This window comes from Saimiri boliviensis, chromosome 3 (genome assembly GCF_048565385.1).
Source record: "Saimiri boliviensis isolate mSaiBol1 chromosome 3, mSaiBol1.pri, whole genome shotgun sequence".
Classification (NCBI taxonomy): Eukaryota; Metazoa; Chordata; class Mammalia; order Primates; family Cebidae; genus Saimiri; species Saimiri boliviensis.
The window spans coordinates 75760060-75972931 of record NC_133451.1 but is presented as its reverse complement, the minus strand read 5'-3'; the positions used below and the strand labels follow the sequence as shown (position 1 = coordinate 75972931).

The window sequence follows — 212872 nt, the reverse complement described above, 5'->3', positions numbered from 1 at the left end:
ATCTAAAAATCAGCTGCTTTTGGTCAACATAAGGCGCCTCTTCGAACTCACATTCATGGAATTTGCAAGCTGGAAGGAAGAGTGGAAACTAGTTCTGCTTCCCAGGTAAGGAAATCTGTGCCCAGAAACTTGAGCTGGGTTCCAGCCAATTAAAACTAGAAGTCAGAGCTGCCCGTCCCGAGCCTTCTTCCCCTGCTGCCTGCCCGCAGGTGCCGTCACACCTGCTTCAGACACTTCCAGCTCACCCCTCCCTCCATTTCCTGTGCAACTTGGGCCCTCTCTGGAGAGCTCTTAAACCATCAGCTTTAGGAGAGGAGAAATGAGCAGACACAAATCTTTCATAGGTTAATTTTCCTTGGAACGTTATGGGTGATTTTTTGTAAAGCCGATTCTCAGTGGTGTTGACTTCAAGGTGGTGTTCCTCGCCGAGGGCTAAGGAGACTGTGCGGAAGTGCGCTGGTTAGCGGGAAGGGACAGACCCAGGGTGGGCGGCGGATGGGCCGAGCGGGTGGGCAGGGCACCGATGGCAGAGAACTGGCCTAAACCACCTGTGCATCACCTAACAAGCACAGACTGAGCACCTACTGTGTGCCTGGGTCAGCCACAGCTGCCTACTTAAGAACCAGCCGCTGCCCTCCGACCCTCCCCTGGCCGGAGGAGCCTTACTAACTGGCAGACTCAGGTACTTCTGATTCTCGTCGTGGGTCTGGCCTTAACTAGTGTTGAGACTCCAAGCAAATATTTAAAATTCTCCAACCCAGGTGGCCTGAGGCTTGAGAAGAAATAAAAGGCTTCTCAAAGGGATGATAGTTTGGGGAAGGTGCTTTTTTTGGGACTGGAGAAATGCCAGAAAAGGCATTTTGGGGGTCACACACACATGAGAGCGGAAGCGCTGTGAGCCTCTCTGCAGGCTCCCTGCCCCGGGAGCCACCTCCTATCTGCCCCGGGGCGGAGGCGGCCAACTCCTGCCCAGCCCAGCGGGCTCCCCCGACTCGTTTCGGGGAGAGCAGCCGCGGAGGCCGGGGGCGCCTTTCTCTTTAAGAGCCTTACGGGCGCTCCTGATTGGCTGTAGCTATGCAGGGCTTTCGTCCTCGCTCCCTCGGAGCGCTCCCTCCCGCGTCGCCGGCCCCGCTCAGTTTCCACGGCCCCCTCCCCGGCCGCGCGCCCCTCCCGCCCCGCGCGCGCCTCCTCTTCCTCGCCGCCGAGTTCACCCCGGGCCGCGGTATGGGGGATACGCCAGCAACAGATGCCGGCCGTCGAGATCTGCATCCCTAGGCCACGCTGAGCCCCTGGGGAAGAGCGCAGGAGCCCGGGAGAAGGGCTGGAAGGAGGGGACGGGACGTGCGGAGAATTCCCCCGGAAAAGGCAGAAGCCCCCGCCCCCATCCGCGAGCTCCGCGCCGGCCGAGCGCCTGCCTGCTTGCTGCTGCCACGGGCGCCCACCTCGCCCAGCCATGTCAGGTCCGGCCGCCGACGCGGGGAAGGTCCCCTTCTGCGACGCCAAGGAGGAAATCCGTCCGGGGCTCGAAAGCTCGGAGGGGGGCGGCTGCCCAGAGAGGCCCGGCGCGCGCGGGCAGCGGCAGAACATCGTCTGGAGGAACGTCGTCCTGATGAGCCTGCTCCATTTGGGGGCCGTGTACTCCCTGGTGCTCATCCCCAAAGCCAAGCCGCTCACTCTGCTCTGGGGTAAGTCCCGCCGGCGCCCCCTGCGCCCCAGGCTCCATGGCCAGGCGCGCTGGGCGCGCGAGGTCGCCGCTGGCCGCTCCGTTGCAGGCGGTGCGGAGCGACCCCCGTTCTCCCCTCGTCTCCCGCCGCGCGCCCCGGCCCCCTCGGCATCCAGTTCTCCGCCCCTTGGGACTGGCAGGTGTTTCTGTCCCGGTATTTTCAACTTCCGCACCCCCTACCCCGCGGCGATCTGCCTGAGGAAGCGCATTTGCGGGCTTCGCGTTGGGGAGCCGGGGGAGCCGGGGGAGCCGGGGGACCCGGAGTCCTGCGGCGCCACCGCTGTGCGCAGAGGCGCGCGAAGGGAGAGGCTCTGCCCGGGCTGAATCGGCTCTCAGCGAGGGAGGACGGGCGGGTGGTTGTGTCACCCGTGCGGTCCCTGGGGCTCTCCTATCCCCCCCCATCACCTCCGGGCCGTGGACCTTGGGGCAGACGTGAGGACAAGAAAGGGAGTTGGACTGGGGAGGAGAGACCCGGCACAGAGTAGAGTCTTGGTTTACGAGCACCAGATGGAAGATACCGGTTCGCCTCTTGCCTCTCCAAGGCCCCTGTCCCTGCCCACCCCGCAGTCTTCTGTGCCCATTTGCAGTTCTCCGCCCTCGGAAGTTTCTCGGTGAGCAAACCGAGCCCATGGCGAGAGCGGTTTGACTCTAGCACGAAGCTCCGATTATGGCAGTGCAGAGCCTTCTCCAAATCCTGTTCCCAACTGGCCAGTGCGGGTCTGTCCCGCACCTGTGGCTCTCCTGCCACCCTCCTTCCGTGCACCCCTCACTCCTGCCAGCAGGGAAGGGAACCCAGGCGCCGACCACCATTTCCCTTCCCCTGGGCCCCCAAGGGCTCAGTGCCCGCCCTACACGACCCCAGTCGTTGATCTTTGAACCGCTTCGCCGTCGCCTGGCCGCAATAACTGGTTTTGGCCTCTTTTACTGAAGCGGCAGTAGCCAGGACAAAAGGCGTAGGTATTGATGTGCTGAGTGAGAATTTGACTAGGTAATCCAAGATGCACTTCCAGCTCCCGTTTCCCTGATCTCTAAGGGCGGGCAGAAGAAATACAACCTACTTTTATTTCCAGAGGGGAAGAGGAAGGAAGCAAATAAGACCTCTTTCTACAAAAGCTTTTTTGGCATAGTGCCAGCTGCAAATGCCTAGGAAGATAATGGGGCCACTGGTTCTAAGCCTTCCTTTGAAATCCTGCAGTCCTGCTCTTGGAAGGAAACCTGTCCAGAAGTGGGTACCTCTTAGGGGGTGTGGCTCAGGGAGGGCACAGCAGAGCTGAGGGATGGTGAGAGAGGTAGGGTCTTTGGGGATCCCCAAAGCCCTTAAAATCTCCCCACAGTTCTGGGAAATGCCCTGCCTCATCTTTGCTTCTCTCAGTACACCTCCTCGTTTCTGTGCCCTTTTCACCATCACCTTTATGTGCTGGTTTAATTGCCCTCCGTCTCCCCTTATCTCCAGCTGACTAGACTGATGTTCTGCTGTTGCTTCATGAACACACTCCCACGCTGCCAACCAAAGCCCTTATTGCCCAGAGTCTCCAACAAGCTCCTTCCTCCCTCAGCTTCCAGGGCCAGGGCTGGGCTTGGTCCTCAAAGCCTGGGAGGACTCTGGGATTGAGGCTTATCTTTAATAGCTGTGGTGTTCAGAGAGTGCTCAGGGAAAAGTGAGCACTTAAAATATTATCTTACATGCCTGGGGCTCACAGGCTCCACTCCTTACAGCCTCTGAGCCCCAAGACCCTGGCATTAGACCAGGAGCCACAAGGACAAGGCCCTCCTCTCCAGGTTTGCCAGGTCACCTTTGCCCTTTCCAGACCGCTCTCTGTGGTGAAGATAGAATCTCTGTTCTGAAAGACCTTGGCTTAGAGGACACCACCCCAGACCCCAGTCTCCTTTAGCTTCCCTAGAGAAGTTAACACACTGCAGGAATCTGGTTTCCCCTTTGTGTCCCAAACCCCATCCCATACCTCCCTGGATAAATTCTGCCTACCTTTATTGCCTCCATTAAAAATACTACTACTACTACTAATAATAATAATAGCAGAGAGTGGTGGATATTGTAGTTTTCAGGTCCAAAATTGTGACTTAGAAACATTCCAAACAGTGGGTCTTATCTGATGAATAGCTGCTGGTTTTTTTTTTTTTTTTTTTTTTTCTTTTGTGAGAGAGGGTCTTGCTGGAGTGTAGTGTGGCACGATCATAGCACACTGCAGTCTCAGTCTCCCGGGCTCAAGCAATGTTTCCACGGCAGCCTCCAAAGTAGCTGGGGCCACAGGTGTGCACCACCAAGCCTGGCTATTTTCTTTTTCATTTTTTGTAGAGATGGGGTCACACCATGTTGCCCAGGCTGGTCTTGAACTCCTAGGTTCAAGCAGTCTTCCCAAAATACTACTGGAATTACAGGCATGAGCCTTGGTACTCAGCCTGATGAATAGCTTTTGAGGGAAGAAATGAGGGACAATCAGAGACCAGTTAAGATCAGCTCTGCTGATGGTTAGGCTATATAGAGAAAGCAGAGGGACTAGAGAGACCACTGACTCAGGATTACTTTCAGTGAAAGCCCTGGTGCCATGACCCACAAATTTTCCCCCACTGAAGGCCCTTTTCCACCACCTCCCTACTGGTTCTGTGTAGCATTAGGGCCAAGGTCGTGCCCCCGTGGGCTGCTCGTCCACTTCAAGGGCCTGACTTATAGAGGAAATGGGCTTGGCCTGTCTATTGCTTGAGATGAGGTTGTGCTGGAAACGAGAGGCAACTAGCAGTGCACCCAGCAGGGGAAGGGTTGGATGTGCAGTGTGCGGGTGGTGAAATGTCATCCGTGAAAGAGCCATCAAGTTGTTAGTTCATCAAGTTGTTAATTCTCCTTGGGGCCAGAGCATGTTATTTTTCCTTCTTATCCTTTTCGATTTCAGAGTGGACCAGCTGTCAGAACAGAATGCTCTTGGTGCCCCCAGGTCCTCAGCAATGAGTCCATGACTTTCAAGGACAGAAAACGAACTCCAGCTAGAGGAAAAACCTGCATCTGAAGGCTTGAGCTCACAAAAGTGCTTGCTTGAGAGTTTCTGGCCAAAATAGTCAATGCCCTGAATCCCAAGATGGGTAGAGCAGGGAGTGAGGCCCTGCAGTCATGGTATGGAGCTAGGAGTCCTGGGGCTGCTTCCCAGCCGAGCTTCCCCTGATGGCCTCCAGACATCTGACTGTTGGCTCTCAGAAACATCAGGGCCTTTTCTGGTTTTTCCATAAATGTCATCTGAGTCCCCGAAATGTGTCCCATGGTGACATCGTGACTCTTTTCCTCTTGAGATGACTTCAGTGACAGCACCAGGCATGCAAAGCAGTAATTTTTCCTGTTTCCTTTGATAGGTCAGCCATCCTTCTATCCTGCCTTGGGGCAAACGTGACCATTGTTAAGGCAGATTCAGGGTTCTCTGGTGCCCTGCTGGGTGCTTGGAGCATCTGCACTATCCTGAGTGGGATTCAACATATGGCAAGGAAGCTAAGTGCTGGAGATTAACAAGGCAGCGTGGGGCTAAGGGTGGTCAGTAGAAGCTGGGGCTTGGAAGTCACTGGTCCACCAGTCACATTCTGAAATTCGCCCAAAGCTGAGCTGTCTTCTGGGCGTTGGGTAACCTGTATCTGGTCCTGATGTCTTCGCTGGATTGTGCTGCTTTTCCATCAAGTCCCTCAGGTTGTTGAGGAGCCTCAAGAATGCATGGCTCAAGCTTCTGTCTTGCCTCAAGGTTTTCTAAAGTAAGCAGGTCTCAGTAGAGAGGCAAATCTGAATGTGAATCCCTGCTCTTCTACTTTCTCACCAGCTGAATGGTTTTGCACAAATTTTCATCTCAGAACCAGTTTTCTCACCTTTAAGATGGGCATGTTAATACTGTGTGCTCATGAAGTTGTGAGAATCAAATTAGATGCTATGTGTAAATCACCGAGCACAGTGCCTGGCCCTTGGTTGGTGTTAATTATTCACTGTTATTACTGTTGGTCCTAATACTGGCCCTTTTTCTTTAGCAGAAGGAAAAAAAACCTCTTCCGGCAGCACAATAAATTTCACAAAGCTGGCACAGAACTTGGCTTCACTGCCTCTCTTGCATAGAAAAGATAGATTTGGCTTTGGAAATAAGGGCTCTTTCTCAAGGTTCCCAAAGAGAGATGAACACAAATCCCTTCTGTACTTCCTCCTTCGTGCCCTTCTCTTTCATTCCATCTTCCTCCCGTTTTCCTCCAGACCATCACTGTTATGTAGCTGGAATCTTTTTGTTCAGCTGACAACTCACCTGGTCGTTAGCGTTTTCCTTGGGATTTTTGAGCACAGCCAGTTACAATTGCTACAGAATTTCTCTGAATCTCTTAGAGTCTCAGTTTTGACTTGTTTTTCTCCCCACCTCTTCCTTTGACTCATCATTTAAAAAAAATCTTTAATGCTCAATTAAACATCTGAAAGTCTAAGAAAAGTGAATGATTCTTCCTTTCAAAGCCTGGAATTCCAATCCCATTGTTGTTACAACTCTTGCATTTTTAATAAATGGGCAAGCCTTACCCAAGCCTGGATTGCAGCTAGACCAGAGAGAATAGAGTGTGGTTTTACTGGCTTAAGTCCCAGCAAGTATTAACTATAGATTGAGGTTAACATTATTCACTGAATTTTAAAACAAATAAACTGATCAAGGTCACTGCAGACTGCACTGTGGCCTTGAAATGAGAAAGAGAGCTGCAGAGTGGAAACCAGTGCCGGAATCCCAGCATTGCTAATTAGTTCAACCACAGGCTCATTTCTTTACAATTTGTGAGTCTCAGTTTCCTCATCTGTAAAATGGATACAATAATAGTGAGCTGAAAGTTATTTGAGAATTGGGGCGTATGTATTTTCTTTTGAGACAAGGTCTTGCTCTGTTGGCTTAGGTTGGAGTACAGCGGTGCCATCATGGCTCACTGCAGCCTCAACCTCCTGGGTTCAAGTGATCCTTCCACCTCAGCCTCCCAAGTAGCCAGGACTACAGGTGTGTGCCACTGCACCCAGCTGTTTTTTTTTGGGGGGAGGGGAGAGTCAAGGGTCTCGCTATGTTGCCAGGGCTGGCCTTGAAGTCCTAGGCTCCAGTGATCCTCCTGTCTTGGCCTCCCAAAGTGCTGGGTTAACAGGCATGAACCACTGTGCCTGGCTAGGGCATGTGCTAAAGTGTTAGCCAAAGAGTAGACGCTCAATACTATCTACTATTACTTCCTCCCCAGGTAGAGGGGCCTGGTTGGGAAACCTTCAGGGGCTTACTGGTCTGTCTCAGACTTGGAGTACCTGTGACTCAAATGTAAGGGACAGCTTTTAAATCCAAATATTTGATCACGACCTTGCCATAATATTTTAGTTTTCACTTTACCTAGTTTTGTGTGTTGCATAAAATTATAATAGTTACTTGGAAAAGGTCAGATAGATTTACAAAAGTGACACAGCTGTGTTTTGTTGTTGTTGTTGTTGTTGTTGTTGTTGTTGTTGTTTTGAGGATCTATATAAGAAAGTGTTTTTAGGTGGCTTTGTTTTTTTTCATTGAACATTTGTTTCGACATTCTGTAGTCTCTGGAATGCAATCTACCCATTCCTGTCTCATGCTTCTTTGGAAGTGCCACAATCCTGGGTGTAATAACAGTACAACCAGCATCAGGCTGTACCTGGAATCAAATGAAATAGTGCAGTAAGGAGCTTGCCTGGAAGCCAGCACAGAGTAAACATTAGCCTTCCAGTTCCAGCCACACATTTTCTTAGTGTTTCCCCTTGCTTATTCCCTCTGTTTAGCTCTTCTTTGGAGGTTGAGACTTAGTCTAGCCAGCCCTCTGGACAAAGAAAGCCTTGTGGGTGTCAGGAAGCAGGAAGCCCTGGTCTTGGGTAAAGGCAGTCCCCTCTCCCACCTCTCCCCGATTTTATTTCCCCTGGCAATGGATTGGTGGCCACACAACAGGTACCAGCTGTCTTCCCTCACAAATGCCCATTGTTCGTTCATTACGTGTGTGAATGGCCATGAGGGAGATCCTCACACTTGTGCATGCAGGCACATATTCATTCATCCACTAATTTTTAAAATTCCGATGATTGTCAAAAATGGTGGCACATCGGAATCACTTGGGTAGCTTTTAAAATTGTCAGGGCCGGGCGTGGTGGCTCAAGCCTGTAATCCCAGCACTTTGGGAGGCTGAGGCGGGTGGATCACAAGGTCAAGAGATCGAGACCATCGTGGTCAACATGGTGAAACCCCGTCTTTACTAAAAAAATACAAAACATTAGCTGGGCATGGTGGCGCGTGCCTGTAATCCCAGCTACTCAGGAGGCTGAGGCAGGAGAATTGCCTGAACCCAGGAGGCGGAGGTTGCGGTGAGCTGAGATCACGCCATTGCACTCCAGCCTGGGTAACAAGAGCAAAACTCTGTCTCAAAAAATAAAATAAAATAAAATAAAATTGTCAGAAGCCTAGGCCTGCCTTTACCCAGGCTTGCTGAACTGGAACGTCTAAAAGGGATGCCCTGACTTTTTTTTTTTTCCTCTTATAAGCTGTTCAGGTATTTCTGATGCACATCAGAAAGGCTGAGAACCATTATTCAATTTCCTTATTCAACAATATGTACTACTTATTACCTGCCAAGCATCGACCCCATCCCTGACTCCATGGCACTTACAGGCTAAGCTATCCCTTGTAGCTTATTTTAGAACATGTTGGGATCCTGCTTACAGGCCAGATCTGTGCTTACAGGTGCACAGGTGACAACCTTCAAGGCACCATCCATTCTCAAGTGCCATGGGGCCAAGAAGCAGTGCCAGCTCGGGGGACAGGTGGGAGGCTCCCCAGAGGTGGAAGCCGAGTGGAGCCTGGCAGGAGGCACGGGGCTGGGGGCTGTTCGTGGAGAGGCTGGGGGAGTTGCTGCCATCACAGCCTGAGCAGAGGTCCCAAGGAAAGAGAGACGGGCAGGGCAGCTCTAGAACTCAGTTGTTCAGCATGGCTGGTGAGTAGAGTGGAGAGGGAGAGGAACATAATATGGAGAGGAAGACAAGCTGGAGGTCTCTGCTCAGGGGTGAGAAGGTTCAGCAGGCCTCATCTAGCTCGTGGAGAGAGAGAGGCTGCCCGGGGCTCCCTGCAGCCTTCCCACCGCCTCTCACCTCCTCCTCTCAGCCCGTCGCACATACCAGTGATTTCAAGTGTGGAGGAACAGTCTCAACCCCAATTTCTAGAGCAGCACTTGTCGGTGGGATGTGTGAAGTTACTCAGGAAAGACGCTGGGACAAACATCTCATTGAGTGTGAGTGTCCCCGGCTCTTAAGTGGGCTTGAAGTGGGACTGGGCGCCTGCCTCATGCCTGGAACTGAGGGGTGGCTTGGAATAAAGTCTCAGCTGGGCGTTTGATTTCACAGACTCAGACTCAGTCCTGGGAGAAGAATTATTTAACAAACAAACATACTAAGTACAACAACAAAAAAGACCCTAACGCTAGCACAAACTCAGACCAAACCCAGAGCCCTCCTCCTGCCCCCTCCTTCCTCCACCCTGTACTCTTTCCCCTGCTTCTAAAAGGTACATGTGTGGAGAGGGGGTTCTTCCCATTCCCCCTCGTTCTTTCTTTGAAACCACCTTTTACAGCTGGTTCCCACGAGCCCACATTCCAGGGAGGATGGGACTGCCCCCCTTCACATCTCCGTCCCCACTTCTGCAGGTGTTGGGGCTGCTGCAGGGCCTGCTCCTTACTAAGAAAGGTTGGAGGGCTTTGGGTCCTGGCATTCTGCAGGCTTCTTTCTGGAGACCTTCCAGAGCTTTAGAACAAACATGCAGACAGTCTTAACAGCTGCAGCTGCCTGAGCCTTAAGGGCCTTGCTACTCAAAATGTGGTCCACCAGCATCAGCATCACCTGGGAGCTTGTTAGAAAAAACAAATCTCAGACCCCACTGACCCTACAGAATCATTATCTGCATTTTAACAGCATCTCCAGGTGATTCATCTGCACACAAGTTCAATCACAGGCTGACCATTTGGAGAAGCTGGGCTTGAGTGGGATTTTGCAGTTTTTCCTTTTGATGGCCTCTTCCCCTTGGCTTCCCCTCCTACCCTTCTGACTACTTGTAGCTTATTTTAGAATATGTCGGGATCCTGCTTCTCTTGTCAACAAAAGGCTGTTGCTAAAATCTTTCAGCCGGCAGCAGCAATGTTTAATTCATGGACTAGAAAATTAATTTTATTTTCATGAATAGAGCTGGGGAAAAATAACAAGGAGACTCTGTGCATGGCCCTTGGGAATCCAGCTTGTCTATTTAACAGATGAACTGGCAACAGTGAGGAGGCCCGAAGGGAGGGCTGCATTCTACAACCTTGTGCAGCAGATTGCATCAGTTAGGATGCTTTTGGCTGCAGGTACCATAAAATTCAGCTTCAAATGGCTTAAAAGATAAGGAAAATTTTTTCTTTCTTTTTTTTTTTTTTGAGACAGAGTTTCGCTCTTGTTACCCAGGCTGGAGTGCGATGGTGCGATCTCGGCTCACCGCAACCTCCGCCTCCTGGGTTCAGGCAATTCTCCTGCCTCAGCCTCCTGAGTAGCTGGGATTACAGGCACGTGCCACCATGCCCAGCTAATTTTTTGTATTTTTAGTAGAGACGGGGTTTCATCATGTTGACAAGGATGGTCTCGATCTCTCGACCTTGTGATCCACCCGCCTCGGCCTCCCAAAGTGCTGGGATTACAGGCTTGAGCCACTGCGCCCGGCCAAGATAAGGAAAATTTCTAATTTCACTGGTAAAGAAATCTTGAGATAGGGCACTTTTAGGATGACCCAGCAATGGCATAAAATAGCAGGTTTGTTTTCTGCCATGGTGGACTTGTCACATTCAGTTTTCCTCATGGTTACAAGGTGGCTGCCAGAGTTCCGAGGAGCACGTGGAGTTATGACGGTGTCCTACGGAAAAAGAAAGAGGCTACCCCTTCCCGAAGTTTCATTTTATCAGAGAGAAAATCTTCCCTGGTTACCTCACAACTGATTCTCACAACTGGTGTCCTCTTAAATCTCACTTGTGGCCTCCTGGGCACGGTGGCTCATGCCTGTAATCCCACCACTTTGGGAGACTGAGGTGGGTGGATCACTTGAGGCCAGGAGTTCCAGATCAGACTGGCCAACATAACAAAACCCCATCTCTACTAAAAATACAAGAATTAGCTGGGAGTGATTGTGAACACCTGTAATCCCAGCTACTCAGAAGGCTAAGGCATGAAAATCTCTTGAACCCAGGAGGCAGAGGTTGGAATGAGCCAAGATCATGCTACTGCACTCTAGCCTGGGTGACGGAGCAATCTGTCAAAAACAAGATTTTAAAAAAAGTCTCACTTGTACAATTGTGTCGTGCACCCCTTGTTAAACCAATCATTGGCAAGGGGATGGGTTACTGTGGGTGGTTCAGCCTAATCAGGGTTGGACACTTTCTTCATCTGTTCAGGATACTGTAACAGAATACCACAAACTCATGGTTACAAGTGGCTTTTAAATAGAAGAAATTTGCCAGGCACGGTGGCTCGTGGCTTACGCCTGTAATGCCAAAGGAGGCTGATCACCTGGGGTCAGGAGTTTGACACCAGCCTGCCCAACGTATCAAAACCCCATCGCTACTAAAAATAGCCAGGTGTGGTGGCAGGCACTTGTAATCCCAGCTACTCATGAGGCTGAGGCAGGAGAATCCCTTGAACCCGGGAGGCGGAGGTTGCAGTGAGCCAATATCACACCACTGCACTCCAGCCTGGATGACAGAGCAAGATTCTGCAAATAAATAAATAAATAAATAAATAAAATTTATATTCCAGAGGCTGGGAAGTCCACGAACAATGCATCAGTAGATTGGCGTCTGGTAAGGACCTGCTTCCTTATTCATATATGGGGCCTTCTTGCTGTGTCTTCACATGGCAAAAAGAGTGAAGGGTCTTTTTTCTCTCCAGCCTTTTAAAAAGGATTGATCGATTGATTGACAGGGTCTTGTTCTGTCGCCTAGGCTGGAGTACAGCGGTGCATTCACAGCTCACTCTAACCATGACCTCCTGGACTCAGGGGATCCTCTTACTCCAGCCTCCCAAGTAGCTAGGACTACAGGTGCATGCTTGGACTACAGTACCTGCTTGATTTTTTAAATTATTATTTTTGTAGACAATGGGGTTTTTTTTTTTTTTTAATGTTGTCTAGGCTGGTCTCAAACTCCTAGCTTCAAGTAATCCTTCCACTTCAGCCTCCCAAAGTGTTGGGCTTACAGGCATGTGTCACTGAGTCTAGCCCACCAGCCTTTCCTTAGTGCCTTAGAGGGCACTAATCCCATTCCTTATGGTTCCATCCTCATGACCTAATCACCTCCCCAAAGCCCCACCTCCTAATACCACCATCTTGAAGGTAAGGATTTCAACATAGGCATTTTGGAGGGAAGACAAACATTCAGATCACATGAAACATTCAGAGTCACATGAGGCAAGGGCAAAAGAGCCAAATGAAACAGAAGCTCTGGCCCAAAGGAAGCAGAGGGCGTGGCTGCTGAGACAGCCAACACCTCTTCTCCACGCCCTTCCTTGGGGTCACCTCCATTCCCTGGCAAGGTCTGGCTTCTGTGTTTTACATTTCAGTGTGCTCTTCTCAGCAGAGCGCTAGGTTACTCTTGGCACAGGGAATTTTTAAACACCCTTGTGGGAGGGTTCCTGGAACTGAATTTTTTTTTAAAAAAAAGAGGGACCAGTGACTTAAAATGTGTTCTTTAGTAACGTTCTCCGTGGTGATACACTTTCCCCAGACTGATCGTTTTCTTGTGTGGTCATTTTCCGCATCTTTCAAGTGACACAATCTCACTGAAGAAGTCACAACCAAATTTCTGTTATCTTGCCTCAGATTTTGCTTAAAAAGGGAGCGTTTATGAGGCCAGTGCATCCTCACTTAACCTCACACAGCAGGTACTTTTTATTTGCACAAACAATCTGGGAACAAAGATCTTGCTTAGGAGGAGGGAGCTAACTGAGTGAAACAAAACAATAGCTTTTGGCTAGAGAGGATGGAAAACCTTATTTTAAAGGGCAGATGTCAAGAAAATGTGTAGCGTGGGATTGTGGCATAGCCCCTGTGTAAAACCTTGCAGTCAGACAAGGCACACAGAATGCCTAGTTAAGGTAAATGCTTGATCCGTGTTGTTCCCAGTGGCTTTTGGGTCTTCTGGGGTGGAAGTTTTTGAAGATTGCCTTTTAAATAGAGAAATCAAATACCAATGAACTTGAAAATAAAACAAGACATGAATAGAGTTTAGAAATCAGGTTTAAATTTGTTTTCTTCCTGTATCACTACATATTCTATGAACACTGTCACACACTTGGTTCTCTGAAGAGACGATGGCTTACAAATGCAGCCTATGACCTAAGTTGAAAAGGCAGTCTCTAACTTTACAACTTTCCCTCGTCCTCATCATCAAAGAGCATGTAACAAGCAAGCAAGTCATTAATCACTGAGAGCGTGGGCCACCCATTGTGTAAGAAGGACCAGGTTTCTACCCTTCTCCCTTTCATAACTCAAAGGAACAGCTGTAATTTCCCCCAGTACTCTAACCAACTTACCATTCTTTAGGCAGGGGTAGATAATGGAAAATATTCTTCCAAAATTTCATGCATGAAGTTAGAAATGAATTTCTAAAATGTAATTGTCCCACGGAGAAGTTTTATCAACCCACTCCTCTAATAGGTTTGTAAGAAGCTTTTGCAGATAGTTACAATAAAGCTCATCTCTGTTCGCAGCCTATGACTCACTTGAGTGTCCCCAGAAACATTTGTTTTGTCCTGGAGTCTCTGTTAGCAAAAGGAGATACTTATAAGGAAATGTGAATCATGCCTATACAGGGGAGATAACCAGGGAACGAGTAAATTCCCAAACACGTGACTTTGCAGTTAGGCTGACATACCAATTTTCAACAAAGAACAGTCAATTTATAAAGAAGTGACAGGACAAATGACAAGGACTTTGAGAGAAGGCAAACCAATAAAGGCTCGTTAGTAAGGCTTGCTGTGTAGATTCATTTGACGTCTTCAGACTGCTAGGGATCTAACTTTGTCTTTCGTGATCATCCTTTGCTTTTCCTGGTAAAGAGGGGAGGAGGACGTTTTGCCTTTGTAAATTTATATCCTGCTTTTAGGCAGATAAGGGGAGGGCAGAGAGCTCTTCTTGTATCTGCTTCTTCTCAATTGCTTTCCGCTCAAAATAATCCTTATGCCAGAATCGTGTATTTTGGAGTGGCATATTTTGGTATCCTACAGCGTCATCTGGAGCTGGAGGGGGACGGTGGAGGGGATGAAGAGGGGAGTGGAGTCGCTACCCTGTGACTATAGACGGGATCTGCACTTAACTTGGCACAGCTCCCATGAGAGTTGGAAAAAGCCACAGTTGTTAGAGCTAATACTCCCTATGGACGGAGCTGGGCTTCCATCAGAGTACGCCACTGTGGCTCTGCTAGTTGTTAAAATACCGAAAGAGTGAATAGCTGCTACCTTCCCTTGTACTCCGGGAATCCCCAACAATCCAGGAGCTAAAGGGTTAATGCTTGGCCCAGCTGCAGGGCTTAAATCTACATCTGTTCTGACTGGTTTTGATTGGCTGGTGCCCTGTGGGTTGTCAAATATTTTTAATATCACCTCTGCATTTGCATCCTCTTATATAATCCATATAATCTTTAGCTTCTATCCATTTCACAGTTCTATTCTAGTTTAATGAGAACTAAAAAAAAAATCAGTCTTTCATTTTGGCTTAAATTGATGTCCTGTAAATTTAAGAAAGACATTAGAGTACTGTCTAAATTCTGGGGCTTTCACTCACTTGTCTTAATGGAAACTCCTTTTGCCATAGAAGCAATGTGTATCTAAAATGTGATTTTATTTTCTGGTTTACAATTGCCTTTGCATAAGATTCCCTCCCCCCAAAAAAGAATTGATACTAATTTTATCATCAGAGAAAAATAACAGTGTAAAGATTAAATTGTGAAGGTATTTCTTTTTGGTGTTAGGGGTTGGGAAGACACAGTGTGGAAGACGTCGCCGCAGATTCAGGTGTACCCCTCACGCATGATTCTTTCTCCCATGAGGCTGTAAATTAGTCTTGTCTAGGTTCTCGGGCTAGCCTGGGGTTAGCATCACTCAAATCATCACCTGAAGCATGGTATGGGTAATTTTTAGAAAGTGTTAAACATATACGAAAAGAGAATGAAGTCTGTTATTCCTGCTTACTTGTACCTGGGGATTTTTTTTCTTTGTAACCATTTTACTTTGATGTATAATTTCAGGCTCATGGAACAGTTGTTAAGAATGATACCAGGAACTCCCGTAAACTCTATCCAGATTCCCCAGTTGACATCTTGCCCTGTTTGCTTTATCATTTCCTCTTTGTATGTATATATATGTGTGTGTGTGTATGTATATATATATTTTTTTTTCTGAACCATTTGAGAATAAATTGGAGATATCCTTCCTTTTAGCTCTAAATATTTCCGTGTGTATTTTCTAAGAACAAGAATATAACCACAGCACAGTTATAAAAGCCTGGACATTTTTTTTAATAATCTTTTTTTGTTTTTTAATTTTAATTTTTTTCCTTTTTTAATCTGGCCTTGCTGAGTCCAAATTCTGGAAACTTAGTTTTGATATTCTCTACTGCCCAGAGAAAAGTCTAATGCCATCAGGCATCCTTGCCGAGTCCTCTAAAGAGGACTATTTTTTTCCCCTTTGGATTAGATTGAAGCAAATTCCAGGCAATTGTATCTGTAAATTACTAAGTTATCAAGTATTGGCAGAGGTCATTTTGGCTACATTGTCCACATGGAAAACTTTGAGGGCAACCTTTTTCCTACACTCTCTAGTCCTTGAAAAAAACAGCTGTGAGAGGCTGAAGAGGGGTGGAAACTGAGAAGCAGGAATCAGTGATGAGTGAGTCGTACGGAAGTGCACAGTGTGGTCTGTGGCTGTCTGCATGGAGTCATCTGAGTTGCATATTGAATATGAAGATTTCAGGGCTCCATCCAGACCTACAGAGTTAGCGCTTCTGGAAGCCAAACCCGGGAATCTGCGTTTTGACAAGTGTTGCTGGTGGTTCTTATACCCAGGGGGTTGGGGACACTCAGGCCCAGGAGCAGGTGGCCTGGGAGTGACGCTGTGTCCCCATCAGTTGAACCTCACCCTCTCCCATCTCAGTATTGTGTCTCTAATTTCATTAGAGTGACTGAAATTCCAGCCCAGATTCCTTAGGGTTGACAAGAGGCGCAATTCTAGGAATGTGAATAGCTGTGGGTGTGTTCCCCTCCATAGAAACCCACATGTTGGTGTGAAGGGCTCTCAGCACAAATTTTCTTCCAACACAGGGCTGACATCTTGAGGGCATGGGAATTTCACAGGAACAGGGAGAGTATTAGACCTGGAATGCTTTGTAGGGGTGGAGCAACTTGTTTTCTGCGGGGAGGATGGGGGTGGAGAAGGGAGTAGGTACTTGGATCATCCCACAGATGCCTGGGGAAAAGCTGTTAGGAAGTAAGAGGTGAAAAAGGACCCTGGAGAAAGTAGCTTTGGGCAGAAACCTTAACCTGCACCCTGGGAGAGCAACAGGAACCCTTCTTTTCTAGGATTGGCGTGGGGACTAAATTAGCTGCAGCAGCTGCTTCCCGGGAAGGACCAGCTGTGCTACGGGAGTAGTTATTACCCCCAGAGCCGGACAAGCACACTGGTGCTGTCATTTCACTGTATTTCTGGATTTCCGCTGCATTTCTGGATTTCCGCCGTGTGTCTGTACTCTTAACAAATTTGTTAATTCTAAATATGGAGATTCATAGAGCTCTTCTCTAAGGTCCCTTTATATCTCTGGAGACTTGATAATCACCTCATTCGGAGAGGAGCAGACACTTCCCTCCATCAGTCATGCCCCTTTTCAGGCAGGCTACGGACACAGTGCAGTTCTTTATGGGACTACATTGTCTTTCGGGGCGTCCTAGATCTAGTCTTCTCTGCCACCCAAGATACAAGGGCCCTTTGTAAATGTTTCGGAGCCACTGACAAATGGGTGGAAAGCCAGCCAGGCTCTAGATGTTAACTGCAACTGAGGGGTGGGGAGGGCTTAATCCTCACCTGCATCCTGTCAACAGTGGCCACATGACAGGTGATTTTGCTCACCCAAAGGGTGATGAGGGCTGATGACAACCCTCACCTAGGACAGTAGTCTGTCTTAGTTTGTTTTGTGTTGCTGTAACAGAATACCACTGGGTAACTTGAACAGAAATTTATTTTCCACAGTTCCGGAAGCTGGGAAGTCCAAGGTTTGTGAGGGTCTCCTTAGCGTGTCATTCAGTGGAGGAAGGGCAATGAGAGAGTGAGAGAGAGAGCAAGAGGGAGCGCAACTCATCCTTTCATAACGAGTCCACTCCGCAGTAATGGCATTAATTCCTTGATAAGGGCAGTGGCCCAGTAACCCCGACACCTCCTGTTAGACCTACGTCCCGACACTGTGGCACTGAGAATCAAGTCTCCAGTGCAGGAACTTAGGGAGACACATGCAAACCACAGCATAACTCAAGTGGATATGTCCTTTGCTTCTGCTGTTGAATCTCTCCCCTCCCTTCTCTTGGAAAGGAGATGCACTTTCCAAGTCCTTTTGTCTTTTAGTGTGAGTGATTCTGAAGCCTTAGCTGGTGCTTTTTTTAAATTTTGAGGCTTCTCCAGCCTTCCTCTTGGGGGCCCTGGTGTATTTCTCTCTCTCTCAATTATGTGTGTGTGAGGAGGCTGGAGGGAGCCTTCTAGACCCAGCCAGGACCCTGGTGGTGTCTTCACAGGGAGGAGGGAATGCAAAACACTGAAAGCAAAGCCACCTCCTGGCCCTGTGCCCAGACCTCCCCTGATGCTGTGGAAGCAGCAGGCCCCTGAGAAGCGGCAGTCCAGGCTGGCCCCCTGGGGCCTCCTGGGGTGGCCAGGTGTTTCTTCAAGTCTAAAGGTTGAAGGGAGATTTTGGACTCATATGTTTCTGCTGAATAGCTGAAGTGCTAATTAATCTCCCAAGTCTCCCCTTGGCCAGGGCCATTTCTGGTGGATATTAATTGGGTTTATGAGACAGATGAAGTATTTTAAGGTGCAAAAGAAATTCTCCAGGCACAGTTATGATGATGGTGAATATGCAAATTGGTGTTTTAAATCTCTGTTCAGATTCAAGAGCAGTGAGGGAGCCCTTTTAGGGATGTGCTTTTCTGTAACTGCTTGGAGACTGGCAGGCTGAGAGATTTAGGTGTCTGATTAAATTCCATTTTCCACAAATTCGTGGACCTGGGCCGAGTGTGTGCTAAGTGCTAAGAATACACAGGTAAGCGACCAGGCGCCGTGGCTCATGCCTGTAATCCCAGCCCTTTCGGAGGCTGAGGCAGGTGCATCACGCGGTCAGGAGATTAAGACCATCCTGGCTAACACAGTGAAACCCCATCTCTATTAAAAATACAAAAAATTAGCGAGGCTTGGTGGCAGGTGCCTGTAACCCCAGCTACTCAGGAGGCTGAGGCAGGAGAATCACTTGAATCCAAGAGGCAGAGGTTGCAGTGAGCTGAGGTTGTACCACTGTACTCCAGCCTGGGGCGACAGAGTGAGACTGTCTCAAAAAAAAAAAAAAAAGAATACACAGGTCAGCAAGCTCTTATTCCTACCCACGAGCTCTAGAAGGGGAGATCGACCTAGGCCAGTTATAATTCAGTGTGATGAATGCCAGCACAGAAGGAGGCCTGGGCTGCAGGCGTGACTAGAGGAGCGGTCAAGGACCCCTGCATGGTGGGGGTGATGCTGAGTCACCTTCAAATAGGTGAATGGGAGCTCTCCAGGCAGAAACACCAGGGAAAATGCATTCCCAGCAGCTGTAACAGCACATACGAGGCATGGAATGTAGAATGATGCAGGAAAACTGGCTACAGATGTTCCTAAACATTCATGTGCTTTCTGTGTATCCGGCATGGGCCTAAGTGCTTCCTATATTGTAACTCTTTTAATCCGTATAATGACTCCATGAAGAAGTTATAGGGCCACAGTATCCTAGCTGTAGTTAGGAACAACAACAATAATTTATAAAATGTAGAGAGAAAACTTGACCCAGTGAATCCATTTGGTGGCAAAAACTGACCTATTTAGTCTGAAGAGTCATATTACTGTGTTTGAGGATAGACTCACCGTGGGCATCACTGTAGTGCATGTGCGCTGTCTACAGTCTGAAAACCTCTAAACCTTGAAGCACATATGACCCCAGGGTTTTGGATACGGAACTACGGTCTTGTCCTGGTGTCATGTGCATCTTGCGTTTGAGGAAACAGACAGGGAGGAGTGATTTGCTCAAGGTCACAGAGCTGGAAGGGGCCGTCAGGGTTTGCACGGAGGTTCTGGTGTTCTGGTTCCTGAGCCCTTCCAGGCATCCTTAGACAACATAGCCCTGAAGGCTCTGACTTCTTGCAGAGGAGTGACTTGGGCACTGCATGCATGGGCAGCTCTGGGACAGTGTTACCCACTGATGCGTTCTTGATGGCCGAGCCCCGACAACTCTCAGCAACACAAATGTATTACTTCCCACAGATTAGAAACCTGACCTAGGTCTCACTGGACTAAAATCAAAGTGTCGGCATTCAGGAGGTCCTCGTGGGGAATCTATTTCCTTGCCTTTTTCACCTAGTAGAGGCCACCTGCTGTCCTTGGCTGATGGGCTCTTCCTCCATCTGCAAAGCCAGGAATAGCACATTGAGTCCTCACGTGACATCACCCTGGCCTCCTCCTCTGCTTCTCTTCCACTTTTAAGGACCCTCATTATTACATTAAGCCCACCTACATAGTTGAGGATACTTTCGTTAGTTTAAGATTAGCTAACTGGAAAACTTAATTCCACCTGTGAGCTTAATTCCCTTCTGCTCTGTAATGTAACATACTCAGATAGCAGTATGTGGACCTCACTGGGAGCTGTTAATTCTGCCTCCTATACCCAGACACTGAGGAAGACTAACCTGCTGTGCTTCCTGTAGTCATCATAGGTATTACCTGGACAGAAACGCTGTTACGTAAAACCTTTCTTTGAGGAGAACTTGCCCTTGTGAAGGAAACATCAAAGGGTCATCAGAGTGGCAAGGTTGCTGACTTTGTCCTCTTCTCCCTAGGGGATGGTTCGGCCAGTTCATAGGTTGAGGCCCATTGGCCAGGAATAGCCCCCAGAGCATGTGGCCCTTGTAGGGACCTTTCAAAGGACAAGTGCTTACAAGCAATTGCAGCCCAGCCAGACCTGGCTCAGGCTTCTCATCTGTAGAACTGTAAATAGTAAACGTTCGTTGCTGTAAGTTACTAACTTTGTGACAATTCATTACAGTAGCAATACGTGTCAGTGTTTGAGCACTCTCCTTGGGCCGGGTCTCTGGGGTGACATGCTAGCAAAATGTGGCTGGAGGCAGGGTGGGTTCTGGAAGCTGTTGTATGAGCGTTTTATTTGGAATGGAGGTAAGGAGAGATTGTCAGATTGTCTGCCTGCCCAGAATGCAGAATTCCATCCTCCTTTCAACATATCCCTGATGACTGGGTGTGTGCAGCGTGTGAGCAGAGCATGAGAGGGCAGGAAGGGAAAAACAGGAGGGCCACAATGACAACAGCAACAGGAAATGGGCACAGGCTGGGCATGGTGGCTCTCGCCGGCAGTCGCAGCACTTTGGGAGGCCAAGGTGGGGGGATCACTTGAAGCCAGGAGTTCAAACCAGCTTGGGCAACATAGAGAAACCCCATTTCCAAGAAAAAAACGAATGGGTGCAAAATGAGGCAAGAAAGCACAGAGGGAAAAGAGCTCCTGGTTATCTGACATGTGAGTCACATAAAGATGACCGAGGACCTTGAGGCCAGGGTATTTTGTTTTTCATCTATCAGAACATGTCTTTATCGATCTCCTTTTCCCCCCAAGGATCCTCTCATCTTTTCATTGGACATGTAATTATGACTTTACCTTTTTATGCAGCATTGAAAAGTTGTCTTTCTTTTTTTTTTTTTTTTAAAGTTCCAGGATACATGTGCAGAATGTGCGGGGTTTGTTACACAGGTATCACGTGTGCCATGGTGATTTGCTGCACCTCTTGACCCATCCTCTAAGTTCCCTCCCCTCAGCCCCCACCGTCCAACAGGCCCTGGTATATATTGTTTCCCTCCCTGTGTCCAGGTGTTCTCACTGTTCAACTCCCACTTATGAGTGAGAACATGTGGTATTTGGTTTTCTGATCCTGTGTTAGTTTGCTGAGGATGATGGCTTCCAGTTTCATCCATGTCCCTGCAAAGAACATAATCTCATTCTTTTTTATGGCTGTGTAATATTCCATGGAGATATATATATATATATATATATATATATGTGTGTATATATATATATATATATATATATATATATATACATCACATTTTCTTTTTCTTTCTTTTTTGTTTTTTTGAGACGGAGTCTTACTCTGTCGCCAGGCTTAAGTGCAGTGGCACGATCTTGGCTCACTGCAACCTCCACCTCCTGGGTTCAAGCGATTCTTTTGCCCTAACCTCAGAAGTAGCTAGGACTATAGGTGTGTACCACCAAGCCCAGCTAATTTTTGTATTTTTAGTAGAGACGGGATTTTACCATGTTGGCCAGGATGGTCTCGATCTCTTGACCTTGTGATCTACTTGCCTCAGCCTCCCAAAGTGCTGGGATTACAGGTGTGAGCCACTGCATCTGGCTGTATACCACATTTTCTTTATCCAGTCTATTATTGGTGGGCATTTGGGTTGGTTCCATGACTTTGCTATTGTAAATAGAGGGGTAGGGTCTTGAGGGGAAAAAATGTCTCAAAGGGGCAGCATCAGCTTTCAAAGGGAGAGCTTTGCTCAGTGAGGAGACTATTGTTTAGTTGCATGGATTTGGGGCTTCTGTTTTGTTTTGGTTTCAAACACTGGCTGAGAAAACATCCCTTAGTAAGACTATCTGGAGTCTTGCTGGCCCCGCAGGATGTCCTATGGTTGGGAATGGGGAATGCAGGGAGGTGACCAAGATGCTTTGCCAGAAGCAGGACCAGCTATGTAATTTGTAGGGCCCTGAACAACATGAAATATAGCATCCCTGTTCAATGATTATTGCAGATTTCAAGATGGTGATAGCAGCACATTTAACCAAGTGTGAGGCCCTTCTAAGGACGAGGCACTGTGTCACTACACCAGTGACACACCTATCGAACTGACCCTGACCAGAAATAATGTACCCTGTGTGTGTCCTCACTACTCTCTGATGTCATGAATGTTTTCAACGCCTGATTCCCAGGGAATTGACTAAATCATAGGCCTTAGCCTGGAGGACTCACTTTCTTATCACAAAACTTGTCTTGATTGCACTGGATATCTGATGCTGTCTGAAAGATGCTTTGCCCAATTCTTGGGGAGAATCCACATTCCAGGGGTGGGAAGGGAGAGGAGGCCGAGGAGGGGAAACTTGACACTTTCTCAGAGACTTCCCTTTCTGGCTGTGTGACCTCGGACAAGCAACTTAGATTCTCGCCATCTCAGTTGTTCATCTGTACAACGGAGATCATGTTGCTGACCCCACAGTGGTGTCATGGAATTAATCAAGGTGGTCTGAGAGAGGGCCGCTGCCTGGCATGTAGGAGTTAAAAGGAGGGCACTCCAGCTCCTCATCCATCCATTTTTCTGCCCAGAGCTGGTGGTCAGATGTCTGCAGAAGAGCATGGGTACAGTGTGCAGTTCAGCACAGCTCCACAGATGAGTTTTGTTTTGTTTTTGTATTATTAAAATCTCCAAGCTACAGTTTTAACTTTAGGAAACACATATAACCTATATGGCAAAGTCAGTCCCAACAGTCTACTCCCAAATGGATTTCTCAGATGAACATAAATACATATCCCTCATTAACTTTCTTATTTCTGAATTCTAGAACACATAAACCATACCGTTGTCACACAGACAAAGTAAGGCATAGCCTTTCTCCATACTTTGTGGAATTTGTTTTTCCTCTTGTGAGACTCCCACAAGTTTCTTTCTTTCTTTTCTTTTCTTTTTTTTTTTTTTTTTTTTTTTGGGATGGAATCTCACTCTGTCGCTAGGGCTAGAGAGAAGTGGCGTGATCTTGGCTCATTGCAACCTCTGCCTCCCTGGCTCAAGTGATTCTCTGCCTTAGCCTTCCGAGTAGCTGGGATTACAGGCGCCCGCTACTATGCCCAGCTAATTTTTTGTATTTTTAGTAGAGATGGGGTTTTACCTTGTTGGCCAGGCTGGTCTTGAACTCCTGACCTCATGATTCGCCTGCCTTGACCTCCCAAAGTGCTGGGATTACAGGCATGAGTCACCGTGCCTGGCCACAAGTTTCTAGAAATGCCTCTGGTGTCTTGGACATTTCTACTCCATAGAGAAATGCACCAGAGAAAGGTGCACATTGAAATCAGAGGCTGGCTACTGCAGGCCTCCTCCAAGCAGGAGGTTGAGGATCCGCACATGAATCCGCTGATGCTTTGAAGCTGTCCAGGTCATGCATTTCCTAGTAAAGCCTCCAGCAGGGGTACGAACACCTCTAAGTCACTTTCCAAGGTGCTCCTCGCTCAGCTACGTTCAGTTTTTCCCTACCCTCCTAGACAATCTTCACCTATTTTTAGGATGCCAGCTTAAACTCTGTCAGGTCAAATTAACACAACATTCACAGATGCCTAAATGCTCTTTTTTCCACGCAGCTGTGCAAACTGGGGAGGCCAAGGATATGACTGCAAAAGAGTTAAGATTTAATGTTCATGGATAAGCTTTCTTCCCCGTGAAAACACTATGTGGCACTTAACGCTGGAGCACTTGGTCTAACACACACGCATACTCCCCACCATATCTGGCACAGATACGCTCCACATGCTATATATATTAAGTAAAATTTCTTTTTTTTTTTTCTCCAGAGAATAGTTTTTCTTCAGTCCTTAAGGACTCAGCTTCTTCTGTGGGCTTTGGTGGAGATTGTGGGGCATCATGTGCAGGTGTAAATCGGGGTGAGGGTGTTTGATTCTTGGTCCTTTCGGGCTTCATGAGATAAATTCCTGACTACTTTGCTGTGAATGGCACAATTCACGCAGTGAGGTAGTCTCACATACAGCTTGGAACGCACACAGGCTTTGAAGATGCTTGCTTCAGAAGTGTCTCTGAAAGCGACAGCCTCTACTGTGTTTTGAATGATGAACTTTTTTTTTTTTTTTTTTTTTTTGAGACAGGGTCTTTCTCTGTCACCTAGGCTGGAGTGCAGTGGCATGATCACAGCTCACTGCAGCATCTACCTCCCGGGCTCAAAGTGATACAACAGCCTCAGTCTCCTGAGTAGCTGGGACTACAGGCATGTGCTACCATGCCTGGCTAATTTTTAATTTTTTTCTAGAGACAGGGTCTCACTATGTTGCCCAGGTTGGTCTTGAACTCCTGGCCTCAAGTGATCCTCCTGTCTCAGCCTCCGAAACTGCCAGATTACAGATATGAGCCACCACACCTGGCCACAAACGTCTTAATAGCCTCGTCCTTGAACATGCACCAGGTGCAGTTTGTGCCATGACTAGGTTGCACGCAGCTTGGTCCTTTGGGCATGACTGTTGTTTTTTCTTCTTTTTCTGTCATCTTGGAAGAGAGGACTCAAGCCTCAGATGTTCTGACTACCCTGCTTCCCCTTATCTGCCCTCAACATGCATACACCTCACCTACGCCTGAACCTGTGCTTTCCTAGGCCATACCCAAGAGCCATTGAACAAGCCATTGGACTGAGCTTCCATAGCCCCAGCCCTGCTCAGAATCTATGCCTACAGGCAGCTCCCAGCCCAGGCTTGAGCAAAATGAGCGAACGTGGGAGGGAAGCGAATCTGGGGGAATATCCACAAACTCACCCCAACCAATGCTTGCCACCTCTTTCCCAGCAGGCTGTTCTCTGGCAAGAGGCAGAAGCAATGGCTTTGCTTCTGTCCACCCTGTCCTGGCTGAGCTGGAGGTGCTGATGAGCAGTGAAGTGGCAGGCTTCGAGGGAGAGGGAGGGAGCCAATGGTCTGAAGTTTTCAGCCTAGAGAATCTGGAACGTGCCAGAGGAAAGACTGGCCACTGTGGAGAGTGGGCGCTTGGTGAGCTGAGGGCAGTTAGGCAGGGCACAGTTAGTTGCAGGGAATGGATTTAAGGACTTCTTCCCTGTTGGTGCCTCTAAAGCTTTGCTGATGTCAAATTCCACATTCCTCCATCAGTCTCAAAGCTGGTATCAGTCACTTTAATTGGAATCCTGGGAAGACAGAGTGGGTGGAAGAAAAGCGGGCAGGGTGGGAGAGAAACAGAACCAAGAGACTTTGGGTCTAGGTAGCAGTTTTCTTCAGACAATAAATTCCTCTGACATGCTGGGAGGAACAAAGGGTGGGGGAAGAGGGAAGGTCACTTTTCTGCCAGAGAGAAGTGGTGTGTGGGTTTCTGTGCTCAAAACCTGGGGCTACTCTTTCTTTTTGAGGAATTTTATCTTACATTTTAGAAATTAAGAAGTACTTGTTCATTGTTGACAGCCTAGAAAACACAAGCAGGCAAAAGAAAAATAAAAAAAGTTACTTGTATCTCCCCATTTTAGAGATTACTGTTATTAACATTTTGGGCTATAGTTTTTTAGCCTTTTTCCTCTATGCACAACTCATCTCACAATCTGTAATTATACTCTAATCTTATCTATTTTTTCACCTGTTAATGCATCATAGACATCTTTTCGTGTAGATATGGATCAGGGATTGTTTTTTGTTTTGTTTTGTTTTGTTTTTTGAGATGGAGTCTTGCTCTTGTCGCCCAGGCTGCAGTATAGTGGTGTAATCTCGGTTCACTGCAACCTCCGCTTCCTGGGTTCAAGCAATTTTCCTGCCTCAACCTCCTGAGTAGCTGGGATTATAGGCACCCACCACCACACCCGGCTAATTTTTGTATTTTTAGTAGATACCGGGTTTTACCATGTTGGCCAGGCTGGTCTTGAACTCCTCACCTCATGATCTGCCCACCTTGGCCTCCCAAAGTGCTGGGATTACAGGTGTGAGCCGCTGCGCCTGGCCCCATGGATTGTTTTTTAAATGGTAGTATCATATTCCAAGGTTTAGATGTACTTAACCCCATCGTTGAAAATTTAGGATTTCTTTTTGTTGTTGCAGTGTTGCTGTTATCAAGGTATGTCCTTGTAGCTTCATCTTCATGCACATCCTTAATAATTTCCTCAGAATAAATTTCTAGATGCTTTTCCATACGATATATTTCTATGTGCTTTTTTTTTTTTTTTTTTTTTTTGAATGGAGTCTCACTCACTCTGTTGCTCAGGCTGGAGTGCAGTGGCACAATATCGGCTCACTGCAACCTCCATCTCCCAAGTCCAAGCAGTTCTTCTGCCTCAGCCTTCTGGGAGTAGCAGGGATTACAGGCACGTGCTACCACACTCAGCTAATTTTTGTATTTTTAATAGAGACAAGGTTTCACCATGTTGGTCAGGCTGGTCTTGAACTCCTGACCTCATGATCCATCTGCCTTGGCCTCCCAAAGTGCTGGGATTATAGGAGTAAGTCACCATTCCTTTTTTTTTTTTTGAGATGGAGTCTCATTCTGTTGCCCAGTCTCATTCTGTTGCAGTGGCACAATCTTGGCTCACTGTAACCTCTGCTGCCTGGGTTCAAGCAATTCTCCTGCCTCAGCCTCCCGAGCAGCTGGGATTAAAGGCATGCACCTCCCATGCCAGGCTAATTTTTGTATTTTCAGGAGAAACAGGGTTTCACCATGTTGGCCAGGCTAGTCTTGAACTCCTGACCTCAAGTGATCCACCCACCTCCGCCTCCCAAAGTGCTGAGATTATAGGCATGAGCTACCATGCCTGGCCTCTATGTACATTTTTAAGGCTTTAGACCAGTGTTCTCAACCAGGACTGAGCCCTCACCCCCAAGAGGCATTTGGCAATATCTAGAAATGTGTTTTGAGTGTCATAGCTGGAGGTGGAGGTTGCTGCTAGTATCCAGTAGATAGAAACTCCCCACAGAAAGGAATGATCAAGTCCAAAATGTTAATAGTGCCATGGTTGAGACACTTTGCTTAGACACGTGGGTATTTTAATTCTTTGTAATATGTGTGGGGCTGGAGCTTCTAAGCCTTGGAGGAAAACAAGGTGGAGGTACTCAGTTTAGCTGGCTGAAGCTCAGCCAAAACCAACCCAATCCCATCCTCCCTTCTACTTGCAAAGGACTTGGGTGCTTCTGGTGATTTGGAGTAGGGAGATGACTGATGTGTGTTACTTGGAGCCTGTCCCTGAATCTAGGAGAGAAAGAGAGGCAGGATGCCCTGGGAGGAGGTGCAGAAGTGAGACAGAGGCAGAGAGAAGGAATGGGGAGGATGTGTGATGTGGTGCTCAACAATACAATCCTTGTTGCAATGAAAAGAGGATTGTATGTCGTCTTTAGGGACCTGAAGGCCAGTTCCTGGCACTCAGGACCCAGGCAGGGAGGACACACACAATTGCAGAATGCAGGAGGAGAGGGTGGCCAGAAAGACTCTATTGTCTTCCTTGAAGCTGGCATAGGGAGCGTGAAGTCCTGGGGTGCTGGCCACGGCCTGCAGGATCAGGAATGAAAAACATCAGCGCCCCCCACACCATGCCTTGCAGTTCAGTAAGATCTGAAATGTTGCCCTGTCCATCAAGTCTCCTTCTCAAGTAAACCTGTGACACTCATTGAAACTGGCCACTTCATTTGTTCATCTTTGGAATGCATCACAATCAGTCATTCATAACCCGTATAATTACTAAGCATCTACTAGATGCCAGGCACCATGAGAGACAATGAATAAAATAGCAACAGTTCCTGCCCTCATGGAAGAAACGGTGTCTGACAATTCATCAAGCAGCATAAATTCTGTGAAGAGGACATACAGGGTCCAGGGAACCCAGTGGGGGAGCACCCCACCTAGGGTGCATGGGGTCCTAGATGCTTCTGCTCTTGTCATGGGGAACCTGTCTGCCTCCATATGAGAAAGCCCAGGCTGGCCAGTAGAGAAAGGCCCAGCCATCCCAGCTGAGACCAGACGTGTGAGGCTATTCTAGACCATACAGCCATAGCTAGACCATTTCAGACGGGAAGACCTACCCTGACAACCCTCAAAATTGTGAGAAATGGTAGAGTGTTGTTGCTGCAAGCCACTGAGTTTGAGGTATGTTAAACAATCAAAGCTAATCAGTACAAGTCATGTGGCTGCTCAAGAGTTATTGACAGACAGGTGGGGTGTTATAATTGGCCACACCTGGGTCAAGTGCCCACTTCCATGCCAGGCAGACTCTACTCTGTAACTGAAGACAATGTTGGGAAAGCTTACCTGGCAGATGCAAAGGATACTTGTCACAGTCTGATGTAGTGATGCATGGACAAAAATGGCCTCAGCATCTTCCAGTCTGCTTTTTCTCCTGTATTCTCAGTCTTGGTTAGTAGCACCGCCTTCCATCTGATTGCTAATGCCAAAAATCTCAGCGTCATTCTAGACTCCTTTCTTTCCCTCAACTCACATATTTATTATTCATCAGTCACTACCTTCTGCTGAAATCACCATGAAAATATTTTTTATTATATTCCTGGATATCTTTGCCCTTTAAGACTCAGCTTGGGCTTTACCTAACTGGGAAACTTTCCTGAAACCCCAAGTTGGGCTAAATAACTCTCTTGAATGCATATCTGTGCCTTACTTAATACATTCTATGGCTGCTTTTGATCATGGGTGTGGCTCCCTCACTGGACTGGAAACTTCCTGAGGGTAGGGATTATTCACAAGATGTGGTTAAGAGTGATCATGCAACAGATGTGTGTGGAACTGAAACAAATTCCTCTGGCACAGTTTTCACCTTTTTTATTAACTTAGATTTCAGAAAAAAGGAATGAACTCAAAGCTTTTTGTCCCTGAAGGATTTGCGGGAAACTTGTCAGTAGTGGCCTGCCAGGGCTAATGAAGGGATTCAGGAGGCAGGTGGAGAGAGGCAAGCATGGACCGTGTGGTCTGTGGATGTAGATCTGAAACCACAGCCTCTCTAGCCTCCCCAAACTATGTGATCGTAAGCAAAATATTTGCTTCTTTGAGTCACCTTCCCCTATTTGCAAGAATAATTGTATTTTTCTAGTAGGGTTGCTGTGAAATTTGAACAATGATAACATAGGCATAGCATCCAATACACAGTTGGTAGGTCCTTAATGAAATTTATTTATTTCCTTCTTGAAATATCCCATCTTACAGTGGGTTCCCTTAGAATCAGAGCCTGAGAGAAGAATTTGAGTATAAGTAGTTTACTTTGGAGGTGATTCCTGAAAGGGATGAGAAGTGAGATAGAGGTGAGAAAGAACCCAGGGTATGTTAATAAACCAGCTACTAGCCAGTTCAGTGGCTCATGCATGTAATCCCAACACTTTAGGAGGCTGAGGCAGGAGAATTGCTTGAGCCCAGGAGTATGAGACCAGTCTGGGCAATATGGCAAAACCTGGTCTCTACAAAAAATACAAAAAGATTAGCTGGGCATGATAGTGTGCACCTGTAGTCCTGGCTCTCAGGAGGCTGAGGTGGGAGGATCACCTGAGTTCAGGGAGGTTGAGGCTGCAGTAAGCTGTGATTGTGCCACTGCACTGCAGCCTGGGCAACAGAGTGAGATCCTGTGTCAAAAAACAAAATAAAACAAAACAACAAACAAAAACAATAAACCAGCTATCACTGTGGGCAACTGGGGCTGTCTGTCTGGGGACATCTGGGCCATTGTGTAGATTAGAATACGCCTCAGAAGACAAGGGAATAGGAGGCATTTATCCACCCAGCTCTGTCCACCATTTGCTGATGGATGCTGTCAGGGCATTAACAACCCCGCCCTCTGTTTTGCTTCCTGAACTGGGAAAAGCTTTCAGGCAGAGAATCAGTAGAGCTTGCGGTAAGAAGCCATTGGCACACATGGGAATGGTGAGAGCCAAGGGGACATGTGCAGAGCCTTGGCTACACTGCTTTTTTGCTGAAATGATCTTCTTCATTCCCATACTGATTCTCATTATTTCTTTTTTTTCTTTTCTTTTCTTTTTTTTTTTTTTTTTGAGACAGAGTTTCGCTCTTGTTACCCAGGCTGGAGTGCAATGGCGCGATCTTGGCTCACCGCAACCTCCGCCTCCTGGGTTCAGGCAATTCTCCTGCCTCAGCCTCCTGAGTAGCTGGGATTACAGGCACGTGCCACCATGCCCAGCTAATTTTTTGTATTTTTAGTAGAGACGGGGTTTCACTATGTTGACTGGGATGGTCTTGATCTCTTGACCTCGTAATCCACTCGCCTTGGCCTCCCAAAGTGCTGGGATTACAGGCTTGAGCCACCGCGCCCGGCCATTATTTCTTATACTTAACAAATATTTCCCTGAATAAAGCGGATTAGAAATAAAATGCAAGTGGGCTGTTTTCTGTTATCACTATGAATGGATGAACTCTCTAGGAATGCAATTGCTTGCTTACTATACTCTGGAAGTCTAGTAAGAGCAGCAGCAGAACTGTCAGCAGTGGTAAGTAGATGCTCAGCTGCAACTCCTCAACCCTTAGGGCTTTCAGGTACTCCTGCTCCGACAATCACAGCTGTCAAAGAGAAGGGAGATGGGGAAGAGGAACATCAGTGGGGGAAAATGTCAGGAATATTCTGTTTTAAATTGGGGTGTGACAGGAAGTTAACTTAAAGGGTGTGGGAGGGGAAAAAACAATGCGTTTCAGTTAGGTATTTTTCTGAGCGGTTTTTTTTTTTTTTTGGTTCTGTAAGTTTATATATATATGTGTGTGTGTGTGTGTGTGTGTGTGTGTGTGTATTTTAGATGGAGTCTCAGTCTGTCACCCAGGCTGGAGTGCAATGGTGCGATCTTGGCTTGCTGCAACCTCCGCCTCCTGGGTTCAAGCGATTCTCCCACTTCAGCCTCCTCAGTAGCTGGGATTACAGGCACGTGCCACCATGCCTGGCTAATTTTTTGTATTTTTAGTAGAGTCAGTTTCACCATATTGGCCAGGCTGGTCTTGAACTTCTAACCTCATGATTTTTCCACCTCGGCCTCCCAAAGTGCTGGGATTACAGGCGTGAGCCACTGTGCCTGGCATATTTTGATATCATTTTAACCTATTAAAAAAGTTGCAAGACTAGTACCAGGAACTCTATTATACCCAGAAACTTCCTTTATCTAGATTAACATACATTTACAATTGACCCCCTCCCTCCCTCCCTCTCTGTAATACCTAGGTGTAAATACATATTTTTAAGCCATTCAGAGTAAGTTGGAGACACTGGGACCCTTTACCATTAAATAATTCCAGGTGTGTTTCCTAAGAACAAGAATGTTCTTTTATACAACCATATTCAGTTATTTCTGAGCATTTTTAACCACTTTGCAGTATTTTCAAGTGACTCTCAACTACAGGAAATTCTTAACAAAGAAAGAAAAATGCATCAGAATGGACTGAATCAGTACACTTGTCAAGTTTTCCCCAGTTCAATTTAAGGCTCATGGACTACCAAAATTTTATTGATTTTTGTATCAATTTATTTAAAAAAATCTTGAATCCTCTGTAAATTGGTGAAACATTTATGGACTCTGGAAAACACTACCTACTTGGCTAATCTATTTTTCCCCAATAGTCTACTCCAATGTGATGGCTCTTTATTAATTTATTAACATCAGAGTCATATTAAAGGACAGAGTGTTATAGCTGGAGGGGATTTTAAGGATTCCTGCAGCACCACTTTTTAGTTTAGCAAACTGAGGATCACAAAGGCATTGCCTTGACAATCTCAGGGCTGTCACAGCAGCTGGGACTGGAGACTTCAGAGAGAATCAATCTAGTGTGTTTAAGGGGAGAACACGGGGGCTCCTAGGGGCCTGCCAAGACCCAGAATGGGAGATGGTGAGTTGGGAGAAGAATGAGACCTCAGCCTCCAACCTCCAGCCTTCATCAGACAGTCCTGCTTTCTTCTCTGTTTCATATGTTGAGCTTGAGCATAAGATTTTCTGTGAAAAGGGGGCCTTACTACATTAAAAAAAAAAAGTCTTAGAGAGGTTTCAAGATAGGCTCAGTATTACCTGAAAAGTTGATGCCAGAGCTGTCTCCCTGTACCCCCTCTTTCAAAGGGAAAATCAATGCTCTGGGGGACAAGAGGCAAAACTTGTTTACAAAATTCATCCTATCGAAGGATGATTTCGTTTTTCAAAAGCCCCTTCTCGACCATTCATTCTTGTTCAGTTCATACCTTGACTTTATGCTGAGCAAGACTCCACACATAGCTCCAGTGACATACTTTCCAGAGCGAGGACACTGATCTTACTCTCCCAGATGATCAGTGTTCATATAATTTTAATTGCAAATGATGCATTTCATTACAGGTAATTCATGTAACTTGTGCTCTGATTTATAATGCCAAGATCATCAACTTTGCCTTATCTCCATCCTTCACTAACTCAACTCACTTTATTTTCAATACCTTATTCTTCCTAATTTTTGGTAAGACTCTTTTTTAACCTATTAGAATATTGTTCCTTATTTTGAAAATTATTATTCTGATAGTTACTTTAGGCCAGTGTGGTTTGTCCTCTGTCAGGCAATAGTGGTTGTTTCTGGTTTTTTTTTTTTGAGATAGATTTTCGTTCTTGTTGCCCAGGCTGCAGTGCAATGGCGCGATCTCGGCTCACTGCGACCTCTGCCTCCCAGGTTGAAGTAATTCTTCTGCCTTAGCCTCCTGAGTAGCTGAGTAGCACACACTACACGCGTGCACCACCACGTCCAGCTAATTCTTGCAGTTTTAGTAGAGACGGGGTTTCACCATGTTGACCGGGTTGGTCTCCATCTCTTGACCTCGTGATCTGCCCGCTTCGGCCTCCCAAAGTGCTGGGACTACAGGCATGAGCCACCGTACCCGGTGGCAATAGTGTTTTTAATCTATCAGACCACTCCTATCTCTAATGGAGTTTAGTCCCAAACAGACTTAGGTTCCTATTTCTGCCATAAGCCAGTGCATGTCCCTTCCTAAGTCTTGAGTCTCAGTTCCCTCATCTGTAAGTAGGAATGATAATTGTATTTATTTTATGGGATTGCTTTGAGTACTAAATTGTGATTCAGATGAAGTACTTAGAATGAGTATCTGATATGTAATAAGTATTTGCTAGTTATTATTTTTATATAGGAGACATTTTTGGTTAATTTCAGTTAGCCAAATAAATGAGACAGATGTGATCTTTAAAATTTAGGTTTCTTTTGTTTGTAAGTTTGACACTTGAGTCATATAATACACTTAAAATTATTTTTTTTCCTTCAAAAAGAGGGTAAGTGGGAGTGCATTTATGCAGCATGCTGTGGGTAGCCCGGTAGAACCAGAGGGTCCTCTGTAGCATGCATGTGAACTTGTCAGCCTGATCAGAGTGTTGTTATTATCTTGTGATGTGGGTTTTCAGCATGGTATTCCTTTCCATTTGTCTTTAGTTTTTAGTACTTATCAAAACATGTAGAGGAAACGAAAATGTATCAAAGACCATTTTAAATAAAAGAAGTTAAGAAAAAAAGGGAAAAAGCCAGGCATGTGACAGAAAGATGTAGAAATACTTTCTAGCAAAATTCTCTGCAGACAATTTAGACCTCTGCCTCCAGCCAAGATGAAGTAACAAGGCCTGGATTTATCACCCTGTCTGAAACAACTAAAAGGCTAGACAGAATATATGAAAGGAAAGTTTTCAGATATTGGACATCAGGTAGGACAGGACAGAGAACTCCAAGAAAGGAGATACAAAAAAGGTGAGCCTACAGTTGCCCTGGTTGACTACGGAGAGGGAGTTTTCAGGCTGCAATGCCAAGCAGAACTCAGCATGTCCTTGAGTTGAGGAGACGGAGCTAGAAATTTGGGGAGGCCAAAATGGCTAGAGTTCACGAGGAAGCGTTCCAGAGAGAAGAGGGCAGAGAAGGGTAGGGAAGAGAGCTGCAGCAGATAGCGTGAGCTGCAAGAGAGAGAGAATGAGAATGGTGTGGAGATGTGCAGAGGGTCCCCTTCAAGTATTCCAGCTGAGTACTAATCAGTGCATACATGTGAGAAAACTACCCAATGTCAGGGGAAGAACCATTCAAAAGGAACAGAAGGGAAAACGCCACAGGACTGGGAAGACTGTATTTCCACCAGCCAGAATGGAAAAACCTCGTAATTCATGGGGTATTGGATAGAGTACTCAGAAGGATATGGCTCAGTATTTGGGTAAAATTATCCCTAGAATAAAGACTGCTCTAGTCCCACCTAAAAAAACTTTTAAAATAAACCTTGAAAGAATCAAACTATTTCCAAGTAACTTAACTGCATTCCAGAACAAAGCTCAACAATCTTTATAGGAACACAAAAAATAAGCGCACTCAGGAGGCTGAGGCATAAGAATCACTTGAACCTGGGAGGTGGAGGTTGCAGTGAGCCAAGATGCTACTGCTGCACTCCAGCCTGGGAACAATAAATAATATAAAAAGCAATGCCGTATAACAATTATTTACATAGCATTTACATTGTATTAGGTATTATAAGTAAAATAGGGATGATATAAAGTGTATGGTGGGATATAGGTAGGTTGTATGCAAATACTATGCTGTTTTATCTAAGGGATCTGGGTATACTTATGGAGTCCTGGAACCAGTTCTCTGTGGATACCAAGGGAAGACGACTATAGACAGAGGGAAAAAACAAAGATGGTGACAGCAGACTTCTTGTTGGAAACAAAGCAAGCCAGAAGGCAGTGGAGTAATATCTTTTATGCACTGAAAGAAAAAAATCCTACCAACTGAGAATTCTATATCCAATAAAAATATCTTCCAAAAATGAGGATGAAATCCCTTTCAACATACAAAAATTAAAAGAATTGATTTCCAGTAGACATGTACTACAACAAACATTAAAGGAAGTCCTTCAATTAAAAGGAAAATCTACCAGCTGGAAATCTTGATCAACATAAAGGATTAAACAGCAACAGAAATGGTAAATCGTGTATAAATATAACATGATTTTTCTTATTTTCAAAATACATTGTCCGGGTGTGGCGGCTCATGCCTGTCATCCCAGCACTTTGGGAGGCCAAGGTGGATAGATCACCTGAGATCATGAGTTTGAGAACAGTCTAACATGGTGAAACTCTGTCTCTACTAAAAATACAAAAATTAGCCGGGCCTGGTGGCACAGGTCTGTAATCCCACCTACTTGGGAGGCTGATGCAGGAGAATTGCTTGAACCCAAGAGGCAGAGATTGCAGTGAGCCGAGATTGCACCATTGCATTGTAGCCTGGGCAAAAAGAGTGAAACTCCATCTCAAAAAAAAAAAAAAGAAAATCTTTAAAAGATAGGGACTGTTTAAAGCAAAATAGTAGCAGTATATTTTGAGGTTTTTAGATATAAAATGTCTGAAATAATTTCACAAAGGCCAAGAAGGGGGAAATGAAGTAGATTGTTGTAAGATTCTTATATGATACAGGAAGCACCGTAGTATAATATTACTTGAAGGTAGATGATGATAAGTTAAAGTTAAAGGTACATACTATGAACCGTAAAACAACCACTAAAAACAAAGAATTATCATTAATAGAGGTAATAAAATGGAATCATGAAAAATGCTCAACTAATTCAAAGAAAGCAGAAAAGGAAGAAAATATGAAAAATAATTAGACAAAAAGAAAATGTGTAGCAAAATGATAGATTTAAACAGTCATATTAATAATAGCACCAAACGTAAATGATCTAAACCAAGGCTGTCCAATAGAACTTCCTGTGATGATGCAAATGTTCTTTTTATCTGTTTCTATCTGTTCTTTAATACCTAGTCACATGTGGCTCTTGAACTTAATTTTTAATTTTATTAAATTAATTTAAATTTACATAGTTACAGGAGGTTAGTGATGCAATGGACAGTAGGGTTCTAATACCCCAGTTAAAAGGCAGAGACTGTTGGATTGGTTAAACAAGTGAGGCCCAATGATATGCTGGCAAGGGAAACTCTCTTTAAACTGAAAGACACAAACATTAAAAATAGGAGGATGGAAAAAGATTTATCATGCAACATTAATCAAAGAAGGCTGGAGTAGCTCTATTAATATCAAAGTAGATATCAAGAGGACATAACCACTCATCTGGAGATAAAAATGTTGTGCATTCATCCTTGGGATTATATTGTTGCTGCTGGGGGCAGCTGAGGAAAAACCGGAATTGTATTGGTTTGGTAGGGCTGCTATAACAAAATACCAGACAAGATGGCTTAAATAAAGAGATGTGTCTCACAGTTCTGGAGGCTGGACGTCTGGGGTCAAGGTGTGGAAAGACTGGTTTCCTCGGAGTCCTCTCCTTGGCTTGCAGATGGCCGCCCTCTTGCTGCCACTTCACATGGTCTTTCCTCTGTGCCTACACACCCCTGGCTCTCTGTGTGTGTCCACATTTCTCCTCTTATGATGCCAGTCAGATTGGGTGAGAGCCTACCTTAACACCTAATTTTAACTTAATCACTTTTTTTTGAGACAGAGTCTCACTTCATTTCCCGGCCTGGAGTGCAATGGCGCGATAGCGGCTCACTGCTACCTCCACCTCCTGGATTCAGGTGATTCTCCTGCCTCAGCCTCCTGAGTAGCTGGGACTACAGGCGTGCGCTACCACATCCAGTTAATTTTTGTATTTTTAGTAGAGACTGGGTTTCACCAGGTTGGCCAGGCTGGTTTCCCCACCTCAGGTGATCCACCTGCCTCAGTCTCCCAAAGTGCTGAGATTGCAGGTGTGAGCCCCTGTGCCTGGCCAGTTAATCAAGTCTTAAAAGGCTCTGTCTCCAAATATAAAATAGTCACATTCTGAGGTACCGAGGTTAGGCTTCAGCGTATGAGTTTGGGGGGGACATGGTTCAGCCCCTAATGGGGAAGCATTGTCTATTACCGCTGTCCTCCCCAGGAACAGTGCCCGGAGGCGTCTGTGGTGTGCTGTAATTGTTGGGTAGCAGGCTGTGCCTCCCTGACCTCATGACCACAGTGAGGCATGGACCAGCCCTATAGAGGGGAACCAGGAAGGCTGTGGGGCTGTGCTCCCCGGCTCCAGAGATTTGTAGAGGAAAATAGAATGGGGAGGAAGGGAATCCGCGTCCACCCAGAATCCTGAGTTGCTTCTACTATCTCTGTTGAACCTTCTGACAACACCTTCATGCCTCTCGGAGATATCTTATTTGTTAACCGAAGTGTCACTATCTGTTTTTTCCTTTTGAACTGATGAAAGAGGAACTCCGAATAAATAATGTTGTTTCTTCAGATATCCAGGAGAACCACTGCCTGAAAATGCTGACCCTTCCACAAATCCACCAAGTTGCTCCACCCACAAGTGGCCTCTTATTGTCACGGCAACATTTGTTTTTAATCTAATGTGGAGGTACAAGTTCTGGCTTCACTTTGCCGAATGTTAGGACACTGGAGCTAGGTCATCAATTTAGCCCCTCCTTCTCCCCTTCTATCCCCTCTTCTTTTGAGACAGGGTCTCAGTCTCACCCAGGCTGGAGTGCAGTGGCGTGTTCTTGGCTTACTGCAGCCTCCACTCCTCAGGCTCAAGCAATCCTCCCACCTCAGCCCCCTGCGTAGCTGGGACTACAGGCACATACCACTATGCCTGGCTCAGTTTTGCATTTTTTGTAGAGATGGAGTCTTGCCATGTTGCCCAGGTAAATTCTCAAACTCCTGAGCTCAAGCAATCTGCCTGCCTTGGCCTCCCAAAGTGCTGGGATTACAAGCATGAGCCACTGAGCCTTGCTATGGAGTGTAAGGTTTCTAGGTGAGGTTTGGAATTTGGAAGAGAGGTTAAAAACAAGGCTGGGAGAAGGTGCTGCGGGAATGGAGGCTTCAGGGGCCCTGAGCTACATGATCTGTAAAAGAAGTTAGGGTGAGGCTATAGAGCAAGCTAAAACAGATGGATTTCCTGAAATCACCACTGTCGCCATGGCAACAGCTCAGCTGGCTCTCAGTTGCTATAGTGTTCTCTCCTTGGTGTGGACAGAATCTTGGTGTTAGTGGAGGAAGAGGACCCAGGACAACATATTGGACTAAGCTTAGAAGGGAGAAAACAAGATTTGGGTTAGCTATTAGAGGCGCAGAAAGATTCCCCCAAGTGTCGGGGAGGTGTCAGAAGTTGTCTGCTCCAATGATTTTTATGAGAATAGTGGCAGCAGTTCTTGAAGTTGGAAGCCTTTGGTACCTTTCTTTCTGCAGCTAGACTTTGATAACCAGAGGACACCTGCCCACCTATAATTGATTCATTTGATGAAATATTTATAGAGTATCTAGCATTGGATTCTGTTGAAAGCATTCAACATGCTGGTGAAATACACGTCCGTCCCTGTTAATGTTCATTCCTTATGATTCCTGTGATAGATTTGCCACACATAAAGGCTAATATTCAGAATTCTCCCAATGGCCAGCTGCTTCTTTTCACCACACTCTTGTTATGTGTGTGCTATGCTCAGAGCACTGTGTCAGGTGTTGAAGTTATGAAAAGGAATGAACCAGGCCCTTCCTTGGGAAGCTGATGGTCTAGGTAGGGGGACGAGCTGTGGCACAGCAAAATGAATGGCAATACAAGGTGGCGTATACCCGAAATTCATTGTCCAGACCATGAGATCCACAGGAATGAAAAAATGCAGCCTTTCTTCCAGGGATGGGGGAGGTTCTAGTTGGGGTCGGGCTGGAATGGGCTTGACTGAGGGCAGGATGTGGGTAAGAGGGATAGTGGTAAGGTCTTGAAGACAAGTGAGTTAGAGACCAGCCTGGGCAACATGGTGAAGCCCTGTCTCTACAAAAAATACAAAAATTAGCCAGGTGTGGTGGTGCACCTTTGTCCCAGCTACTCGGGAGGCTGAGGTGGGAGAATCGCTTGAACCCGAGAGGCTGAGGGTGCAGTGAGCTGAGATTGTGCCACTATATTTCAGCCTGGGCAACAAAGAGAGTTTCTGTCTCAAGATAAAACGGGTGAGAAGGAGAGTGACAGGAGAAGAAGTGCAATGACAGCAGTGAGTGTAGGTGGCTGTTCGGGGAAAGGAATGGACTTGCTGGAGAAGAAAGGTTCAGGGCCTGGATGGTGGAAAATCAAATCAGCAAGGGAGGGCAGGGGCTCAGGTTGTCAGGACTGTGTAGTGGCTCATGCCTAGAATCCCAGCACTTTGGGAGGCCAAGGCAGGAGGATCACTTGAGCTCAGGAGGCAGAGGCTGTGGTGAGCTGAGATTGTGCCACGGGCCCTCCAGCTTGAGTGACAGAGCAAGATCCCATCTCAACATCAACAACGGTTGGGTTTTAAGTCTTGATATTCGGTGTGATGGCTCTGCGGAAAATGGATTTGTGGGGAGCAAGACTACAGACAAGGAGACCAAGGAGGGGGATGTTGTGTAGGTTCAAGTGAGAGATGATGAGAGCTACAAGTAGGAAAGAGCATGGGATGGAGAGGACTTTGAACTTGACAGGTCCCGATGATTGCACGGATGTAGGGGTGAGGAACAGGGAGTCTTAGCTAATACTGAGTACTGACATGTAGCAGGTATACAACTTAAAGAGTTTTTTTTTTTTTTTTTTTTTTTTTTTTTTTTTTTTTGAGACAGAGTCTCATTCTGTCACCCAGGCTGGAGTGCAGCGGCACAATCTTGGCTCACTGAAGCAATCTCTGCCTCCTCCCAGGTTCAAGCAATTCTCCTGCCTCAGCCTCTCAAGTAACTGGGATTACAGATGCACGCCATCACAGCCGGCTAATTTTGTGTTTTTAGTAAGAGATAGGGTTTCACCGTGTTGGCCAGGCTGGTCTCGAACTCCTGACCTCAAGTGATCCACCTGCCTCAGCCTCCCAAAGTGCTGGGATTAGAGGAGTGAGCCACTGCGCCTGGCCTAAAGAGGTTTTACAGATAAGAAGGTTGAGGCACAGAGAGGCTAAGTGATTTGGCCAAGGGCACGTGGCTAGCAAGTGATCCACTGGGACTCACAGCCATGTAGTTTAACTCTAGCACCCTGCTCTCATCATCACTGTACCATGCCTGGCCTGACTGGTCCAGAGGGCAGGAGAAGGGGTCTCGATGACCCAGCATCCCACCACTGCTGCCACCAGCAGGAATTCTACTTGGGTGATCAAGTGGGTTGTGGTGCTGTTGACTGAGGATTCTAAAAGGGAGTGGAGAGAGACACTGGTTTATGTATTACACCTGCTTAATGTGAGATGCCTGTGGACGCCCAGTGGAGGGAGCTAGCTCAGGCCTCTGCTCTTCCTCCTGGAGCCTCTTGTCGCTGAGCCACAGGGCCTCTGCACCAACACTAAATCATTATACTGCTTTCCATTTAGATGACGGTTAAATTAAAAAAAATTCTGGTCTAAAATTTTTCATAATCTGAAGTGATCTCTCTCTGTTTCCAGTCCACTGACTGGATGGCAGATTAAAATGTGAGGGTTTGACAAAAAAAAAATAGTGGAGCTGTGCCAACCTTTAGCGTTTCAGGCATAAAATTAAATTTAACATGGTATTACGCATTTGAAGACTTGTCATCATAGGGCTGGCCAGACAAATATGATTTAGAGGGTTTGGTTTTGAGAAATGAGTAGGAGAAATAAAATATGAAATATGGTAATAGTGGAGACTAGACAAATCTTTAAAAACATTATCTGATGGTGTTAAGCAGTCCTTTTTGAGCGCATTGTTTAATACTGCTGTCTCTTCTGCCTATTTGACAAAGGGACTCTGGTGTGTTGAACAGGTTCCACTACTGAAATCTGCAAATGTAACACCCCCTCTCCCCACATCTGCACTGCCCCTTTCTTTTCTGTTTTTTGAGACAGAGTCTTGCTCAGTTGCCCAGGCTGGAGTGCAGTGGTGCAATCTTGGCTCACTGCTACCTCCACCTCCCAGGTTCAAATGATTCTCCTGCCTCAGCCTTCCAAGTAGCTGAAATTACAGACATATGCCACCATGCCTGGTTAATTTTTGTATTTTTAGTAGAGACCGGGTTTTGCCATGTTGGCCAGACTGGTCTCAAACACCTGGCCTCAAGTGATATGCCCCCCTCAGCCTCCCAAAGTGCTGGGATCACAGGCGTGAGCCACAGTGCGCAGCTCCTTTCTTTCATCTTTTCTAATTTTCTCAACACCTACCCATTTTCTCCTTTTCTGGGGCTTCAATTTGTACCCATCTCCACCCCCATCCCCACCCGCCATCTTCTTGTTAGCTGCAAGTTGAGTCTGGCTATGGACTTTTCAAATTCTGAGGGTAAAACTAAGATCAGGTTCTTCTCCTCTGGTCTACCTGAGCGCACCTTGCACCCTAGCCTGGGCACTGTCGCACCCTCTGTTTTAGCTGCCATCTCTGAGGTGGGGGCTTGGTGTCTTGCTGCTTCTGTTCCTCTGAGTGAAGTGTTCAAAGCCTCAGACTCCTGAGGCACAGTTCTGTGTCCTGGCCTTCGAGGCTTGTCACTTCTGTCAATGTAAGAAGTGAAATATAGGTCAGCCTCACAGATCCCAGTGTTAAAAATAAAAGCTTCATCCCCAGGCTCTGCAGGTCTGTAGATTGGCCTGGGTTCCCCCACTTCCCAGCAGCCACCCTTCTCAATTGCTTCTGGGAGCTTAGTACTGATGCCATCCTCTATGCAACAAAGAACCTGAAAATAGAAGAGGAGCTGAGATTGTCTCCCATGGCAGAAGCTGTTCCAAAATGTGAAGATCGCCTGAATGGAAATTGTAAATAGTAGCACTGAGCAGGTTTCCTCCCTGTCAGGCTAGGAGGGTGGGCTGCTGGCGAGGAGAGGGCAGGTCCTGGGGGTAGCCTGGAAGGGGTCCCTCTCCCTCTGAGGACCACGCAGACCCCACTCCTATGGCAGCTAAGTGACCACGCACTGAAATTCCTCACTATTTTGATGAAAGGACCCCTCATCCCTCTCTCTGCTTTCCCATTCTTAGTCCTTGCATTTGGACTTTCTCAGAAGATTTAGCTGCTTCTGTGATATGAAAACCCAGGAGGTGAAAAGCAGGGCCTTTGAATTTATTTTTAATAACCGCACATTTCTCTTCTCCTGCATTCTCTCATTTTCTTTTGCTCTTCTTACTCCTGCAAAACTGGGAGTGAAGTTTCCCTCCGCAGAAGAAGCCAGGGCCTCTGAGAACCGCATCTTTATGCCTCGCCCTTGCCCCTTTCTCAGGTCTCATTTTTCAGGCGAGTCTGCTTGACAAGAGACTGCGTTATCTTGCAGGAGGACCCTGAGGAGCAGGGTACTTGACATTTAGAGCTTTTCATAAACAGTGTCTTCCGTGCCTGGCAAACCTTGAACCCTCCCAGCTGGCAGCAACCAGGCCTTCTCATTAGGACTGGCTCAGCCTCAGATGTGACATTTTCCCCGGGCCTCAAGGAAGTGGAATACACCCTGTCTGCCTTTTAATCCCCACAGACTTCTGTCAGGGGGGTGTGTGCCGGCTGCTTTTCCTATAAACTGGAGTCGGGGAAATGGGGAGGAAGATGGCTGAGCAGGGAGGCAAATATGAATGCATTTAATACACATTTGGCAGGTCAAGCTGAAATATCATTGGTTACATAGTTTTCTGACGCTATCCTCCAGGTCAAATTAAATGACTTCTTTGGGAGTAGAGAAGGGCTCAAAAACGGTGACTCGGGTGACCCCTATGAACATTCTAACCTGAAAGCCTTCCCCACAGGTGACTCAGCCCACAAAGAGCCACACTCCTGGCAGACGTGGGAAAGGACACTGCCACCATCAGAGTCCACCCTCGTGAAGGACCCTGGAGCACACTGCTTTGTGCCTTTAAATTTAGCCCTGCTTATGTCATGACGTTGGGCTAGTGTTACTCAGGCTCTCTGCAAAATGGGCTGGTTGGACAGGAGTGATGCCACTCACCTCTGTCCGAACACAGAATGCCCACCCCCACCCCAGGGAGCTTTTAACACACGTCAACATCTAGAGAATGTGGATTAATTTGGTTTCAGGTGAGGCTTCGGTGGCTGTAAAAGCTCTCCAGGTGATTCTTACATAAAGCAGGGGTGAGACGTGCTCCGTAGATGCGTGTCTGAAACTGAAATGTGCACAGGAATCACATGGGATCTTGCTGAAATGCAGACTCCAGTCCTGTGGTTTCCAGTGGGGCTGGAGATTCTTTGCTTCTGATGTGCTCCTAGGCAAAGCTGATGGTGCAGGTACCCAGAACACGCTCTGCACAGACAAAGGCTGGATGGTCTTTAAGGTCCTCATGGTGCTGATACTATATGATTCCTTACTGAGTTTTCTTGGTGAGGAGGGGGCAGGGAATTAAGTAAAAGATACATTTTTAATGGTAGCAAAGAAGACCTCCCTTTCATCACTGGGGTAAAGTGATGTCATTTTTGGGAAAATGAGATTCAGTATTTGGTGGGTAGGTTCAATTTGTATCTATTTTCAGTTCTGGAGTAGGTTTATTTAGGGAGAAAAAGGAAAACAGATGTAGCTGTGTGTGTGAAGAGTGGGGAGAGAGAGCGCGTGGAACTGAGTGGACGTGTGCATGCTCGCCGGCGAGGATTCCATGGAAACAAATACGCTTCTCCAGGCCTAGTTTTGGTGAGGAGACAGGAAAAGGGGTAGGTTTTATTCAGCTGGGATTTAAGGTGAAGCTCATGCCTCGCGGAACAACCCAAAGGCTGGAAGATTCTGTCTCCTCAGTCCCATCTCTTTCTGGTGCTAAGCAGCCATTTGTTCCAATTATTTTTGAATTGTAGTCACAGCTTTTGGTTTATGCAGGCCTGCAAATCATGCTAACCTAAGAGAAGTAAAATGGTGCCTTTCTTGGCCGGAACATTTCAGCTGGCTACTCTTAAAAGGCTCTCTTCTTCCTGCCTAGTCCCACTTCCCCACACTTCCACCTTGCTAAGAGCCACAGACACCATTTTGGAGTGTCAAGATTTTGCCTGATTCTGCATAATAATTATATATATATATAATTTTTAAAAATTCAAAGTCAACCTTAGAGAGAGATTGCTTGTATTCTGCCTTCTGCTTTCCCTAATCCTTATAGAATTACAAATTACCATACATGAGCAGATTCTCCTGGTTTAAAATTATATTTAAAGTTAAATACTTCAGGCCTTGTGATAGTGATTCTCCACAGACTTATGAGCCCACTTAAGCAGCCCACAGACTTATGAGGCTTCCTTTTGCTTTAAACCTGGTCTTTAGCAGGGCAGCGTTTCTTGCTCAAATCCACAATCCAGGACTTTGTCACTGTCCTATTTTTAGAAATTCTTCCAATTTGTAATCTAAAGGGAGAGGAACGTTTTTCTAACGAAGATATTTTCTAATCTAGAGAAACTAGTATTTATTCCTCCATGGTTTTGTTTTAACCCCCTCCCTTCCATATAGAAGGATTCCTCATAGCCTCAATTTACCCACTTGCATAATGGGAGTACTAATTCTGCCTCACCTGTTGTGATAATCAGGGAAGACACTGATGCTAAGGCATTAAGTATTAGACACGTGTCTTTCCTCAAATTCTTGTTTGTTTTTTTTACCCCTCTTCCTCAAACACACCAACTCCTGTCCTCCTTGGCCTTGGGTCAATCTTAGGTCATTCATGAAACATTCTCAGAGCACTTGTGAGGCTGGCCTTGCGCTTGGCACTGACTGAACAGAGTTGTCTTCCAGGAGGACATAGGGGAGGTGATCAAGAAATTAAATACCATAGAGCTGTAGCAAGTGGGATAATAGAAGTTTGCCCAGAGGACAGACCTAACAGCTTAGACAAGAATAGGAGGAGGTGGGGTGTGGAGTGTGGGGCTGCCAGGGAAGGCTTGAAGAGGTGAATGATAAGTGGGAATTAGCCAGACAATGGGAACACGGATGTGAGAGAACGTGTGATTTCAGCAAATTGAAAATAGGTTGGACAGCTCTTGTGGAAACCAAGCAGCCAATGTTTGAATTCTTTGCAGGTAGTATAGAGTTTATCATTTATGTGGTAGAAGTGGCTTTTCTAGCCCATCCTGGTAGGTTGGGTATTTTGAATTATTCTTTCAGTAAGAGTAGGGATTTGCCTCCTATCCTGTCCTGCCCATGGCAAAGGACATGCCCCGGTGAGATGGCCGCCTAGAGTTGGCATGCACTGATCCTCAGAACATCGGAGATAACAGGGTAGGGAATGTGCCTGGATCATGGTTCATTGTCACGGTGCTCTATCCAACTGGGGTTGTTTGCTATGACCCAAGTTTGGAATTTGCAAGGGTAGTTCTTCAGAGAAAGACTTTGCAAACTGTAAATCACAGCCCATATTTGATGTGGGTTATAACATCAATCGTTTGCAAACAGCATTTTACAAAATGAAATGGAGAACAGGACATTAAACTATATCACACAAATAAGGTCTAGATTATTTAGTAAGAACATTTTTCTGCAAGTAATTTTATGAGCCTGGGTGCACACTTGCAGTCATTGTCACCATTACATTCTTAATCTTTACAAACTGTGCTTATTTGCTTCTAATTTCGAATGTCTTTTTATTGCCTTTACCTCCTGCATGTGTGAAGAAGTCGTTGTTACCCAGTCGTTTTGGTGACAGTGTTTGGTCCTGTGTTATTCCTGCAGGATGTCAGCATGTAGGTGGCTCCTCCTTGTCCTCAGTCTGTCACTCACCTACTCTAAACACAGAGGATGGGCAGATGGATCTCCAAGTTATCCATGTGGAGGACCATGTCTGTAAATGCTCCGGTCTTCCCAATGGCCAGCCCATGCCAACTGTGGCTCTCAGCCACCTTAGTTGATAATATTAATGAAAGCAAATATTTTTGTGGGCAGACTGTGTGCCACCCATTGAGTTGTATACTTTATGGACTATTTTGTGTAATCCCCACTACAATTGTTCACGGTAAATCCTCTTAATATTCCCACTTTTCCAGATAAGGAAATCAAGGCATAGGGAAGTAACTTACTGCAGTTATACAGCTAGTAAGTATAGAGCTGGGATTTGAACCCATAAAGTCTGATTCCAGAGTGCCTACTCTTAGCCACAATACTTACATTGCCTCTGAAATAAACACACAACGTGCTTGGGGTATAAAGCCTAAAGTAATTTCAAATGAATAACTCCCAACTCAGTATGAGGCTAAAGTTGACAGCTTTAAATAGCATATAGTTCTTTAATGACTTCTAAGGCAATGATTCCTAATGTGTTCGTATCACATTTGTCCTTCAACATGAATCTGTGAAATAGTTGGATGATGTAGAGTAAAGTTGTATAATGTTGGCATTTGAGACTATTTCTCTGAGTCTAGTATCAAGATATGGTTTCTGTCCACCAAGTGGGATATATGTTTTTGTAACTTGAAGACACTAAACTGTTTTTAAGAATGAAACATTGCCCATATGGCTCAATTTGTGGTGTTATTTACTTTTCTGTTTATGTAAATGTTTTGTTTTCTTAAATAGTGAAGGAGTAAAGAATGTGCCATCTCAAAATATCTCAAATTGGTGTATTCATTATGTTGATCTAAAAACGTTGGAGAAATTGTAGTTTTAATAAAAGACTAGCTGGCCTGTATTTTCCTGTGTGTAGAAAGTCATAAGGATTCTTTTGGGAGGGGTGCCTTTTTCCTACCAGGGTGAGAGACTATTCCTTATCACTGGGGACTGGGATTTGGTGCTGCAGCAGGTATGAATAAATAGACTTTCTGAAGTAACCCCTGTATTCCACTGGCTTCACGCCCTCCGTATATCTCCCAGTGACTCCCTAGAGTTTACTATCTCTGTCCAGAACCCCTTGTCATTTCTTTACAAATTTGTCATTTTTTGTCTCAGAAGTATAAAACTAGCTTGGGTTTGGACACTTTTTTGTACTTTGCTGTCTTGTGAAAAGCCTCATGTACTAATAGAACTAATAAAAACTTGTAGCCGGGCGCGGTGGCTCAAGCCTGTAATCCCAGCACTTTGGGAGGCCGAGGCGGGTGGATCACGAGGTCAAGAGATCGAGACCATCCCGGTCAACATAGTGAAACCCCGTCTCTACTAAAAATACAAAAAATCAGCTGGGCATGGTGGCGCGTGCCTGTAATCCCAGCTACTCAGGAGGCTGAGGCAGGAGAATTGCCTGAACTCAGGAGGCGGAGGTTGCGGTGAGCCGAGATCGTGCCATTGCACTCCAGCCTGGGTAACAGGAGCGGAACTCCGTCTCAAAAAAAACAAAAACAAAAACAAAAACAAAAACAAAAACAAAAAAACTTGTATGCTTTTCTCGTTAACCTGCCCTGTGTCAGTTTGGTTCCTAGACCCAGCTGACCTGCCCCCATAGGAGCGCAGGGGAGGCAGAGGTGATCTTTTCCTCCCCCACAGTAAACTGTAAGCTGCTTGAAAATGGCGTCTCGCAGTGACTCACGCACTGCTGTGAAGAATAGTATTGGTGATGATGTGAGGAAGACAGAGCTACTGCTGTCTCCTTTCCCCGACCTTTTCCACTGAAGTTCAGAGTGCATGATTGGATGCCCCGCTAAACTGGACCAACTGATAAATGTAGCAAATTTAGTTCTTTGTTTCTTCCTATTTTGTTTTCTTCTTCCCCTAACCTCTGTAAACTCACTTGTACTGATTCTTGGGCCTCAGGGTTGTTTAGGACCATCCATAGTGGGTAACCATCTGTAGACATTTTTTTTGGGAGGCAAAGTCTCACTCTGTCACCAGGCTGTAGTGCAGTGGCGCGATCTCCGCTTACTGCAACCTCTGCCTCCCGGGTTCCAGTGATTCCCCTGCCTCGGCCTCCTGAGTAGCTGGGACTACAGGCATGTACCACTACATCTGGCTATTTTTTTGTATTTTAGTAGAGATGGGGTTTCACCATGTTGGCCAGGATGGTCTCAATCTTCTGACCTCATGATCCGCCCGCCTCGGCCTCCCAAAGTGCTGGAAATACAGGCGTAAGCCACTGTGCCCGGCCACCATCTGTAGACTTAAGAACATATTCTTTAATTCCACTTTTCTAGAGTAATAAAGATGCTTTGTAACTTTTTTTTTTTTTTTTCCCTGTGTATATCAGGGATTGCAGCAGATGTGTTAAGCCTCAGCTGGGCAGGTGTTAAGACTAAATACCATTGTCCATTGATTATTTAAACTTTCATTTAAAATCTTGGCATACTGGGCTTGGCTAAGTAGAAATAAACACAGCTGAGGCCGGGCACGGTGGCTCACGCCTGTAATCCCAGCACTTTGGAGGCTGAGGCGGGCAGATCATCTGAGGTCAGGAGTTTGGACCACCTTGACCAATATGGAGAAACCCCGTATCTACTAAAAAAAAAAAAAAAAAAAAAAAAAAAAAATTAGCCAGGTGTGGTGATGCATGCCAAAGGAACTGGGTAGAAATAATGAAGGTTCTTTTGAGTGTCCTCTCCCCCACCTCTCCCCCATGCCCTATGCTTGTCAAAGTCAAGGCACCCTCAGGCCTGAGCCTGTCAATCCTCCCAGTGGCAAGTTTTTCCCACTTGTTTCTGGCAAGTGGATGGGCCCTTTTCATTGTTTCCCTTTGCCTGCTTTGACTCTGTGTCTAGATTCTAGTTCCCATTTAAGACTTGAAATTAAATCCTTCTCGTTTAGGTTAAAATGGGCTCAAGGAACTGATTAAATTTCTCCCAACCCTAAATCCTTTGCTCTTCTGTGGGACTGCTGCTTCATACAGCAACGTGAACAAAAGCTTTCACTTAAATCTCCAAGTAATTCATTTTTCCTCAGCAGTAATCTTCTTGCCTTCCACAATTGATTGAATTTGTCCTTTTTGAGAATAGCTCAACTGTGGTCTCAAAGATCAGCTCTTCCTCCCTCTCGTCCTGATTCCACGGATCTGAACTGCAGCCTTTCCATGGCTGCCAGTTTCCTTGTTTTAACCCTGCTACTCCAAGCATTTGCCCTCTATGGTTCTTGTTTTCTCCTAGTGCCAGTGGCAGGGATGAAGTACCACGGGAAATCCCTTTATAGAAAGAGGTGCAAAGACAGTTGGCCAGCGGCATATGGATGGCTGCCTGGTCTGCTGATTGTAATCCACATATAATATTTGCAACTATAGAAAGCCTTGCAAGGGCTGGCATAACAAAAATGACAGGTGGCATCTATTTGATCACTTACTATGTGCCAGCCACAATGTTAAATACCTTAATAAACCCCTCATTTAATTTTCACAAAATCCTACAAAAAGCTACTGTTACCACTCCCATTTTAAGTAAGAGGAATATAAGTGAAGTTTGGAGAAGTTAAGTAGCTAATATGTGGTAGAGCTGGAATTTAGACCCAGTGGGTCTTGTTCTAAAACCTTGGTAGCAGTGGGTAAGAGAAAGGAATGAGCTTTGGAGTCAGGGAGTCTAAGTCTGAGCGCCGGCTCTAACGTTTATTAGCTGTGAGACTCAGGCGGGCTTTAACCTTCCCAAGTGCCAATTTTCTCATTTGCATTTATAAAGAATATCATCTGTCTTACAGAGTCATTATAAAAAGTAGGATTATAAAGTGCTCAGCACAGTGCCTGGTCATAGTACGTGCTCAATATATATATGTATAGTAATATTGAAACCGGAGAGTTCCCTTATCCCCCTTGCAGGGAGTGTGACAAGAGTGATGGACAGCAAAATGGATGGGGAGCCAGACGAGGGGGAGGAGTGGGAAGGTGGTCTTCCCTGGAGTCAGGCTGCCCAGCGGCTGGACTCTTATCCGACTGCCCGGGGCTGAACTGCCCTCGGCATCTGCATCCTTCCACCATCGCTGGTCTGCTAGTGTCTGCTGGTGTGTTCCTCTACTCCTCTTGATATCCAGCCTCTAGTGTCTGTGTCCACTTAAGGTTTCAGGTTTTTAAAGGCACAGGATGAGGGGATGGGGGGATGGGTGTGTGGTGGGGTAGAGGGTTTTTTTTTTTTTTTTTTTTTTTTTTTTCCTGAGGCAGAGTCTCACTCTGTTGCCCAGGCTGGAGTGCAGTGGTGTGATCTTGCGTCACTGCAACCTCTGCCTACTGGGTTCATGCGATTCTCCTGCCTCAGTCTCCTGAGTAGCTGGGATTACAGGCATCCAACACCACGCCTGACTAATTTTTGTATTTTTAGTAGAGACAGGGTTTCGCCATGTTGGCCAGGCTGGTCTTGAACTCTTGACCTAGGTGATTCACTCACCTAGGCCTCCCAAAGTGCTGGAATTACAGGTGTGAGCCGCTACGCCTGGCCAGTGATCTTGGTAAATGCAACGTTTGGGTGTAAAAGCAGGAGTGCCTGTTCTCACTTGGGCATGTGGGCACAGGCTGGAGGGTGGAGCCCTGCCTTCTCTTCTCAGCACTCCTTGCCCCATTCCCCTATCAGTGCTACTTCTGCTTGGATATTTACTCTTCCCATTTACTCTATCATGTCTTCTTCAAATATCTTGAAAACCTTTTGGTTTCTTGTCTCTACCTTATCAGTCACCTTTTGTCCAGATTTCTGTGGAACAGAGAAAAATATATGAAGGAAGGGCTTGTGGTATGGAATGCAATAATCAATTGGTACCGCTGATATGCTTCAAGAAATTAAGACAAAAACCTGGTTGATCCGAAGAGAGAAAATTCAAGTTTAACTAGAGGATAAAAATAGGTCATCATGGTCTCAAGTGAAAGCCGAAGAGAGAAAAAGAGGCAAAATGTACATCAGACAATGAGAACTCTCTCCAGAAAAGACATATTTACAGCATCTCATCTCAACAAAAACACTTTTCCTCTTAATTGGCTGAAAGGCACTCCTCAGCTAAGAAAGCGCTAGCCTGGTCATCTGGGATGTCCTTTTGAATGTTTTCCTCAGGTTCTCATTTTCCTGCCAGCTTCCATAATTTTCTAATTCAGTGACAATGGAAACCATTCAGTCCCCCACTGTCTGTCCTGTACTCAGCTTGTGTAACTCTAGTTGTCATAGGATCTCAGTTCTGCTTTTTGGATTGTGGGCAACAGTTTCATAAAGCAATTTTTGAGAAAAATGAAAACTCGTATAGCACTTACTGTGAGCCAGGCACTGCTCTATGCCCTTTATAGATATTAAATCATTGAAGTTTTAGAACAACCCTAGGAGGCAGGTACTATTCTTTTTGCCATGTTGCAAACAAATAAACCAAAGCATAGAGAGATTCAATGGCTTGCCCAAGGTGATATGGCTAGTATTTGGCAAAGCCAGAATTCGACTCTACTTAGCCTGCATTTAGTGTCTAGCCTCTTCACCACCACTCTGTACTACCTCCTGCCTACCTCAGTTATATGCAGTATTCTCTGATACTTTTTATTCTAGTCCATATTCAATACCTTTTTTTTTTTGAGACGGAGTCTCATTCTGTCGCCAGGCTGGAGTGCAGTGGCTCAATCTCAGCTCACTGCAACCTCCACCTCCCTGCCTCCTGGGTTCAAGCGATTCTCCTGCCTCAGACTCCCGAGTAGCTGGCATCAAAGGTGCACACTACCATGCCCAGCTAATTTTTGTATTTTTATTTATTTATTTATTTATTTATTTATTTATTTATTTATTTTTGAGACGGAGTTTCGCTCTTGTTACCCAGTCTGGAGTGCAATGGCGCAATCTCGTCTCACCGCAACCTCCGCCTTCTGGATTCAGGCAATTCTCCTGCCTCAGCCTCCTGAGTAGCTGGGATTACAGGCACGCGCCACCATGCCCAGCTAATTTTTTGTATTTTTAGTAGAGACGGGGTTTCACCATGTTGACCAGGATGGTCTCGATCTCTTGACTTCGTGATCCACCTGCCTCAGCCTCCCAAAGTGCTGGGATTACAGGCTTGAGCCACCGCGCCTGGCCTAATTTTTGTATTTTTAGTTGAGATGGGATTTCACTGTGTTAGCCAGGGTGGTCTCAATCTCCTGACCTCGTGATCCACCCACCTTGGCTTCCCAAAGTGCTGGGATTACAGGTGTGAGCCATTGTACCTGGCCCATACTCTATACTTTTAATTTTAAAAATGGTGTCTGGGTGTGATTCATTAAATGATCTTGCCACTTTATAATGGGTTCCAACACAAAGTTTGAAAACCATTGGGCAGGGGTGGGAGGAAGGAGAGGATTGGGAAGAATAGTTGATGGGTGCTGGGCTTAATACCTGGATGATGGGATGATTTGTGCAGCAAACCGCCATGGCCCACATTGTAACTCTGTGATAAACCTGCACATGTACTCCTGAACTTAAAGTTGGGGAAAAAAACCCCAAACACTGGGTTAGATCCTCTCTGTTGTGAGATGAACACATCAGCCTGCCTTTGCCTGGTGCCTGAAACATTCCATTCGTGTCTCTCTTTGTTCTGATGCCATGCTCACCTAGCGAGTCAGTGCTTAGGATTGGGCCTCACGCTGAGGTCTGCCTGCAGGGAAATAATGCATTGGTTACGTGGACTTTTGCATCTCCCCGAGAATTAGAAAACCATCTCACTGGTTTAGGCTATGAAGCTAGATAATGTGACTCTGCCCCCAAAAAATGGGTCCTTGAGAAATGGAGTCACCGGATCAGATTTCAGTGCCAGCGAGGCCGAGGACCGTGAGGACCCTGATTTTGTCAAGGTCCACTCTGTAACATCTTTTGTAGGATAGCTTGCAAGATTTCTTCCTGGGGCGGTGAATCCTGGACCCGAGGACTGACTGTGGGAGCATGATTTAAAAGACTACAGCACTTAGCCTTGGTTCAATAGCTAGAAATAGGGCTCAATACCTCTGTTTTTCCTCTCTGTCCTCATTTACTCACATATCTTTCTACAGAAAAGAAACTGATGTTACTTTCCCCACACCTCAGCTTTATTATACTGCATGAATAAATGCAACACATCACCTCCAAATAATTGATTGAAATGCAATCCCTTTCCCTCTTACTCCAGCCAGCCTCTCTCCTAAGATGGTGTCTAGTGGGGCCATGTCTTCATGCATTATGCATCTCTATGATTACACATTAACTTCTCGAGAACTAGGAAGTGAGACCTAAATTCTTCAAGCATGTTTGGTTATGCTACGTAATTGATTACATCTTTTATTTATAAAAATTTACTTGCTGGAAGTTCAGACATAAGTTCTGCCAACCCATCTTCTCTATTAGATTTCAGCTCCCAGCATGAAGTCCAAAAACTCACCTACAGATTTCAGTCTTTGAAAGCCCTTAGGCAGGCAGCCAGCCAGAATGAAGTCGGGCCTTCCAGACAAGTGAGACTGGCCTTGAGCCGACAGGCACCTGTACTGACCTCTTCCTATGGGCATACAGCTTGCCAAGACCTTAAGTGCCTGGGGAAACCTTTTTCCAACTTTAAGTCCTTAGTAGCTGCTGTGTCCTAAATGATAAGCAGTTAGGGACTTTTTGTACCTGAGTAACTGTAATCAGGTAATGGGAGAAGTTATTCAACCTTCCTAGTTTGTATGAGTGGGAAGGTAATATAAGTCAAAAGAAATACGGTAACCGTCTGGGGAACAGACTGCACAATGAAAACATTTTGTTTTGTCATTTCAAACATATTTGGGAGAAATTGTAAACAGACAAAATAAATGTAACTAGCATGGTCAACAAACATAATTACTGATGTAATCAAGTTATAACTTTTTTCAGCCAGGCTTCATGGCTCATACCTATAATCCAGCAATGTGGGAGACTGAGACGGGTGGATCACTTGAGCCTAGGACTTCGAGACCATCCTGGGCAGCATGGTGAGATCTCGTCTCTACTAAAAATAGAAAAATTAGCCAGGTGTAGTGGTGCGTGCCTGGAGTTCCAGCTACTCAGGAGGCTGAGGTGGGAGGATGGCTGGAGCCCGGGAGTGTTGCAGTGAGTTGAGATTGTGCCATGGCAATCCAGCTTGGGCCCTAGGGCCAGACCTTCTCTCAGCAATGACAACAACAAAAAAGAAGTTAATGGCCTGGTGTGGTGATACCTGTAACCTGTACTTTGGGAGACCAAGGCAGGAGGATTGTTTGAGGCTAGGAGTTCAAGACCAGCCTGTGCCACATAGTGAGACCCTGTCTCTACATAAAAATTTAAAAAATTAACCAGGTATAGTGGCGCATGCCTGTAGTCCCAGCAACTCGGGAAGCTGAGGTAGGAGGGTTGCTCAAGCCTAGGAGGTAGAAGTTGCAGAGAGCCCATGATTGTACCAGGGCACTCCAGCCTGGGTGACAGAATAAGACATGTCTCAAATATGTGTGTGTGTGTGTATGCGTGCGTGTGTATATATATGTGTGTGTGTGTGTGTGTGTGTGTATGTATATATATATATATATATATATACACATATATATATATATATGTATGTATATATAAATTTTTTCCCCTGTTGACCTTTTACACTTTATTTAATACGCTGGAGTGCAGTGGCATAATCATGGCTCCAGGTCACAACACCCAGACAGGGCCATGACAGCAGGATAGAGGGGCATGCGGGAGCTAGTCTGCTTTTCTGGGGTTTCCTGGATAGAGTGTGCCCTGGGGACCAAACGTGGCCACTCAGAATAGAGAGCTGGTGTGAGGTCAGATTGGGTCCTGTCTCACAGGACAACCTACTAAAGGGGCAGAGAGACCCCAGCAGCAAGAAGCTAGAGGTGGGATAAAGGTGAGCTTTAATAGGCTGGAGTACAGTGGCATAATCATGGAGGATTTATTTCTAAATCCTTCTGGGCTTGAGAGATCCTCCTGCCTCAGCCTCCTGAGTAGCTGGGACTACAGGTAGGAGCCACTATACCCCACTAATTTTTAAATAATTTTTTGTAGATACGGAGGTCTCACTGTGTTGCCCAGGCTGGTTTTTAACTCTTGATTTCAAGCAGTCCTCTCGCCTCAGCCTCCCAAAGTGCTGGGATTGCAGGTGTAAGCCACTGAGCCTGGTCTCAATCATTTTTAGGAAATAGACTGTCCTCCTGTCACTCGAGGTTATATGCTCAGTCTCAATTCAGGAATTAGAATGACCAGCCCAAGCTCAGAATCCAACCTTTGAACTTGATTTAATGTTTGTCATCCTTTTCCTCATCTCAGGCCTGGATCCAACTGGGAGTCTCAGGGGGAAGGGCTAGGGGCTAGGTAGGAGTCTCTCTGTAGCTTCTCTCTTTCTGTGTGTCTTTCTCTCCCCAAGATTGGGTGGGTAGGTAGCGAGTTAGGGATAAGGAAATTAGAAAGGTTGGCTTTCCGCTCTTTGAGCGTGGCCATTGTCTGATGTGTTGGGCATTGTGGTGGGCTCTTCAAAGACCCCCATCACTGGTGATCTCTCGCCTGTAATTGTCTGGACATAGAAAGATGCTTTTTTTTTTTTTTTTGAGACAGAGTCTTGCTAGAGAGCAGTGGCACAATCTCAGCTCACTGCAACTCACCTTTCAGGTTCAAGTGATTCTCATGCCTCAGCCACCTGAGTAGCTGGGATTATAGGCATGTGCCACCACGCCCAGCTAATTTTTGTATTTTTAGTAGAGAGGGGGTTTTGCCATGTTGGCCAGGCTGGTCTCAAACTCCTGGCCTCAAGTGATCTACCCACCTCAGCCTCCCAAAGTGCTGGGATTAAAGGCATGAGGCACCATGCCCAGTCAGAAAGATGCATCTTTATTTCAGGTGATACCTGGGGATTTATTTCTAAGACCCCAGCAATCCTATGCCCATCTCTGGCTTCTTGCTGCTGGGGTCTCTCTGCCCCTCTAGTAGGTTGCCCTGTGAGACAGAATCCAATGTGACTTCACACCAGCTCTCTCTTCCGAGTGGCCACGTTTGGTCCACAGGGTACACTCTACCCAGGACACCCCAGAAAGGCAGACCAGCTCTTGCATGCCCCTCTAGGCTGCTGTCATGGCCCACTCCGGGTGTCGCAGGGATGCCTCTGGGACCTGTATGTCTGCTGGTTCCAGCTATAGTGAAACTACTTTAAAGCTCTCCCAAGTGGTCCATGCAAGCTGCCTGACTGGGCTGGGAATGAAGAAGATACAACTCTTGCCCATCTTTCTTTGGGAGATTTTAAGGGGGACATTAAGAGCTCCCCCCACAAAAGCTCTTCACCTGTCTGCCCACTCCCACTCTGACCCCTTTTCATATCCTTGATCTGGAGGAGGCATCCAAGAGTGACAGAGCCAGGTCTCAATAATTTGCTTTGTGAATTCTGTGTAAGGGGGTATGTTTCACAGTCACATGGGTATCTGATAGCTATCATATTGGCGCCTCAATTGAAATGGAGGCAGAAAGAGTCCCATGCTAATATCTCGTTACATAAACAATAGAGCAAAAGGCAAAAGTGTGTGTTTTAGTTCTCTATTGCTGCCTACTAGCCAGAAATGGACTGGTTTAAAGCAACACTGATAGACTATTTCTCACGATCCTTTGCTGGCGGGTCAGCTCCTCTGCTGGTCTCACCTGGGCTGGCCGTGCAGCTGCCGTCGCTAACACAGCTGGTGGTCGGCACTGATGGTTGGTTGGGCGCCTTGGTTTTCTTTCTCATGCTTCTCATTCCCTGGTAGGTGACATTGGTGTCCTTTCAGGACAAGCATGGCAGTGTTTCAAGGGACCCAAGTGGAAGCTCCAAGGCCTCTCGAGGCCCAGGCTCTGAAAGTCACACAGCATTACTTTCATACATTCTGTCAGCCAAACAAAATCACAAGACCAGCCCAGATACCAGATATAAGAAGTGGGAAAAGAGGCTGGGCACAGTGGTTCGTGCCGGTAATCCCAGCACTTTGGGAGCCAAGGCAGGCAGATTACTTGGGCCCAGGAATTTGAGACCAGCCTAGGCACTATGACAAAACTGTGTCTCTACCAAAAAAAGAAAAAAAGTAGCTGGTTGTGGTGGCACATGCCTGTAGTCCCAGCTACTTGTGAGGCTGACGTGGGAGGATCACTTGGGCCTGGAAGGCAGAGGCTGCAGTGAGCCGTGGTTGCACCACTGTGCTCCAGCCTGGGTGACGAAGTGAGACCCTGTCTCAAAATAGTAAAAAAAAAAGAATTAGGGAAAGAGACTCTACCTTAGTCTTACCTTTTGCTCTCCCCTATAGTTCACGACACAGAATTCTGCCTCTGTCACTTCTGGCTCTACACTTTCTGAGCAGCATTCGGGTAAAGGATTAGGGGAAGAATTAAAAGTTGTCTCCATATTGCTTTGGCTTACAGTTGGAAGGGTAGAAGGAAGAGAAAAGAAAGATCCAGAAGTTGAGAGGAGGGAGGAGAGAAAGTAGAGCCAACTGTGGCTGACCTTGGAAAAGCACTCCAAAGGATAAATCACAGAATGGGAACTGGGAGTCTTTAATTTAGGGACTAGGGTTCCAGGCCAAGTAGGTGCTTTTATTAAGGAAGTTAAGAGTAAGTCAGTATGTCTGTCTGTGTTGGGTGAATGAGACCCTCCAAAGCTTATTGTGAAAATGAATTTCACTGTAGATTGGATTCCCCCTTGGGAACTGGCTAAAGCCACACTGTGAGACGTTGGCTGACACTGGCCCCGTAATGCCCAAACCCAGCCTGACGCCCTCCCCGTCCACCTGCCCCACTGGGCACACCTTGCACTCCCATCCTTTCTCTCCTCTGACTTTTGTGCTCCTAGGGACGGTGAGCAACAGCAAGGCGAGGTGCAAAACTACCTCGTCTTCAGGTTCCCGGTTTCTGGAAGAGGTGAGTGAGAGAAGCGAGGGAATCAAAACGATTATTTCCTCCACGTCTCTGCTCTGCTTTGGGCTGCACATTCAAAGCTCAGGGTTTTCATTTAAAAAATCACTGCTAAAGTCCTTAGGGGATGGATGCTTTATGTGTGTTTATCTCGAGTTTAAGTTGAAAGGACCCGTGTTTCCCGTCAGATGCCCCCAGCAGGAATGGAGAGGGAGGCTGGTGACATTTGAAGGGCAGGTCAGATTGCTGAGACGCGGAGTGCCCGGGGCTGGTGTTGAGCCTGCACAGGTGAGCAGGCTCAGGCTGCAGACTGTTGAAGCAGATAAGCTCGAGTGGGGGTGGAGAGGGGTCGGACCTGTGCTCGCCTTACATTTTAAACACATCAAGTCCACGGAAGAATTTATTTTCTACTTTCAGAGAACAGATATATTCCTCTCTTTAAGAGAATATTCTGTGCGAAAAAAGTTATCAAGTTTTCACCGTGGCTTTTCATGATCGTAAAGCAAGGCTAAGCAGAAGCCTGTCCAGCTGCACCTGACTCTACGTACTTCCTAAATTACTCTGTAATCCTCTTGTCCTCTTCCAAGCACTTGGCCCATCTGAATCCTAGTGCGTTTCTTTCAGCACACACGTGGTAATAGATACTTTAGAGCAGGGTTGGGGTGAGTTTGGGGTGTGTGAATCCCTGTGCCTTGGCCGGGACCATCTCCGCACATGACCAGCAGGCGGAGTGTGGCTTTGCTAGCCACGACCTCCCTCCAGGGCAGTGCGTGGAGGCTGCCGGCAGGGGGTGCTGCGCCCACACTTCGGCACCAGTATGTGGGCATTACTGTACCAGGCTTTATAAATTGCTAGAAATTTAAAGCTGGAGGGGATGTTAGAAACCGTATCATCCACTGGTTTCCATTTGATCGTGAGGAACCTATGATCCCGAGAGTTGAGTCCCTGGTGGGAATGGAGCTAAAATAGAGCCCTCTCAACTTCCAGGCCAGGACCTCCACCTTTCACATCCCCACCTCCTTCCCCTGGCATGACTACAAATGTCTTACCAGTGTGGAGAGGGAAATGATTTGCATGTGGAAGAATCAGCAAGGACAAGAACAGGTACTTAGTGCTATTTGCCTGCGAAATCACCGAGTGAAGCTTTTTGCATTTGGCCCCGATAACAGTCAACCCTCAAATAGTAGGGGTGAGATTATTATTTTTTAATGATTATATTTTAAAGGTCACATTTGGGGGAAAAATTATAATTTGTTACAAATCATCAAAACATTTGCCCATCCTCTGAGAGGCCATATGTTGTAGTATCAGTCCTCACCTCTGTTATTACTAGCTGGGTGATCCTGGCCAAGTTTCTAAACTCCATTTTGCCTAATCTGTAAAATGGGTTTGGTGAAGATTAAATGAGATAAGACAGAGAAAGTGCTTTTTGGGGTCATGACATACCCTGAGTACTCAAAAGTGCCAACTGTAGTAATAATAGGGGCTTTTGGCAGCTATAACTTGGAACTGCTGTGTAGTCGTATCGACCACAATGGAGAAATGTTCCCTTTTACCAGTTGGATATGTAGCTGTGGGGGGGTAGCTTCTCTACAGTCTACTAGGATCCTCTCCAGAGACCAAAGCTGTGGCCAGAAGTTGGCTAAGGCGAGGGAGCGAAGAGTAGGTATGGAAGGGTAGAAGGAATGAGTGAGTGGCTTGATAGCCTAAGCTGGAGAGTAGGAAAGAATTGAGAAAGAGAGCAAGCATGCTAGGGTGTCCTTCTTATAGGCAAATAAATAAATAAATAGATAAACAAAAGCCATGAAACAGACAGTGATACCCTATTTTAAGGTAGAAATTTTTTGGTTATTTTTAATCAAGTATTTTATGTGATGCTTACAGAATACATTTATTATTTTGTACAGCTCTTATTTTTTTGTTTTTGTTTTACAATTTGAGTGATACCTGCAAAAGGTAGATATAGTTCTAGATAGCAGATTTTGTTTTTGGCTAATCAGATTGACCTCGGGTCTGATCTGTAATGTTTCAAATATTTAAATTTTGTTTAGATTAATCTCCATGACCTTTTTTTGCCCCCTAGCCCTCCTCCCTCATTTTGCCATTGACATCAACTTGACTTTGTTTCTTTCTCTTTTTGGAGTTTGATCCAGTAGTTGTAAAATGCTTTCAGATCACAACATGCAACCCTGACTTGACAGAAAGGCACAATATCAATAAGAGATGGCTAGAACGGCAAGCATGAAAATAGTATCCCTGAGTTTTTTCCAGTAGCACATGATACAACATTGAATAATTGCTGGGTATATTTGACAAATGGGTAATACAGTTCATTAGGGAGCTGGGGAGCTGAAAAATCAGGCTGTCTTCAGGAAAATTTATGAGGGGATTATACTGTGCAGCCACCAGAAAATGGGGCAGCAGGAATCTGGGCCGAATTGATGATCTGCCTGAGTGGGAGCTGCATCCACTGAGCAAAACTGTCTTTAGTCAAAGTGACTTAGAGGGAAATTGTGAGAAATAGAATGAATGAAAAAGAATGAACATCCAGAATATCTAGAGAATGCCGTGAAATCCACAAGGGCAATACTATTTCTACTGCATAAACGGTCAAAAAAAAAAAATCTAAACATGTTGTTCACACAAGAGGCAATACAAACAGAAAACAAATCCTTGGAAAAGGACCCATCCTCCTTAGTAATTATAAGAAGTTAAAACACAAAACCATGCAATGCCGTTAAACTGGCAAATTATAATTATAAAATCAAAATCTGGCAAGGCTTTTGAGAAAGTTATATCCTTACACTAAAATAAATTAGTACAATATTTCTGGAAAGCAACATGGCAGAGTGTAATAAACCATGAAACATCACATCCTTTGAGCTAGTATATGTTTGAGACTACATCCTGGAGGAACAAAGAAAAATAGAAAAAAAATTCCTAAAAATTATTTTTAAAAATTAAAAACAAACTATGGTCCAGCATGGTAGCCCATGCCTGTAATCCTAGCACTTTGAAAGGCCGACGGATCACTTGGGCCCAGGTGTTCGAGACCAGCCTGGACAACATGGCAAGGCCCCGTGTCTAGAAAAAAAAAATTTTTTTTTTAATTAGCTGGGCATGCTGGCACGCACCTGTAGTTCCAGCTACTCCGGAGGCTGAGGTGGGAAGATTGCTTGAGTCCAGGAGGTTGAGGCGACAGTGAGCTGAGGGCACCACTGCACTCCAGCCTGGGCAACAGAGCAAGACCTTGTCTCAGAAAGAAACCCCAAAAGTATGGTGTAAAATGAAATCTAATATTACTATTAAAAATAATGTGTATTTTGTGAGACAGGGTCTCACTCCGTCACCCAGGCTGGAGTACAGAGGCACAATCTCGTCTCACTGCAACTCTCGCCTCCCAGGCTCAAGTGATCCCCGTACCTCAGCCTCCAGTGTAGCAGGGACCACAGTGCACAGCACCATACCCTGCTGATTTTTAAATCCTTTTTGTAGAGATGAGATTTTGCTATGTTGCCCACGCTGATCTCGAACTCCTGGGCTCAAGTGATCCGCCCACCTTGGTCTGGGATCTGGGTCCCAAGGTTCTGGGATTACAGGCGGAGTCAAGTGCCTGGTCAAGAATGATAAATTTGTATGTTATAAAAACAAATAGGTTTATATAAAATACAGTAAGTCCTCACTTAACATCATTGACAGGTTCTTGCAAACTGTGACTTTAAGTGAAATGGTGGATAATGGAACCAGTTTAACCACAGGCTAATTGATATAAATACAGAGCTAAGTTCCTACGACGTATTTCTAGTCACAGAAACATCACCAGACTTCTAGATGAAGACCCAAAACACTCCTATTAAAAATCGAAATAAATGTGAGCGATTCAGAAAGATTAATAAAAACAAGTAAGATAATGCTTTACACAATTTCTGGTGAATCAGTGAGTGACAGCAGTCCCGTGGTGGGGGGTAAGTCAAGGAATAAGTGTTTGCAATGAGAACATTGTCAGGAGCCCCTTCTCCCACCATGCAGTTGAAAGACGAGCAGTAAAGAATGTGGTGGCTTCTCGAGCGCTTTCACCCTGCATCGTTTGTTGTCGTGTATCTGTAGGAGTTTCCTGTATTTTACACATTTTTATTTTACTGTCATTTGTATTCATTTTCCCAACCCGCTTATTCCACTTCAGGGTGGGAGGTAGCTGGAGCCTATCCCCAGCAACTCAAGGCACAAGGTGGTGACCAACCCTGGACAGGACGCCATCCCACCATAGGGTCCGCACACTCAAACACACAGGGTTGCTTAGATGTGGACCTGTTGACACGCCAGTCAACTGATTGCACAGTGCGATGTGGGAGGAAACCAGAGTACTCAGAGAAAACCCACACAGGCATGGGGGAGAACTGGCAAACTGCACAGACAGTGGCCCTGGCTGGGAATCAATTTTTTAAAATCTTATCAACATTATAGCAAAACCATGTTGATCAAAGTGACACTTTTTCGAGGACCTGCTATAATGATAGATGAAAAATAGTTGAGCTCAGGCTGGGCATGGTGGTTTACACCTGTAATCCCAGCACTTTGAGAGGCTGAGGTGGACGGACTGCCTGAGCTCAGGGGTTCGAGACCAGCCTGGACAACATGGTGAAATTCCATCTCTACTAAAAAAAGATCCAAAAAAATTAGTTGGATGTGGTGGCATTCACCTGTAATCCCAGTTTATTTGGGAAGCTGAAAAATGAGAATTCTCAAGTTAAACTGCCTCTGCTTGAGCCTGGGAGGCAGAGGTTGCAGTGAGCTGAGATTGTGCCACTGCACTCCAGCCTGGGCAATAAAGTGAGGCCCTATCTCAAAAAAAAAAAAAAAAAATAGTTGAGCTCAACTTTATAAATACTGACTAAAGGTTTGTTAAAAAAAAAAAAAAAAACCCAGGCAACAATAAAGCTAAAAGGAGAAAATTTGTTACATGGCAGGGTGAGAAGTTAATTTGATTTTTCTGTTGCTTTGATGTTTTGTACTTATCCCTTATTACAAAATTGGTTAAAAACACAACTTTTATTTTATTTTTATTATACTGTAAGTTCTGGGGTACATGTGCAGAATATGCAGATTTGTTACATAGGTGTACACGTGCCGTAGTGGTTTGCTGCACCTATCAACCCGTCATCTACATTAGGTATTTCTCCTAATGCTGTTTCTCCGATAACCCCCATCCCCTGCTATTCCTCCCCTAGCCCCCATCCCGCAGCAGGCCCTGGTGTGTGATGCTCCCCTCCCTGTGTCCATGTGTTCTCATTGTTCAACACCCACTTATGAGTGAGAACATGCGGTGTTTGTTTTTCTGTTCTTGTGTCAGTTTGTTGAGAATGATGGTTTCCAGCTTTATGCATGTCCCTGCAAGAGACATGAACTCATCCTTTTTTATGGCTGCATAGTATTCCTTGGTGTATATTTGCTTTATTTTCTTTCTTTCTTTCTTTCTTTTTTTTGAGATGGAGTTTTAGTCTTGTTGCCCAGCTGGAGTGCAGTGGTGCAATTTTGGCTCACTGCAACCTCCACCTCCCAGGTTCAAGTGATTCTCCTGCCTCAACCTCCCAAGTAGCTGAGATTACAGGTGCACACCACCATGCCCAGCTAATTATTTGTATCTTTAGTAGAGATGGATTTTACCATGTTGGCCAGGCTGGTCTCAAACTCCTGACCTCTGGTGATCCACCCGCCTTGGCCTTCCAAAGTGCTGGGATTACAGGTGTGAGCCACCACACCTAGCCATCACATTTTCTTTATCCAATCTATCATTGATGGGCATTTGGGTTGGTTCCAAGTCTTTGCTGTTGTGAACAGTGCTGCAATAAACATGTGTGTGCATGTAAAAACACAATTTTAAAGGCTGTATCATCGAGGACAGAAAAAAGGTAAACCCTTCCATCTCCACTATGTGGTTTCTCACAGCTGTGCAGATCTTAAACACAAGCCAGAACAGCACAAAAACTGCATCTTGGAGCTACACACATTTCCTCCTGATTATATTTAGAGGAAAAGTGTGATTACCAAGAGCTTTGAGTGGATGTCGGGGAAAATCACGTCAGGTTAACTATGTGGTTGGCTCATCTGATGACGGAGCTTTATCTACTTGGATCTGATGCCTGGATTGTTTTGTTTGGTTTGGGTTTTTTGGGAGTGAGGGAAGCCAGTATAGGATAGAGGAAAGAAGCAAAGCGCTGAATCCTTTCTGCTAGTAAGCATTTCCGCCTCCATCAAGCCAGTGCCACATTTCCGCAGCCCTAGGCTTCCTTCTTCTGGTCTGATCCTTCTTGCCCCATAAGCTTGCCATTCCCTGATGGTGATTTTTGCTGTGTTATCTACCTTTAACAGCAACAGTAATCTTAATAAAATATAGTCCCGGCCGGGCGTGGTGGCTCAAGCCTGTAATCCCAGCACTTTGGGAGGCTGAGGCAGGTGGATCACAAGGTCAAGAGATCGAGACCGTTCTGGTCAACATGGTGAAACCCCGTCTCTACTAAAAATACAAAAATTAGCTGGGCATGGTGGCGCGTGCCTGTAATCCCAGCTACTCAGGAGGCTGAGGCAGGAGAATTGCCTGAACCCAGGAGGCGGAGGTTGCAGTGAGCCGACATGACGCCATTGCACTCCAGCCTGGGAAACAAGAGCGAAACTCCGTCTCAAAAATAAAATAAAATAAAATATAGTCTCACATTGCCTCCAAGTAGCTAGGTGTTCTTAAGGCTTTAGGCACAGCCTTCATTGTATTTAATAGCGGCCGTCTTTCTTTTTGTCCTTGCACCTGTGCAAGCAGGGCACTAAATCTCATAGGTCACGCCCCGATTTGCCTCCTTGCAGCCCCAAAGACACCTGAGTCTCTGTACTTTGACACAGATTTTCTGCTTACATCAGGCAGTTCGGAGTCAAAGGTGGCGGACCTGGGTCAACACCTCTGCTTTCATTTACCATGTTCCCGAGACCCAGACTGGGGAGATTCCCATGGCCCCCCTTCAGGCACCCACAGAGGCTTCACGAGCATGTGATTCCCGAGCAGAGGCGAGAATGGAGCAGGGACCTTCATGAATTTTTACTGGAGAAATTGTTAGAGAATTCTCAGGCTGTTGTTTCTGAATTCTTTCTTCCCTCTCTTCTCTTTCCCATACTTTTTCCTTTTTTTCCCCCCTCCACACATTAGAAGGCTTCAAGATAATAAGGTAACATTTACTGAGCACATGATGTGTATCAGGCACCCTTAGGCGTGTTAACCTATTTAGTCTTCACAACCACCCTAGGAAGTAGATGGGTACAGCTATTATCCTCATTTTACAGCCAAGGAAACAGGCAGAGAGGGTAACTTCTCCAGGCTCACTACGTGGGAGAAGCAAGCTTCAAACCCACGCAGTTGACCCAGAGTGCAGGCTCTGGGCCATGTGCTCTGTACATCGTAACAGAGAAGCAGGCCTAGCTTGCCTGTGCTCTGGGGAGAGGGCTGATGTGAAGGAAACCAAGGCTGGAGTGCGGAGTGAGGTGGGGAGTGCGTGCTGGTTGTGTGTGGGCCGTGTTCACGCAGAGCCTTGACCTGGCTGTCTTGTCGTCCTGCCATTTACTCTGTGAATACACCCAGTGACTTAACCTCTTTGCTTCTCAGTTTCCTCATTTGTAAAATTTTAGAAATATGAATAGCGCTTACCCCCTCATGGGGTTGTTGTGATGATTAAATGTGTTAATAAGTCCCTAGGACGGTGGCTGGTCCAGGAATGTTAGCCATTATCATCAGCAGCATCATTGATTTGGGAACCACTCCACCTCCCCTGTTTCCTAGACAGGTAGTGACAAAAATAGCATTTCTAGCAAGTTTCAGGTGGTGCTGATGCTTCCTGTCTGGTGTGGGAACCACACTTTGAGAACCAGTGAGGTAGAGGATCTGGAAGCTCTTCCTCAGCACTCCACATTCCACTTTTTTCCCTGAGTTGTTGTCGCTGCCTGTCTACCTAGAGCGGCCAGCTTGCATGGCTATCAAGAACCAGTGAGAGGAGCTTCTCTCACAAGGGCTGGCTTTCTGCAGGATCTGATGGGTAGGGCTGTTTCCACCAGAGGAAGATGCAGGCCAGTGAGAAGATGGAGGCTAGCAAGTGTTGAATGCATAGTGGGCACAGAACACACCTGAGTGATTGGATCCAAGACGGCAGATGATTTCGAAAGTAATAGGAGGCCAGGCGGTGTATGTCTATAATCTCAGCACTTGGGAGGCCAAGGCAGGCGGATCACTCGAGGTAGGGAGTTCCTCAAGACAGGTCTGGCCAACATGGTGAAACCCCATCTAAAAAATACAAAAATTAGCCAGGCATGTAGCTGTAGTCTGAGCTACTTGGGAGGCTGAGGCAGGAGAATGGCTTGAACTCGGGAGGCAGAGGTTGCAGTGAGCTGAGATCACATCATTGCACTCCAGCCTTTGTGACAGAGCAAGACTCTGCCTCAAAAAAAAAAAAAAAAAAAAAAAAAAAAAAAAGTAATAGAAAAATAATAGAAAAGTAGAGAAAAGAATCTTCCTCCCTGGAAGAAAATGACCTTTGAGCAAAGATGGAGGTGATGGAGGAAAGTGGGGCAAAAAGAGAGAGGGACTCTAATGATCACATTCGTGGTTGAAATTGCAGGGTTTGTAAGAAGCAAAGGCTGCAGGTACCTTGGTCTGACCCAGACAGATGATAGCTTGCCTTTCACAAAGTAAAAGGTAATAGTGTATAAATGAGAAAAGAGTAGGAGTTCCATCCCTTTACTGCCTCTGGGGAGGGAAGGGAATGGGGAGCAGGTCTGGGGTTCAGTGTTTGTGTGACTGCTGACTTCAGAGGTCTGAATTCTCTCCAGCTCACTTGCCGTCTCAGTGGGTGGGGTGTGATGGGACTTCCCATCCAGGGCTCTCAACTCTAGAATCCAGCCTCATAAGAACTATGTTGCCTCTGAGCACCTGGGCAAGCTCTGTGTGGGATGCAGATACTCTGTGAAATAAGTGTTCTGCTGCTTTTAGGTTGCACGAGCAGAACTGGGCTGTGAATCCAAGCCCAGGGCACTTTGCACCCTGGATCTGGTTGCTGTTCTTAATTGCTTACAGTGATGGTGGCTGTTCCCAGGAGTCTCCCAGCCCAAGCCTGGTTCTGGAGTGGCTCACCTCAAGTCTCATTGCCCCGAGGCAGGAAGGCTGCAGAGAAAGTTACCCCTGAAGTAGGGGAGGAGGAGGGGAAGCCAGGGCTCTCTTCAAGTGGCCTGCTCTGTGCTCACAGGCCCCGTGGGTTCCCGAACCCTGTCCTAGCCAGGCTGGATCTGTGCCAGGCCTTGGCCCAGCAGCTGTGTTCCATACCTTGGATTCCTGACAAAGGCAAATAATTGCTGTTTCCAGCTACAACCAGCTGGCTACAGGGAGAAGTCACCAGGGAGAGTTCTGCTATATCCTCTCTGCCCCTACCCCCAGCTTTCTGTTCTTGAGAATGACACTTTGTTGGTCCTCTGCATATAAGCCCCAGAGTTGGAAATGAAAAAGGAACTGAAAAAGACTAAAATATCATAATGGTGTGGTGCATTTCAGAATGGTTGTTGATGTGCCTGGGGGGTTCCTGTGCACCCCAAGCAGGAAGTTTTGACTTGTTTTGAGACTGTCGGCTCTTGATTGGAGCCTTCCCTGGAAGAAGCAGTGGTTCAAAAGAGTGAGCTCTTTGTGTTTGTAGAAGAGGGGAAAAAATATGTATATATATATATACCTTGGGAGGTCGAGGCGGGTAGATCGAGGTCAGGAGATCGAGACCATCCTGGCTAACACGACGAAACCCCATCTCTACTAAAAATACAAAAAATTAGCTGGTGTGGTGGCATGTGCCTGTAATCCCAGCTACTTGGGAGGCTGAGGCAGGAGAATCACTTTAATGTTTTTTTTTTCCCTTTATCTTCCCAGGTTCTTCAGCTGGGGTCCTGTAAATTAGATTGACAGAAGACAGATTAGCAAGAGAAACATAAACAAGTTTATTAACATGTACATCATGCACATTACACATACACATGGGGGCACTCAGAGGTGAGTAACTCAAAGGGGTGGTTACACCTTGGCTTATATATCAAATTAAAAGAACAGTAAATTTTTAGAAAAATGACAATGGCAAAGGAAAAGGACTGTGGTTTCTAAGTTGTGGGAAGGTAGATATGTGGGGGAACTAATGGAAGATAAGGGCTAGCTGGGAAGGTTGGTTGTGCAGACTCCTCTGCTGCCCTCTCAGGGTTGCTAAGGGTCTAGAGTTATCTCTGGTGAGTCACTTCTGTCTTTCCTGATAGAGAGTGGAGCAGAGACACATGTGCAGATTTATGTTCTGCTTTTAGGCAAATAGAGGGAGGGCAGAGAGCTCTTTTGTATCTGCTGCTGCTTAATTGCCTTCAGCTCAAAATAATCTTAATGCTAAAAAGGCATATTTTGGGGTGGCATGTTCTGCTACCTTTCATGTTCAAGAAGATATGTTTAAAATTCTTTCTCTTCAACATATTCCTTCCAGCCCTTCCATTAATTAAAAAAGATTTATGATTCCACTGACAAACTTTTATTTTGTTAGACCTATGGGATGCAGAGCTGGTGGATGCTGGAGGTGGGTGAAATCCAGAGCTGAGTGCTTCTCTCAGGAAGCTTAGAGCTGAGCTTGTCGGTCAAGGTATAAAGACAAGAAAGGGTCATTGACTGTAATCCTTACCAGCCCAGCCTCCAGCTCTAGGCCAGCCTCCCTCCTCCTCCAGAAGTCCTCGGCCTTCCACCTGTACCCCAGGTACAGCCCCACCTTCCTTCCGGGGAAACCCTTCCTGACCCTTCCATCCCTAAACAAATATGTCTACCTTCCCAGCAACCTGCTTGTCTTCACAGACTTTGTAGTTTACCACAAACCCCTGGAATGCCTCTTGGTGGCTTGGAGTCTTTAATTTTGGGTGTTGCCATTTCAGCTTTTGGAGGGTCAAAGAAGGCTTCTTTATCTTGTGAGGCAGACTGGTGAGGCTGGCCACTCACAGAACTTCTGGCCTTTCTCCAAACACTTCTATACCTTTCTCCCTCTCCTCTGCCTGGAAAATTCCTATTCCTTCTTAAAAATCCAGGTCAGAAATCACGTCCTTTTTGCAGCCCTCCAGACTCCTTCAGAGAGACAGAGTCACCACAGCCTGTAGCTCTTTATTCTCCTATAATTAGCTGGTGGGTTCTTCTTGCCCACTGCACAGACAAAATCAATCCACTGAGACAATGGCGTGTCAGTAGAGAAAGAGTTTAATTGACATGAGGGTAGGCCACATGGGAGAATGGGAATTGTCATTCAAGTTGGTCTCCCTGAAGGCTTGGAAGTTAAGGTTTTTATGGACAGTTTGGTGAGCAGTGATCAGGGGCTAGGGAATGGGTGCTGTTGATTTGTTAAGGATGAAATCAGGGTGCGGAAAATGGTCCTTGTGCCCTGAGTCTGCCTCTGGCTGGGACCACAGCATCAGTTGAGTCATGAGTCACGAGTCTGAATGGGGTCAGTCTGAAAGGTATTTCAAAAAACCAATCTTAGGTTCTACAATAGTGATGTTATCTATAAGAGCAATTGGGGAAGTCAGAAATCTTGTGACCTCTGGCCACATGACTCCTGAGCAGTAAGAGATTGTAGAAACTATGCCTATCTTATCAGAATTCAGGCCCCTCTCATAATCCTAACCTTGTGATCTTTCACTTTGTAAAAATTGTTTTACAAAGGCAATTTAGTTTTGGAACTAAAGCTATTATCAATTTTGCTTTAAGGTAAAACTAGAAACTAAATTCCTCTCAAAGTTAGCTTGGCCTACCAAGAGTGATCAAGGATAGGTTGGAGGTCAGAAGCAAGATGGAATCAGCTATGTCAGAATTATCTTACTGTCATAATTTTGCAAAGGCAGTTTTACCCTTTTATGACATTTTTATTTTTATTTTTAACTTATTTATTATTATTATTATTATTATTATTATTATTATTATTAGAGACAGGGTTTCACTCCGTCACCCAGGCTGGAGTGCAATGGCATAATCATAGCTCATTAAAGCCTCAAACTCTCAGGCTCAATTGATGCTCCTGCCTCAGCATCCTGAGTAGCTGGAACCATACACACGCACCACCATGCCTGGCAAATTTTTAAATATTTTGTAAGGATGGGGATCTTACTGTGTTCCTCAGGCGGGTATCAAATGACTGGGCTTAAGCAATCCTCTTATCTTGACCTCCCAAAGTGTTGGGATTGCAAATGTGAGCCACCACCCCCAGCTTTGTTTGACATCTTTTTTTTTTTTTTTTTTTTTCAGACGGAGTTTCGCTCTTGTTACCCAGGCTGGAGTGCAATGGCACGATCTTGGCTCACCGCAACCTCCACCTCCTGGGCTCAGGCAATTCTCCTGCCTCAGCCTCCTTGAGTAGCTGGGGTTACAGGCATGCACCACCATGCCCAGCTAGTTTTTTGTATTTTTAGTAGAGACGGGGTTTCACCATGTTGACCAGGATGGTCTCGATCTCTCGACCTCGTGATCCACCCGCCTCAGCCTCCCAAAGTGCTGGGATTACAGGCTTGAGCCACCGTGCCCGGCTTGTTTGACGTCTTAATCCTGGTGCCCTAAGGGTCTGCCCATCAGTGACAAAATCTCCTGGGGACCAGACTTCCAGTGCTGGAGCACGGGTTGGGTCCTCTTTGAGAGTGAGGATCTTCATGCTGGAAGTTGAAGCTTCTGCTGTCTCACTGCTTGGATAAGTGTCTTAAACATGGAAATGTTCTGTAAATGGGAGTAATGATGGGTTTCAAGCTTGGCTGCATCTTGTAGTTACCTGGAGAGATTTGAAAATACCAACGCTGGGCCCCACCCCCAGAAGTCCTGATGTAGATGGTCTGAGAGCAGCCTGGCTTTAAAGCTCCCCACCCAGTTTGAGAACAGCTGCCTTGATGGGCTCCCTGACTACTGTCTAAGGGAAGGAAGAGACCCTGACTTGGTAACCCTGAGGAACATGCAATGTAAGGGAAGATTGTGAGAACTAAAAAATACTTGTTTAAAAAAAACAAAGACAGACAAAACCAAGCCATGAAGAAGTGAATTCAGGATGTAATTCTAAAATGGCCTAACCTATAGACTAACTTAAGGCAGGAAAAAGATACAGAGGAGACAAGAGCTGGTCTTGCTCATTCACAGGCTCAAGCCCAGAGGTGAGGCATGGTGGCTTATGCTTGTAATCCCAGCACTTTAGGAGGCCAAGGCGGGCAGATCACTTGAGGTCAGAAGTTTGAGACCAGTCTGGCCAACATGGTGAAATCCCATCTCTGTTAAAAATATAAAAATAAGCCAGGCGTGGTGGTGCACACCTGTAATCCCAGCTACTCGGGAGGCTGAGGCATGAGAATCACTTGAACCTGAGAGGTGGAGGTTGCAGTGAGCTGAGATCACATCACTGCACTCCAGCCTGGGCAACTCTGTCTGAAAAAAGCAAAAGTAAAGCAAAAGCAAAACAAAACAAAACAAAAAGGCTGAAGGCCAGAAAGGGGAGACCAAGATAAGTTAGACTTTCCTAGAGCCAGGGAAACACCAGTTGCAAGGGATTTAGCTATGAAGTTGGAAGAGTTTTGACTGCCTGTCAATGGGAGTATCCCAAGGAGAAGACAGGAAAGGCCATTGCTTCAAAAGAACCAAAGCATGGAGCAGCACCTGTCTCTGGGAGGCAAAAGGAAGAAAGTTTAACTCCACAAGGATAGGTCAGGGTGCGTACCTTTAAGGAGCGTGCATACTCTTAGTACAGTGTTCTATGCAGATGGCATCCCTTAGTGACCTTTTCCAGAGATAGGGCAGGTGGTGCAGTTGTACAGGACCAAGGCCTCATCCACTGAGTATCATTGTTACACCCAAATCCTTTCATCCTAAAGTCAAGTTTGGGGTTTCATTTGAACCTGAGTGGAAGAGAAATGAATTCAGAATCTGATGGGCCTTTCTGGTGAAGAAGTCTCTCCTTACTTAGATATGAACCCAGGAGCCTCAAGATGTGAGATGAAGTGGCTTTTTCTGTAGCACACCTCTATTATTCTTTGATGATTCTTTAAAAAAGAGGCTCCATTCCATTAGAGGTGGGACAGCCCCGACTCTGCAGGGTGAGCTTGGACAGCCATTGACAGGCGCCCTGCAGAACTTAGAAAATGTAGAGGAGAAAGCAGACGTGTCTCCTTTTCTTGACCAATTAAGACAGCTTTGTGACAGCTCCAGGGGAGAGGAACAGGATGAAGAGAGTTTGCTTGAGACGGGAACATGCCAGGAAGCGTAGGCTTTATCCAGTCCAGCGCATCTCACGCTGCAGACTGTGGCCTCACAGGGGGTGTAAAACACTTCACTTTGGATCGTGACCAACATTTAAAGCGTAATAAAATAGAACAGAAAGTGTGAGTGCATTGAGTATAGTACGGATTCAGTATTGTTTATGAAAAGCTTATTTTAGTCATATTTGTGTGTGTTCTAGGTTGCAACGTTTGTTACTTCGTACAGGTCTCTTTTTAAAAAAAATAAACAGCTGCCTCCTTAACAAGCAGCGTGAAAATAACTAGTCTTAATCTCAGCGTCCAGCTGCCTCAAGTTTGCCCAGTTGATAAAGTTCTAATTAACCTTGCTGTAAAAATCCAAGGTTATTGTTGAGTAACGGACATGCTGGGAGCAAAAAGCTGTTGGGTGTGCCTCTGTTTAAGAACCTTCTGGAAGGGTGAAGCTTCTACTGGGCTGACACAGTTCCTCTGGGGACCTCGAGGCCTGTCAGTGGAGACCCTCCAAGTGGCTTTTCCTCACTTAGGTTCCGTGACTCACCTTGTCACTTGAAATCCTGCTTCTTATGGGATTGAGCCAAAATCAAATACGTCTTCCCGGAGCTTTCTAGAGCTTTCTTTTCTTTTCTTTTCTTTTTTTGAGACAGGTTTCACTCCCAACACCCAGGCTGGAGAACGGCCGCATGATCTCGGCTCACAGCAACATCTGCCTCCCAGGCTCAAGTGATCCTCCCACCTCAGCCTCCTGGGTAGCTGGGACTACAGGCCCATGCCACCATGCCTCGCTCATTTTTGTATGTTTTGTAGAGGTAGGGATTCATCATGTTGACCAGGCTAGTCTCAAACTCCTGGCATTCAATGATCTGCCCGCTGTAGCTTCCCAGAGTACTAGGATTACAGGCGCGAGCCACCAGGCTCAGTTCAGAGCTTTATTTTCGGAGGTGTCATGTTTTAGAATGTTCATGGGTGAGCTAATGCTGTTACAGTAACACATGGAAGAAAAGGTACACTCATGCCACCCGTAGCTGTCATTTTTATTTGCTTGGTGAGACAGATGGAAGGTGTGGGTACAGTACTGTGAGTGGTTGATAGCGAAATGGATATAAAACTCAGGTATGGCTTTTACCCTCTGAAAGTTAGTGTGGACAGTGCTTTTTTTGGGCTTGACCTGAATTCAGTCAAGATTTTATTCTAAACATCAGGAGCCTGTACCTTGAGCCCTGTTAACCCCGAGGAAAGCCAAACACCATCTACATTTCATGTCAGCTGGAAAGGTTTATTTCTGAAGTTTGGGGCAGTTATTTATTAAAGCAACAAAGTTTTCCGAGGATATAGATTATGGGAAAACTTTGGGCTCTTTACTCTGAAACTGGTCTGACTTGGTTTTTCTTTTTTGTTATATTTGGCCTTCAGAAATATTTGGCCTTCCTGGCTATCATCAGATTGATAAACTTGCTGTTATTTAAGTGTGCAATTTGAAATATAATCAACATATACTCACGATTGTCTTTGCATGAGAGAGACTGAAAATTGTTTCTTATTAATAGTTACCTCTATTATGCTCATTAGGAAAAACAAAATGCCGTATTCCACTTGCTCTCAAAGGCAGTAGACAGGCCCTGGGGCCAAAATGTCTAGGTTCGCGTCTTCCTGCTGCCACTAGCAAGCCCCACTGCACACACGCACAACAACAGCAGATTTTTTTTTTTCTTCCTGAGGCAGAATCTCACTCTGTCGCCCAGGCTGGAATGCAATGGCGTGATCTGGGCTCACTGCAACCTCTGCTTCCCAGATTCAAGCCATCCTCCTGCCTCAGCCTCCTGAGTAGCTGGATTACAGACACATGCCACTATGTCTGGTTAATTCTTTGTATTTTTAGTAGAGAAGGGTTTCACTATGTTAGCCAGGATGGTCTCAATCTCCTGACCTCATGATTTGCCCTTCTTGGCCTCCCAAAGTGCTGGGATTACAGGCGTGAGCCACTGTACCTGGCCAACAACAGTCGTCTTAAGGTATATTATCACCTGTCTACCACTTACCAGGCACTTGACATTCCTCATCTTTAATCCTATAAACAGTTCTTCCAGCTTTGTTTTGTTCTCCCCATTTTACAGATGAGGAGACAGACTCAGCATTAGGGAAGAGTCAATCACAGCTACCACGTGTATCTTTTTATATTATTATTTTAATTCGATGTTGTCTTTCCCACTTACTCTAGGGCCTACTTATTTGTGGGCAGGAAGAGGAGGTTTGCATGTATTTGAGTTTAATCAGTTTGGTATTAGAAAGCCTGTACAAAGCAAGATCTATTTTATTTATTTATTTTTTCTAAAGATGCGGGTCTCACCATCTTGCCCAGACTAGTCTCAAACTCCTGGGCTCCAGCAATCCTCCTGCCTTGGCCTCCCATCTTGCTGGAATTACAGGTGTGAGCCACCATGCCTGGCCCAAAGCACGGTTTAACCTGTGCTTTCTCATGCTGGCCATTTATGTTCTGATTCTAGCATTTGTGTGGTTGGTGTTCATGTTAGATCTAAAAGGAGAAAGATGGCATTCAGTATTTGTTATCAACTTTCAGAGACACTTGTTTTCCCAGACTTTTATTATGTACATTTGTAAACATACAGAATTTTAAGGAGTAATACAGTAAACACCCGCATATCTACCACTAGATTCAGTAATTATTAACATTTGCCATATTTGCTTTATCTACCTGTAACATTTTTTCTCAGCCATTTACAAGTGAGTTGCAGATGTTGTGGCCATTTGCACCTAAATGATTCCATATGCATCCCCTAAAAAGAAGGGTATTATCATACCTTAATCTAATATCTTGCCCATATTTAAATTTCATGTGTCCTCAGACTATCTTTTATAATTGTTTTTTTGTTCTGAACTAGGATCCGGTTAGGCTTATCACACTGTATTTGATTGTTATTTGTTCTCATTGTCTTTGGAACAGACCCTCACCTTTGACATGGACTTTTTGTTTTAGTTTTCTGTAGAATGTCCCCCATTTTTGTGTGATTGTTTCCATCTTCCCTGTGTTTTTTGTGAACTGGGAGGTCAGTCTTACAGGCATGCTTAGGTTGAAGTTAAGCATATTTGGCAAGAATGCCTGAAATGCCTGAATAGTGATGCTGTCTGCTTCATAGTCATCATCAGCCTGCTTACTCCACTTTAAATTTTTAAAAATTTTAAGCTTTATTTCACCACTCTTATCAAACATATCAGAAAGCATATCATCAGTGCATCTTATGGTGATCAACAACAAAACTGAACAAGGCAATTGTGTTTACAGAAAAATTTTTAGCAAAAGTGTATGTAGTGCAGTCCATTGAAATGCAGTGTTTATATTATACTTCCTAGGTATACAAGAAAGCAGAAAATAAAAGTTCTCTGTTGTCCAGCAAGAAGAAAAAGTTTTTCTAAAAGACTCAAATGGAAATCAGAAATTTAGACATTTGTGAAAAGAATTTCTTGGTGTGGATCCGCATTGATATTTAGAGTTCCACTTAGTTATTTTTAAAAATAAATAAATCTCACAAACAAGACAGCACAAGGAACAGAGAGCCCTAGTGCCAAAAATTGCCAGCACCAATATGCTATTGAAACAGCTGGTAGAAATGTTACAGATAGCTCTTCACTGTGTAATGTTCCTGTAGTTCTGAGGTGAAGGTAAACCAACAGGAGAGAATACTTTTTTGTTTGTTTATTTTGTTTTTTTGAGATGGAGCTTCACTCTTGTAGCCCAGGCTGGAGTGCAGTGGTGTGATGTCGGCTCACTGCAACCTCCGCTTCCTGGGTTCAAGCCATTCTCCTGCCTCAGCCTCCTGAGTAGTTGAGATTACAGGTGCCTTGCCACTATGCCCAGCTAAGTTTTGTATTTTTGGTAGAGGTGGAGTTTCACTACGTTGGCCAGGCTGGTCTTGAATTCCTGACCTCAGGTGATTCGCCTGCCTCAGCCTCCCAAAGTGCTGGGATTACAGGTGTGAGCCATCACGCCAAGCTGCGAATACTTTTTATAAAAAGCTTTGGATTAAGTGATCTTTCACATTTTTTCTAACCATCTTAACATCTTATAGAAACATAATAATTACATATTACTTAGTAAAAATAGTAGTAGGTTTTAATATTCACAACCAACCATACTAGTGCTGACATAGGAGGTTACAAACTGTTAAAATTTTATGATCATAACTAGATAATCAAGATGCAACCCTTTCTGAGAAAAGAATTCCTTCTACCTCAAATTTGATACTGTTAAGAGGATATAAAGAAAAGTTAAATCATTTAAGACTTTTCACAAAAGATTTAAGAATGAAAGAATAAATCCTGCTGAAAAAGATCTGTCAGCCTTACCTTCTGCAAAGTAAATCTCGTGCAGAGGTACAGGCTGACTCTTTTTATTGTAGTAAATAAACACTGCTTAGTTCCATAAGGCGCTATCACTGCAACTAGTGCACACTAGTGCCACCCACTGTCCCCACTGTGCAAAGGGAAGGGTGGAGGTGTGTTCCAGTATTACTGATGCTAAGCTTCATCTCTTTGTTAAGTGGTGGTTTCCAGATGCTTCCATGGTAAGATTCTATTTTCCCCTTTGCAGTTAGGAGGCAGTTTAAGAGGTGATACTTCTCCCAAATCCTTTCACCTAATGATCTTAGCGTTTGTATTAGTTTGCTGCTATAAAAGTGCACTACAGATGGGGTGGCTTAAGCAACAGAAATGTGTTGTCACACAGTTCTAGAGGCTAGAAGTCCAAGATCCTGGTGTGGGGAGCTCCCTCCAGGGCGGTGAGGGAAGGATCTGTTTCAGGTCTCTCTCCTTCACTTATGGAGATTGCCTTCTCCCTATGCCTCTTCACATGGTTTTCTCTTTGTGCATATCTGTGGGCAAATTTCCTCTTCCTACAAGGACAGCGATCACACTGGACCAGCCAGCCCTTGCCTCCCCGTGTGACCTCATTTTAACTTGGTTACCTCTGTAAAGACCCTACCTCCACGCCAACTGACATTCTGGGGCACTGGGGGTTAGGACGTCAACTTTTGAATTTTGGGGGGATACAATGGTGATGCTTGCCTGCATCTTTATTTGTTGGGGTCTTTAGGTTTCTGGGAAACAGATGCTGAGATGGAGATTTGTGGGCTGGCTTACCTAGTACTGTGCTTGCAAACATCTGTCGGGGAATAAGAAGCAGGAGTGGGCAGAGGGAGAAGCTGAACTGCAGCCGCAGTGGAGGCTCAGCCTGTGTGTACAGGGAGCTGCAAAACTGCTCAGTCCTTTGAGTTTTTCGTTTTGTTTTGTTTGTTTCTGTTTTAAGATGAGATCTTGCTTTGTGCCCTAGACTGGAATGCAGTGGCGTGGTCGCAGCTCACTGCAGCCTTGAAATCCTGGGCTCAAGAGATCCTCCTACCTCAGCCTCCCTGAGTAGCTGAGACTACAGACATGTGCTACCATACCCAGCTTTTTTTTTCTTTTTCTTTTTTTTTTTTTTTTAAATCGTTTTGTAGAGATGGTGTCTCTCCATTTTGCCCAGGTTGGCCTAGAACTCCTGGGCCCAAGAGATCCTCTCACCTCAACTTCCTGAAGTGCTGGGATTACAGGCATGAGTGACTGTGCCTGACCTGGGCGGCCCTTTGGAAATGTTCCAGATTGAGGCCAAAGGCCAGATTTTGTATCCCTTTATCAACTAACCATTGCAGGCATGCTGCTGCCAGGGAGAAGGCAAGCCTTGGGCTGTGCAGCTTTCCAGGCAGGACGGTGTTGGAGGAGAGAGTCAGGTGTGAGCTGTTAGGCACCAGCAATCCCAGTAGTTGGGGAATGAGTGCCTGGACGTACAGAGAGGGTTGGGGCAGTCAACAGCATCAGACACAAATGGAGATTGCAGAAGGGCGATTGTCCCCTCTAACCTGCATTTATTATTAGGTGGCACCCTTCTGAAAAGAAGATCTTTCCTTCGTCAACTAGGAATGGGTTATAGTTCTCAAAAAGACAGGATAATTGCTTACGTTTTTCTTTTGTCTTTTTTTTGGTGTGTGTCTTTTTGTCTTTTTTGGGACAGCATCTCACTCTGTCACCCAGGCTGGAGTTCATGATTACAAGTCACTGCAGCCTCGATCTCCTGGGCTCAAGTGATCCTTCCACATCAGCTTCCCGAGTAGCTGGAACTACAGGCATGAACCACTACACCCAACTAATTAAAAAAAAATTTTTTTTTGTAGAGATGATGTCTCACTGTGTTGCCCAAGCTGGTCGCAAACTGTGGTTCAAGTGATCCTCTCTCTTAGGCCTCCCAAAGTGCTGGAATTACAGGCATGAGCCACTGTGCCTCGCTGTTTCTCTTTTCATTACCAATTTTCCAAGTCATGAGTGGTGTAATTCATTTGTACTCAGGGTTGCATTATGACTTTTGCCTTCATAGGCCCCTTCTCCGTAAAAATATATTAAAAGTCATTTTACAACTACCAGCCTGGCCAACATGGCAAAACCCTGTCTCTACTAAAAATACAAAAATTAGCTGGCCATGGTGGTGCATGCCTGTAATCCTAGCTACTCAGGAGGCTGAGGCAGGAGAATCGCTTAAACCTGGGTGGCTGAGGTTGCATTGAGCTGAGATTGCACCACTGCACTCCAGCCTGGGTGACAGAGTGAGACCCTGTCTCAAAAAAAAAGCAAATCATATTTTACAGCTGTATTGGTATAAAGACAACTATAATCTAGGCTAGATTCATGATTATGTATTTATTACTGTCCTCTTTTTTCTCTTTTTGAAGAAAGCATATTATGGGATGTTAGTACTGTGCCTACTGTGTCTAATGGATAGGTTAGCCCTGGTAAACCCTTAGATTGGGGCCAGGCAGTTAATAAATGAAGAGGGTTGATTCAGAGTGCATGTACTACTGTATGGGGTGAACAGGGGTGTCACGTGGAGCTGTCTCAGTGGAAGGGAGTTGCCATACAAGAAAGTGAGGTGGCCTGATGTTGCTAGATCTTTCCATGTTTCAAGAGAAGCCAGAAAAAGAGATTTTTAAAATTCGAAACTCCCTATTTTTAACTGTTTAATTGTTGGATCCTTTTTTAAAAAAATCTGTGGGTTGGTTGTGGCCTGGGGGCTGCCAGTGTGAGAAGTCGGTTAACAGCGAGCCCCCTGAGAGGGAGGTACCCACTCCGATACTCCGTACCGTGGAGGAAACTGGCATGTGGAAGGTGCTCGCACGTGCTTGAAAAGGAATGAATGAATAATTATATTTTGAAAAGGCAACTCATTAAAATTAGATTGGAATTTATGCATAAGAATCAAGTGAAGGTCAGAAAACCAGGCCCCGGAATATGCTGTAAAGAAAAAAAAAGTCCGTCTTGGGTTATTCACAGCAACTTAAAGTGATTTGGCAAGAATAAAAATGTGTGAAGAAACCTCTTGAAACTGGAGTTTGTGAACTAGGTCAGGCTGCTTTTAATGATGCAGTCCCTAATTAGAGAACTGAAGGGGGTTTCTTGGTATCTTGAAAGAATTCTGTATTATTAAATTTTATCTTTTTTTTTTTCAATTTAAGCCAGAAACGTTGTGAAAACAACAACCTTGAAAAGAATGTGTTCTGTAACTTTTTGGTTGGGGGAGCAGCAAGCACACCTCGCTGCCAAACATTCTTCATGCTTGTCCTTGGCCTGTGGTTGCCAGACAGAGGAACATTTGGTAAGAATCCACTGGGTTCCCACCGATCACCATGGTGTGGGAGGATCTGAGTCAGAAAAAAGGACCTAGAAGAGGATGAAGAAATCAGGATGGAGAGAAACAGCACCTCCCAAGAGGTTTTCCTGGACTTTTCACTGTAATTTCCAGCTCCTTTGGCTCAGAAATAAAAGCAACAGTGAAACCCAGGGCTTCTTTCCATAGATGTTCCCAGAGATGTCCCTCCAGAGCTTAGAGCTCAGCCCTCTTGAGGGTCTGCTTATCGTGGTCTTTATGCTTCATTGCTGCAAAGGTGCCTGCCACCTCTTCCCATGTCACCTCAGACTCCTGGACTTCAAACAGCAGCTGTTTTTATTCCCTTAGAGAGATTGCTTATTAAAGAAAAAAAAAAAAGGTGATAATGACCCATAACTACTCAGTTCAGCTGATGACAGCAGAAATTATTCTTTTTTCCCACTTCTCTGAAGTTGACCAGTTTGGGTACTGTTTTTAATTTTTATCTTCCTTCAGAGGGACCAACAATTTTTTTTTTTTTTTTTTTTTTTGAGATGGAGTCTCACTCTGTCACCCAGGCTGGAGTGCAGTGGCGCCATCTCAGCTCACTGCAACCTCTGCCTCCTGGGTTCAAGTGATTCTCATTCCTCACAAGTATCTGAGATTACAGGCATGCACCATCACACCAGGCTAATTTTTGTATTTTTAGTAGATACGGGGTTTCACCATGTTTGCCAGGCTGGTCTTGAACTTCTGACCTCAAGTGATCTACCCGACTCAGCCTCCCAAAGTGCTGGGATTACAGGCGTGAGCCACTGTGCCAGGCCAAGGGACCAACAGTTTTGATATTAGTTTCTCATTTATAGGCAGTGATATTAATGAGCATGCATACAGCTACAGCATTATAGAATGTATGCACATCTTCCTCTAATGCACACACACACACACAACTTACTGCCCAAGATAGAATAAAAACTGAATAATTAATGAAAAGGAACTTCAGTGTGTCCATAGTACAGTAAATTATTAATTTTGTTTTCAATTATCCCTAATTCTGATTTCGATAGTTGTATAAGATGGAGAGAGACAGGTAGTGTTGGGAGTTATCCTGAATCAGAAACCATGAATGTGTTTGCTCTTCCCCATTTACCTCTGAGAACCTGAGCAGTCTGAGGATCAGGTGAAAAAAAAAAGAATCTCAGTTGAGGTCTGGGTCATCATTTCCCCTAGAGCCTCTGCTTCCTAGTCACCCAGCCTCAACCTTGCAATGGCTGCCTAGAAATAAGTATAATGGTGTTTGCAGTCATATTTATTGAAATATTGTTATGTGCTAAATACCTTATACAGTGATCCTTCAGCATCTGTAGGGGGTTGGTTCCAGGAAGCCCCCATGGATACTAAAATCCACAGATGGTTGAGTCCCTTATATGAAATGGCATAGTATTTGCTTATAACCTTTGCACATCCTCCCATATAGTTTAAATCATCTCTAGATTACTTATGCTACCCAAAACAATGTAAATGCTATGTAAATAGTTGTTATAGTGTATTGTTTAGGGAATAATGACGTGAATAAAAGGCCCGTACATATTTAGTTCAGACATAATCATCCATTTTGCTTCCTCAAAATAAAAAAAATTTTTTTTTTTGAGACGGAGTTTTGCTCTTGTTACCCAGGCTGGAGTGCAATGGCGTGATCTCGGCTCACCGCCACCTCCGCCTCCTGGGTTCAGGCAATTCTCCTGCCTCAGCCTCCTGAGTAGCTGGGATTACAGGCACGTGCCACCATGCCCAGCTAATTTTTTTGTCTTTTTAGTAGAGACGGGGTTTCACCATGTTGACCAGGATGGTCTCGATCTCTTGACCTTGTGATCCACCCGCCTCGGCCTCCCAAAGTGCTGGGATTACAGGCGTAAGCCACTGCGCCCGGCCAATTTTTTTTTTTTTTTTTTTTTTTGAGACTGAGTCTCACCCTGTTGCTCAGACTGAAGGGCAGTGGCGTGATCTTGACTCACTGCACCTTCTACCTTTCGGGTTCAAGTGATTCTCTTGCTTCAGCCTCCACAATAGTTGGGATTATAGGTTGTGCCACTATGCCTGGCTAATTTTTGTAATTTTAGTAGAGACAGGGTTTTGCCATGTTGGCCAGGCCGGTCTGGAACTCCTGACCTCAAGTGATCCGCCCGCCTTGGCCTCCCAAAGTGCTGGGATTACAGATATGAGCCACCATGCCCAGCCTTCTTCCTCAAGTATTTTCAATCCACAGTTGAATCTGCAGATGTGGAGCCCGTGGATAAGGAGAGCTGACTGTATGTATTTTCACTCAAGTCCCCCAACAACACTTTGACGTAGTCTTCTGTTTGTTCGTTTACACATAAGAGAACTAAGACTAAGAGAGAATAAGTTGGTATCACCCCACCATTCAGCTAGAAAATGGCAGAGGGGCCGTTCCAGATTCCCTGTGAGCTCCTTCTTTTCTGTGTGAAAGGAGCTGACATTGTCCATCAGTTCTTTCAGGGAGCTTTGATTCCCATGCCTAGTAAATGATCTCCCCATACGTGGAAGAGAAGCTTTGTGTTATTTGAGGGAAAGGAAGAGGCTTCGAAGAAAGGAAGAAGCCACAGGGGGAATCAGGGAAAACTCTCAGGCTGAACTAGTTTATGCTATTGAATAGTTTTTTTCTCAAGGGATTGCTTTGATATCATTGTACTGAGCAAATATTAGCAGATTAAAAAAATGATAACTTGGACATTTTTTGGGTAAAATATGAAGCAATTGGCAGCTCCAACTATAGCTCTCATTATGCTTGTGTGGCCATGCACACTAGTTGCCAAACATTTTCAGAAGTGGACTGGAAGGAGAACAGCCTTAGTCTTTGGCATTTTTAAAAAAACGGAACAAAACACTCTTCTCCTCCCTTCCCCCAGAACAAAGTGTTTAAACCGTTCCGCTTAAAAAAAAAATTCAGTTTAGTCACTTTGTTTTACATGCTGTTGGTCAAGAGCTAGGCTGTCAGCATCATCCTGTGACACTAAGAGTTCTTAACTTTCTGGTCATCAACTTTTTCCTCTTATCAATGCATCCCTTTTCCTTCATGAGACCTAATCTTGCCACACCAAGGCATGAAGTTATAAGCCAGAGTTATGACCCCTATCAGTAGAAGGTTCTAGAATATTTGTATTTTAAAGCTCCTCAGATAATTCTGATACAGGTAGCCTTGCGCCAGAATCATGTTTGGGACACCCTTGTTTTTTTTTTTATTAATGAGGAAATTGAGGCCCAGAGTGATAAGAAACTTGCCAAGGGCCTAATCTAGACTCTGGATCTGAAAATAACCCAGATGGAAGCTGGAGGAAGCACATCGGTTCAGCACAGGCTGGCCTTCCAGGGCACAGAGCAGCATGAGGAGGGAGGGGGTGTGTCTGCCAAGGATGCATGGAGAATCCTTAGCCCACGCTCTTCCATTTCTGCTCACTATCGCCCATTGTCCACAGCCTTTCAGATCTGTCATTCTAAATCCGATCACATGAATTATTATTTTTTTTCCAGATGGAATCTTGTTCTGTCACCCAAGCTGCAGTGCAGTAGCATGATCTTGGTTCACTGCAACCTCCCTCTCCCAGGTTTAAGTGATTCTCGTGCCTCAACCTCCCAAGTACCTAGGATTATAGGTGTGTGCCAATACACCCGGCAAATTTTTGCGTTTTTAGTAGAGGCAGGGTTTCATCATATTGGCCAGGCTGGTCTTGAACTCTTGACCTCAAGTGATCTGCCTGCCTCAACCTCCCAAAGTGCTGAGATAACCACCCAGGTGCTGTGAACCTCTGCGCCTGGCCTCACATGGAATTCTTTATGGTATCTATTGTTCTCAAGATCAGTTCTATGTTTCTAGCATTATATACAGGTTGAGCATACCTTACCCAAACTGCTTGGGTTCAGAAGTGTTTTAGGTTTCATATTTTTTTCAGATTTTGGAATATTTGCTATATACTTACTGGTTGAACCTCCCTGATTCAGAAATCTGAAACCCAAAATGCCCCAGTAAGTATTTCCTTTGAGCATCATGTGGGTGCTCAGAAAATTTCAAATTTTAGAGCATTTCATATTTTCAGATTAGAAATGCTCAACCTGTGTGAGTCCCTTCCAGACCTGGCTCCTTGCCTATTTTACTCCCTTCATTTTACCCCCACAGTCCCCCACCCCAGAGCCAAACCGCTTGCCCCTGCTTGAACGCACACAGCCTTCACACCTCCATGCCTTGCTCACAGCAGTCCCTCCTTCATGAGCTCATGCTTCAGGTACTCCTATAGTACCTCGGTCTCTCTTTCAGAGTCCATGTTACCCAGTAATGATTTGTTCAGTGTTTATCTAGAGGTTGTCCACCAGTAAAGACCCTGTCTTGTCTGAACCTGGATAAGAGCAGTTTTGATTGGGGACCGCGATGAGGGGAGAAAGACCAAAACCTGATTGAGTGAGTTTAAGAGAGAATGGAAAGAGAACTGCAACCAGCGATTAGAATTAATATTCAGTATGTTTCACTGTAAAGGGGAGCGGGGAAATGGAATAGCATCCAGATGGGAAAGTGGGGTCAAGAGAGGTTTTTAAATTTTGCTTTTTAAACATGAAAGAAATAACAGCATGGCTACAGGCTGTGGGAATAATGTAAGTACGTGGGGCAGTATTGATGATGCGGGCAGGAATTTCCGAGTAATAGATGAGTAAGATGATTGGATGTGATGCGCAAGGGAAGGGCCAGAGTGTAGCTGGGCCACGTGCAGTCATGGAGAGATGTTAGAGTATCCACACCCAGATGCTGGATGGTAGGTAGAGGTGGTGGAGCCTCAGGAAATTATGATACCCTTATTGAAATCAGAAGCAAAGTTACCAGGTGAGCGGGGGAGGGAGGTGTCAGTGGTGAGGTGATCAAAGCAAGTATGAATGAGGTCAATATCTAGGAGAGAGGGACCGCATATGGACCAGGGAAATGTAATATGGTTTCTGGGTAATATTAAAGCCCAAGTGAGGTTAATGGTGATGATTTTAAAGTGAGACCAATCAACATGGTTGAGTACTTTTTCTCTGGTTGAATTAGGTGCACAGATGCCTGCTGAGAATATGTGGAAAGATAGACACAGTCCCTGCACTCCTGGAGATGATGTTTCTGTAAGGGAAGATAGCATTGGAGCAATAATTCTTCATCTAATAACAGTGTGATGATTGCCATATTGGTCAACACAGAGGGTGACAGAGCATCTAACAGGGGTGCCTGCCTGAAGTGAGCTATGTATATACTGAATGAAATCTTGGAATGATCCAAAATCTTGCCTTCTTTTTTGTTTGAATTACAAATCGTGTGGTGCAATAGCAGAGTAGTAACAACATATGCTATAATTCTGTGTTTCTTAGTAATCTGCTATGACTTTCATGCTTATTGCTATATAAGCTGTAAATCAACCAGGAGAAGTAGCAGTCGCCCAGTATGTTAGAACCGTGTAAATGGACCTAACCCAAGGCAGGAAGGACACTTGAAGAAAATAGGCAGCACATATAAAAGGCATGAAATATATTCTCTCTCTCTCTCTCTCTCTCTCTCTCTCTCTCTCTCTCTCTCTCTCTCCTGTCCTATCCCCTTGTCATTTAATCTTCCTAGATGTGGGCAGTTGCTTAAAGATTCATGCTGTGGGATGAGAGAGAACGTCTCTTTCTGCAGCTCATGTGCAGCACAATAGTCGGTGGCTTAGTGGAAGAAGGGAGGTGGCAGAGAGGAGCTGCTGGTTATTTTAAGTATAATAGAATTTAGAAGGTTTTAATAGTAAGAATAAACCCTTTGCTTCTCAGCTTGCGGTCTCCAATACTCTTGAAAATGTTCTGATTTTGAAAGAATTGTTGAAATAGTACCTACGTGCAAATTGCCTCTGAGTCTTGAACCTTGTACACCCAAACTTTTCAAGGGAAGATGTAAGATTTAACTAAGGGTCTTTGTGGTGTTATTCCATGAGATAAGTAGCCATAGAGGTCCTTGCCCTGTCACTGGCAGCCCTTTATCACCTTTATCTCACACACACACACACACACACACACACACACACACACACACGTGCGCGCACTCATTCTCTCTGATCTGGCTGGTCAGAGAAACACTCAGGGATTCTGGGCCAGCAGCATTGGCACCTGCTGCAAAGCTCATTAGAAACACAAGTTGATTGGTCCCTCCGCAGACCTATTGAATCAGAATCTCTTGGGCTGGGGTTCAGAATTTGTACTTTACTAAGATCCCCTGGTGATGTGTAGGGCACATGAAAATGTGAGGATCAGTGATGGTATTGATCTCATACCATAGTCCTTTGTTTCCAGCTTATTCATAAAATGATATCAGAAATACATTACTCCTGCTCCTACAGCTCCCCATGGAACTAGAGAGGTGTGAAGAAGCAAGGCCAGGTGCAGTAAACCCAGAGAATGAACAGGCTTGGTTTCAAGAAGAGCTTTCCTGAGAATTTAGAGAGATTCTCTACCTTGGCACTATTGACATGTTTGACATTTAGGGCTGAGGTTTTTTTTTTTGTTGTTGTTGTTGCTGTTTGAGACAAGGTCTGTCTTTGTCACTCAGACTGGAGTATAGTGGTGAGATCTTGCTTCACTGCAGCTTTTACCTCCTGGGCTCAAACGATCTTCCTCCCTCAGCCCCCACAAGTAGCTGGAACTACAGGCGCATGGCACCACACTTGGCTAATTTTTTGTATTTTTTTGTAGAGACAGGGTTTTGCCTTGTTGTCCAGTTGGTCTTGAACTCCTGAGCTCAAGTGATCCATCCACCTTGGCCTTCCAAAGTGCTGGGGTTACAGGCGTGAGCTGCTGCGCCGTCATGGATATCCTGTGCATTGGCAGCTTCCGTGCATTGTAGGATGCTGAGCCGCATACCTGGCTTCCACCCACTAGATGCCAGTAGCACTCTTCAAGTTTTGGGTTGTAACACCCAATAATGTCTCAAAACATTGCCAAATGTAGGGGGTCAGAGTGGAGAGGGCAAAATCTCTACTTCCCCTTTGGAACCACAAGTTTATAGTGATGAAAAGCATGGATGTCCTCAGAGTGGGTTATCAGGGAGGGGATCTTTTCAGAAACAAAGTGTTGGCATTCATATGGGGCAGCAATATGTGCCCGTGCTTACTGCTTGCCAGGCACAGCTTCAATTTTGCATGCAGTATCTTTTTTAATCTTTAGTCTTTACAACAAACCCAGGGGGCAGACACTACTTTCTCCACTTTATGCATGAAGAAACCAAGCTTTAGAGAAATTGTCACACTGATAAGTGATTTAACAGGGATTCAATCCCAGGGCCATTTTAGCCATTATGCTGTATTGCATTTCTCTCTCTTTCTTTCTCTCTCTCTCTGTCTCTTGTTCTCTCTCCCTCTCCATCAGTGGGACTGTGGGCGTTTCCCTATCTATCTTCAGAACCTGGGAAGAACTAGAGAGGAGAAGCAGTCACTAATTGGCCAGAGCCCAGAGCTGACTTTCAAAACACTTGAGCCGACTGGAGAAGCAGACATCAAAGCACAGTGCCTTCTTCCATGTTTCCCCTTCTCAACCCAGGGGTCACCCTCTCCCCAGAAGCCTTCACCTCTTTTGGCTTCCCCTCTTCTCCTCAGTTCCCTGGGGGAAAACAGGCCACCATTGCACACTCTGAGCCCCAGCCAGTACCCAGATATCAAAGACTCCACAGCCGAGAGCCTAGCAGGCAGATCTCACTATCAAAGGAAGCAGTGGGGAGGTGGGAGTGGGGGTGTGGAGTGTGAACAGGACTCTGAGTTCACATGAAAGGATGACCTTGTCTCCTGGTGCGAGGGTCACTTTGCATTTACTGAGGCCCCATGGAGAGTCAGCATCTGGTGGTAGGTTGCAGGGAGAGCAGTGCTCTCTGGATCTCATCTCTGTTAATAAATTGAGAGGGTGGTGCCACATGGTGTCTAAGAGAGGGTGTACATTATGAGGCAGGAGTTTCTCAGCCCTGGTTTTGCATCAGAATCATCTGCCGAGAGAGATGCCTGCTGTCTGGCCCCCATCTCTGATGCAGTTGGACGTTTAAGATCTCAGGTGACCGCAGTGCGCAGCCAGGGTGGAGAACCACTGCACTTGCCTGAAAGGGCTTGGGGTTGGACTGGTCTGGTGCTGGAGTTCTGGCTTTATCACTTGGAGGTCGCAAGGCATTTATGTAATGTCTCTGGGCTTCAGTTTTGCAAATAGGTAAAATGGAAATTGTGATATCTACCTCATAGGAGTGAAACAGGAGAATTAGGTACATTGGTAAAGTGACAGCCCAGGGCAAGCCGTCAGTGAGTCTCTACTCCCTTCTGACTTTCTGATAGGCGGGGATGTTCCTCACCCGTTGATGGACATGTGGATGATTTCTGCCTTTTGGCTATTGTGATAATACTGCTATGAATGTGGACGTATAAGTATATGTTTGAATCCTATCACTGCTCTCAATTCTTTTGGGTAAACACCTAGAAGTGGAATTGCTGGAGCAAATGGTAAGTTTATGTTTTATGTTTCCTTCCATTCATCAGATCCTCTTTTCCAGCCTCAGGGCTTTGCATCTATGAGTCCCTCTGCCTGATCTTGCTTCCTCTGAACCTTGCTCAGTTGACTTCTCCTTATAAGCATTAGCCTAAATTCTTGCTGCTTTTGCAAAACTTTCTCTGGTCCCCCAAACTAAATTATCTACTTTTCAATCTCTCTTTTATTATTCTGTTTATTGCTCTGCAGCATTTTCCATACTTTGTCGTTATATAGCAAGTAACTTACTTTTCAAACTCCTGTTAAACTCCCATTTCTGAGCTCAGTAGCTGGTACATAATAGTAGCTCTAAGAAGCTGTCTCATTAAATCTTAGCTCTCCTGGCACTCATGTTTATGACAAGCCAAGGCTGAACAGGATGCAGAATGATGGTGTAGGTATTATGGGCAAGGGGTAACTTGCAAGACTTTCAGCTTGTGTTCTGAGCTGGCTAAAAGGACATGATTTATTCAAGTTCCTCCTGCAAGGATGAACTCTGCTTCCAGGGCACAGGCAGTCAGCAGGGGCATTTAGAATGTGGGCTCTTCCTGCCTTAGATTGTATCCTGGCTCTATCACTGTCTAGTTCTCTTCATCTATAAGATGGAAATCATAATGGTACATACCCCCTACACTTGTGGTGAGAATTAAATGAGTTACTGTGCTTACAGAGGGCCTGGCACGTCAAAAGCTCTCAGTCAATGGTAGCTCTTATTATTTATTAACGTTCACTCTGACGCTCTAGAGATATAGATTGTAAGTGAAGGTTAGAGAGCTCTGCCAAGTGCTTCCTTCTGTTGAGCATTCAGGGATGGCTCTAGGAGGGGGCCGTCCATCTCTTTCTCTGATCAGGTCCGGAACTGAGGGAGTTTTACTTTTTGCTTTTTAGCATCTCTCTAGGACTGTTCTCTGTTGTATGGTCAGGAGAGGGTCACTACAATCATTATGATAACAGTGTACCAAACAGGGAAATCAGGACAGATAGGAGGTTGTGCCTTCCACACAGAAGCCAAAAGAGCTTTGGTCTCTGCCTCTTCCCATCCCTGGCTGCTAGAGCTTGGGATTGTGATCCAAGCGTGGGCAATGAGAATTCCTAACCACCAATCCTGTGTGGTCTTGATAGCTTCAGGCATAGGTATAGGGTCAAATAGAGACTCTTCTTGGCCTCTGTCTAAGATTCAAGGGTCCGAGGTCTGACACTTGTCTGATGGTGGCAAGTATCAAGGGGTGATGGTCCCTGTGGGAACATCCCAGGCCAATGGTTGGTTTTTGATTGCTTTGTTCTGCTTTGTGACGGGTCTATTTTATTTTAAGAAAATATATATAATAACAAAATCCAATGGGAATTCAGTAATTTTTTTTAAATAATGGGTTTTGGAGCTATGACTCATATACTGTACAATGCACCTATTTAATGTATACAAGTCATTTTAGTATATTTGCAGAATTGTGCAACTATCCCTAAAATAAATTAAAAAAAAAAACTTAATTTTCAAACTCCTGTTAAACTGCCAGTTCTGAGCTCAGTGGGATAAAAAATTTATTTTAGGGATAAAAAGTTTATTTTATCCCTAAAATAAATGTAGGGATAGTTGCACAATAAACCCATTAGCAGTCACTCCCCTCTTCCCCTTGCCTCCACCCCCTACCCCATGCAACACCAGCCTGCTTACTTTCCCTATAGATGGTAAACTATTTTGCAATCAGGATTTAAGATGTACCTTCCTTCCATGAAGGGAAGGTTCCTGCCTATGTCTTACATTAAAGTTATCTATCATTGCATAACAAATCACTCCCAATTCTAGCAGTGTAAAACAAAATATATTTATTTTCTTACAGTTTTTGTGGGGTAGGAATCCAGGTACAGCTTAGCTGGATCTTCTGCCCCAAGATCTCTCATGAGGCTACAGTGTGTTGGTCAGGGCTGCAGTCTTGCCTGAAGGCTCCACTGAGGAAGGATCTGCTTCCAAGCTCACTCACGTAGTTGTTGGTAGGATTTGGTTCCTTGAGGGCTGTTGGATTGGGGACTTCATTTCCTTACTGACTGTTGGCTGGAGGAACCCTCAATTCTTTGCCACATGGGCCTCCCCAGCATGGCAGCTTGCGCTATCAAAGCCAGCTCAAGAGAGAATGTGCTAGCAAACAAAAGTCACAATCTTTTGTAAACTAATCGTGGAACTGCCATTCCCTCAATATTGCTATATGCTTTTGATTAGAAGCGAGTTACTAACAGGGAAGAGACTACACAAGGCCGTGCATGCCTGGAGATGGGGAGCACATGGACCATCTTAAAGGCAGCATAGCCTATCTTGCAGACCATCCCTGAGTTCTCTAGGCTGCTTCATAGATTTTTTAATCCCTGCTTTTGTTTTTTTGCTTCAGCTGACTCTTGTTTGCATTCAGACTGCCACACTTGTTTGTTGCTTACAGTTCTGTCATCTTGTGATTCTGTTATCTTTCGATTCAGCACCTTTCTCTGTACGGTATGAGCTACTTGGTAAAGTATTTGACATGGCCCATTACTCCTTTTATCCCCTCAAAGTCACCAGTTCTGTGTCTGAATATTTCATTACCTCAGAGCTAGCTACTCAGTATCCATCTGAACACTTGTTTGAATATGAGTCTCCACAAAGATCCTAGAAGAGAAATTAAGAGCAGAGAATTAGCACTGTCAGAATAGGAAAACTGAATCCTGTTAATGGGACAGCTGATAAGTCTTCACATTCAGCCCAGGGTTTTTGTGGGTTTTCCTCATTTGGGTCATGACCAGAGGGTTGGTTTCCTCCCAAGAGCTTCGGCAGAATTTAAGCATCAGAAATCCAGTACAAACTAGTTTAAGCAAGGAAACAGAGTTTGTTAGCTCTAGTAACTAGGACATACTGTGGAGGCTCCCAGGATCAAAAGAATGACGGAGCTCCTGGTCAGCAAGCAGTGGCTTAAAGCAGATTTGGCTCTTGTGAGCCTCTTCATTGTCTTTGTGCCTCACTTTCTTGGCCTCAAGATTTGCTATCATATTATCAGGTTTCTTTAGCTGGGTCATAATGTCATCTTTGGTAAATACAGCTTCAGCTTTGAGCCTGAAAAGGGAGAAGGATTGGCTCAGGTGTTTATTCTCATGGCCAGGAAGATGAGGCACTATGTTAGGCCAGGGCCAGGTCACATAGCCAAATTCCAGTTGCCGGGAGGACCGTGGGAAAGCAGCAGCCACCACTGCACGGTACAGGCGCTGCCTTGAGCCCCTGTTGGTGCCATAGGGATGGACAGACAACCATGCAAGTGGTCCCTAAATTACTGGAGATTCCCAAAAGGACAAGACAGTGTCTCTGGTAAAGGCCTGACTGGGAAATGTGGATTAGAGGGATCCTTTTTTAGCCAGTGTTTTTCATGGAGTTTTGGAATTAATTTTATTGCACCCAAAGTTCAGCCTACTGGCAAAATAGAATCACATTGAATTTTTCCATTCTAGATTTTACTTGTTCCCTAACTACTTGACAGTTGAAAAAAATTGTTAGTAGAGACAAAAAGGTCAGGGATGACAAGGAAAATGACTGTCCATTTCATGGACTCATGACCAAGGTTAAATTACAATAACAAAGGACGCCAGAGCTTTTTATTTACTGCTGCTTTCTGTGATTTGTGGGCAGATCGTTGTTTTCTGCTTTTAATCTTTCAAGTAAGGAATGGTTTGTAATGTCCATGAAAACCACATGTATTCAGGGACCTCTTAATCTTACAGTTAAGGGTAAATCTTGTTTTTAGAACCATGTAAATATAGATTGAGATCAAGATCAGTCAAACACTTCTGGAAAATGTAATATTGTGCTCTCTTTAAATATGTATATTGACACTGATAATGGGCACTGCCACTTAGAAACACGATTTTCACATAACACTCACCCTGGCATAGGTGCCAATTAAGAGGTGACATACAGCTCAGTCTCTGCTGTGCCAAGAGCATACGGGTGAAATTGAATTGTGAATGTACATTGACACGGTTGTGACTTTGCATTAAGACTGGCAAGAAACATTAGCAAATAAAAGATTTGTTTGATGTAGGGAAAAATATTCAAAGGTCAAAGTTTGCTGAAGAAAGTTCTCTGCTTCCGCCTGGTACTGGGATGCTACAAATCGTAAAAAGGCTGTCTCTTCTCAAGTTATTGATTTTTCGTGTTACAGAGTCCTCCCCTGCCACCATTCCGCGTGTGTCCCTGTTCAGGAGAGAAAAAGCATGGGGGCTGTTTGAAAGCTCGGGGACCGTTGTTGACGTTGTCCCTGCTTGTGTCTTGCAGCCTACTTCTGCTTCCTCCTGACCGCTCTGGGTGTGACAGCTGGTGCCCATCGCTTGTGGAGCCACAGGTCCTACAAGGCCAAGCTGCCTCTGAGGATATTTCTGGCTGTCGCCAACTCCATGGCTTTCCAGGTGGGGATGGCGGGTCCTCTCTGTGTTGGGTACCCAGTGTAGATAGCAGTATGGGAGGAGGGGAAAGATGGGCTGACATCCCTCCACCCCCATCCTAGGCTTGGTGTTCAGGCCCCAAGCACACCCAGTCTGTCCCAAGTTTTTATCTCGTGGTAGTTTTTAGATACAGTAAAATGTTTGTGCCCTAAGGCATGCTGAACTACAGAGGGGAAAGGAGACTCCTCTATCCAGAACCCATGCTGTGAACATACCCCGAAAACCTCAACATGTGTCTAGCCCTAACCAGGGGCCAAGTTCTGTGATGAGCACACTGATGTGCATGTAGTATTTGATCCGCATAGTAGCCCTGTGAGCTAGATGTTACACCTGTCTCCATTTTACAGACGAGGAGAATGAGATTCAGTGAAGTTAAAGAACCTGCCCAAATCATATGCCTACAGAATAGTACATTCGGGGGTAGGCGACTGCAGGCCCGCCTGACTCCAAGTCATTGCTCTTACAAAATCTAATACTGAGGTTGCCCTACAAGGTCGTGGTGGAAAGACTATTCCATCTGAAGTTTGAAGACTCAGGATTTTACTCTGCTGGCTGCTGGCTGTGAATCACTTCCTCAACTTCAGTTTCTTTGTAAAAATAAGAATAAAACTTCATCCTCAGGGTTGTTGCAAAATCAATGAAAACTGCAAGGAGCTATAAAAATGTAAGAGACGGCCATCTCTGCCCTAGGATTAGGCCATATTCTTTAGGGCTATTCGAGTCCCAGACCATTTCCCACCTCCTTGGGTACTTTCCTTGGGTACTTTTGGTTTGGGCATGGATCTCTGTTTTCCCACTTCCTAATCTGGGTGAGAACAACTTGTGTTCAAAATTTCTGCCCACATATGAGTGCAGATGATTCCAGGCCCCATGCATTTACCCACTGGGGAGGAATAGTGACTGCCAAAAGTGCTTAGAGTCCAGGGAAACAGGTGACCCAGGAGCTTCCCTGTGGCCCTCAGACACACAGCTCGTGTGGCCACCTCTGCCATGGGCCTCCCATTCCTATGAGATAAGCTGATGCCGAATATTTCTCTAAGTGCTCTTGTAGTTCAGAATTCATTTCCTTGTTTTAGGCTTCCCTCATACAGTGTGACTTTTCATAAAGCACATAGGATATAACACAATAGATCAATTAGGAAATGCCACTGGTGGTGTGTATATATACTGCTTGTAATTCAAGCACAGTCAGGAATTAGTACGAGGGTCCTAGGAAATAAGCTATTATGTACTTATATAGGTACATAATAGGACGTGCACAACTAGGGAGTGGTTGGCAGCTTCCCAGTTTCATGGCCTTTTGTTCACCACTGCAAGTGTGAACTGTGTGTACTTTATTTTGACTTCAACCATCTTACTTCAGTGTTGTGCTTTCAAAATAATAATTGACTTAGGTCTTAGATGACATTTAGGACCTAACTGGGTAATTTTCTTTTTTTTTTTTTTTGAGACGGAGTTTCGCTCTTGTTACCCAGGCTGGAGTGCAATGGCGTGATCTCGACTCACCGCAACCTCCGCCTCTTGGGTTCAAGCAATTCTCCTGCCTCAGCCTCCTGAGTAGCTGGGACTACAGGCGTGCGCCACCATGCCCAGCTAATTTTTGTATTTTTAGTAGTGACGGGGTTTCACCATGTTGATCAGGAGGGTCTCGATCTCTCGACCTCGTGATCCACCCGCCTCGGCCTCCCAAAGTACTGGGATTACAGGTGTGAGCCACCGTGCCCGGCCAATAATTTTCATATATTGTGTTCAAGCAGTCCATTCTTTATAGCCTCCAAAGACACACTCATGTCATTATAAAATGTTTCTATTGGAACTTTTTCCAAGATAAATAGCTTGTAACTGAAGCTTAAAACTCTGATTTTTCTTTTCGTCGTGAAACTATTTGTTTATAACTCAAAATCTGAAAACCTAAGTTTTCTTAACAAAACACCACATAACAGAATTTAGACTGTGATATTAAATTTATTTTAGGGAGAAAGTACACTATAGATGGAAGTACCCAGGTCCTGGAATAAATGCTTGGCCTTTCTGCAAGTATCAGTTCCTTTATCTGCAAGGGGATGATAATAATATTTGCCTCACAGAGTTGTTGGGAGGATTAAATAATGAATAAAAAGTGTCAAGCTTATAGTAGCATTTGGTGAATATTGTTCTCCCCTTCTCTTTTATGAGAATTGATATATTGTTTACTTGGCTTCTGTATGTTAATATCTATCATATAGAAAACAATTAATGATTGTTAGGAAAATAAAAAATGAACAGCTTTAAAATGTAGTTTTAGAAACCGTCAAATTTGAACTATCCATACTTTTTCAAGGCCCACATTTGTAATGGATTTTTAAGAATTCATTCAACAAACATTTATTGAACACCTACTATGTGGCAGGCACTGAGAAGGCACAGCGAGAATAACAATAAGCCAAGAGTCACAAGCCTCGCCTTCGTGGAGCTTTTCTGTCTAGCAGGTTATTAGAATCCCCAGCTTCCCGGTGGAAATTTCAGTGCTTCCTGGGCTTGGGGTTGTATAACAATGTCACTTTAGACCTAGGTCAAAGGCATTTGTAACATCAGCATAGGGCCAGTTTCCGTAACATGCAGAACTGTGTCAGTGGGAGAGAACTAGAACAGAACTAGAGCTAGTCGCTGTCTAGAACAGTTGGTTGAAACCACTTAACCCTGTGAGAAGAACAACCTGGGGAAGTGTTAAAATGCTATGCTCTGCCAGTGTAGGGTGGTGACTTACAACCCCGACTTAATGCAGTCATTGATTCAGTTTCCCTTTGATAATCCAGGGGTTTTTAAAGACAGCTTTAAAGATTCTCTGTCTTCTCTCCTTCACCCAAATGGTTGTGCTGTTGACCAAAATGGACAAGTCATGCCATAGTTGTCTCAGTTTGGGATCAGCAGGGCTTTTGCTAGATGCTGTAAACAAGACCTTGATCATTAAGAACAGTGTTCTTAAAGTTGAAACTTAAACATTTTAAATCCTTTTCTTTTTCTTCTATAGAAGATGTGTGTATGGGGCTGAGGGGTGATAGTGGGAAAAGTGGAGATACTTTTACTCTAAAAAGATGATGATGGGCCGGGTGTGGTCTCTCACGCCTGTAATCCCAGCACTTTGTGAGGCTGAGGCAGGTGGATCATCTGTGATCAGGAGTTCGAGAGCAGCCTGGCCAAAATAACAAAACCCCGTCTCTTCTAAAAATACAAAAATTAGCCAAGCATGGTGGTGCATGCTTGTAGTCCTATATCTACTTGGGAGGCTAAGCCAGGAGAATCATTTGAACCCAGGAAGTGGAGGTTGCAGTAAGACAAGATCATGCCACTGCAGTCCAGCCTGGGCCACAGAGAAGAAAAGCATCCATCTCAAGAAGGAAAAAAAAAAAAAAAAAAAGATGATGATGGGGCAGGAATGTCTGACAAGAAGCTGTAAAATCCTCTGTCCCATCTGAACCCTTGCATTCAGCAGAGACCCACTGAGTTCCTCTCTGGTCCATCCTCCTTCCTTACCAGTAGGATGAAGTCAACCTAAAGACTGCTTGCAACTTCCTTATAATTTGCTCCAAGTCAAATATGGACCCAGATAAGAGATTCCTGTTCTCCAAGAGTTAAGTTTTCACAAGCAAGAGCCAGGATTCGGATTTGTGCTGTCACACTCATGCATCTACTCCTGCTGGCTGCATCTGCGTCTCTCACAGACCCAGACCAACCAAAAGCACCTGCTAGATGCTTCAGCCTACTCCCTCATGGTGCAGAGTTCCTCATCAGGTCATGGTAATGAGGCATTGGATTGAGAGATGGAAGAGAACTAAAGGGATTTAGCCTAAATTCTCATATTTTACAGAGGAGTAAACAGAGAATACCGGTGACTTCTCAAAGTTCACACAGCTAATGACTGGATGGACAGACTGAAACCCCAGTCTCCTGAATCAGGCCACCCATTGCATATTCTTATGTGATGTCCTACAGTGTGATTTCTAAATAACATAGAGTTGAGTCTTGTTTTTTTTTTTTAATTTTGTTTTTTAAATCCTCTCTGACAGTCTCTTTTAACTGGTATAGTTGGACTAATATCTATCAAGTTACCAATTATTGATATAGTTGGATCAATATCTACCAAGTTTCTGTTTTCCATTTGCTGCTCTTCTTCTTAATTGATTTGTGTATTCTACTCTTTTTGTATAAGTCTATTTCTCTTTTCTTTTAGCGTACCAATTATACTTCTTTTTAAAAAACTTTCATGGGTTGCCCTAGACTTTAGAATATACATTTACAACTAATCTAAACCCACTTTCAAATCACACTATACCGCTTCATAGTGGTAATCTGCAGTAGCGCAAGTACCTTATAACAGTATTCCCAATTTCTCCCTCCTATCTCTTATGACATTGTTATCATTCATTTTACTTATCCATAAGCTATAATCACTAAACAAATTGTTACTATTATTATTTTGAACAAACTGTTATGTGTTAGATTAAGAATAAGAAAAATAAAAGTTTCTATTTTACCTTCACTTAGCCATATGTAGATCTGGGTTTCTGATATAATTTTTCTTCTCTCTGAAGAGCTCCTTTTACAGCACATCAAAAAGCTTATCCACCACAATCAAGTCAGCTTCATCCCAGGGATATGCAAGGCTGGTTCAACATCCACAAATCTATAAACGTAACCCACCGTATAAACAGAAACAAAGACAAAAACCACATGATTATCTCAATAGATGCAGAGAAGGCCTTTGACAAAGTTCAGCAGCTCTTTATGCTAAAAACTCTCGATAAACTAGGTATTGATGGATCATATCTCAAAATAATAAGAGCTATTTATAACAAACCCACAGCCAATATCATATTGAATGGGCAAAAGCTGGAAGCATTCCCTTTGAAAACTGGCACTAGACAAGGATACCCTCTCTCACCACTCCTATTCAACATAGTCTTAATTGGAAGTTCTGGCTAGGGCCCATCAGGCAAGAGAAAGAAATGAAGTGTGTTCAAATAGGAAGAGAGGACATCAAATTGTCCCTGTTTGCAGATGACGTGATTGTATATTTAGAAGACTCCATTGTCTCAGCCCCAAATCTCCTTAAGCTGATAAGCAACTTCAGCAAAGTCTCAGGATACAAAATCAATGTGCAAAAATTGCAAGCATTCCTATACACCAATAATAGAGAGCCAAATCATGAGTGAACTCCCATTCACAATTAATACAAAGAGAATAAAATACCTAGGAATACAACCTTTCACCATTTTTTGCAAGGCAGGTATACTGGTGACAAATCCCGTCAATTTTGGTTTGTCTGAGAAAGTCTTTTTTTTTTTTTTTTCTTTTTCTTTAAGAGACAGGGTCTTGCTCTGTCATCGAGGCTGGAGTACAGTGGTGCGATCATGGCTAACTGCAGCCTTGAACTCCTGGGCTTAAGTACCCCTCCCCCCTCAGCCTCCCTAGTAGCTAGGATTATAGGCATTTAGCACTACACCAAGCTTGAGAGTCTTTATTTCTACTTTATTTTCGAAGAATAATTTTGCTGGGTACAGAATTCTAGGTGGGTGGGTTTTTCTCTTTCAACACTTAAATCTTTTATTTCACTCTCCTTGCTTGCATGGTTTCTAAAGAAGAGTCTGGTGTAATTCTTCTCACTCCTCTCTAGGTAAGGAGGTATTTTTTCTGCTTTGGCTTCTTTGAAGATTTTCTCTTCATCTTTGATTTTCTGCAGTTTGAATATGATAATGCTTCAGTGTAGGGTTTTTTTTGGTATGTCTCCTGCTTGGGATTTTCTGAATTTTCTGGATTGTGGTTTTGTGCTTGTCATTAATTCAGAAAACTCTCAGCCATTATTACTTAAATATTTTCTTCCTTTTTTTTTTTTGGGAGACAGAGTCTCACTTTGCCTGGGCTGGCAGTGGCGTGATCTCTGAAACTTCCACCTCCCAGGTTCAAGAGATTCTCATGCCTCAGCCATCCAAGTAGCTGGGATTACAGGCATTCACCAACATACCCTGCTAATTTTTACATTTTTTAGTAAAGACAGGGCTTCACCATGTTGACCAGGCGGGTCTCGAACTCCTGCCCTCACATGATCTGTCTGCTTCGGCCTCCCAAAGTGAAGGGATTACAGGCATGAGTCAGTAAAACCCAGCCTGTTCCTTTTGTTTTGTTTTCTTTTGTTTTTTTTTGAGATGGAGTCTCTGTTGCCCAGGCTGGAGTGCAGTGGTGTGATCTCGGCTCACTGCAACCTCTGCCTCCTGGGTGCGAGTGATTCTCCTGCCTCAGCCTTTCGAGTAGCTGGGACTACAGTCACCAGCCACCACGCCTGGCTAATTTTCTTTCTTTTTTTTTTTTTTTTTTTTTTTTTTTTTTTTTAGTAGAGATGGAGTTTCACCATATTGGCCAGGCTGGTCTCGAACTCCTGACCTTGTGATCCGCCCGTCTCGGCCTCCCAAAGTGCTAGGATTACAGACATGAGCCACCACACCCAGCCTAGCCTGTTCCTTTTTTTATTCTCCTTCTGGTATTCCCATTGCACATGTTACACCTTTTATAATTGTCCCACAGCATAGATTTTTTTAAATTATTTTTTATTATTTCCATAGATTTATTTTTTATTATTTCCATCCTTTCTCTTTTCATTTCAGTTTGGAAAGTTTCAATTAATATAGCTTCAAGCTCACTGATTGTTTCCTCAGCCACGTCTAGTCTGCTGATGAGCCCATCAAAGGTATTTGCCATTTGCTACAGTTTTTAACTTCTAGCGCTTCCCTTTCATTCTTTGAGTTTCTGTCTGCCTTCATTGCCCATCTGTTTCTGAATGTTGTCCACTTTTCCATTAGAGCCCTTAGCATTTTAATCATAGTTGTTTAAAATTCTGGTCTGATAATTTCAACATCTCTGCCATAAGTGAGTCTGGTTCTGATGTTCGCTTTGGGTTTTTAGATTATGCCTTTGCCTTTTAGCATGCTTTGTAATTTTTTTGTTGAAAGCTGCATATGATGGACTGGGTGAAAGGACTTGAGGTAAATAGGCCTTTAGTGTGAGATTTTGTTTATCTGGCTAGGAATTAGGCTGTGTTTATTGGAGTTTATGGTAAACAGGCCTTTATTGTGAGGTTTTTATGTTTATCTGGCTGGGGATTAGGCTGTTATTTGCTGTAGCTGTTGTGGCAGAGGCTAACATTTCCTCTAGAGTCCTTGCTTTTATCTCCCTTATTGTCTGGGTTTTCCTAGATACTTCTTAAATAGGGTCTAAGGCTTTCAGTTCTTTCCATTGTAATACCTTGCAATTATACTGGAGCCCTGTGTGGTGATAGGTGGGGGAAGAGGAGAAGCATTCTAGAGAGTCAGCATTCTATGATTAGGTCTCAGTCTTTTATGTGCCTGAGTTGAGTATTTTCCTCCCCCCAGGTTGATTAGGCTTTGGTAAACTCAGTTGGTTAGGCTCTGGTAAAATAGTTTCTCTCGAGGACAGGGCTTGTTAAGGAGAACAGAAAGCTCTGGATGTATTTCAAAATGATTCAGTTTCTCCTCCTCTTGTGGGAAGAACAGGGGACTTTTCTTAGATCTTCATAATGAGAATTTGGTAGGGGTTTTAGAGGTAAAATTCATGAAAGTATTGGGCCTTTTAAGACTAGACACCCTTGAAGTTTTTAACTCTCAAGATGTCCACACTGAGCCTCCAGCAACTCATCAGCTACAGTTTAAAGAGTTCCTGCCCAGACAGGCTCTCGCTGCGGGCTGCTTTCTGCTCTTGGGCTTGTGCTTCTGGTAAGCTGTGATTCTGGTCAGCCAGCTGTGCATTGCCTGTCTCTAGTTTTTGAGGCAACAGTTTGTCTTGTAATCTTAATTCTTTAGAGGATAGAAGAAGAGTTGTTGATGTTCAATTTGTTCAGCTTTTTCTTATTGTGAAGATAGAAGTGATGACTTCTAAGTGATGACTTCCTTACATGTTGGACCAGGAAGTAGAAGCCACAGTGTATTATGATTGGACCAAACTTTACATAAAAAGATGTTGAGTAAATCATGCAATAATGGATCATGAACTTTGGCAAGAATATGATAATCACAACAATAGTAAAATGAAGCAATTATTGAGTGCTAACTTCATACCAGCTCTTCATTAAGTACTTTAATAGTCATTGATAGGCTGGGCACAGTGGCTCACATCTGTAATTGTAATCCTAGCACTTTGGGAGGCAGAGGCAGGCAGATACTTGAGGTCAAGAGTTGAGACCAGCCTGGCCAACGTGGTGAAATCCAGTCTCTATTAAAAATACAAAATTAGGGCCAGGTGTAGTGATTCACACCTGTAGTCCCAGCACTTTGGGAGGCCGAGATGGGCACATCACTTGAGGTTGGGAGTTTAAGACCAGCCTGACCAACATGGTGAAACCCGATCTCTACTAAAAATACAAAATTAGCCAGGTGTGGTGGCGCACGCCTGTAAACTCAACTACTTGGGAGGTTGAGGCAAGAGAATCATATGAACCCCAGAAGCGTAGGTTGCCATGAGCCAAGATCTTGCCATTGCACTCCAGCCTGGTCAATAAGAGTGAAACTCTGCCTGTAATCCAAGCACTTTGGAGGCCAAGGCGGGCGGATCACCTGAGGTCAGGAGTTCAAGACCAGCCTGACTAACATGGTGAAAACCCCTCTTTTTTTTTTTAAAAAAAAAAAAAAAAAAAAAAAAGAGTGAAACTCTGTCTCAAAAACAACAACAAAATTAGCCAGGCATGGTGATGTGTGCCTGTAGTCCCAGCTACTTGGGAGGCTGAGACATGAGAATTGCTTGAATCTGGGAGGTGGAGGTTGCGGTGAGTTGAGATTGTGCCACTGTACTAAAAAAAAAAAAAAAAAAAAAAGTCATTGATAATGCCCCTGCAAGGTAGTACTGCTATTTTTTTCATCTGATAGGTGAGAAAACAGAAAAGTGGTTATGTAACCTGTCCAAGGACATTTAGATTTATGTGACAGTTTTATGTGACTGAAGAGGGGTTTAAATGTAGTCATCTGGACTCCAGAGGTCACCTTTTTACTGCTGTGCCGTAATGCAGAAGTAGTCTTCAGTCTTTATGGCACCAGAGACCAGTTTCATGGAAGACAATTTTTCCATAGCTGGGGGGATGGTTTCAGGATGATTCAAATATGTAACATTTATCATTAGATTCTCATACCAGTCCATTGCCCGGAGGTTGTGGACCCCTGCTCCAAGGCTTCTCCCAGTGTCCAGGTACACATTTATCCTTTCATTCAGCGAAAACATGTGTTCAGCATTGTTCCAGGCATAGGAGAACAAGACAGACAAGGTCCCTGTCCTCAAAACGTGTATATTACAGCAGGAGAGAGAGCAAATGAACAAACAAATAAATGTATTCAGAGCGAGAAGGATATAAAGAATTAAACAGAGTAATGTGACATAAAGGGCCGGGGTGGGGCATCTTTAGAAAGTGTGGTCAGGGAAGACCTTGCTGGGAAGGTGGCGTCAGCGCTGAGACCTGAAGGCGAGGACTGTAGGGGAAGAGCATCCAGACAGAGGGAGGAGCCAAAGTGAAAGCAGGAACTAGGATGCTGTGTTTAGGGAGCAGGAAGATGGCCAGTGTGGCTGGTCCATTTGAGTGCAAGGCCAGAGTGGGGCACGGAGGCCACATCAGTGCACAGCTGTGTCAGGCAGAGTTCAGATTTTGTTCTAAATATCACAGGAAGGCACTGCCAGGTCTTAGGGAGTGACATGGCCTTACTCATTTCCATGGCTTGAGTAACCCTCAGACCACAGTCAGGAGACCCCAGAGATTTTGTGCCAGGCTCAAGATCATAGGCCATTCCCCAAAGCTGGGTCTCTGTGGGGTGTGCATGTCAAGGAGGGAGACTGGTATGCAAGGCAGCATTGTCAAGTACAGCTCGCGCTGTTAGCTGCAGCATGCAGTGGCAGTTGTGTAGAAGAGAACAAAGCACCAGAACAGTAGTGCCGCTCAGGAATCCTTAATCTTACGTAGCTCTCTGCGGGTTCTAAGTCTCCCTTCAGAAATCCTGTATCTTCTTTAGCTATGAGCCCAAGCCGCTGATGTACAGCTTTTCTTGTGCACAGAAGAAACAGATTTGCCTTCCTCCTTTCCATATGCATGGGTGTCGTTAGTTTTCTCCTCTGTGTAAACGGGCAGCAGCAGAAGCGGTCCTGACCCAGATGCCCTGACAGGTTTTCCTGGTGTGATTTTGGAAGATGATTTGCACATCATGCCTCACATTGTTTTATTCCACAGCATTTCATCATCTTGGGCACATCTGGAACCTTTGGAAGTCATGTAAAAAGAGCAAATAGCTTGGTTGTCTCTGAGCAGTGAAGATGGTGATTTATCAATTCATTAAAGTGTTGTCATTCCATGCGTGCTGCATTGTAACCCCTTCCATCATGAGGCTACTCCGACAGATAAAATGGTGCAGGTGGAGGTGGCCAAGTGAGAGAGCAAGAAAGAGAGAGGGGGAGAGAGAGAGAGAGAGAGAGAGAGAGAGAGAGAGAGAGAGAGAGAAAGGAATCTAGGAAACTCTCCAGAGGCTGCTGCGTGGGGCACGGCGTTTTCTTTCTGCACTTACCTGGCAGGATTAACTATATTTCCTACCAACAAAAATGTATCTATTAGGGCAGAAAATGAAATTGCCCCATCCTTACTTGCTTATTTGTTGGGGACCTAGGTCAGTGAAAGTAGATGAGATGGAAGAAATTACCTAAGGAAATGAACCTCAAGGGAATGAAAGTGTGACAGTCTGAGCAAGAGAGTGATTCGACGGATGAATGGACCAATCAACGAGGCTAGTCTGTTTCTCACAGCGCCGTCTCCAGATACAGTGGGAACTCTCTAATGCAGATCCTACCTGTACAATGGATACATTTCTAATCACTTGAAGGCGATTAGATTTTTATAAACTTAAAAAAACACAATACTTTAAAGAGTTTTTATTTAAAGAAATAGTAGAGAGAATTTTTGTAAGCAAATAACTATCAGATTTTACGTTAGGTTAGCCCAGCATCCCGTATTGGAAGAAAATACTGTTGTTGAAGGTGAATTCCACTTGCAGTCCTGTCAGTTGGAAATCTATTTGGAAACATATTTTCAAGCTATGTGTTTCATCCTGTCTTCTTTTCCTAAAAATCTTGAGAGGTGCTGTACACGGTGAACCTCCTTAACTATGTATTTTCTCCCAACCTCTCTTTCTCTTAGAACCACAGAAGGTTAGAGCTGGGGAACCTTAGAAGCCACGAATATAATTCTTTTTCTAATAGCTGAAGAAACTAAGGCCCAAATGTCTAAGCTTATTTTTGTTTATTTTCCCACATCATCTCCAAAAATGTTTATGGACATGGAAGAAGACTGTGTTGCAGTGCGATTCCTTGAGAAGCCATTTCTCCCTGTACCTGTCACCAGCCATTTGGGCTGAGACAGCACATTGTCATTGCGTATTCTTTGCTCCATGGCTCTCCTGCCAGACGCTCTTATGCTGCTGCTTTCTAGGTTTCCCAACCCACTGATTATTTTGCATTTTGGCTGATTTCTCCCCCAGCTGCCTTCATTTGCATTTTTCCGAAATCAAATCAAATCTCATTGTAATAATTTCTATTCCAATTTCTAACCTCTTTAGATCCATCTGTGTTATTCCTCTGTCCTCAATGATGTCTGCAGCACCTCCTAATTTAGTACCAATCAGAAATGTTATTAACAAAATGTGTAAGCCTTGTTCCCAGTCATTAATGAAAATACCAAATGAAACAGATCTAGCAGACACGGTGGGGCCTTCTGTTAGTGGCCTATTCCCCACCCCCTCATTAGCTGCTGAACTGTTTTTCATCATTGGTCCTTGTTTATCAAAGTTCAGGCTTTTAAATCATCCTGTTCCAATTCCTATTAATGCCACCCAGCGCTCTTGTCACAGGATTATCTCACGAATGTTGCCTCAGAGCTTTATCAAGCTCCAAAGATATGATATCTACAGGAGTCATTGAATCAGCAATTTTAATTACTGATAGTATTTATTGAGTTTCAGATACCAAATGGACATTTCTAGCTTTGCTTTTAAAAGCTCTTTTAGAAGGCAGAAACATTTGATTAATTTTACCGTCTTCCATTTGAATCTTTCATAGCTTTTCGTGTCAATCTGCTGTTTAATCACCGTTACGTTTAAAAGTGCCTATGTGTAAGAAGTGGCCCTTGAATGAGGAGCTTACAATCTGATCGAGCTGGCTAGACTTTGTGCAGTAAAGACTCTTGTAAAAAGACAGTGTGGAGTGAAATGGCTCAGGAGCGTCACACCGACTCTTAGGGCTGCAGAAATTTGAATATAGGCTGGGATCGTTGGAGAAAGCCTACTGCAGAAGGGGAAGTTTGAGTTGGACATGAAAAGGATTTGCTTAGACAAAGAAGAGGAGGGCAGGGAAAACAACTGAGCAGAGGTAGGGAGAGAGGAATGATCAGAACATACTGTGTGAGATCACAGCATAGTGAGAAAATCATCCTGATTGAAGAAGTAAGCTGATAGGGTATAGTGCATTACAAATATGGCTACCCATGTGACGTCTCTCATTGGATGTTTGTTAGGCTTCTCAAACTCAGCATGCTCCAAATCACAGTTGTAACTCTACCTTCTCCCCAAAAACTGTACTTCTCCTAGTCTGGGTGTCATCCATGATTTCTCTGTTTCCCTAATTACCCCTCACCAATTTTTAAGCCAGTCCCTTCAGTTCTACTGCTAAATTATATCTTGAGTCTACACTTCCCATTTTTACTACCTTCCAGTTTGAGATCAATTTTTTTCCTAGGCTATTGCAAAAGCCTCTGGAACTGGTCTTCCTGATTCAATGCTTGCCCCTCTCTATATTGTAGCCAGAGAGAGTTTATTGGAAATTAAACTACTCTCCTATAAAATAAATCTATATTTCAGTGGCTTAGCATTGTATTTGGAATGAAATCCAACTCGTTATTCTGTTCTGTGGGGCCCTGCACAATCAGGGCCTTGCACTTCAGTTTTCTGTGTCTACCCCAAGCTGGTGTACTTCAGTATAATTCTGACACTAACCATTCCGCGTTAACATCGGATCCCACAAGTTAAAGGGGATCTTTTACTTGAGTGCCCCACGTGGCTGCCTCTACTTCAGACGCCTGCTACAGGGACTGCAGAACAGCAATGGGGTCCCCAGGCTACCTGTACTTCCAAATGACCAGTGATAAGTTTGGGGATTTCCACAATCTCCTTAGGTTTGTTTGGTAATTCACTAGAACAACAGGCGGAACTCAAGAAAGTGCTGTGCTTAACGATTGCAGTTAACCCTTGAACAGAATGGGTTTGAACTGTGCAGCTTCACTTCTGTGCATGGATTTTCTTCTGCCTCTGCCACCTCGGAGACAGCAAGACCAACCCCTCCTCCTCCTCAGCCTACTCCGTGTCAAGAGGATGAGGATGAAGACCTGTATGATGATCCACTTCCACTCAGTAGTAAATATATTTTCTCCTCTTATGATTTTTTTTCCTGGATCTGCAGAGTTATTGATTCAAAGTCACCACATGGTGGGGGTACAAACATTTGTCAGTCACTGTGCATGCAATTGGTGACATTTTAATTTACAGGCATTTACCACCACAGATATCTTCTTTCATTTAAAAAATAAAATAAAATAAAATGTTCAAAGCCTCTTACAGGCCAAAGGACTAAGAACAAGATCCTCACTCAAATACTCAAGAATTTTCCTGAGGAAAACTCAGGAGGTGGAAACAGCTTTGAACATTTCCCCACCGGCCACAGCAAATAATGCAAAAGTCACAGAGCTTTGGCACCGACAGCATCAACATCTGCACAGGAAGTGGCTCCGCCGCCCAGCAGAAGGCAAGACGATGCCTGTGGGAGCCGTGGGGAAGCATCTGATAACTCTGGGGCCTGGCGTCAGCACAGGGCTGCCAAGCACGGTGTGGGCTTGTGTTAAACTGAAGGGGCAGGTGGGATTTGGGATGACCAGTGGTTCCCACCACAGCCAGAGGCAGCAGACTCAGAACTGTGGAATCCAGCATGCCTGGGTGGACAGTGGACCGAGGACGGTGGCAGAGCGCCTGCGGCTAGGCTGCTGCCCATGCTCTGGAGGTTGTCTCCATCCCGAGAGCCCAGGACAGCAGAAGCAGAGTGTGAGACAGGCCATCCCAGCAGCCAGACCCTGCATAGGGTGCCACGCACCCTGCCCTCTGCATCCCCTCTTGTGATTGGAGGCTGCCTCTGTCTCCTGGACGATGGACATCAAAGCTGTGTCTGGCCAGTGTGTGAAATAGCCAGAGTAAAGGGACTCTCCTCAAATGGAGCCCTACTCAGGGAGGTGACAGGGCTGGGTCTATATAGCCTCTGCCTTCAGCCCCCTCAGCCTTCCCACGCCCAGGAGGACCTCCACGTCTGTATGGGGGACCCCTAGCACTCAAAGAGAACCAGAGGCTGTGGCTGGAACACCCCTGAGTTTGCTCTTGCTCTGGCCAGTGCCCAGCCAGGCTCAGATATGGGCTTGCCTCTCGTCCCAGGGATGTTCCAACACAGGGCCCCATAGAACCTAATGAGGTATGGTTTCATTCCAAATAAAATGCTAAGCCACTGAAATGTTTATTTATTTATTTGTTTTTTACTGGAGAGTAGTTTAATTTCCAATAAGCTTTCTCTGGCTACAATATAGAGAGGGGCAAGCATTGTACCAGGAAGACCAGTTCAGGAGGCTTTTGCAGTAGCCTAGGAGAAAAATTGATCTTGAACTAGAAGGTGGTAGAAATAGGAAGTGTGTAGATTCAAGATATAATTTAGTGGTAGAACTGAAGGGATTGGCTTAAAGATTGGTGAGGGGTAATTAGAGAAATAGAGACATCCAAAGAGGGATGTCATATCAGCATCTCCCAGGAAGAGGTTAGCGTAGAAGTTAGGCATTCAGACAGACCCCACTGCCGGGCAAGGTCAAGGGCACCAAAGCCAAGTATCAGGAGGCACCCATTCTGCAGACCCTTGAGATGCCAACTCTGGCCAGAAAATCCAGAGCACAGGTGCCACTGCATCCCTACAACTGGGAGCAGAGCAAACCCAGCCCTGCCCTCTGTGCCCACCCCACTGGGCAGCAGAGGCCACCCCCATCCAACCAGGGTGTCCGGTCAGGGTCACACCAAGTCCAGAGTCTCTTCTCTCAGGACTTGCAGCGTCTCCTGATACCATGTCTCCTCCTCACTTCCCCAGCCCCAGCCCCAGCCTCAAGGCTTGCCTGGGCTCCCCCCATGTGTAGATCCTCCATATCCCCAGTTGCAGCGTCTCCCCAGGGAAGCCAGCTTGTGGGCTGAGGCAGATCTGAGAGGCTGGGGCCAGGACTCGAACAAGTTTGGAGAAGGTTCCTGAAGGCTGCTGTTCCTCAGTGGGTTGAAGTTTTCCTTCTGATGTGTTTATGAACACATCTTAGGTTCAGGCTGGGTGGGTTTTTGAGAGGAAGTGGGAAAAGACATTTGCCTTTTCCATAACCTTAAAAACATCCTAGACCCAGCCCTTGGGCGTGAAATCCACTGTGCCCCCGCCCCCAGCAGTGGTGAGCCAAATGTCAGCCTGGCTGCCGGGAGAGGCCCATGCAGCCGCTGATGGAGAGCCTGCCACGGGACACAGCCTCTCCACCCAGAGGCTGCAGTTCCTGTTGCCCGTGTGCGGATAACAGGCACCAGTGGCTCTCACACATCTTTTTCCTCCCTGGCTAGCTCAGAAAGGCTTTGGCCCTGGTGGGGTGTGCTGCATGGGGTGTTGGCTTCTCAGGGTGGTGGGTGAAGGATACCCCCACCCCAATATGGCCAGGATCACCAGCACCTGCAGCGGGAGCAGACCAAGAGCTGCATGGGTAGCACTCTGCAGGAAGCAGGTGGTCCTGAGGGCATTGCCCTTGTCCTCGTGAGTGCTCCGAATGCTCACGTCCTCTGAGGACCCGTGGCAGTGGTTGCAGTAAAGCTGTGGCAAGTCCATCATGGCCTCGGTCAGCACAGCCAGGAAGCCCAGAGTCTCCACAAACAGGGCCCAGTTGATGGATGGGTCCTGATCTAGCCTGCCCTGCTGGCGAAGGCCAGGACATACTCCGCATGGTCCCGGAAACTGCTCCAGTGCCAGGAGTGGTGAAGATCCAAGGATTTTATGCTCAGCTCCTTTGCCATGTGGATCTCAGTGCAGAGTTTCATCGTCGGCAACACGGACAACGTCATGATTATGCTCTGCTACAAGATAGGGAAGTGACTCAAAATGCCTTCTAAACCAGAAGAGTGTCCGGAAAACATTAGCCACCAATAGCACCAGACACACACAGATAGAGAAGCCATCGGCATCCTGAGTCCTCTGGATGTGCATGCACAATGGGATCTACAGGACCACCCCTCCAAAGACCATGGCCCCAGCTTTCCCCCAGGAAACCAGCTGGTGCGACAGCATCAGAAGGTCTCTGCTTCCATCTGGAACACTTGTGCTGGCCTGTTGGCCAGCTGACGCCCACCTCTCTAATCACATGGCTGGTCTTTCTGGTGATCTGCTCCCATCTTGAGGCTATCTAGGGGCCCATGAGAGTTGCCTCTTTAGTTTAAGAGTGGTGGAATTTCCTATCACTCAGGAAATTCCAAGAGTTTCTAAAGCTCTGTGCCAAGAACCAAGTACAAAGACCAGATTTATTCTTTATTGTGCCTAATGTGTCTTAGACCTCATCTCAGACCAGGCTTGTCCTAACACCATGCCACCTGCACAATGACTTTCTCTTAGTTCTTAGATTGTTCCAAGTCCCTCCCTGTACCTGAGACAATTGCCCTCTCCCTCCCGCACTTCCACCTCCAACTCCTCTCAACCTGAAGATGACCCAGTTAAAAATGGCCTTGCCGGCCAGGCCCAACAGCCCACACCTCTAACCCCAGCACTTTGGGAGGCCATGGCACGTGGTTCACCTGAGGTCAGGAGTTCGAGACCAGCCTGGCAAACATGGTGAAATCTCGTCTCTACTAAAAATACAAAGATTAGCTGGGTGTTGTGGCAGGTGCCTGTAATCCCAGCTACTTGAGAGGTTGAGGCAGGAGAATTGCTTGAACCCGGGAGGTTGCAATATATTAGCCGAGATCGTGTCACTGCACTCCAGCCTGGGTGACAAGAGACTCCATCTTAAAAAAAAAAAAAAGAAAAAAGAAAAAAAGAATTCCTTGCCTATATTAAGGTCCTCCTTTGTTTAGCTCCTTTATTGGCTTCACAGCTCTAATCTCAGTCTAAAATTATTTCACTTATGTTGACTCAATCAATTTGCTTTATGTTTAGTGTTTGTCTCCTCCGTAAAATATAAACTCCTCAATTGTCCTGTTTGTTCTTTATCTTCTAATGTGTCCTGGTCAGTAAATATTAGTCAAATTAAAGGATAAAATGTGGGGAAGATAAGAACGAGTCCAGCTGAAGAAACCTGTGTGATTTTCAAAAAGAGGAGAAGTTTAGATTTTATAAGAAAAGCAATATGCAGAGATTGTCAAGTAATAAGCCAAAGAATGATAGATATTTGGGGAGTATCAATGGAAGGAGGATGTTAACAGCATGCCAAATGTATTGTGGAGAGGAAAATTACTATAAGAGGGAGGCAGTTAGAAGGTTATTACAGAATCTGAGTAAATTGATAAAGGCCTGAAAGAAATGGAGTGGAAGGGGGAAAGCTGGGATTGTAAAGAAGAGTGCCCATGAAAGTTTTGTTCTTAGCTTTAACTTTTATTTTGAAAATAATTTTTCAGATCTTTTATTTTGAAACTAAGAGGTAAGTTGCAAAAATTCATGAGCTTGTGTATAGCCTTTACCTAGATTCCCCAACTCTTAGAGTACTGCTCATTTGCTTTATTCCCTTGCTTTTTCCTTTCTAGAGACTAGAATAATGGTCACATCACTGACCAGAAACCCTCCAAAACTCAAATTGAAAAGATTTCCAGAAGACCAATTTAATGACCAAGATGACTGTCTATACCACTTTAAAAGTGTATATTATATATGTGGTTTTTTAGAAGTGAAAATCTTATTGGAATACATTCTCATTGTTAAGAGATTCAAACAAAAGAGGAATAGAAGAAAATATGAAACATCCCTTTCCTTTTTTGCAAACTTTAAGTTTTATCAGCACTTTTTAAACTAATAAGGTTGGCTTTTCAACACTTACCTAGCTTCTAAGACCTACGCAGATCAAGTGCCATATGAAGGCTAGGCAGCAGGTAGCAACTTGTCCTCTCAAAGCCACAATTTGCCAGGTGGTGTTGACTGCTGCCAGGCCACTTTGGGGACTTTCTGGGCCATTCTTACAGATTAGCCTATTATCTGGAGAGAAATAACTACTGACCCAGTATCAACAATGGGGAAAGCACAGAATGTTTTTCACTGTTTGAATTGGCATCTGAACTGGAGGAGATTAAGTTTAGACCCCAGAGACAAAGTCTATTTCTACTGAGCCTTACAGTTTCCAAGGAGTAGAGGCACCAGTGTCTTTTTTTATTTGACCCTCTTGATAGAACAGCTCCTTTCCCAGAAACGATGTCATTCAGACACACACACACACACCCCACGCACATGCACATGTGCACACATGCATGCACACACGTATTTTCTACTCTAAAACCTGCCTGTTCAAGCTGACGTGTTGACATGTCGGTCCTGGTTTCTTTTTCACTACCGACTGGAAACAAAGATGTGTTATGAACACAGTGGAATTCCCTTTGGCTGTTTTGAGACTGCCTGGGAAGTTTTTTGTTCTGGAACTTTAAGCAGCCACAAAATTGAATTAAGGGACAGAAAAATCATCTGGGTGTCTGGTTGGGAGCAAGCATCTGTTTCCAGGTAGGCTAGGGGAAAACCAATCAATGATTTTGATTTCAGATCTGTTGAATGGGACAAGCTAAATGCTGTTTACATTTAGCTTTCATCTTGCTAACCAGTAGAAATTATGTGGGCCTTCAAAGACAGTGTCCTCTATTGCCATTTAGATGACGAGATTGAAGAATTTATTTTGAGCATAAAAGGAAGCTGGGGAGTAGTTCTGAAGGAGCAGGTTGCTTCATACCTCACTTCAGTGGAGCTCTTGAGATTGATGACCTTTGCTCAAGTCCCAGATAACACTCGAGGGCTGCGCATGTGGAGAAAAATCACCTCATGATCAATTTCAGTCTCTACAGTCTCAGTGGGACCCCATTTAGGGACGTTATCGATGATGGATAATGAACTAATGGAGGCACAAGACACAATGGGTTCAAGCAAGGACACTGCCACATCACTCGAGGTGTGGTTGGCTGCTTAGTTGCTAATGAGAATAAAGATAGAAGAAGGATGATGTAAAGGTGTATTAACTGACTGGATTGCCAGATGAGTCTTATTGCTTCATCGAGTTTTTCCTAAGGAAGGGTTGCTGGCAGAAGCTGGGTTGTTTTCATTCGGGAATATAGAAATTTTTTTTTTTTTTGAGACAGAGTTTCGCTCTCGTTATCCAGGCTGGAGTGCAATGGCGCGATCTTGGCTCACCGCAACCTCCGCCTCCTGGGTTCAGGCAATTCTCCTGCCTCAGCCTCCTGAGTAGCTCGGATTACAGGCATGTGCCACCATGCCCAGCTACTTTTTTGTATTTTTAGTAGAGACGGGGTTTCACCATGTTGACCAGGATGGTCTCGATTTCCTGACCTCGTGATCCACCCGCCTCGGCCTCCCAGAGTGCTGGGATTACAGGCTTGAGCCACCACACCCGGCCAGAAATGTTTTTAAAAAATCTTGTTTCCCCTGTGTTACAAAAGAATAATCCGTTTATTACAAAAATGTATAAAACACAGACAAAATTAAAAAGTCACGCACAGTCCCACTTCCTAGAGAAAAACCACTGCAAACAGGTTGGCTAAGATATTTCCTTTGTTTTTCCCATGCTCAAACATAACTTTTATTAAAAATGGATTCATATTGTTTTGAGAAGTACTTTTCTCTTTTTTTGCAACAAGGTCTCACTCTGTTGCCCAGGCTGGAGTGCAGTGATGCAATCTCAGCTCACTGCAACTTCCGCCTCCTGAGTTCAAGCGGTTCTCCTGCTTCAGCCACCTGAGTAGCTGGGATTACAGGTACCCACCACCACGCCCGGCTAATTTTTGTATTTTTAGTAGAGACTGGGTTTCACCATATTGGCCAGGCTGGTCTTGAACTCCTGACCTCAAGTGATCCTCCTGCCTTGGCCTCCCAAAATGCTAGGATTATAGGCATGAGCCACTGAGCCCAGCCAAGAAGTACTTTTCTTTTAACTACTTTTCCCTTCATCTTTCTAGGTCAATACTACATACAATAGCCTTTATTTTTTTTTTATTTTTATTTTTATTTTTATTTTTATTTTTATTTTTATTTTTTTGAGACGGAGTTTCGCTCTTGTTACCCAGGCTGGAGTGCAATGGCGTGATCTCGGCTCACCGCAACCTCCGCCTCCTGGGTTCAGGCAATTCTCCTGCCTCAGCCTCCTGAGTAGCTGGGATTACAGGCACGCACCACCATGCCCAGCTAATTTTTTGTATTTTTTAGTAGAGACGGGGTTTCACCATGTTGACCAGGTTGGTCTGGATCTCTCGACCTTGTGATCCACCCGCCTCGGCCTCCCAAAGTGCTGGGATTACAGGCTTGAGCCACCGCGCCTGGCCTGTTGTTAGTTTTTAAATACAAAACTGATAGAATTATTTTTAATAATTTCAGAGTTTACGATCAAACATAAAAGTATTTCTCCTCATTCTTACCTCCCAATTTCACTCCCAGGAGATAACTCTAAGACATTTTTTCTTACTATTTCTTTCTGGAAACTGTATATACATGTATATATAAACTTCCCTTGAATGTGTACACACACACAAGTAGTATTTAATTAATTTATTTATTGTAAGATATTTAATCAAATCTTGTTATGGGGAAATGCAGGTTCTTTCCAAGTTTTGATTGCAGTTAGCATCCTTGTGGTTAATCTTTGCACACAACCATGATTTCTTTAAGATAAATTCTGGAAAATGAATTGTTAGATTAAAAGATATGCTCAATTTTAGGTTTTTTCATATGTAGTGCCCATTTGCCCTTCACAAACTTTCTGCCCATTTTACATTCTCACCAGTAGGCAGCAATGAATTCTTAATTCTTCAGACTTTTAAATTTGAAGTATAATACACACATCAAAAACTGTACACGTGGCTGGGTGTGGTAGCTCATGCCTGAATCCCAGCACTTTGGGACGCTGAAGCAGGAGGATCCCTTGAGCCCAGAAGTTCGAGAACAGCCTGGGTAACATACTGAAACCTCCATCTCTACAAATAATAAAAAAAATTAGCTGGGCATAGTGACATGTGCCTGTGGTCCCAGCTATTGGGAGGCTGAGGTGAGAGAATCGCTTGAGCCGAGGTGGTTGAGGCTGCAGTGAGCCATGATCGTGCCACTGCACTCCAGTCTGGGTGACAGAGAGAGAGCCTGTCTCAAAAAAGAAAAAAGAAAGTGTGTAAGCCATGAGTTAGACTTGCACTGCTCAATGGGGTAGTCACTAGCTGCATGTGGCTACTGAGTACTTGAAATGTGGCTAGCCCATTGAGGTGTGCTACAAGTGAAAAATTTCTCAGACTTGGAGACTTGGTACCAGCAAATTTCTAAGATTTGGTATAAAAAAATAATGTACAGCATCTCAATCGTTTTTATACTGGTTATATGTTGAAACCATACTATTTGGGTATGTTAAATAAAATATATTATTAAAATTAATTTTGCTTGTTTCTTTTCACTATTTTTTGTTTGTTTTTATTTTTATTTTTTGTTTTTGAGACAAAGTCTCACCCTGTCACCCAGGCTGGAGTGCAGTGGTGCAATCTCAGTTCACTGCAACCTCCGTCTCCCAGGTTCAAGTGATTCTTGTGCCTCAGCCTCCCAAGAAGCTTGTATTACAAGTACACACCACCACACCTGGCCTATTTTTGTATTTTTAATAGAGATGGGGTTTCACTATGTTGGCCAGGCTGGTCTCAAATTCCTGACCTCAGCTAATCTGCCCACCTCAGCCTCTCAAAGTTCTCAGATTATAGGAGTGAGCCACCGTGTCCAGCCTCTTTTCACTTTTTATTTTATTTATTTTTTTCTGTAACCCAAGTTCAATCAAAGGTCATTTCACTTTTTAAATGTGGCTACTAAGAATATTTTAGTTATATTATGTGACTTGCATCATATTTCTGTTGCAAAGTAGGACTATGGTGTGGCGTCTCTGATAATGAAGCCTACCACGTACGCTCTGGATTTATTCTGTTTCTACTCCCTTCTTGCTCTCCCACCTACCTGTGCCTCATTTATGCCCAACGTTCTTAGAACTAATGTAGCTCCCTGTAATGCTCCAATTTTTGATCAAGAATAATCAATAAACATATGGTGAGAGTGCACTTTTGGTGGATTGCAGAGTAAGACTGTGATCTATTGGAACCTACAATTAAATGTAAACTCTAAGGTGCAGATTTAATACAGTAATTTGTTAATTGATTTGTTTGAATGTGTAAGTATTTAGGCTTCAGAAATTACTGCTGACTTCAACATCATGTCTATCAGAATATGTACATGGGACATGACAGATGGATTACCCAGACTTGACAGTCAGTTCATGGTGGGCATTTGTCATCTCTGTATGCCTCAATATTGTTTTTGTTTCCTATGAAGCAATAATGGAGTGGTACACATAGTTTTAAACAAAGCTATCAGCATCCAGCACCATGCAAACAATAAGAGGAAGAGAGATTATCAGGATACCGCTGGGGGTACGGCTTCAAGTACAGTTGATCTCCATTCACTCCCTGCTTCCTGAGGTTGAGATGGTGGGGCCATCTCTCCCTCCTCATTAATCCTCGGCTTTCCCTCTGCTTGTTGCTAAAGCACATACTGACTGTACCAAAATGAGCTCTAGGTACCCACACCTTTTCAACATAAATGCTATTCACAGGTAGGTTCTTTTTTTTTTTTTTTTTTTTTTTGAGATGGAGTTTTGCTCTTGTTACCCAGGCTGGAGTGCAATGGCACAATCTTGGCTCACCACAACCTCCGCCTCCTGGGTTCAGGCAATTCTCCTGCCTCAGCCTCCTGAGTAGCTGGGATTACAGGCACGCGCCACCATGCCCAGCTAATTTTTTGTATTTTTAGTAGAGACAGGGTTTCACCATGTTGACCAGGATGGTCTCGATCTCTTGACCTCGTGATCCACCCGCCTCGGCCTCCCAAAGTGCTGGGATTACAGGCTTGAGCCACCACACCCGGCCACAGGTAGGTTCTTTCCCCTATCCACTCACCCACTCCCACTCATTCCAGAGCAGACAAAAGTGCAGGGAAGACAGGTGATCGGGTGAGCACATAAATCTTGTTCCCTTTCTGCTGTGTTGTTGACTCACATCTTGTTATTTAATTTCTTTTTTTAAAATTTATTTATTTATTGCTGAGTTCCCAAGACCTAGAAAATATAACTTATTCTTTGAGTCACTTTTTCACTGGACTTTGATTTACAATTGAAAACAATAACAGGGCATTAAAAAATACATCTTAAAGTGTTTTTGGATTGATTGTGTGATTATTTGTGGCCAAAATTCTTGCTTCATTCCACTGTTATAGTCAAGTAGCTTCTCGTGGAAAGGTATCCAGGTGACAGGAATGAAATAAATATCTCTGTTTCAACTTGTCTTCATCATCATGGGTGTTTTTGTTGTTGCATTATGATTAATTTTTTGAGAATAATGTTTCTAGCTATTTGAAACTATTCTCTTAGAGTTTCTACAAGATTGAATGGCATTGAATTAAACAGCCATGTATTATTCATTATCACGCTGCTATAAACACCTACCTGAGACTGGATAATTTATAAAGAAAAGAGGTTTAATTGACTCACAGTTTTGCGTGGCTGGGGAGGGCTCAGGAAACTTCCAATCATGGTGGAAGGTGAAGGAGAAGAAGGCATGTCTTACCATGGTGGAGCAGGAGAGAGAGAGAGAGAGTGAAGAGGAAACTGCTACACATGTTTAAACCGTCAGATCTCATGAGAACTCACTATCACGAGAACAGCATGGAGTAAACTGACCCCATGATCCCATCACCTCCCACCAGGTCCCTCCCTCAACATGTGGGGATTATAATTAGACATGAGACGGAGGTTGCGGTGAGCCGAGATCGCGCCATTGCACTCCAGCCTGGGTAACAAGAGCAACACTCTGTCTCAAAAAAAAAAAATAATAATAATAATTAGACATGAGATTTGGGTGGGGGCACAGTGCCAAACCATATCAAGCCAATAGAACCTTTTAACAAAAAGAACAAAAGTTTCCTATAAAAGACCCCTCCCCACAACATTTGGAGAATAAGGGAAATATCTTGTTGACAGGAATTTGAACTGAGAACCAAGAAAGTGCCATCTTTGTTCTATTATTGTTTTGATTTGTTAGAGGAACTCACATAAATGTCCTCTAAGCTTCAATTTCGCCATCTGTGAATGGGGGACAGAGTGTTCTTTCCATGTCATGTTCAGATGGGCACTGCAATAAAAGCAATAAACTAATGCAAAAGGAAGAAATTATTTCTTAGACCACAGTAGTCTTCATTGACATTTGAAATTCTTTCACAGCTCCAAATTCTGTGATTCTAAAAAATAAAATGTTTTCACTCTTTTCAACCACCATGTGTAAAAACACTGGTAAAATCTAAAGACCTCTTTCATATTATGGTAAGTTAGGCTATAATTTTTGACATACATAAACTTCCAGGGCGCTGTTTTCTCTCATCATATTCAAAGCTGAACATCTACTTGTCAAGACTTTCTACTTCCTCTCTCTCTGTTCCAATACCCAAGGGTTAAGTGGATTAAAAAATTTTCTCGACCAGCCTGGCCAACATGATGAAACCCCCTCTCTACTAAAAATATAGCTGGGCATGGTGGCACATGCCTGTAATCCCAGCTATTTTGTCAGGCTGAGGCAGGAGAATTGCATGAACCCACAAGGTGGAGGTTGCAGTGAGCGGAGATTGTGCCACTGCATTCCAGCCTGGGTGACAGAGCAAGACGCTGTCTGAAAAAAAAAAAATTTTTTTTTTTCAACAGTGCTATGGGGTGAACAAATTTTAGTAACCTTCCAGCAGCATTGGGTAAGCCAGAGAAACCAAAACCTCAATGAATCCTCTTTGGATTAAAAGAACTGTTGGAATTCTGAAAACGAAACAATTCCTTCCCTTTTCAGGGCCAGGGGTTGAGAACAGCCTGGGCAACAGGGCAATAGAGTGAGACCCCCATCTCTGAAAAAAATTTTTTTAAAAAAACTAGCTGGGCATGGTGGTGCACCTCTCTAGTCCCAGCTACTTGGGAGGCTGAGGTGGGAGGATCACTTCAACCCAGAAGGTCAAGGCTACAGTGGGCTATGTGATTGCACCACTGCATTCTAGCCTGGGCAATAGAGCAAGACTGTCTTAAAAAAAAAAGACAAATAAAAACAAAAACAAAACAATTCATTTTCTTCTCTTCAGAAGGATGAAGCTAATCTCTATGAAATGATGGACTCCTTTGAACATTACCAATTATTGGATATTATGGCATAAAACGTTATTACTATTGTCATAAAAAGGCTAATGTAATATAACATTTAAGTTTATTTTTATTTTCAGATTAATTTTCCTATCAAAAGCACTACTTCCCAATCTAATTCATCTTCTCAGAGTTTTGAAAGCATCATCAGATTAAAAAAATTATTAGTGTAAATTGAATGTCTGTAGATCTCACTGACCCACTGCTATAGCTAAGGTCTCATTAATTGTAACAGCCTAGATGCCATCAATTCTTGCTCCCGATAGATCAGCCCCCTGACAGCCTCCCATGTCTCCCATTACAAGAGGTCCAATAGGATGTGCTCCCCACGTGCGCTGAGCCTCACTTCAGCACTCTGGACTTGGCAGACTTGCCTGTCCTTCTAGGGGCTCCAGAGTCTGTCTTGGGGCTCCAGTGAGTGCTACCCTGACCCTTAGCCACTGCTGCCTCTCCACTTGGTAGATTGCCAATATACCAGGTTCCCAAGGAGCCAAAGTTGTGCTCGTTCCGTTTCAGTTACACTTTGTGAGAGCAGTCCTAAAATGATGCCATTTGTGGCTTGGTATTTTGCAGAGATTTGAGGAAATAGCTACTTGGGTTTTTTATCTACTGGCTTCCTGTTCTCTGTGAGTCAGACATGAAGAACATCAAAGTAGGGAGGGAGACAGAGAGATCTGGGCCAAGAACCAGCACCCTTCATACTCAGGACTGCCCCTGTCTTCTGACAACCAAGATTTCATCCTAAGAAGATCTCTCCCTTTTTTTTTCTTTTATTTTAAGTTCAGGGGTACATGTTCAGGTTTGTTACATAGGTAAACATGTGTCATGGGGGTGTGTTGTACAGATTATTTCATCATCCAGGTATTATGCCTAGTACCCATTAGATATTTTGATTCTCTGGAGTAGCAGAAGGGAGACTTGCTTCATTTTAGTGACACGCTTGACTCTACTTGACTCCACAAGGACTGAACCCTCTCTGTTCTGGAATTCTCTTGTAGTGAAGCCTCTCCCCCTCCCACCACTGTTGAAATGTTACACTGACAGGTTTCTGTGCACACCCTTCACTCTCGATAGGCCCCAATGTGTTTTCTTCCCCTCCATGTGTCCATGTGTTCTCATCATTTAGCTCCCACTTGTGAGAACGGCGGTATTTGGGTTTCTGTTCCTGTGTTAGTTTGCTAGGGATAATGACCCACAGCTCCATCCATGTCCCTGCAAAGGACATGACCTTGACAGAACTACCATTCAACCCAGCAATCTCATTACTGGGTATGTGCCCAAATGAATAGAAATCATTTTATTATAAAGACACAGGCACACTTATGTTCACTGCAGCATTATTCACAATGGCAACATGGAACCATCCTAAATGTCCATCAGCTATAGACTGGATAAAGAAAATGTGGTATATTTACACCATGGAATACTGTGCAGCTATAAAAAAAGATCTCACTTTTCTTGACACAAATGATCTAGAAGACTTCAGTCGCCCCCACCAGAGCTTTCCTTTAGGTCTCAGCTCACCCAACAAGCCTGAACTTCCTGCAGTGGGCAAGTCCCACACACAAGCTGAGATCCTGTTAAGTGAAGATCTACTTTTATTCTGATGAAAACCACTCCAGACCACAGGGATTTAACTTGAGGTTGAGGGACTGTGGGTTGAAGACAGGAGGAATGTGAAACCGGCAGTGAGGGCTGGTGGGGGAGGGGAGGCTGGGAAGCTTCCCAGGAGGACTCCTGGTGGGGTGGTTATCTCTTCACTCAGGCTCTCATTCTCTCTCCAGAATGACATCTTCGAGTGGTCCAGGGACCACCGAGTCCACCACAAGTACTCAGAGACGGACGCTGACCCCCACAACGCCCGCCGGGGCTTCTTCTTCTCCCATATCGGGTGGCTGTTTGTTCGCAAGCATCGAGATGTCATTGAGAAGGGGAGAAAGCTTGACGTCACCGACCTGCTTGCTGATCCTGTGGTCCGGATCCAGAGAAAGTAAGTGAATGGGCATTAAAGAGAGCTACCTGTCCTTCAGGGGCCAGGACAAAGAGACAGCACAATGAGGTGGACTCGTAACCCCGTAGCATCCTCCTCAAGTATTTGCCCTAATGATTTTGCCTTATTTATAAGACTTATCTCTGTTTATTAATTTCCTTTTGCTCATTCAATTTTGCCCAGTGGCACATTTGTTTTGAGTTTCAAGTTTCATTTTTAATGGATTTCCTTTAAGCCAGTGTCATTGTCTTCAGACTAATCTTGCATGGCTGATTTCATGGAATCTGTTTCTGTGGTTCACCACTGCCCCATTCATGATTCTCTGGAGTATCAGAAGTGGGGCTTGCTTCATTTTAGTGATATGCTTGACTCTGCTTGACTCCAAAAGGACTGGACTCTCTCCAGGTATCGTATTCTGTTCTGGAATTCTCTGGTAGGGAAGCCTCTCCCCTTCCCACCACTCATGGAAATGTTACACTAGTAGGTTTCTGTGCAGAGAAAATAAGACTGTTCAACAGAGGGCCTCAAAGCACTCATATGCCCTGATGGTGTCAGCTGAGCATACTGAGTCCACCAGCATTTGCAGAATGAAGCTGCTTTCTACGAGCACATGAAGAAAAAATGCCTATAATTGTGCTGGCAAGTAGAGAGCAACCTTTGTTCTCAGGTTGGCCTGTGTCTGCAAAGTTTGGCCATGGTGAGCTTGTAGCACCTAAAGCAATAGATTTATGTGTAAAGATGGGCAACATATGGACCACGCTCTGATTAGAGCCTTGAGGTAACATGGTGAATAAGTGGTTACTAGTGACCGCCTCCACTGATGGGTAGGAGTCATCTGAGGACTTACTTAATCAGAATCTCCTTTTCTGATGGACATGGAGGCTATGCCTTTGTCCAACACAGGAGTCTTTGCATGAAAGGAAAGATGGCTTAGGAATGTGCTCTTTTCCACTAAAGCCTCTCCTTTTATGCTGTGGGGAGCAGTAGAGCATAGTGAGAAACTGGCAGAGCATGGAGACAGACTGCTGGAATCAGACCCTGTGACTCCTCCACTTAGTGGCAAATGAATTAACCACTCTAAGTCTCATTTTCATCTATAAAATGGGAGTAGCAGTAATACCTATCTCCTACAGCTTTTGCAAAAATACAGTTTTAAAAATGTATGGAAATTGCCTGGCACATAGTAAGAGCTTAGGGAATGTCAGTGATTATTACTATTACACAGGCAGTTGCTAGATTAGAGAATTCTGTGTGTTTCCATCACTGCTTTCTGTTAGCTTCACTGTAGGGTTTTCTCTGTATATCTCAATACAACTCTTTTAGGTGTAAACACCCAGTATTAATTCAGCTCTTTTAGGTTTGAAAATACCCAGTATCAAGTTTTAAAGCAGAAAATAACAAGATGTTTTCAATTAACAATTCAATGATTTATGGATGTTGATTTTTCTCCATGAGAGTAAAATATTAAAGGTCATTAGAGAAAAAGCTGAAAAATTCAGAGAAGTAGGAAGAAAATTATTCACAGTCTTAACATAAACAGGCACTATTAATATTCAGTAGTATTTCTATTTCATATATTTTGCATGACAGCAGTCATATTGCAAATGTAATTTTATGTCTAACCTTTAACTTCAGATTATATTGTGGACACCATTGTCAAGGGTTGCAGAAGAGCCCATCAGTTGTAGATGTCATAGTTTGTTTAACTATCACTCTGCCGTTAGCTATGTATGTCATTTCCAATTCTGTGATACAAATGATGTTGCTATATAATTAGTAATGCTTTGGGACAATCAGACCTTGGATTAATTTGAAGAGCTCAGATGAAAAGGCAAAATATTTTCTGTTTTATTAATGAGAAATGAGCCGGGTCTAACAGTCTGGGTTTCTCTGACCATAAAAATGGAATTTTTTTTCATCTTTTCTCATAAAGAATGTTGTAATCTGATTCATTATGTGTGTACTGGCGGCACATATGTCTAAAGACTATTTCTAAATGCAGGAAGAAGAACAAAGACTATTTCAGCAAGTTCCCTGAATAGTCATCTGAGAACATCTTTCATCACCAGTCCAGTGACTAAAGGAGGCTGAGGCTATCAGAAACCATTCACTCATATCATCATGTCACATATATCATTGAGCTCCTGCTGGGAATCAGTGCTGAGGATACAGCCTAAAATTGGCCTCTGTCTTCTCAGAACTTGCAGGTTCTAAACTATAGAGGTCACCCCTAGTTGCCTGGTCCAGCTCCAGAATAATTAAGGCAGAGGAATACTGCTCTTTGAGAGTACAGGCCAAACAGAGGAGGTATGGCTCTGGATCATGTAGTTTGCATGTTAAAGGCATGCTCCTGGCTATGCCCTTTATTATCTCTAAGAATTGCCTAGGCCCAGGAAGGTAGGCTTTTCCCAGCCAGAAAGGTTTTTAAGATGTCAAAACATCCTAATATGTATGTGTGTGTTTGTGCAATACATCCTATGAGCCAACTAATAAAATATAGATGGAAAGTTGAAGCTAGAAGTGCATGCGTCTTAGATTATTCACTCAATGTTCTTGTGATTATACTTTGCTAATTGAAAGGGGCTACAGCCGTCCTCAGATGTGTGGGTGAGCACTGATGTCCTTTGGTAATTATACAGAACAGAGAACATAGAGATCCATAATCTAAAATAAAGCGTAGAATCACTGAACTAAATGAAGAAAGTTTCCAACATACACAGAAGCAGTCAGCTGTTCAGATATTTTCATGTTCGTGAAGCTGGCTTTACTGGTCCTGCCGGTTAGGCTGTGAGTATGAGCTGGAGGGGTGGATCCTAGTGTCAGGCACTGTCACAACAGCTCAGTTCTTGCTATTCTGGGCTGAATGGAGAGCTTCCTGAGTAACAGAGAAAGGTGCCCAGATGCATTTGGGGCCCACACTTGGGTTATTTCAGTGGCACACCTCTCGTGGGCTGAATCTCCACCTGCTCCTGTTTGATTTTCTGAGAGCAACAGTCCCTATTTCAGTTGGAGGTAATAAGAATTCCTAGCTGACTCCACCACACTCCCAGGGTGCAGTGTTTGTGCAGATCAGTCAGCTAAGTGCCCTTGGAGAGTTTACTCAAACAGGTGATAGAGACTGAGGATTTAGACTACTCCTTCAGTCCACTCAGGACACTAATACAGATACTGCAGCTGATTGATAAACTTTAGCTGAGCCATCCTAATGACAACTTACTAAAGAAAAGCTTGGCAGAGAGTCAGGCTTAATCAGATTTCCATTGTACAGACTCATGGAAGAGAGAAGGTAGGAGCAGGAAAACAACACGTTTCAAGCTATACTTCTAGACCCTAAAAGATAATCTCACCAAGGCTGTCATAACAAGTAGTTAACTGGACTAAACCACATTTTGCTGTGCTGTCAATGTGTATGTTGTGTAAAGGCAGCCACTAGGCTGTGCAAGTGAGAAAAGCCAGGAGTATTTCCTTTTGGCCCTGGCAATTAGGGCCCCTGTCCTAGGTCTTACGACTTAAAGGGCCACACTTCTCTCCACAGAGTGAGGAGATCACAGGGCAAATGGAACATGTCACCTGCCTGACCCTTCCTTGACTTCTGGGCCACACCCTGGATTCCTAGGGTCCTAGAGTCCTGCCTAAATGGCCCTGAGCTCACTTCTAGAGCCTGTAGCAGCCTCTTCCTGGGCTCTGTCCTCCCAACAGGAAATACATAGAGCCTAGGCCTGCAGAGTGGCTAAGGGGCAGTGTTAGCACAGGGACTTAAGCTGAAAAGTATGAGCTCAGATATCCACCCAATGGGACAGAGCAAAAGGGGAAAAGGAAAAGGGATGAACCACAGGCTAGGGACTTCTACCTATACTCTTTGCCTGAACCCTGCAAATGTTGACGTGAACCTATCGGTGAGCCATTCATAAGGTTGAGGGTGAATCCATCAAGAATTATGTTTGGCTTAAATGAGAGGGCATGCACCGCAGGGGTCAGTAGAGAACTGGGATTCTTTTATCTTTCTGCTCTACCATCCTTAGCAGGGGACTTCCATTGTCAGTGTTGTTTCATGGTGCAGATTGATCACTAAAGCTCCAACCAGAAGGGAAATCAGGGAGGCCGAAGGGAGTACATTGCTGAGTTGAGTCAGTCGCTTTTAAGGAGTCTTCCTAGAAGATACGTACAACCTATTCGCTTGTCTCTCATTGACCATATCTGTACCCAAGGGAAATGGGAGAGTGGTTCTCTTGGTTAATACGTCAGACGCTTGAATACAATCTTGGTTTTGTTTCTAAGGAAGGAAGGGTGAATAGATATGGGGTAGACAATTAGCAGTGTCTGCCACAGCCACCCGGTTGTTCTGCCTGAAGCAAAGTGATTGGCTGTCTCCTATTATTCAGTCTTATTTTTTGTGAATCAAGTGGGTAGCCTCTCTGTCTCCACTAATGAGCAGAAACTGGAATCTCAATTCATCTTTCTGAGATGGCAAAATGAAGATAAAATCCAGAGACTGTTTCTCCTAATGCTTTGCTTATTCCATTGAGTCCCATTTTAGGAAAGACATTCCTCTAGAGGTTACATGTAAACACTGTCATACATTTTTAAAGTCATCAGAGAGGATGCTAGTCCAGACACAAGGTCCTTGCCTCATCGCCATGGTGATGAGATAAACTAAGAGAAAATGGATGGAATGGTTCAAAAGAACAAATCACTTCTGTTCTGGTGCCTTGGGAAGAGATCAAAATGTATAAATATTACCATTCCAGGAAGAAAGGCACTCAAACATCTAGAATATTTTTGAGACCTATTTCACCTCAATTCACCCCCTCGTCTGTTATCACTAGTCCTCTCCCCCAATAATGAGCATCACATCTCTCAGTGATACCCTCCTTTTTTGTTGTTTTTAAAGGCGATTTTTAAAAGTGCACTTTTAGGTTTCATTTAGCAAAATTGAGAGGAAGGTTCAGAGATATCCCATGTACCTCCTACCCACACACATGCATAGCCTCCTCCATGATCAGCATTCCTTAACGGAGTGAATATTTGTTACAGTTGATGAACCTACATTGACACGTCACTGTCACTCAGAGTTCATGGTTTCCATCAAGGTTCACTGTTGGTGTTTTATAGTCCGTGGGGTTGGACAAATGTATAATGACAAATGTATCCACTATTGTAGTATCATACAGAGTATTTTCACTGCCTAAAAATCTTCTGTTCTCTGTTCATCATTCCCTTCCCCTAAGCCCTGACAACTACTCATCTTTCCACCATCTCTATAGTTTTGCTTTTTGCAGCTGGGAATCAGTGCTGAGGATATAGCCTCAAATTGGCCTCTGTCTTCTCAGAACTTGCAGGTTCTAAACTATAGAGGTCAACCTTAGTTGCCTGGTCCAGCCCCAGAATGTTGTATAGTTAGAATCATACTGTATGTAGCCCTTTCAGATTGGCTTCTTTCACTTAGCAATATGTATTTGTGCTTCCTCCATGTCTTTTCATTTCTTTTTAGTGCTGAATAACGACCAAAATGTGCTCTAGATCTGTCAAAGTGTATCCATTCGCCCAGTGGAGGACATCTTGGTGGCTTCCAAGTTTGGTAATAATTAATAAAGCTACAATAAACATCCCATGTGCAGGGTTTTTGTGTGTGTGTGTGTGTGTGTGGACAAAGTTTTCAGCTCCTTTGGGTAAATACCAAGGAGCACAACTGTGGGATGGTACAGTCAGAATATGTTTAGTTTTGTTAAGAAACAGCCAAACTATCTTCCAAAGTGGCTGTAGCATTTTCATTTCCAACAGCAATGAATAAGAATTTCTGTTGCTGCAAAACCTTGCCAATATTTGTTGTCGTCTGTGTTCTGGATTTTGGCCATTCTAACTGATATGTAGTAGCATCTCAATGCTGTTTTAGTTTGGATTTCCCTGATGACATATGCTTATTGTTCCATCTGAATATCTTCTTTAGTAAGATATTTGTCAAGATCTTTGGTCCATTTTTAAATCAAGTTGCTTTCCTATTAAGTTTTCAGAGTTCTTTGTATATTTTGGATAACAGTCCTTTATTGGATATGTCTTTTGCAAATATTGTCTTCCTGTATATGGCTTGTCCTTTTATTCTTATTCTTTTGACAGTATCATTTGCAAAGTAGAAATTCTAAATTTTAATGATATCCAGCTTATCAATTCTTTATCTCATGAATCATGCCCTTTGATGTCATATGTAAAAGTCATTGTCAAGCCCAGGTTCATTTAGATTTTCTCCTATGTTGTCTTCTAGAAGTTTTGTGTTTTACATTTAGAGCTGTGATCCATTTTGAGTCACTTTTTGTGAGGTGTGTAAAGTCTGTGTCTAAATTTATTTTTTTTTGCATGCAAATGTCCAGTTGTTCCAGCACCATTTGTTAAAAAGACTACCTTTTCTCCATTGTATTCCCTTTGTTCTGTTGTCAAAGATCAGTTGACTGTATTTATGTGGGTCTATTTCTAGGCTCTCTTTTATGATCCATTGATCGATTAGTCTCTTCTCGTGTCAGTACCACACTGTCTTGATTACTTTGCCTTTATAGTAAGTCCTGAAGTCAAGTAGTGTCAGTCTTCCAACTTTGTTCTTCTCCTTCAATATTGTGTTGGCTATTCTGAGTCTTTTGCCTCCGTATATAAACTTTGCAATCAGTTTGTCAATATCTACAAAGTAACTTGCTGGGATTTAGATTGGAATTGCATTGAATATAGATCAAGTTGAGAAAAACAGACATATTGACAATATTGACTCTTCCTATTTATGAGCATGGGATGATTCTTCATCTATTTAGTTCTTTGATTTCTTTCATTAGTGTTTTATGATTTTCCTCATATAGATCTTATACCTGTTTTGTTAGATTTATATTTGTTTGATTTTTATGGTGCTAATGTAAATGGTATTGTGTTTTTAATTTTAAATGCCACTTGTTCATTGTGGTATGTGGGAAAGCAAATTGACTTTTGTATATTAACCTTGTATCTGGCAACCTTGTTATAATCACTTATCAGTTACAGGAATGGTTCCCCCCCACTCCAGATTTTCTACCACGACAATTACATCATCTGCAAACAATGACAGTTTTATTTCTTCCTTCCCAATCAGTATATCCTTTACTTTCTTTTCTTACCTTCTTGCATTAGGTAGGACTTCCCAAAAGGGAGTGATAAGAGGGTACATCCTTGCCTTGTTCTTCATCTTAGGGGGAAAGCATATAGTCTCTCACCATTATGACATTAGCTGTATATTTTTTGTAAATATTCTTTATCATTGAGAATTTACTGAGAGTTTTTATCATGAATGGGTGTTGCATTTTGTGACATGCTTTCCCTGCATCTATTGATATGATCATGTAATTTTTCTTCTTTAGCCTATGATGTGGTAGATTACATTTATTGGCTTTCAAATTTTGAACCAGCCTTGCATACCTACTATAAATCCTACTTAGTTGGAGTGTGTAATTACTTTTATACATTGTTGGATTTAATTTGCTAATATTTTGTTGAAGATTTTTAGCATCTGGCTCATGAAAAATATTGGTTTCTTTTCTTATAATATCTTTGTCTTGCTTGGTGATACTGACCTCACAGAATGAGTTAGGAAGTATTCTCTCTACTTTTATTTTCTAAAAGAGAAATGCTCTCTTTTAAAAATTATGCCAATTCTCATAGAGAAGTAAATATTTGGTAGAATTCACCAATGAACCCATCTTGGCCTGGTTCTGTCTATTTTGGAAGGTTTTTAATTATTGATTCAATGTACTTAATAAATATAGGCCTATTTAGATTGTCTATTTTTTCTTGTGTGAGTTTTGGTAGATTGTGCCTTTCAGTGATTTGATCCATTTCATCTAGATTATCAAATTTGTAGGCATAGAGTTGTTCATAGTATTTCTTTATTAGTCTTTTAACATCCATGGGATCTTTAGTTGCATCCCCTCTTTTATTTATGATATTAATAATTTGTGCCCTTCTTCTTTTTTTCTTAGTCTGGCCAGAGGCTTATCAATTTTATTAATTGATTTGAAGAACCAGCTTTTGGTTTCATTTATTTTTAAAATTGATTTCCTGTTTGTAATTTCACTGCTTTCTGCTCTAATTTTTAAAATTTGTTTTCTTCTTACTTTAGATTTAATTTGCTCTTCTTTTTTTAGTTTCCTAAGGTAGAAGCTTAGATAATTGATTTTAGATATTTTTTTCCCAACATATGTAGTCATGCTATAAATTTTCCTCTAAGCACTGCTTTCAATGCATCCCCCAAATTTTGATGAGTTTTGTTTTCATTTTAATGTAGTTCAAAACATTCTTAAATGTCTCTTGAGATTTCTTTCTTGGCCATGTGTTATTTAGAAGTGTGTTGTTTGATTTCCATGTATTTTGGGGTTTTCCAGTTGTCTTTTTTTTTTTTGAGACAGAGTCTCACTGTGTCCACCCAGGCTGGAGTGCAGTGATGCAGTCTCGCTCACTGCAACCTCTGCCTCCCAGATTCAAGCGACCCTCCTGCCTTAGCTTCTAGAGTAGCAGGGATTACAGGCACACAGCACCACACGCAGCTCATTTTTGTGTTTTTAGTAGAGACAGGTTCACTGTGTTGGCTAGACTGGTCTTGTACTCTTGATCCACCCACCTTGGCCTCCCAAAGTTCTGGGATGACAGATGTGAGCCACTGCACATGGCCTCCAGTTGTTTTTTATTACTGATTTCTGGTTTAATTCCATTGTGGTCTGAGAGCAAACATTTTTTAATTTCTATTCTTTTAAATTTGTTAAGGTATATTTTATGGCCCAGAATGTGCTCTGTCTTGCTGAATGTTCTATGTGAGCTTGAGAAGAATGCATATTCTGCTGTTGCTGGATGAAGGAGCCTATAGATGTCAATTATATTCTGTGGATTGATGGTGTTGTTGAATTTAACTGTGTCCTTACTGATTTTCTACCTCTTGGGTCTGTTTCTGATAGGGAGCTGTTGACATCTCCAGTTGTAATTGTGGATTCATCTACAACTCCTTGTGGTTTTATCAGTTTTTGCTTCACATAGTGTGACACTCTGTAATTAGGTACATACAGATTAAGGATCACTAGGTCTTCTTGGAGAATTAACCCCTATATTGTTATGTAATGTCTCTCTATCTCTGATAACTCTTCTTGTTTTGAAGTCTGCTATGTCTAAAATTAATATAGCTACTCCTACTTTCTTTTGATGAGTATAACAATGGTATATCTTTCTCCATTCATTTAGTTTTAATCTCTATGTGTCGTTATATTTAAAGTGGGTCAGTTTCTTATACACAACATATAGTTGGGTCTTGTTTTTTGATCCACTCGGATAGTCTCTGTCTTTTAATGGATACATTTAGACCATTGATGTTCAAGGTTTTTATTGATGAAAATAAGTTAATATTTACTGTATGTTACTATTTTCTATTTTTTGCACTTTTTCTTTTCTACATTTTTGTCTTTTATTATTTTTCTGCCTTTTGTGTTTGAGCATTTCTTCTCATTGCTTTTCAGTTTTGGAAGTTTCTATTCATATTTCCTCAAGCTCAGAAATTCTTTCCTCAACCATGTCCAGTCTACTTATAAGCCTATTGAAGGCATTTTTCACTTCTGTTACAGTACTTTTTATCTCTATCATTTCTTTTTGATTCTTTCTTAGGTTTTTCATCTCTCTGCTTATATTGCCCATATATTCTTGCATGTTACCTACTGTATCCATTACAGCCCTTAGCACATAAATCATAGTCATTTTAAATTCCTGTGTGACAATTCCAAGATCCTTCCTATATCTAGTTCTGATACTTCCTGTGTCTCTTCAAGCTGTGTTTTGTTTTGCTTCGGTTTTTGCCTTTTGTCATGCCTTGTAATTTTTCTTGATCTCTGCACGTGATATACTGAGTAAAAGGAATTGCTGTGTATAGGCCTTCAGTAGTGTGGTGGGAGGTATGTGGGGGGAGGAGTTGCATTCTAGAGCTCTGTGATTAGGTGTCCGTCTCTTAGTGAACTTATGCCTCTGGACTGTGAACTTCATGGGTGTTTCTTAGTTTATTCTCTCCTCATTTAGGTGGAACAAGATGGCTGGAATTGGCTGGAGTTGGGTATTTTCCTTCCCACAGGATGGTTAGGCTCTAAATAAAACACCAGCATGTTAGGCTCTGGCTAACTAGTTTCTCCTGAAGGTAGATCTTGTTAAGAACAGAATACTCTGGTATATTTCACTGTGATTCTTTTCTCCTCCTCCTGGTGGAAATACAAGGGAATTTTTTTCCTAATGTATACCATGAGAATCTGGTCAAGCTCTTGGAGGAAAAAGTCACATAAACATGGGGGCCTCCGTATGACTAGATTCCCCCCTGGAGATTTTAACCTTCAGACTTGCCCACACCTAGCCTCCAGCAGTTCATCATTTAAGTTCAGGTTTTCCCAACACAGCACTAGTTCCTGTGAAGGTTTCTGCTCCCTATGTGGTGATTCTCTACGTCTGCCTGTCTGTCCAATTTTGGGAGCAGTGGTTTCCCTGTAATCTCACATCTCTTGCTAATCTAAGAGTTGTTGACTTTTTTCAGTTTGTTCAGCATTTTATTTGTTTGGATAGAGTGGTAACTTCTGAGCTCTTCATGTGGAACCAGAAACTGGAAATCGATACTTTCCTTTCTTTTCTTTTCTTTTCTTTTTTTTTTTTTTTTAACTTTGTGTAACCCTATCTGTCTAAACCGTAAGTGTATTTCTCTATTTTGAGCATCATATATATATCCAGGGCAGGGTGGTTAGACAAGACAATATTTGACTTATCTTTGCTTCTTCACTCCACCTTCATCTTCCACTTTAGGGATTATGTATGGAGTAGGATGCATCATCTGGGGATTTGCAACCAACCGGACTCCATCTCCCTTGACTGAATCCATTGCTCTTTGATGATGGTTCTATGCAGGGCTTTGGAGAGTCTCTTTCTGTTCTGAGTCCATTTGCTGCGAAGGCCTCTCTACTTGTTACTAAGATAATAGAACAACTCCTGCCTAGATGTTAGGGATGTTGAGCACATTCAAAGCCTTGATTGTGAAGCAGGAACGGCCGTGAGAAACAGACCTCTCGGACACTGAACTAGGAAAGAATGGGTGATTTATTTGGCCGGGAGCAAGGCAACATAGTTGTCTAACAGCCAAGCTCCTCTAACAAAGAGAAGCTCTGCCTTTATGTAGGCTTACAACTCTAGGTATTACACGTGTAAGGGTCTTGGGTTTACAGCCTTAGAAATTACACGTGAAAGGATCTTGGTCCGTGGAGTAGGGGTGGGGTGGGGGTTTGATCTTGTTTAAGTAAAAACAATGCCTTCCTGAAAGATTTCCCCATGCCATACCTGCTATCTACAGGAAGGTGATTAAGGAGACACCAGTCAACCAGCCTTTACTTCTATTGAAATGCAATGTAGAAGTCATGGGGGAGGTGACCTTAGATGCTTGGGTCTCTTTCCTCAGTTGGTTATTTGTATTTTGTGAAAAACTCTGTAGAAACCATCTCAAAGGAGAGACCCTGGATGATGAGATATTCAAGCATAGAAACCTGTGTTTGGAATTCGGGGAGAGACAGGGAGACACAGGGGCTTTTAAGTACAAGCACGCTCTGCCACTCCCTTACTACTCAGTTACCCTGGATTTGGTGACTGCCTTTTTTACTCGGGTCCTTTATTGGTCCTGCAGAAGGGAAACCAAAGTTGGCCCTGTGGTAAACATCACTTGGCCATGCTATAAGCAGAACCCAGCTCTTTGGTATTCTGCCAACTCACAGTTTAATACCAGATGCCATGAGGCATGTTAATTTGGCTTCTTTCTCTTTTCTCCATGTATCACTTATTCATTTGAAAACTATGTTTTGAGTACTCGCTATATGTCAGGCACTGCTTGAGATACTGGAGATTGAACAGTGAAAAAGAGAATAAGGTTCTGGAGGGTGGTTGCCCTACCTTTCTAGAGCTCCCCAATTTGGGTCTGGGAATGTGGAAGGAGGAAACTCCAGCACACACCTGCTCACCGCCAGACCGGGCCCCTCTCTCTACAGACCCTTTGCTTCTCCCCATTCAGTCTCTCCTGTTACTCAATCTCTGTCCCATTGATCTGTTTCTGGTTCACTCCCTCTTGTCTATTTGCCTCTTTCTCTCCCTGTGGTCTTTGTCTTTTCACCTGCCAGACAGCTTTGTTCATTTTTTTGTGCCCTTCTCTGCGTGGAGACATTTTGCCTCGCCTGTCACACTGTGTTCTTAAAGCCATGATGTTCTTCTCTCGCAGTTTTATAAAAGAACAAAAGCTATTTAGCTGATCACTCAGCAAGACTTTTTTGTTGTTGTTTTTGGTGGGGAAGGGAGGAATTTTGTCCTCTTATAGTCTCTCCTCACTTCATCACCCTGCTTTAATTCTTTTCAAACATTCCTGTGAATGTAAATATTTCCTCTCCTTGAATCTTATCTCCCATTTTTGAGTGGCAGTGTATCTTTGGTTAACAGCTTGTGCCCTGGAGTCTCTGTTACTCTGCCCTCACCTCAAACCACGACATCTTATCCTGGCTCTGCAAAAATTTTGAGAATGGTTCTGAAAATAACAGCTACTGTTACAAAAAAAATTGAGAATGAAATATTTTTTCCTTGAATAATCTTCCCTGCATCCAGCTGTAGTTGGCAAAAATTAAAATTATGTAGCTTCCAATTTCAAGAACTTGGTAAAATCAACTAAAGAGGTATGAACTGTGTTTAATTAGATACTTTCCGTTAAAGTAAATGGAAAGGGTAAAATATCCTTTAACTACTTTTATTAAACTTTTGGCCTTTCTAAAAAGACATGATTATTATAGCTGAACAGCTGAATTATATTCTGGGATACAAGACAGAGATGATTCAATATTGAGGTTACAGCATCAACACCAAAATTTCCCTTAATGGAGTGGTTAAAATTTTGGGTTGGGGAGAAATCGGTGTGATACATTATTCAGTAGCTTTTTATGACTTCTTAAAATTTTCCAAGTCAAAATGTCTTTTTTTTTTTTTTTCCTCTGTAAGAGGTACTTTTCCTACTAGAACTTTGGGGGAGAGAGAGAGAGAAAGAGAGTGAGAGAGAGAGAGAGAGAGAGAGTGTGTGTGTGTGTGTGTGTGTGAAAATACACCGACTGTATTAGCAGTCATTTTGCCTTCCCCACTTTGACTATCCCATTTTTATGTGCAAGAAATTCCCCTGGCAAGATGAGGAGACAGTTGCTCGAATTTCTGGAACCTGAGTACTTAACTCACTAGCATGGTAAACCTTTTTTTTTTTTTTTTTTTGAGACGGAGTTTCGCTCTTGTTACTTAGGCTGGAGTGCAATGGCGCAATCTCGGCTCACTCCAACCTCTGTCTCCTGGGTTCAAGCAATTCTCCTGCCTCAGCCTCTCAAGTAGCACGCACAGGCGTGCGCCACCATGCCCAGCTAATTTTTGTATTTTTAGTAGAGACAGGGTTTCAGCATGTTGACCAGGATGGTCTCGCTCTCTTGACCTCGTGATCCACAAGGTCTCTTAAAATAAAGAGACTTTCAAGGAAAGCTTATGGCTATAGCTCCAGGGCATTGTCCAGTAATATATTTATAAAAGGTTTTTATTCAATCTCTATTTTCTAAAGAGTTCAAACTATTTTTATTGGTTTATGCATCAGAGAAAATAGCTCTTCTTGCCTTTTTAGTGTCTCGTGTTTTCCATACAGTAAGGCAAAAAACACTGAGTAAGCTTTTCATAACAGAAAATTCATTTTCTAGTTATTATTTCCTCTAACAATTAGCTGATAAAATTTATCTAACCCCACAGCTCTTGAAATCTGTATAATCTAAATGGAATATAAGAATAAAATTCCAGGCCAGGCACGGTGGCTCATGCCTGTAATCCCAGCACTTTGGGAGGCCGAGGCGGGCAGATCATGAGGTCAAGAGATCGAGACCATCCTGGCCAATATGGTGAAACCCCATCTCTACTAAAAACACAAAACTTAGCTGGACATGGTGGCACGCGCCTGTGGTCCCAGCTACTTGGGACGCTGAGGCGGAAGAATTGCTTGAACCCAGGAGGTAGAGGTTGCAGTGAGCCAAGATTGCTCCACTGCACTCCAGCCTGGCGACAGAGCAAGACCCGGTCTCAAAAAAAAATAAAAAAAAAAAAATTCCACTTTTTAGCCTAAAATGTAATATAGGTTCATTGTAGAAAATTTTTTAAATGCACATCAGCATCAAGATTAAAAGGAAATAATATGCAATCCTTCCATGTTGCTGTATGCTTTTCTAAAGTTTTTTATGTATTATGCTAGTTTTTTTTAAAAAGTATTTATATCCTATACTATTTAAAAGTAACTATAAGAAAGATACATTTAATATTTACCTTTATTATTTCATTTCCAGCTTCTTTATTTTTGTATGTGTGTATCCTAATTTCCATTTGATATCTTCCTTCTGCCTGAAGGACTTCCTTTACATTTCTTGTAATACAGGTTTATGGGCAATAAATTCTCAGCTTTTGTTTGTCTGAAGGTCTTTATTTTACTTCATTTTTACCAGACATAAAAATTCTGGGTTGTCAGGTTTTTTTCTTTTGGTATTTTAAAGATGTCAGTACCTTGTCTTATGCCTTACAGTTTTTTATCTGTATCATTGTGTGATTTGTATCATTGTCCCTCTGCACCTAATGTTTCCTTTTTTCTCACTGACTTCAATATGTTTTCTTTATCTTCAGTTTTCAGTAGTTTGATTGTGATGTATCTAGATTCATTTTTTGAAGGAAAGAGATATTCTTGGGACTCTGGGCTTCTTAGATCTGTAACTTAATTGCCTTTCATTAAGTTTGGAAAATTCTTAGCCATTATCTTTAATTTTCTTTTAATCTGTTTCTCTTTTTCTTTGGAATTCTTTAAAAATATTTTTTTTAAATTTTATTATTTGTTTATTTTTTTGAGTCTGGGTCTTATCACTCAGGCTTCAGTTCAGTGGCAAGATCATAGCTTAATGTGGCCTCAAACTCCTGGTCTCAAATGATCCTCCTGCCTCAGCCTCCTGAATAGGACTAAAGGGACAAATCACCATGCCTGGCTGGAAAAAAAAAATTATAGATGGAGTCTTCCTGTGTTGCCCAGGCTGGTCTTGAACTTCTAGCCTCAGTGATCCTCCTGCCTTGGCCTCTCAAAGTGCTGGGATTACAGGCTTGAGCCACCATGCCTGGCTTCTTCTGGGACTCTAATTACACATTTTATTTTATAGCATTTGATATTGTTCCACAGATATTGGATCTGCTTCACTCCTTTTTATCTTTATGTTTCGGTTTGGATAATTTCTATTGGCATATCTTCAAGCTTACTAATTCTTTCCTCAGCTATGTCTGGATTGCCAGCGAATCCATCAAAGGAATTCTTCATTTCTGATATTGTTTTTATTTACTAGATTTGCATTAGACACTTTGATAAAATCTCCCATCTGTTCATGCATGTTCACCTTTTCCATAGACTCCTTTAATGTGTTCCTTGTAGTTAGAGTCCCTACATGATAGTTGTAATATCTAAGCTACTTCTGAGAATGGGTCTGTTAATTTATCTCTTGCCAGTGATTTTTTTCACTTTTCTGTGACTCGATTTTAATTAAATACTGAACATTATGTCTGTAAGAACAGAAAGACCAAGGTAAATATTATTTATTCTTGGGAATGGGCACATCTTTTCTTCTTTCACACCTTCAATATGTGTGGGTTGAAGGGTTGGGGTTGGGTCAATTAATCCGGAGTTGAGCTGAGTTTAGATTTTACTGTTGCTATTATTATCCTTAGTGCACCACAAACTTCAGTGGATGGCTGCTCTTACTATGTGCTTAGTGCCTGATATGCGAGAGGAGTTTTCTAAGTACTCATTCTGTCCCTTCAGCTTTTAGCTGTCCCTGCACACCTGTGTCACACAGTAAATCTTTCTCTATGCTACTGCTCCTACACAAAAGGTGGACCTCTATTGCTTGTTTCTCTGTGCATGACTCCTTATAAGAGTATAGGGTTTCTTTGTTGTCCTGGTCCAGTATCAGTCTCAGGCAAGCCTCATGTGCCTGAACCTTGGGGTCAAGCCTTTCTCAGCATTCCCATCTCTCCTGCAGTAGCTGACCTCTACTTTTGAGCAGCACAAGGTCCTGGGCACAGAAGGTTTCCCACCCCTCCTCTAGGGGCAGAAGAGATTTGCTTCTGCCCCTAGCAGCCATCCACTGAAGTCTGTGGTACGCTAAGGATAATAATAGCAACAGTAAAATCTAAACTTAGCCCAACTCCGGATTAATTGACCCAACCCAACCCCTTCCACCCACACATATTGAAAGCGTGAAAGAAGAAGAGATGTGCCCATTCCCAAGCATACATAATATTTACCTTGGTCTTTCTGTTCTTACAGACATAATGTTCAATGGCTCTTTGCCTATGTCTGGGGGTGAGAGTTTCCCACCACCTGCCCCAGAGACAAAATAGATTTGCCTCAGTTGCTCTCCCAGAGCAATAGACTTTTGCCCAGTCCTAGAAGCTAGAAGATGTTCTGTAGTCCTCCAGTAGCTTAAACCTCTTTATGCCTAGCGTTCCATTATTGGAACACTTAGCATATGGGAGAAATATCCTACTGCCCAAGGTCATCACCAAGGTCTGACTGCAAAAGTTCAAAAAACTACATCCTCAGGCATAAATGGGTTAAGACTTTGCTTTGTAAGAGAGGGTCCTGGGGAAGAAGACAAGGCTTTGTGCCTGTTCCCAGTAGCAGCTGATCAGCTCCTACATGACTTTGTGGCAGAGGGGGTCCTGCTCTCCTGTCACCAACCTTCCTTATGAGCACCCAATGGGAGGCCCTAGAAAAAAGCTTGAGAGTGAGTACAAATTCCTGTGTCTGAGGCTTGAGGCTATCCCATACTGGCCTTCAAGAATTTGTTAAACTTTTAGCTGACGTCCTATCTACTTGTGTGGTAGCCATCTCTTTCTTCCTTGCTTTGACAAAAGTGAAGCCGTTCATATTTATGTGTACTGTTGTTTCTGGGTTTTGGGGTTCAGGGGAGCCCTTAGCTGAGAGGACATTTCTCCAGGTTCTTGGTCCATCACTCCCCCAAGAATGGGAGAGGAGACCATGGCGCAGTGCGCTCGTAAATACTGGACACAAAAGTTTTTGCAGAAAAGTGATTTATTTAGGTGGAGAAAGAGAAAAAGGAGAAGAAGAGAGAAGGAAACAGCTAGCTCTCACACAGAGTAAGAGAAAGAAAAGCCGCTCTCACACCGACTGAGAAGGGTTCCCAGAGGGGAAAAACCAGAGAAGGAGAGCTCCTCTCACGCTGAGTGAGAGAATCCAGAAAGGTGAAATTCAGGAGAGGAAAGCAGCTTCCACACTGAGTGGAAGGGAACTGAGAGAGAGAGATGGCGTTTAGGAGGGGAAGACAAGCTTCCGTGAGACAGTGTGGAAGGGGACTCCAGAGGGAAAATCCAGGAGAGATAAGGACAGCTTCCACAAGAGAGTTTGTGGAAGGGGATACAAACATGGAGTCTCAAGGGAGGAACCCCCCACCTTCTCCAAGACCCCTGGCCAATGAAAGGAGGTCCTTAGAACTTCCGCTGGAGTGATTGCCTTTTGACTCTTTCCTGCCGGCCCCCGGGAAAATTAAAACAGAGACCGTTAAATCCTCCGGATGGAAAGGACGGGAGCCGGGCGTGGAGCTGGGAAGTTCTTGCCCTTAAAACTACACCCCCTTTAGACCTGAAAAGAGAACACATTGCCTCACTGTCTCTCCTTGGATGGGTTCGTGACTCTCTTTGGAATTCACATTACTTAGTTGCCTTGTGACCTTAGTGCTTGATGAGTTAAAGAAAAGTTATGGTTGTGTACGTTAGTCAGCTCTTTCTCATTGTTGAGGTGAGAGCAATATTCCCTAGTGACTTTCTATATCTAAGCAGACACAACTCTGCATCTTATTTTATAATCCGTATTTTTCATCTAACAGAATGCTGTAAAATCTTTCTAGTTTAATGGCTGCTTAATATTTTATTGTGAGGATGTATTAGATGTGTCATAATTATTTTTGATGAACACTGATAAACCACCATCTTACCATCTCTTTCGTTTGTTTGTTTTGAGACAGTTTCACTCTTGTTGCCCAGGCTGGAGTGCAGTGGCGCGATCTCGGCTTACCGAAACCTCTGCCTCCCGCGTTCGAGCGATTATCCTGCCTCATCCTCTGGAGTAGCTGGAATTACAGACATGTAACACCATGCCCGGCTAATTTTGTATTTTTAGTAGAGATGGGGGTTTCTCCATGTTGGTCAGGCTGGTCTTGAACTCCCAACTTCAGGTGATCCACCCACCTCAGCCTCTCAAAATTTTTTTCTTTTTTGAGACGGAGTTTTGCTCTTGTGCCCAGGCTGGAGTGTAATGGCTGGTTTTGGCTCACTGCAACTTCTACCTTCCAGGTTCAAGTGATTCTCCTGCCTCAGCCTCCCAAGTACCTGGGATTACAGGCATCCATCACCGTGCTGGATAATTTTTTTTTTTTTTTTTTTTTTTTTTTTTTTTTTTTACAGAATCTTGTTCTGTCATCCAGGCTGGAGTGTAGTGGCATGATGCTGGCTCACTGCAACCTCTGCCTCCTGGCTTCAGGCAATTCTTCTGCCTCAGCCTCCCGAGTACCTGGAATTCCAGGCACCCGCCACCATGCCCAGCTAATTTTTGTATTTTTAGTAGAGACAGGGTTTCACCATGTTGGCCAGGCTGGTCTTGAACTCCTGACCTCAGGTGAACTGTCCACCTTGGCCTCACAAAGTGCTGGGATTGTAGGCATGAACCACCATGCCCCATCTTTTTTTTTTTTTTTTAATCATTATAATAATGTTATGATGATCAACTTCGTATGTAAATTTTTGACCATGGCTGTGATACTTTTCTGTAGCTAAAATCAGAATTGCCAAGTCAAATAATATGTAAAACTCTCAGCATTTTATACCTATTTTCATATGAATTTTGAAATTTTTGATTGCAATTTTATGTTTTGGGCTATTTACAACATTACCTTTTAAAACAGATAGCTGGGCATGATGGCTCATGCCTGTAATCCCAGGACTTTGGGAAGCTGAGGTGGGAGAGTTGCTTTACCCCAGAGCTCTGAGACCAGTCTGGGGAACATAGTGAGATCCTGTCTCTATCAAAAGTAAGAAAATTAGCTGAACATGATGGCACATGCTTGCAGTTCCAGCTACTTGGGATGGTGAGACAGGAGGATTGCTTCAGCTCAGGAGTTTGAAGCTGCAGTGAATTAAGACTGGCTCACTGCACTGCAGCCTGAGTGACACAGGGAGACCCTGTCTCACAAATAAATATAAATAAATAAGATACACTGTTCTTTTCTCTACCCATGACCAAAGACAGTGTCTCTTAATTTCTCTCCATTTTTGTTGAAGAGAAAAATCTGACATAGTGGAAATGTCCCTACGTCCCTGTCCAGAATCCTCCCACCTCTCAGTGGAAGAAGAAGGTAGAATGATCGCGAAATCTGGTGCCTAGATAGGTGAGTTAACAGATAGGGTGTGTTGCGGATTTCTCGTGATTACTCTCTCCCGTTCTCTGAGCTAGGACATATGACTCCATAAGTCATGAATGTCACCTTAGTGCTGTTTTACAACATGGAAGACTCTTTTTCTTTTATCTTTTCTTTTTTTTTTTTTTTTCAGATGGAGTTTTGCTCTTGTTACCCAGGCTGGAGTGCAATGGCACGATCTCGGCTCACCGCAACCTCCGCCTCCTGGGTTCAGGCAATTCTCCTGCCTCAGCCTCCCGAGTAGCTGGGATTACAGGCACGTGCCACCATGCCCAGCTAATTTTTTGTATTTTTAGTAGAGACGGGGTTTCACCATGTTGACCAGGATGATCTCAATCTCTTGACCTCATGATCCACCCGCCTTGGCCTCCCAAAGTACTGGGATTACAGGCGTGAGCCAGGAAGACTCTTTTTCTAAAGAATCTGGTTAATGCTGGGCTAGAAAGAGAGTGGCATAGGAGAAAAATTTGTTTAAACAAGAGGCATCTGAAGCCATAAATGCATATATTAAGGCAAGACATGGACTGATTAACTAGAAACATATCTATTATTTTTGCTGTCCAACTTGTTCGTTCGTGAGATGATTTGTCAGGTTGATGTCCTTGTGACAGCAATTTTGTGAAAATGTTAAATAAGGCTGAATCCCTTTTAAAAATTGAGAGTATGATTCATTCATATTTGTGAAATGTAAGTACATTTTCTCTCTTACTGCTGCAAACTGCTGACAGTGATGTATTATGGAGACCCCTTGTCAGTTGACAGTTGAAGTGGAAATATTGTTGTAAGTAATGAATTTGTTGATAGCTGTTCCATTACCCAGAATGAATATTTAGATTAGTCATGTGCAGGCTGTCATGTCAGAGCCACCAGGAGCTTTTGCTTTGATATAATTTACTCTAATCCCTCAGTGCCCATCTCAACATGTTATATCCTATTGAATGTGTCAAGGGATGATTAGATTGAGAGTTGCACGGTTTTGTTATTGACACAATTTCTACAGAAGCACTGGAGAAATTAAATCCTTGCTGAACAAACCTGGGTAGAACTCTTAGCCATTTTGTTTATTCTTTGTCAGTACACAGCACATCCAGAGACAAGGAAGGGCCCTAACCAAGAGGCTGCATGTGAGATGCTTTGTGAATGGCACCAAGGGCATATATTGAAAGCCACCCTTCCTGGATTACACTTTTTAGCTCTGTTACATACTCATTGAAACCACTCTGAAAAGTGCTGCTTGATGCCGCATGCCCTTTCTGTGTCCCTGGAGGTATTCTGAAGGTCAGAAGAGAGAGACACAACAGTGAGTGAGGCTTGGTCATAACGTATAGAATAACAGACAGGGACACCACACCCAGGCCTTTTTTAACTGTGTGAAGCATAGACAGAATTGCAGTCTGTGCTAACATTAGATTATTTATTCATTCAGTCAGTTGACACAAAGAGGGAGGTAAAATATGGTCCTAAAATCAAAAGATTTCAGTTTGTTCATTCTCTCTCTGAGATTCTGTTTCCACATGTAGAGCAGAGTAATGATGATACCTACCTTATAAAATTATTGGGTACATATATTAGTTCATGTATGTAAAAATACAGAGGAGATGTACAATAAATATTTGTGTTATTAACTACACATACAGCACTCTATAGGAGATATTCTTTATAAAGACTTTAGGTTCTAAAAGGCTGTACAGGTATTGTTTTTTTAAGGAATCAAAAGTGACTAAGTGGAGTTTAAGCTATCATTTCCAGATGCATTTCTTTTTTTTTTTTTTTTTTTTGAGACGGAGTTTCTCTCTTGTTGCCCAGGCTGGAGTGCAATGGCGCGATCTCGGCTCACCGCAACCTCCGCCTCCTGGGTTCAGGCAATTCTCCTGCCTCAGCCTCCTGAGTAGCTGGGATTACAGGCACACACCACCATGCCCAGCTAATATTTAGTATTTTTAGTAGAGACGGGGTTTCACCATGTTGACCGGGATGGTCTCGATCTCTTGACCTCGTGATCCACCCGCCTCAGCCTCCCAAAGTGCTGGGATTACAGGCTTGAGCCACCGCGCCTGGCTCCAGATGCATTTCTATAAATAAAAACATAAGTATAGTCTATTTAGAGAGGAGAGTTCTGTAGATGTCTTTTAGGTCCACTTGGTCTAAAGCTGAGTTCAAGTCCTAAACATCCTTGCTAATTTTCTGTCTCATTGATCTGTCTAATATTGACAGTGGGGTGTTAAAGTCTCCAACTATTATTGTGTAAGGGTCTAAGTCTCTTTGTAGGTCTCAAAGAACTTGCTTTATGAATCTGGTTGCTTCTGTATCGGGTGCATATATATTTAGCTTTTCTTTTTGCATTGATCCCTTTACCACTATGTAATGCCCTTCTTTGTCTTTTTTGATCTTTGTTGGTTTAAAGTCTGTTTTATCAGATACTGAGATTGCAACCCCTGCTTTTATTTGCTTTCCATTTGCTTGGTAAGTATTCCTCCATCCCTTTATTTTGAGCCTACGAGTGTCTTTGCACGTGAGATGGGTCTTCTGAATACAGCACACTGATGGGTTTTGACTATCCAATTTGCCAGTCTGTGTCATTTAACTGGGGCATTTAGTCCATTTACATCTCAGGTTAATATTATTATGTGTGAAAGTCAACAGAATATACATTCTTCTCAGCACTGTGTCACACTTATTCTAAAATTGACCACATAATTGGAAGTAAAACACTCCTCAGCAAATGTAAAAGAACAGAAATTATAACAAACAGTCTCTCAGACCACAGTACAATCAAATTAGAACTCAGGATTAAGAAACTCACTCAAAACTGTACAACTACATGGAAACTGAACAACTTGCTCCTGAATGACAACTGGGTATAATAATGAAATTAAGGCAAAAATAAATAAGTTATTTGAAACCAATGAAAACAAAGACACAACGTATCAGAATCTCTGAGACACAGGTAAAGCAGTGTTTAGAGGGAAATTTATAGCACTAAATGCCCACAGGAGAAAGTGGGAAAGACCTAAAATTGACATCCTAACATCACAATTAAAAGAAATAGAGAAGTAAGAGCAAACAAATTCAAAATCTAGCAGAAGACAAGAAATAACTAAGATCAGAGCAGAACTGCAGGAGATAGAGACATGAAAAGCCCTTCGAAAAAATCAGTGAATCCAGGAGCTGTTTTTTTTTTTTTTTTTAAAAAAAAAGATTAACAAAATAGATAGACTCCTAGCCAGAATCTAATCTTTATTAGTAATAAAGAAGAAAAGAGAGAATAAAGAAGAAAAGAGAGAATCAAATAGACACAATAAAAATTGATAAAGGGGATATCATCACTGCTCTCACAGAAATACAAATTACCATCAGAGTATACTATAAACACCTCTATGCAAATAAACTAGAAAATCTGGAAGAAATAATAAATTCCTGGACATATACCCCATCCCAAGACTAAACCAGGAAGAAGTTGAATCCCTGACTAGACCAATAACAAGTTCTGAAATTGAGGCATTAATTAATAGCCTACCAACCAAAAAAAAAAGCCCAGGATCAGGCAGATTCACAGCCGAATTCTACCAGAGGTACAAAGAGGAGCTGGTATGATTCCTTCTGAAACTATTCCAAACAATAGAAAAAGAGGGACTCCTCCCTAACTAATTTTATGAGGCCAGCATCATCTAGATACCAAAACTGGCAGACACAACAAAAAAGGAAATTTCAGTCCCGTATCCCTGATGAACATCAAAGCGAAAATCCCCAATAAAATACTGGCAAACAGAATCCAGCAGCACATTAAAAGGCTTACCCACTAGAATCAAGTCAGCTTCATTCCTGGGATGCAAGGCTGGTTCAACATATGCAAATCAATAAACGTAATCAATCACGTAAACAGAACCAATGACAAAAACCACATGATTATCTCAATAAAGATGCAGAAAAGGCCTTCGATAAAATTCAATACCCCTTCATGCTAAAAACTCTCAATAGACTAGGTATTGATGGAACATATCTCAAAATAGTAAGAGCTTTTATTTATTTATTTGAGACAGAATCTTGCTCTGTTGCCAGGCTAGAGTACAGTGGCATGATCCCAGCTCACTGCAATCTCTGCCTCCCGGGTTCAAGCAATTCCCCTGACCTCGCCTCCTGAGTAGCTGGGACTACAGGCTTACAGCACCACGCCCAGCCAATTTTTTTTTGTTGATTTTTTTTTTTTTTTTTGTATTTTAGTAGAAACCGGGTTTCACCCTCTTGGTCAGGATGGTCTCCATCTCCTTATCTAGTGATCCACCCACCTCAGCCTCTCAAAGTGCTGGGATTACAGGCGTGAGCCACAGCGGCAGGCCAAATAAGAGCTATTTATGACACACCCACACAAAGTATTATACTGAATGAGCAAAAGCTTAAGTATTCCCTTTGAAAACTGGCACAAGGCAAGGATGCCCTCTCTCACCACTCCTATTCAACATAGTATTGGAAGTTCTGGCCAGGGCAATCAGGCAAGAGAAAGAAAAGAAGGTATTCAAATAGAAAGAGAGGAAGTCAAATTGTCTCTGTTTGCAGATGACATGATTGTATGGTTAGAAAAACCCATCACCTCAGCCCAAAATCTCCTTAAGCTGGTAAGCAATTTCAGTAAAGTCTCAGGATATAAAATCAACGTGCAAAAATCACAAGCATTCCTATACACCTATAATAGACTGACAGGCAAATCATGAGTGAACTCCCATTCACAATTGCTACAAAGAGAATAAGAATAAAATAACTAGGAATACAATTTACAAGTGATAGGAAGGACCTCTTCAAGGAGAACTACAAACCACTGCTCAAGGAAATAAGAGAGGACACAAACAAATGGAAAAACGTTCATGCCCATGGATAGGAAGACTGAATATCATGAAAATGGCCATATTGCCCAAAGTAATTTATATATTCAATGCTGTCCCTATCAAGCTACCTTTGACTTTCTTCACAGAATTAGAAAAAAACTACTTTAAATTTTATATGAAACAAAAACAAACAAACAAAAAGAGCTTGCATTGCCAAGACAATCCTAGCAAAAAGAACAAAGTTGGCGGCATCACACTACCTGACTTCAAACTATACTAAAAGCCTACAGTAATCAAAACAGCAAGATATGGGTACCAAAACAGGTATATAGACCAATGAAACAGAAACAGAAGCCTCAGAAATAATGCCATACATCTACAACCATCTGATCGTTGACAAACTTGACAAAAACAAGCAATAGGGAAATGATTCCCTATTTAATAAATGGTGTTGGGAAAACTGGCTAGTCACATGCAGAAAACTGAAACTGGACCACTTCCTTACACCTGATACAAAAGTTGACTCAAGATGGATTAAAGACTTAAATGTAAGACCTAAAACCATAAAAACCCTGGAAGAAAACATAGGCATACCATTCAGGACATAGGCATGGACAAAGATTTCATGACTAAAACACCGAAAGCAATGGCAGCAAAAGCCATAATTTACAAATGCAATCTAATTAAACTAAAGAACTTTTTGCACAGCAAAAGAAACTGTCATCAGAATGAACAGACAACCTATAGAATGGGAAGAAATTTTTGCAATCTATCTGACCAAGGGCTAATATCCAGAATCTACAAAGAACTTAACCAAATTGACAAGAAAAAAACAACCCCATCTAAAAGTGGGCAAAGGACATAAACAGACACTTCTCAAAAGAAGACATTTATATGGCTAACAAACATATGAAAAAAAGCTCATCATCACTGGTCATTAGAGAAATACAAATCAAAATCGCAATGAGATACCATCACACGCCAGTTAGAATGACGACCAAGAAAAGGTCAGGAGACAGTAGATGCTGGAGAGGATGTGGAGAAATAGGAGAGCTTTTACACTGTTGGTGGGAGTGTAAATTAGTTCAACCATTGTGGAAGACTGTGTCGTGATTCCTCAAGGATCTAGAACCAGAAATACCATTTGACCCAGCAATCCGGTTGCTGGATATATACCCAAAGGATTATAAATCATTCTACTATAAAGATACATGCATACATATGTTTACTGCAGCACTGTTCACAATAGTAAAGACTTGGAACCAACGCAAATGCCCATCAGTGATAGACTGGATAAAGAAAATGTGGCACATACATACCATGGAATACTGTGCAGCCATAGAAAAGGATGAGTTCATGTCCTTTGCAGGGACATAGATGAAGCTGGAAACCATCATTCTCAGCAAACTAACATAGGAACAGAAAACCATTTTCTCACTCGTAAGTGGGAGTTGAACAATAAGAACACATGGACACAGGGAGGGGAACATCACACACCAGGCCTATCGGGTGGAGGGCTAGGTGGGGATAGCATTAGGAGAAATACCTAATGCAGTTGACAGGTTGATGGGTACAGCAAACCACCATGTCATGTGTATACCTATGCAACAAACCTGCACATTCTGTGCATGTGTGCCAGAACTTAAAGTGTAATTAAAAACAAAACAAAAAACATAAGTAGTCCCATCAAAGCTTAAAACCAGGAGTACTTGTCTCTTCCCTACATTCTATTAAACGTTTTCCCCCAGTGTGGACTTCTGATGTCTACAGTACCCCTTCATTTGCCACTTCCCGACCGGCTGATGTTCTACTGATTTGGGTGGTCTCCAAACTCAGCAAGTGGGAACTCACGGAGCCACCCTTGGCTTACAGTGGACTGTCACCAGCAGCCATTTCACTGTGCTTAGGCTTAAGTTCCCTCATGAACTCCTGGCCTTCACCAGCATTAACAAAGTTTAGGACCAGAAGGTAATGATGATATCTACCTTACGAAATTATTAGGTGACAAAGTTAGTTAATACATGTGAAAGTTAATTGTCGCTAACCTTTAGCTGCCGCCTCAGGAAGTTTCCTTTTTATTTTGCCAATCCCTGTTCCTTCCTTGTCAATCACTATTCACTCCTTAGCCATAAGAATTCTTCCTGCTGTGCCATGAGCCCCCTGCAAAGCTTGGCGTTCTCTCATGACTTTCAGTTTGAAAAACTGTTTTTACTTTTGTTTTTATCCTAATTATTTGCTTCTTTTTAGCGGCATCTTAAAGACACTCACCACTTCTATACTTTTCTGACTGATGATGTTACTGCCGTTCATAAAACTTCTCAGAACTGAGCACAAACCCAGCGCACACACCCCTGACTAATGAACAAAGTGTGGCCAAATGCTTTCTTGTGGCCGCTAATACCATCTGCTGATGACAGGTAAAAAGGTTGAAGCCTTTCTCCACCCTGCTTTGTTCATACCTGTGAACTTCCTTAAATGGAAAATTTATAAGCAGAGGCATTTCTATAATGAGGGGTATGAAAGATACAAAGGGGAAAAAAAGAGATAGTCCTTGCCTTTATATATCTTCTAATTTAATTGGAAAGAAAAGGCACACACTTATGAAATAGCCAGGGACTCCCGGATTTGTATATGAAAGTGACCCTGTAGTAGATGGCGATATTAAGAACCAAAGGGGATTCACAATTTCAGAGGGAAGGATAGAATGAGGTTCTTGAAGGAGTCTGCATGAAGTAATGGTTCTTTATCACTGACAGGGTGAGGGCCTTCTCCTGACAGTGCTCATTCTTCAGGAACAGAGTTTATTCTCAGTTAAGACTTCTTTTATATATCTCAGTAAACGTTAAAAATTCTCTATGTGTAGGTCTTAACATGTTTCTTTTTTTTGGTTTATTTCTAGACATTCTATAATCTTTTTGTTGTTATCAACAGGAATCACTGAACTTTTATCACAGACAGTGAGAGGGACTGTGAGTAGACTCGCAGACATCCAGCCTTCCCTCCCTAGGTATCCTAGGCTGACAGTGGGAAGTATCACTTTGACCAGACAAGTTGTAGAGTGCCACTAAGAGCCACCTACCTGAAAGGTAGCTGGCCAGAGAGGGGTTCCTGATAGAGAGCCAGTGTCTAGATATTTGATGTAATCCCACTTTGGAAATTAGAAGTTCACATTCTCCCCTTTGTGCTCTTAAAGAAATGCTTTTGTGGATTTAAAAAAATTAAAAAAAAAAAAAAAAAGTAAAACATAGGCTAGCTCTCTTCTTGGGGAAAGACATCTCACTGCAAAGGGTAGTCTAAGAGTCAAATTCTTAGTCGAAAATATGAAAATTACGAAGATTAAAAGGGATGAATTCCCAATGAAAGAGAGACCAAAGAAATCATTGTCAACCTACCAGCTGAGGAAAATTCTTGCTAGAAATTGACTTTGGACAGAGTCCCATGTTTTTGTCAAAACATGCTCGTTGACTTTGGGAGGCTGAGGTGGGTGGATCACTTGAGGTCAGGAGTTCAAGACCAGCCCGGCCAACATGGCAAAACCCTGTCTCTCCTAAAAATACAATAATTAGCCGGGCGTGGAAGCAGGTGCCTGTAATCCCAGCTGGGAGGCTGCTTGGGAGGCTGAGGCAGGAGAATTGCTTGAACCCAGGAGACAGAGGTTGCAGTGAGCTGAGATTGTGCTTGAGATTGATGAGACTCTGTCTCATAAAAACAAACAAAACATTCTTACTGACTCAACTGGAGTGTGCTGGCTCTTCTGTCATTTGACTTTCTTTTATAAACCTACTCTTATCAGTCTTCCATTTCAAAGAAGAGAAAAACAATTACTCAGATGTCCTAAATATCAAGAGATTTGGAGAAACTATATATGCATATATGGTTCTTAGTTGGGCAGAATTCGAAAGCTTATCTGTCTGTCTGTCTGTCGTCTATCAGTGACTTTCAAATTTTGCCCAACTAGTTCTGCCCCACTAAGAACATGGATTTTTGTGATAATGAAAGCTTTCTCTTACAATCAGAGGGCCAATATTTGCTGTACAGTACTGAGAGTTACATGTCATATATGACTGTAAAACATTTTAGGGCAAAAATGTGATGTTAAGAGTCTCAGAATCCCAGGTGGTGGTGAGGGGATTTCTGGATCCTGAGGGACCTTTTGGATCCTGAAGGTCAAGTGTTTCCAGAGAAAAAGAGGAATCGAAATTTGGAAACACATTCTAATGTGGGAGCTCAGGCAGGTGGAGCTTCTGTAGCTGCGGTGGCTCTGTATAATCATGTGTTGTTTATTTTTCTTTCTGCCCTTTGCATCTTTGCACCCTTTGTGTCTTTGCTGATTATTAACTACACCAACTACCAGGGTATGGGCGACCAAGATTTAAACCATTCAAACTTCCTGTTGAAAGTTTGGGTACAAGTTGTATCAGAGGAAGGGATGATTAACTTGAGGGATCTCAGGTTTAAGTCTCTCTCTTATTTTTTTTGAGACAGTTTCACTTTGTCACCTCGGCTTGAGTGCAGTGGCATGAACAGGGCTTACTGCAGCTTCGACCTTCCAGGCTCAAGCAATTCTCCTGTTTCAGACCCCAAGTATCCAGGACTACAGGCATGTACCACCACTCCCAGCTAATTTTTGTATTTTTAATAGAGACAGGGTTTTGCCATGCTGCCCAGGCTGGTCTCAAGGGATCCACCCACCTCACCAAAGTGTTAGGACTACAGGTGTGAGCCACCGCACGTGACTGAGGTCTCTCTTCTGATTGTCACCAGCATCTAATGTGTCCCCATCTCCTCTGTTACTGTGGACTATTATGAGCTGGCATTGCCTTGCATATAAATAGGCAAAACATTTACTTTGAAGTGATGCCCCTCAGGTACTCTTTCAGAATCTTTTTACTCTGGAAAATTTAAAATTCTAATAAGCCCAGTATAAGTCTACGTCAACTGTTAGAATAACAATAACAGCTTCCAGTTGTTATTTTTTACTATTTCTATGACATTCTTTGTCATATTGATTTTAGTGTATTGAGGACCTACTGTGCACCAGACACTTTTATGTGCATATAAAAGTTCTCTTCCTTATCTCTATGCATGGTAGAATCTGAGGCTCTGAGAAGTTGAGTGAGTGATATTTTGTAAATGGTAGAATTGGAATCTATACCCAACTTCGTGTTGGTCCAAAGTGCATGCTCTTCCTACCAAGTTACACTGTCATAATATTCAAAGGGAATAATGTCTTTCTTTTTCCTCTACTTCACCCAATTACCTGCTTACTTTGCTTGTATGTTTTATATTTTATTTCATTTCTGAGTTATTCAGAATAAGAAATTGTGTTTGCTTAATTATGAGTCAAAGCTGTCTCCTGCATAAAACCTTTTAATAACTTCCTCTTGGGAAAAATTGCAACTCTTATCTCCATGCCATGGCCACGGTTGCCCTATCTCTTGGTACTTCTGTTTCATACCTCACTGCCTACTAATGCCATTCCCCTCACACTTCAGGCTATTTCATGACGCTGAGCCTTTGCTCCTGTTTCTTTGGCTAGATCCTCACTCCTCGAAGGGTAGTTCTAGGACCAGCAGCCTCAGTGTCACCTGGGAGCTTGTGAGAAACGCAGGATCTCACACCCTACTCCAGACCCCAGGTGCTTTGAAGGCACAATTATGTCTATCGACAATAATGGTTTTGAGAAGCACTGACTTGGAATGTTCTTATGTTTTTCACCTAGCCAATTTTGTTCTATATTTTAATTATTTTGTTTATTTGTTTTGTTTTGTTTTCACTCTTGTCTCCCAGGCTAAAGTGCAATGGCACGATCTCAACTCACTGCAACCTCTGCCTCCTAGGTTCAAGTGATTCTTCTGCGTCAGCCTCCTGAGTATCTGGGACGACAGGCTTGTGTCACCACACTTGGCTAATTTTGTATTTTTTGTAGAGATGAGGTTTTACCATGTTGGCCAGGCTGGTCTCAAACTCCTGACTTCGGGTGATCTGCCCACTTTGACCTGCCAAAGTGTTGTGATTATAGGCATGAGCCACTGCACCTGGCCAATTTTTAAATGTTTTATTTCAGTCTGTTTTTTGGGGAACAGGTGGTGTTTGGTGACATGAATCTGTTCTTTAGTGGAGATTTCTGAGACTTTGAACCGATCACCTGAGCAGTGTACACTGTAGTTAATGTGTAGTCTTTTACCCCTCACCACCCCCAGCACTTTCCCCCAAATACCCAAAGTCTAGTGTATCATTCTTATGCCTTTGCATCCTCATAGCTTAGCTTCCTCATGTAAGCAAGAACATACGATGTTTGGTTTTCCATTCCGGGGTCACTTCACTTAGAGTGATAGTCTCCAGTTCCACCCAGGTTGCCGCGGTTGCCATCATTTCGTTCTTTTTTATACCTAGCCACCTCTTCCTCATTCTTCAAAACTCACCTCTAGGAAGCTAAGGTCAGTAGTTCTCAAAATGTACTCCAAAGACTGTTGGTCAGGGGATCCCCAAGACCCTTTCAGGGGGTCTGTAAGGTCCTCTTGTCCTACTACGTATCTGTATGAGACAGACTTTCTTCGTAGACTTCAACCAAAACAACATATGGCAACAGACCGCCTGCAGCAGCAGATATGAGAATCTAGCTGCCTCTCATAAAGCCAGACATCCAAGAGATCGGCAAAGATATCACACTGTGCCATTCTTCACACTCCATCTTTTTGTTGCATTGAAAAATACAGTTTTTTTCTGAAAATATGTAATTTATTTAGCATGTAATAGGTTTATTATTTTAATGAATTGATATATTTAATATTAATTTTATATTATTAACAAATAGACATATTTTATATGTAATATTTTAGACAGAACTTTTTAAACATATATTAACATTTAATATTTAATGAATTAATAAAACATTTCCCAGTTTTAATTTCCCATACAGTAAATAGCAATAGCTCCAACCCCCTAAACAAAAGGTCTTTGTCATTCTCAATAATTTTTTTTTTGACACAAGGTCTTGTTCTGGCACCCCGGCTGGAGTGCAGTGGCATACTCACGGATCACTGTAGCCTCAACCTCTCCAGGCTTGGGTGATCCTCCTGCCTCAGCCTCCAGAATAGCTGGGACCACAGATGTGTACCGCAATGCCTGGCTAATTTTTGTATTTTTTGTAGAGATGGGGTTTTGCCATGTTGCCCAAGCTAGTCTTGAATTCCTGGGCTCAGATGATCCACTGGCCTTGGCCTCCCAAAGTGCTGGGATTACAGGCATGAGCCACTGCACCTGGCCTCAATAATATTTTTTCTTAATGTAAAAGAGCCCTGAGACCAAAGAGCTTTGGATCCATTGTCCTAAGGTGAATGAAATGCCCTCCTTAGCAGGTCTGTAATATCATGGGCATAACTCACCTTTATGCTTAGCATTTTATATTAAAATAATCTGCTCATAGGACTCTCTCATTAGACTATAAGCTTCATGAGGACTGTGTCTCATTCATCTTTCTATTTACTGAGCCTGATGAACTACCTAACAACCCCTCCCACTCCCCATCAAAAAATAATTGAGGACTAAGGAGTATGTCTACTATCTAGTTTATAGAGAGCACTAGACAACTACAGTGGAGACCTACAGCTTTAGCAGGGATGAAGTGTGCACGATGCTGAAGGAAGCAGCACACAGACTTCACGACTTGTGGAGTTTCATCTCCTCAAAGTGTGTTTCAGCAGCCTGGAGTTCTGTCGCCCGGGGTGAGGCAGGGAAGTTTTGTGAGCACACTACCATTCATGCACAGTCACATCAGATAAACAGTAATCTCCAGTATTCATGGTGCCTTCAAAGGTCTGGTGACCCTCAAAGGTACAGAGAGAGGACCACCTACAAAGATGTGGATGGTTCAACAGTAGACCCATTTGGCTATGTCTGCTGTCAGTAACCGCAGCCAACTCCAGTGTGAGCGGAGGAAGGCATGGGTCTTCCCTACACCAGAATCCCATGTTGTCAGACCAAATTCTACTGCAAGTAGCAGTTTGAGACTTGATGAAGACCTACCTCTGCCCTTTGGACACCCTGAAAGGCCCCTTGCATGGAAAGCATGATGTGGTAGGTGTTCTCCTAAGGGCACACACAGCTCACTTTCTACACAGTATCTAGCAACGGAATCCTGTCAGTGGTGGAGGCCAGGATGGAGCAAAGCCCCCGGTAATGCCCCTCTGAAACGTCTTAGCGGCTGGGAGGTACCCATACAGTATTTTTAACCGACCCAAATATTTTCAATAACTTTATTTTGCCAGTGAAAATTTATTTTCCTTATTCTAATTACAAACTATTTAGAGGTGATTGGAGATAAAAAATAGTTGAAGCCTTGTAACAGACCTCTGGTATGTGAGCTGATTAGTTCGTCAGGTGCTCACTAAACATACCTGAAGTGTGGATTTATTTATTCATTTTTTTAAAGAAGAAAATATAAAAGAAGAAAGTATGAAAAAAAAAAAAGCCTACGGCACCCGGAGTTTCCAGTCGGTCTCCCATCCAAGTACAAACCAGGCCCGACCCTGCTTAGCTTGTGACATCAGATCAGATTGGGCGCATTCAGGGTGGTATGGCTGTAGACTGAAATGTGGATATTTGATTACAGTACTTCATATGTTAATGAGCTTCACCTAAGGTGAAGAATCACACACACACACACACACACACACACACACACACACACACACCCCTCACCCTATTTATGCTGGAGAATCTTCAAGTAAATCACAAGCAGTATAACAATGTCATTAAGTTCAAATACACATAGTGGAGGGAATACTAAACATAGTAGTGGCTTACTACTCAGGTTATCTATTAATTTCATTTAACTGGAATAAACCAACGACCTGTACATAAACGAAGAGAACCGTTACAGTAGACACTATGTGCCAGAATGATATTTATTATTTCATGGAATCCTCGAAACTCCAAAGCACATGTTCCACCCTGTACCTCCATAGAAAGAGATCGTTGAATAAATACCACAATCCTCATAATTTTGCATTCTTAGTCTCAGCATAGCTGACCCCTTCAGGTCTCACCCAGAGCCTGTGTGTTCTTGATTTGCACACAAATTGAATTTGTGTGTCTTAGTTGTCTGGTTTTTAAACCCTTCACAGATAAAGAGAAAGAAGTTAGAAGGAACAAAGAAGCAACTGCAGGTGGCAACACTGACAAACAGAAATGACAGCTGATCAGGGTAGACCTGAAATTAAAAGGTGGGTCAGCAAAGTTTAGTAAGTAAATATAAGAACTCAGTTCTTTTAGTAACTGACTTGTATATAATGACTCAGACAAGGGACTCATACCTCAATAGACCCTGCTGGCAAAACACAGAGCATCTACTGGTGTTTCTCAAGATCATGCTCATGGCATTGGATACCTGTTAGGCACCACTGCTGACTCTCTCTGGACTTCTTCTGTCCTAGGGCATTCGGCCATTTGCTCTGAGCAGGTCTCCGTGCACGCCAACTGGCTTTGGTAGGTTCTTCCAAACACACCCTCCTCACACCTGCACATGCGAGCCTCCTGCCTTGGGACTTCTCTGTTGGCACTGGAGCCTGAGACACTTCTCAGCCTCCAGGTTTGCAATCCAGAAGTTTGTATGTGGTAGGGGTGCTGGGATGAAAGGTGGGAGCTGGTGAGACATTCTTTCCCCAAACGTCTCCCAGAGGGAATGTCCTGAGGTCCAGTGGCTCAGTTGGCCTCTTGGAAGATGGTCCAGCCTGACTGGGATAGCAAACAGTAGCCAGTGCAGTAACACACTCTTCTATTAGCTACCCCACCTTCCCTGCCTCCCACGTTCTCTTTCTCTGGATTTGAGCTTTTTAAATATATATATAAAATAACAGCACACAAGCTTTTGCCTCAAGTCCTGCCCTCTGGAGAACCCAGGCTAAGACATTCATCACTATCAAGGAAAATCAAATTTGTTTCATAAACTCTGATTAAGAAGGCAAAACAAAAAAAAGTAATTATTTCTATATGCAATTAATATATTTATTTTCTCCTCCTCTTACTATCATTCCCAACATAAACAATTTAAAAGTCTGGGTAATCGAACATGTAAATCTTCAACTAGGAAGAAAACTCAGTTACCTAAAATGATGATCTTCCCGAGTTCTTACAGCATAGTTGCACTTAAGGGACATCAAATAATGCAATAATCATAGTTGAGAGGAGATCTATCAGGGTGGGCTGTCTGGAGTAAATCAATCTTGAGCTGATTTCTGAAGACTAGAGAGCTTTAGGAGGACAACGCAGTTTGAATACAGGAAGGGAACCCTTGTAACCTTTAGAGGCCATTGTTGTACACAAGGATCATGTCTTTCACGCGAGAGACAAAGAAGCTGTGTTACAACAGCCTGTTCATTTTTGCCTTCGACAAGAAAAGTGGCCAGCAGACCTAATGCATTCAGCTACATCAGCTGATATTGATCATGCAGGTGGCTGAAATAACTCCATCGGCTCTTTTCCCATATGGAGGCTGGCTGGCTGCTGGTGCGTAGCTTATAATTGATAGAGTTGTTAGAGTTTTGGAGTTAAACTTGCTCCCTTGAATGGGGTGAAGGATTGTACTCCGTTGTCCTTTCTGCATAAGATCTACATATATGTAAGCTAAAATAATCAGGGGAGCACACATGCACACATACATAAACACAGGCACATAGGCACATGTGTATATACACTACTATCTAGTGTCATTGTCATTCCTTTAAAAATTTTGCTACCAAAAAAAGTAGAGATGGCTGGGTGTGGTGGCTTACGCCGATAATCTTAGCACTTTGGGAGGCCAAGATGGGTGGATCACTTGAGACCAGGGGTTTGAGACCAGCCTGGCCAACATGGTGAAACCCTGTCTCTGATAAAAATACAAAAAAAAAAAAAAATAGCTGGGCATGGTGGTGCATACCTGTAATCCCAGCTAATGGGGAGACTGAGGCAGGAGAATCGCTTGAACCCGGGAAGAGGAGGTTGCAGTGAGCCGAGATTGCACCACTGCACTCCAGCAGAGCAAGACTCCGTCTCAAAAGGGGGGAGGGAAATGCCAAAGCCTGAGAAAAGTATATTTTATTTGCTGCATTTCAAGGTTCTGAAGAAGACGCTTTTGTGAAGCTGCCCTCTGCTTCCTCCACAGGGGAGGAGATGCAGCCAGAAGGTACAGGCCATGCATATGGATGATCCAAGTAAAAGGGGTTCTTCTGCAGAATGCTTATCATGGAGTGGCACAGGGGAAGAGATGTCAAGACTAATGGAGGGTCGAAGCTAGCTCTGGAGTAGTTTGATTACAACTTTCAGAGAATACTTCAAACACAGCAATCCTAAGTGCTTTCACTTAGACACTGCACACAGGAGAGACAAAACCCATTTTCAACTTAAACAATTCAAAAAGTTTGGAAGTTTTACTGCAGAACTCCACAGGGCAACCCTCAAAATGGCCTTCCATTTTCAGATCTGCATCGAAGCGCATCACATATTTCACCTCCCTGTGGGCAATGCCAGAGGAGACAAAGGAAGGGAGAGAGAATGTTCCGTGCATTTGCAAACTGTCAGGGCATATCATTTGTCCTCTAAATAAGTGTTTACTAAGCATCCGCATGGTTTCGCCTGGTCCCCTACAAGATGCAAAAATTGTAGGGAAAATGAATTTCTGGCCAGCCTTTAAGTGAAATAAAAAACCAAGCATGTTTAATCAAGATGCCAGTGACAGCTCATCGCTCATCATTACGGTACATTTGTGAGGCTGTAATTTCTTTCTCACCTGTTGTGGTGTTTGCTTCTTTTCACATTTCCTGAGGCTGGCCCCCTTGGAAGTTGGCAGGTCATTTCCCCTCCCTTCATGCTCTAATAGATTTCACTCTTGAGGTCTCACACACCACCAACTCTGGACTGCTGTGTTTAGGGTTAGCAAAGCAGTAGGAAAATTCTTACAGACAGAGAACAGTGATTTCTTTCTCGTCTGAAGAAAAATGAGACTTTTAAGATGTTTATCACACCCACATTTGGGGAAATAAAAAGAAATCCCAAATCCTTTCTTCACTCTAAAACACATTTTTTGTTTGTTTGTTTCAAAGCTATTCTTAGTGTTTCAATTCTCTTTATTGATCCAGTTTATTAGAGTTGAAGAAATTGAAAAGTTAGCACCCATATCTGGATTTGTGTTCTGTGACCAAGGCTTACTTGGATAGGTGCACTGTTGTGTGCAATGGCATTTGATTGTGTGAAAATGGACTCCTTGTCCAGAACTAAATGCTGAGGAACATCCTCCCAATTATGGTATTGGTGCGGTGAGAATTTGGGAGGGGTAGGCAGTAGAAAGGCTTTCAGCATCTGTTGTGGAGCTGTCCTTATCAGTTGTCACCTTCAAGCTATAGAAAGCTGTTTTCGAAATGCCTATAAAGTGAGCTGGACTGCTTTTGCCTTTGTGTTTTTGACAAATATTTGGGTCTGTGGTCTCAAATCTGTGGAGAAGAGCCACTCTATTTCTTGGGTCATTCTTAGGTTGATCTCACCCTTTCCCTCTAGTTCTTTCTTTGCCCTCTCTCTCTCTCTCTTTTTTTTTTTTTTTTTTTTTTTTTTTTTTTTTTTTTTTTTGAGATAGAGTCTTCCTCTGTTGCCAGGTGCCAGGCTGGAGTGTAGTGATGCAGTCTCGGCTTACTGCAATCTCCACCTCCTGGGTTCAAGCAATTCTCCTGCCTCAGCCTCCCGAGTAGCTGGGACTGCAGGCACATGCCACCATGCCCAGCTAATTTTTGTAATTTTTAGTTGACATGGGGTTTCACCGTGTTGGCCAGGATGGTCTCGATCTCTTGACCTTGTGATCTGCCCGCCTTGGCCTCCCAAAGTACTGGGATTACAGATGTGAGCCACCATGCCTGGCCTCTCTCTCTCTCTCTCTCTCGCTCTCTCTCTTTTTTAAATAGGGTCTCACTCTGTTGCCTAGGCTGGAATGGAGTGGCGTGATCTTGGCTCACTGCAACCTCCACCTCCTAAGTTCAAGCAATCCTACTGCCTCAGCTTCCCTAGTAGCTGGGATTACAGATGTGCATGTAATCCACACCTGGCTAATTTTTGTATTTTTAGTAGAGACGGGGTTTCACCATGTTGGCCAGGCTGGTCTTGAACTTCTGACCTCAAGTGATCCTCCCCCTTCAGCCTCCCAAAGTGCTGGGATTACAGGTGTGAGCTACCATGCCAGTCCACTCTTTTGCTCTCTTGATGAGTTTAGGTGCCTTCTCCTGTCCCAGGGTCTGAGTGTTCATAGAAAGACAGGGAGGAAGTCACTCACATTCCAAACCAAGACCAAACCTGTCAGAGTGGCTGTTAATCTTAAATATTGTCAAAATTTTACCATAATTGGAAGCTCAGGGAATGACCTAAAAGCTCATGCTCAGAAATTGTTCATTTAAACTGGGGGTAGGAAGCCTCACAGTGAAATCTCTTGCTACCTGGGGGTTGGGTCCTGATGAGCAAGAATGTCTTAATTAAGCTCTTGGTTTTATGTACACAATCCTACATAGGTACCAGTCCAAGGCATAAGCATCTTAGGAAGAATCTGAAAGCAGTCTTCACAGTTATTGCATGGTTATAGTTTTTGGGAAACCTTGGGATTATGTCTCTCATACTCCTTGACATACTGAAATCACTATAGTGATTTCGTTTTCCTGGGAAACCAAGACTCATCATTTATTAACCAAAATATAATTAAGTTAGCCATTCCACAGATACTTAGAAGTGCTTGCCAGGTGGGTTTCTCTCTTTGAGACCCTGGAGAATCTGCCTTTTTGCTGAGCTCTGCCAGCCTGGCAGTCTATCCATGTCATAGATCTGGTCACCCTAGAAGCTGGCTCTGAGATGGATATTACATTGTAGAAAGTTTACTGGAGCAGGTCCTTGGGGTCAATCTCTGTGGAAGAGGGATCAGAAGCAAGATGGGAAAAGGAAAGAAGCTGGGCTTTGATCGGTCTCAGTGGAGACATTAGTCAGCCCCATGGGGACCAGGCCTGGGCAATGGACTCCTCTGGTCAGTCACCGATGTGCGGTCATTAGGGGAGGGGCATGACCTGGGGCAAGGCAGCTCTCCACCAGAGGCAGCACGGCCAGCTACTGGGAGAGTAAGTCCTTTAATCCTAAGTGGGGACCTGGGTGACACATCACAGTGTTCACTACAGTGTGCTAGGATGCTTTCAGCTAATCTATGGAACATCTTGACTCAACTGACTTCAACAATAGGACATTCCTTGCATCTCAAAGTAAGACGTCAGGCATAAATCACCTCCAGGATTGGTTAGTTCAGTGGCTCAACAGCTTATCCAAGGAGCTCTCCATCCTTCTGCTCTGGCTTCTTCCTGTCACAGTCACAGATAGCTGGACAGGGTGTCACTGCAGGAAAGAGAAGTGACCTCTGCCCTTGTGCTCCTTCTATTGTTGAGGAAGATATTTCCTTGTATCTCTCTTCCTTTATGGTGGTGAAACATACAAAACATAATATTCATCATTTTAAGCATTCATAGAGTGCAATTCCGTGGCATTAAGTACACTATTGATACTGTATAACCAATACCACTATACACAAAACTTGTCATCATTCCCAATTAAAAACTCTGTTCTCGTGAAATAATAACTTTATCTTCACCCCCAGCTCATGGTAATTCCTATTCTCCTTTCCATCTCTATGAATGTTCCTATTGTAGGTGCCTCATGTAAGTATAAGCATACTGTATTTGTCCTGTTTGTCTGGTTTATTTTACTAATCTTTATGTTATGTTTTCAGGGCCCATCCATGTTGCAGCATACATGAAAATCTCATTCCTCTTAATGACTGGCTAGTATTCTATCACATATATGCACAACATTGTTTGTCTGCTCATCTACTGGTGGCTACTTGGGTCGTTTCTACCTTTTGGCTATTGTGAATAACATTGCTACTGACATGGGCACACAGATACCTGTTCATGTCCCTGTTTTTTATTCTTTTGGATATATACCTCAGAGTGAATATGCTGGGTCATATGGAACTTGATATTTAACCTTAGGAGAAACCATCAAACCATCTCCTGCAGTGGCTGCACCACTTCACATTCCTACCCTGAATGCACGAGGATTCCAGTATGTCTACCTCCTTGTTAACATTTACTTCCCTTTTTTAAAGGTACTGCCATCCTTTCCCTCGAGGCCTCTATTGTGTGACATGCCCATTCCTAAATTAATTATTTGCAAAGTGAATGAGATGACCACAATCGCCTTGAACCAATCAGGACTGGGGCTCTAGGTAGGGTCTGCATTCCCCCAAAGGACATGGCTTCAAGGAGGACAGTTGGATACCTGAACTCCTATTCTTTTATTCTTTTTTTTTTTTTTTTTTTGAGGTGGAGTTTCGCTCTTGTTACCCAGGCTGGAGTGCAATGGCGCGATCTCAGCTCACCGCAACCTCTGCCTCCTGGGTTCAGGCAATTCTCCTGCCTCAGCCTCCTGAGTAGCTGGGATTACAGGCACGCGCCACCATGCCCAGCTAATTTTTTGTATTTTTAGTAGAGATGGGGTTTCACCATGTTGACCAGGATGGTCTCGATCTCTTGACTTTGTGATCCACCCGCCTCGGCCTCCCAAAGTGCTGGGATTACAGGCTTGAGCCACCGCGCCCGGCTGGATACCTGAACTCCTGACATTCCACCAAGAAAGAAAGGATGGGAAAAGGAAGAATAAAGGGAAGATACTCTCAATGTTTACAATAGGGTGGCTTTAAAAATAGAAATACCAGCCAAGCGTGGTGGCTCACACCTGTAATCCCAGCACTTTGGGAGGCCAAAGCAGGTGGATCACTTGAGGTCAGGAGTTTGAGATCAGCCTGGCCAACATGATGAAACCCTGTCCCTGCTAAAAATACAAAAATTAGCCGGGCATGGTGGCAGGCATCTGTAATCCCAGCTACTCGGGAGGCTGAGACAGGAGAATCATTTGAACCCGGGAGGCAGAGGTTGCAGTGAGCTGAGATCACGCCACTGCACTCCAGCCTGGGCAGCAAAGAGCAAAACGCTGTCTCAGAAAAAAAAAAAAGAAAAAGAAAAGAAATGCCCAGACCAGAGATTCTGATTTACTTGGTCTGCAGTGAGCGCTCCGCATCCGTCACTTTTAAATGTTCCCCACTCGATTCTAATGTGCAGTCAGGGCTGCAAGCACTGGTCTGGCAGGTTAGGCTGCCTGTGAAGCCAGCACGTGTAAATACTGAGAGATGAGAAGGACAGCATGCCACAGGCACGCTGTGCTGTGCCCCTCACCTGGTCCAGGGGGACTAAGGAAAACCCCTGAGAGGAAGTGATGTTCAGATGGCTACTTGGAGGAGTCAAGTCAGCCAGGGCTGGAGAAGACTGTCACAGGCACAGGGGACAGCACATGGTACGGTTTCAGAACAGGAAGAAGCTCAGTCTGTCTAGAGCACACGGTATCCGCTTCTAACCTTGAGGGGACAATGTTTTTACTCAAATTTTGCAACTCGTGGAGCAGGGTCTATGTTCAACACTCCAACTGCATTTATCTCCAGGTAAGTTTCCCTCTCTGTGTGACGTGTTCTTGGTTGGCTGAGTGAGCAGTAGGTTATACTAGAGGCAGCAGACATTCAGGATTTAAGAACTGTGTTTGAAACATGCCCATGCTCTTTACAACCAGTGTGGCTGTGGGGAAGGCCCAGGACCTCTCTGGAACTCTGGACAGGTCCTGTAAAAGAACTACCTCATAGGGCTAGTGTGGAACTCAAGTTTTAAAAAAATGTATATGAGTGACATCATAAATATGCTGATGAGTTGCAAACTTCTATTCCCGTCCCCACCTCTCAAGGGCACATTTCAGCTCCAGACCTATATGTTGATATCTTCTGCCTGGCAGCCCCATTTGAATGTATATTGGGCATCTCCTGCTTACCGTGTCCAAGACAGAGCTCTTCATAAGCCACTGCAAACCAGCTCTTCCTCCATTCTGCCCTACGTCAGCGTGGGGCATCTTCGTCCTTGGTGTCGTCCTTGACTCTACTCTTTCCCTCCAACATGGAGTCTGTTAACAAGTCCTGCCACTCCATTTTAGAAATATACCAAGATTCTGACTGTTTCTCACCACCCCCATGTCTCTCCGGGTTCAGGCCACCATATTCTCTTACCTGGATCATGTGGGGCCTCCTGCAAGACTCTCCACACTTGGCCCCCCCATTATTCCTACTTTATCTCCTACAACCCTGCCTCTTGTTCATATCCTCCGGCCCCAAATCTCATGCAGACCCAGTCTGTGTGGCTTCGGGGCCTTGGTATTTGTGGGTACCCCTGCCCCCAATTAGCCAGGTGGCTAACTTCTCACTTTCTCAAGTCTTTAGTCAAAAACCATGGTGTCTGCAAGCCCTCCCATAGACATCCTATTTAAAATTTCAGTGCCTGCCCTTAATATATCATATTCTCCTTCTCTACTTTATTTTTTCTTTCTGGTATTTACCACTAATGGGTTCTACAATTTGCTTATTTATAGTTTTCATTGTCTGTCTTCCCTGCCAGAATATACCAGATATATAGATCTCTGCCAGTAGACCCCTGCTCCACAAAGCCAGGGATTGTCTGTTTTATTCATCTTCTTTTTTTTTTTTTCTGAGATGGAGTCTTGCTTCTTCTCCCAGGCCCGAGCGCAATGGCAAGATCTTGGGTCACTTCAACCTCCACCTCCCAAGTTCAAGCAATTCTCCTGCCTTGGCCTCCCAGTAGCATGAGCCACCGCGCCTGGCCTTGTTCACCTTCTATCTCAGTTCTAGGGCAGTACCTGGCATGTAGCAAGCACCCAATACATTTATTAGTACAGCATTTTACAGAAGAGAAATCTGAGGCTCAGTGCAATTAAATAATTCATTCAAGGTCACACAGCTAGAAGGCGTTGTGTAGTTAAATGTTCTGTGATGCTTTTCAACAACAAAAGAATCCATTTAGCAAAAAGAGGGCAGCATCAATGACTCCTCTCCAGCTCTCCTCCCTATCACTGTTGAAGGAAGGAAGTCTCTAAAATGTGGAAGGAATAGGTGCAAGAGGGCTGCGTGGAGTTGCTGTGTGGCCCCTCGGCGCGAACATTCAGGTTTGAGTGTTATTAGATGAGGAAGCTGGGGAGCTGTCTCAGCGCTTGTTCTGAAGCATAAAGGCCAGTAACTGTTATTAAAAGAAGACCAGCTGCTCGGGGCTAAAAGCGCACAGGAGGAAGGGGCACTCCCTACTCGGGAAGCCTTTGCTAAGTCGGCTTGAGATAGTCAGGGAGAATTTTTAGACCATTTTCAGCATCAAGAGCCATCTCACTGGTAGCCTACCCAGACTTACTGTGCCCCCTAAAAATCCCTTCTTTCATCTATTCTACTGAACTCAAAGAGGAATCCTGGCTGATTACAGGCAGGACAATCAGAGAATAACTCTAGAAGTAGATCTCTGCAGCGTCATTGGAAGGAGGACAGTGATTTTTTTTTTTTTTTTTTTTAAGGAATATCTTTTTCAAGGAAGAGGAAATTTGTCTGGTCCATGGCGATTCTAGTTGGGGAAGCTGGGCCTTCTTCTCCTTACCCTTGGGAAGCCGCATTGCTAGTGCTGTCTGTCCACAGGCACCCACCCGCTTGGCGGACTAGAGCTTCTAGAACCAGAGCCAAGACAGGCAGGAGGCTCTTTAAACAGTTCAGAGGGAGGAGGCAGGGGCAGGGTCTGAGTGGAAGCGAGGTGCTGCGGGCTGTGTTTAGACCAGAGAAGGCCGGTTCCACAGGACTGGGGCCAGAGAGCAGAAGCCAGAGCAAGTCCTCGGCCTCTCCCTGGAAGGCCACAGCACCTCCCTCCACCTGGGGCCTTCATTGCTCGAGTGTGTCTACCCCAAAGCTGCTGCAAACATTCAGAGAGAGAAGTTCCCAGGGCCCAGCAGAGAGCAAGCCTGCCACGTTTCTCTCCATCTTCTTTCAGGAGCAAGATGGGGTGGGGACAATGGCTCAGACTGGGAGAGGCTTCTTTGACAGGCCTGGGTTGTAACCCTGAGAGCAGAGGAAGGAGAGGAAGCCGCTGGAGTTGCAAGATGGCTTCTGTTGCCAATGTTCGGTTGCTTTCTTTCCTCCTCAAAGGTGCGAGCAAGAAGTAGCAGAGCCAAGGCGCTGGGTGCCTCTTCCATGTCCCCTCTGTAGCCCCTTCCTTCTCACGTGCTCACCACCAGCTCCCAGGTCATCGGCCTGTGCAGGGCCTGTGTGCTCCACATAGATGTCCTCTTCAGACGATGCTCCCATGCCTTGGCTGTGGTTCTTTCTGAAAATTGCCCTTGGCTGCGGAGAGCTGCCTTGCTCAAGCATTTGCCCTCCCAGGAGCTCCCTGAGGCCAGTGCCCAGGTGATGTGAAGGTAATTTCATACGGGTCTTAAGATCATCTGGCCCAGAATGCTCCATCGAATCCACTGAAACTCATGGTGGGTGGCCTTCTCCCTCCGCCGAGAGCTGCCTTCCTCCCCTGCTCACAGATCGTCTGGAGAGAACTCCGTACGAGCCTTCTGCCCATGATTCTAGAAAGCCACCTCTAAGGCCATGAGTGCCTTAGTTGTTTTTGGTCTTTGCCCCTCCAAACACAGCCCATGCATGTGACCTCCTAGGCACCCAGTTTCCATTAAAATGCAACCATCCTGTATCCCAGTAACTGGAAGGTGGGTGCTGATGGGCTAACCTGGTGCCCAGTAAAAATAATTATCATGATGGGAGCTGACACACGAACAGGTAGCAGCCTGCAAAGCACATTGACGTATGTTATCTCAATTGCAAGGCAGAATAGCGTGGTGGTCTCTGAAGTGACTCTGCCTGGATATGAATTTCTGTCCCACTGTCTACGGGTCTTGTGACTTTGGGCCAGCTACATAACCTTTCTGTTGCTCAATTTCCCTGTCTGTAAAATGGGGTAATAATAGTCCCTTCCTCAGAAAATGTTAGAATTAAGTGAGTCAATACAAGTAAAGGTCTCAGAACTGCCCTGGCACATGGTAAGCACAGAGTGCGCCTTAGCCATTAGCATTTGAGCTTCGCAACCACCCTGTGGTATTACAGTTTCTACCTACGCTGGGTGCTTCTCAAGCACTCATTTCAGCCCAGCTTTTCACTACAGCTGTTTCTTCAGCCACCCGCCGGCTCCATGTAACAGCACCTTGCTGAGCTGTGCGGCTTGTCTTACTTCCTGCCTGAGAGGGCTGCAGAGCCCACTCAGCTGTTCTGACCCAAGCAAACCTGGACGTGTGAGGGAGCTAATACCCCATGTGGCACCCCTTGATGCCAAGGAGGTATTGGAGCCAATGGAAAAACAGTCCCTTCTTTTATTCCCTGAGAGGATAATCCAGAGGCATATTGTGTCCCATCAAAATCCAAGTTCAGTTGCCCCAGCAGTGGTCACTGCAGTAATGCATGCAGTCATGGCCTTCCCCATGCTCCATTTCCTTGAGCCCATTTGCCCATCCGTGCCTGTCAATGGAGCTCATATCCCCAAGTAAACTGCCCAGACACAGGCCCTTGCCTCATGCTCTGCTTTTTTTTGATGGGGCAGGGCAGAGGGCGGGGCATCTAACTGTGCACAGGAGAAGGGTGAAAGAATAAAAAGAGGCATGTTCTATACACCGTGGAATACTATGCAGCCATAAAAAGGAACAAGATCATATCCTTTGCAGCGACATGGATGAGCTGGAAGCCATTATCCTCAGCAAACTAACACAGGAACAGAAAACCAAATACTGCATGTTCTCACTTTTTTGTGGGAGCTGAACAATGAGAACATATGGACACAGGGAGGGGAACAACACACACTGGGGCCTGTCAGTGGGGCAGGGAGGGGAGAGCATCAGGATAAATAGGTGATGGGTTGACAGGTGCAGCAAACCATCATGGCACACATTTCCCTGTGTAACAAACCTCCTCATCCTGCACATGTATCCTGGAACTTAAAATTTTTTTAAAAAAAGAAACATACAATAGAAAAAAAAAGAAAAAAGAGGCATGTTCAGCATACATAATCAGATCTGGACTCAGGTCAGAGCCTTCTGCCTATCAAATTTCATGCCCTCACACTGTGCCTGCACTCCCAGTGCATACATAGGCATCTTAGCAGAGGCCTTCCAGAAACCTGATGAGGCTGCGGGCGGCCGAGGAGGAACATGCTATAAATAGGTAGCTTCAGATACGTTCACATTACAGCCCTTCTCCTGCTCCCTGCATAGAGGCAATCCTGCCTGGCAAGAGGGCGGTGAGCAGTGGCTTCACTTGGCTGAAGCCTGGGGCAGGGGCTGCACCTAACTTGTCTTTGAATTGCCAGCACTTAACCTCATGTATCAGTAACACTCAGGGTCTGGCACATAGTAGGTACTCAGTAAATGTTTGCTTGCTGGATGTGTAGGTCCAGAACTCAAAATATGGATGATTTGCTTTTTTCTGAGACAGAGTCTTGCTCTGTTGCCCAGGCTAGAGTGCAGGGGCGCAATCTTGGCTCACTACAATCTACGCTTCCCGGGTTCAAGTAATTCTCCCGTGGCCAGGCGCGGTGGCTCAAGCCTGTAATCCCAGCACTTTGGGAGGCCGAGGCGGGTGGATCACGAGGTCAAGAGATCGAGACCATCCTGCTCAACATGGTGAAACCCCGTCTCTACTAAAAATACAAAAAAAAAGTAATTCTCCCACCTCAGCCTCCTGAGTAGCTAGGATTACATCACCACGCCCAGCTAATTTTTTTTTTTTTTTTGTATTTTTAGTAGAGACGGGATTTTACCATGTTGGTCAGGCTGGTCTCGAACTCCTGACCTTGTGATCTGCCCACCTCAGCCTCCCAAAATGCTGGGGTTACAGGCGTGAGCCACTGTGCTCAGCCAATTATTTGCCTTTTAATGATTACTTTGTATGTGGCCATGCCTGTTTCTATACTTACTGTTTATTTTTTGCTGGTTTGGAATGTAGTCTCTGATGGACAAAGAACTTTTTTGGGGTGGAAGACTGTCTACCTTTTTACCAAGGTGAGTTAGAATAGAACCATGTACTTTAAATTATTTAAGAAGCATTAAATATTTCTCAGAATTACCTGAATATCAGGTTGATTGATGAAAAAAATCTCTTGGTGCTATCTCGAACTGGCGACTTGTGGATAAATGTAGCTCTAAGATACATGGGTTTGGCCAGCGCAATGTTGACTATACTGAAATTCTTCTCAAGTATTCCATAGGTCCTACCACTTCCTATAGCATTCTGCCTCTCCCAGTTGTCAAATCTGTGTTACCTGCCTCACCCCTGCAGGTATATGGGTCCTGTGACCCCGACACCACAGGCTTCTGTGTATAAAAAGCATTGAAGGAGCTGAGTGGCACAGTTCTCTCCTTGGGCTTTCTTCTGACTTTTCCTGCGTCTTGTTCAGCCCATCCCCTCTCCCATCAGTGGGTCGTCATGGTGATACGGTGTCTTGCCCTGCAGGTACTATAAGATCTCCGTGGTGCTCATGTGCTTTGTGGTCCCCACGCTGGTGCCCTGGTACATCTGGGGAGAGAGTCTGTGGAATTCCTACTTCTTAGCCTCCATTCTCCGCTACACCATCTCACTCAACGTCACCTGGCTGGTCAACAGCGCTGCCCACATGTATGGAAACCGGCCCTATGACAAGCACATCAGCCCTCGGCAGAACCCGCTCGTCACTCTGGGTGCCATTGGTGAGTAGGGTGTTGAGGGCCAGTGGGGAGAATGACGGCCCAGGTTTTCCTGGCCTCTCAGTAGTTTTGTGGAATCAGTAAAGAGAAGCAGCGGATTGGAGTGCAGTGAACGTGAGCTTTGGCTTTTTTTTTTTTTTTTTTTTTCCTAAGATCAAGTCTTACTTTGTTGCCCAGTCTGGAGTGCAGTGGCATGATCTCAGCTCACTGCAGCCTCTGCTTCCTGGGTTCAAGCAAGTCTCCTGCCTCAGCCTCCTGAGGAGCTGGGATTACAGGCCTCCACCATCATGCCTGGGTAATCTTTGTATTTTTTATATATTTATTTTTTTAGTAGAGATGGGGTTTCACCATGTTGGCCAGGATGGTCTCGAACTCCTGACCTCAAGTGATCTGCCCTCCTTGGCCTGCCAAAGGAGCTTTGGCTTTAGGATCCTGATTCTTGGACAAGTTCTATGATCTCTCTGATTTACAGCTTTCCTATCTGAAATGGGAATAGCAATACCTACTTCATAAGAACATGTAAGCTGCTTAGCACAGTGCCTGGCCCCTAGCGGATGATCAATAACTAGCAGTTATTAATCATTACCATGGAAATGTTCTAAAGGAGAAGCAGCAGTTGACTTTTCTCTCAAACTGCACTGACCATTCTAGCTTCAGCTGTCCAATCATTTGGCAGAGCTTAAGCAAAAAGGCCTTCGAAAAAAAGACATGGGACGAATAAGACTTGGCATCTCTTGGGACCATAAAGCAGTCAAGAGCGAGGCCCCTGGAGTCAGTGAGTTTAGCTGAGTCCTGGTTTCTCCACTTACTCTCTGGGCAAGTCACCCGCTCTTCTACCTTTTGTGTCCCTATCTGTAAAGTGGGGGTAACAGTAGCACTTACCTCCTCCTGGGCTCGTTAGAGGGTTAGATGAGTCAATACAGGCTGTTCTCACCAGTGCTTACATGCAACAAGCCTTTGTAACGTTGCATTTATTTCTGGTCATGTGTTCTTAGGCAACTTACTTGTCCCTTCTGTGCATTTACGTCCTTGTTTTAATCGTAATAGGGATAATCACAGCAGTTACTTCAGAGGCATGAGGCTAAAAGGAGTTAATACCTGTTAAAGCACTTAGCACTGTGCCTGGCACATGACAGGTGATTAAGAAATATTAGCTCTACTTTTATAGAAGCAACTCAGTCTTCTTGGTAAGCTGCGCCTTGAGCACAGAGATCAAACAGCAGGAAAGTTCCTACTGTTAAGTAGAAATGGTCTCCGTGTCACTCGGTGATGAGAGATTCTGCCATCCCTTCATTTGGGCCATCTGTTTTTCAGACCCCAGGGATCAAAGTTCTTGTCAACTTACCCTGATGGCCGCAACAGCAGGTGGCATGAGCACCACATTTAGCCATGGAGTAACTGCATATGCAGGGACAAAGTGCCTTGGAAAACATGAGGAGCCATGTCCTGACCCTTCCTATGGTTTTCCCCACCTCTTGTCCTGCATCTTCTGAAAGGATTGTAATGAGGGGAGCTGTGGCTAGTATTGATTCTGAGAGTAGACAGAAGTGGGGACAAGATGGACCGTCACTATGGAGGGATGGACGGCCCAGGAGACTCAGGCAGTGTGGCCACAACACGGGTCCTAAGGAGCGGGCTATTGGTTATAAGTCTATCCAGGTCAACAGTGGACTCCCAGGCAGTTTGCCTCCCCAGGGTCCTTGGAAAGCTCTTGCCATACCCAGTTTTTTTGTGCAGCAGAGTGGGGAAGACATCATAGTGCCTATTTCTGAAAATAGGGTGAAGAAACTTTTCCATACTGCAGTTTAATCCAGGAAAAACACTAAAAATGGTGAGGCAGGGAGACAATATGCAAGGTAGGGATGGCCTAAATTTAAAAGAAAATTGCAGACCACAGATGGATCCATCTTGAGATACTCACTGTAGAGCCACATCCTTTAAACATGGTCAACAGGAGAACTATATGATGACTAGTAGCAACTTAAGAAATAAGAGAAGAGTCTGACAGTTTCTCAAACCGTTAAAAATAGTTACTATATGATCCAGCAACTCTACTCCTACATTTATGCCAAAGAGAAATGAAAACATATGTCCACACAGAAACTTGTATATGAATATTCACAGCAACATTATTCATAATAACTAAAAGTGGAAACAACTCAAATGTCCATCAACTGATGAATGGATATGTACAATGTTGTGCATCCATATAATGAAATACCATTTAGCAGTAAAAAGAGAATGCAGATCTGATACTTGATACAACATGAATGAACCTCAAAAACATTTTTAAGTGAAAGAAGCCAATCACAAAGGACTATACATTGTATGATTTTATTTATATGAAACATCCAAAATAGGCAATTCTACAGAGAGAAAACAGGACTGGGAGGGAGTGGGAGGCGGTTGAGGGGTGATAGCTCAGGCATGTGAGGCTTTTTGGAGAGGAATGAAAATCTTGTAAATTCATTGTGGTGATGGATGCATAACTCTGTGAATATATCAAAAGCCGTTCTTTGTATACTTCAAGAGGGTGAATTGTATGGTGAGTGAATTTTATCTCAGTAAAGCTGTTTTTGAAAATCAAATGAACTAATCATTAGAGAAATGCAAATTAAAACCACAATGAGATATGACCTCACACTTATTTGAATGACTGTTGTCAGAGGGTAAAAGATAACAAGTGCTGGTGAGGATGTGGAGAAAGGGAGCCCTTGCACACTGTTGGTGGGAGTGTAAATTAGTACAGCCATTATGGAAAACAGTATGGAGTTTCCTCAGAAATATTAAAAATAGAGCTACCATATGATCTAGCAATCCTACTTCTGGGTATATATCCAAAGGAAATGAAATCAGGATGTTGAAGAGATAGCTGCATTCCCATGTTTAAACAGGATTATTCACAGTAGTCAAGATATAGAATCAACAGAGGAATGGATAAGAAAATGTATCATGTATGCATAATGGAATACTATTCAGCCTTTAAAAAAGAAGAAAGTCCTGCCATTTGCAACAACTCGAATGAACCTGAAGGACATTATGCTAAGTGAAGTAAGCCAGGCACAGAAAGACAAACGCTATATGATCTCACTGCTATGTGGAATCTAAACAAGTTGAAATCATAGAAGCAGAGTAGAATGATGGTTACCAGAGGCAGGGGCAGAGGGGATGTTGAGAGATGTTGGTCAAAGGGTACAACTTTTCAGTTTGACAAGAGGAACGAGTTCAGGAGGTCTGTTGTAAAACATGGTGATAGTGACTATAGTTAATATCAATGTATTGTACTCTTGAAAATCACTGAGAGTAGATTTTAAGTGTTCTTATCACAAAAATGTAAGTATGTGAGGGAATGCATGTCAGTTAGCTCAATTTAACTATTCCAAAATGTATACATCTCTCAAAACCACATGTTGTACATAATATATACAAATTTTATTTGTCAATTAAAAAATGTGTAAAAGAAATTTTAAAAATCAAATAAGAGAAGCCATGAGAGCTCCCACGAGTACGTCTTTTTAAAAAATTAAGACAGTAAAAGCTGCCCACTGGCCACTGGAAGGGGCAGAATAACAGATAAGTACATTCTGGATATTTAAAGATACTTAATTTACTTACCTATTTGAATGATTCTCATTTATCTCTTCTAAGCTCCTAAAAAAGGATTTTTAATCACTCCAGCCCACAGAGACTATTTTTTTAAAAATAATTGTACATCAAAATGATCTGTTACCAGCCATTTAGCATTTACCTTTAGAAGACTAGTTCTGAAGTCATGGTATTATGTCATAGTTCACACAGGAAAATTAATCTTGGGATGATGTTGATAACTTTATTGCTATTTTTCTGTTCATATTGTTTGTTTAGCTAAGTAATTCAATGCCTTTGGAGGCAGTAACCAAGTCTTTTGCTCTTCAGAGCCTGACACCATATTCTGCAAACAACAAACCCTGAAAAAATAGGTGATAAAAAAAAAATCTATGCAAAGAAGTTGTGATTGAGTTATTTCAATGCCCACTTTGTCTTCCAGGTGAAGGCTTCCACAATTACCATCACACCTTTCCCTTTGACTACTCTGCGAGTGAATTTGGCTTAAATTTTAACCCAACCACCTGGTTCATTGACTTCATGTGCTGGCTGGGGCTGGCCACTGACCGCAAACGGGCAACCAAGCCGATGATCAAGGCCCGGAAGGCCAGGACTGGAGATGGCAGTGCTTGAACCCGGAACAGCCGTCCCGCAGTCTGCCATTCCACCTCGGTTCATGGCTTTTGTTACAATAGTTCTCTTGTACATTGGATCGTGGGAGGGGGCAGAGGGTGGGGAAGGAACGGAAACTATGTGGTTTGGGAATTTTTGTGTTTGTCTCAAAATAAAATAATGTTGAAATACAATTGTCTATGAAAAAAACTTTTTTTTTTTTTTTTGAGACCTGGTCTCCCTGTGTCGCCTAGGCTGGAGTGCAGTGGGATGACCTTGGCTCACTGCAACCTCCACCTCCCTGGTTCAAACAATTCCTCTGCCTCAGCTTCTCAAGTAGCTGGGATTACAGGCTCACGCCACCATGCCTGGCTAATTTTTTGTATTTTTAGTAGAGATGGGGTTTCACCATGTTGGCCAGACTGGTCTCAAACTCCTGACCTCAGGCAATCCTCCTGCCTTGTCCTCCCAAGTGCTGGGATTACAGGCGTGAGCCACCACACCTGGCCAAAAAAAACTTTTTAAGTCAAGATTAGTACGATTTAACATTAGAATATGGACATGTGATTTAATCGCTGTAGCTGAAATACGTCAACTATACATTGTCATGTGCTTGAACATGTTGCTAACCCTGACAGGATGAAGGAATGTAATACTCTTTCAGTGTGCTTCAGGAGAGCATTTGTTTTATTTTCTGCCAATTAACCTGGCATTGCTTTTAAACAACCATCTGAAGGAGCCGAGAGGCAGGGTAGAAGACAGAAGGGGGGTCTATGCGGTAACTAAAGAATGTGTCTGTTTTGTAATTATTGCGTGTATGTGGTTTTTTGTTTGCTTAAGAGAATCAAAAACTGAAGAAAATGAGAATACAGGAAATGGCTCTCGTATATATATATATATTTTTTGCCATGTTTATAGCTTGTTAATGCTCTACTGTCTTTGCTTCCAGAGAGATTTGTTCACTGCCCAGCTCGTCTCATGTTCTGAGCCTTAAGCCCAGCCCACTGTATAAATCATGCCTATTTAGATGTTTGATTTTGTTCTGTTTGCCATTGTCGTCTTAAAGGTGTATAACTCAGACATGCCAGACATCAAATTAAGCTCAAATTAAGCTCTCGTTTAAATGTTTAAACACCTAATTTATATTCTAATTGATCCCAGCCACTGATGCATGTACTTCAGCTACTTCTGCTAAATAAGCATATTAATTTTCCACATCAGGCCGTCAGATCTTAAGAACCAACAGTTTTCTAGAATTCCATGTCTACTAATGCTTCACCTGCATGCAGCCTTCATTGATTTTGCAGCAAAATATAAAGTGATCATTATGTAGCTTCTAGATTAAAAAATTGTGTGTGTGAAGTTGCTTTGTAAAGAGCATGTGGAATTAATGGGACAGCGTGCCCTTCGTGTTAGATGTTAGAGCAAAAGAAAGGGCTTATAGTGTTGGTATTGGAGCACTTTGAAGATAGGTATTTTCAGAAAAGATGTAGGATTTAAAAGTTAACATTTTAAATTTTAGAAAAAGATATGATGCCAATTGGAAATTGTCACAATGAAGTTCTTCATCCAGCAGGTGTTTAACAGTGTTATTTTGCCATTGATAATGTGTAAACTGTGAGTGATTTACAATAAATGATCATGAATTCACTGGTGTTCTTGTCCACATACTTCAGTGCTATTTAGAGAATGTTCTTTCCAGAGTGCTTGATGCGTCATGATGACCGTATGACTTGCATTGGATTTGGTCTCTGGGCTAACAGCAGCCCCTGAGAGCAGCCCCTGAGGCCAGGCGTGTCCTATCCTATTGGGCTTAGGCAACAGCCAGGGGAAGCCAGCAAGGTTTATTTGGAATGCAGAACTCCCAGTGGTACTGTTCCTGATTCTCACTCACCAGCAGTCACTAAGAGTGCTTATAGATGATAAATGGGAATCTATTCCTGTATGTCACCCATAGGAGCATGAAGGACACCTTCCCCTCTCCAGGCCCCACCAATAGTTACCAGAGGTGGAGGAGATGGACTCCTGTTTTCATTCTAGTCCTGCCTCTTTCAGCCTCACCTCTGCACCACCAAAGTCTCCGCCCATCTTTTGCCCCAAAGCAGCTGTGCCCCTGCCGTCAGATAGAACCTTCTTAGCCTGTCTGCAATTGAGTGGTATTCTAGTCACTGATGGGTACCAGGCTAGATCTCATCATGTAAGGACCCTTTGGATGTGACTAGCATTTTTCAACTGCTTTATATTCCAGTCACACATTGCGAAGACCTTGTATCGAGTGTGGGTAGAGGGCAGTCATAGTCCAAGACAAGTTTGTATCAACATGATGTAAAATGGTCCTTAATTGGGAATGTATATGTGAACCTTTGACTCCTAAAAGTACTAAACTTACTTATTTGTCCATTAATCAAAAATATTACATTTGGAACAGCTATTTGGAATCTTTTCACAAAAGGAGGGTGTTTCCCAGCTAGACCAAATAAATCTGGAACCTCCCTCCTCTGAACCTGAGTGCCATCTGTTTTTCCTACAGCAGAGCCTGCGAATGACTTAGGCTTGGAATGATTTGGAGGAAGACGTGGACAAAGGTTAGACTGCACTAGTGTCTTCCCTGTTATCATTTCCTTCAGGTCTAAGGAACATCTTAACAGAAAGTATCCCTGGGAGTTATTTCCCAAACCTATCTATCCAAGGTGGCCTTAGAAAGACCGATCCATTTTTTTGAAAGTTTCTGTTTAAGAAAGTGATCTCCCCATGCCCAGTCTTTAATCTCATCCCTACAAGGCTTATATCAGAAGCACCCACCCCTGCCTCTAGGTGAGGGGAGCCCAGGGGAAGCAGTTCCAATAGCGTGTGTGCTACAGGCATCACAGCAGATTCATGGAGCCAGCCTGGGACAGTGGAGCCAAGTCAGTTCACCTCAAGTCCCCAGCTCTGCTACTGGCCAGCTCTGAGGCCTTGAGAAACATGTCTTTTTGGATTCGGTTTCCTTCTCTGAAAAGAGAGGAAATTAAACCAGACTCTTGTCTAAGGTCCCCTTCAGCCCTACCATTCGACGACAGCAAGAGAGATGAGTCAGACACATTCTCATATGCCTGACTTCGAATTTGAAACACCTCTCAAGCCAGCACTCATCCTCTCTGGGACACAGAAGGTCAAAATTGGAGGGGGGTATGGGAATAGTAGAATCTGAATGCTAGAACACAGACTGAGGCTAGAAGGATAGAATGTTCTTGGTTTTAAAAAACCTTGCATGTATTTTGTGTATTCCCAAAATGCAATGAAGCAATTAAAATAAATGTAACCCATCATGAAAAACAATTTAATGAGAGAAACTGTCACAGAAAGCTCCATGGCTTAATGGGGTAGTAGAAATAGCACTGGACCTGGAATTCTAAGACCTGAATTTGAACTCTAACTCTTGATCTGACTTGCTGTGTTACCTAGGCCTCGGGTTAAGCTGAAATATGACATAGGAAGTTGTCATTTACTAACCTTCAGAGCCTCTCTCACCCTCAGTGTCCTTGTCTACGTGACAGGAAGAGCCACATTTATGTCTATTAGATTCATCTAGAGGCCTCATCCCAGTGCCTGGGGCACAGCCTCGGGAGACATCAGTTGAGGGTGAGTAGCATGCCCCACACACAAGCCAGAGGCAGGGATATGGTGCAGAGAGCCATACACCAGAAGTGAACCATTTTCTGGGCCTGGTTTCGCTAACTGGGTGGCCCTAACTCAGCTCTGAGAACTTCGGTTTCACCTTCCGTAAAGGAACCAAATGGATTGGATTAACCTGTCCAGCTCTGCCATTCTGGGGAGTCTTTACGTCCGTGTGCCTTCCTCGGTTCCAGGCCTCTGCGCGGCCCCCTGCACCCCTCTGCACCCCTGGCTTCCCTGCTGCGCCTCACACGAGAGGACGGCTCTGGTCTGCAATGTCAGCTCATCAGGACCTGGAACAGAAGATTTGTGGAGGGGAGAGGTTGAAGCTCATAGATGAGAGTGAGCTTTGGGGATTATCTGTGCGGTTCATTTGTCCGTTTTCCTCCTGTCCCCAGTTACAAAGGGGACCGAAAGCCACTTGTGTTCTCAGTGGCTGCTCATGTGAAAAACAAGGAAGGAAGGAAATACCCTAACCTTTATAATCCTTTTTTTTTAAAAAAAAAATCCCATTTTTAGCTCAGGGTGTTAATCAAACTCCTTCCCCTTCCTCTACGTCAAGGATGTGCTATAAATGACTGGAAACTCCTTTCCTTGTTCCCTCTGCTAGTTCCCTGTGGAGTGTAGAGTCTATAGCACCCATCCCACCTCGAGGACGTTCCTGACTCTATAAGTGCAACATCAGAAGCAAGAGGAGGGAAGCCTTGTCTCAGGGCAGCAAGCCTGGCTGTCCCAGCAGCTTCTGTGGGCCCGACACAGCCTTCTTTCCCTCTCCATTCACCCTCTGTGGTGCTGCGACTCCCCATCTGGAAGAGCAATCAGCCACATCCTGGCCATGACTACTTCACAGGATCCAAAAGGAAAATGTCAGCTAATAGCAGCCTGGGCTAGCTAGGGCTTTGCCCTGCAAAACAATACCCTTCCTTACAGCTCCTGGCCTGTGTTTACTATGGAAAAAAGATGGCGTTACCTTCAACCAGCCATCTGAGTCCCTCACCGCTGGGGAGCTATGAATGCCCTCCGCCCCACTTGTTCTCAGTCCTCTATGAGGCAACTCTCAATGTTACCACTGAAAGGAATCTCAGAAGCTGTTTTCTTCTTTCTTTCTTTCTTCCTTTCTTCTCTCTCTCTCCCTCCCTCCCTTCCTCCCTTCCTTTTTTCTTTTCTTTTTTTTTTTAATATAAGGTCTTGCTCTGTCACCCAGGTTGGAGTGTAATGGCATGATCTCAGCTCACTGCAGCCTCCCCTCACTGCAACCTCCACCTCCTGAGTTCAAGCAATCCTCCTCTCTCAGCCTCCCCGGTAGCTGGGACTACAGGTGCATGCCACCACACCAGCTTTTTTTTTTTTTTTTTTTTTTTTTTTTTTTTTTTTTTTTTGATAGAGATGGGGTTTTACCATATTGGCCAGGCTGGTTTCAAAATTCCTGACCTCAGGTGATCCACCCACCTCGGCCATCTAAAATGTTGGGATTACCTAAATTGTTGGGATTACAGACGTAAGCCACCGTGCCCGGCAAGAAATCTAAGTTGCTTTCTTCTAGAGGTACCAGCTGCTAGACAGAGCCAACAATCCCCGTGCTGTGGGTGGACAAAATGACTGGGTCCCAGCAGAGCAAGGGTATGTTTGTAGTTTTATGACTGGATTTCCCATAAGCCTGCGCTCACAGCACATGTACTGCAAAACACAGGAGCCGTGTAAGGCTGCATCCTTATTCTGAGCTGTGTGGCAATGCTGCTGCATGGGGCAGGGGGAGCTCCCTATAAGGTACACGATGTGAGCATTGGTGGAGATGAACTAGGCCAACTGGGATCTCCAGTATCTCAAAGACAGGTGCGATGGTCGTGTAGGCAATGTCTTCCAGTTCCCGTAAGCAGGTTCTGACTCCCGAGGCAGAGGGACAGGGAAGACTCACTTCAGCTCCTTCCTGGCCCTGCAGTTGCTGCCCAGGAATGCAAGAGCGGCTCTGTTAGAGCTGACTGCCTTCTATTTCCTCCTCTGAACTAAAGGGCACTTAGATTTCTAGCATCAGAAAGTGCTTATTTCAGATGTGCCAACCAATGAGCACATCTGTTTGCACCGTTGTCTGCAGCTCCTTCCAGACTGCACTATCTGCAACACATGGGACCCAAATTCTTTGGTCAGCGTGTTAGAACATGCACACAGCTGCACTACGCCAACCAGGGGGCAAAGGATTTCAAAGTGGGTATTTTGGCCTGGATGGTTTCAAATCATTGTTTTAAAAGTGAATATCTTGATTTCGACTCTATGTAAAAAAAAAAACCTTAAATATTGTCCCTTTTCATTCCATCTGAAGCCAGGGGTTTGGGTCCGTCTTAAGGCACTACATGGATAGGTCATTTTGATGTGGTTTTGTTTATACATTACCTGACTCTTTGGCCTCTCTCTATACCGCAAAGAAATATTCGGATTGTTACTTTGTTGTGAGACAAACAGCCAAAGGAAAAATATTGAAGACCTCTGCTTTGTCATCTACACTATGTAAGAACTAGAACCAGTGACTGCTTTGGTCTCTTTCCTCTATCTTAAACTATGGGACTCAGTAGCAAACAAGCTTAGAAAATGCAAGCTTCTGCTTTACTCAAGCAAAAGATACGGTCAGAAGCTGTACTAGCTTTATAGCTCATAGAAGAAAAAAACGGGCCAGGTGCAGTGGCTCATGCCTGTAATCCCAGCATTTTGGGAGGCCAAGGCAGGCAGATCAGTTGAGGTCAGGAGTTTGAGACCAGCCTGGCCAACATGGTGAAAACCTGGCTCTACCTAAAATACAAAAATCAGATGGGTATGGTGGTGCGGGCCTGTAATCCCAGCCACTGGAGAGGCTAAGGATGGATAATTGCTTGAACCAGGAGACAGAAGTTGCAGTGAGTTGAGATCACTGCACTCCAGCCTGGGAACAGAGTGAGACTCCATCTCAAAAAACAAAAGAAAAAAAAAAAAAAAACAGGGAAGAGGCTCAAGGCCAGGGTGTTGAGTGTTGTTCAACTAACCGGGTCCCTGATAGAGCCTTTTTTTATGTAAACAGCTGTAGGTTGTCATATAATCATGAAGCTGGTAGATATTCATGGCATGTCATTTGAATGGCTAGATCGCTCTAAACAATATAACTTTTTTGTTCTTGTTTTGCTTCATATTGTTTTGTTTTAAAAATTTCTGTCTAAAAGATGTCCTTAAAACGAAGATTGCTGCGTCCAAGAAGTTGCAGCATTATAATTCTTGGAAGTAATAATTTGCTTCAAAGTAAGATCAATCACCATCTCATGCCATAGTGATTTGGTTGCCAAAGTGCTATGCACCATGCTGGAACTTGGCTGAATGTGCACAAAGCTCAGCTAATTAAAACCTTCCCAACAAACTTGTCTTGGTTAGTTTGTTTGATACAATATCTTTTGTTGTGGCATTCAGTCTGTTGTTTTTCTATTTGCTTTAAATTTAGCACTGCCACATAAAAAAGAGACAGAGAAAATAGGACAGCTTGAAGAGGTGTAAAAATATAATTACTCTTTTGAAAGTATGCATATTTATCTATTTTTTGCTAACCCCCATCTCACTTGTCTTTCCACTTCACTAAATAGACGAATGTTCCTGGCTTATGGATATACAGCACTTATGGGTTATTTCTAATTGAGAACATCCCTTACTGCAATTTCTATGCCACTGATTTTAGTACATTTTAAAATTTTCTTTTGTATCAAAAAGGAAATCAAATGAAAGCATATCAGGCTTGAAAGACCACTGGTGGTACTGTAGAACTTCCACAAGCCAGTCTGGAATAACACTTCAAATCTCTGAAATATTGCTCAGCATGGAACGGAGGGAGGGAGGGAGGGAGGGAAGGAAAAAAGGAGGGAAATTCATCAAGAAGTATTTTCCCAAACTACACCTAGTTGTGACCATTTATGGCTCAATTTTATGAATCTATTACAGCTGCATCTATAAAACACTATGCTAATAATTCACAACCCACGTGTAAGACCCATGCAGATCGTGACTGTCTTTTTCACCAGTGTTTTCCCTGCCCACATAACAAGGCCTGAGAGGTGGGATGTGCTCGCCAAAAATTTACTGAATGAATGAATGAATGAACGGGTAGATGCACTGTACTACAATGCAGAAAGAAGACTCTGCCAGTCCTGGTGGCTCACACCTGTAATCCTAGTACTTTGGGAGGCCAAGGTGGGAGGGTCACCTGAAGCCAAGAGTTCAAGACCAGCCTGGGCAACATAGCAAGACCCCATCTCTAAAAAAAAGGGAAAAGAAAAGAAAAGAAAGAAAACTCCTTTTAGTATTTCTGTGTCTCATCTTCTATTTGTCCCATTAAATATGAAACCGCAGGCAGGGCCCACATTGTCCCATGCACAGTTGTATCCTAAGCTCCCAGCAGCAAGAGCTTACCATATAGCAAGACCTCAACAATTTTTGTTGAGCTGTTGGTATTTACGAATATGGATAGGCCCTTCTCTGAGAAAACTGTTGACCCAGAAATCTGAACTTGCAAAAGTAAATAAATTAGAAGGATAGTTCTGAATTTTACAAAAGTACTTATTTCAGGGTTCCTTTCATAAGCAGGCCTTGAAAACGTGCCTCAACTTTAAAGTCTTCATGAAACTTTTAAGAAGCACACGTGCCGTAGGATGCAACATACAGCTAACTCTGCCAGGACTGTGCAATCACAGAGCCACTTCCAGACGGTCAGGGTTAGAAGGCTGCGCCTCCCTGCCAATGGGCAACCGCTAAGCCACAAACAGAAGACTGTGCAAAGAGGTGAAACAGGCAATGGCGGTGTTATGGGCTGGATTTTGTCCCCTTAAATTCTTATGCTGAAGCCCTAACCCTCAGAATGTGACTGAGATAAGGTCTGCACCTCAGAATGTGACTGAGATAAGGTCTTTAAAGAGGTAATTAAGTTAAAAAGAGTTCATTAGGATGGGCGCTAATCCAATCTGACAGGTGACCTCACAAGAAAAGGAGATTAGGGCACAGATGCACACACAGGGAAGAACGTGGGAGACGGCAGCCATTTACAAGCCAAGGGAAAAGCCTGCAAAGAAACCAATCCTGCTGACCCCTAGTCCTCGGAACTGGGGGGAAAGACACGTGTGTTGTTTCAGCTGCTCATTTGGTGATCTCTGTTACAGCAGCCCTTAGCAAACCGATGTAGACAAATAAATGGAAATGTCATCTTTTAGACTCCGTTCTACTGATATATAGACTAGAAGTATAATGTAGAAGTGTCCAAGTCCCAGATGAGACTATCAGAAGGCTAAAGCAAACGCAGCTTCCTGCTCGCTCCCCTCCACCCCGCCCATGCCCTCCTCCTGTAATTGTCGTCTCCGCCAGGTCTCTGTCTCCACTGTGCACTCTATGAATTCTTCCTGGATGTAAGGTGGTCTTTCCACAGAGGGAGCTGCCTTACGGATCAGCACCACGTCAGTGTCCCGGCAGAAAGCAACACTGGAAAACATTTTGCCTTTCTTTTTAACAATCAACAAGAATTCACTTAGCTCCCACTATGGTGAAGGCAGAGGACTAAATCTCGCAGGGAGATGGGATGGTTTCTGATCCTTAAGAAGGAAACCCATTTTCCATCTCATTGTCCGAATACACTCATGTCATTTGGACATTTTTCACCAATTACTTTTGCAAACATTGTAGAAAAATAATTGACTTAGTAAGTCCTGAGCCTTCACTTAAGAGATTGGCCTGGGCCTTATTGAATAGGGGGTAGAAGAGGGAAATGGTCCATGCATACTCTTATAGACAAAAATAATTACATTCTTTCACTGAACAAAAGGCCAACCATCATCAAAACAATTTAATACATCCTTCCTCTTTAATAGAAGCTCAAATCAAATGTCTCACTCAGTCAAACTGAGTTAGGAGAGAAGCCGTCTGCTGGCTTCCAGTGCAGCTCCAGCAGGCCTGTTTTGAACACCATTGGCTGAATCCTGCTTGTATCATTAAAAAATTATCTTAACTGCTCGCTGCCAGAAGTAATTTGCCCAGCATTGTCCATTCCTCAGAAGCAGAACTAATGTTTCCTGTGGCTGTGAATGTCTGTGAAACAGCATCACAAGATAAATGCCTACAGGCAGCTGGAGAAAGTGGGCTGCCCATCAGAGAAGAGTGCTCTGTCGGAAGTGGTGAGACCTAAGGGTCAGGTGCCTGGATGGCCACAGGCCACTCTGCAAAGCATCAGAATCTTGAAAGGTGGGCAGGTCTGGGAAGTTTGGACTGCATAGACAGGTGCATAGGAGTCTCAGGAATGCCGCTGGCTTCAGATTATGGTCCCTGTGTCACCTCTCACCCTTGTGTATAAGACCTAGGAAAGTAGAATGTGGTGTGTGTGCATGTGTACGGTATGTGTGAGTGAGCACTCCACTTCTGAGGTGTCTCCTGCCCTTCCCCCTTTCCTCCTCTCCCCTCCATTCTCTCTCTCTGTCTCTGCACTCATTCCTAAGGCCCCTGATTGGCGGTGGAGCTACTGAGGGGTGGAAAGCGATCCTTGGTTAGCTGGACAGTAACTCTGGGATGCAGACAGTGGGGGAGAAGCCTGGCAAGATAAAGAAACATCTCTGCTAGCCTCCGGCCTTCTCTACCGCTAGATTCTCTCTCTCTGGGAGACTTCGCTCCTCTTCCAAGGCTGCCCTGGTATTGCCGCCTGTGTTCGCTGAGCCCCTCCACCCTGCTGTACACCCTGGGAGGCTGATGGGCATGTATTACACCAACAAGCTGGTCGGGATGAAGAATGGGGAACACCGGCAGGACAGAGGGAGGAGGGTGAGGCACAGGGGCTTACTCCCTGACTCCCCCTCTTCAGGGTGGCTGTAGTCCCACCTGACAGTCTGTCCTCAGGGCTGAGGAGGCCAGTGGGGCCCCTCTCTTCCTGGTCTGCTCTGTGGCTGTGGGTGCTCTACCCACTACCTGTGCATTCAGAAGTAGCCGCATGGCAGCCATGGAGTGCACCTCTCAGATCTTGCATGAAAGAACTTGCCGTTCGGCTGCACGGCTGCAGTGAATTGACTGCCTCAACCTTCGAGATCGATTTTATGGTTAATCTTGCTGCTGCTGCTGCTGCTGCTGTTTGCCACGCTCTTTGCAAACGGCCCCAGCTAATGACCAAACATGATGGGGATGCCGCGGCCTGGGGACCTGACCATTTCTGTGCGACAACAGAGACTCCTCTAACCGGCTGTCCTTGCTCCTGCTCCAGACTGGGTTGGCTAAGACTCAGTCAGATCAGACTCACCTCTGAGCTTCCCCGGCCCGGTCCTGCTTTGTCCCTTCTTTTTTATTCCAGATGACTTGCATCGAGATCATAGGCTTTCTCTGTTCATTCCTGCTTCCTGCTCCTTTTGTCTTCCATAGACATAAACCCTAATAAATCCTAACTTCTAACTCACTCCACACTTTGAACTCCACCCCAGCATCTGCTTCCCAGAGAACCCAACTAGCACATGGTTTGATTACTCTACTTAAATCACCCAATTTAATGGTACCATCTTTCACATCAGGCCCCTGACTGATGTACCTTGACATTCATTCAGTGAAATTCCACATGGTTTAACATACTGACTTGGGGAGAAGACTCTCCTGAACCCTCCCAGGCTGCCCTGTCCATGTTTGTAGACAAAGAGAAATGGAACTACTGGACCACAGTTCCTGCAGCTTCCTGGCTTCCCTACCAGCCTTCTTTGTCACTCACATCCATACTCCCAGCTGGTTCCTCCAGGCCTGTGATGGGATCCGAAGACAACAGGCAATGCTGGAGAAAGGAGGGGAGGCTGCTGGACTGTGGGGAACGAGCAGGGACAGTAACGAGAAGCACAGGCCTCCAGCTTTTCTCAACAGGAGCTTAGAAAAGCACATTTAATCCTCATCAGTCAGAAGAAAGTCTCCAAAGTCACTGAAGCAGTGAGGCAAAAACACTACTGGGAAGGTTCAAAGTCTACTCAGAACCCCTGGAATCCAAACTTGTCACTCCCTGGGAGCTGGGCTTGCTGGCCTCCCCAGGCCCACCGTGTGCTCTGAAGAGAAGATTAAGAAGTGGGTTCTCTGCAGTCAGGATGGCTGGGAACTGCTTGGCTTAGGACATGGGATGTCTAGCACACTTTTGGGAAATAGCTTAGTAATTCCTAAACCTATTTTTGCAACACCCCGAGAATTTTCTAACTTTGCAAGATGAGATGGGTGCCACAAAATCCTAAAATCGGAATTGACTTAGTTATAAAAAGTGAGTAGGAAGACAGTGCTGGCCTGCTAGCAAACATAGACTTATTATCAAATGGGGTATCTTCTTTGGGGTTCAGAAAACTGGGTCCTATTGTCCATGCGGCATTTTTAGGAGAGGTAAAGAGATGGGGGAGGGGAAGTAAGACTGAACTTGAAGTTCTCAAATTTCAACAATGCTAACTTTCGTTCAATTCATATTGGTTCTTGGTTCTTTCATGTAACACATGAAACCCAGTGATCTTCACTGAATCTCCCTACCCCCAAATCCTTACATTTATCATGATTTGTTGATTTGAGGAACACAGGGAAATGCCAAGCGGGGCACAAACAGCTCCAGTCCTCAGACAGCAAGGCAAACCCTAATTCTCAGGTAGTTTGGCCCAGGCAGCTTTCAGACTCTGAGCTCCTTCACCTGGGAGCTTGTTTCTCACCTTCAGATGGAGCTGAACTGGAACTGGAGCTGTATTTGAGTCAGGATCCACGTTTGTGATGAGGACTCATTCCTACCTTATGCAAATGTGTCCCTGAACAGCAGCAAAAACTGAGGAAACTGGCAGGCTCCGGAAGCGTCGTGCAAGCCATTCCGTCCACGCTTCTGCTCTCTGCAGTCTTTGGCCCCTCCCCAAAGCCGGGCTCCCGCTCCTCACTGTGCCCTCACCTCTCTGCTCACCTCTGTGTTCTCTGTGATTTATTTCCTCTGATTCTTCCCTTCACTGAATGGAGCTCCCCTGTCCATTTTGATTGTTTTCTAAAACTCCCATTGGAAACAAACGCTTTATTTCAACCTTCCAGGGTAGAAGCTGCTCCACTCCATCACCCCACAATCATTAGGGCCAGGGAGGGGAGATAAACATTCTCCTACTGGCCACTTCTCATCGATATTTCCAATCCAGCACTTCTCCACTCTCAGGTGAGGACCTCTGCCCTTTGGCCCCCCTCCCCTGACATGTACACGTTAAATATGTGACATTTTCTTCTTGTTTCCCTCACCCTTAGCCTCCAAAACATCCCCCCTTAGACACTATGCATCTTTCCATCTGACTTATATACATTCTCTCTACTTCAGCCTCCAAGGGTTAGTTACGTCTGTGTGACCAATTTATCTTTGTCACTGAGAATTGGTTTGACTGTACGTGAAATATCCAGCAAAGTGGCTTAATTCATACAAATCCTCTCATATAGTCGGGTCAGGGCTAGACTGGCGACTCCATGTTGTTCAGGGACCCCTGTCTTTCTGCTCCACCATCCTCGCCTGGGTTTCCGTTCTTCAAGTGGTTCATGGGCCAAGCTGGCTGAAAGGCTGGAAGAAGAAGAAAGGAGAAGAAACGGCAAATGGGCACACCTTTCAGATGATTGCTCACTTAAATTTTTTTTCTTGGCCCCCCCGCCCGCTTCCTAGCCAGTCATTTTTACCTACATATTTTTGGTCACTCCTAACTACAAAGCAAGCTGAGACTTGGTAGCTGAGTCCGCAGCTGTTCTGAATAAAATCAGGTTCTATTAGTAATAAATAGGCAGCTCATATTCTTGCCTTGTAGTTCCATGCCAGTATTGTTGCCCCTCATCTCGCCTCCAGCAACCTATTCCTGTAGCCATTCTCTGAACTCTGCTCCCCCGAACTCCTTCACATCCTGATGTAGCTGATCTGCTCTCCGACCCTCACCACCGACCCCTGCAATTCCTGTGCTCCCATTCCCTCTACGTCTATTCTCCCATCACATGGAGACACCACACGGAGTCCCTTCAGCCTTCCATTTCCCCCCACTGATAAGATGTGGTATCAGTCTGGGTCCTCTGAGAGGCAGACACCAGGCTGGAATCCAATGTTCAAGAGGTCTGTTGAGGGAAATGCCTGTGAGGACAGAGGGCGAGGGAGCAGGGGTCATTAGGAAAAGCCTTCTAACCACGGTGCAGGTCTACACCTGCGGAAGGAGAGTGGGAGGGGAAGGAGGGATTGAGTGGGAAGACACTCAAACCTCAGCGGAAGTTCAAGAAAATCTCAGTCCGGTCTCTGGAGAGTCCTTGAGCCAGAATTTCCCATTAGAGGAATGCTGTGTTGGGCAGAGCTGGCCCAGATCTGATGCTCCCTCTGTGTTCCACATCAAAGCCTCTCTACCTCCACCGTGTTTACCTACAGCCCCGACCACCCTCAGACCTCTCCTGCAGTCTCGGCAGCGGCTCTCTTGCCTTCCTGCCGGTGTCCGTGATTGCCGGCTCCCTATTCACTCCAGGTGCTTGCTTCATTCATTAGTCCATTTGCTCCTACTTCTTTCACTGTCTCAGGAAGGGGTAACAGCAGGTGGATGCAACAGTGCAACGGGGTCAGGGAACGACAAGGGGTTTGATAGGGCTGGAACCAAATGTGGGAGGTACGTAATAAATGCTCAATAAATATTTATCGAGTGAATAAATAGATATCTCGTCTCTTCCAGTAGACCTCAAGCTTTTTGAGTACGTCACATTCATCTCTATATTCTACCTAATAACTCACAGGTATTAATACAAAGTTGTCAAGTTAGGAAAGTCGATCTACTAGTTTCTTATGTATTAGAAACAAACTTATTTTTCCAAGTTCCTCATTTCATTGACTACCTGGTATAGAACCTGTCAGGCAATAGGTGCTTAATGAATAAATGTTTGTGTAATTAAGCTGAATGGGAAATAAACCTTGTACTCTCCTTCTTCACTCTGGGGATCACGTGCATATTAATGGCATTGGACAAAGGGAAATGAACAGAGGGAAGCCATGATTTATCCTCCTCAACCTCTTCTCTACCTCTGGCATATCCACATTTCAATACTTTATGATCTTGAACTGATTTTATCTAAATACATTATGTCAGAACTAACTGTAACCAACAGTATATTTCAGAACGGCATGTGGTCAGATCTCAGTGTTTCTCTCTTTGGATGATGATTTTCAGGGCTTTGGATGCCAACCAGAAGAAGCTGTAGGAACTGGCACAGATCCAGAGCATGGACAAAGACTTACACTTCTGCTGAAGGCAAAGGAGAAAGAACGTTATCTAAAAAGCAACCAAGACTTCCGGGGTGAGCAGTAAATGGGGCCAGAGTCAGGGACCCCTCTCCTTCAAACATGGAATAAGGAACACTTTTAAGAATTGAGCTATAGAAATGCATCCTGCAAGGGTAGAACCAAAATATTCTTTCAATCAAATATCAGGAAATAGTCTTGGGTGAAATCAGGCTGGATTTGTGTGTAAAGTTGCTATAGAGGCTCTACAAGATGTTAGTGTATCTGGCTGAGCACGGTGGCTCTCACCTATAATCCCAGCACTTTAGGAGGCCAAGACAGGTGGATCACTTGAGGTCAGGAGTTTGAGACCAGCTTGGCCAACATGGTGAGACCCTGTCTCTAATAAAAATGCAAAAATTAGCCAGGCATGGTGGGATAAGCCTATGTTTCCACTACTCAGGAGGCTAAGGCACAAGAATCACTTGAACCCAGAAGGCGGAGGTTGCAGTGAGCTGGTATTGTATCACTGTACTCCAGTTCGGATGACAGAGCAATACCCTATCTCAAAAAAAAAAAAAAAAAAAAAAAAAAAAAAAAAAAAAAGATGTTAGTGTATCTAAAGAAAGAAAGACAAAAGGAGATTCATCAGAGGGCAGGTGGACAACATAAACTACAGGGTCTGCTGTGTGGATCTTGTACGACCTGTGTAGAGTGTATGTACACAGCCTGCTTCCCTGTGCAGTCCCAGGGGCCATACCTCTGTCCTAGATGTCCATGATCAGACTCTCAAAACCTAACACCAGTGGATACGTGGACTGTCATCCCTTGCTCTGATTCATGCTCAGCATGCACTCTTCTCATTATAATTTGATTTCTCCTGTAGGATGAGAACCCACTAAGTATTACAATCCACGTGTCAGTCGCATTTCTCGTCCCGATTAACACCCCAGCTATTTGATTTGCTCTTCAGTGTCTTGTGAGCAACGCTACTGTGAAGTTTTCCTTAAGGAGTACTGATGGAGCTACATTTCTGAGCCTACAGAGGTGAGGGCAAGACCTGAGAATGGTGATGTCGAAATGACAACCAGTGAGAGAGAGCTTTCGGTGAGCAGGTATTCAGCCAGCCTCTTCTTGTGTCGTTCCACAGGCTTGATTGAGATCTTTTTAAGATGTCACTTTGAGATGAGCTGTGTGAATATCCATTTAAAAAGGTGCAGAAGGAAACTCTGTGTGTATGTGTGCGCATGCATGCATACTTGTGTGTATATATGCATGCATGTCCAGAGAATTGTAGCTTCTTAACATTAGGAAGCTCAAATAGAATAGTTGTGATGGTTAATATGAGGTATCAACTTGATTGCATAGAGGGATGCCCGCATGGCTGGCAAAGGATGGTTTCTGGGTGTCCGCGAGGGTGTTGCCAGAGGAGATTGACAAATGGGTCTGTGGACTGGGAAAAGAAGACCCACCCCCAATGTGGGTGAGCACTGTCCAGTTGGCTGCCAGAGTGGCTAGAACAAGGCAGGTGGAAGCAGGTGGGATCGGTTTGCTTGCGGGGTCTCACGGCTCTTTCTTCTTCCCATGCCAGGTGCTTGCTTGTGCTCCTCCTGTGTTCGGACATCAGACTCCAGGTTTTTCAGCCTTTGGACTCTGAGACTTGCACCAGCGGCTTCCCTGGGGCTCTCAGGCCTTAAGCCACAGACCAAAAACTGTACTGTCAGCTTCCCTGGTTTTGAGGCTTTTGGACTTGGACCGAGCCACTACTGGCCTCTTTCTTTCAGACAGCTTGCAGACAGTCTAACATGGGGCTTTGCCTTGTAATTGTGTGAGCCAATTCTTCCTAATACACTCCCTTTTCTATATATGTATATCTTCTTGGTTCTGTCCCTCTGGAAAACCCTGACTAATTCAGTAGTCAATTCAACCTGACCTATCATATGGTCTTTCATTAAAGTTACACCTTTTATTACTATAGGCTTCCTCAAAGTAAATGTTGGGTGACTGAGAGGGATAGATGGAGAATAGAGAATGGATGGATGGAACTAAAACAAAGCTATTTATGTTTGACTTTGAATTTCACAGCTCACAGGTATTAGTACAAGTTGCTGAGCTAGGAAAGATCATCTACTAATATCTTACTGTATTGGAAACAAAATTATTTTTCCAAGTGCCTCATTTCATTTAAACAGTGACTTTAGAGAATAGAGCCAAATAATAGACTATCACGGATTTTCCCCAAACAAAACAAATGAGAAATTATCTGTTTAAAACCCTTACACTAGAAGACGGTGGCTTAAGTAAAGGAAAATCCGAAAGCTGCGCTGAAGCATTGAAAGATTCAAAGGGAGAGGGTGAGGATTCTCACAATCCATTAGTCTTATGTTTATATCCGTAGGGAAATTGAGGCTATGGATAATATGTAGACCTCAATTTACATCTTCACAGAATTGGAACTCTAGGCAGTATTTATGACTCACACTTTTAGTAGGACATTATTTTAAATGCACATATGAAAGTATCTGGGGGTGGTAAATTGTACTCAATATTAGTGAATTTTCTTAAGAGGCACATCAACTAAAACCCAGTTGGAGAACAAAGTGACAGCCATACTTTTTCAATTCTTCATCACAAGCTATAAAAAATTTCTTCAAGTCACCAAGTGACTGAGGATTATTCATATTAATCAAGATAAAACTATAATAAGCTACAGAAAAGCCCACCACACACCCATGCTGTGGAGTCGGGGACCCGCCGAATGAACTGGCAGAAGAGCCACACTGTACAGGTTTCCTTGACAACCGTTCCCATGGAGCCAGTGTTCAAAGAGAGGTTCGAGCAAGGCAACCAGAAAGACTAACTACCGATCATGCTCCAATATCTAAAGTGGCATCGAGATTTGATGATACTGTGTGAGCTACTTCTAAATTTTGGTGAGTGTGTTTCCTCCTTTTTCCTTTCACTGTTACTTTTAGTGGCATTTCCATTTCATTTGTTTCATTCCAAAATAAGAAACCCCTTTTATAAAAGGATAACAACAACAGTTAAGTTGCTAGCTTGAAAAATATAACTTATAAAATAATTTTGTTTCATTGAAAACAAATTTTTTCTGAGACAGAGTCTCACTCTGTCATGCAAGCTAGATAGAGTGTAGTGGCATGATCACAGCTCACTGCAGCTTCGGGCTCCTTGGCTCAAGTGATCCTCCCTCTGCAGCCTTCTGAGCAGCTGGGACTATCAGTACACACCCCCAAGCCTAAAAAAAATAGCACCATGCTAATTTTTTATTTTTCACAGAGACAAGGCCTCATTATGTTGTCCATGCTGGCCTTGAACTCCTGGCCTAAAGAGATCCTCCCACCTTGGCCTCACAAAGCACTGGGATTACTGGCTTGAGCCACTGCACCTGGCCCCTTTCTCGTTTGATCCAACAATCCCACTAAAGGGGCAGCAGCTGAGCCACACAAAGGTAAATGCAGATGGGAGTAGTTCTTAGAGATTTAATCATAGCTTTTAGAAAGTGTCCTTGTGGATGTAGGTCTGAGGCACCTCAGCGGTCCTGGTGTGCTGCCAAACACCAGGATGTTAATTCATAACCCAAACTGTCATGAAAATGCAAGGGCACTCGGAGAAAGAGAAGACACAGTTTCACTGTGTCAGCCTCTTTCCCTTTTGCTGGCAGAAGAGAGGCATCTCAGCAAGAAATTCCGGGTGGGAAAGGAAACCTGTGTGCAAACAGTGAAAAATCTGAAAAGGGCTGGCGACAGAGAAGGGAGCACAACAATGGGATAAACCAACCAAAAAACCCCACCTCATTACGATGGAATAAAAGAAACCTGTGAAGTGTTCAAACAGCATTACTAAGCCAATTCTGGTCACCCAAACAAGAGAAATCAGAAATGCAATTACTCCAACCCTGAAGAGCAAATACATAAAATAAAAAGCCAAAGCCAAAGCAATCAGAATAAGGACTGACATTCATCAAAGCACCGTAAGAAAAATTGCCTTTTTCTTTTCTTGTTTTCTTGGTGATATTTTAGACGCCTTTTCCCAAATGTGCAATTATGTTTGTAAAAAATGAAATTGTAGTGTACATATACTAGAGTGGATGAAGGCAAATGCACAGATTGAGGGCTGTCAGCAGTGGCTGGACATGAACTAGGTCGGCCACCTGTGAGGCCTCGAGTGCAGAAAATCCCGCAAGCCCCTGAGACGCTGAGCCTAGGAAAGGCGCTTGTGAATTTATTTCATCTTAAGTAAAACAAACAACAACAACTGGGCTGGGTTCAGTGGCTCACACCTGTAATCTCAGCACTTTGGGAGGCTGAGGCGGGTGATCATTTGAGCTCAGGAGTTTGAGATCAGCCTGGCCAACATGGTGAAACCCTGTGTCTACTGAAAATACAAAAATTAACCAGGCATGGTGGTGCATGCCTGTAATCCCAGCTACTGGGAGGCTGAGGCAGGAGAATCGCTTGAACCCTGGAGACAGAGGCTGCAGTGAGCCAAAATTGCACTACTGAACTTCAACCTGGGTGACAGAGTGAGACTCTGTCTCAAAAAACAAAAACAAACAACTTCTCCCCAATTTCAACAACAAAACAACAGCAAGTTGTTATACTCCTCTCGTTGTAGGAAGAAGTGGAAAGGCCAGAGTGGTAAGCGCTCACATGTTGTGATTTGACCCCATCACTTAACTAATGTGGTTTGGTATGATGACCGGACGTGTCTTCACACAATCGCCAAGGTCAGCCTGGCTGTTCAGCTGGCATGTTGTCCCATCTCAGCCAGAGGTACTTTCTCCTGGTCTGAACGGGAGGATTTGTATATAGAAACTGATTCCAGCTCATGACCCCTTCCCTCTAAGAGTGGGATTCTCAGCTCCAAGAAACCTGCGAACTGTTCAAACAGCATTACTACAGGAATGTAGTAATGTGTCAGTCACTACAGGAAATTATTTATTTCCTCAAAGAGAAATAATTAGGATTAACTTTTGTTTTTAATGAAGCAACGAAGTAGTACAGCTTTAGCCACAACGTTGACACCACTCTGCTAATTTTGAAGTACTGTGATTTATGTATTCGTATTTATCGATTTCATTAATTGTAAACTTTCTTTTTTCAAATGGAGTCTCACTCTGTTGCCCAGACTGGAGTGCAGTGGTGTGATCTCGGCTCACTGCAACCTCCACCTCTTGGGCTCAAGTGATTCTTCTGCCTCAGCCTCCCGAGTAGCTGGGACTGCAGGCACCTGCCACCACGCCCTGCTAATTTTTGTATTTTTTGGTGGAGATGGGGTTTCACCATTTGCCCAGGCTGGTCTCAAACTCCTGACCTCAAGTGATATGCCTGCCTCGGCCTCCCAGAGTGCTGGGATTACAGGCATGGGCCACCACTCCCGGCTGACTGTAAACTTCCTAAGCCCAACATGTATATGTGTTGGGGAGCGGGGTGAATATTCTATTTCCCTCAGTCTGTCCAGTAGTTAGGAATTTAGTCAACAAATATTTCCAGATGACTGCCTGTGCGCTGGACGCCCATTCAACACAGTGGAGAAGATGGACTTCACACCAGAGCGGGGAGTGTTAGGCAGGAGGAGCAGGCAGGGCCCTGGGCTTGTGGAACCGAGGGACTAACCTCTCAGAGGTCCCCTGGACTGGCAAGGGTCAAGAAACACCTTGCCAAGGACCTGTGATTTCACTCTGAGTTTTCTTGGCAAAGGCAACTGGGAAGGGCGGACCCCTCAGGCAGAGAGAACAGCACACACAGGAAAGGACGCAAAGTAGCAGAAAGGATGAAATGTTCCAGAAGTGGGAAGCAAGCCCTCAAGACCTGAGAGGTGGGCACGCTCTTGGAGTTCCTGTGAGGACAGTTAGGCTTGGTCCTCAGGGCAAATGAAGTCAATGAAGGGTTTTAAGTCAGGCATCGGTTTGACCCGTGTACTGTGGTCAGTTGCTGCAGCCTTTTGATTTTCAGACCATGTTGGAAATGCTCGTTTGTGGATTATAAAATAGATTTTAAATAACAACTAAACAACCTGAAGAGTAATTAAGAAAAAACATTCTATTTCACTTACAGTATGTATAGTCTTCCATATTCTCCCACCAGACTCAAAGGTGAGGCAGTATGGTGTAGTATCTTAAACAGCGTGGACTCTGGAGCCTGGGTTCAAATCCTGGCTCTGGTGCATACTTCTTTGTGTGAACTTGGAAAGATTACTTATTTTCTCTGTTCCTTGGTTTCCTCATTTGTAAAATGGGAGTTAACAGTAGGACCTCAACAGGCAGAATGATTACTTCATTTATCATCCAAAGTGGACATTTTAGAGCTAGAAGGGGGTTCTAGCGTAGGTCAACATATAGAAAGTGCTTAGAATAGTGCCTGGTACATAGTAAGGGCTGCTTGTTATCATTATTGGGAAGCTTTCATTTACTGCTTACAAGATGAGAACCACCACCAAGTTTTAAACATCAACATGGGCCAGGCGCAGTGGCTCACACCCATAATCCTCACACTTTGGGAGGCTGAGGAGGGTAGATCACCTGAGGTCGGGAGTTTGAGACCATCCTGGCCAACATAGTGAAACCCTATCTCTACTAAAAATACAAAAATTAGCTGGGTGTGGTGGTGGGTGCCTGTAATCCCAGCTACTTGGGAGGCTTAGGCAGGAGAATTGCTGAGCCTGGGAGATGGAGGTTGCAGTGAGCCAAGATCACACCATTGCACTTCAGCCTGGGCAACAGAGTAAGAAAGGCTCTACCTCAAAAAAAAAAAAAAAAAATCAATGTTGTTGGAAGAGAGAATTGAGACATTTTTAGAACTCCATGGTACTATAGCAAACCTGATAATATTTTAATTTGATAAAGATTACCTTTTGATAGAAAACTAAGCAAAGAAGTAAAAATCTAAATAAAAACAAACCGTAGGTGGAATTGGAAAGACAAATCCTTTTGGCGGATAACACTGGTTCAACGCCAATGCGAGTACTTTTTGAAATAGGTTTAAAACAATCTGATTTACAGATTTGGCTGTTCATCTGCCAGAAGCATCAGCTAGATGAGCATTTAATTTAGTTTTGATTATTAAAATAATAACCGCTAGTTATAGAGAATTTGAAGAAGAAAATGATAGTCATTCATTCCCCTACCACTAAAAACAACCAGCATATACACTGAGCTGCATGCTCTGGTATGCAACATGCCACTTTCTGCATGCTTTCCCCCAGGCCTTCATATATATGTATACGCGTGTGCCTGTGTCCATCAAAAGTTTTTCAAAATTAATATCACTCTATAAATGCATATGCATTGGTTTGCTAGGGCTGCTATTAACAGAGTACCTCAAACTGGGTCACTTAAAACAACAGAAAATTATTGTCTCATAGTTCTGGAGGCCAGAAGCCTAATGGGAAATGTCAGCAGCACTATGCTGTCCCGAAGGTTCTCGGGGAGGATCCTCCCATATCTCTTCCGGCTTCCGGGAGTTGCTGGCAATCCTTGGTGTTACTTGGATTGTTGACAACAGTCCTCCAACCCCTGCCTGTGACTTTACATGGCCTTTCTCCCTGTGTATCCATGTCTCTGTATGTTCACAGGGTCTTCTTACAAGGACATCACTCATTGCATTTATGGCCCACCCTAATCCAATATGACCTCATTAGCTTCACTAATTATACATGCAGATATGCTATTTCTAAATAAAGTCACATCCTGAGGCTCTAGGTGGACATGAATATTTGAGAGTCAGAATTTAACTCAGTAGAGCATGTAATGAATTCACAGTGTAAGATGCTATACTATCCCGACAACCTAGTGTCCCAAAGTGCAGTATTTGAATCCCCTCTCGCTAAGAAGCACTGCTCATCTTTCAAAGAGGAGATTCAAATACTGTACTTTGGGATACTCTAGGTTGCAGTGTATCCCGAAGTGAAGGGGGCTTCTGACATCATCTGGGACCCAGGGAGGAAAATCCAGTCTCCCTAGAATCACAGAAACTACACCCTAGACTTGGCCACTTCACAGGGCAAGCCACCCCAGTGTGAGCCACCAGGCTGAGCCGGGCCATTGTAATGTCAGCACTCACATAGCCACTGTCTGGGCACATGCTGCCTCCCGAGGCGCTGCCCTAGAGGAGACCTGTTTCCTTGCTCATGGACCACAGTGATGGCTGGCGCTATTTTTCCTTTCGACTCCAAGGTACAACAGACCACCAGTCCCATCTCTTTCCACACTCAAGGTAATCGTATTTTAAATGACATTTTGCCTGATCCTGTTGGCGAGTCTTGATTAGACCTTCTCAATCCACCCCAAAATATTGTCCAGCTTTGAGTTTCAGTGATAAGCTGTTGAGTCTCAGTCACTTCCCCCTCAAAGGGCCCCTGGGCTCCTTATGCAAGCAAGACCACTTGCTCCCTAGAACAATGTAATGAGAAGTCCTGGGAGAAATACCTTGGCTCAGCCCAGAAAAGGTACTGTCCTTCCCTCAGGCAACAGGTGCCTAACTACCTGTGACACTTCAGAACAAGTACATAACTATTGAGGTGTTTTTCCCATGAGAGGGAAAGGAAGTTACGAGGCTGGTGGTCTCTTCCTACAGACCTAGAAGTGTCTGGCATCATTTGAAAGTCCCTGGCCGTGTTCTGCTTTGAAATTTAGCATCATTACCGTAAGCTCCATACCGTCCGATCACATGGATATAAAATACTGTAACTTATTTAACTTTTCCCATATTTTGGTACATTAGGTGATTTCCTACTGTACTTTGGGATACTGTAGTACCCAATTTGGGATAAATTAGCTGAGATAGAAATCCTCATTCAGGACTGGGTGTGGTGGCTCACACGTGTAATGTCAACACTTTGGAGACTAAGGTGGGAGGATCACTTGAGGCTAGGAATTTGAGGCGGACCTGGGAGATCTCATCTCTAATAGGGAGATCTCATCTATAATAAATTTAAAAATTACCCAGGTGTGGTGATGTGCATCTGTGGTCCAAGCTGCTGGGGAGGTTGAGGTGGGAGGATCACTTGGGCCCAGGAGATTGAGGCTGCAGTGAGTCGTGATCATGCTACTGCACTCCAGCCTGGGCTACAGAGCAAGACCCTGTCTCAAAAAGGACAAAAAGTCCTCATTCATTCTACAAATATTATTGAGCATCTACTATATACTAGTCATTATGTTAGGTCTAGCAGGATCTAAAGGTCTTATTCTCGAAGAGCTTACGTTGTAGTGACAGAAAAAGAGGATTGCAAACAAGTGACTGAAATGGATTGCCTTCATACTTACAAGGAAGAAAAATAAAATGGAGCAAGACTGTAGAGCTTCAGGAGTTGCTATTCCAGATAGGATGATCTGGAGGACTTGTGGAAAAGCTGATGTTTCATACAACCTATCCAATCTGGCAAACTGGGGAAGGTGTTCTATAAAGGACAATATCCACGTGAAGTTCTGTCTCTTTTGTTTTCTTTCATTGTTGTTTTGCTAATTGTATCACATATGAAAATAATAAAACAGGAGATCACTCAGCTAAGTGAAATTACCACTTAAATCAACACAAGTGCAGTTTATACAAGTAAATGATGAGTATACTGGATTTTTAAAAATCAGTGGCTGCTCAAAAAAAACACAATGAATATCATATCTACTCTTTGAAGTATGTGTGCTTTTAAATGAAAGAACAACATTGAAAACGTTGAAGAGCAGCCATCAAACCATGCTCCCTTGAAGTGGCTGGATCTACTTGTAATGGTTTCCCTTTTCTTAAGAGATTTGAGATTTTTTGCCCTTTGATAGTTTTGTCAACAACTACATTGGCGCCAAATAAAGACCAGAGACCTAGTTAGACTCTGAAAATAAATCTTTCACAGCATACTATGCAATTTACTTTATTAAAAAGACCCTCTCTGCCTTTAAAATACTTGAATATCTTTGTCCCACTGAGAGCCAAGTTCTTCAAAATTTTGTACTTTAGTTTTATCACACTGGAGCATTTTAGGTAGCCAGATGTTCAAATGTTTTCAAACTAAATTCTTGCTGTTGCTTTTTAAAATGTATGTGTGAGCACATGTGCATGTATGTGTACATGTGTGTGCATGTGTGTGCGCATATGAGTATGTGTGCATGTTTGTGCGTGCACGTGTGTGCATGTGTGTGTATGTATATGTGGGTGTGTGCGCGTGTGTGTGCATGTGTGTGTGTGCATGCGTGTGTGCGGCATGTGTGTTCTGGTTATCTATCTAGTGCTGTGTAACAAACTATCTGAAAACTCGATAGCTTAAAACAGCAATCATTTTCCCATATTTACTCTCTGTGGGTCAGGAACTTGGGCAGGGCTTCCCTGGACAATTGTTATGCTCTATATCACGACAATAGAATGCAGCTGATGGTGGGGCTAGACTGGAGGGTCCAAGAAAGCTTTATTCACATGTGTGACTCCTTGGCAGGAACGACTGGGAAGCTGGGCCCCTTTTTCTCTGTATGTAGTCTCAAGAGCCCCTTTCTGTGGACTCTCTATCAGGGTTGTCAGAATTCTTATGTGGTAGCTCAGGGCTCCAGGCCAGTGTTCCAAAAAGACGAGGGTAGAAGCTGCCAGTCTCTAAGGCCTAAAGGGAGCCTAGCACAGGGTCACTCCCACTGCATTCTATTGGTCAGAATAGTCCCAGAACCTGCCAGATTAAGGGAATGTGACATAGACTTCCCCTCTGAAACAGGAAGAGTATCAGAGAATTTTGCAGTCATGTTTAAGCTGCTACTATACATATTTAACTTTTTATTACAGAGATGTTCTATATAAAAGTTGACAATATAGTATATAAACCTCTATGCAACCATCATTCACCTTCAATAGTTGTCAACTCATGGCTAATTTGTTTCATCTCTACCCCCGCCCACTTTCTCTACCCCTATGTTATTTTAAATCAAACCTTAGACATCATGCAAATTCATCCACTGCAGTTAAGTTTTACAGGGCTATGGTGAATAGGGGAGAGAACCCCTTTTAAAGGAATTATCTATTCATTTCATTTCACAGACTTTTCTTCATTAATACCAACCTGCTCTTACCTCTTAGAAAGTGTGTTTCTTCCAAGAAATCCTATTTGAACAGCACACAACAGGCACTTTCCTGCATATATTTTGGTGAAACACAAATTAGGAGTCAGGAGACCTGGGTTCTAGCATCTCAGCCACTGAGCAGCTATGCTAGATGATAATCATAGTGATAACAGTTAACTCTTACTGGGTCCTCACCTGACTCATTCATCATTTCACTTCTAGTATTATTCCCATTTTAGAGATAGGGTTAGAAGAGTTAAGCAACTTGGCCAGGACCAAACAACAGCAGAGGTGGGATCATATCTAAATCACTCTAAGGCCCTGTTTCCTCCTGGATCCAATGGGGTCAATTGTACAAACTCAGCCTACTTCACTAGAAAATAATGTATTAAATGCTCAACAACCCACTTTGACAATATTTCAATGTCAAATCACAAAACCTTGTGAAATAAGTAATCGGTTTTCATGGCTCAAAAAATGAAACAGTATCAAACTGTGACAGATCTGGCTCCCCCTCCTTTCCCATTTATCTCAATCTATTTCCTACTTTCTCTGTATAAGTAAGCATTTTTATTATCTATTTATGCAAATACAGCAAATGTGAATGTGTTTATTATTGTTTTTCCTTTTTCTTACACAAAAGATAGCGCCTTTATGTGTTTAATCTGTATATTCCTGTACCAGCAAATAGCTTTCTCATCTTGTTTGATAGGTGCCTAGAATCTCATTATGTGGACACATCATCATTTATTTAACAAGTTCCCCATTGATGGACATTAGATTTTCCCCAATCTTTTGCTATTACAGACAATGAAGCACAAAGGTTTATTTCTGCAGGAAAACAAAGATACAGAATGTCTATGTGCATACATTACAGGAAGAACAGTCAGTAGCAGAACCTCTTAGTTCCCTGCTTTGTTTAGTGCATTCATTTCTCACTCACTTCTGAAATGTTTGATACAAGAAATTCATCAGGTTTGACTTAAAGAACTATTCCTCCTTTTGGAGTCTTCTGACCAGGGAACCCCCAGGCATCTAAGAATCTGAGCCCACAAATGTGTCATTATCATCACCACTTATTACCAATTTTGTGTAGGTTTGCTGATTTTAACACTCTGCCCTGTGCTAGGTCGGTGTGAACATGCTGGTCTAAGGTCTGATATCTTAGAAGAAGTACGTCTGGGAAAAGGTATCTTGAAATGTGTGTTTCCTTTATCACAAATTTGTGCAATTGAAAACCCATACGAGATACACTAAGGATGTAGCCCAGAGAGCTATATGATTGTTGACATAAAGAGAGAGATAGAAAGCAAAATTCCAAGGGAGATACCTCATGACTTTAGAAGAGGAGTTTCCCCTTGCTTTCCTTTCTACTCTTGAAGACAAGGAGTGATTCTGGAACTGACTTTAACAAGACAGAGTTTGCTGTGGCCTATGTGATGATATCAAAGATGGTTCCAGATTTTCCTCATTTCTCTTCCTTTTGTCATTGCGTAAAATTCCGCCTATTCCAGATTTATTTGGGTTTAAAGTATCTCATTTAAATATCTTCAGTCACTCATATCTTGACACGGATTGCCATTCTATTCTACCCTATCCTAATACCCAGTATGGATCAGCCACGGTGAGCTAGAATGTACTGAGGGTTGGGAAGTCTGATCATTTGGAGCTAGTGGAGAGAGGTAAGTGCAAAGGAAGCCGAAGGGGGAATGAATCTAGGATGCTGGAGGCTGAGAACTCTTACCACCTCCTTCACAGAAGGAAAGAGAAGGAAAGCAGAGAACAGAGACATGAAGAAGAGAACTGGGTGGGCCCTGAAAGGAAACGTGGTCCTCTTTGTAATCTGGCTCAAGAGTAGTTCTCCTTATTTGAACATGCTTACCAAGGATGTATCCATTGCATACTGTTTGTCAAGGCTTACTATTCCAACTGCAAATCAGAAGCAGAGATGGTAGAACAATATCTGACCTGAAAATACATGTTGGTATATGTAGCTGTTTGGATAGCAGTATGGTTAGCACTGTGGTTTAACCACAGAATATTTTCTTTCATGGCCTGGATTTCAAAATTCTCAAACATATTATTATTCCCACACCAAGACCATGCCAACTACCTCAAATAGAGCCAAGATTCTTAAGAAGGGGTGGAGTGAGGGGAAGGAAAGCAATACTCACATTTTGAAAGAACTGTTAATCATTTCTAAAACCATTCAACAGAAAGAAATCTCAGCATTATGGACATATCAGTCCTCCTTCCTGTCCTCTGCAAAGGCTCTCCAAGGAGTTGACATCTTTAATATAAGATACCATGCTGCCCTGTAAATGGCAAAGCAGTCTAACGCAGCATCTGTGTTTTCACAGACCAACCTCAAGGGATCAAAAAAATCCCATCATGCAGTACCACGTGTGTTGAACCCTTTGCAGGCTTGCCAGATATTAAGCAATAGTGTTCTACTTCCCAAGCTTCTGCCAGGGTTGTCTTTTTGTTTGTCTGTTTGTCTTGACAAATGTATGTCATTTCTGGGTCTCCTTTTGATTTTTTACTTCATCCCTATTCCTTCCTCTCCTGGCCACAGTTAATACTGTCCATTGATCCCCTCCTCCCTTCTCTTATTATACATTATATTCTTTATTATTTACTTTGTGAGACAAAAATGCTATTATTTAAGCAATACAACAATAGTAGTAGTTAACAATGGCAATTAGTAATTAATAGGACTAATTAAATAATACATGTTAGAAAAAAACGAAGTTTTTTAAAATAAACTTTTTAGTCTAAAATTGTTTTCTTCAGCCTTTTTTTTTTTAATTTTCCAGAGACAGGGTCTAGCTCTGTTGCCCAGGCTGGAGTATAGTGGTGCAATCCTGGCTCACAGCAACCTCCACCTCCTGGGCTTAAGCAATCCTCCTACCTCGGCCTCCCAAGTATGAGCTTCTATTTCATATTTACATTGTACTTCATTCTTATGCCCTGTTGGAAGACCCCATTGCTGAGCTACAGCACTAGTCACCCATAAAGAACACAGGCCAACAAGTCAGATCGCCTGGGTAAACTTTGATAACAACATTTAATATTCCTGTGCCTTAGCTTTTTCCTCCTCTCAAATGAAATTATTTTTAAAAATCATTCAAAAATAATACTTAGCATAAGCACTTTACATGCACTATCTCATTTGCCCCTCAAAACAACCTTGTTAGGGTGGCTATTCCTATCCACAGACCAGTCTGACTTTAGTCACTGTCAGGTGCTACAGACATTGTTGGTTCCTATACACCCTTCCTTCTTTGCCAACAGAACACTGATTTCCCAGGTGTCTCTCCCTCAGGGAAGAGGACTCTTACCCAGCTCAGTGGTGAGTCCTGAACAGCCCAAGCCAATTGTAATGGTTTTCTTCTCTCAGGTGGTGGTTGTTATAGGGGTGGGCAAATGACCAGGTTCTGGCTAATGAAACAAGAGATTAAGGTAAGGGAGAGGGGAAGGAGAAGCTTCTAGGAAAGTCTTCCAGGTCTTAGATGAGACAGCCCTTCTGGACCTCGTGCCTGCATCTGATGCCTAGAACTGCGGAAACCCTCTCGTGCCTACGTGGGGAACTAGCGCAGGGGAAAGCCAACAAGTTAAGATGACAGAGGGAAGAGATGGAAGAATGCAGGTCCTTGATGACGTCGTTGAGCCAATGAATTAACCAAGCCTAGGCCCATCCTGCTTTAGGCCTTCATATTACCTGTTACACAAAGCAGTAAAACTATTGATTGCCAGGGTTTTCTGCTCTTTGCAGTGGAAGACAACTTAGATCATGTGTCAAAGCTTAAGGTACGTTTGAGTCCTTTGGCTCCAAAGGGACCAGTCGGCTCATGTGAGTCTAGGTACTCTCCCTGAGGCCTCGAACAGCGGTTCTCGACTTTGCCTGTACATTAAAGCAAGCTGGGAGCACTCAAAACATGTTTATGGCCGGCTCTTACCCTCACAAGTGCTGATGCAATTGGCCTAGGCTGAGGTCTGGGGCTTGATAATCTTTTTAAAACCTCCTCAGGCAATTTTAATATAAGAACCATTGGTCTAAAAGCACCAAAGGACACAGGAGATGTATTTTAGGACCCCCTTTCCTTCTCAGTGCAGTCCCGCCTCCTCTCCCCACCCCACCTCATGTTCTTAGCACCTTCCAAATATAGGGTGAACACACATCCTGCTTTACCTGGGACGGCCTCAGTTTATAACTATTGCCATGACATAATTATCAATAGCAAACTCTTTTACTCTCAAAAGTGTCCCAATTTGGAGAATTTGTTGCCCTAACTAAAAGCCTTCTTAGTGGTGCTGGTTTAATGAAGACTCTTCTTACACCACTCCTTTATTTCAGATCGGTGTGTGCCTAGCCCAGTGTTGGTAGGAGGCTCAGATGTGAAGAGGACCCATTCGACTTTCTACAGTTTGTTTTGTATTGGTTTGGTTTGGTTTATTTTGGTTTTCTTGAGATAGCGTTTCATTCTTGTTGCCCAGGATATAGTGCAATGGCATAGTCTCAGCTCACTGAAACCTCCACCTCCCAGGTTCAGGTGATTCTCTTGCCTCAGCCTCCCGAGTAGCTGAAATGACAAGTGTCTGCCACCACATCTGGCTAATTTTTGTATTTTTAGTAGAGACAGGGTTTCACCATGTTGGCCAAGCTGGTCTCGAACTCTTGGCCTCAGGTGATCGGCCCACCTCAGCTTCCCAAAGTGCTGGGATTTACAGGCGTCAGCCACCATGCCCCGCCTAGAGTTTTTAATAAGTGTTTCAGACCCCACCTTGGAGATTTGAGAATTAGGGTAGGAAAGGAGTAGATTGGGAATTAGGAGAGAATCCCAGTTGTCTTATAGAAAGTTAAGTATTCTCTGAGTTACTTTTAGGTTGTCAATTCTTTGTTACCACTCTGGTGTGCACACAGTCCTGCCTGAAGGCAGGGGAACATTTTTAATGTTTCCCACAGGTTCTCCTCAACCCCAGGATTCTCTGATAATGCACCTACTGCTGCAGCTTTTCAGAACTGGAAGAGGAAATTGCACCGTGGGAGCTGCTGAAGCAGAAGAGAGCTCTTGATTTAAGATGTTGGAGTGATACTCAAAGCAGATAGTAGCAGCATCCAGCAGAAGAAATCGAGAGGCCTGCAAAGCAAAAATCAAGGGAGGGATACTGAGTTGCTTTATAGTGAGCTGATGAAGGTTTAGGAAGTTTGCTTGGGGTTAATAAGGCCCTCTGGATATCAGGCAAGTAGCTAACATATGGACATCAGGGGAAGCCAGCTCTGGCTACCAGGGCAGGGCAAGTGGAGTCTTACCTGAGAATCAGAGATCTAATGAATCTTTTAGGGGAAAGAAGGCCTCCAGGAAGCTGTGATGAAGACTCCTAAACAAGAAGAGACCATTAAAGCCTCCCTCTTTCACTTTCCTGGGCAGTGCCTTAGGTGTTTGGAGAGATTACTCTGTGAGAAGGCAAAGTCAAAGGCTCTAAAAACTATTTAGAAACCCTGGTCAGTTGTTGAAGAATGGAAATTCTATAGAATCAGACATTTAAAAGTTGGAGAACTCAGGAGTTCTCTTATGCAACTCAGAAGAGATTAGAAACTGAGGCAAGAGAGCTCTCCCCTACCTCTAGAAGAAAAGCAGGGTTAACTGTGGGGACTGCTTCAGTTAGGCGTTGCTGTGTCACGAACTACTCCAGAACTCAATGGTTGAAAACAACCACCATTTATTTGGTTGCAGTTTTGATATTAGGTCAGAGTTAGGTGGGGACAATTCAGGTCTCTCCATGTAGCATCACCTGGAACAACTCGACTTTCAAGTCGGCCTGCTCACATGGCTGGCCTGTTGGGGCTGGGTGTTAGTTGAGGCTGGTAGACCCGGGCCTTGACTCTCTTTCATGTGGGCCTCTCCAAATGGCTGCTTGGGCTCCCGCATAACATGGAAGCTGGATTCCAAGAGGGAAAAAGAGGAAGCTGCTGGTCCACTTAATGGCAAGGCTCAGAACCAGCATAGCATCACTTCCACTGTATTCTATTGGCCAAAGCCCAGACATAAGAAGAGGGGTGGAGAAAGAGACTCCATCTCTCAGTAACAAAAGTAACAAAAGAATTTGCTGCCATCTCTAATACACCATATGGGCAATGAAAAAGTTAACCATTGAATGTGATGGTAAATGGCTATGGGAGTATAATTTCAAGGTTGTCACAGTGAGACAGTGTCTGGCCTTCCAAGTGCAAGAAAAAGAGAAATTTGAGGGGTTCAGTGTTTCTGGTGATTCATTAGTAAGACAGCAAAGACAAAGGCCATTTTCATTATCATTGCTACTATAATTCAGACTCCTGGATTGCTGTTAAATTTGTGCAGCCAGGGGAACACAAAATACATATCTATACCCCAAAACTTTAACATTTAAAAGATTGACATGATATGAATTATTTAATTTTAAAACATTAAGTTAAAATATTTACTATGTACAAGATAGTATAATAGGTCTGACATCAAATACAAAGTAACACAAAACGTGGTTTCTGTCCTCAGGAGCTTTTCTGTTGACTTAGCAAGTCAGAGTCAAGCACTAGCAGGGGGAGACAAAGCTAGAAACATCACTGCCTCACCTCTTTCCAGAGAAAAATATGAACATAAAGATTATAAGGCCATGTAACAAGTTTGACCCAACCTCCGTACATGATAAGTTATATATGTGTATAGTAGAAGAAAGAATAAGGATAAACAACTCAAATATTAATGGTGGGATTATGGGTGGGCTTTTGTTTTCTTCTTTACACTTAACACTTGACCATTTTCAAAAATGAATATTACTTTCAAGATATAACACAAATTATTTTAAAATACAATATAATGTTTTAATAGAGAAATGACCAGAATGTTCTGGGAGCCCAGAGAGAATCCCTGGCTCCTCCCGGAAGGAGAAGAGAGAAGTTCACATCAGCCTCATAGAGAAAGTGACATCAAAGTCATGACTTGAAGGGTGAATAGAAGTTGCGGTTGATATTTGTCTTTTTGTATAAACTTTTGGTTGCAGGAAAATTCCTTGTTTATGGTACTTTTGACCCCTTCAAGGAAAGTCAGAGAGGTAAGAGGTTCCACTTCCTTCCCTCTTTCTTAGAAGCCAGGGCATGTACAGAAGAACCAAATTCAGCCTGTCAGTCCTCCTGCCCAGGATGTTGAATCTGGTGTGAAAGGCACAAAGAAAGGATGGGTAGAATTTGTCTGCAATAAATGGGGGGCCAACAGCAACATTGCTGAGCAGAAGCAGTGGTGAAATCCTACTAAAAAATAGCTGTGGCCAGGCTATTATGTGTGCGTGTGTGTGTGTGCGTGTGCGCGCGTGTGTGTGCATACACACACACATATAATAATTTATATAATATAATTTTATAAGTATATGCTGAGTTTATTAGCAAAGACGCAGTAGAAAAAAGTGGCATCAGCTAGACAGTTGAAGAAGAGAAAAGAATAGTTATTCTAGACAGAAGGAAAAGTCTATAGAGATTGAAGAGATCTGGGTGCATTTAGGAAGCTGGTGGTAAAATATAGTTCAATGTAGCTGAAGTGTGGATGATTAGCAAAAGAACTTGAAAGGTTGGTGGACACTAAATTCTAAAGACGCTGAAGGCTAGGATGTAGAACTCGGACTTCATTTGGTAGTGAACAGGGGAACACAGATGGTTGGTGAGCAGGGAGTGTCATCATGCAAGTGACACTTAACGATGTGAAATCTGGTGGCCATGGATAGAATGGTCAGTGAACAGCCGCTGTGATAATACAGGATGAGGTTGGTAACACTTTGAATTAGGCTGATGGCCATGGGAATGGAAAGGACTAATGTGCAAAAAGCATAAATATGGATTTGTAAACTGACACCTCCTTTGTTAAAAAACAAAACAAAGTGATTTTAGGCGGAGCACAGTGGCTCACGCTTGTAATCTCAGCACTTTGGAAGGCCAAGGCAGGTGGATCATCTGAGGTCAGGAGTTTGTGACCAGCCTGGCCAACATGGTAAAACCCCATTTCTACCAAAAAATACAAAAATTAGCCAGGCATGGTGGCGTGCACTTGTGATCCCAGCTACTCAGTAGACTGATATAGGAGAATCACTTGAGCCCAGCAGGCAGAGGTGCAGTGGGCCAAGATCGTGCCACTGCACTCCAGCCTGGGCAACAGAGTGGGACCCTGTCTCAAAAAACAAACAAACAAACAAAAATTATTCTAGGCATACATGTTTGCACAATTGCTGTTTATAAGTGAGCTATATTTTCTTTTATATACAGATTACAACACACCGCATAAGCCAGCTGTAATTCTCTTCAACTAATAGAGTGGTGAATTTATTCCATACATTATGCAAAATACACAGAATATATAGAGCCAGGCAGAACTGCTATGCATCATTCCAAGTTTCGGGGTGTGTGTGTGTGTGTGTGTGTGTGTGTGTGTGTGTATTTGTGTGTGAACCTGGAATGCGCTATGCAGCAGAAAACTTAAACTGTAGATGGATTTCTCAAATTCCTCTGAGGAATCAGACTGTTTCTTGTAACTCTGCTCTTACTACACTTGAAATTGCGGATGAATACAAGGGACCATTGCTGAGTGGGTGGGAGTTCATTGCGTTTGCCTGTGGAAGAAATTCTGACAGGTCCAAGGACAGTGACATTTAAACAGCTCCTTAGCAAACAGGATGAGCCAAGGCAATTATGTGTTACGTTGAAATTCCATTTACAACCCTTTTTCTATCATGTAATTATTGATTCTACTTCCTAATTATATTAGAAATGCACACCCTATTCTAGTCTAACCCTTCACTGTCACCCCAAAACTCAACTCAAAACCACCTTCTTATCTACAACATCCTTAGTCAAAGTGAGTTCCCTTGCTCTCGCATGAAGGAGACTGTGTGCTTTCCTGTTGTCCCTTCTCAGCAAGTCTGTGCCCACGGGCCTTGCTGAATAGATAGCAGGCTTCATGACTCCTGCCCTCAACCACATTTGGACCTGACTCGGCACTGACCTATCAGATTATCTTGGTCAGTAATTTAGAATTGGGACCCAGCAAATCTAAGTAGCTGTAAGTGATGGATCTGAAGATCATGTAGAGGCTGGAGCTTGGTGCCCTTTGGGGGAAAGCCAAGGTGAGCCACATAAAAACAGCAAGGGGACTAATCTGGAAAGAGAGAAAGGAATAGAAGTGTCAAAGGAAATGGACACAAAAGTCAGGGAGATAGATACAGACTAGTAGCTACTCTGGTTTCTGACACTTCAGTTTCCAGTTCCTGAATCTTGTGAGGCCAGAATGCACTTCTTGCCTTGAATTCCATGACATTTCCCTACATCCTTATAATAAGCCCTCCTTGATTCCAGCCAGTTTGAATTAATTCCTATTCTTTGTACCAAACGCGCCCTAATTAACATCCCACAGTGCCTGCTCCATGCTGTCTTAGCACTGACCATATTACGCTGGAGCTGATTATTTGCTATCTCCTTTCCCTGTTGGGCTTTGAACTTCCTTGGGGGCAAGAACTTTGTCCTACTCATCTTTTGTATCCTTAGCCCTTAGAAGAGTGACTGGCATATAGCAGATATTCGGTAAATGTTTAGAAAGTACTTTTAGAGTTAGGGGTCAACCCTTTCACAACTTGTATTGATTCTGCTTTAGTATGGCTCTTATTTTTCCACTGGGTTTTGACAACATAGACATTAAGTATAACCAATTGCTTCTGCACTGCTCTGGGAGTCTCAGAGCCCTGCACTAGAAGCTGGTAAATGCCAGACGCCTGGGCTGGGAGGGACCTTGAGAGGCCATTGCTCTATCAAAACCAGACATAGTTCTGCAGTGAAAGATTGGTCACTGTCTTTTATTTAAAAACATTATTTAACTTCACAAACACAAATATTATAGCAATACTAATGGAAAGCTAAAATTTAAAAACATTTATGCACAATGTTATCACTGCAGTAAAATAACCTGTGTTCATAGTCCACATCCCCTGCTTGTCTCTGCTTATATACATTCATATAACTTTTACAGGGTTGTTGTCATTATTCAAATAAAAATCTTTCTCTCATTTTCCTTTAACAATTCATCATAATTATTTTCCCATGTTGCTACAGGGACTTTCTAAGTTTTAATGGCTCTGTAATACCAACATTGATTAGATATGTATTAAATTACTTAAATTCTCCCACTATGGCCATCTTTCTTAATTTGGTCTTTCTTTTTTTTTCTTTCTTTCACTCTTTCCTCCCTCTCTCTTCCTCCCCTCCCTTCCTTCCTTTCTTCCTTCCTTTCTGGTAAATACGGTTACCTTAGGCATCTTTGCATAAATTCTTCTTTTCTTTTAGCTTGATCCTTTCAGAATAATTCTGCCCAAGCCCTGATGCTGGCTTAAGGCTCTGCTTTTGTTCAACAACAATAATTGAGCATCTACTGCTTCAGCTACTACATGCTGGAGATACAATGATAAAAGTAGTGTCCTGGCCCTCAAAAAGCTCTGTTCTTGGTGATGGAGAGACATATAGTGACAAATAAATTAGAATATACCATGGTAAACTATAAAATAGATAAGAACAAATTGCTATAAAGCCCAGACTAACTTGTCTTTGACGGTGTTTGATTTGCTACGTTTCTTTTTAAAGGATGTGTATGTTCCCTGCCCCAACAACATATGGGTATATCAGCTTCCTTGCAATCTCTCTGGCCCCAATGTCATTACTAAAGACATGCAAAGAAGGAAATTTGAAGTTCCCCTAATTGTAATAATGATCATTTATTGAATTCTTACCATGTTCTAAGAGTTTATGTATCTAATACAATGCTCTTGATAACCCATGTGAGGTACTTATTACTGTCCTGTTTCATAGAGTAAGAAATAGAAGCTCAGAGATGTAAAATAACATACCAGAGTCACACAGCTCAATAGCCATGGAGCTGGGCTATAAATTCACCCAATTCCACTACAGAACCACACTTTCTTCTGTGGCTAATACACTACAATTAGGAGACTCTTTTACAAACTGAAATTCCCTTCTGACTGACGATGGGCACAGCTGGGCTCTGTCCTCTGTAAATGTAATGCTTTCTTTCTGGCAAGGGGCTTCTTGGAAAGCACTGTCTTGTTCTTGAAGCCTTGAAGACCTGGTTTTACATTTATTAAAATGTATTCTTTCTTTCCTCTTCCCATATAACAGGCCCCCTTCCTAACCCTCATCTCCACCTTCAAGGGTTAAAGCAGTGTTTGTTCAGCAGTCAGCATTTGGATAGGAAGCCCATTCTGATGTGGCTGCACTGCTAGACTACTCGAGTGGACACAGGGACGAGCACATTCTCCAGCTCCTTATTATGGCTCAGTGTGATCTTCATAAGAGGTCATATTTGTCCCTCCTTTGGCATTTCTACTTCCAGTCACTACAGTAATCGTATTCATAAATATAAGTACATATGAGCTTACATGTATAAAACACATAAACATTCTCACAAATGTTTCCCAGGTATGGAATAATAATAGCAATTGTTAGCCACCAATCTGCATCTAAATAGGAAACAAAAGTTGTCTTTGTTCAGGCTCCCAAGAAACAGTCCCTGAGACAGGTTCACAGGCAAGTGACTTACTGAGGAAATACTCCCAGGAGAAACCAGTAAGAGAGTATGGGAAGCAGGATAAGGAAATGGGAAAAGCTGAGCAAGGGTGTGATTTCAGATGAAGCTTCTGCTTCAGCCTGATCCCCCCCAGGGAAGCCCAGGAGCGGTAATTATACCTCAGAGTTTGTCTCAGTCTAGGCAAGGGAGCTGAACTTTGGTACTCCTTGTGCCAGCCAGTCACTGGCTTTGGAGAGAGATGTACACTCAGGGCACATTTGGCTCTCCAGACTTGGGCAAAGCAAATCCAGTAGCCCTGGGAACTCCTCTGAAAAAGATCACAGCAGCTAGAAGAAAAGCAGGCAGAAGTTGAGGGGGTGGGAGTGCAGAATCTGTAAAAGGCATCCTGCTCAGGACAGTGTCCACTCTGAAGCCCTATTGCCCGCTGGTCAAGAGCACAGTCTCTGGAAGGAGTTCTAAATTTGCATTCTAACTTCACTTTATGAGAGATACTAGCTGCTAACCTGTTCCCTCTCAGACTTGCTTTCCGCCTTTGTAAAATGGGAATATCTTCTGGGGTGGGGTGTGGGGCCGGGGTGCAAATATTTGAGATCTTTTTTGGAAAGAATTATTTTGATGACTATCATAAGCAGGTGCTCAATAAAACATAGCTATTAGTTCTGATTTGATATAAAGATAGTTTTTAAAAATATAGTCTGCCCAGCTGATCATATACATTAAGAAAACCCTTTCTATATCATGAAATGTGCATGAGCTATAGAGATATGCTATATTCTTCCTATTGCTTTCCCTATGTGGGAAACCACTTACCTTTGAAAGAGCCATCAGTCTGGAAATGAAAAATAAGCTTCTTTCAAGCATGCAAGCAGGAAAGAATTTTGTTCTTGCTCTCCAGGGCTTTTTATTTTTAACTTTTTATAATGAAAATCTTCAAACATACACAAAAAGAGAGAGGAGAGCATAAGAGCCCCTGGAGAGGATAATGAACCTAGTTTTAACAATTACCAACTCAAGGCCAATCTTGTTTCATCTGTACTGAACACTTTCTTCCTTCCCATATTATTTTGAAGCAAATACTAGATACTGTATCATTTCATCCATGAATATTTCAATATGTATCTCTAAAAGATAAGGGCATTTTCTATTTTAGTTTGTTAAATTAACATACCATAAAACTGCCTTTTTAGCGTGTACAGTTTCATGAGTTTTAACACATGTATAGGTTTGTGTACCATCATTATGATCAAGATACAGATCAGTTCTGCCACCCCAGAGGACTCTATTTTATCTGCAGCCACAAAACCATTATTACACCATTTAAAAAGTGAAAGCAACAAATAGAATTTTAAGGGTAAACATGATCCCATTTCTCTGCAATCATGGACAGTCCGCCAACACACTCCAATTCATAGTATACATTTTACAAAAGACATGTTCACTTCTATGTGAAAACGGATATATACATAGAACATGTTCTACGTGTACATTGTTCTAACATATTCTAAGCATTCTCTACCCTTGCTTCTGACAGGAGATCCAAATAAACGTGACCCTTTTGTAACAATTTATTCATTTCTTCTGCATATAATAACCTTCCTGACCAATACAGATCTCTGTATTTGATAGACATTTCCTAACACCCTCAGTTCTCCTACTTAGTAGAATTGTACACCTTAAAAAATGACTCACTATTCATATTTTTAGAAGGATGCAGTGGTCTTAAGTTTTTGCTGAATAGAGTTTTATCTGAAGTAGACACTGCTTTTATTTCTTAAGAAAACAGCTTAGAATCCAAGAGATGGAAGGGAGCTTAAAAATCATTCATTAGGGGCCAGGCACGGTGGCTCACACCTGTAATCCCACACTTTGGGAGGCTGGGGCCGGCGAATCAGGAGGTCAAGACCATCCTGGCTAACACGGTGAAACCCCGCCTCTACTAAAAATACAAAAATTAGCCAGGCATGGTGGTGCCTAGTCGTATACTCAGCTACTCAGGAGGCTGAGGCAGGAGAATTGCTTGAACCCGGGAGGCAGAGGTTGCGGTGAGCCGAGATCGCACCACTGCAGTCCAGCCTGAGCGACAGAGAAGGACTCCATTTCAAAAAAAAACAAAAAAAAACAAAAAAAAAAACATTCATTCATAAGGATCTTCTCACTTCATGAATCAGGAAAATCAGCTAAGAGATGGAGTCTCCCTCAGTTGCCTAGGCTGGAGTGCAATGGTGTAATCTCAGCTCACTAAAACCTCTGCCTCTCAGGTTCAAGCAATTTTCCCATCTCAGCCTCCTGAGTAGCTGGGATTACAGGTGCCCACCACCACGCTTGGCTAATTTTTGTATTTTTAGTAGAGGTGGGGTTTCATGTTGGTCAGGCTAGTCTCGAACTCCTGACCTCATGATCCACCCGCCTCGGCCTCCCAAAGTGCTGGTATTACAGGCACGAGCCACTGCACCCAGCCAGCCAGCCAATTTAAACATTTATAAAAGACAAACAGGCCAGACGTGGTGGCTTGTGCCTGTAATTCAACACTTTGGGAGGCCAAGACAGGTGGATTGCTTGATCCCTGGTGTTCGAGCCTAGCCTGGGCAACATGGTGAGACTACATCTCTCACACACACACACACACAATCAGCCAGGCATAGTAGCACATGCCTATAGTCCCAGCTACTCTGGAGGTAGAGGTGGGAGGATTGCTTAAGCTCAGGAGTTCAAGGCTACAGTGAACCTGTTCACACCACGGCACTCCAGCCTGGGCAACAGAGCAAGACCCCATCTCTAAAAAAACAAAGGCAAACAGCTGGTTAGGAGAATAGCTGAGACCAAAACTGGGTCTCCCAGACTTGAGGCTCTTTCCACTATACCATATTGTTGGCCATGATTTTCTCCTCACTCTTGCTGTTGCCTGAATGTGGATTCCATTAGCAGTTGCATATCCATATGCCATGAGTAACAGTTAGGAACACTTAAAGCTACAAAAAAAAAAAAAAAAAAAGATGCTTTACGAAATGTCCAGGAAAGGCAAAATACAGAGACACAAAGCAAACTAGTGGTTGCCTGAGGCTGTGAGTGAGAACAGGATTCTCAGCAAACCGGCGTGAGCAATCTCTTTCGGATGATGGAAAGTGTTCTAAAACTGCATTGTTGTGATGGATGCACAAGTCAGTGAATGTACTAAAATTGTATGCTTAAAAAGTGAATTTTATGGTGCCTAAGTATAATTATACCTCAATAAAGCTTTTTATAAAAAACAGTTGCAGAGCTATTTCATGATTTCTTTTAATGAAGTGTCTAAAAGTGGCAATTCCCAGACTCACGTTCCTCCTGTTTCTGGTCTGCCATCCTAAGCGTGTTGGCCTGTTCTCCTCAGGCACCTCTTCTCACAGCCCTGAGATGGCTGTTGCAGCCCCAGGATCAGGTCCCCATACCTGCCTACGGGAAATAGGGCATCAATGAGTTCTTAGCTCCTGCCCATCTTTGTAAGTCTCGCAGCTCACTTCTTTTGACCTTTTACTGGGCAGAACCAGGGCACATGGCACCCACTCCTATATGCAAGAAAGCCTGGGAAAGTGCATAAGTAGCAACAGAGAACAGAGTTATCAAGTTTATTTTAATGCTGTAGCTGGCCACGTTGCCTCTCTGAACCAAAGCGAGGCTCTGCTGGCAAGAAAAAAAGCGGAGGAGCTGAGATGGATATTGAATGGGTAGCTAAAAGTGGCTGCCACACCGGGAAACTCACAATGTGCTAAATATGTTCTAATTTGTTCAGAGTTTTTATAGCAAAATAGTTAAATGCATAAACTCCAGAGAGAGGCTACCAAGGATTCAATCCCAGTTTCACTATTATGGACTGAATTGTGTCCTCGCCAAATTATGTTGAAGCTGTAACCCCCAGTATCTCAGACCTTGACTGTTTGGAGATAAGGCCTTTAAGTAGGTGAAAATGAAGCCATTAGATTGGGTCCTAATCTAATTTGACTGGTGTCCTTATAAGAAGAGGAAACAGGACACACAGGGACACCAGGGGTGTACATGCATGAAGGAATGACCATGAAGAGAGGGAGCAAAAGGGTG

General features: G+C 43.9%; 1 protein-coding gene and 1 pseudogene across 1 annotated transcript; one reads left to right on the top strand and one right to left on the bottom strand.

Annotated features, from left to right (window-relative positions):
• The first annotated feature begins 1073 nt into the window (after positions 1-1073).
• Positions 1074-172908, top strand: SCD5 (stearoyl-CoA desaturase 5). Its single transcript, XM_003923955.4, has 5 exons — positions 1074-1685; positions 92201-92331; positions 119752-119957; positions 166832-167064; positions 171089-172908. Exons 1-5 carry the CDS (start codon positions 1454-1456, stop codon positions 171277-171279), a joined length of 993 nt encoding a protein of 330 aa, XP_003924004.1. The 5' UTR covers positions 1074-1453; the 3' UTR covers positions 171280-172908.
• On the bottom strand, positions 152829-152947 carry LOC120363693 (5S ribosomal RNA; annotated as a pseudogene).
• Positions 172909-212872: the final 39964 nt, after the last annotated feature.

Excerpts from the sequence above, each read along its gene's own strand:
- SCD5 (XM_003923955.4), top strand. The coding sequence starts at position 1,454 with ATGTCAGGTCCGGCCGCCGACGCGGGGAAGGTCCCCTTCTGCGACGCC. Across the intron at positions 1,686-92,200 it reads GCCGCTCACTCTGCTCTGGG|CCTACTTCTGCTTCCTCCTG; the intron begins GTAAGTCCCGCC and ends TGTGTCTTGCAG. Across the intron at positions 119,958-166,831 it reads GTGGTCCGGATCCAGAGAAA|GTACTATAAGATCTCCGTGG; the intron begins GTAAGTGAATGG and ends CTTGCCCTGCAG.